This window comes from Equus caballus, chromosome 13 (genome assembly GCF_041296265.1).
Source record: "Equus caballus isolate H_3958 breed thoroughbred chromosome 13, TB-T2T, whole genome shotgun sequence".
NCBI classification, from domain to species: Eukaryota; Metazoa; Chordata; class Mammalia; order Perissodactyla; family Equidae; genus Equus; species Equus caballus.
The window spans coordinates 33725001-33951482 of record NC_091696.1 but is presented as its reverse complement, the minus strand read 5'-3'; the positions used below and the strand labels follow the sequence as shown (position 1 = coordinate 33951482).

The window sequence follows — 226482 nt, the reverse complement described above, 5'->3', positions numbered from 1 at the left end:
GGCACTTCCTCTGAGCAGGCATTTGCAAGGTCATAGGGAAGAGGGAGTAAGAGTATGTTAAGGCTTCTCTATGTGCCAAGTGCTTTGTACGTGCTTTCTCACTTAACTTTCACAGCACCCCAGCCTGGCCCTAGAACAGGAAACTGCAGTGTTTCTCAAATTCTCTGCCAACACGCCCCCAAAGTTAAGCAGGGGATGGAGGCTGCGGATCCCCCTGGGATCTGGAGGCAGAGTTTTAACCTCTGCATTTTAGGTTAAAATTGCATATGAATGTTGCATTCTGCCCCCATCATACCTGTTTTCATCTAAAAATAGTGTTTTAAGTAGCCAGTGAGGTTGTTTTTCAAAAGTCTGATGCTTCAGAAAGATGAGCCGTGATAAGGCCCGCGTCCCCCACTTGAAGAAGCAGGGCTGGAGAGCCACCGCTCTGGGTGACTTGAGTGGCAGAGACAGCTCCAGTGAAGGGACAAGAAGAGTGACCCATTCGCCGACCCAGCCCTGAGTCTGTGGGCCCTGTCTAAGCCCTCAGGGACCAAGATGCCCCTGTCCTGGCTGGCTGTTGACCCACTGGGTAGGGAAGCCCCGCAGTCTACCGGTAGAGGAGGACTCAGCTTCAGGCAGTGAGCTAACTTGTGTCCACAGTCCAGCAAACTTCCAGAAGGGGACAAACTGAAAAATATCAGCAGGCCTAAGCAGCCTGCAGGCCTGAATCCAATTCATGGACTTCCATTACAATATTACCATATCCTGGAACCGCCTAGTTTTCATTGATTCCGTGGTTTTTAAAATCAACTTATTAAATGAATTTCTGGACAAAGGTTAGTGATGTCATCACCATGGACAGAAAATCAGTGCTGTTTGCTGTAAATAAAAGGGAGCTGTATGGGGCCAGCCCAGTGGCTCAGTGGTTAAGTTCGCACGTTCTGCTTTGGCGGCCTGGGGTTCACAGGTTTGGATCCCAAGTGCGGACATGGCACCCCTTGGCAAGCCACGCTGTGGTAGGCGTCCCACATATAAAGTAGAAGAAGATGGGCACGGATGTGAGCTCAGGGCCAGTCTTCCTCAGCAAGAAGAGAAGGATTGGCAGCACTTGGCTCAGGGCTGATCTTCCTCAAAAGTAAAAGAAATTCTTTAAAAAAAAAAAAGGGGGGGAGCTGTAAAAGAAACACAAAACAAACCAAAGGGTGTTTTCAACTCTGGGTGGAGACTTCTCTGTCCAAGTTCCAGGGAGGGGTCCGAGAGTGCTGGAGAGGGCTTAAAGGCACTCCACTGTGGGGACATCCCGCCGACATGGCCAGGCAGACGGCAAGGGGAAAGCTTTATCCATTTGTAATTCACTGTTACCTCCTCTACCTGAAGAAGCCCTGTCAGGTCACCCCCACCCCCGGGGGTACAGGACCTGCACTTTAGAAATCTGCCCTCTGGGAGACCCGCGGTGTGCGCAGGGGTCGAGGTCACCTCCCAAATGTGTCCCGCTCGCTCCTGCCCTAAGGCCTTGGCTGGCATTCATGGGAAGCTGCCCTCTGACAGCTGCTGCTGTCTCCACAGAGAAGTGTGATGACAACTGACTACCCCCCCAGACGACCCTGAGCAATTGGAACAAGACCCATACTCCTTTCTGAGGAGGGAGCGTTTGAGCAGACCCCTAAGTGGGGTGAAGCCGCAGCCAAGCTTGGAGAAAAGCATTCCCACAGGCTGAGAGGGCCTCGGGGTGTCTGGGACAGGGCGAGCCAGAGGGACAGTACAGGAGACCAGCCAGAGAGGGAGGCAGGGAGCGTGCTCCAAGGCCCTGCTTCTCGGTCCCGGCTGCCCGCTAGCATCACCTGGGAGCTTTAAGAAAGTCCCCGCGCTCAAAAGGTACAAAGTTCCAGTTAGAAAATGTGTAAGTCCTGGGGACATCACATACAGCATGGGACTCGTTAATAAAGTTTGCAAGTTGCTGAGAGTGGATCTTAAAAGGTCTCATCACCAGAAAAAAAATTTTTGGAACTATATATGCTGACGATGTTAACTAGAATTATTGTGGTGACCATTTCACAATATGTACAAACACTGAATCAGTACGTTTGATATGAGAAATTATTTTCTGTATTGAGGCGTATGGGGAAGCCATTTTGATTGAAACCTGATTTGGCCTGAAGTTTTTTTTTTTTTTAAAGATTTTATTTTTTCCTTTTTCTCCCCAAAGCTCCCCTGGTACATAGTTGTATATTCTTCGTTGTGGGTCCTTCTAGTTGTGGCATGTGGGACCCTGCCTCAGCGTGGTTTGATGAGCAGTGCCATGTCCGCGCCCAGGATTCGAACCAACGAAACACTGGGCCGCCTGCAGCGGAGCGTGCGAACTTAACCACTCGGCCACGGGGCCAGCCCCTGGCCTGAACTTTATGTGAACCAGAGAAGCCTGACCTGTGGCCTGTCAGACACACATGTACCCCGGCTTCAACCCTCACCCTCAATGCACCTAATCATCACCCGACAGTCAAGAAAGGCCTCTGACGTGAGGGAGGAATGCCTCCCTCTCTCTCTGACGCCAATTCCCATACTCCTTTGACAGGTAAATTTCCCTTCCCATGACTCCAGGGTCATGCTGACCCTCTGTGCATGTGCTAGTCTGTAACAAAATACCTCCTGGAAACCTTGAAAGAATGTACCCGTGTCATGCATGATGTATGTTCTTTGTTCTGAAATGGTATATAACTGCTGAAAGCCACATTTCTCTGGAGCACTTTCTTCCTTTGTGAAGGCTGCCCTCCCGGGCTAGTCCTCAGCTTGGCTCGAATAAAATTCCCTTCTCTTCTTTACTGTAGATTGGTTATTGGTTATTTGTGTCAACATGTTGTACACCTGAAATGAATATAATGTTATATATCAATTATATCTCAATTTTTAAAAAAAGTTCCCAGGGGCCGGCCCGGTGGCACAGTGATTAAGTGTCCATGTTCCGCTTCTCGGTGGCCCTGGGTTTGCTGGTTTGGATCCCAGGTGCGGACATGGCACCGCTTGGCAAAAGCCATGCTGTGGTAGGCATCCCACATATAAAGTGGAGGAAGATGGGTATGGATGTTAGCTCAGGGCCTGTCTTCCTCAGCAAAAAAAAAAAAAGGAGGATTGGCAATAGTTAACTCAGGGCTAATCTTCCAAAAAAAAAATTCCCGTACTCAGGCCCTACCACAGAAAGTCTAATTTAATAGGCACCAGCATGTTTTAAAACCTTTATTTTTTTTAAGATTTTTGTTTTTCCTTTTCCTCCCAAAGCCCCCCAGTACATAGTTGTGTATTTTTAGTTGTGGGTCCTTCTGGTTGTGGCATGTGGGACACTACCTCAGCATGGCTTGACGAGCAGTGCTGTGTCCACACCCAGGATTTGATCTGGTGAAACCCTTGGCTGCCCGAAGCAGAGTGCGCGAACTTAACCACTCGGCCACGGGCCTGGCCCCAAAAACCTTTATTTTTTTATAGCATGTGTTACAATCTGACATCCCTTTGTCTTCCTGCTTTTCATCCGTCATTAGAGCATAAACGCCAAGAGAGCCAAACCCAGGTGAGTCTTATTCACGGTGATCTCCCCAGCACCTCAGAGTACCTAGCACACAGTGGGCCCTCCATCCTGGTAGGTTCCACGAAGGACAATGTCGGTGAAGTAACTGTTCGGTGTCTCCACTGCGGTAGTGGACATGCAAACCCACACATGTGATAAAGTCACGTAGAACTAAGTGCACACACACAAGTCAGATCACTGGGTTGAACGAATGTAATATCCTGGCTGGGATGTTGTGCTATGATGTCGTGAGACATTACTACTGGGAAACGGGTCAAGAGTACATGCGATCTCTCTGTATTATTTCCTTTTTTTTTCTTCTTCTTCTTCTCCCCAGAGCCCCCCAGTCCCTAGCTGTGTGTTCTAGTTGAAAGTCCTCTAGTTCTGCTGTGTGGGACACCACCCTGGCGTGGCTTGGTGAGCGGTGCTAGGTCCACGCCCAGGTTCCTAACTGGCGAAACCCTGGGCTGCCAAAGCAGAGTACACGAACTTAACCATTGGGCCATGGGGCCATGCCCTGTATTGTTTCTTATAACTGCATGTGAACCTACAATTAGCCCAAGCAAAATTTCTGTTAAAAAATGTAAACTAAGCTCTTACTAAGTAGTGATCGTTGGACACTATTTTTGATACAGCGGATATTTTAAAAACTGCTATTGGATAACAGCAAGGTCTCCTGATTTCTGGGCTTCTGGAAAGTAACTGAGGTAAAACAGATTCTTTGGCTGATTTAGAGAATTTTTTTACTATATACTGTTTTATGAATGCCTGCTTAGTTGAATATTGGCAAAGGGATAAATAATAAATTAACAAAAAGTAAAAAAATGTGTCAACTCAATAAGTGACCCCTAAGGCCCTCCTAGGAGCCCCTGGCTGTGGTGAGTGTGCTGGGCCAAGCCTCAGACCCCAGCACTCAGCAGGGACCCCAGGCTGCCCATGGGGCTTCTTCTCCCCCTTGCTGAGAAGCCACCCCTGGTGTGGTACCAGACCCCATGCCCTCTGCCATTCGTTTACATTTCCTAGAGTCACTGTTTTATTTCGCTTTCTATTTCAATATTTTTTCCTATCAAAACCCAGATCAGAGAACCCGGGTTGCCAAAGAGGAACGTGCGGACTTAACCGCTGGACCACCAGGTCACCCCACCAAGAGAAGCACCCTTAAGAAAGGGAGCTGGATGTCTTGGTCTGCAGTGACCTGTCCCTCTGCACCCTGAGCAAGCGGGGAAAGAGAATTGCAAGGGAGACGGGAGGCCGGGCCAGGAGATGCAAGGGACGGCCCGTGCTTCTGTCCTTGAGCTTCAGCAGATGGAGTTTCAGGAGCGTCAGGGAACCTGAAGATGGAGCTGAGTCTGCTCCATCTTGCTCACTTAGGATGGCAGCTGGCTAGGCTGTTGGGGGGAGGGGGTGGCAGGGAAAGAGATTGAGCCAGAGGGGGCTGTGCAGCAGATGCCCTGCGGGCCCCAGGAGAGAACCAGCCAGACCAGGGAGCACGCACAGGGAAGAGGGTTGTGACCTCGCTGGAGGAGCCAGGTGGGAAGAGGCATGGAACAGGGTTTCTGAAAACCAGATTGGGGGGGCGGGGTAGGCAAAAAGTTTTCGATCCAGATTGAAAGTGGAGTTTCAAAATAAACAAGATGGAATCTGGGATGCTTGATTTTATACGTTAGCTCAGCTGGGCTATGGTCAAATATTGTTCTAGATGTTTCTGTGAGGGTCTTTTGGCATGAGATTAACATTTAAATCAGTAGACTTTGAGTAAAGCAGGTTGTCCTCCATAATGTGGGTGGGCTTCATCCAATCAGTTGAAGGCTTGACTAGAACAAAAAGGCTGACCTCTCCAGAACAAGTGGAATTCTGCAGCAGATGGCCTCCAAACTTGAACGTACCATCAGCTCTCCTTGGGTCTTCAGCCTGCTGGACTACCCTGCAGGGTTTGGACTTACCAGCCTCTATAATTGCACGACCCAACTCCTTGAAATAAATCTCTTTATATATATACACATCCCATTGTTTCCGTTTTTCTAGAGAACCCTGACTAATACAGAATCCTGGATCCCAGAGTGAGATCGTTCTCTTAACAGAAAGTGGCTGAGCGTGTGGCAGCTGGGCAGGAACCACTGCTGGGTTCCTGGACGTAGAGTAGTTAGGAACAGTGATAGGAAAGCTAGAGCTGTTTCAAGGGTACACCTCCAGCAGGTTGGGACTTCTGGAAAAAATCAGTTGCATTTTTGTCTTTATAGGTCTGCCCCCAAGAGCATTTGTTTCTTTTTTTTTCATAACAGCTTTCTTGAGATATAATTCACATGTCATACAGTTCATCCATTTAAAGTGTATAAGCCAGTGGCTTTTAGCATACTCAGAGTTGTGCATTCATCACCAGAGTCAAGTTTAGAATATTTTCATCATTCTGTACCCATTAGCAGTCGCTATCCATTTCCTCTCCAATCTCCCAGCCCCGGGAAACCACTAATCTACTTTCTGTCTCGATAGATTTGCCTATTCTGGACATTTCATATAAACCATCTATATCTTACAATATGTGGCCGTCTGTGTCTGGCTTAGCATAAGTTTCACTTAGCATAATGTTTTCAACGGTCATCCATGTTGTAGCGTGTGTTGATACTTCATTCCTTTTTATTGCTAAATAATATTCCATCGGATGGATAGACCACATTTTGTTTATCCATTCGTCAGCTGATGGACATTTGGGTTCTTTCCACTCTTTGGCTATTATAAATAACGCTACTATGAACATTCATTCGCGTACAATTTTTGGGTGAGGACATTAGCTTCCTGAGAGAAGGTGGTGACTGTTTCTCTCACTCTCAGCTCCCCAGTACCTGGAAGAGTGTGTGGCTCGTGCCAGGCTGACAGGAACAAAGTACTGAAGGAACGCGTGGCTGGGGGGGTGTCATAAAGGATATTCAGTGGTTCCGAGTCCGCTTCCTCAGCTGTGAGACAGGGACACAATCCGAGTCCACCTGAGTTCTTTGCAATTCGAAAGCCCACAAAGCTCTGAAAACCAAAGGGTTTTTGATAAGGTTGTGGCAAACTCATTTGGTGCAAAACTGACTTGAAGTTTATCTCCAGGTCTTATTTATAGCTTGAAAAGTTCTATGTCTCATGGCAGAAATACCAATGGGTTTGATTACGGAGAATTACTCCAGACCCCACTGGAGTTTAAGTGCCTGGTCCAAAGTCACACGGCTGGTGAGCAGTGGAGTCAGGGGGTCCAAACCCACATCTGCCTGACTTCAGAGTAGTGGCCTTGGGAAGAAGGTCAGAGAACCCCGTTGAGCAAGGGGAGCTCTCGTATCCTGCTGGCGGGAATGTAAAATGGTGCAACCACTTGGGAAAACAGTTGGGCAGTTTCTTAAATAGTTAACTATACACTGACCACGTGACTGAACCATTTCCCACCTAGGTGTTTACCCGAGAGAAAGGAAGGGCTATGTCTACTCAAAGACTTGTGCTGTTCGGTGAACACTAGAAAGCACTTTATTCTCTATTGACAGTCGCCCCAAACTGAAAACAACTCAAATACCTGTCAACAGATGAACAGATCAACAAATTGTGGTATCCCCACAACGAAACTACTGATAAACACCATGACATGGGTGAATCTCAAAATAACTATGCCAAGCAAAAAAAGCCAGACAAAAAAAGAGTGCATACTATATAATGCCATTTCTAAAAAATTCTAGAAGATGCAAACTAGTCTATAGGGTCAGAAAAGAGATCAGTGGTTGTCTGTGGATGGGGGCGGGGTGTTAGGAAACCAGGGATGATGAATATTTTCTTGTGGTGATGGTTTCATAGGTGCCTGCATATATCAAGACTCATCCATTGGACATTTTTGTTTTGTTTTGTTTTATTTATTTATTTTTGAGGAGGATTAGCCCTGAGCTAACATCTGCTGCCAATCCTCCTCTTTTTGCCAAGGAAGACTGGCCCTGAGCTAACATCCATGCCCATCTTCCTCCAGTTTATATGTAGGACACCTACCACAGCATGGCTTTTGCCAAGCAGTGCCATGTCCGCACCCGGGATCCAAACTGGTGAACCCCGGGCCACCGAGAAGCGGAAAGTGCGCGCTTAACCGCTGGGCCACCGGGCCGGCCCCTATCACCATTTTTTAAAAGTCTCCCTTTGGTCAATCTTGCATTATAGTGTTAAAGTACTCTTGCAAACAACCCTGTTGCAGTGGTTCCGGGGGAGAGTGGCCTTGAAGCCACCCAGCCAGCCCTGGTGAGAGCATAACTGCGTAGCCCTAGTTTACTAGCCCTTGGAGGGCTTAGGGCTGCAAAGGTCTTTTAACCCTGGACCCACTTGCCTGTAAGTGGAGAAAGCAGCCACCAGAGGGCGCACGGTGATTCCCTTTTCCTGGAAGAGGCTTTGAGAAGCAAGGTTACCTAGGAGAGACATTAGCAGGCTTTCCTGGAGGATCCTACTTAAATCTTAAAATAACAAAATCGAAACAGCCAAACAAACCACCATCAAAAACTTTAGTAACTGTCCATCTTCCATGGACAGCAATCCCATGTCTAGGATCCGAGATTCTGGTCCACGAGAGTGCATTGACCACAATATTCACTACCACCTCACTCTAATAGAAAACAGCAAACAACTGAGACATCCTTCATTAAATGTATCAGAGCAGTTCTTCTCAAACTTTAATGTGCGTAGATTCGCCTGGGGATTTTATGAAAATGCAGAGTCGGATTCCCGAGGTCTGGGGTGTGCCCCAGGTGATGCAGATGCTTCAGCTGGAGGACCGCATGTTGAAGGTGTTGTTCACCAGCTGGGCTAGAGACCCCCGAAGAGCAGTGGCTTCAACAACAGAGAACTGCGTTGCTGTGGCTGCTCTGTCACTGAGCTGTCCTGCTGAAAGGAGTCCGGGGCTGGTACCCCAGGCTCCTTCCATCCTTGCAGCATCTCCTTCATCTGCATGGGCCAGGATATCCCTGTCCCACAGCCACATGCTAGCCAGTGAGAAGAGAGACAATGGCATGGGGAGGGCATGACCCCAATGTCGCATCAATTTTGCTCACCTTCCATTAGGCAGAACTTAATCATGTCTAGCTGGGAGGCTGCAACTTATAGTCTTTATTCTGAATGTCGTGTCCCCATCAGAAATGTGAGGGTTCTGTTATTAGAGAAGAAGGGGAAACTGGATATTGGGTGACAAACGGCAGTATTTGCTCTAAGAAGAGACCAGTTAAATAAACTATAGTTCATCCAGAAAAGTGCAGTTGCAGAAAAACCTATTAATATGATCTCCTTTTTATTTTGGGGAAAATAAAATCAATGGGTCACACATGCATTCTATGATTACATTGCATAGTTTTAGAAAGAGTCTGGAATGGCTCACAGGAGGGGTATGGATGCTCAGGAGATTTTATGATAGAAAAGGGGTTATGGTAAGAAGATAAAGGGCCGTCTCCATTCTCAGGTGCATATGCCCTCTCACAGGAGGGGTTTGGGGGCATCCCATCTCTGGAAGGGGAAGGATGAGGCCACACACTTGTGGGACAACCCACCACAAATCATGCCAAGCACTTTTCATTTAATCCTCATAATGAGCCATTGAGCAACGGCAGTGGCTGTCCACTGATTTTGTCTGTCCAGCATCCCCTCCCCCTTCTCCTAGAAACACCAACCGGATTTTCTTGGGGAGCAACCTAAGGATGGCAGGGGGGGATGAAGAGCTTGCACTCCTTGGCTCAGGAGACTGGTTCAGGAATAGGCAGGTGACCCAATGCGGACCAAGAAGGGCCAGGGCCTGTTAGGACTGTTGTCAAATTTATTGCAGAATCTCCATTTTCTACTGGACTTGAACCTGAGTAGATGTTAGCTGGAGCTTCTCAAGACCACGATGAAGAAAAAGGCTCCTTGAGAGCAAAAACAAGACAAGAAAGCACAGCTGGAGAATGAGGTCCTGATGACATGATCTCAGACGCTGGATCCTGCCGGACCTGAAGCTTTGGACATTCCAGTTGTGTGACCCAATGTCAATGTTTGAGATGGACGACTGTAGCTTGCACTCAAAAGAGTGTTTAATGATACAACTCCCCATTGCCTGCAGGAAAAATAAATTGAAACCATTGTTTGGAAGAGCAGACAGGTAGACCCAGGGAAGCCTTTCTCCTGGAAAATCTACTAAACTTATGCTAAAAAGCAAAAAAAAGTAGAATTACACACCCAAGGTCCCAGTAACAGAGGAGGGGAGGTAAACATGTGAATGAATAATCCCAATAGAGTGTGTCACATGGAAGCTGTGTTAAATCAGGGCTCCTATATAAAAGAGATGACACATTTGAAAGAATTCAAGTAAAGATAATTTCTTTTCTTTTCTTTTCTTTTTTCTGCTGAAGAAGATTGGCCCTGAACTAACATCCTCTATTTTGTTTGTGAGTCACTGCTGCAGCATGGCTGCCAATGAGTGGTGTAGGTCTACACCCAGGAACTGAACCTGGGCTGCAGAAGTGGAGCACACTGAACTTAACCACTAGGCCATGGGGCTGGCCCCCTAAAGATAATTTCATAAAAGGACTGTTGATGGAGATTTAGGTAGGGTTAGGAGCACCAACAAGGAGTGGTGAAGCCCCTGTAGTCTAGCCATTGTGGGGAGGAGCTATTCCTAGGCTGAAAGGGAAAGGGAATAATGCTATGGAGCTCTGCAGAGCTGTGGTCATGGAGGAATGAAGCCACTGCCAGAAACCCAGGGAGGCTGCAGGGCGCAGGGGTGGTGTGGGGGAGGGGGCGGGACAAGTACCCTGACCGTTCTCCTCCACCCTCTGACCTCCTGCTGCTGCCTCCCATTGGCCAAATCTAACTGGATGCCAGAAAGCAAAGAAGGCCAGGTGATACAGCCCCCCAAAATCAGCCTCCTGGGCCACAGGGCACAGCACGAAGAGTAGAAATGGAATCCAGGCTGGGCGATATGCTTGAACAGCAGAGACTGACCCTCTCCTTCTGCAAAGTTGAGGAGAAAGAACTGGAAGGGGATGGGCCTTGAGGCCAGCTGGGAGACTCGTGTGGAAATTGAGGCAAGAAATTATAAAAGCCTGTACCAGGACTGTAGTGTACAGATGGGGGAAGGCAATGAATCAAGAGGAAGAAGCGCTGAGATTGACTCTGGGGCCTGTGAACAGTGAAGGAGGGATGTCTAGGACCATCCCCACATTTCTGACTTTATCTTTGTATCCAAGGGAGGGGATCCTAGAGGACAATTGGGTTTCAGGGCAGAGAGGGTAGCAGAGAGTTTGGTTTGGGTCTTGGTGAGTCAAGGAGCCTGGGGAACAGCCAAGTGGAACTGTCTAATTGGTATAAGTAGTGTGGACATTGTATTTGTTCATCACTGTATCCTTAGCTCCTAGGCCAGGACCTAGCACATAGTAGGTACATAGAAAATATTTTTTGGAAAGATGGATGGATGGATGGGTGAGTGGATGGGTGGATAGAGACGTGCGTATATGTGCTTAAGGAAGAAGTCACAAGTAGAGCGATCAGTTTGGGCTTTGTCAATCGGAGGTGATGCCTGGTGCTGTGGAAATGGAAACGGATACAGAATGAGGCTTTAGTTAACACCATCATCTGAGAAGCAGAAAGGAGCCTGGGTGTCCCAGAAGGAAGAGTCACAAATTCAAAGAGGCGTGAGACTGGGGGTGGCAGAAGAAAATGGAATCTCAAACCTGGGGAGGGAAAACTTCAGGGAGGGAGAAAGTCACATTCTCAAAAGCTGCCCGTCAAAAGAGAAAACCTGGGGCGAAAGCCACGTGTGGATTTGTGACAGAGGAGACCATCAGTGGGGTAGGGGCAAAAGCTGCATCCTCACGGGGTAAGGAGGTGGCATTGTAGTTCGGGTCCCCCGAGAGCCAGACTCTGAGAGGAAGATGTGAGTGGAAGCGTTTTGTTAGCAAGTGCCCCTGGAGCACACTGTGAGGGAGGGAGGAAGGGGGGCAGGATTGGGCAGAGGGAGAAGTTGAGCCGTGAGGGGGTCTCGACAGAGACCTCAACCTACCTCCAGGGACCGTGCAGCCGAGATAACCCTCAAAGATGCCCTGGACTGAGGGAAGGGTGTGACCCCCCAGCTGACCTCACTGGATGCAGAGGAGGCTGCTTCCTTTGGTCCCAGACAATTCTTAGGGAGGGACTCAGCTGAGAGCTGTCAGAGACACTCTTGCAGCAGCTGGTGGGTGAGCGCCTTGGTCCTATTGGGGGATCCAGGGTCCACCCACAGTGATGCGGGGTCGGCGAGCTGAGGAGTCGAAAGAAAAATTTCTTGGACTCTCAAGTTCTGGCAGTAGTGCTCTTTTATTCAGAGAATAATATGGAATAACATGGGGTCAGGACCCATGGGCAGTAAAGAAAAGAGCTGCTGCAAACATGGGCTGAGGGTAGGGCTAAATTTAAGGCATAGATAAGTGAATTATCTCTTTACAAGACAAAGGAAAGAATATGTAAAAAAAAAGTTGTTAAAATGGTATCAGTGCAGGTGGGGTCTGGTTATTAGGTGATCCTACAATTTTTACATAAGAATCAAACCAGATTAAGTAAATGGCTGACGCCCCCACCTTAAATATTATTTTTAGCTAAAGACAAAGGAGGATGTTGGGGGTGGAGGGGGGGGTCGATCATGGGAGATTACCACACAAGTACAGTAAACAAGATGCAGATTGAAGTCCTTGCCTTTGGCATTGATTAAGAGTTTCTAGAGATAAGGTCATCCCCCCTTCTTCCTGGTACAGAGAAGGAGACACTTTTACAGATGGAGATTTCCTTTACAATGTAAATGTCTCTTAACAAAGGGTAAATAAATTCTACTCCTCAGAGCCTCCTTCCCATCTGCAGTTTTTAAAAGTAACCAGTCTAAAATAATCCTCATCAACAGCACCCATTACAAGCGGCCAGTGTAGACTGATCTCCCAAGGAACTGGTCTACAGAGGGAAAGAGGGAGACTGAGAGGCAGCTAGAGGGAGACAAAGGCCAGAAAAGCTTTCATACGTTTATAGATTTGATAATTTGGGAAACACCTGAGTGTGGTTTTAGGCTGGGAGAAGGAGTCCACAGAGAAGATGAGAATGAAGATACCAAGAAGGAGAATAATGATGGAACGGGGGCCCGGTGAGAACAGATCTGCCACGCTTTCTGTTTAAGCCCCAGAGCTGAGAACACAGCCTGGCACATCATTGTGCTGAAATGACTGAGTCCATGAAGGAGTAAATTCTAGACATTTTAACACTGAGTAGAAGAAACAGAACAGTGATATATTTCTCCACCAAGAGACACAAACCCGTTTAAATGTAGAAAGACACTCAAAAGAGGAACCAGGACACCCAAATACGTCCATGCTTTTATAACCATGCTCTGTGGAGCCCTCACAATTTCATGGAAGCCCCTCAGAAGCCAAGTAGGTACCCCAGTCCCTGATTCTCCTATCTTGGCGTCAATTATTGCTGCTTCTCTTTCATGTTGTGATGGTCTCAGTTTCTCCATAAGAACCCATTTATAGAAAGTTTTATACGTTTTTTTCTATTTTTGAGGAAGATTAGCCCTGAGCTAACGTCCGCTGCCAATCCTCCTCTTTTTGCTGAGGAAGATTGGCCCTGAGCTAACTTCTGTGTCCATCATTCTCTACTTTTATATGTGGGACGCCTGCCACAGCATGGCTTAATAAGCAGTGTATAGGTCCACACCCGCATCCGAACCAGCAATCCCTGGGCTGCCGAAGTGGAATGTGCAAACTTAACGGCTGCACCACCCAGCCAGCACTGAAACTTTTATACTTTTTAAAAACAACTTTGTGGAGCTGGCCACGTGGCCGAGTGGTTAAGTTCTCACACTCTGCTTCAGCGGCCCAGGGTTTCGCCAGTTCGAATCCTGGGCGGGGACATGGCACTGCTCATCAAGTCATGCTGAGGCAGCGTCTCACATGCCACAACTAGAAGGATCCACAACTAAAAATACACAACTATGTACCAGGGGGGCTTTGGGGAGAAAAAGGAAAAATAAAAAAAAAAAAAAAAAAAAAAAAAACTTTGCCAAAGTATAAATGACATGTGATAAACTGCACATATTTAAATGCACAATTGGAAGAGTTTTGACATATGTGTAACTGATGAAACCATTGCAACAATCAAGCTAATAAAAATACCCCTTACCCCCTAAAATTTGCTGGTTCCCCCTTGTAATATCCCTCGGTCCGGGCAAACGTTGACATACTATCACAAAAGATTCAATCACATTTTCTAGAATTTTGAGGAAATGGAATTGTATAGTATGCATGTCTGACTTCTTCCCCTTGGCATAATTATTTTGAGACTTTAAAAGTTTGAAAACCTCGGGGCTGGCCCCATGGCTGAGTGGTTAAGTTCACGCGTTCCGCTGCAGGCGGCCCAGTGTTTCGTTGGTTCGAATCCTGGGTGCGGACATGGCACTGCTCATCAAACCACGCTGAGGCAGCGTCCCACATGCCGCAACTAGAAGGACCCAAAACAAAGATTATACAACTATGTACCAGGGGGCTTTGGGGAGAAAAAGGAAAACATAAAATCTTTGAAAAAAAAAAAGTTAAAAAAAAAAAGTTTGAAAACCTCTAACACAGAAGTCTCTTGAGAATGCTTTGTTCACCATCCTGTCCTGTTTGGTACTTTTCTCAACGGCTCAGACAAAGATATAACTACACTGATGGTACCGCTGGAGGGCTTCTGAGAACGGCTGGTCTTTGTTACCAGACGTTGCTTTGGGACTACGTTCCCTTCACTCACATTTCCCCCACCCCGAGGCTTTTGCTACCTTCTGAGAAGGAAAGGTGCGGACGAAAGACTTTCTCGTCAGTGCCCTGAACTCTGGAGACACTAGCACACTCGGTGATGCTGTAAGTCAGGGGGCAACAAAAGCTTTCTGCAAAGGGCCAGATAGTAAGTATTTTAGGCCCTGCAGCCCATATGGTCTCTGTCACAAGTACTCAACTGTATCATTGTAGCACAAAAGCAGCCAGAAACAGCGTGTAAACAAATGAGCATGGCTGTGTCCCAATAAAACTTTATTTAGGAAAACAAGCAGGGGGCCATATCTGGCGGGGAGCAGAGGAGGAGGCAGGTGGAATAGTTTGCTGGCCTCTGCTGTAAGCAGTGGAATATCACTGAAAGCCTCCTCTTCCGCTGCTCATTATAGGATGTCATTGTCATGACCATGGGGGTTGCAGACATTATCTAGAGGACATTAGAGATAATGATATAATATGTGACCTATGAAACATTTGGAAGAGTTTGCTTCTTTGAGTCAGGCTTGGATTAAGGCATAGACTAGAGCTGTGCTGTCACCAGGCACCAGGGGAGCGGTGACATTTCTTAAGGCGTGGCCAATGGGTCCCATTGTCTGCCTTCTCTATTTTATTCCCGCTCCCCATGGGCTGTGGCTATGAGGGGACAGGGAGGGACCTGGGACTGGAAACCAGATGCTCCTGATTCTCAGGAGTTCACCGAGCTGGGCAAAACGCTTGCTAGATACAGGGATTGAATCAAGATTCAGAAGAACTGCAACAAGCGGGAATTTATGAGACAGTCTCTACTAGGAAAACTGAAAATAGTCACCAGGGCCAGCCCAGTGGTGCAGCGTTTCAGTTCGCATATTCCACTTGGGTGGCTTGGGGTTCGCCAGTTCGGATCCTGGGTGCGGACCTACGCACTGCTTGTCAAGCCATGCTGTGGCAGGCGTCCCACATATGGAAAAAAGTAGAGGAAGATGGGCACGGATGTTAGCTCAGGGCTAGTCTCCCTCAGAAAAAAAAAAAAAAAAAGAGGAGGATTGGCAGCAGATGTTAGCTCAGGGCTAATCTTCCTCAAAAGAGAAAAGGAAAATAGTCACTAAAATAAAAGCACACATTTATTTAACACTTACAGAATACTCAACAGTCTACATGGACTATCTCAGCGATGCCTCACCACTACCCTGTAGGGGAGGTGCTATTATTTCCCCCTTGTTTAACGGAAGATGAGGCAGTGTCAGAGAGGAGAAGCAACTTGCTCAGGTCACACACTTACTGCAGCGATTAAGGCTAAGAATGTGTTATGTGTATGTTTCCTGAGATGAGAGACAAGACTAGGCGTGTCCTTGCAGAGCAAGACAGCAGGGTCGTAATTGCAAAGCTTACCCAGTGCTCATCATGGGCAGACACTCTTCCTAATGCTTTGCACAAACGTTTTAAGGGAAAAGGATGTGCTGTTGTGCCAAGAGACTCGGCAATGACATGGCTTAAGAAAAGAAGTCCTGGAACAACAAAAGACCCCAATTAGCCAAGGCAACCCCAAGAAAAAAAGAACAAAGCTGGAGGTATCACATGCCCTGATTTCAAAATATACCACAAAGCTATAGTAACAAAACAGCGTGGTAACGGCAGAAAAAACAGATAAACAGATCAATGGAACAGAACTGAGAGGCCAGAAATAAACCCACACATTTATGGATGGCTAACCTTCGACAAAGGAGTCAAGAACATACAATGGAGAAAGGAGAGTCTCTTCAGTAAATGGTGTTGGGAAAACTTGACAGCACATGGAAAAGAATGAAAGATCATCATCTTACACCGTACACAAAAATTAACTCAAAATGGATTAAAGACTTGAATGTAAGACCTGAAACCATAAAAGCTCTAGAAGAAAGCACGGGCAGTACGCTCTTTGATATCCATCTTAGCCATGTCTACTCAGGCAAGGGAGACAAAAGAAAAAATAAACAAATGGGACTGCATCAGACTGAAAAGCTTCTGTATGGCAAAGGAAGCTATCAACAAAATGAAAAGACAACCTACCAGATGGGAGAAGATATTTGCAAATCATATACCCAATAAGAGATTAATTCAAATTATATAAAGAACTCATGCAACTCAACAACAAAAAAACAAACAACTCAGTTAAAAAGTGGGTAGAGGATCCCAGCAGACATTTTCCCAAAGAAGATATACAGATGGCCAACAGGCACATGAGAAGATGTTCAACATCACTAATCATCAGGGGAAAGGCAAATCAAAACTACAATGAGGGGGCCGGCTCCGTGGCCGAGTGGTTAAGTACACGCTCCACTGTGGCGGCCCAGGGTTTGGATCGTGGGCACAGACATGGCACCGCTCATCAGGCCTTGTTGAGTCAGCGTCCCACATCCCACAACTAGAAGGACCTGCAACTAAGATATACAACTATACACTGGGGGGTTTGGGGAGATAAAGCAGAAAAAAAACTACAATGAGGGGCCGGCCCAGTAGCATAGTAGTTAAGTTTGCGAGCTCTGCTTTGGCTGCTCAGGGTTCACGGGTTGGGGTCCCAGGTGCAGACCTACAAACCACTCATCAAGCCATGCTGTGGCGGCATCCGACATACAAAATAGGGGAAGACTGGTATAGATATTAGCTCAGCAACTATCTTCCTCAAGCAAAAAGAGGAAGATTGGCAACAGATGTTAGCTCAGGGCCAATCTTCCTCACACACACAAAGAAAACAAAAAACAACTACAATAAGATATCACCTCGCACCTGTCACAAGGGCTGTTATTAAAAAGACAAGAAATAGTAAGTGTTGGAGATGTTGTGGAGAAAAGGGAACCCTCGTACACTGCTGGTGGGAATGTAAACTGGTACAGCCACTATGGAAAACAGTACGGAGATTCCTCAAAAACTTAAGAATAGATCTACCATACAATCCAGCTATTCCACTGCTGAGTATTTATCCAAAGAACATGAAAACACGAACGTGTAAGGATATATGCACCCCTAGGTTCACTGCAGCATTATTCACAATACCCACACTTGGAAACAACCTAGGTGCCCATCAAGGGAGGAATGGATAAAGAAGATGTGGTATATATACAGTGGAATACTACTCAGCCATAAAAAGATGAAATCTTGCCATTTTCCACAACATGGACAGATCTTGAGGGTATTATGCTAAGTGAAATGTCAGACGGAGAAAGATAATTACTATATGATTTCACTCGTATGTGGAAGATAAACAAACTCACACTAGCTACAGAGAACAGATTGGTGGTTGCCAGAGGGGAAAGTGGGCAGAGGGCGCCAGGAGTAAAGGGGCACCTGTGTACGGTGACAGACGGCACCTAGAGTGGTGTTGAACCCGATGTAGTCCATACAGAACTCAAACTATAATGATGAACACATGAAATTTATACAATGTTATAAACCGATGTTACCTCAAAACAAGGAGAAAGGAAGCCCTTTCTGTCTCACTTCTCAGTCCTCAGGAGGCTCAAGTCAGTAGCTTCCTGCCCCGCCAGGAAGCCAGGCTGTTGGCAGCCCCATGTGCGGCTGGGTGCAGCCAGCTCCTAACCTACCGAGAGGGGATGCTATCTATGGTGACTTCGGCTTCTCCTGCTTAAGAGGAAGCTCCCAGCCCTGAGCTCCCACGCTTTTCTGCCTTCCTGCTGGTCAGGAGGTGACCACTGGCATGGCCTCAGAGGCCGGCCACTGTAGTCTAGGAGGGGAGAAGGAGGGTTTTCCTGGCCAGTCCCCACCTCGGATAATTCTTTTATTTAATCTTTACAAGAACCCTAACTGTCTGACAAATGGGGAGACTGAGGCACAGAGAGGTGAAGTAACTCGCTGTAAACCACATTAGTAGAGCCAGGATTTAACCAAACACAGAAGGCAGAGCCCGGGCCCCTGAGTACCATGCAGCTGGCCCACGCTGGAACTCACAGGATGCCAACGCTGATTGACAGCTGACCGCCTCGTAACCTCTTGTAACCCAGACACGTGCTGCCGCAGTGCTGGGCAAGCCGGCTTCCACATGGCCCTGTTCCACTCTGATAATCTCCAAGTGTGGAGAAGTCACACTCCAAACTTCAACCATGGTGGACCTGCTGTTAAAGTGTTTAGTGATTAGTTTAAACAGAATCAGTGTTGATTCATTAACAATCCACTGTGCACTGACCAGCAAGGTCTGCTGAGTTACAAACAACATTCTCACACAGGCCCTATGGCCACCAATGGCCTTTCCAGGGATGGTTTACTTTCATCGGAAACATGCCTTTTGGGGCTGGCCCGGCAGTGCAGTGGCCAAGTTCGCACGTTCCACTTCGGTGGCCCAGGGTTCACTGGTTCGGATCCCGGGTGCGGACATGGCACCACTTGGCAAGCCTTGCTGTGGTAGGCGTCCCACATACAAAGTAGAGGAAGATGGGCACAGATGTTAGCTTAGGGCCAGTCTTCCTGGGCAAAGAGAGGAGGATTGGTGATAGATGTTAGCTCAGAGCTAACCTTCCTCAAGAAAAAAAAAAAGAAACATACCTTTTAACACATTGTATGGCTTTGGGTTTAGGCAGACCATTTACAAGAGTTTCCCCAAATGCTCATGCTCACATCAAGTTTGTCACAGAGCAGTGGTTCTTAAACTTTTTGGTTTGGGAACCCCTTTACAATGAAGTACCCAAAGAGCTTTGGTTCACGTGGGTTATATCTGTAGCTATTTACTGAATTAGACATTGAAATGAAGAAACAATATAAAATTTATTATTATTATTTTTTTTTTTTTTAAAGATTTTATTTTTTCCTTTTTCTCCCCAAAGCCCCCCGGTACATAGTTGTGTATTCTTCGTTGTGGGTTCTTCTAGTTGTGGCATGTGGGACGCTGCCTCAGCGTGGTCTGATGAGCAGTGCCGTGTCCGCGCCCAGGATTCGAACTAACGAAACACTGGGTCGCCTGCAGCGGAGCGCGTGAACTTAACCACTCGGCCACGGGGCCAGCCCCTAAAATTTATTATTTTTAAAAGAACAATAACAAACCCATTGCATGTTAAATAAATAACATTTTTATGAAAAATAACCATATTTTCCCAAAAGATTTAGTGAGAAGAGTAGCATTGCTTTACATATTTGCAAATCTCTTTAATGTTTGGTTTAATAGAAGACACAGCTGGCTTCTCACATCTGCTTCCGCATGCAGTCTGTTGTGATGTGTCATGAAGCTTCTGGAAAAGCTTGGTACCGTTATCATGACATCCTCTTTTTCAGATGAGAAAATCTGTGCTCAGAGTGCTTAAGACATTTACACAAGAGCTCACAGCTAGGAGCAGAGAAGCCAGAATGAGGACCCAGGTCTGCCTGCCCCATCTCCGGGTTCTTAACCCCCACCCTGTCTTGCAGCCACTGCAGGTGAAAGGCCATCAGGTTTGTGAAAACCGTGACTCTGGGAGCAAGAAACAAAAACAAAAAGAGAAAGAGAACAAATATACAGTTTTCCCTCATTGAAGCCATCATGAAGAGAAAGAAGGCAGCTTAGCAACTACATGCAAGGTGGGCAGCTCATGGTTCAGTCGGGGGTTAGGTCTGGGGAGAAGGAAGGAGCCCGCCGTGCCCGAGCCCTTGCCATTGGCATCTCCTTTAATCCCCTACAAAGTGGGCGTGTGAACATCCGTTTGCACCCTGGGAAACAATGTTCAGAGAGGCTGCTTGACTATTCCCAGGTCTCACAGTTACTAAGTCAAAAACGGATCTTGTTTTTCTCCCAAGCTGGGGTCTCCCTTCCCCGCTTGCCTGCTGCCTAGGACAGCTTACCTATTTCAGGGTTTAGGGTTTGCTCTTTTCAATTGTTACAATAAACAGCAACATTGGGGGGCATGTGTGTGGGTGCGTGAAGGTGTATTTCTCTAAAATGCTGTTGAAAATTCAGGAGGGAATCACAACTTTATGTACAGCTCAGCTGGGATTCCCGACGAGGACAGGGTGTGACTTGGAAATAGAGGGTAAGATTCTGGGACCAATTCCCGTGTGTGGGTTTCCCCCATCACCAATCAATGCTCTGACACCAGTTGGGTGTCCTACAATTCAACTCAATTCTGATGCCATCTACCCAGAGATAGCACCCAATTCCACAGTTTGAGGGTTCAGTCCTACAAGACTGCCCCCACTTGAGACGCCACTCGCAGGTCCAGGTTGTCACCTGTGCTATAGATCACAGGTTCCAACGACCCCCTCCTCGGGTTCGTTTAATTTCCTAGAGCACTCACAGAACTCAGAGAAACATTTTACTTACTAGATTTACCGATTATAAAAGGATATAACTCCAGAACAGCCAGATGCAAGAGATGCATAGGGCAGGGTATGGGAAAAGGGCACTGAGCATCCATGGTTTCAAATCTCCAGGGGTTCACCAACCGGGTAGCTCTCAGAGCCCCATCCTTTTTGGGTTTTTATGGAGGCTTCATTATATTGGCATAATTGATTAAATCATCGACCATTGGTGATTGATTCAACCTCCAGCCCCTCTGCCCTCTGGAGATCAGGGCGTGAGACTAAAAGTCCCCATCCTCCAATCACATGGTTGGTTCTGGCAACCAGCCCCAGGCTTAGGTGGGGCCCAAAAGTCACCTCATTAAAGTAACAAAAGACAGCTTGCTTGCTCTCCTCACTTAGGAAATTCCAAGGGTTTTAGGAGCTCTGTACCAGAAGCAGGACGGAGACCAAACATGTATTTCTTATTATAAATCACGATATCACACAGGGTCACAACCGTGAGCTGCACTTGTCACTTGACACGCACAGTGTTTTAACTATTTTTGTTAATTTCAAATTACTCACCAAGACTTAGAAATCAGGAGCATTCACACAAAAACCCAGACTTTGAGATGTGTCTTGAAAATTCAGCTGCTTTGGCAACACTGAGACCCGCATCCTCCCGTGGAGACAATAGGCTGGAACTTACTCCTGGGAGGTCAGAGCTGGGCAGGGGCCCCAGCCTCCACCACCAGAGAAGCAAGAACTGCGTTTGCAGAACTCATTGCTAGTACATTTTCTCCTGTTTTTTTTTTGAGGTATAATTGCATACAATAAAATGCATAAAACTTAATTGTTCAGTCCAATGGGCTTGAACAACTGTATATATTCATATAATTACCACCCAAGTTAAGACCTAGGAATTTCCATTGCCCCAGAAAGTGCCCTTAGGTCCCCTTCGAGTCAATTTCTATCTCCCACTCTCTGACTTCTATCAACATAGATTTGTCTTTCCTGTTCTTGAGCTTCATCTAAACGGAATCCTAAAGAATGTACTCCTGGGGCTGGCCCTGTGGCACAGCGGTTAAGTTCCGCTTCGGCGGCCCAGGGTTCGCTGGTTCGGATCCCGGGTGCAGACATGGCACCACTTGGCAAGCCATGCTGTGGCAGGCGTCCCACATAGAAAGTAGAGGAAGATGGGCACGGATGTTAGCTCAGGGCCAGTCTTCCTCAGCAAAAAGAGGAGAGTTGGTGGCAGATGTTAGCTCAGGGCCAGTCTTCCTCAGCAAAAGGAGGAGGATTGGCAGCAGTTAGCTCAGGGCTAATCTTCCTCAAAAAAATAAAAAAAAAGAATGTACTCCTTTGTGTCGAGCTTCTTTTGCTCAGTATAATGTTTCTGAGATTCATCTATGGCACTGAAGCCAGGTGCCTGAGGGTTACTGTAAATATTCAATGAGACCATGATTACCCTTCAACCTTGTTCCCAACACAGACATACATGAAAAGAAGTTAGTCTTGTTAATTTGCTGTTTTCTTCTTTAACCTGAGGGGTGACTCAAGGGTCACAAGGATTTATGAGCTTGTTTTGCAGAAGAAAAAGAATGTCTTTAAGGAAGTTACTGACCACCAGAAGACCAGCCCCCAGCTGCTGCAGACACCCAGGAGTCTGGTTGCCCAAGGGCTTATAGGAGTGAAAGGATCAGGACTTGCCCTTTGTTTCTCTGCCACATCCCAAGCCCCTTTGCTCTATAAACCCCCTCTGCTTTCTTCTTTTGTTAAGGTGGATTTGAGAGAACCTATCCTCCCACCTTTTCGTTTTGGCCAATTCAAGTAAACTTTTCTCCTTCTCCAAACACCTGCTGTCTCAGTGATTGGCTTACTGTACATTGAGCACAGGAATTTGAGATTAAGAGGTTCCCGGGGCCGGCCCAGTGGTGCAGCAGTTAAGTTCGTACATTCCGCTTCGGCAGCCCAGGGTTCACCGGTTCGGATCCCAGGTGCGGACATGACACTGCTTGGCAAACCATTGTAGGGGAGGAGGACATTTCCTCTCCCCAAATGGGGGGTTCGTCTGGCCGGAGAACGAATTAAATTCACATGAGACAGAATAGCAAGAGAAAATTAAACAAAGCTTTATGAGGAACCATGGCCCGGGGCCTTTCTTCCTGAAGGAAGAAAGGGCACCGAAAAAGTGGGGTGCACATAGTGGTTATATACCCCCAAACGGGGTGTTTCACATGTGATTGAAATGTCCCTCCCACAATAGTCACAAGATTGCCCCGTCAGCACAGCGCTTGATGGACACAGCAGGTAGTGGGTCTGCTATCTCGGAGGGCGTAGCAGGAGGCAAGTCAATTGTCTGGAGCTGGGTGGTCACAGGTGAGCTCAGCAATCAGTTCCTAGCCTAAAGAAAGATGCTTAATCTTTAAGAAATGCCAACGTTGGGAGGGGGAGGGAAGTCAGTTACAGGAGGTTACCAGACTAGCACAATAAAATGCAGATTTAAGTCCTTGCCTTTGGTATTGATTAAGAGTTTCTAGAGAGAAGGTCATCGCCTTTCTTGTTCCTGGTACAGAGAGGGAGGCACCTTTACAGATAGAGATTTACCTTACAAATGTAAATGTGTCCTAACAAAGGGCAAGTTCCATTCCTCAGAGCCTCCTTCCCTGTCCCAGTTTATCAAAAGCAATCAGCGTCAAATAATCCTGATGCCAAAGAGACATATCTTGGGGTGGCCAATTCCAGGTCCCCACACCATGCTGTGGTAGGCATTCCACATATAAAGTGGAGAAACATGGGCACGGATGTCAGCTCAGGGCCAGTCTTCCTCAGCAAAAAGAGGAGGATTGGCAGCAGATGTTAGCTCAGGGCTAATCTTCTTAAAAAAAAAAAAAAAAAAAAAAAGAGGTTCCCCGTCAGTGTCACATGTACCAGTAGTTTATTCCATTTTCCTATTGAGGGACATCAGCCTGCTTCCACTTTGGGGCTATTATAAGCAAGGCTTTGATGAACATTTGTGCACAAGTCTTTGCCAGAACAAATGTTTTCGTTTCTCTTGATAAATACCTAAGAGTGGAATTGCTGAGCCATAGGGGAGGTATATGTTAACTTTAAAAGAAGCTTCCAGAGAGTTCTCCAAAGTTGTACTGTCAATGTAAAATAGTCAGTAACCATTCTATAGATGAGACAGATAAAGTGAGTCTTGTCTGAGCCAGGGTGAGGATTATAATCCAGGAAGGCAGTTTCTGCAAAAGAAGAAAGTGTTCTGGAGAAGCGTCGTTTTCAGTACAATCTTAGACCTTTTTAGAACAAAGAATATACATTAAACACACCCAGGAGACGTATTCATCAAAGTTTCAAAGAGAGATTCAGTTGCAAATTAGCAGGTCAATATGACCCTGATGTCAGGAAAGGGACCAATAGCCAGTAGCCCTGTAGGAGGGGAAGTATGCATCCTTATCCTAAGAGAGTGAACTTTTTAATGGTTAAAGCAGATGCACAATGTATGTTTGATAAACCGTAAGTCAAGCTTCTTTAGTTCAAACTGAATCGGTTTTGAACCCGAATAGTTACTCCATATCCCTCAATATGTGAAAATCTTTTGTCAGCACCATCATCCTTTCCTATTCTTTACGGCACCAACAGAGGATACAAAAGCCTGAGAATCGGGCAAACTGTTGGAGAAAACGCGCCAGTGGCCAGTGGGCCAATTCTGGTCCTCACAGATTAATAATCATGAGACTTTATACAAAATTCTGCACTTTGCATTTTTCTAGAACAATCAGAAGGTCTGGCTCCATGGGACCTGTGTTCCCCTAGTTGGAGCTGAGTCACAGCTGTCCCCTTCAGCTGGGACACACGCTGTCCAGTCGGCCACAGCCCGACCTGGCCTGCCTCACTCATCTATAAGCCTTGCCTGTAGGCACTGTGACCGGGAACATGCCCGTGGTCCCCCAGACCTGCCTGAAGAAGTCAGGACTTGGGGGCCAGCTGGGTGGCGCAGCGGCTAAGTGCACGCGTTCTGCTTCAGCAGCCCAGGGTTGGCCAGTTCGGATCCCGGGTGCGGACATGGCACTGCTTGGCAAGCCATGCTGTGGTAGGCATCCCACATATAAAGTAGAGGAAGATGGGCACGCATGTCAGCTCAGGGCCAGTCTTCCTCAGCAAAAAGAGGAGGATTGGCAGTGGATGTTAGCTCAGGACTAATCTTCCTAAAAAAAAGAAGTCAGGACTGGAACCCAGGTTGGTGGAGCACTGCATCTTCTATGGCACCCCACTGCCTTCCCTGTATTGTGGCCTGAGTCTCAGGCTGTGCGTTCCCTGGCCCTCTGTCTGTGTGCCCCCTTCTCCAATCCCAGCTCTTCCTTCTGTACATCTGTTCCCCTGGGCAGACCATATCCGGCGGGCCCCCGTTTGTGCTGGTATCGGTCCAATTGCCAGGTCTTTGTGCATCCAGGCCACCCTCCGTCCAGCTGATGCATCTCTAAGCCATCTGCCACTGCTGCCGTAGCAGTCTGGGACTAAACAGACTCGGTCCAAATCCTCGCTCTGCCACTTACTAGCTTGGTGACCTTGGGCAAGTCGCTCACGTTTCTCTATCTCTGTTTCCTCCTCGGTAAAGTGGAGATAATAACAGGACCTGTCCTGGAGGTTTGTGGGAAAGACCAAGCGAGCAGAGACACGGAAAGTACTTAGAACAGAACCTGTGCATACTCATTATCACTATTCTTCCTGAATTACTCTGTGCTAGGGGCTGCACCCCCAGGGCCCAGGCAGGCCAACTGAAGGAGAGAGATGGGCTGGAGGTTAGGTCTGTACTGAGAGGGGGTGGCCACAACTCTGCTCCAGCCAGTAGCTGTCCTGTGGCCATGCGGGCCTGGTGTGGCCAGATCTTCAGATTGCTCTATGAAAGTGGGAAATCCAGAGTCCTGTTTAAAGTCTTTTGCAAATGCTAATAACTATTTTAAAAAAATTTTTAATGCTCTGAGCATCCAGGAAAAGCCTTCTGCTGTCCCCCACTGCTGTCCCCGTCCTGGTGTCATGGGCCATGCCCTGGCCATGCCTTGGTCACTCCTCACAGCTCCTCTGGGCTCCAGACACCTCGTTTTGTCCTGTCTTGGTCTGGAGAGCTCACAGAGAAGGGCCTGAACAAAGGGTGGTCACTGTTCCTGCGGCTGCAGCGGTGGGGCCACACTGCGAGTGCTCTCCTGGGACTTTCCCTCTGTCCCCTGCCTCCCCCGCCAGCATCTCCCCTCCCCCCTTCCTCCAGCTTGTCCCAAGCCCGCCTGTCCCCATTGTGGAGGCAGGCCAGTGGAAGAGTGGGTGAGTGAAGCAGGACTGCGCCCTGGGCTCCAGCGGCTCCCCTCCCCTCCCGGCCCTGGGTCCCCCACCAGGTGAGGACCTGATGGAGGCCATGTGGGTGGAGCTCGAGGCATGCCCCACAGGGGCCTCCAGGTTGGAGTTCAAGGTCAAGGATTCGGGGATGGGCTTGGCCTCTCTCTGTCCCTGGGGCGATCGTTTGCGCTTCCTCTAATCCCTGTTGCAGGCAAGAATGGAATTTGGAGTTTGACCTACAAGGAGCTTCTCTCAGCAGCTGGAAGAGCCGGAGGGAGGGGCACCACTATCTTGTCAAGCTCTGGCTGCGAGGGGAGAGCAGCCCTGGTGTCTCCCTCTCACAGCCGTCTCTGCCTCCTTCTGCCTCAGAAGCCACAGGAGCCACCAACAGGCACCAGGGCAGGCAGCCCTCATCCAGAGGAAGGTAAGACTCCCGCCTCCCCAGACCCATTCTGCAAACTGGGGAAGCTGATCTGGGGACAGGAGCCGGTGCTGGCAGGTTCACAGCCTCCAGCTGGAAACCACGGAGTTGGGGAGCCACAGCTCCTTGGAAAAGGCTTGTCACACGCCAGGCAAATAGGGTGTATTTCGGGGGGTGGACAGAGCCAGCGGCGCCAGGCGTGGGTCCCAGCTCTTCCACTAACCAAGTTCAGGGATCATTTCGCTTCACTCAGCCTCAGCTTCCTTATCTGTCAAATGGGGGTGTGAACCTTGGCCCAGCCCAGCCCAGCCCACAGGTGTGGTGTACTCTTGGGGACTCAAAGACACAAGGCAGGTGAAGATATCTAGGTAAACGGCAAAAAGCTAGAGGATGTGTGACTGTAGCTGCGGCTGCTGTGAACTACAAGCAAATACGAGTCAGTGGTACAGGCTGGGCATGTGCAGGGGCTTCACATCCAGGGCCTGGTCGAACTGCCACGAGAGCCCTGTAAGGGCACAAGCACCCTAATTCCCGGACAGTGCCTGAGAGCCTCGAGGAAACTAGCTCAGTTTGCCCACTTAGTGAGTGGCAGCGCCAAGACTCGCCTCCCGCAGCCAGGAGCTCATCCACAGCATGCGGTCTTCAGATGGTGTTCTGAATGATTCTGGGGAAGCGAGTGGAAGAGGAACCCCCCAAAGGGCGACCTGGGGGTATGACATGGGGGGGTGACAATGTGCAGGAGGATACAGCAAAAGCTCTGAAAATCCCCTATTTATTTGTTGTGCAAATGTTTGTTGAGTGCCTGCTTGGGGGACACAGTGTGAGCGAGGCAGACATAGTCCCTGCCTTCATGGAGCCTGCAATGTGGTGGTGACAGGAAGTAAGGAGAGAATCGTCTAAATCAAGTGTCATGCTTGGTTCAACATTGATGAGATGTCGTGTTTGCTGTGACGGCAAATGAAGACCCAATTTAGACTGAGGACGAAAGAAGCATCCTTTGGGGATGTGACAGTTGGGCAATGTCTGAAGGACTAGTAGGAGTTTGTCAAGCCAAAAGCATAGGGAAAAGCATCCAGGCAGAAGGAACAGAACGGCAAAGCCAGAAATAGTGCTGGAGAAATAGAAAGCAAGCTGGCGTGAGATGCGCCTGAGGCTGTAGCAGAGCACCTCGGCGGCAGGCGCTGAGACGCTTTGAGAGGAAAAGGGTCTGCTCTGATTTATGTCCATAGATCTCTCTGGTTTCCATGTGAGGGTGGACCAGAAGGAAGCAAGAGTGGCGTCAGGGAGGCAAGACGGGAGGTTCCTGCTCCGGTGGCTTGGACGACAGCCAGGTAGAAGTAAAGGTGAGGGAAAATGGACGGATTCAAGGCGTATTTTGGAAGTAGAATGAAAGAGAATTAGGGGTCAATAGATTCTGGGAGTTGAGACCGAGACACTGTGAATTCTTTGATGGTGTGTTTGTAGCCGTGGCATCCTTGGTGCTTAGGCACAGTGGCTGGCACACAGTCCATGCCCACAGACCACTTGATGAGTGAGTGAATGGGTGAATGAATGAATGACTCCAGGGTGTCTCTCAGGGTTCTGGCGTGAGCAGCAGGGTGGATGAAGTTGCCATTTTGAGAGATGGGGAGGACTGGAAGCCGTGGCATGTCATGGTCTCCGACTTGGTTTGGGATGCTGATGGGGCATGCACAAGAATGCCAGGGTGGCATTTGGACGAGTGGGTGTGGGGCTCACAGGTGCCCTTGCGACATCTATTCCCTCTAGGAATCATGAGACGAAGTCATCACTGAAGGGAAGAGGCGGGTTGAGGAGAAAGCTAGCAGGTCCCCTGCACCCAAGGACTCTGAGGAAAGCTGCCCTGCCCTATCGTGCCTACAGTTTCTTTCCCAATTACCAGAGCTGGGGCTCTTCCTAACAGACTGCTGACAGTTCTGGCCTCTGCATCAGCCCAGAGTCCCTCAGAATCTGTCCTCTCAACCTATTTCTAGACACCTGGCCCTAATGAACCCTGTAGCATCACTGGTCGAGCCGGCCAGGGTGGTCCTTCAGCTCCTCCCCTCCGCAACTCTAGGCCCTGACGCCCAGCTCTGCCTTACAGAATTGACCCCTCCCTCTGCTTGGGCTGCCTCCACCACCAGCCTCTCTGGGTGTCCTGGACTCAAGCCAAGCCAAAGGCCGGGCTTGTGGCTGTGGAGTGGGCCGTTACCTCCACTGCAGGTGACCACAGAGAAGGGGTAGGAAACGGTGTGAGTAGCTGCCGGCCTGAAAGGTGCAGCCTGTGCCAGCCCTTGTTGTAACCCCTGGAATTTTCCCTGCCGGTGTCCCCGTGCCAAGCAGCGCTTAGGAGCTCGCGTGTTAAACCTGAGCTGGAGCCGAGTTCAGTCATTTACCAGAGGTGTGCCCTTGGGCCGCAGCCACGCCTTTGAGACCTGACCTCTTAGAAGCATTATGTGTTTAAAATGAAATTCACACACATACGGGGCCAGGGTCTGCCTGACCTCAAAGTCCACGCTATTGTTTTTTTAAAGATTGGTCCTGAGCTAACATCTGTTGCCAATCTTCTTTTTTTTCTTCTTCTTTTCCTCAAAGCCCCCCCGTACATAGTTGTATATTGCAATTGTAGATCCTTCTGGCTCTGCTATGTGGGACGCTGCCTCGCTTGGCTTGATGAGTGGTGCCATGTCCGCACCCAGGATCTGAACCAGCGAAACACTGGGCTGCCGAAGCAGAATGCATGAACTTAACCACTCGGCCACGGGGCCAGCCCCTCTTTTGTTTTTTTAATGAATGTATAAGAAGGATGGGGACAGACCAAGTATTCTGGACCTAATCACATTGTATAATGTACTCGCTTAATGCTTTTAACAAACCTGTGACATATGTCTGATTGTTATCCCCATTTTATAAATGGGGAAACTGAGTCTCAGAGAGGTGATTTGCCCAAGATGACGGAGCTAATAAGAGGTGGAGCTGGAATTTGAACTGGGCAGTGCATTTCTAACGTCTCTCACTTTATTATGACACATCTATTTCCCAGCGAGTATTTTGCCAATGATTAAAATTTGTAATTAGATGGTCACTGTCATCTTTGGTCAGTGCACGGCCCTCCCTTAGTTTCTCTTTGTCTCATTCTCTGTCCCTGCTAGTGTGTTTGATCTTCTTTGGCAAATATGCCTTCATCCTGGCAAAATATTTGGCACTATCTTGTGTCTTGGAATATATTTAATATCCACAGATGGTTTTATGCTGTAAATCTTGTTCCATTTGTTTCTTTTTTTATGAAATGTTTCAGACGCACAAAAGTTAGGAAGGATAATGTGCCCCACACCCGTGGATGCCTAAGAAACCAGATCAAAGCCCTGCCCAGCCTGTGCACTCAGTGCCCCGTCTTTTCCTCACACTGGGGTGTGGAAAATTTCCACATCTGCTCTGGCAGATTATGTAACCGGTCAAAAGGAAAAGGGTGAGCAGCCGTCGCTGCTTGCTGAGCTTCCTCTGTTCTTTGGCTGCCCGGCGGGCCACTGTAAGGGCAGTGTATCCTTGCAAACAAAGCCCACTCTGTTACAACACCCGCTTTGCACAGACTCCCATTAACCCTGCTCTCCCACACAGGGAGGGTCCTTCACAGGTGGTGAAGCCAGAGCCCACCCCTAGCTTGGCCCTCCTGGGGCAGTGCAAGGGGCAAAGGGCACTTGGGGTCACGTCACTGAGTGGCTCTGGGCACACATAGCACTACAATGGGCTGTGGTGAGAACCCACAAGGATGGGGTCAGGTCCGCCTTGCTCACTACTTTGTCCTCTGTGCCTAGCAAAGAGCCTAGCACACAGCTGGTGCCTAATAAGTGTTTGTGGGAAAGAAAAAGAGAAAGAGGGAGGAAAGGAGTGCAGGAGGGCAGGAGAGAAAGAGAAGGGCAGGAGGAAGGGAGGAAAGGAAGATAGATGAACCGGTACTGGATAATTCAATGAGCTTCTGTTCAGGACCGGGGTTCAAATCCCGCCACTGGCACTTACTGTGACCTAGAAGCAAGTGGCACAGCCCGGACCTGAACCTAGCTCACTTTCACCTCTTCATGCCGCCGTTTCCCACCTCTAGAATGGACAGGTAATAGTGTTTACGTCACAGGGCTGAAGAGGATGAAGTAAGGTGACAAGTGTAAAGTGCGCTCCATGCCTGGCGCTTCAGTAAATAATGCTCACTAAAGTTAAGATGCTAGTTGCTACACCGACAGCATGGATTTGCTGAAGAAGGGGCATGTTGAGGGCTCCGCCTCTGAGCATGTGGCCTAGGCAGCCGCCTCTGGGTTCCACAGCTTTTCTGGTCCTATTCCCACCGTGAAGACGCACCAGTCCCTCCAGGCCCCTGGCTGGGCGCCCACCTCCCTAGGACTCTGGAAGGGCCTGGAGTCGGTGCCAGCCTGCCCAGAGCGGTGATGAATAACTTGTTTATCTCTCCCACCGCTCTCCGTGCCTGGCAGGCAGAGGTCTGAAAGGGGAGGCTGGGGGAGGGGCTGGACATAGAGGAAGGCTGGCTCCCCAGTCAGCCCACTGCCTCTCCTCCCTCCTTCCTCCCCTTCCTCCCTTTCAGTCCTGCTGGGTTCTAGAACAATCTGCCCCACTCCCCAATTCAGCATCAGTCTCCACCTTAAGCTGCTTCCTATGCTCCTAGTCCTCATTTCCCCCAAAGTCCCCTGTTTAGGAAGCAGCAGGTGGAAGCATTTGAAAATCCAGGCCCTGAAATCAGACAGAGCCGGATTCGTGTCCCAGCTTTCCCACTCATCAGCTGTGTGACACAGCTTCCTTGCCTGTGAAGTGACAAGAACACTACCTACCTAACAGGGGCTTCACCCTTGAGATTGCCCTCAAGGACCATGCAGTCCCCTCCTCCCCAAGCCTCCAGAACCTGCCTTTTCTAGTTAGACCCCCTTTCATGGGTCTAACTTTCATGAGCCTCCACTCCCAACCTGGAAAGCGGCTCCAGCTCCAGCCCTCCCTTCCTGCTTTCCCCCTGCGAGGTCTCTGGTTCAGCGGGGTCAGTCTTGAGCAGCTTGTTGTCACCCCATTTTACAGAGGACAGTGATCACAAACCCTAGAGCTGACTGAGGCTCTGAGGGCTGAGAGGTGACCTGGGTTGGAATTTGCGCTTCTGCTCCGTACTACATTAGAGCAGGGTGAGTGTCGGAGCTGGGTTTGCCCCCTATTAGCAAGTCTGTCTTTCCTCCTTCCCTCCTTTACCTTCTTCCTTCTATCTTTGGATTAATGCTATGGATCAATGGCTGCTTAGGTATTCTCTTCCGTGGAGAGGGCCACCACGTCCCAGGTCTGGGAAGCTGTGAGCATCCTCTCAACAGAACAAGAGCAAGGCCCAACCCCAGGGAGAGAAACTCAAAGCTATGCTTGGTGTGGGAAGGGCACTTACAGGTCATTGAGCGCCCCCATGAGGCATCTTCTCTAAGTGCACGTCCAGCCTTTTCTTTTCCGGCTCAAAGGCAGAGGTTCTCAATCCAGGGGACATCTGTGGCTGTCACAACTTGGGGGATGGTGCTACTGACATATCGTGGGTAGCTACCAGGGACCCTGCTAAACATCCCACATTGCACAGGACAGTCCCCTACAATGAAGAATTGCCGTTCCAAAACGTCAATAGTGTTGAAGATGAGAAATTCTACTCCAAGAACGAGGGACATCCTGCCCAGGTGACCAGGCCAATCTGTCTTTGGGCAGCTCTGACCAGAAGCAGGAAATTGTTCCCTAATTCTCGCTCTCCCTCACTTACCCTGTCAGGTAATCACCAAGTCCTATCAACTCTAACCCCACATTATTTCTCTAATCCGCTTTTTCTCAGCCCTCCCTATCCTTCGTCTCAAGTTTGGGTCATGACAGAACAACTTTCTGTTCACCCTCTTGTTGCTGCTAGTCAGCCTTCCCACCCACATCTGACCATGCCACTTCCTTCTTCAAAATTCTTCAATGGCATTCCTTAACTCTGAGCAGAGGTGTGTAAATGGAGGCATTGCTGCCCTCCGCGAGATGTTTTGAAAATATATGGGAGCATTTTTAGTTGTCACAATGATGGGGGCACTACTGGCATTCAGGGGGTGGAGGCCAGAGAGGCTAGACACCTTGAAATGCACAGGACTGCCCCATGCAACACAGACTTTCAGATGTCCCACCACAAACGTAGGCGGGGGAAAACATGCTTATAACTATCTGAGACTAGACCCTACCTCCAGTCTATAGAAAACACAAAGTGTTGGGGGAGGAGGTTATGTAAAAAAAGGTACCCACTTTTTATTTTCACACATTGTCTCAAATATTTTTAAGAAGGCTCTGTCCTATATTAAAAGTATGGTATACCATAGCAATTGCTTGGGCTTTTTAAGTAATATTGAAAATCACTAAAGCATTTTTATAAATTTAAACATTTCGATGTATATACTAGTTTCTATTCTGGTGTTTCTCCATAGATTCACTCTTTATTCCGTGCTTCTAGAAGAAAACGGCTTTTGATTTTCTTATTTCTCTTAAATTCAAAGTTTATTTGCTATAATGGATGAAAGTATCTGACTGCCCCTTTGGGTCTTGCAGTGGAGTCAGATGGAGCAGTTACGTGTTGAAACACCCATGCTTTCCTTTTATTTCTCTTTTATGTTAGAGTTAGAGCATTGTATTGATTTTTTTTAAAAAATGATGTGTGTAGGTAAGGTAATATTAATTACGAAATTCAGTATTCAGTGACAGGGGTATTGCAAAATATTTGTTCTAAAAACGGGATAATGTCTGATAGGTTGAGACCACTGACCTTGTAAAACTCTTTGAATAACATCAAAGGGTTGGTACAACGCCTTCATATCTGATTAGCCTCACTGCCCATCTCCGTCCTCCTGATCTTACTTAATCCCCAGGCAAGAATGTGGTGCTGCCTTGAACATGATGTGCTCGTTCACACCTCAGTGTCTGCAGACGCTGTTGGCTTGGCTTGGAATGCTCCCCAACCCCTGCTTGTCCACATGGGACCACCTACTTATTCTTCAAAACCCAGCTTGTATGCTACAGTCTGGATTCCCTCACATAAAATTAGTTAATCCTTCCTCACTGCACCTTATAGAAAATAATAGTAATAGTAACAATAATAATAGCAACTACAGTTTATCGAGCACAGCTGTGCAAGGCTCTGTGCGCAACACTTCACACGTACTAGCGCGCAGTAATCTATGAAGTATAAACACTTAGTGCCCCATCTTGCAGATAGGAAAGCTAAGGGTTAGGGGAATTAGGGAATTTGCCCAAGTTCTGAGGATTGGCAAGTGGTGGAGCCAGCTGTATGGCTCCTAAGCTTCAAGCCTTAACGCATCACTCTCTGCACCTCCACTCTATGAAATATCACACGGTGTTGTTTTCATCCATGAGCGGTTTTATCCCAGTTTGGGGCTGCATATCACCGAGGGCAGGGACTGAGTTTTTTTATTCCTGAACCCCTTGAAGCTGACACCCCCCAGAGGCTGACATCCTCAGGGTGGAGTCACATTTTTTTTTTTTTATTTTAAAGATTTTATTTTTTCCTTTTTCTCCCCAAAGCCCCCCGGTACATAGTTGTATATTCTTCGTTGTGGGTCCTTCTAGTTGTGGCATGTGGGACGCCGCCTCAGCATGGTCTGATGAGCAGTGCCATGTCCGCGCCCAGGATTCGAACCAACGAAACACTGGGCCGCCTGCAGCGGAGCGCGCGAACTTAACCACTTGGCCATGGGGCCAGCCCCACATGTTTGTTTTTTTTAAAGATTGGCACCTGGGCTAACAACTGTTGCCAATCTTCCTTTTTTTTTTTTTTTTTTCCGCTTTTCCTCTCCAAATCCCCCCAGTACATAGTTGTATATTTTAGTTGTGGGTCCTTTTAGTTGTGGCATATGGGACGCGGCCTCAGCGTGGCCTGACGAGCAGTGCCATGTCCGCGCCCAAGATCTGAACTGGTGAAACCTGGGCCGCCACAGTGGAGCGCGCAAACTTGGTCACGGGGCCAGCCCCGGAGTCGCATCTTAACACAAGAATAAGTCAATGCCTAAATCATTTATAGTAAAATCACCCTTGGGAATTTTATTAGTTTCCAATTGCTGCTGTAACAAATTGCCACAAATGTAGCGGCTTAAAACAATACAAATTTATTATCTTACAATTCTGCAAGTAGAAGTTCTAAGTGAGTCTTACCAGGCTCAAATCAAGGTGACAGCAGGGCTTAATTCCTTCTGCATGCTCTCGGGGAGAATTCATTAATTTGCTTTTTCTAGCTTCTAGAAGCCGCCTGCATTCCTTGGCTCATGGCCCTGTTACTGCATCTTCAAAGCCAGGAACATTGGGCCAAATCCTTCTCACACTGTTATCTTTCTGGTTCTCTTGTCTGATTCCCTCTTCCACTTTCAAGGACCCTTGTGATTACATTAGTCTCACTAGATAATTCAGGATAATCTCCTTATTTTAAGGAGAGCTGACTAGTAATCTTAATTCCATCTGCAACTTTAATTGTCTTTTGCTATATAAGAACATATTCACAGGTTCTGGAGATAAGGAGGTAAACATATTTGAGGTGAGCATGATTCTGCCTACCACAGGAGTCTCTTAAATTGCCCACAGAAGTGCAGTATCCTGAGAAACAGCTTAGGATGTGTTTCAAAGCATGGATTCTGGAGCAAGATTATTTGCCTTCAAATTCCAGCTCTACCACTTGAGCTGTATTACTTTGGGCAAGTTACTTAACTTCTTTGTGGCTCAATTTTGCCATCTGTAAAATGGTATGATAGCAATAGTGCCCATTTGGCAGGTTTGTAAACACTTAGAATGATGCTTGGCATGTAGCAGCTGTTATATAGGTGTTTATTAAATGTATGAAATTTCATAGGCATATTGAGCATTGGAACAAGATTGTACTATCTGGTTGAGTCTCAGACAAAATCATTGGCTTGATCTTTACCAAGCTGTGAGGTACCTGGGAAACAGACTGACTCGAGTGTCTCTTTTTTCTCTCACTCTCAGACATGTGCTTATTAAGTGGAAGAGCATGGTGAAACCATCTGCACTACTTAAATTGTATGTTTTCCCTTATGTTTTGCCAAGTGAACGGTTGAATTGGTAAAAATCAACTGTGGATTTGGTCTGACTTCATTGTAAATATTTGCTGGATGAATGAGTGAATGGATGGATGGGCAGATGGTTGGATGGATCTGCCTTCCTGAGCTCTGTCTTCAACACACATCCCTCCACTTGTGTCATCCTGCTTGGATGCTCCAAGGGGACAGCCAAGGAGAGTGTGAGAGGAGTTCGTGGGGTTGTGGCATCTGACACGCACTTACACTTCCACAGGATTGAGAGAGAGTTCAGGACCATGGAGAGCGGCCCCAGCAGCCCTCAGCCGGCGCCGTCGGATCCTCTGGAGGCGTTTCCCCAGAGGAGCCTGGAGCCAGGTGACATCGCAGTGCTGGTTCTGTACTTCCTCTTTGTCCTGGCCGTTGGAGTATGGGTAAGCCAGGCCAGTGGGAGGGAGAGAGGGGAAGAAACCAGCTCAAGGTCATACAGTAATCAGAACTTCAAATTTTTAAAAATGTGTTGAGTATTGACTATGTGTCCGGTACTGTGTTAGGCATTTTCACTTGTGTTATCTCGTGTAGTTTGCACAAGTCCCCGAGGAAGATACTGTTGTTAAACCCACTTCATAGATAAGGAAACTAAGGTGCAAAGAATTTAAGTTCCTTTTTCTGTCAGTAAGTTAGAAGAGCTGGGGTTAGAATCCCTATCTCCTTCACTTTGAAGCCCATGCTCTTTTTGAAAAATTATTATTTAAAGGAAGTTTTTTTTTTTAAGGCTATACAGTCACATGGTTCAAAAATAAAAACACCTTAAACTGACATACAGCGAAAAGTCTCGCTACTGCTCTTCCCTCCATAGGTAACCACTGTTATTAACTTTTTAGTACATTAGTGTGTTCTTTCAGAGTTTCTTTATGCAAATCCAATCAAATGTTAACGTGTGTATTTCCCTCTTTCTTAAATAGAAGGTAGCTTATTATACAAACTGTTTCTTACCTTGCTATTTTTCACTTAGTGTCTCTTGGATATCTCTTCATATCAGTACATAGCAGCTTCCTCATCTTCTTAAAAGTTGCACAATATTCCATTAGATCATTGTATTGTAATTTATTTAACCTGTTTCTTACTGAGAGTTATTTAGATCGTTTCCTATCTCTTACTATTACAAATTAGGCTGAAATAAGCACATCCTGTACATTATTCTGGATTATTTATTTTGGATGTGTGCAATTATAATGCAGGATAAATTCTTACAACCTATGGAACTGTCAGGTTAAAGGATATATGTATCTGTAATTATGATTGTTTGTGTCAAATTGCCCTCTGTAGCTAGAGTACCAATCTGCACACACATCATTAATGTATGAGAGAAAGTCTTTTTGTGTCGCACCCTCACCCACATGGTAGTGTCAAACTTTCTCATTGTTGCCAAACTGATGGGGAAACATAAGATCTCAATGCATTGTTAATGTGCACTTATCTTATAATAAATGAGGCTGGGCACCCTTACATATGTTTAAGGACCACTTATTTTCTTTCTGTGAAGTATAGTTTCATATTTTTTGCCCGTTTTCATTGGGGTCTTGCTCTTTTTCTTCTCAATTTCTAGGAACTGTTCACGTATTAAGGAGATTAATAAGTTTGGGATAAGGATGGCGCAGAGGAGGTGCTGCTGTCTGACTTCAGGTCACTTGGTACAAAGGACTTGAAAACTGTAGCCCTCTGAGGTCTTCCCACTTTGGTCCAACTATTTGTGGATCATTTCTCTACTTTTACCCCTTAGCTTTACCTCCTCCCGGTCAAGAAGGCGAAAAAGTGCTAGACATCCCAAAGACCATGGATCTGACCTCTCTCTGTTTCCCCCACTTTCACAGGACACACTGAGATGGATGGGGGCTTTGGAGTCAGACAGCCTTGGGATCAGGGTTAGAGGTAGGGATAGAGTTCCTGAGGATCTGTATTTTCACAGGAAATCCAGAAGGCTGTGATATATTATCGGCAGGGGAAGCCCTGGATTTAGATGAACCTTTTGGCACGAGTTCTTTATCTGAGAAAATACTTCCTGTGTCAGAGTTGAGCAGGAATGAGCCACAGTGCATTTTCTATAGCAATTGCAAGAATGCAAAGGTATCATTTCATGCTATCTCTTATCCAGTAAGAATTCCGTCACCAACATCTGCACTCAGAGGCTCAGAGAAGTTAAACAACTTACCCAAGAACCCACAAGCTACTTAGTGGCCAAAATGTCTCTATTAAAACACCTTCAATGCCAGGAAGCTCACTCCTTCTAAAGATATTTTTGTAGACCAGCTAACAACATGGTCTCCGAAATCAGGCTGACCTGGGTTTGAATTCCTAGCCCTTTCACTATCTAGAAATATGGCACTAGATAAGTGACATTACTTCTGAGTCTCAGTTTCTCCATCTGTCAGATTGGCCTAATGACAACAACCTCACAGGAGTTGGTAAGGATTAAAATGAGATAATGCTTTAAAAAGCTTAGCATAGTGTCTGGCACATAGCACTAACACTCAATAGATGGGATCCAATATGAGCTATCATAGACAAGCCATAGGTCTAAAACTCAAATGCCTAGGGAGGCCAAGTGGGTTACCATAAATGTGTGAAGCAAGGAGTGGTGGGGGCTGTGTTGTCTCCTCTAAAGGCATTCAAATTAAAATCTTCTTAAAAACCATGGGTCAAACAAAATATTTGACATCTAAATCTGGCCTGCTAGACTCCCAGTTTATAATCCCCGGCCTGGGCCATTTTGGGAAGCCTCTGATTGCTAGCATTTTTGCTCACCCACCCCTCTTCTTCGTTTCAGTCCACAGTGAAGACCAAAAGAGACACAGTAAAAGGCTACTTCCTAGCTGGAGGGGACGTGGTGTGGTGGCCAGTAAGTGGTCGTTGTTTCAATTAAAGTCACTTCCCAAAGAATCTTCAAGTGCTGATGTTCTGTCTAGCCTTTGCTATCTCAGGACTCTGGTTCCATGTTGTCTGGAAGTCACAATCTAATCTAGAGAAGGCTTAGCTCCGATTCAAATTTTTTTAAAACAAAAAGAGAATTTATTAGCTCACCTAAAGGAAAAATCAAGGATTGGGCTGATTTCAAGTACAGATGAGTGCAGGAGTTCCAGTGACATTACTAGGAGAAGTAAAATTTAATTAATTTTTATTTTTTGGAGGAAGATTATCCCTGAGCTAACATCTGCTGCCAATCCTCCTCTTTTTGCTGAGGAAGACTGGCCCTGAGCTAATATCCATGCCCATCTTCCTCTACTTTATATGTGGGACGCCTACCACAGCATGGCTTGCCAAGTGTTGCCATGTCCGCACCCGGGATCTGAACCAGCAAACCTTGGGCCACCAAAGTGGCATGTGCACACTTAACTGCTGCGCCACTGGGCTGACCCTGGAGAAGTAAAATTCAAAATGATTAAAATCATAAAAGTGTTTTGCCAATAGAATAAAATTAGAAATCAATAACAAAAGGAAGTTTGGGAAATTCAGAAATATGTAGAAATCAAACAACACACTCCTGAATAACTAATGAGTCAAAGGAGAAATCACAAGGGAAATAGAAATACGGAATAGAAAAACATTAGATAAAATCAACAAAATCAAAAGTTAGTTCTTTGAAACAATCAAAATTGACCAAGAAAAAAGAGAGGGGCTCAAATTTTAAAAATCAGGGATGAAAGAAAGTACATTATTACCAATCTTGCAGAAATAAAAATAATTACTAGGGAATACTATGGATAATTGTATGCCAAAAAATTAGATAACCTAGATGAAATGGACAAATTCTTAGAAAGACACAAATTACTGAAACAGACTCAAATAGAAATAGAAAACCTGAATTGTACCTATAAAAAGTAAGACCTTAAATTAGTAACCACAAAACTTCCTACAAAGAAAAGACAAAGAGGCCAGCCCAGTGGTTTAGTGGTTAAGTTCACATGCTCTGCTTTGGTGGCACAAGGTCCGTGGGTTCAGATCCTAGGTGCAGATGTATGTATGGCTCATCAAGCCATGCTGTGGCAGTGTCTCACATACAAAATAGAGGAAGATTGCCACAGATGTTAGCTCAGCAACAATCTTCCTCAAGCAAAATGAGGAACTGTACGTAAATACAATTCTGCATACATTCAGAAAAAGTGTTTGATAAAATCTAACCACCCCTTCATGATAAAAACACTCAACCAACTAGGAATAGAAGGAAAACTTCTTAACCTGACAAATGGCATCTACAAAAACCCCAGAGGTGACATCATACTTAGTGGTGAAAGCCTGAAAGCTGTCCCCCAATATCAGAAACAAGACAAGGATGTCCCCTCTCAGCATGTCTATTCACCATTTTACTCGAGGTTCTAGCCAGGGAAACTGTGAAGAAAATGAAGTAAAAGTCATCCAAATTGAAGAGGAAAAAATAACTCTATCTCTATTTGCAGACAGCATGATCTTTTATCTAGAGAATTCTAAGTAACCTGGAAAAAAATACCAGAGCTAATAAATTAGTTCAGTAAGTTTGCAGAATATAAGAGAAACATAAAAAAGCAATATAAAAGATTAACATCTTAATATATTAGCAAAGAAAAATTTGAAAATAAAATTAAGAAACAATTCCATTTACAATAGCATCAAAATAATAAAATACTTAGTAAATTTAACAAAAGAATTGCAACATATACACTGAAAACACCATTTGAAGAAAAAGAAGGACTAAATAATTGGGACGACATCCTGTGTTCATGGATTCAAAGACTTAATCTTGTTAAGATGGCAATACTCCCCAAATTGATCTATAGATTCAACACAATTCCTATCCAAATTTCTGCTGCCTTTTTTTTTTTTTGCACAAATTGACACGCTGATCCTAAAATTCATGTAGAAATGCAAAGGACCCAGAATAGCCAAACAATCTTGAAAAAGTAGAACAAAGTTGGAGGACTCACACTTCTTGATTTCAAAACTTACTACGAAACTATAGTAATCAAGAGAGTGTGATGCTGGCATAAGGATAGATCAATGGAATAGAACTGGATGAAAACCAGAGACTAGAAAGTCATAGGAGGCACGGCAGCCCTCTCACGACAGTTCTTTCTCTGTCTGTCTGTCTGTCTTTAGCTCTGTCTCCCTTGCTCTGTGCTCACTTGATCCGCATCTTTCTGCATGTCCCCTTCCTCTCAGCACAGTGCCAGTGACGAGCACATAGCTGAACATGCTACTCAACCCCCGCATCCCCTCACACACACCTTCCTGGGTTACACACCCCAGTCTAAGGGACCAGCAGAGATGGTCTCCCAGTTCTAGACTGCCAGGAGAGGGAATGTAATTGACCCAGCTTGGGCCAGATGCCCAGGCCTGTCTGGTCCAATCAACTGAGACCAGAGATTGGGGTCACCAAGCACAGTCTTGGCCACTTAGAGCTCTACTGGAAGGAGGGCTCTCTACTTTGCTAAGTTAGAAGCAGAGCTGGGGATTAACACAGGCTTCCTGATTCTCATCATGAGCACTTTCTACATTACCTGTCATCCTTTCCCCCAGGGATGCTGCAGACACTTCAAGTTGCACACTGTACCACCCTAGGGGGCACAATTCACAGTTAGGCATCATAGATGTGCATATATTATGTCAATTTCTGATAGGCGGAAGCAAAAGATTCTCAGGGAAGGGGAGTCTTTGTCTAATTTGAAAAAAGGTGCTAGATAGGCTAGGGATGGCCTTGCCGTCTCCACTTCTCCCTTTATCTTGCTCCCTTTGGAGTGTGGGAAGAACTGGGGGTGGGGGAGAAGGTACCCCAGACCTTAGCTCCAAGATCTGACTTGTCCATCTCCCCACAGGTGGGTGCATCCTTATTTGCCAGCAACGTTGGAAGCGGACACTTCGTCGGCCTGGCAGGGTCAGGTGCTGCTACGGGTGTTTCTGTAACTGCTTATGAGTTTAACGTAGGTACTTCATGAGGTGCGGACAACTCACTCTACTTAATAGGTAGATCCTGGGGACAGTTGTGGGAATGCCCTGCACTTTTAACAATGAGTGGTGCTTTATGAAAAAACAAACAGGAAGCGTCAAGGGCACCCCTGGTTAGCAAAAATCAGTTTGATCCACAAGTCTCAGGCCTTTCTGTGTTTCTTGATGGGGGCCCGCCCATATGGCCGTGACCCCACAAATAAATGCATGAAGAAGGCTCCGAATCTCTCCCTCGTGGATGCAGAAGATGGACGGTATCAAGGGACTGGAGGGTATTTCTGTGTATTAGATGTCAATTGACCTTCACAAAAATTATGTGGTTCAGTGGTTCTTGACATTTTGCCACCCTCACAGATACCCAAGAGATTGGACACACTTTCCTGTGTAGCAGGGCTCATTCGGGATACGATTTTCACTGTGGGGGAGGGGATATACTTATTAATGACTAACATTTTTGTTAGTCATAAAATGACAGACATTTTTTAAGTGCTTACTCTATGCCACAGACTTAAGTACACTACATACCTTATCACATTATGGGATTTGATTAGTTTAGAGCCAGACTTCCTGGGTTCACTTCCTGGCTCTACCACTTACAAGCTGTGTGACCTTTGGCAAGTTACTTAACCTTTCTGAGCCTCATGTATAAAATAGAGATACTAGTGGTGCTTGCCACACTGAGTCATTGTGAGGAGTAAATGAATTGATGTTTGTAAAGTGTGCAGAGGAGTGCCTGGCATATTGTAAGTACTCAGTAAGCATCATCTCATCGATTTCCTTGCAACAACCCCATGAGGCCATTTCGCAGGTGAGAAAAATGAGTCTCAGAGACCTGTGTAAACTCTTCCAGCATCACCAGCTGGTCATCAGCGTGGCCTGTCTGACCTCACAGCCTTGTTTTAAGCACTGCCCAAGGAGGGGAGGGAACACCATGGGATGAAGGGAGATGATGTGAGGGTTAGGAGACACTCAGCTAGGAGTCACAAAAAGCTATTTCTGCTCTTCCCTACTTCATTCCCTTCTCCCATTTACACGTGGAAATATGGCTGCCCGGGAGGGTGAGCTACTCAGCAAGGAAGAGACTGACCCAGAGGCCGAGCCAGGTCAGGTTACCTTGGGGTCCAGAGGGGAATCCAAATCGGCACCTTGACGTGGTGGGAGGTGGTCCTGATTCTGTTTTCTCGGGCAGGGCATATTTTCCGTGTTGATGCTGGCCTGGATCTTCCTTCCTATCTACGTTGCTGGTCAGGTGAGTCTGAAGGCGCTTGGGGTGCTATGGAATGGGGAGACCCTTTGGGAAAGTCAAACCTGCATTCCCTCCCTCCCTCCTGTGGACATGCATTGGACAGTCCCTAAGAGGTCCCAGCACTGGTGATGGATGACGCTCGGATGAGGCAATGAGGACCCTGCCCTTAGCAATTCCCACCTGGTAACCAACGTTCAAGATACACACGGGGCTCTCAGAGGCTGGGAGAAACGCGGGCTCGAGAAAATGTTTTTAAATGCCAAAGCACAAATATAAAGCTCACAGTCTCTTTTAAATGTTTAGGCCTTAACATGTTACTGCTTTTAACTAAAAAAATATGATTCATTTATTTTTTTCTTCCTTTGTACACAAAACCGTAATGATTGAGTTATTTCTGGTTGATGCGAAACGCTGAAATTTTTGTTACCGAGTAATACTGCTCTGGACTTTTTGAAAAAGGAGTTTTGAAAATTATTTCTGATCTTACTGACAGCTTTCTGCCCCCATATTGTCTAGACTTAATTCTGTTTTAAAAGTTCTGCTACACAGGGCAAGATCATGCAATATCACAGGGTTATTCATAAAGCAACATTGGACTTTTATAATGGAAATTTTAAAAATACGCAAAGTGGAAAGAACTGCTTCATGATCAGAGGAATCATTTAAAAAGTCGCTTTGTACCAGAAGTAGTGCAATCGGTATAAAGGAGCAGTGCTGTCGGGGTGAATAACCTCGCTTGGAGATAATACTGAGTCTTAAAAGCAAGGCTTTTGGTGAGTGAGGCGCCTGGGTCTGCCCCCCTGTGACTAGTTCCCACATAGACAAAATATCTGGGTGAGAACAATACTTCACTGGGGGTGAGGCTCTCGGGGCCAAAGTGTCAGTAAGTAAATTGAGACTTTATTATGGGTGGAGATGCAGCCTAGTTCATAGGTAGGGGGCCAGATGTTCTCAGCTCATGGTTTCCATTTTCTCGGGCAAGTAGAAGACAATGTCATCTGCTGGGGGAGAGGACGGAGCTCCTGTGGCTGAAGGTTGAGAAGAGGCACAAAGACTTGAAATGACTGCGGGAGTTATTTGTCATAGAAATACCTGAGGGCAACCACAGTGTGTATCCATAGGGGGCTGGGCATCCATCCTATGGAACATCAGGCTGTGAAAAGGGATGATGTTGATAGAGTTATGCTGTTGTGAAAGGATTTCCAAGCTATATTGTTCGGTAAAAATTCCCTGGATCTAGACATTCTTGGGACAACATCTTGCAAGAAGTCAAAAGAGAGATTAAGCCCATACTAGATAATAAATCCCAGAGTGTTGAGAAAGAAAAACTACCCAATCCATTTTTATTGGGAAATAATAAACACACAGAAAAGTGATAAAGCACAAATGTGCAGCTTAAGAAACTACTGTAAAATGAACACCCAGATCAAGACAGAAAAATAACAACCCCCACCATGTGCCTTCAGCAGATCCAGCACCTTCCTCTCTCCTTGACTTTCACCGAACTCACTTCCCTGCTTGTCTTTATAGTTTTAATTAAGCATACCTAAACAGTATGATTTAATTTTATAGTTTTGGGGGGCCGGCCCCATGGTGTAGTGGTTAAGTTCAGTGCACTCCACAGGTTTGGATCCTGGGCACACACCTACACCACTTGTCAGCCATGCTGTGGCAGTGACCCACATATAAAGTGGAGGAAGATTGGCAACAGATGTTAGCTCAGGGCTAATCTTCCTCAGCAAAATAATAATAATAATAACTTCACTGTTTTGGAACTATATGCACATGGAATCAGGGGTAACATATTCTTTTTTTGCATGGAGCTGATGTGTTACTTTTCACAGGTATGTAGTTATGTGTAGAATGACTATCCCCCAATGTATCTGTCCATTATTTTTTTCCTGGGCATTTAGGTTGTTCCCAATGTTAGGCTATGATGGACAATGCTGCTATGGACATTTTTATACAAGTGTCCTGATGCACACAAACATGCATTTATGGAGAAAATCTACCTATAAGTGGAATTGCTGGGTTTTTGGCTATGTTTAGCTGGCTTTACTAGGTACTGCCAAGCTTTTTCCCAGAGTAGTTCTATCAATTTATACTCCCACCAGATGTGTATGCAAATTCTCTTTGCTCTATTGCTCCACATCCTTGTCAACACTTGGTATTTTCCAACTTTAAAGTTCTTGCTAATCTAGTGGGTGTGTAGTGGTATCTCACTGTGCTTTCAATTGGCAATTCTGTTTATATGTTTTTTGACCACTTGGATTTCCTCTTTTGAGAAGTAACTTGCCTAGGACTCTTGCCAACTTTTCTATTAGGTTATATAGCTTCTTCTTGTTGATTTGTAGAAGTTCTTTTTTTTTTCCTTTTCCTTTGTTGCTGAGGAAGATTCGCCCTGAGCTAACATCTGCTGCCAACCTTCTTCTTTTTGTATATGAGCCACTGCCACAGCATAGCAGCTGACAGATGAGCAGTGTAGGTCTGTGCCCAGGAACCAAACCTGGGCAGCTGAAGCAGAGTGTGCCAAATCTAACCACTAGGCCACTGGGGCTGGCTGATTTGTAGAAATTCTCTATATATTCTGGAAACAGGTGCTTAGGGTTGTTCTATGTATTGCAAATATCTTTTTTTTTCTATTCTGTGTCTTTTCTTTTCACTTTCTTAATGTTGTTTTTTGATAAACAGATCTCAATTTTAATTTAGTTTAATTCAATTAAATTTAGTTTAATTCAATTAATAGTCACCTTTATCACTTTTCCTTAATGGTTACTGCTTTTTATATCTTGATTATAAATTTTTTTCCTATTCCAAGGTCATAAAGATATTCTCCATATCTTCAAGAATGTTTCACATTTAAGTCAATTGTCTACCTAGAATTGATTTTTGTCCATCATATTTTGAGAACAGGATAATGTTAATATTACCTAACAAGAAAATTACAGACCAATTTCTCTTATGAATATGGAAAATAAATGATACTTCTTAGGGACCCACCCTACTCTCCATCCACAGTGTTCTTCCCTCAGTTCATTCACTTATGCATTCATAGAAGAAACATTTTTTAGCTGATTGCCAACCGTATGCGATGCACTGTTCTAGCAGTTTCTCCTGCTCACCAGGCTCTCCACCTCCCTGGACCATTACAATGCTTTCCCCTCTTGCTGGAAGGTTTTCCTTTTCCTTCACGGTTCCATCAACTCCTGTTCGTCTTCCAAATCCTACTTCAAGCAACAATTCCTTCTGGCCCTTTCTGACCTCTCTGATTAGGCTAAATTTCCTCCTTCATTGTGTTTGCCATAGTTGCTGTTTTGCATTTGCTCGTGTAATTATTAAATTAATGTGTCTCTCCTGTTAGACTGTGTGCCTCTCCCACCATACCAGCTTTCTCAGCCTCAGGGGTAGTGGCCTTTTGGGTGGGATAATTCTTTGTTGTATGTGTCTGTGTGTGGGGGGTGTTCTGTGCATTGTAGGATGTTTGCAGTATCTCTGGTCTCTACCCACTAGACGCCAGTAGCACCTCCCAAATTGTGGCCACCAAAATGTCTCCAGACTTTGTCAAATGTTCCCTTGGGAGCTGCAAACTCTTCCTCAGTTGAGAGCCACTGCACTAGACTGTGTGTCTCTCCCACTAGACTGTGGGCTCCAGGAGGGCAGGAACCATATCTGTTTTCTCCCAGTGTCTACAATAGTGCCTGGCACATAGTAGGTGCTCAATGAATATTTGTGGGGGGGGGTTTCTTAAAGATTGGCACCTGAGCTAACAGCTGTTGCTAATCTTCTTCTTCCCTTTTTTTTTTCCTGCTTTTTTCTCCCCAAATCCCCCCAGTACATAGTTGTATATTTTAGTTGTGGGTCCTTCTAGTTGTGGCATGTGGGACACCTCTTCAACACGGCCTAACGAGCGGTGCCATGTCCCCGCCCAGGATCTGAACCCTGGGTCGCCAGAGCTGAGCACACAAACTTAACCACTCGGCCATGGGACCAGCCTCTAAATATTTGTTGAAATGACTCAATAGCAGAGTCTTACATGAATTCAGAAGGAAATGACATGAGGAATGAGTTGACACCTGAAAGAAGAGGTACCAGTTAGGGACTGGAAAGTTTTGGTCAAGTTCCAAAGCAGGAGTCATCAGAGTTAGCAAATGAGAGAGTTGCACTGATGAAAATTTTGAGTATCAGAGGTAAATGGGGTCCTGGACATGACAAGGTTCAGGTGTTGGTCAGAGAAATGGGTTGCTGAAGTGGAAATGCCCAACTGTTGTTGGGGCTGAGCAAACTAAGATAGTGTGCAAGGTGTCACATGTGTCTCTTCACTGTCCTTGAAGCTGCTTCCAGATTGGGGGAAAGTATAGAAAGAGAGGAAGACAGCAAAGGAGCTGAAACCCTCATTGGCAAGGATCTGTGGAGGGTTGTGGGGGTGCAGGAGTAGGTATAGCTGGATGGCATGGGTTTCTGAGGAAGAGGGAGAGATTTTACATGACAATGGAGTGAGACAGTCTGGATGTGATTCTGGGGAGAGTACACAGACGCTAAAGTCCCGTTGCCACCCTCCACGCCCAGGAGATGAGTATGTGAGGGAATGAGGAGCCCCAAATAGCAAGGAACCAGGGTGGTTCTCTCCCAGGGCAGCTGTAATTTGCTGCATTTATTTCCTGTTAACATTCATCCAGCCTCACCAGAGACTGGTTCTTGTGTTAACAGCCAGTCATTCCTCACGTCTCAGCCTCTGTGTTTCTCACCCTTGCTTTCTGGCAAATTGCCTTCTTAGCTACTTTACAATGAGCAGCCTAGCCTCTGCCTCCCATCTGTCAGCTAGCTTCACATTTCTCCGCAGAGTTTGATTTCTAGATACCGATGCTGCTTGCCTTCCAATGACTTTCATCCTTCCTTCCTTTCTTAGCTGATTAGAAACTTCCTGAGTGTGGAGACTGTATTGCTCTCTCTAGATTGAAACGAAAGTTGATTGATAATAAAGGCTGTCAGCCAATGATGGGAGTCTAGCTCCCAAACGAGACCAGCTGGTGGTTGTCATTCACAGATAAGATAGTGGAGCAGCTTCCTCAGTCCACTTATCTGAATGGGCTGAAGCTCTCATGCGCTCTCTCTAATCAGCTCTCATAATCACCAAGAGTGTGTCCATTCAATATGGTTTGGTTTAATTTCTCCATGCATTGTTCCCTGATAGAATGTCAGAGTTCAGGACAATGTACTTCTGAACAATCCTGCTGTGTTTGCCTTGCAGCAAATCAGAAGGTTGAGGCAAGACTTTCATGAGGGTCAGAATCCCAAACTGCACTTTTGGAGAGTGGGGGAGGAAAGAGAAGCTTTATTCTATATGTGTGTTTTATTTATTTATTTTTAAAGATTTTATTATTTTCCTTTTTCTCCCCAAAGCCCCCCGGTACATAGTTGTATATTCTTTGTTGTGGGTCCTTCTAGTTGTGGCATGTGGGACGCTGCCTCAGCGTGGTTTGATGAGCAGTGCCACGTCCGCGCCCAGGATTCGAACCAATGAAACACTGGGCCGCCTGCAGCGGAGTGCGTGAACTTAACCACTTGGCCACGGGGCCAGCCCTATATGCGTGTTTTAAAATGTCCATTTATTCCTGGAGCTCACTATTTTGGCCAATTTTTTTATTATGAAAAAAATTTCAAGCATATGTCAAAGCTGAAATAATTTTACACTGGACACCCTTATGTTCTTAAATATCCAGATTCTACCATTAACAATTTACTATTCCTGAATTAAGTCTGGCCATCTAGTCTCTCTCAGTCTCCCCTCCCAGCTTCTTCTGCCTTCACAATCTGACCTTGGAATGGATGGTTTGCCATTCATCAGCTCATGGTTGGGTACCTCCCTGGGTTAGACTTGGGGACACCCAAGCAGCCACAGCTTGGAGGAGAGGCTGCAAACATTTCTCAGATATCACCCTTACTCTTTCCTTCCCCACCCAAGACCTAGTACCTCATGGGAGAACAGTTGTTGGTTGGAGGTTCCCAGAGTCTAGACATGGCATTATCTCAACCGCAAGTCTGGGGGTATGGTGAGGGTGAGGAGATTGGGAAAGAACACACCAAACCACGAGAAGAGTGCCACCCAAGTAATGGTTTTCAGCAGCATGGCCCAGTCCCTGGGATGATGTCCCGTATCGTAATGACAGCCAGCTTTGGACCGTTCACCGCAGAGCATGAGGGAACTGCCATAATTCAGGGTCTCCCTGGTGAAGGAGGTCTCTGGTCTCTCTGCGTCTCTGGAGCCTGCACATTTTGCTACTAGAATTCCCCGCTTTTCCAGGTAACCTGGCTAAAGGTTTACAGTAGAACAATTTCCCCCAGGTTTGGGATATGGACAAATACGGAGATCCTTGAGATGATTTTAGGTGGTAGACATGAGGCCAATGACACCGAATCACGTTGTAAAGTTATTTCCTTTTCCATTATCTTTCAGTGGTTCCATGAACTCAGGGGGAAAGTCTCGTGTTGGTGCTAGTGTGCCTTTAACACCTGTCCGACACTTCTCCAATAACTCTTTTTTGTAAGAAAAAAAAAAAAAAGAATGAGCAGGCTCTGGGCCCAGAGTCTTTGGTATGCAACAGTAAGTTGCCAGAAAAGATTAGGGAACAAATGAATTGTTTTATTATCTGTGTGTTTATTTTTGCTGCCTCCCTTAAATTTAGGATTGATTTTCCATTTACAGTGGTGATTTGAAGTTTTCTTTTTAGATAAATTTATTTAAATATAAACATGAGTTGGTTTAAAGAAAAACATTAAGTAATTAATCATATAGGAGAAAGCAAAGATTGAGATGGGGGTGCACAAATGCCTTGTGTTTGGGATATGTGCTAGTTGGGTACATACCCTTGCATAGAACCCCAATTCCTCCACACCCCTTTGTCTCCATTTTCTCCTCCCTTCTTAAGTCTCCCATTGAGAATCCCAAGAAGACCATCTGTGCTTCTGAGTTTGGGGAGCAGAGGGGCGGAGGTGGATGGGCTGGTGCCCTGAGGCCATGTGCCTGACATCAGCTGGGTGGTGAAAGCTCAGCTCTGGCCCCCAGGTCACCACGATGCCAGAATACCTAAGGAAACGCTTTGGCGGCAACAGGATCGCCATCATCCTGGCTGTGCTTTACCTGTTTATCTACATCTTCACGAAGATCTCGGTAAGGCAGGGACAGGGCCCGGCCACATTCCCGCAGCATGGGGAGCAGATCAGTTACAGCCCATTGCTGGGGGTGTCTCTTCCCCAACCACTTTCTCCTCCTCTTGGGGCTTCAGGGAGATTAGAGGAAGCTGGAAAGGGCGGGGGGAGAGGGTAAGCATGGACAGAGAAAGTCGGGAGGAAAGGAGGAAGGCAGGACTCCCTGCCCCAACTCCTGCTGAAGCTTCTCTGACAACAACTCAGGATGATGCAGGTTACTGAATGGACTCCGAGAGCCCTGCCAACCTTTGGGTGGGGCTGTTGCCTTCATCCTGGGGTCAGGCAGTAATCAGCTGTTAATCAGATGTGCTGATGGCCCATTGGGCTGCCCTACCCTGACCTTTAGATGGGCAGATCTCCTGGAAAATGGCCAAGAGCAGACGCATTGCAACCTCCAGGCACGTTGTTGCTCCGCCGGCCTGCCTCGTGAAGATGTTGTCTTCTCTTCCGGCTGGAGCTGGGGGAGAGCTTGTCCTGTGTGAGAGGGAGGAGAGGCGGGCAGAGGAACTCTATTCAATCCGAACAACAATAACTGACTCTATGCCAGGGGCAGACACGAGAGACAGACGTTGAAGGAAAACATCCTTTCAGAACTCTCTAGCTATAGATGTGGGGAAGCCTTCACAAAGGCAGTTGCATCTGAGGAGGAGTTTTCCAGTTAGACAAAGGGGGATGGCCTTCCAGACAGATGGACTAGAACAAGTAACCCTTGGCGGCACGGATGATCATGACTGGTTGGGGAAACAGGAAGTATTTCAGGGTGCCTGGAGGCCTGGGAATGTGAAGTGTGTAAAGGGAATGAGGCCAAGTGGCAGGCAGATCATGGAGGGCCTGGCATGCAACTCTAACTTATTTATTTAGACATTATCTTGGGGGCAATAGGGAGCCATTGAAGAGTTTTAATGGGGAGGAGAAGGATGATATGATCATGATGTATGTAGTAGAGGTTGTAGTGTAGAGGAAGGAGTGTAAGAAGACAAAGTGTAGCAGAAGGAAGACCATTGATGAGGTCTATGTATCAGCCAGGGGAGGGGTCTCAGACACAATTGCCTACAAGGCTCCAGTCTGAGACCCCTGATATGGGAAGAGATAGATTAGATGAATAAAGGACAGTATATGACTCTTCTGTGTCTGCCAGCTCTAGGCCAGGGCCTGATCTCAGGGAACCTGTGCTACAAATGTCTGTTCATTCGTTCATTTGTTTACCCATCAACCTTGTGTCTCTATAGGTGGACATGTATGCAGGCGCTATCTTTATTCAGCAGTCTTTGCACCTGGATCTGTATCTGGCCATAGTTGGGCTGTTGGCTGTCACAGCTCTATACACTATTGCAGGTATGGCTGAACAAGGGGTGATACTGGGAGAGGTGGTGGGCAGGGGCTGTGGACCACCCCATCTTTTCCTGGCCCAGCTTCTGATGTTCCAGAGTGTTAAGACCACTTATTCATTAAACCTCAATCCGTGACCCCAGATAATATGATTTCTCTTGGCCATTGTCCAAAGAAAGATGGTTGGTTGATAAGAAGGAGAATTTTAAAAAGTACCTGCACCAACTATTTTCCATTTATCTACTCAAGACCTATTCATTGAGACCCTCCTAAGTGCTGAGTGTGTGTATTCACATGCACTCTGTCAAGCTAGATCGTAAATCACCGTAATCCTGGAGGCTGAGGTCAGGCGGCCTCATCTTTCCCCCTCAGACTTGCATCCTAGAAGAGTGACTGGCACATAGAAGGGCCTTGACAAGTATCTGGTTTTGAATATTCAACTTCTTCTCTCCTGCTCCACTTCCACCCTTCTCTGCCTCCTCTTGGTCTAATATAATGCACTCCACAAATATGTATAGATATATATCACCTACGGTAAGCCAGGCATCAGGCTAGGCATTGGGGTACAGCAGTACACAAGACAGAAAATCTTTACCCCAGAGGAACTTACATTCTACTGGGGATGGGGAGACAGACGATGAACAAGGAAACAAATAAATAATGTCAAGGTATTTTATTATAACCTGATAAGTGCTGTGAAGGAAAATCAAGCAAGGCAAGACGGGCAGTAAGGGAGGAAGGATTTCTTTTCCATAGAGTGTTCAGGTAAGGCCTCTCTAAGGTGATATTTGAACCAGATTTAAATGATATGAAGAAAATACTAGTGAGAAGTTCCACGGAAGAGAATTCCAGGCACAGGGACGGACAAGTGTAAAGACTCCAAGATGAGAAGCTGGTTGGCTTGTTTGAGGAACAGCAAGGCGATCAGTGTGGCTGAAGCTGAGTGAGCAAGTGGTTGTTCAGGTTGAGTCCTGCCCAACTCCAGGGGAGCCATTCACACAAACCAGAGTAAGAGTGGAGCCCCCGACATCGTGCTGTGCAGCAGCCCTCGGGTAGGAGAAAGGAGTGGAGAAAGGAGCGGGGCCCAGAGCCTCGAAGGAGATAAAATGAGCCTGGATTTAGTCCTAAGTGCTGTGAAATACCACTGGGGAATCTAAACAGAAAAGGGACCAAATCTGACAAATGCAAAGGCCCAAGATCTTTGGCATAAATATCTTGGCTGAGTTTTCAGTACTAATAGACGCCACGTGCCTGGAGCACGAGAGAAAGGGAAGGGCTGGTCGCAATGCCAGTTTATCTTTGTGTCTCCTTGTGTGGGGGTCTGTCTCCACCATGACTGTGGGCTCTGTGAGGACAGGAAGCGTGCCGTTTTGTTTGCCTCTGCATCCAGGCCATGTGGAACTGGGCAGGGTGCTCCCCAGATATTTGGTGAATGATTGAAGAAAACACTAAGCACAGTGCCTGGCACATGGTAAATAATAAACGTTAGTGTAGAAATGATGGTGGGTTTCAGGGGTACCAAACTCCAGGATCTCACCACACTCAGGCTAATTGCAGGGGAGGACAGCAAAGAACTGGGGCCAGATTCTAGGCTGCGTTTCTCCTGATTTGTGACAGGGCCCTATTCCTCCTGGCAAGGAAGGAGGAATCATAGAACACCACACCCATGGGCATGGTTTTTTATCAAACAGTGACTTTGCCCACTAGTAAGTATGTTTATATCAGATAATTGCCCCCTTCCCCTCTTGGGAAGGAGGAAGGAATAGGTTTTTTTTTTTTTTTTTTTTTTTTTTTTGAGGAAGATTTGCCCTGAGCTAACATTAGCCCTGAGCTAATATCTACTGCCAACCCTCCTCTTTTTTGCTGAGGAAGACTGGCCTTGAGCTGACATTCATGCCCATCTTCCTCTATTTTATATGTGGGATACCTGCCACAGCATGGCTTGCCAAGCGGTGCATAGGTCCTTACCCGGGATCTGAACCAGCGAACCCTGGGCCACTGAGGCAGAACGTGCAAACTTAACCACTGTGCCACCGGGCCAGCCCAACAGGGAGGTATAGGGAAGAGACTAGAAAGATTGCTCTATCTAGATGCCAATAGATTTGCTACCATTATTGTCATTACCAAGATTTTTCCAGGCAGCAAAACCAACAAGACTCCACTGAGACCAACCACCATGCTCCTGTTTGGGAAGCCTATTAGGGCTCTGAATACTTGGTACTCACATCCTTTTTCCAATGTTAAAAATAAAGGTGTTCAGAGCTTCGGGACTATGGCCCAAGCATCACTTCCTGTATCAGTTAGAAATTACTGTGTAACAGACCACTCACAAATTTAGGGAATTAAAACAACGATGGTTTATTGCTCCCCACAATTCATGCCGTGTGTTTCCTGGATGGTTGTTCTGTTGGCCTCACCTGGCTGTTGAAGTTGTCAGATGGCACATGGAACAGCTGGCTGGAACAAGATGGCCTCAGTCAGGTGGCTGGACGTTAGCTTGGGTCAGCTGGGCTTTCCCTCCATGTGGGCCATTGTCCTATCAGGAACGGTGATCTCGAGGCTTAGGCTTGGAGTTTCATGATATCATTTCCACCGTGTTCTGTGGGTCAAAGCAAGTCATAGGGGCAAGCCCATATTTAAGAGGTAGAGAAATCGACTTCACAACCTGAAAGGCAGAGCAAAGCCACAGTGCGCAATGGGCACACACACAGGCAGGAGATATTGTGGCCATGTTTGCAAACAATCCATACTAAGAAATCTCCACAGTCAGGTCTTGAACTTCCAGGTTCTCTCTGCAACTACAAGGAGCTCTTATCCATCAGAGTACCTGACCCTCACCTCAATGCTCATCTCCCCCACCAGGTGGCCTGGCTGCTGTAATCTACACGGATGCTCTGCAGACCTTGATCATGCTTACAGGAGCGCTCACCCTGATGGGCTACAGTAAGTGGGGTCCCCGGTCACTTGGGTGGATGACAGCACAGACATCCGCTCTCCTCACTGGGATCAGCAAACCCAGCTGTCAAAAGCATATTACTTGGGCATTTCTGCTTGAGGCATGGTTATTTTAGCTGGAAGAGAACTGTGCTTAGCATGGAAACTTACTGTCTTTTAAGTAAAAATTAATAGCTCTTTCTATATTGATCTGGATAAATGATTGAGTAAATAAATAGAAGGAGGCAAAGGGAAAATTCTTCCTTACAGAAGAATTCCAATTAATAAATTCAGATGGAGTCAGAGAAATAGAGTACCACCTTTATAATGTCACAGTAATAATTGCTGCAGGCAAGATCCGATGATAAATGCCAAAGTTAGCAGGTGAAAAGTTTATGAAGAAATAGGATATTTTATGGTCACAAAGTATCATGTCCAAAATATTTATTAATTACAAAGGGAAATATGGTCACTTTACAGTGAAGAAACCTGGCCCACACCACTGTAATTAAGCATCAAAGTTAATATCACCAGTTATAAGACATATTGATATCATGTAGCTCCTGATACGATGCACTGAGAGGGACACAACATCACCTCTGTGCCATCCTTGGCAAAAATAAATAACCTCAATTTAATTGTGAGTAAATATCAGACAAACCCAAATTGAGGGACATTTTGCAAAACATCTAACCAGTATTCTTTCAAAGGTGTCAGGGCATGAAAAATAAAGAAGACCAAGGAACTATTGCAGAGTGGAAGGAACTAGAGGAGACACAGATAAATGCAAAGTGGGATCTTGGGTTGGATCCCAGAAGAGAAAAAGAGCATTAATGGTGAAATCTGAACAGTCCATAATATGGTTAATAGTAATACACCAAGGTGCATTTCTTAGTTTTGATGACTGTGCTGTGGTCACGTAACATAACAACGTTAGGTGAAGGGTGTGTGGGAAGTCCCTGTCCTATTTTTACAACTCTTCTGTCTAAAATGACCTCAAAAGAAAAAGTTAAAAAAATTAATAAGTATTAAAACATGTGTGATCCAGATGTACTTTCTCATTTAATGCTCATAACAAGCCAACGATATTGGTATTATTGTCACCTTCTTTTTTGGGTAAGAAAACTTGGGCACCAACTGTTAAACAATTTGCCCAAGGTCACAAAGCTAGGGCTCAAGCCCAGGCAGACTGACTTCAGACCTCATACCTTTAACCATACTGCCTGGTAATAATAGTGGGGAGAACACCCGGTAATAACCTTTGTAGGAAGAGTCTACGAGCAGGTGTCAAAGTGAGTATAGGCAAGAATTTTACCTTAATATTGTGTCTTTCTGCACAGTCTGAATTTTTTTTATGTGTTACTTTTATCTTTGAAACAAAAATTCAAAGAAATAATCATGGAATAATGAATTAGTTTCACAATACAAACAGCAACCAAAATTGCTTATAATTAACAAGACATGTTTTGGACGCTTATGAAGAAGAAAAACTTCACTGGTATATATAAAGAGGAAATACAAATGAGTAATAAATATATGGAGGACAAATATCCAGTCTGACTAGATAAATGTTTGGTGTGGTCGCTATCATAAATAGCAAAACTTTGAACCTCCCAGTGAGCACGAATGACTCATAACACTTTCAGAGGCAAGATTTCAGAGGCAAGAGATATCAAAAGGTAGATCTTCACATGGTCTGTTATACTTAGCCAAAAGTCTAGATCTTTCTCCATAAAAGCATGGGGTCTAGGGCCTGGCCCCGTGGCCGAGTTGTTGGGTTTGCGCGCTCTGCTGCAGGTGGCCCAGTGTTTCGTTGGTTTGGATCCTGGGCGCGGACATGGCACTGCTCATCGAGCCACGCTGGGGCAGCGTCCCACATGCCACAGCTAGAAGGACCCACAGCTAAGAGTGTACAGCTATGTACCGGGGGGCTTTGGGGAGAAAAAGGAAAAAAATAAAAAATCTTAAAAAAAAAAAAAAAAAAGTATGGGGTCTCAATGTGGAAGTTCCATTATTTAACTCATTGCAATCAGTCAGGAGAGAGATTACAGGTTGACCCTCAATAATCTTCATCAATCTGCTATATCTAGTAGACTTTCTCCCAAGGTATCTGTAGGTTTTCACATGTGGAAAATTAATTCACCATATATGTGTGGGTTTCTTCCTGTGCTCTCAATTCTGTTCCACTGATCTCGGTGTCTGTTTTTATGCCAATACCATACCGTTTTGATTACTCTAGCTTTGTAATATTGTGTGAAATCAGGAAGTGTGATGCCTCTAGCTTTATTCTTCTTTCTCAATACTGCTTTGGCTCTTTGGGATCTTTCATGGTTCCATATGAATTTTAGGATTGTTTTTTCTTTTTCTGTAAAAAACGTCATTGGAAATTTGATAAGGATTGCATTCAATCTGTAGGTTGCATTGGGCAGTACGGACGTTTTAACAGTAATCATTCTTCCAGTGCATGAGCGCAGAATATCTGTACATTTATTTGTGTCTTCTTCAATTTATTTCATCAATGTTTTATAGCTTACAGTGTACAGATCTTTCACTTCCTTGGTTAAATTTATTCTTAAATATTTTATTCTTTTTGATGCAACTGTAAATGGGATTGTTTTCTTAATTTCTCTTTCCAGTTGTTTGTTGTTAGTATATAGAAATGCAACTGATTTTTGTTTATTGATTTTGTATCCTGCAACCTTACTAAATTTGTTTATTAGTCCTAAAAGTTTTTGGCGGAGTCTTCAGGGTTTTCTATATGGAATCTCATGTCATCAGCAAACAGAAACAATTAATTTTCGAATATTTGGAGATTTTTCAGATGTATTTCTGTTATTGATTTTTAGTTTAATTCCATTACAGTCATAGAATATATTTTGTATGATTTTGTTTCTTAGGAACTCATTGAGGTTTGTTTTATGGTCCCAAATAGTGCCTATCTTGATGAACATTCCATGTATACTTGAGAAGAATATGTATTCTGCCACTGTTGGCTGTAGTGTTTTATAAATGTCAATTAGGTCAAATTGGTTGATAGTATTGTCCAATTCTTCTTTATCTTTAATAATAAAATTTCTTCATCTATTTTTTCAATCAATTACTAAAAAAGGGGTGTTGAAGTCTCTAATTATAATTATTGATTTGTCTATTTCTCTTTTTAGTTCTATTAGTTTTTGCATCACGTGTTTGTAAGCTCTGTTGTTAAGTGAATACACATTTAGGATTGTTGTATTTTCTTGGTGAATTGACTCCTTTATCACTATGTGATGGCCCTCTTTATCCCTGGTAGTATTTGTTCTATAGTACGCTTGGTCTGATATTAAGCATTCTCTTGATTAGTGTTTGAATGGTATATATTTTTCTGTCCTTTTACTTTTAACCTATCTATGTCTTTATATTTGAAGTAGGTCTCTTGAAGACATCATGTAGTTGGGTCTTGCTTTTTGAATCTAATCTGACAATCTCTATCTTTTAATTTGTGTCCTTAGATCAGTTACATTTATGTAATTATTGATAGGGTTGGATTAAAATCTGTTGTCTTGTCAGTTGTTGTCTATTTGTTCCATTTATCCTCTGGTTCCATTTTTCTCTTAAAAATTATTTTAGTGCTGGCCCTAGGGTTTGCAACATTCATCTCAGTCTACCTTCAAATCATATATACCGCTTCACTGACAGTCTAAGAACCTTACAATATGACACTTCCAAATACTCCCTCCTCTCTTTTGTACTCTGGCTGCCATACATTTACATATGCTATAAAGCTCAATACACTGCTACAAGTTTTGCTTTAGACATTCTATTATCTTTTAGAGTGATTAAAATGAAGAAAAGGTCTTTTATATTAACTTTCATTTAATCATCTGCACATATCTTCATTTCTTTATTTCTTGTCATTTAGGTCTTCCGGTAATGAACTCTCGATTTTTGTTTTTCTGAAAACATCTCTGTTTCTTGCTCATTTTTGAAAAATCTTTTCACTGGGTATAATATTCTAGGTTGTTATGTTTATTTTCCAGCACTTTAAAGATGTCACTCTATTGTCTGCTGGCTTGCATCATTTTTGAGAAGTCTGCTGCACTTCTTATGTTTGCTCCTTTCTGTATAATATGGGTTCCTCTCTGCTTTCTTTGTCTGCTCTCAAGATATTTTCTTTTTTTTTTTAAAGATTTTATTTTTTTCCTTTTTCTCCCCAAAGCCCCCCAGTACATAGTTGTATATTCTTTGTTGTGGGTCCTTCTAGTTGTGGCATGTGGGACGTCGCCCCAGCGTGGCTCGATGAGCAGTGCCATGTCTGCACCCAGGATTCGAACTGATGAAACACTGGGCCACCTGCCGTGGAGTGCGTGAACTTAACTACTTGGCCACGGGGCCAGCCCCAAGATATTTTCTTTATTTTTGATTTTCAGCAGTTTTAATATGATATAGCTAGACGAGAATGTATTTATCTTGCTTGGGATTCTCTAAGATTTTTTGGAATTATAGTTTAATTCTGTTAATTTTGGATAGTTTGGGGCCATCAAACAAGTAAGACAAACATCATGAAGAGGAAATATAAAAATTGAAACAGATATTCGTATGTCTTACCGCCTATAAAATGTGGATATATGTGTGTGTATGTTCTTTCTTAAAAGGGAATAACAATTATAACCAAAAGGACAGAATAAAATAGAATGCAATGTAAGAGTTGCAATTGGTGCACATAAAGCAAAGTATAAAATAAGGCAAAAACCAATAAACAGAGGGAAAAGTCATTTTATATTGACAAATAGCAAATTAAAAATGAAGATATAACCTTTGTGTATTAAATAACGTTGAGGCAAGATACACAAAGGAGAAATTGACAGAAGCTAAAAATAGGACCAAAAGACTTTTTGACAGAACAAGAAGCCAAAACATAAATAAGGATTTAGAAGTTATAAATTACATAAATGAATAAGCATTCTGGTAATTGTGAACATACCTTTTTTTCAGCATCATAGAACCATCTACAAAAATTAATCATTGAAAAAATAAACAAATTTTCCAAAATACCCATGCAAACATTGTTCAGATTACATTATCTTACCAACATAAAACAAAAAATTAAACTCGCTAGGAATAGCGTAAATATTAAAAAATCTAATTACTTAGCAATTTGAAAGCAGTCTCCTAAATAGTGTTTAAGTCAAAGAGGACATAAAAACTGCAATTATGGACTACTTAGAAATAATGATGAGAACATTACGTTTGACAGTTAATGATAAAGTCAAAAGCTGTACTCCTAGAAAAGCATTGCTATTCATGAATATGGAAGCCCAGTTTAGTGAATTAGAAAAGAGAAAACTAAAGAGTTTCTCTTTGAAAAGAATTTCAAAGTATTTTTTTGTATTTTGTATTTTTTGTATTTCTTTGTAAAGAATCATATAATACAGTGGCAAGTCAAATCAAGGAGAAGGAGGAAAACAAGGCCATATAATTAGGAATGAGAAAAGAAACTAAAAGCACAGAGTAACAATTTTAGATTATAAGAATATAATATACAAAGCTTTAGGCTAATAGATATGAAAACTCTCCTGAAATCCATATTTTTCTAGGAAAATCCATTACTAAATTTGACTCAAGAGGAAGTAGGAAACCTTAATAATCCAATATTAAAGAAGAGGTTAGAACATTTGTTAAAAAACCCCCTCAAAAAGGGCCACCAGGAAACATTAGAAGCAATCCCATTAGAATCAGAGAAAGGGTGCAATCTAATTATTTAGGCAGTAAAAGATAAAACCCATAACATATATATTGAAAAGAAAGAGACAATAGTATTATTATTTGCAGATGATATGACTGGCTTCCTAGAAAAAACAAGAGAAACTGAAAAACTGACCTAAAAAGGAGTTTAGTAAAGTGGGTGAAATCAAGATTAATATTCAAAATCACTAGCTTTCCTTTATACCAAGAGGACTCCGAACTTCATTTGGTACCCTGATGTCTCCTCCATCGGTGCTGCTCAGAGTGTGGTCCCTGGACCAGCATCATGGGCACCACCTGGGAGCTCACGGGAAGAGCAGACTCTCAGGCCGCCTGCAGACCTGCTGAATCGGAATCTGCTTTTTAATGATTCCCAGGTGCTTCGTGTGCACATTCGAGTTTGCGTGCTCTGCTTAATTCCTTTTCACCCACGCTGGGGCAGTTCTATTCTCAGCTTTTCTCCCTGCTATGATCTATATGCCGAGTGAAGAGCACCTGCTTTATACACTCAAATCGGCCAGTCCGATTATTGATAAAAACATTACCCCCTCCACCACCATTACCACAAAATAATTTGTCAGGGAAATAAAGCATGACAAAAATTGATCATCACGATAATTTTTTTCCCCTCAGTAGCCATTTTTCACCACAATCATCAGCACAGATGAGCCAGGCTGCGGGTCACATGGCATTCCTCCTCAAGTGGTAACACCAACTTCCGTACTAAAGAAGCCTTCCAGAATGCAATCCAGTGAGAGCAATGTTATTTTAGGGATAACCTTGCATCCTTCCAATTACTGAAAAGAAGCAAATTATCTGCAAAGTACAGCACTTTATTAGTGTTTAGAATAGTTCACGCTTTGTGCCAGATGCTGAGCATTTTACGTGTATTGTCTCATCCAGTCCTTGCGCCAATCCTACAAGGCTGATGCTACACCATCCCCGCTTGCAGACCAGGAAACCGAATCTGAGAGGAGAAGTGATTTGCTCAAGGCTGTAAAGTACTTGGACTACTCTCATGCTACTGTGAATTGAGAGCGAAAGTTCAGAGTTCAGAGGCGAAAGAATGCTCCTTAAGGCAGGGTTTCTGAACCTGGGGTCCGTGGACAAAATTCAGGGGCTTTGTGAACCTGGATGGGAAAAAAAAAAATCCGTCTCTATTTTCACAAATCTATAACTGAAATTTAGCATTTTTCAATTATAAATGTAGGCAAGAAACCACAGGAATATTAGCAATAACTGTGACTTTGATACCAAAAGATATCTCAGATGTTTTTATCCAGGTGTTTTTACAGTTGTTGCTGATGTGGTGAACTGTGTTTGTGCTCATGACTACTTTAAAACTAAATTGTTATTAGACCCACTGCTAGGTCTTACTGTTTAATGGAGCAAATAAAGAAATAGCTATGTCACAGTTTTTATGTTTTGATGATTGCCTTCAGTATATTTGGTTTCCTCTACAGTTCTCTGTACTTGTGCGTTAGAAATATTATTCTGAGAAGCAATCTATAGTCACTACCAAAGGCATAAAAAAAAAAAAAGACGTTAAGATCTTTTAAGGCAGCTAACCTTCCTTGGTAGCTGTGCTCTAAGTAGGAGTTCGCCAAGCTCCAATCATCCCCTCATCACTTGCTGTGGACTGGTCTGGGTTCCTGGCGAATTTGGGCTTCCTCTGAATTCTAGGTTTTGCTGCAGTCGGTGGGATGGAAGGCCTGAAGGAGAAGTACTTCTTGGCCCTGGCTAGCAACCGGAGTGGGAACGGCAGCTGCGGGCTGCCCCGAGAAGATGCCTTCCATATTTTCCGAGACCCGGTGACATCTGATCTCCCGTGGCCTGGGATCCTATTTGGAATGTCCATCCCGTCCCTCTGGTACTGGTGCACGGATCAGGTACAGGGCAGCTGACTGAGTGAGCGCCCTCCAGGACACTTCTTTTCTTGGGGTGGCTGGAGCCTGGGGTTTTTCCCCTCCGTCTTGTCCTCTCATTTGCGTTTCCCATCCTATTTGACTCCTCCTGCCTTTTCTACTGCTCTACGTGTTATCTTATCTCTTGCTCTCGCTCATGTAATGGCAAATCCAAAGCTGCTGATACTTACAAAGGGAAAAGCTTAATATAGCCTGCTGAATATATGGAAAGATCCAGTAAGCAAAAGAGATGATACGCTTTAAATGGAGGTTAAAACTGATATCAGATATCGTTTGCTCAACAAGTATTCGCAGGGTGTCCTTTCTGTACCAGCCACGTGGAAATCATGAGTAAACTAATTGGACAAAGCTCTTAGAGCCTCATGGAGCTCATTTTCTAATGGGGGTAGATGGACACGATAAATACGTAAATAATGTAGAATGTTAAAAGGTGATAAATGTCATTTAAAAAAAAGAGTTGGGGAAGGGGGATTGAGAGTGTGGGAGTGCAATTGAAAACAGGGTGGTGAGGAAGGTGTGGTTAGGCAGTCACCTTTGAGCACAGGCCTTAAGGCACATACGTAACTGGTGTGAAAAAAGAAACGAGAAAAGCAAAAGACATAGCAGTGTCTGTAATAAATCCTTTTGTGTTAAAACGGGGGAGAAACCCAAGCTCTCCTGTGACCCCATGACTTTGGTCCTGACCATACCATGTTGCCTCTGAGCTCGATTCTGTGGAGTCCAAAGTCTGTGTTGGCTCACTGTGCCAGTGCTGCCCCCGGAAATGCACATCTTTGCTGGCACTATATCTAGGTTCGTTGTTGAACGGACGAGAGACAGAGCAACATTCATTGTTCCCTGATTGAGAGCATGTTCCGGATCTTCCCGGGCAGAGACGGAAGAGGTAAATAACAATTGATAATAGTAATGACAGTTAAACATTAGTCATGCTGTACCACCTGCTAGTCACTGATCTAACCGGTTTGTGAGCATTAACTCAATTCATTTTCAGAAGACTCCTGTGAACCATGTCCCACTCCTTGGGCCTGGGGCCTTTCACACAGGGTGACGCCCTCCTCCCAAGACTCGTGAGTTTTTGAGCAGCACAACTCTCCTAAAACTTACTCAGCTGCCTCTCAAATTTATATCCTGGGAATAAAAACCGGGATTCTTTTCAGTCACAGCTTTGGATCTCCAGGAGAAAGGGCTTTGTTTTCCAAAGCTATAAACTCTTTCCTCTCTGCTTCCAGATGCGTCAGCTAGGACAGAAGCTTGCATGCCTTTTTTGGCACCTTAATGAAGTAATGAGAAGTATTCTATGGCGTCTGTTATCCTTACATTTTATTACCATATTCTTGAGCATTCTCAGAAGCCTCTATAGCTATATGTTTGGAGTTCTGAGAAGTGACAGATAAGTTAAACCAACTTCTAAACAAGAAGAGCTCACTTCCCAGCTCCGGATTGAGGATCTTCCTCACCTTTCCTCAAATGAGCCAATTCCACATTTTAGAAACTTGCACTTGCAACATCCTAGCAAATATAATTTGTGCACGTAAGGGCACACTTGGTTGCAGTGACAGAAAAAAAATCAAACTTAAACTAGGATAGGAAAAGGGTGGGGGATTTATTAGTTCATGGAATACACACTGCAGCAAGTGGAACTAGCTTCCAGAAACTGCTGGAACTTATCCTGGTTTCCCTCTCCATCATCTTTCTCACCTATTGACTTCATTGTCTCCTACTGCAGACCAACAGGAGAAAGGCTGACAACCCCCTAAGTCTCACATGCAAAAATCCTCTGGGAGGGCTCTGATAGGCTTAGCTTGGGTCAGGCTACTGTGCCCAAGATGACAGGGTAGCTATGTGGAGAGGGGATGGGTTTCAAAAGAAGGGGCAGGCCGCTGTAGGAAGACCACCCCATGGATGTCCTCTCTAAAAACAGTGGGAAGAATTCCAACTTGGTCCTGCTCACCACAGCATCACAATGGTAAGGATGTAACACTTTAGTTCTTGTTCATAGGTCCCTGAACCAGCCCAAAAAGGCTCTGGTAACTCACCAAGGCCTCTGTAGTTTTTCCAGATGCTTCAAGACCCAAAGTCTAAGAAAACAGTAGAGAGAGTTCTGAGCTCAGATAGTGCGGTCTGAAGGCTGGAAGAGGATTTGTGGGAACCAGTCTCGCAATCAGAAAACACTCTGGAACAAGTCATTCCCTTTGAACAGATAAATCTTGACAAGAGCTAGACTCACCCCTCTTAACAGAGAGTTTTTGAGGGGCAGGTCAGGATAGGACCTCGGCATACCATGTGTGACAACAACAAGCCCAGGCGCTCCAACTCTGCTGGTAGTCACAACTCAGCCCTCGCTCTGTCTCTCTCTCTTCACTCATCACTCCTAGCCAAGACTTGAATATTTGCATTTCTCTCCTATTCTCCTTCCTGCTCTCGCTTTCTCTCCTTGGTCCTTCTAAGACAATTGACCCCCTCCGCCACCAAGACAAAAACATTCGTAAAAGCCAGCCACGGACAATTACACCTAATCAGGTGTTTCCCTGAAGACCACCTTCCCGCTTCCATTATTGTCTCAATATTAGCTGTTTTCACGTTTCTGAACTGTGGACCTGTGCCTCTATGATCTGGTTTCCAAGAGCTAATTCTAACTGTCTTCTATTTTGGTGACCTATTTGAACTTCTTCCTCTGGTTTCATCCAACAACAGCAGTGACAATAACAATGACAATAATCATCACTGCTCTTGGCATAAGAACTGCTGGGCACCTCAAGACAAGCACTGTCATTATCCCCATTTGGCAGATGAGAAGACTGAGGCCTGGAGAGGCTAAGGACCTTGTCCAAGCCCACAAAGAGCTGGTGGAGCAGGGACTCACACCTTAGTCTCTCTGCACTTTTAGCCGCTCTATTTATTTGCTCCAACTCACCAACTGGATGCTCTCTGGACTCTGGAGTTTATCCAGAGCTGTGCATAACAGAGAACCCACCCCCTAGCTGCATGTTTGTGCAGAAGCCCACTGCCTAGCCATCAGGCCCCACCACCATGAGCTCTCCCTGCCAGCTATCCCACTTCCTCCCCGACCCCAGTCAAAGGAAAATTTGTACATGATTGTCTTAGGAGGAGCAAATGAAGATAAAGTGGGTGATGGTAGATGCCATGATGGGTGAACATACAGCTTGTTAACTCCCCCCCTCCCCACATATATTTTTTCTTCTTTTCTTTTTTGCAGGGAAAGATTCGCCCTGAGCTAACATTGTTGCCTATCTTCCTTTTCTTTCTTTCTTTCTTTTTTCCTCCCCAAAGCCCCAGTGCATGGTTGTATGCTCTAGCTGTAAGTCCTTCTAGTTCTGTGTGAGCCACTGCCACAGCACGGCCACTGACAGACAGGTGGTGTGGTTCTGCACCCAGGAGATGAACCCGGGCCACTGAAGCAGTGGGAACACCGAACTTTAGACACTAGGCCCTGAGGGCTGGCTCCCTCCTCCCCACATATTTATACTACATTTTCATTCTCCCTAGTTCACCTTTTTTTTTTCCAACTGAGATGTAACTTATAAAGTGGCGTTTGACTACTATCCCTTTTAGGGTCTGACAGTTACAGAAAACAGACCTCTCAGTCTGGGTGACCAGCTTGTGACCAGGGCTCTTTTGAGTTCTGACTGGCTGAATGGGTCGGTCGTGTCCAGTGGGCACAGGTGCCTGTCTTTGAACCGTGTCCCCAAGGCTCAGTTTGTGCCACTGTTACTGTAGTGGACCATTAGCAAAAGTTGCATATTTTACTTTGGTCATTTGGATGCCTTCTGACAATTGTCTGACAAGTCCAGGCCCATGGGTTCTGCAGATGGGACACCCCTCAAAGGTCACCTCCAAAAAACGTGTGTACATTTATACTGTGAGGCCCCCAAAATTGTCAGGGGTGTAGAGGGGGTTTGGAACAAATTCTCTCTCTCAACACTTCCCATTAATCTTTCTTTGCTGACTTAGTGACGACTCTTAGTTGTTTGTTGGGAAAAAAGGAGTTTAAGCATAAAAGGTCATTTTTTAAAAACTTACATGACTGGGAGGCCAGAGGTGGATAAGGACAATCATAACAACTAATATTTATTGGGCAATTACTTTGTGTCTGACACTATTCTATTATTCTAAATGAGTTACTTCATTTAATTGTCAAAACTGCCCTGATCTTATCCCCATTTTATTGATCGGGAAACTGAGGCAAAGAGAGGTAAGATTGTTTGCTCAAGGTCACACAGCAAAGAAATACGGAGGTAGGATTTGAACCCAGGCTTTCTGTATCCTGTGTTGGCACTATAAACCAGACCTGGCACAGCTGGATTGAGGGCTCATCCTATGTCATCAGAAATTGTTTCTATCTCTTTACAATTTTTATTTTTCTTTCCTCTGAGATGACTTCAGTCTCAAGGAAGCTTCCCCAATATGACAGCAGAGATGCAGCCAGCAGTCCCAGCTGCCTCCACGGTTAGCAGTTCCAATGGAGGCTGTGGGTGGTAGAGTGCCTCCTTTAAGAAGGAGTTCCGTGGAGGGGCGGGCCCAGTGGTGCAGCGGTTAAGGTCGCATGTTCCCCTTCAGCAGCGTGGCACCGGTTCGGATCCAGGGTGTAGACATGGCACCACTTGACAACCCATGCTGTGGTAGGCATCCCGCATATAAATTAGAGGAAGATGGGCATGGATGTTAGCTCAGGGCCAGTCTTCCTCAGCAAAAAGAGGAGGATTGGCAGCAGCTGGCTCAGGGCTAATCTTCCTCAAAAAAAAAGGAGTTCCATGGAGAGATGTACTTGGACTGTCTTGGGTTCATATTTTTCCTTAACTGATCATGGTAACCAGAGAAGTGAAGCAATTCTATGGAGAGCTCTAATTGGCCAGCGTCAACCCCAGGATAGAGGAGTGGAGAGAGTACAGTGTTGGGGTCATAGCTACTCCAACTGGACCACAGGGACTGAGAATAGGAGAGAGAGGCTTCCTCAAAGAGAAGCCAGGCAAGCCAATATCCTAAGTCCATTACACCCACCAAGAAGCTACGCACAGTTCATTTGTCTTAAGAGAAAACCATCTCAGCTTCCAACCACCCCACTGTTTTCCAGGTGATTGTTCAGAGGTCTCTGGCTGCCAAGAACATGTCCCATGCCAAAGGAGGCTCTCTGATGGCTGCATACCTGAAAGTGCTGCCCCTTTTCATAATGGTGTTCCCCGGAATGGTCAGCCGTGTCCTCTTTCCAGGTAAGATGACAGTAGAGAAGAGACGTTATCTGTCTGTGAGTCTCAGGTCCTGCAAAGTGTTCCAAACATATTACTGACTGTCCCGAGAGAATGCAACTGGAGTCCCTTCCTAGGGATTCCACTGAGGCGTCTCCATCTAGGCATCTACTGACTCTGGACTGTTTCCTGACACTGGTTCAGTGGGAACATCCCACAGGTGTCCCAGGCCAAACCAAGTGGAGACCTATCTGGGGCTTCACCTCAACTATATATATTTTTTTACTATATACACTGCTCTGCATCTTTATTATTATTTTTAATAAACTTTTCATGTGAAGCACTTTTAGATTTACACAGTACAGAGAATTTTCACAATCCCTCACCCAGCTTCCCTCATTGTTCATTCTTACCTCATGTTTGCACATTTGTCACAACTAAGGAAGAGACATTGGTACATTTCTGTGAATTAAATTCAACTTTTTCTCAAACTTAGTCTATCTTGGAGATCCTTCTGGATCAGTACATAGGAAACCTTCTTCATTCTTATTGATGACTCCACGGTTTTCCACTTGGAAGTATATTACACTGTAAATCAACTATATTTTTCTGAAATCACAAACTAGGCTAAAATCTTGTGGTTCCAGATGTCAGGTCTCTGAAGTCTCATGTGAGAGTTCTTTTCATGCTTTAGAGTTTGAGCTTGGTGGTTTGGTAACTTTGGCCCAATGGAACCCTTGGAGGGGGGTAATTTTCTCAACAAAATCAGGGCTATCAAAGTTTCTAGAGTATTTGCCTTAGCTTTTTTTTTTTTTTAAATGTGGTAAAGGGATGTGGTTTGCACTGTGGGGATAAAAAGAACTGGGAGGGCGGGAGGGGAGTGATGTTATTGGGGTCACTCTTAGGTCAGGAACTGGTGACCTGTACAGAAGAAAGTTCCTTTCTTTCTACCTCAGTGAGCTTAACCCAGTACCCACCAAGGCTGTTATTAACTCAAAGGGGAGTGTAAAGCAGAAAGCTTGCTCCCCTATGTCTTATCCTACATGATGTTACACAGAGGTAACGGTAGGATGAAATGGTTAGTTGGTCCAGAAGTTTTGTCAAAATAATTTAGGACACTAAGAATGAGGAGGAGAGCCAACCCTGATGGCCTAGTGGTTAAAGTTTGGTGCTCACTGCTTTGGTGGCCTGGGTTCGCTTCCCAGTCGCAGAACCACACCACCCATCTGTCAGTTACCATGCTGTGGTGGCGGCTCACATCGAAGAAATAGAAAGACCTACAACTAGGATATACAACCATGTACTGGGGCTTTGGGAGGAAAAAAAAAGAGCAAGATTGGCAACAGATGTTAGCTCAGGGTGAAATGTTCCCTGCAAAAACAAAACAAAACAAAACAAAACCAGAATTAGGAGGAAAGTGCTCGGGAAGGACAGTGGTGGGGGTTGTCCGTGGCGCTAAACTCTGGGGTTGTGCTCCTCCAGCCCAGATGGGATGAAGAACCCAGAACCAGTCCTGTTTCTGGAGAAGGGGAACAAGTTTTGGAAAAGCCCAGATGGGAATAAGAACTGGGATCTTGAGTTTGTGGTGACTTGATGGAAAATATACAGCTATTGGGCAAGGCTTGACATATGAACAAAGAATGTGGCTTAAAACAATCAATATTTATTGTACAAAGCGTCAGGCCCTACGTGAAGTGTTTTACAGTAGGGTGTGGTGGTTGTGAATATGGCCTCTGATCTGAACTGCCTGGGCCTCAATCTTGGCTTTGCCACTTAATAGCTGTGTGACCTTGGATAAGTCACTTAATCTCTTTGTGCCTCTATTCCGTTACTCATAAAATGGGATAATACCTTGTAAAGCTTAAAGCAGTGCCTGGCAGGTGGTAAGCACTATGTAAGTGTTCATTCTTATTATTTTATACATGTATTATCTCATCTATTCCTCAAAACGGCCTTGTGGTAGGTACTATTATTGGTATTTTTATTTACAGATGAAGAAATTGGAGCTCAGAGAAATTAATTAATTCATTTATTTATTCTTCCATGTGGTCAACAATATTTTGAGAACCAATTATCTGCCAGGCCTTATTCTAGAAGACCCTGGAAATCCTTAAGTGAATGAGACTTACAGTATCTCTGCTGTTGTGGGGCTTACATTCTAGTGGTGGAGGAGACAGACAAAAATAAGTAAATAAATAAGTGATATATCCACTGATGGTACTAAGTGCTGTGAAGAAAATGTGCAGGGGGACACCAGAGGGAATGCTGGGGGGCCTGACAGGGTTTCTAGGGAAGACCTCTGTGAAGGGGCAACAGTTGATCCATGCGGATGGTTTGAAAATATATTTGAGTGGAGCCAACCAGATTAATGATGTGGGGGTCAAGGAAAAAAGAGGAATCGAGATCACTCCCAGGTTAAGTGACTTGCTGGAAGTTAGTTGGCTAGTGGTGGGTGAGCCAGGATTCCAACCCAGGTACATCTGCCTTCAAAACCTGAGTCTTAATCATGCTACTGTCTTTCTCAGAAAATCACATGTTAAGCTTTGGATCAATATCTGGAATATCAATAACAAGACCCTGACCATCACTCTCAGCGGTCAGTAAGCCAATCAACGATCATTATTAAATGAGACATAAGGCCGTATTCCTCTCCCCTACAGTCTTTGTAAAGTAATGAATGAATGAATCTGGTACTCCTGAAAAGGGATGATAAAATTTATATGAAAACACCCTAGCATGTGGTACCAGCAATAACTGCAAAAAGAATTTAAGAGAGGGAGGTGGGCATCGTGTATTTGAAGGTCCAGACCAGCACTTCTGTGGTCCCCCATCCAGCAGCATCAGTGTCATCTTGGAACTTGTTAGAAACGCAAACTTTCAGGCCCTGTCCAAGACCTACTGAACCCGAATCTCCGGGGGTGGCCAGCGACCCGTTTGAACACATCCACGTGAAGATTGAGAAGCCTTGGCCTAGAGCGTCAGGCTCGGGGTCAAGCCGCTCTACCTTCCCCTTTCCACCTCTGTCTCCATTTTGGCTCCACCAGCTCCCACCTGAATCTCAACTGGGTCTGGAACCGCCTAAAAGGATGCTCTGATCCTGAGCTCTCATGAGCCTGGACAACACCCTCTTCCACCTAGCCCACCTGAGAAATGGCACACATTTTGAAGGAACCCTAACGGAAATTAAGAGAGTAGCAAAACAACCCTTAAAGCAACAAAATACAGAGTCTAGAAATTTACCTATTTACAAAGCCAATCATCTCCCCCTGAGCTTTGGCATAAACTACGGATTTGAGACCTGTCTGTGACACTTACTGGTGTGTGATTTGGGAATCTCTTTGGGCCCTCAGTTTACTTGTCTTTAAAATAGTTATAATAACAATATCTCCCCCCATGGAATTATGAAGATTACATGAGAAGGTGTATGTACAGTTTACTTGCAGCGTCTGAGTCATAGTGCACCGTCCGTGAATGTTGGCATTTGGAAGAAGGAGGTTTTGTGCTATGTTTGAACTTGACTCTGCTAAAGGCATCCTTTATTTCAAGCATCAGAGGGTCTGACACGAGAACTGACTCCATATATGAAATGGTTGATTAATTAACCCGAGACAGGTGAGCAGATGTTACCGAATGGTGGGTTAATGATCACAGGCTGTTGGTTTCATTTTTAACTTAGCTGCACCAACTAATTTCCCTACGACGGACATATTCTTTAGACTGCACAAACGAACACAATTTTCTTCCACAAACATGCTTTATAAACTGTGCGTGTCATGTGTTCCGTGGTTGAAGGTTGCATTCCTATAAGGTTAAACAAAAACTCTGTAGTTAATTAAACATCCCAGGGAGGGTCTTGCTCCTTCTCGGTGTACCTTGAAGAGAAGAGCTTTGAAATAAAAAGGGCAGAGCCCATAAGATTTTGAACTTAAACAAGACCTTTGCCCCTCCTGGGAGGCTCCTTACTATTCTGGGAATGTAACTATTTTCTAATCTTCTCCTAAGCTTCCTCAGTAGTGTCATAAAAAGCCAAGAACTCTGACCTCTTAAAAACATTTTTTCTCAACAAGATTGTTTCTTCTCAATGCTTCTTGTCAGATACCGCTTTTGGTCTATAGGCTTAATTTTGTCTAAGGCTGAACCGGAGTTTTGGGGGCATCTACTTTCATTCTACAGCAATTGCTATTAATATTATCCATTGTGGCCACAGCACCCATTTCCTTTCCCATTGGTGGATGCGAGTGGAGTGAAGGCTCTCAGCTTTGAGAAAATATGACAGTGAGGGGAGAAATCTTACCATGACCAGTTAGCCCTTGGGTTTCCCAGTGGACGAAAGGGCCTGGGGCTACTTCCATTTCTTAGGTGCTCTGCTACATTAAAGAAGAAAATGAAGATAAAACAGTATTGGATTATAAAAATTGCAGTGTACTTTAAATGTTTACATTTATTAAATTACAGTTTTAATGCAGATAAAAATTTAAAGACTAAATATACAACCTCATCTGGAGATACCATGGAACATCTGCATTCGAGGCCACTTGTGAATTTGAGGCCTCAACCAGACGGTCATCAAGGCGTTGAGACTGCATCAGAGCCAGGGGAGATAGTGGCATGCAGTGAAGCCTCCATGCCCACCCCTAAACAGAGTTCAGGGTGGTTCCCACGTGCCGTGAAAGATGAGCAGAAAGGCAGTGTCACTGACCAGAACGAGGAAGAAGGACCCAAGCCTTTGGACTGAGCAGAGCGAGGGTCTGGGAGTTATTTATGGGAGTTATTCCTAGATGCACCTGGCAAAAGAGACGTGAGAAGTAATATGGGTCCAGCTGGGTGAGTGGTGTCGGGTAGGCATTGAGATGATGGTGACTGAAAATGGATGAAGCATACACTATTTTGGTCTTCCTTCTCTGAAAAATTGGATTGGGGGTCAGGAGACCCAGGTTTAAGTTCTGCCTCTGACATGACCTTGCTGGGTGATTATAATCAGGTCCCTTCTCCTCTTTGAGACTTTCTCTTCATTTGTGAAATGGTAAAAGCAATCTCTACTTCCTTCATATGGTTATGAAGAGTGACCAATAATAATGTAATAGCTGGCCTCTCCTCCACAAAAATTTATCGAGCACCTCCTCTGTGCCACACACTAGTGTAATTTTTTATCTCTGTCTGCCAAGCTGGAGGCCTATGCTTGCCTGCTTGGGATGTGTTCATTATGATGATAGGCAGGGATGACGAACTCGAGATGCCAGGAAGACTAGATGGGTTTACGTTAGAAAATCAGAATGCTGCTCAGGAGAGAAAAGAATTGATACAGAAATGCAGAAAAAGAGGAGAGAGAAATTCAGAGGCAGGATGGTTGAGTTTTCCTAAGTCTAAAAATGAGGAAGTGCCGTTGAACTACATGAGCTATTGAGAAGGAGATGGGGAAAAGAAGAATTTTAAAAATATTTGCCATGTGTCAAGCAATCCATTCTGCTTTGTACGTCTGAGAAACTGCAGTAAAGATGTGAATTGCTGTGTCTCCTTTTTTTTGCAGGGGCAGGCGGGGTATGGATCCTGAGGCAGGAAACTGTGCTGAGTGGTCTCAGCTTTATTTGAGTTACAATGATAATAGCTGAAGTGTGTTCAGCCCTTCCTATGTCTCAGAGTCTGTATCATCTCAGTCAATCCTCTCTACGATCATATGAAGCAAAACTACATTGTTGTCCCAGTTTTACAGATTTGGCAACTCAAGTTCAGAAAGGTTAAGTCAGAAGGTCATCGTTTATAGTCTAAGCTGGTTTTTTTTCATTGAGTTCATAATAGTTTACACCATTGTGAAGTTTCAGTTGTGCATTATTTCTTGTCTGTCACCACGTAAGTGCTCCTTCTCACCCACTGTGTCCACCTCCCACCCCCTTCCCCTGGTATCCACTGAACTGTTTTCTTTGTCCCTGTGTTTATATCCCACATATGAGTGAAAGCATCTGGTGTTTGTCTTTCTCAGTCTGGCTTATTTCGCTTAGCATAATTCCCTCCAGGTCCATCCATGTTGTTGCAAATGGGACGACTTTGTCTTTTATGGCTGAGTAGTATTCCATTGTATATATACCACAGCTTCTTTATCCAATCATAGGTCGATGGGCACTTGGGTTGTTTCCATGTCTTGGCTATTGTGGATAGTGCTGCAATGAACATAGGGGTGCATATGTTACTTTGGATTGTTGATTTCAAGTTGTTCGGGTAGATACCCAGTAGTGGGACAGGTTGTTCATATGGTATTTCTATTTTTAGTTTTTTGAGAAATCTCCATACTGTTTTGCATAGTGGATGCACCAGTTTGCATTCCCACCAGAAGTGTATGAGGGTTCCCTTTTCTCCACACCCTCTCCAACATTTGTCATTTTTAATCTTAGTGATTATAGTCATTTTAACAGGTGTAAGGTGGTATCTTAGTGTAGTTTTGATTTGCGTTTCCCTGATGATTAGTGATATTGAACATCTTTTCATGTGTTTATTGGCCATCTGTATACCTTCTTTGGAAAAATGTCTGTTCATATCCTCTGCCCATTTTTTGATTGGGATGTTTGTTTTTTTGTTGTTCAGTTGTGTGAGTTCTTTATATATTATGGAAATTGACCCCTTGTTGGATATATGATTCGCAAATATTTTCTCCCAATTGGTGGGTTGTCTTTTAATTTTGCTCCTAGTTTCTTTTGCCTTGCAGAAGCTCTTTAGTCTGATCAAGTCCCACTTGTTTATTTTTTCTTTTGTTTCCCTTGTCTGAGAATACAAGGATTCGAAAAGATCCTTTTTAAGTTCTATGTCAAAGAGTGTACTACCTATATTATCTTCCAGAAGTTTCATGGTTTCAGGACTTATCTTCAAGACTTTGATCCACTTTGAGTTAATTTTTGTGTATGGCGTGAGATAATGGTCTACTTACATTCTTTTGCACGTGGCTGTCCAGATTTCCCAACACCATTTATTGAAGAGACCATCATTTCTCCCTTGTAGCTTCTTGGCACCTTTGTCAAAGATTAGCTGTCCGTATATGTGTGGTTTTATTTCTGGGAAGTCTAGGCTCTTTTTTATTTCATTGAGCTATAAACCTACATGCAATAATCCTGTCTACTGGCGCTGGTCTGGGTCAGGCCATTTTTTGGATAGGCCTGAGGCTCTGAGGGTCTGTGTGCTCAGCGTTGGGCCTTGTTTTCTCCATAGATCAAGTGGCTTGTGCAGATCCAGAAATCTGCCAGAAGGTGTGTGGCAACCCCTCCGGCTGCTCTGACATCGCATATCCCAAACTTGTGCTGGAACTCCTGCCTACAGGTAGTGTCTCCTCACCCCTGAATTGAGTCCCCTGGAGACCCTGAAAGGAGGACATTAGTTGGGTTCCGATCTGAGGGAGGGACAAGATGGGAGGGCCGTGGGAGGGAATGGGCTCTGGGCCGAAGGACTGAGCCCCAGAGCCAGGGGCCCCACATGAAGCTCAGGCAGCTCTGCCTGACCTGCTCCTCTGAGTCTCTCCTCACGGCCCCACCCCTGAGGTTCTGCCTCCTCAGAGTTGAAATTATAGGGATCAGCTGGCTACGGGCCTGGGGAAATGGGGTCATGAGTGAAGGCAGCAGCTGTTGGCAGAAAAAGCCTGAGGCCCATAGACCTCCCTTCTGCCCCCAGGGCTCCGTGGGCTCATGATGGCTGTGATGGTGGCGGCGCTCATGTCCTCCCTCACCTCCATCTTTAACAGTGCCAGCACCATCTTCACTATGGACCTCTGGAATCATATCCGGCCTCGGGCATCTGAGAAGGAGCTCATGATTGTGGGCAGGTAAGGTCTTCCTGGGTGGGGCCGGGCAGGGGAGTGAAAAGTCCAGATGCCCAGGGAGGGGTAAGCTGAGCCCCCCCAGAGGCAAAGCCCACCCATCCAGGTGGCTCGTCCTCCTCCGACAGCGAAAGTGAGGTACCTTAGGACTTCGTGTATGAGTAAGTCGTTCATTCATTTAAGGGATGTTCAGTGAGCACCTACCCTCTGCCAGGTGCCGGGCACATAGCAGTGAAAAGAAAAGACTCCCCAGTTTTTGCCTTTGTGGGGCTAGAGGAAGAGAAGGATGAGTAAGCAGGAAAACATAAGCCCACTGAGTGCTCTAACTGGGGAGCCAGGAAACCTAGGCATCCAGAGGAGGAGTCCCCAACCTGGACCAGGACCTGAGGGGTGAATATGAGTTAGCCAGGTGAAAGAGAAGAGGAGACTGGGGGGAAGGTTTCTCTATCAAGGTCAAGTCCTGAAGTCTACTGTTGTCAGTGCCATCAAGTGGATTCTGACTCCCAGCGCCCCTATGGACAGCAGAGCAGAACCCTGCCCGGTGTTTCTGCACCATCCTCTCACCTTCCAGCTCTAGATCAGACAATGCTCTGCTGCCATTCATAAGGTTTTCATGGCCAATTTTTTCAGAAGGGTGTGGCCAGGTCCTTCCTCCTAGTCTGTTTAGTCTGGAAGCTCTGCTGAAACCTGTCCGCCATGGGTGCCCCTGCTGGTGTTTGAAATACAAGTGGGCTAGCTTTCAGCATCACAGCAACACGCAACTGCCACAGTGTGATAACCGACAGACTGGTGGTGTGGTTCCAACTGGGAAATGAACCCAGGCCATGGCAGTGAGAGCAAGAATCTTAACCACTAGACCACCAGGGCTGAAGTCTAATGGGAGGGAATGAAAATGACCAAGAGGAAAGGCACATAAATTTTAATAAGCGTCTGGGGGCTCTGCGCCTCAAGAAGGTGCATCCTGAGGGCTTTCTCAGCCTTGAGTTAGGGAAAGAGTTCTTAGGTATGACACCAAAAACATAATTCATAAAAGAGAAAAATGATAAATTGGACTTCATCAAAATTCACTTCAAAAGACAGCATTAAGAAAATGAGAAGAAAAACCACAGATTGGGAGAAAATATTTGCCGGCCGTATATCTGATAAAGGATTTGTAATCTAGAATAATCTACAAATCAGACTGTAATTTAGAAAACTACAGTGGGATACCACTATCCACCCACCAGAATGGCTATAATCGAAAAGACAGATAAGGAAATGGAAAAACTGCAACTCTCAGGCATTACAGGTGGGAACGTAAAATGATTCAACTGTTCAAAACAGTTTGGCAGTTTCTTAAAAAGTTAAACATAAACTTGCCATACAATCCAGCAGTTGCATTCCTAGAAATGAAAACGTATGTCTGCACAAAGACTTGTACACAAATGTTCTTTGCAGCGTTTTTTATAATAGCCAAAAAGTAGAAACAATCTAAATGTCCATTGACTGGTGAAGGGTACACAAGAATATGTAATGGCATTTGGATCCAATGGGATATTTTTCAACATTAAAAAAAGAATGAAATACTGATATACGTGCTGGCCCGGTGGCATAGCAGTTAAATCCGCACGTTCCACTTCTGCGGATGGGGATTGGCTGGTTCGGATCCTGGGTGTGGACCTATGCACCGCTTATCAAGCCGTGCTGTGGCAGGCGTCCCATGTATAAATTAGAGGAAGATGCACACGGATGTTATCTCAGGGCCAATCTTCCTCAGCAAAAAGAGGAGGGTTGGTGGCAGATGTTAGCTCAGGGCAAGTCTTCCTCAGCAAAAAGAGGAGGATTGGTGGCAGATGTTAGCTCAGGGCTAATCTTCCTCAGAAAAAAAAAAAAAAAACGAAATACTGATACATGGATGAGCCTTAGAAACATGCTGAATGAAAAAAGCCAGCCATAAAAGACCATATTGTATGATACCATTTATATGAAATGTCCAGAAAAGGTGAACCTAGAGAGACAGGAGCAGATGAGTGGTTTCTTAGGGTGGGAACAGGAATAAACTGTAAATAGGCATGAGGGGACTTTTCGGAGTGATGAATGTTCTAAAAAACTTGATTGTGGTGATCGTTACACAACTCTATAAATTTACCAAAAAGTTACTGACCCGTATGTTTACAGTGGGTGAATGGCGTATAAATTCTACCTCAATACAGCTATATGAAAGAAGAGAAGTAAGTGTTCAGGGAAGCCAGCACTAATGGAGGTCTCTCCTGCCCGGCCCCAGGGTGTTTGTGCTGCTTCTCGTGTTGGTCTCCATCCTCTGGATCCCTGTGGTCCAGGCCAGCCAGGGTGGCCAACTCTTCATTTACATCCAGTCCATCAGCTCCTATCTGCAGCCGCCCGTGGCTGTGGTCTTCATCATGGGATGTTTCTGGAAGCGGACCAATGAAAAGGTAGATCTGGATCAGCCCCCACCATGTGACAACCAGGTGCTGCCCCTGAGGATGGGAGAGGATGGGCGTGGAGGGGACCGAAGGCGGAACATGAGGATGTCTTGACTTGGGTGTCATTAGGGAGGGTGAGGTCTGTGGAGGAAGATACAGGGAGGGTGTTACCTGGACTTTGAATAAAAAGCAATGGGGGTTCTATTTTGATGCATTTTGTCATTAAACAGGGAAGTTGAATTAACAGCAAATGAGTGAATTATACATAATTGATTATCTGTAAAAGATAAACAGATAAGTTGCTTCAACTCTTCTCAAATTACTGCTCCCTGCAGTGAAAGAGAAGCTCTTGAGACAGCTTGTTAAGGTTTCTGGAGGCCTGAGCCGGCCACCCCACAGCCCTGGATGTCTCTAAGATGGCCTTCCTCTGATTTGCAGGGTGCCTTCTCAGGTCTGATCCTGGGCCTTCTCGTCGGCTTGATTCGGCTGGTGCTAGACTTTATTTACGCGCAGCCTCGGTGTGACCAGCTGGATAAGCGCCCAGCCGTAGTGAAGGATGTCCACTACCTCTACTTCTCCATGGTCCTGTCTGTGATCACTCTGACCACTGCGGCCACTGTGAGCTGGTTCACAGAGCCGCCCTCCAAGGAAATGGTACATTTGAGTTTCATGCTCTATCCATTGAGACCCTTCGCTGCAAGTGACAGAAAATGGACCCACACTGGCTTAAGAAAAGAGGATTGATTGTTCAAAAAGCGGAACAGTCTAGATTTGGGCTTTAGGGACAGATTGGTTTGGGACTCGGAAAAGACCATCAGAATCCATCTCTCACTTCTGCTTCTATTCTCAGGCCCCAGGTGGGGCCAGCAGCTTCTAGGGGTATATCCTTCTTAGTCTCATTAAGCAGAAGCATAAGTATTTTTGTCTCAGCGTTTCCATGATTACCCATGAACAAATTCAATCCCTATAGCCAGATAAGTGGATGAGCTGAATGGCTGATTGCTGGTCCCACAATACCCCAGGGCTAGGGTTAAGCTCTGGGGACTAGAATGAGGGAGGGTGAGTTCCCAACAGGAGAATTAGGATTGTCAAAGAAAGATGGGAGAATGAGTGGGGGAAACGTCCACTGATCTGAGAAGTGCAGGGAGCTGAAGCTTGTTGGAGGGTGGAGGGAGAGGGCGAGACTGGGAGCGGACTCGGATGGGAAGGCTGAACTCGGGGTTGGGCAGGGGATGGGAGAAAGGCATGACAGCGCCCTACCCCAATCTCACAATTCCTCCTTGCTCCTTAGGTCAGTCGCCTGACCTGGTTTACTCGTCATGACCCCATGGTCCAGAAGGAACAGGTGCCACCAGCAACTCCCCTGCCACTCCCTCAGAATGGGACACCAGAAGCCAGTAGCACCAGCATCCCTTTGGAGATTGTTCAAGAAAACACGTCCAAAACCCACAGTTGTGAGTTGCCTTTCTCCTCAGTGACAGTAGGAGCCTCAAGAACCATTATGTGTATATGGGGAGATTTTTCTATCAAATCACAAGCCAGAAAAGGGAAAGGGGGCAGACTTGGAATTTAGCATCCCCTGACTCCCAGAGTCTGGTCCTTCCCCACTCTCTGGCCACCAAAAGTGGATTCTTCAGTAACTTTCAACAAGTGTCTCAAATGAGTAATAATAGCAAACACCTGTTGAATGCTTACTAAAATACGTTTCATTTAATCTTCACAAAACCCCACACAGTAGGCTGGAGTACTCCTGGCATTCTCTAAATTACCGGTTTCAAACTGGCAGCTTGCAGACATACTATGGTTTAGCCCACCTACTGTTTTAATAAAATGTGAGTTATTTACAAACTGGGAGATTTTGGGGCCGGCCCCATGGCCGAGTGGTTAAGTTCATGCTCTCCACTTCGGCAGCCCAGGGCTTTGCTGGTTCAGATCCTGGGTGTAGACATGGCACCATTCATCAGGCCATGCTGAGGTGGCATCCCACATGCCACAACTAGAAGGACCCACAATTAAAAATATATACAACTATGTACCAGGGGGCTATGGGGAGAAAAAGGAAAAAAAATAAAATAAAATCTTAAGAGAAAAAAAACAATAAAAATTGGGAGATTTCACATAAAATTCCAGATTTCCATCTTCTCTTGAAACATGGGAAGATGTGGCAAAACTGGGCCCACATGTCTACATGGCAAAAATTGTCTGGAGCTATAAAGCAGCTGCCCCTTAGACCTGAGATGTGCCCTTCATTTAGTCAAGGTCCCCACCAGCCCCTGTTGTCTCCCGGACCCTGAGCCTGTGGTGGTCATTTATTATGACACCTGGCCTTTTTTTTTTTTAAATAAATAATTGTGGATGTGAACCCATGTCAACTGAGAGTGGGAAACTCAAGCATAGGTCCCGAAGGCCACGTGTTTCAAGAAAAATGAGAGAGAGAGAATATTTCTTGGTAGAGGTGAAGAATACCTTGACATGTTTAATAAGCAAATTGGCTGCCCCTGACTTGGATACACCACCTGCCTGGCTCTATAGGCAGCTGAGTCCACACCCCCAGCTCGGAATGGAGAAGTCATTTCCCACAGGAGTGCCCATTCTCTTCAGCCTCCTGGCAGGCAGTGTGAAAGAGGACTCAGATAGAGGTGGGTCCTAAACCCACCCCTGCCACTGTTTACCAGCTACGTGGCTTTGCTCAAGGTAGTCTGAGCCTCTCTCTCTTCATCTGAAATTCTTCACCTGAAAATGATGAAAAGTCTGAAAATACCAATCTCCCAGAATTAAGGTTTTCATTAATACCTTCCAGAAAAGGTAGGTAAAGTATTTATCACGGTGCGTGGGGCACACCAAGTTGGTCCCTTCTTCTCCCTTCTCTGTGAGACACAGCCCATCCTTAGGATCTTTATTTGGGTTCTTTTTAGGTGACGTGGCCCAAAAGCCATCCATGGTGGTGAAAGCCATCTTGTGGCTCTGTGGAATGGAGAGCAAGGGCAAGAAGGAGCCTCCAGGCAAAGCAGAGCCTGTTATAGTTTCCTTGGAAGAAAACCCCCTTGTGAAAACCCTTCTGGACATCAACCTCATTGTCTGCGTTAGCTGTGCCCTCTTTCTCTGGGGCTACTTTGCTTAATGTGTGGTGAACCCAGGGGCCGAAGCTCTCAGTTGGTTATCAATGTCCCAATTTTTTAATGAAAGAAAAAGAATAAAGCTGTGTTTGTTTACCATGAGGCTTCCAAGGTGTTTATGGGACATTTTCAACGTGACCTTTAGCTCTTTTCTTCTTAAGAGGGAATGAAGGTTAGGAGCTGGAAAATGGAGAGACGTGTAAAAGCTTCCTTGTCTCAAAAGGCTCGTTATTCACTCTTTCTGTCCATCAGGCAACATCACAGCTAAATTCAAACAGATAAACAAAAAGATTCCCCAAGACCTCCCAGCCCAGCAGTACCCACATCTCCTGGGCTGAAACGTTAGCACTTGAACTTTCCCCAGCTCATCTTTGAAGGGCAAGGAATGGGACCTGCCTTCTATCTCACCTTCCACTGTGGCTGGCTTCGGGTGAAGGAATAGCTGGTCCCCAAATGTTTTCTCACTGCCATCCTTGCTCCTCGATATGATCTCTGGGAAGTAGACCCGAGTGGGGGTCCTGGAATCTTGTGCTATAAGAAAACCAGGGAATTGTGGGCACTTCCCAAGTTCTGGCTTAGCCTGTGTTTCTCTGCTTAACTCCCCACTATGATACTTCCTGAAAACAAGCAGCCTGGATGAGCAACTCCACAATGAATCTCTACTGGCCAAGGGGCAACGGGGCTTTTGACCTGAAGAGCAGCCACTCCTGTGTGGAGCCAGCCACTCTAATTTCCCTATTCGGGCCCTGATGGGGTCTGATGGGATGAACTGTAGGGGCTGTTTGCACAGCTAAGAGCAAGGGCCGGGCAATAGAAGGAGCCTTGAGACCATCTCTGGGGAAGCCCAGGGCCAGGAGCTATTATTCTAGTCCTGGGATAAAGGAGGAGGGTAGGGTAGATTAGAACCACTTACCAGCCTGACAACTGGAGAATGGAATAGTCTCTCAAGGGATCCCAATTTCTGGACTTCAAAAGAGCATGGACAGAACACCCTGGGGCTGAGGAGCCATTGGCTCCCTAGTAACTCAGTGGTATCATTTGAGTTCCTACCTGATGCCTTCAGCACCTGGACCACTTGGTCTAAAGGTCAGTGTGTTAGCTCGGCCGCTACCCTTGTCGGAGGCCTGGCTCTTCCACACCAATCCAAGTGAGAGCTGGGGGTGGACAAAGGCACATGTCAGCCTTCCTTAGGAAAGGGTCTATGTAGGGAGCTGTTCACGAATGTGGCTGCTATTCACATAGCTGTAACTGACTCCTGACAAGCCTGATCTGGTGTCTGGGCAAGTGGGCTCCAGGGGAGGTTGAGCGTCCCCTCCAAGGGCCAAAGGAGGGGAGTGGGAGGCCCAGGAGGCTTCCCCAAATTGCCCCTCCACCAAGCCTCGGTGGCTGCTCTGGACCATCACACCATGACTTCTGCTGCCGTTGGTTGGGGTCAAAAGTGTGTTTTACTGAGAGCTTTTGCTATAGACACTGAGGCCACTGCCATCTCTCCCCTGGATGGCTGGCACCAGCCTCCTAACTGGCCACCAAATCATGCTGACTCTGCCTCCCTAACAATATGTTAATCCGTCCACTGCCTCTACCTTAGTTTAGGCTGCTGGCATCAGCGATTCTAGTCTGGCCCTCGCTGTAATCCATTTCCTGCACCGCAGCCACGAGGATCTAAAATACTAATGGGACTATCACTCTCCTCTTCTCTCAGTAGCTCCCTACTGGCCTTGGGCAACTTCCAAACCTGGGGTAGAAGGCCCTTCATGCTCCAGCACCCTATTACCTCACTAGCCTTATTCCTTGCCCGCTGCCCACCTCCCACTTTACTAGTACACTCTCTCTCACCCCCCGGCCACTGCACAAGCTGTTCCTTCCTCCCATGTGCTCCACAGCTCCTCCCCTTCCACACTCTCTCTCTCTGTTTCCCGGGTTTGTTTGCAAGCGTCCTGAGGGCCGAGGCCATGTTTGTACGGTTCAGGTTGGTTCCCCAGGGTCTAGGCCAGTGTATGGAAGAGTAAGCCGTCAATATTTACCTGGAGGTCACACAGAAATTATTTAAAAGACATGGCTTCAATTCTAAGCGTCTTTGAATGAAAACAAAAATGCTGAGTTTCTACTATGAAATGACAAGCAAATATTTTTTTGGTCATTCAAATATAATTTATTGATGCGCATAAAAACTGAATTCAAATACAAGTATAGAGGGTGAAAACAGAACTCCAGTTTTTTTTTGTTCTTCCAAAAAAGTATTTGGTTCAAATATACCTCCATAGGTGTCATTTGTGATGACGTTTTGATGTGTGTGGCGGATAGACCCTAAGATGACCCTCCATGATCCCCGTCTCCTGCTCCTCACACCCTTTTGTAATCCCTTCTCCTTGCGTGTATATGGAACCTGCGACTGGATCGAAGCAATAGAATATGGTGATGGTGATAAGATGTCAGTCCATGATTATGTTATATCATCTAAGACTCTGACTTGCTAACAGACTCCTTCTAGAGGCTGTCCTTGCTGGCTTGATGAAGTAGCAGCCATACCGGGGAAGCCCACACGTCCAGGAACTGCAGGCTGCCTCTGGGGGTTGAGTGCAGCCTCCAGATGATGGTCAGCAAGAAGCCTGGGCCCTCAGACCTTGTGGTCCTACAACCACAAGGACATGAATTCTGACAACAACCTGAAAGAGCTTAGGAGCGTATCCATCCCTAGTCATACCTTCAGATGAGACCCCAGCCCTGGCTGACACCTTGACTGCAGTCTTGTGAGACCCACACAGAGGACCCAGCTAAGCTGTGCAAGGACTCCTAACCCACGGAAGCTGTAAAATAATAAATGTGTGTCATTTTAAGCTGCTAAATTTGTGATCATTTGTCACACAGCAATAGATAAGAGTGGGGTTGGGTGGGGAGAGTGTGGGAAGGGGAAAGTTTGCCTGTGGAGTTGTAAGGGGTCTGTATAGCCATAGCCATGTGTCTGGGAGTGAGCAGAAGAGGAGAGCCTCTTTTAGGGAGTGTATCAAGTAAGAGTCAGTTGATTGCAGGCAACAGAGACAAACCTAAGAAAATTTATGCAAAAAACAAAAAAAGGAATTTATTGTGAGGGTACCAGGGCAGGAAATAGAGAATGGCCACAAGGACACAGATGGGCTGTGGGTGGGAGGGTGGATTACAGAGACATCTCTAAAAGTGGCTTCCAGAGAGAGGTGCCCCCACTCTGCACCACCTTTTGCCTTGCTCCCCTTAGGTGGCAGCTTAGGCAGTTTGGACCACTTTCTGCCTTTTGGTTTCCTCAGAACCAGTGGCTTCCCCATGCCCGTGGATCTTTCCTCCTTCCTAGCTCCACCACTACAATATTAGAGAAGTGGAAGCCACTGGTGTAGAAACATTTGTCACTGAGGTGTTGCCCAGTCTGATGCAAGACTCCTAGACTGGGAGTCACACTTGGGACCACACAGCAAAGAGATGGTAGAGTACGACCTGTGAGAAGAGGCAAAGGCCCTGCGATATGGTGCGGGTAGGGAAATGGTGGGAAGAGACCACAGATAGAGGAGTCAGAGGAGGGTTTGTCTTAAGACCTCCAAATATGAGCACTTGTGGGGCTCACCGGGCTTGGGGGAGCATTGGGTGCTAGAGCCCCAAGAGGGGGACAAGGGTCCATCTGTGGAGCCCCCAGGCACCAGGGCCATCAAGAAGCCCCAAGAATTTAGTCTGTCCAACTGCATCTGAACTTAGGAATTCACAGGGGAGAACCCAGCACAATCAGGGCAGCCAGGGGCCTGCCCTGATCCCCTGCGATCTCCAAAATGCTGGATGGAGAACAGGCTAGATGAGTGTTGAATGCAAGGTGTGGTGTGAGGAACAGGTCCTTCACCCTGGTGTAGCTGTGGGCAGAGGAGCAGGAACAGAAAGCCTGAGCACACAGGGCTAGAACTTTCTATGAGAAATTGTTCTATAGAGAAGAGAAAGAAATAGTCTGAAGGGGCAGATGTCTAGAGACCAGTACCTCCTAGATGGTCGGGGAAAGCCATTACGAGTTTAGACTACAGACTTTCCTATCTTTCTGACGGTGGTAGGATGACAAGAGGCTCTACTATGTGTGGTGTCAAGGGAAAGTGATGGCAATGTAGCGACTCCCCCAGCAGAGGTAACCTTGGAGATGCTTCCACCATGATGCAGTTACAGCTCCGAATGTCCGAAGCTGAGACACCAAGTCCACATCACAACTGACCATCCAAGAGGACGGCCAGTAGCCCCAGTTGGGTATCTACTTTTGACACACACACAGAGTCAAATTAAGTTTCATTTTTCTGGGGCTGGCTCCGTGGCCGAGTGGTTAAGTTGGCGCACTCCGCTGTGGCGGCCCAGGGTTCGGATCCTGGGTGCAGACATGGCACCGCTCGTCAGGCCACGTTGAGGCGGCATCCCACATCCCACAACTAGAAGGACCTGCAACTAAGATATATAACTATGTATGGGGCGGTTTGGGGAGATAAAGCAGAAAAAAAACCAGAAGACTGGCAACAGTTGTTAGCTTAGGTGCCAATCTTTAAAAAAAAAAAGTTTCATTTTTCCTTAGCTGGAGCTCTTAGGGTAGGAAGATTATAAAAACAATGGGAGAGTGAAATTGAATGCTGTTCTTAAAATAATGAGGGTATGGTTTGTTGTATTTCAGAATCAGCAACAACAAAACACATGCGACATTCTGGCGAGAACATTCACCATGGACCTTCCAGGTCCCCAGGCACCAAGCCCCGTGTCCCAGCTTCCTCCTGAGTGCGTGCTCAGGCATTACGGAGAAAGTACCTCCAAGGTGCTGCAGAGATGCTGACTGTGGACAGCCAGGCTCCTTGAAGGGGCCAACACTGATGAGCACCTGACACCGAGACCTTAGCTTTGGCTAGCAGGTTTGTTCTATAGCGAAAGGGGGTAGAGAAAAAGAACATAGATGGTGTATAGGGGGAAAGAGTGAGCCTTAACATATATAAATTTAAGATATGGGGGAAACAGGGTCTATAGGCACATATTTTCAATGTAATTAGTAAGTGTAGGGAGCACTTTGGGGGCACAAGGAGCTTTGAGTTAAGAGGAGAAAGTGATTGCCCTTTTCAAGTTAAACTTGTTAATTCATAGTGGAAGGAGGTCCAATGTCTTCTAAGCAGGGGACAGGTCATTGATGCAACTAGCAAACAACTCTATCAATGGAATGGCTCTGGGCAGCCAATGTTGGCAGCATGTCTCTCTGTACTCGCAAGAGAAGACCACCAAGTCTGAGCCACACAGAGGCGCTGGCGTCAGAACAGCCATCCAGACTGTTGGTCTCACTTGGTTTCAATCTCAATCCCGGGAAAGAAGTGGCTTCCAGTCACTGGAAAAGGGAATTCCCATGGATAGTAATGGCTTCTGACTTCTGCCCTAGGCCCATGGGCCTGAATGACTGGGAGTCGGCCTCCAAGAGTCCAAGTGTCCCTGGAGGGACAAGAAAGGGTGTCAAAACTGGTAAGAGCAAAGGAAGAGCCTTCTCCACGGAACATTCAGGAAGGACAGCCAGTCTCGGAGGTCTCTGGGGCACCTGGTGGCTGCTTTCACTGCTGTTACCTTGCTCTCCACTCTTTCAAACTGCTACAGTCACAATTAGAGCCCTAGATGTCCCATCACAATTCTGTTTGGTTACATGAACATGCACACACACACACATACACACAAAATCCACAGTTTTGCCTCCAAGAATTATAAAGTTTTCATATAAACCACAGAATACATTTAATTCAAATTAAACATGAAACTAGAATAATGTTCGGTCCTTATCAAGTAGCAATTACGTTGTTTAAAAAAAAAAAGAAAAGAACAGTACATTCCTTTCTACATTCTGGCAATCCAACAAGGCACAAGTCACATCCAGTTTGCTGAGGTGACAGATCCAGCAGTCACCATCAATGCTCGTGGCTTAGAGGGGATCAGGGAGACACAGACTATACTTCATACAAAATGGTTCTGCAGCATGTCTGAAGGAGAGGCACCTCCCTCCAGGTACGTGAGAATGACAGTCCAAGTAGCAGGAAGCAGGCAACTTGCATAATGAACGTGTTTTATTAAATAAAGAGTTAACGCATTGCTTCTCATTCATTCCAAATTGCCACTGGTGCCGCCTGCATTACTGCATTGACGAAAGCTTCCCAGACTCGTCTCAGCAAGGATACTCTTTCCACTCCAGGTATTTCTTTTTTTCTTTCTCTTTGATTTTTTGGCATGATTTCTTTTCCATGTAAAGAAAGCCAACTTCTTCACGACACAGGTCATTCAGCTTTAAGTGTCAGCCTTGCTTGCTCCTCAGGCTCTGAGAAGGCAGTTCTCAATGGTAAGGCCGCCTTTTTCCCTCCACTGAAAGCTTTTCACTGTTTGGTCTGCAAAGATAAAAGTCTGCCTGCCCCTGTTCCACTCCCTGGCTGGAAGGGGTCAACGGCTGGGAGGTGGCTTTCTTCACAGGGCGGTACTTTCTGTTTCATTGTCCATATCCAACAGAATGCGGCCGGGTAGGTCTTTGCTTGCGGAGTCTGAATGCATTTCAGGAAAGATGCTGCGAAGCGGTTCTGAAACCCTAGAGTTGGTGTCTGGACAAAAACAGGAGGAGACATGGTGTCAATGCCTGGTAATACCCAAGAGGCCACCTGAGGGCACTCTGAGAAGAAGAGAAGCTAGAAAGTTTAAGGGTCAGCCCATGCGCACACACATTCCCTTACTAGAGGCACCGTCAGCCCTTAGAAGTTGAGTCAAGCCTTTGAGACCCGAGGGCAGCCACGTGGCACAGCCCTACCTCCTGGCTCTGGTGCTCCTTTCTGCGAACCCATGGCAGTCCTCGGAGATACAAGCTTCAAAGGATTTCCTTGCTCTGATTGAGGAAAGGAGATCTCTTTCTTACCAATCCCTCTCATGCACTAATTGAAACCTCCTGACAACATCTGGGCTGCAGGACTAGATGAGCTTCACTGGAAAGAGCTCCCTCCTCTGAGGCTGATGAGTTTTCCTGCCATTATTAATGCTATGCCCTCAACCTCGGCTAAGGACACTGGAGGCCAGGTCACTCTGGGTTGTGGGGGCTGTCCTGTGCACTGTAGGATGTTTAGCAGCATCCCTGCCCTCTATCTACTAGGTGTCCTGGCACATGCCCTCTCTCCCCAAGTGTGACAACCAAAGATGCCTCCAGACATTGCCAAATGTCCCCTGGGGGGGCGCTGTCACCCCTGGTTGACAATCACTGAGGTAGACCACCAAATCTCCTGCAAATATTAATTTTCTCTTCTCTTTCTAATATTCATGCCTCCAATTTCCTTTTTCATGTCTTACTCTGTTGGCTGGAATTCCTTTAGCAAGATGGCAAATACATGTTCCTCAAGTCATTGTCCCTCATTCCTAAGTTCACAAAAAGACACCTTCACCAATCTCAGCCCTCTTCCTAGGATGGTGAGTTTCAGATTCACTCATTCATGAACAAATACTTGCTGAGCACCTGCCCCATGCCAGGCACTGTTCCACCTGTGAGGACACGATAGTGAACAAGACAGACCCAGCTTTAATGAAGCCTACAGTCAAGAGGAGGAGACAGCCCCTAATTAAGATGGAAGAATTTGTTCCTCTAAGTAGATGTGGGTTCTAACAAATGATGAGAGCCTTGTTAGATATTCTAGGGCTGGTGCAAGAGAGAAGGGAGACGTTCAGATCTGTAGCAGTTTCACTTTGCCAGGTTAGAGCTGGGCCTGGTAGGGAGCAGGGAGGAGCCAGAGCGGGAGGTGGAGGTGTACTTGTTGTGGTACAGAGTTACACCACGTCTGCCTTTGCTGGGAGCTGCTTTTGACAGTACTTCTGTTTTGCCTGCTCCTCATCCACACAGGCAGAGGTGGCAAATGCAGGTGCACTTCTGGGAGGCTCACTGCTTTGAGACCACTTCCTGGCCCCACACGTCCCTACAGTTCTGAGCTGTACTTCCTGGGGCATCGCTTTTCTCTCAATGACTGCTGGGTTGGCAGACCGGTCCCTCAAGGTTTCCTATGCACCACAAGTCAGAGAAATTTCTAGATTTATGGAGGTGCCAAGGTGTCCAAGAGTTCAGATGCTGAATTCCATTTCAGGCAATTCAAGTCTTATGACTGAATTATGCTGAATTGCACCATCCAATGGCGCAGTTGAGGGTGATCTGTGTGCACAGAATAGAAGACATCTCAGATTTGTCCTCATCAGAATGGAAGTCAATGAGGACAGGGGCCATATCTGTCTTGTTCACAGTGTGTCCTCAATGCCTACAACAGTGATTGGCTAATAGCAGTTGCTCAATAAATTTTATAGCTGGTTGGTTGGCTGGCTGGCTGGCTGGCTGGATGGACAGATAGACTGACAGAAGAGTCAATCATCTTTTCAATCCTCCCCTCCTACAGCCTCAGGTAAAGAAGTAGCCGCATCTCAAAGGCAACACTGGTACAAGAAATCCATTGCAAATTCAATCCCTTTACCATTATCCTAACCCAATAAGACAGATGGTGTGACCAGCCAGTGTCTCTTCTTGGCCCAAAGAGTTTACAAGGAACTACGGAACAGACATGCCTGCTGGGGGATGCACGATGCAAAGGTGTTGTACATACTAATTAGATTCTACCTGTTAATACCTGGATTTACATGCAAGCTAACACCTATCAGCACAGACTCTTTTCAGAGGACAAATTTGCAATCTTCTTTTTATATCGCATACAAATAATTTCTGGATTTGTATTTTTCTGAATTTCCGTAACTATTTATGATGAACATACTTATATACTCAGGGGAAAAATGTGTGGTGGCAGCACAAGGGAAGTTCCTTTACTCTGCCGCCACTGTCTGGTTTGCCTGAGGTTGGCAGGTACATTTCTTTCCCCAGCTTCTCTCTCATTCTCACATGAACCATTTCTTGAAAGAAAACAGCAAATCTGTTTCCACACAAAAAACCTTACTGGATCACAGCATGGGTGGAGAACCAGCTTCCAGAAATAGACTAATCTTCATCAGAACAGCTGACATTATTGAGCAGCTACTATCTACCAGATATGGTGCTAAGTGCACCACACAGGTCATTGCATCAGATCGCTGAACCCCGTGAAACAACCTTAAGGCAGCATGAGTGCTGCTGTTGAGAGAAGAAAGGGAGACTGAGAGGCACAACTCCTCACAGAGGATCAAAGCCAGGCGGGCGAGACTCTGGCATCTGGTTCTTACTCAGCAGAATGCTTTTCCTCCTTCCCAAAGGAGTCTATATGCCCTTGGGTGAGGGTCCTGAGAGAGAAGACAGTATCTGAGGAGCTGATGGGGTGAGTCTTAGACACTCAGGTTCATTTTAGTAAAAAGGAAAAAAGGGTTATTTTCGAAAGAAACCTGTAGGAACCTTCTTTATTTTTTTTAAACACTTCTAAAACTTTCTGGCTATGAATTTACATGAGGCATTCCTTTTCATTATATGCATTCCAAGAAGGGTTGGTCTTTGAGCATACCGCTTGGAGTAAAGTTTGTAGGACAGATATTTTATTTAAAAAAAAACAAAAAAACAAAAACCCCGAGGGCTGGCCCAGTGGTGTAGTGGTTGGGTTTGCTCCACTTCAGTGGCCCAGGGTTCGCAGGTTCAGATCCTGGGTGCGGACCTATGCACTGCTCAGCCATGCTGTGGTAGCATCCTATATACAAAGTGGAGGAAGACTGCTACAGATGTTAGCTCAGGGACCATCTTCCTCAAGAAAAAAGAGGAAGACTGGCAACAGAGGTCAGCTTAGGGCTGGTCTTCCTTACCCAAAACAAACAAACAAAAACAAAAACCAGAGAGAGAGGCGCTGCACGCAGCCTCAGCTCACAGGCAGAACGTGATGCACTTCACCACTGATCTGGGGCTCAGACAAATGTAACCAGGTTCCTTCCTTTTTTGAGTTTTGTGATCCAGGAAGTGGGCCCTCCAAGGGCCAGAACTGCATTCTATAATTTAGGGTATGGTGCTAGAAGGTTTATTTGTCACGTCAACAATTTTGAATATGCGCTTTGGGTTATAAACCTGCCCCTCAAAAAGTCCCAAGTTGTTCTGACAGTCACTTTGGTGAGTAACGGATCCAAATACATCCTTGAAATTAAACACTTCAGGCACAACTGCAGGGTGAACCAACAACCCTCTGCTCACCATTCATCCCTCTTTAAACTAGAATGACTTCCTGTTACGCCTCATCAGTTTTCTAGGGCTGTGAGAGTCTTTCTAGTCTATAAAAGACTTTGAGCCAACTTTTTATTATTTTAGTCAAAGGAGAGATTCTGTTCAAGTCTCAGTGGATGTGTATAATGACATGATTCTGATATCTACTAAAAATAAACTGCAAGTAGAAGCAAAAGGCACTTAAATGTCTAACTATGAGCAATAATGAAATATTATGCAGTCATTGAAAAAGATGGTTATAAAAACTACATTATAACATGGGAAAGAGCATATGATGTAAAGTAAAATAAAAATGCAAGGTCAAAATCTGCATATGCAAAATAATTATGATCATGTACCCCTTTGTCTTTCAGAATAAAAAGAGGAAAAAAATAGAATATGAATGGTAGACTTCTTCAACTGTAGAAGGGGACTTCTTACTTTTAGTTCCAAAATTTTCATTAATATCCATGATTATTTTTTTAAATGCATTCCTTTCATGATATAAAAACAGTCTAATTTTTAAAAAGAACACCATGAGAACCAGCAAAGTGTTGAGTTTTTGTTGACTGCTAAGAGACTGACTTGGTACACCAGCACACAGTGCACGAATGACTCATGGGTATTCTCAGGCTCACTAAATTAAGAAATTATCTTCCACTCCTGAGCACTGTCTTTTTAAACCGTGAAAGAACCCATATTAGGAAAACCAAGTGGTGCATCAGAATCAAAATATGGTTGCCTGGGCCCCAGACCTCCTGCATCTGGGTCCTAGAAGGCTGGGTCTGGGCATATGAGTTTTAAAAATGTTAACCTATGAATCTAATCCATAACTCTGATTACCTATTTTTTTCTAGATAAAAATGATAATAAATAGCTACTATTTATTTAGGTCCACTGTATATTAAGAACTGTTAGATGCTGTTATTTATCTGATGTAATCTCTTCGACAATAATTCTCACAGACATCAGATTTACAGATCAACCAGGTTGTACCTTGCCTGATGTTACACAGAGAGCTGAAATTTGAATTCAGGCATGTCCAACTCTATAACGTATATTCTTTCTACTATACCTCAAGCCTGCCTGGTATAGAAAAAAATGGAAATTAAAGAAGCAACAAGACCAGCCCCATGACCACCTGTCGCACATCTGTGAACACACTTAGTACTCAGAGTAATTGACAGCAAGCATGAAGGAAGCCAGCCTCCTTTAGTGCATGCACTATTAGTAGGGATGCAAGCAGGCGTGGTTAGAGTGACTGGTTAGTAACAGGCATTAGTGCACAAATATGATCATAAAGTAGCAAAAATGCTTTGGCCAATCAGGTGCCTTTTTCCTTACCATTAAATATTCCAATTTCAGTTCTTACTGAATATGGCAGGTCATACATCTAAATTATTTAATAAAATGTTTAAATTAGAACACTCTTTGCTAAAATCTATTACTTTAAAAACAGCAAGATGTAAAAACTCTTTTACTTGCAAAGCTAAAATCCTACTGCTTTCTATAGTAACAACAAGAAGAGACTCCATAACGACTCCAGCATCCCTCCACTCTCCAGGGCTGGTGCTGAGCTGCCAAAGGTTCCTGCCAAACCTGCTTGGCAGCAATAATCTCCCCCAAGAGCTTATTTAAACCCCAGGCTTTAATTCAACTTTTTAAGATTAAATGCTCTAAATGAATAACCTGTTATCAGGAAGTTGTCTGTCTAAAGTTTTCCAAGTGAAAACATGATGCCATAATAAAGAATTGCCTGTCCAAGGCAGTTTCACTTTTTCTTCTGGAAATACCCAATGGCTATATCCAAGAATGGCTAATAGCAGCATGATCAACCCTAGCGGATTCATAAATTCTAAATGTTGGCCTTTTGTGTGCTTTTAATGGCAGTCCAGGGGATTTTAAGAAATTATAATACAAAGATAATCGTGGTGACCTGGAATTTCTTGAGTTAGGAGAATTTATAGCATAGATAGGTTTTTAAACATTTAGCTAATATCTTCAGGAAAAGTATCTTTAATATAAAATTTCACTTATCTGATAATTATAAAGTACAGAGTATTACAGTGTGAATTACAGTGTTGTAGGAGGGCGTAAAATAACCTTCTGGAATAAAAACACCCCAGGTAACAATGGTATTAAAGAACACACCAAATTCTGGTTTGTAGAAGAAAAGATCTAAATGGAAGAAAAGATCTGGGGAAAAAACTGTGGTGTGTCACAAGAATTGAAGTGTTAAAAGGCTCAGCCTTACTTAGGGTTTAGCCGCTTCACTCTGTAAATGACTTCCGCACTCAACTGGGGAGCCCCAGACTTCTGGGTCAATCACCAAGGAGATGGGAAGGTGGAATGACTCCTGCGTCCTCCTCTACATTTTAAAGGTTGCACTCTTGTTCCCCTTTCTGGTTCCTACAGAAAGTCTTACTCACACCAGAGCTGTGGGGCCCACTAAAGGCTTAAGGCTCAAATCTGCCGATGAAAGCAATCGTACACATAATGAGAGCTTTATGCCATCCAAATGTGGACCTGAAGGCATGGTCCAGATGAGCCTCACGGTGCCTTTTAAAAAACTCCTGTGGTTTAAGAAAGCAAAATGTAAGCATGCTAGAATGCAAAGGAATTTAGTGTGGGAATCTTTGGAGGAAGATTTTTCTTTTGGTCCTGAGAATTTCAAACATTGAATTAAGAAGCTCCATGCAGTTAACTTGCACTTAAGATATAAAATTAAAAATTAAAGCTCAAGACACAAGGGAAACAATTTTCTGTGCTAACTGCACCCGAGTCCTCCTTGGTTGGATGCTGATGAGCCAATCAATGACAGGTAAATCACACTGAGAAGAGCAGAACACTTGTGAAAGACTTACCAATAAGAGAGAAAACATTCTTACTATCTTATCTGAGCGGCTTGAAATCGGGCTCTCAATCTCCTGACACCTACGTCTTGAATTTGGAGCATTGCAGCTCAAAATGCTTCTGATAAACACAAAAGTAAAGTCTACATGCTACGGAACGGCTGGCATGGGGTCAAATGGCTGCTCCGGAGCACAAAGTCAAAAGCACATATGCACAACACGGCTAAGCAGGAGCATTTGGAGCTGTGGGGCAAGCTGCTTGGGGGTTACAGACCTTAGTCCTGGAAACCTTCCCCACCTGTGAGGGCACTAGGGAGGGCATCTATTGGGAAACAAACAAACACACCAATGTCGTTTTGTTTTTTAAAAATAAAAGCTGAGGTGTCATCAGAAAAAGTTATTAACCATTTATAACATGTGCAAATTACACATTTTATTCCTGAAAAAAAAGTTATTGGAAGTTAGACTAGTTGGTTAACCCTCCTCCTTTGGGATGCCAGTTTAGGGTATACCTTGGCTCATTTTCAGCTGTGAAGTCATTCAGCACGGTTGGAGAGCCCAGAGGTATATTTCAGCTTCCTCTCTAAAAATAGCTCCACTTAGAAAAATTCAAAATTGGGCTGTTGTGAGAAATGATGCAAGGCTCCTAATTACCGTGTTTAAAAACGCACTAAAAAAAAAAAATCCATCCATCCCTTTCTTAAATCAAATAGTAAATTAGAGCACTTGGGATGGAAATTTTTTTAAAAGTCATAGTTAAATAAAAAGATCATGCTCTAGACTGCCTATATTAGAATATCCCATTTGGTATAGCCCACTAAAATCTGTACAATCACTGCCACCCAAAACAGGTCTCCATGGGAATTATGGGGAAATCTTCAGTCTTCCCTCTTTCACTACTGGAGGCTGGCACTCTGATGTGATCATGCCCCCAGATCTCCCGGGAGCATCCAATTTGGCACAAATCATATTTTTTAAAGTTATATCTAATGCTTCATTTACTATGAACATTTTTACTCTTAAGTATTTTAATGAAGAATTTACTAAGAAATCTCACTAAGAAAATTCACTAAGAAATTTCATATTCATGTTGTACCTCCCACCCGATTAGCTCATTATACTCAGAAAAATGTAAACGTAGATGTGCAGGTCTTCAACACATAATGAAACTATAAATCAGGGGTTGGCAAACTTCAAGGGCCAGGTAGTAAATATCTTAGGCTCTGTGAGTCATATGACCTCTGAATCAACTACACAATTCTGCTGTTTTAGCACAAAAGCAGCCAAAGACCATATGTAAACAAATGGGCATGGCTGTGTTCCAATAAAACTTTATTTATAAAAACAAGCTGGGGGCCAGATTTGGCTTGCGGTTGTAGTTTGCTGACCCCTGTTATAAATCAAAGCCTAAATGAAGGGGAGTAGTACAAAAGTAATGCAGAATGGAAAGGGGAAATATCTGAACTGGTTCCCTACTTACCCGTCACTATTTTGGAAGCAGTGGGAGCTGCATTGGTGAGGCTGCCATCCCCAGCTGACTGGGTGCCAGGAGGATGAGGAGTGCCAGGAGGATGAGGGGGTGGGGGCACGCTGGGTCGGTTCCTCGGCTTTGGTACTGGTCTCGGTCTTGGTAAGGTTCCAGCGTGTAGCTGCACAGTCTCAGGGTTACTCACCGCCTGCGTCTGAGAAGCTGGCAGGCCGGGGTTCTGTTTTCCTAAGGGTGGAGTACTGGGGGGTGTTGGAGTCTGGGGAGGGGTGTGAGATGGCTGCTCAAGTCCATGTTCGCTGGGCAGTGCCATGGGGGTGGCTGGGCCCTGGCCACTTGGTTTGGAGTGCACCAGCAGTGCGGCCTGCGTCGGGGGCTGTGGTGGCGGGTGACTGGGAGCTTGTATTGGAGACAGGCTGCTGGAGTACCTCCGGGGTGCAGAGAGCTGCGAGGTGGCGCAGGGCTGGCCTGGAGCCTGGCCTGGGTGCTGAGGGGGCGGAGAAGGACTTCGGGTGGATTGCTTTGCTGACGGACTAGGGGGATGCTGAGATGTTCCTGGAGAACTCTGGCCCCCAGGATGGCCAGGAGGTGGGTTTCCTGGCTTCGGGGGTGCTGGAGCAGGTTTTTTAACAGCTGCACAAAAGGGAAAAAACATCTTTCAGCAAGAGCAGCACAGTGATAGCTACCACCTGAACCAGGGACCAAGGCTAATCTTGCCCGTAATAAGCTGCGCTGATAGTATGTACCCCTGAGAGGAGGCAACGAAGAGGGCACTTCACCTCTGTGGTCTTCCTCCCCAAAACCCACAGACCCAGTCTAACCATGAGAAAAACATCCAACAAGCGTAAATTGAGGGACTTTCTTTACAATGCCTGACTAGTACTCCCCAAAACTGTCAAAGCCATAATAAAACACGGGAAGACTGAGAAACTGTCAGCCCAGCGGAGACTAAGGGGACGCAAGGACTAAATGCAGTGTGGTCTCCTGGATGGGAGTGAGCCTGGAACAGGAAATGGTCACTGGTGGAAAAACTGGTGAAATTTGAACAAAAGATGGGGTTTAGTTAATAGTAATGTACGAGTGTTGGTTTCTTAGCTGTGATAAATGTCCCAGGGTGATGTAGGATGTTCACGATAGAGGAAAGTGAGTGAAGGGCCTAGGGGAACTCTCGGCCCGATCTTCGCAACTTTTCTGTAAATCTAAAATTATTCACAATAAAAAGTTTATTTTAAAAAACTACATTATACACATATAGGTCCTTAAAGACCTGTCATTTTAAAAGCTCAATAAGAAGAAAGCTGAGCTCATGGAGGCCACCCCACCAACACGGAGTTGCTCGTGTAAGTCCACACAGCAGCGCTCATCCCTCAGAGAGTGTGGGAAGAAACAGAGAGAAGCAAGGGCAGCTAAGAGGCGACCCCTAAGCACAACCCGCCTGCTTGTACGTAACATGGCTCCCTGGCCCTAAGCCAGCTTCTCCTAGAAGGCTTGACTTTTTTTTTTAACAGAAGTTCTACCAGTTTCAGAATCATTTGAGCTAATAGATACATCCTAGGTAAAAGTACACATAAATCTGGAAGAGTGCCTTAGAATGATCTCCCTAAGGAGAGGTGAGCCACAGCTCTCTCCTCCCTCCACCAGCTGAAATTAGATCACTAGGGGGTGGGAATTTGGTAACTGAGGAGGGTAAGGTAGGAGGGAAAAATGACAGGTCTGGAGACTGGTTTGGGGCTGGGAGGAGGGGTGGAAAGAAGAGACTTTGGCATTTTTCAAATTCTGCTGAGATCCTACTAATCCCCAGAGCAAGGGAGAGGGAAATGAAGGACAGAAACAAACAGGTATCGTTTGCCTAACACACCACCAGCACCAAGTTAGGCCTTTTAGATAAACTGTCTCATGTAAGTCTCATGAGCTCACTGCAAGACAGGCATTGTTATATCCATTTCAAGGTGGAGAGAACTGAGGCTTAGAAAGGTCAAGCGTCTGCAAAAGGTCACAAAACTGGTAAGTGGCAAAACAGAGGTTCACACCATGTCCTGTGGATTCCCTGGACTCTTTTTTCCCTCTTCCTCCTTCCTACACTGCCTGGCTCCCTGCTCATAGTGCTCAGAATTCAGGAATGAAAAGGGTATAAAGTCTGCTCTGCTCTGCTGGCCTAGAACTTTTGGCCCTGGAACTCAGAAGAACTTTTTCGACAGAAACAACCAACTAGCTGACAAAGGAAGGAATCTGGAATATTAGCCATACTCTGGTTACCATAAGCAACTTAAAAAAGAAAATTTTCTAGCTTTCCATTCTAGCAATATTAATTGTAAATTCATATTGAATAAAAGATCATTCCTGACATTTACGGGTGTGGAGGGAATCAGGAGAGGAAGCATGAGCAGTGTGACAGGCGATGGGAGTCCCACATGGAAGCCAGGCTGGGCGAAAGGCAGCCCTTGTCTAAGACCACCTATGAAGGTGCTGGGAGGCTGAGGCAGGGGCAGAAAGGATCAAACTCCTCCTGTGAGGAAGCCGGAGATCTGTGACTGCAGGAAGCAGGAAAGACTCCTATGTGGCTAGGAAGGAGTCTCAATCTGAAAGCAGCGTTACAGGGGCCGGCCCGGTGGCCGAGTGGGTAAGTTTGCGCCCTCTGCTTCAGCGGGCCAGGGTTTTGCTGGTTCAGATCCCGGGCGCGGACATGGCACTGCTCATCAGGCCATGCTGAGGTGGCGTCCCACATGCCACAACTAGAAGGACCCACAACTAAAAATATACAACTATGTACTGGGGTGCTTTGGGAAGAAAAAGGAAAAATAAAATCTTAAAAAAAAAAAAAAAAAAGCAGCGTTATACCTGGAATCCAGGTAGAGAAGACCTTATTTCCCCCAAGGATCAGTTGGGATCCACATGTAGATGATGGTGGCTCAAAGGAGAGGACAGCCTTTGGGAGGATAAAGCGGGGTCTTATCTTACACCACACACGAAAGTCAATTCAAAATGGATTAAAGACTTAAATGTAAGACCTGAAACTGTAAAACTCTGAAGAAAACACAAGGAGAAAGCTTCATGATGTTGGCGTTGGCAATGATTTCATGGCTGTGACACCAAAAGCACAGGCAACCAAAGGAAAAATAGTGAGATTACACCAAACCATAAAGCATCTGCACAGCAAAGCAAACAGTCAACAAAAGGAAAAGGCACCCTACAGAATGGGAGAAAATATTTGTAATAGTGGCCATCTGACTGCTATTTCTCTCCAGTGCAGCTGCAGCTACAGAGTCCTTGGGTTTTGGAGGACTAAGGGGAGCAGAAGTCAAGTTAGATGTCAGGCATTCCCAGCTAGAAAAGCTGAGCGTGCTATAAAATATAAGATTTCAATCAGTATGTTCACCATAAGGGGTTAATTTTCAAAATATACAAGGAACACCTACAACTCAATAGCAAAAAAATTAACGCAATTTTAAAATAGGCTAAAGTCTTGAACAGACATTTATCCAAAGAAGATGTACAAGTGACCAACAGGCACGTGAAAAGATGCTCAACATCATTAACCATCAGGAAAATGCAAATCAAAATCATAATGAGATAGCATCTCACACCTGTTAGAACGGTTATCATCAAAAAAAACAAAAGATGGGGCTGGCTTGGTGGTGTAGCGGTTAAGTTCGCATGCTCCGCTTCGGCGGCCTGGGGTTTGCCGGCCCAGATCCCGAGTGTGGACCTATGCACCGCTTATCAAGCTACACTGTGGCAGGCATCCCAAATATAAAGTAGAGGAAGATGGGCACGGATGTTAGCTCTGGGCCAATCTTCCTCAGCAAAATGAGGATTGGAGGCAGATGTTAGCACAGGGCTAATCTTCTTCAAAACAAAAACAAAAAACAAAAGATAAGTGTTGGCAAGGATGTGGAGAAATTGGAACCCTTGTGTGCTTTTGGCGGGAATGTAATTGGTACAGCCACTGTGGAAAATAATATGGAGGTTCATCAGAAAATTAAAAATAGAACTATCATATAATCCAGTGATCCCACTTCTGGGTATTTACTCAAAAGAATTGAAATTAGGATCTTGAAGAGATATTTGCACTTCCATGTTCATTGAGGCATTATTTACAATAAGCAAAATGTACAAACAACCTAAATGTCCACTGACGATGAATGGATAAAGAAAAAAATGGTATATTCATACAATGGAATACTATTCAGCTTTAAAAAAAGAAGGAAATTCTGCCATATATGACAACATGGATAAAACATAAGGACATTATGCTAAGGGAAATAAGTCAGCCACAGAAGGACAAATACTGCACGATTCCACTTCCATGAGGTATCTAAACTAGTCAAAGTCGCAGAATCAGAGTGGAATGGTAGTTGCACTCCCTGGAAGGAGTAATGAGGGGAATGGAGTATTAGGAAGAAGGGTAATGGAGAGCTGCTAATCAATAGGCATAAAGTCTCAATTATGCACGAAAAATAAGTTCTACAGATCTGCTGTAGAACATTGTGCCTAGAGTACAATATTGTATTGTATACTTAATAGCACACTTAAAAATTTGAGAGTGTAGACCTCATGTTAAGCACACTGACCACAATAAAATAAAATTTAAAAAAAGAAGAAAGAACAACATGAAGATATGGGTCAGAATGTTCTAGAAGAGAAAACAAGTGTGGAAGCTCTAAAGAGGTAATGAGTTTAGTGCATCAGGGAACAGAGAGCACAGCAGCACGGCTGACATGCGGTGAGAGTGGGAGAGTGTAAGGGGTGGGCTCAGAGGTAGGCCCAGGCAGGGCCCACGGTAGGAGGTTTGCACGGAAGCCACTGGAGAGTTTCAACCAAGAAATGGCATGATCTGCTTTGTGTTTTAAAGCAATTCCTCTGGCTGCTGTGTGGCGGACCACAGGGGGCATGGATGGTAACAGTTCGGATTATACGTTAATTAGGATCCAGAAGACCCTGACCCCAAGCCAGAGGGTACAATGGCTCGCAGACCTGCAAAGCCTAGCTAGTACAGAGGCTGTGACAGTTCCAAAAGAGAGTGGGGGCTTGGAACACCAGATTCCTGGAAAACTGGGAGTGTTTCTGGAGAAATGACTTTTTGTTTGTTAAGCTTTATAGCTTACACGTTTTCTTAAATGTCTGCTTTCCTGCTCTCCATTTTTTCATTTCTCGTCGATGATTTTTCTCTTCAATGACTGATTTTTCTACTTGATATTTTATAACAGCCATGGAAACAATCTGCTGGAAAGGCTCGCCACCTGAACCCCTGCACTAACCCGAGGAGGTGTGCACATCCTTCCCAAGGGGACGCAGTGAAGGGGGCTACTCACCTCGACGCACAGTGTGGGGACTGGGGCCAGCAGAATTGTGTGCTGGGCCCACAGAGAGCTGATGGGAGCCAGTCGCTGTCTGGGCCTGATTCTGGCCAGTGGCCGTTTGACTGCTGTTTTTTCCCGGTGCAGGTGCAGCTGCAACTGCAGAGTCCTTGGGTTTTGGAGGACTAAGGGGAGAAGAAGCCAAGTTAGACGTTAGGCATTCCCAGCTAGAAAAGCTGAGCATGCTGTAAAATATAAGATGCCAACCAGAATTTTCACCTCAGCAGGCAAGAAGTTGATCTGAAATTTCAAATTGTTCACACATTTATTGGGTGACACACGAGACTACATATTTTGAGGTTCGTTGCATCAGACTGTCTTCCACCTACTCTGCCACTCAAATATCATGAGCGAGACCATTTTGCAGCAACCAACAAGAAATTTCAAGTTCTAATTTGCTTGTACTTAAATTGGGAAATATTAAAAAACGCGAAAGGGTTTTTGGGCTTCAAAATAATGTGATTTGGACACAGACATTGTAAAAAACTAAGCAAAAGCTAGGGCCAAATACTAATACTGTAAATTATAAAGTAGTCGACTATTATCAATAATGTGGACCTGAGGAAAGAGAAACTCTGAGAAGCTAAGTGATTGCTCAAAGTCCCGAGTGGTTAGCAGGAGAGTAGAGATCAAACTCAGGCTTTCTACTTCCTAGCTCTGAACTTTTTCTAACAAACTTTACAGTGACATTTTGTCAAGGTAATTAAAGAGTGAACATCATTAGTGAAATGTTCACAAAAATATCTACAGAATGAAACAAAGACCAAATCGATGACTGACATTCCATCTGTCCTTCTGCAGTGATGACTAATTATTGTCTTAAATAATATATTTAGGCTTAATTAAACAAGTTGAATGCTACAGGTAAATGAAAATGTGAGTTTGCTAATACTTTTTTTCCGCAATCAAAAAAATTTAAACCCAAACAAATACGTGCATGGAGCAGTAGTTACTGACAAGCCAACATTGGAGCTTATGATCAGCATATGAAGCTCTAGGAAGTTTGAAGCCTCAGTTCTTTTTAACTAAAAATTGAACTTCCCCAAATTATGTGAGTAAAAAGGAATTCAGGAATGACAAAACATTCAGAATTCAGCTATGAGGATTTAACAAGATTCTTATCACATAAGTAGCTAGCTTCATACACCACAAGGTATTCCCTCCCCATCCCAAAGGAGATGAAGTGAGGGAGTTCTCCCAAGGCAAATTCATCTCTCTGCGCGGAAAAAGATGCATGGATACACTGGCTGTCTTTGTTTTACGCATTTATTTTACTCTATATATGACCATTTAGTGCTTCATAGGTGGTCAAAGTAGAATAAATGATAATAAAAATTTTAGCATATACTCTGTAGAGGGGCTCACCTTTTACATCAGCTGTCAGTTCTGAACCAGCTGCCTGGGTCAGTGCAAATTAAATAAAAATTCACGCCAATTAAATGAAAATCTCAAGTTTAAAGGTGCTTTTTCTTAAAGTTTCTATATATTTGCAGCCCATTACAGGTGGCTAATCAAAAGGTTAAGCAACAAAAGAGGCTTTTAAGAAAAGCTATCATCATATTTTCTACCTTGTACTCGTGTATCAACTCCCCTACAAGACTGAAAGCTGGGGGTGAGGGGACCTCAGTCACCTAGTGTGCTTAGTGCAGCGTCTGGCACTTAACAGTTACTCAGAAAATCTTATTTGACGGATGGATGGATAGACGGATGGGCTGGCTGGCTGGCTGGGTGAATGGGTGAGTGAGTGAGTGAGTGAGTGAGTGAGTGAGTGAGTAAGTGAGTGAATGAGTGAATGCCAGGAATACTATAATCTAACTAACTTGCTACATTCAAATGTTTACGAGTTAGCATACTAGATGACAACGAGCAAACGGTACATGAACACTGAGTACACATCACACAGGTAAAGAGGTTTGTAATACTGCTAGACACCTACTGGCTTCCAGTTTCCAGCACCAAAGCAGTACAGTACAGAATGCAAGCAAATGTTGCTTTCTCTTGAAAACAGGAAAAGAAGCGAGCAATATGCAGTCTTTTTTCCCATCCTTTGCCAACGAGAGGAGTGAAGGCAAATCTGGTTCAAAATATGCCAAGTGATTCTGTGGGCATGGATGCCCACAGGCCAGCACCTGAAGAAGGCTGGGGTGCCCAGCATTCCTGCCAGCACAAGCTGGCCTCCTTACCTGCTGTCGCCCGGGCTTGGCCCCTGCTCCAGTATGCCCGCAGAGGAGGGGACAGTCCCACCCCCTGAGCTGCTTTCAGCCCTAGAGCTCTGGGGAAGGGGCTCTGGGCCTGCTGGAGCCAAAGTGCTGCCATCTGTGGGCGGAAGTGGTGGCTGGAAAGCGGGAGATATGTGCTTTCTATTTAGAGTGCCACCCCGCCGGTGGGCCTGGAAGTCCATAAGCTTCACACCAAAGCTACACAGAGAGAAGAAACAGTCAACACACCATGCAAGCTGACCACCGACACAGAAGCCCACTGCTCCACGTGTGTTAAAACCCACACATGGGGATAGCCACCCAAGTTGCCCAGTATGCAACGCAGCAGCAATTAATGATTAATGACCAATGATTAATGGTCATTCCTATTACCAAGGCAAGCAACTCAATTTGGCTTTAAACCTGAGAGAGCCAACAGACCTGGTACTGATCAATGTCCTTTCTCAATGTGGGTGTGAGCAGTTGAAAGCAAATAGGCAGGCCTCTCATCTTGAGTGAATGACATCGTTTTAGTGTGTTTATTTCCATACTACTACATACAAGCCCATCATCCCAAATCTGTGTGTTTGGGGAACAATGTGGAAGCTGTGTGCAGAAGTCCTCCCAGCGCAAGGTAAGGCTGTCACAGCACACTGCCTCGTAAGCTGAGATGTAGAAATATCTGTACGTGTGTCTGCAAAGAACATATCTGAAAGGATACGTAAGACTGGAAAATTATTGCTTTTGAGAAGGGGATGGTGGTTGGGCGATAGGTAGAAGGAAGACCTACTTTTCATTTAAACTCACTGGTATATAAACCTTAAAACTTTTTTTCAGTTTAAAAAAATAGAGAGATACATGGCTCCCCGAGCTTGGGTTTACTGGGTCAGCTGGCGGGGAGAATCCACCCAGACAGATAACTGAGAATTGTTTATTGTGTGCTAACTTGACCCACAACATTGCATTTTCTGACTTAAAATATACGAAGGCTAATTTTGCGGAGGACAGAGTTTGCCATCAGGAAGCACTACCGAATGTATGAACGGGGCTTCAGAGAAGTAAAACTTCTGTACATAAACGTGGATTCCAGAATAAAAGAACAGGAAAGTAAAGCTTTTTACAAAAAAAAGCAAAACAAAAAAACAAAGCTCATTATAAGATTGGGCAATTAAAATAACAGCTGTTGTTTAGTTTGAATGTAAAACTATTTCCAGTAATATTATAACATGTATGCAAGAAAAGCACATTACTTCAAACAGGCCTCTCTAACTCTCAGCATTACTGATGAACACAGTGGCATTTCATCACACATGTTGGACAGATTGGCATCTGAAGGCAAAAATCACAAACAGCCTTAATAACCTTTGAAAATCCCACAAATCGCCCATGGAGCCTAGTTTAGAGACATACTGTCTCTCACTAAGTCCAGCACAGCCATTTCTTTCCTTCTGGAATTGGCACATTCTGAGGTTTCTCTAGCTGAACATCAGATTCAGCAGTTGGCTTCCATTGAGAGGCCAAGTTATACCAGAAATATTTCTCTTTAAACACCAAATCACACAACTAACTGTGAGAGAGAGATTGTTCTCACATTCACTCCTAGACGTATGTCCACAATTTTTAACTTTTTCTTCCTTCTTCTCTTTTTCCCCCAATCAAGTACATTTAGGTGAATTTGTAACATGTGTGATGCCACTGTGTAGGGCTTATCTCAGACCACCAAGTAAAGCTTGGACGCATACGGTACAAATGTTAACTGACAAGCTACGTATCTACTTTATGGTCAGATTAATGCTTGGAATGAACTAGAGCAGTATTCCTGAAACTCTCTGGACTCTAATAGTCATGGTACATGGTGGATCACTCTGATATTATAAGTCCATTGAGGCAGTACCAGATACCAAGGGTTTAACAATTCTTCTACGTGACATCTACGGCCAGTTTGAAAGTGAACAATTCTAAACATACCTCTCCTTCTTCACCAAGTCCCCTTCCATCACCGCCATGCTGGCAGGTCGCTTCCTCTCTAGGGTCCCCGAGTCAGAGTCATTTCCAGTGTGGGACGAGTGATTGGAATTTGGGGTGGCAAGAGGTACAAATGCTTCTGATACGTTAAACTCCACCTCTACGAGAAGAAAAACAAAGAAGTGTAAATGAGACATAGAGCACAGGAGTTGAGAGGGGCTTTAAAACACCCCAATGGAATAGGAACCTCACTCTTCAGTCCACAAGTCCTTGCTATTCACAAGTGGAAGCTCCATGCACTCACACCTTAAGAAGGGTTTATCAAACCAGGGGGGTGAAATAAGAGAGCTAGAAATAGGGGAGGGGATATGATTCACAATACAAGTTACACAACTCCTCTGTTTTATTTTTTGTAAGAAAAAAAATCATGGGATACAGAAGATGACACGAAGCAAGGATTACTTATTTGAATCATAAAAGAAGAGAAATATTTACAGTTTAATATAAATTAGAAATAAAAGGCCATATCAACTCCACACTGCCTACGGCAGTTTTTGCAAGACTCATTTTCTCAAAAGAAATCTGGGGCGGAATGCCAATATTCATTCACCTGTCACACATTCATTGTGCAACCTACCTGAGGGAGGAGTGATTCTTGAAGGCAGGAAGACCAGGGCAAAGTAAACAGGAGCACGCCCTGGCATCATGGAGCTTACACTCCAGAAGATGTGACAGCAGGGCTGCTCTGGGTGAAGGAAGGCTAGGAGGTCCAGACGCCCCACATTTGCCTGATCACTTCTCCCAAAGGAGAGCGTGGGAACCTCTGAGGATCCAGGACGCAACATAGTGAAAATCTCATCCCCTGTAGGATGAAATCCTAATTCTCAGACCTTCACAAACTGGCCCCCATCAACCTTTTCTACTTTCTCTTCCATCTTTGCACAAATCCAACTATCTGCCTAGGGAAACAAAAAGCTTTCTTCCAAGCAGAAAACTCCAGCCTATTCAATGTCATCTCTTCTATAAAGCAATCCCTAGGTCTTTGTGCCCAATATGTGAGTTTGTCAAATCGCTCTCCATCCACCTATCTTTCTAATGTGCTGTGAATTACAATTTCTCCTTTTATGTGGCTTCCTTCTCCAGTGGCCGGAATTCCTCCAGGGAAGACTGCATGTCTTGCCAGCAAACATACGGCACCTACTGGGTATTCAGTATACACTGGCTGAATGAATGACTCTTGTTTTAATTGAAACAAAGTGAAATACAAAATAATGTGGTTACCGTTATGTCAAAATATGAATGCAAATAAACAGTCTGGAAAGAACCATGAAAAAGCGAAAGGGATTACTCATGTATTTTCTTCTTTAAAAAGAGTTTTTATACTATTATCATGTTGCGTTGGCAGTCAATGAAACTGAAAAGATAACCACCTTCAGGGAAGAACCAGTCGGCATGCTGAATGATGGGTTCAATTACTGCAACCACGTGGACGGATGTGGCGGCTGCCATGTCAGCTAGCGTTCTGGAAAGGAAATTCACAGAGTTAAAATACTTCCCTTAGGCAGACTCCAATTTCAGAGGTTGTGCCAGGGCAATTCAGTTATTTTTAAAGGATAAACTATTTAAGTATAAATGCAAAAATTAGATCCACAAGGCCCTGACCTATGAGTATGGTAGTGATCACTCAGGGAAAGAATTCACCCTGACTTGCTGTCACTCCTTAGTGTGCACTGTGATAACCACTACAGTGTGAGGGCTAAGCCAGTGAACAGTGGTGGGTCAAAATGCTGCTTTTCAGTTGGTTTGGAACAGGGTTGCATTTCGCACTGGGACAGTATCGCCTATGGTAGTTATCTTCTAAGATCCAAGATCAGCACAAACCAACTTTGCCTATCACGTAAGTAACAGTATGCCTTGTTTCAGTGTGCTGCTTCTTACCTCACAAAACCTGAGCCTCCACATTTACACGTATTATTAAGACTATCATCTATATGCACTGGTCCCAAGATGCATGTTCAGAAGTTGAAAGTGTCTGAATGCCAGGGCTCAAGAGGAAGAAAATAAGGAAGAATCTCTCTCCCTGCCCTCAAGGAGCTCATATTCCAGTTCAGAGTCAGAACCCCACCAAAGCTAATAAGCTCCAAAGTCCTGACATTCATTGAGCACCTACCATGCTTCAGTGTTTCACATTCTTCACTGCATTTACTTTTTGCAAAATGGGGACTGTTACGAGCCCTATTTTTATAAATGAGGACACTGAATTCCCAAGAAGCTGGATCCCAGGTCTGACTGCCCCAAACCTATTACATCTCTCTTATTAATCACTCTGACTTCTCTTCCCACCAGGAGGAACATTCTCACCACAATTTCCAACCAAGTAAAAGTTCTAGCTCCTTTTAAACTCCAGCTTAAAAGGTAAGCACTGCCTGCAAATCACCCTCCCCACTCTTTCTTATTTCCCTTCTGCCCTCTGGGTTCTGCTCATTCTCTTGCCTTAGAACCCTGTTGGACTGGAGAGGACTGTCTGCCCACGTTCTTTGCCAATCTTTCTTTTTGAGGAGATACTGTTTGTCTATTGATTCCCAAGACCTTTTTATATATTCTGGATATTTTTGGAAGAATTCCTTTAGTTTGTGAATTGTCATTTGTAAAAGGTGCTTTCTGACATATAGAAGTTTCTAGCGGTTATAGAGCCAAATCTATCAATTTTTGTTTGTTTCTTGCACTGCTTTTATGTTTAGCAAATTCTTCTTTACCCCAAAAGCTAATAAATATTTACTTGCCATGACTATGGCGTTACTTTTTATACTCAACTCTTTAGTCTACTTGGAATTTATTTGCTATAAGATATGAGATATGTGGTTAACCTTGTATATTTACTTATCTTTAATTTTGCTTTATGATATTGGATCTTTGTAAATAATCTTATAAATACTTTCTGAAACAAGACTGGGCATGCGTGAGTGAATGAATGAATGAAAGGTAGAAAGAAAGACCTTGATTCAGAAGGTCACTGCACTTTTTAACGGAAACTTGAACTGCTCAGGATTTTATGAAGCTGACCAGCAGTCATAGGAGGCAGGGAAGGGTGGTGAAGGTTAAGAACACAGACTCTGTAGCCAGTACCTGGGCTCCACCACTTCCCTGCTGTGCAACCTTAAGCAAATTACTTGTCCCCTCCAAGCCTCAGTGACCTCATCTGTAAAAATGAGGACAATTGTACCTACTTCAAAAGGTTATTTGTGAGGCTTACATGAGATAATCATAATGCCACCAACAGAGTAAAGATTTATGTTAGCGATTTCCCAGAGCTTTCTAGCTGACCTCCCTGATCCTTCTCCTCTACTCAAGCTACATTTCTCAATGCCAATCAATTATCTTTCTAAATGCAATTTGATCAAGTCATTCTTTGGCTTAGAGATCTTGATGCCCCGACCCCCTCATGACCAATAAAATAAATTCAAAATAGCTCAACAAGATACACGAGGACTTTCACAAGCTGGCTCTGCCACCCAGTCGCAGCCTCATGGCCCCTGTGCTCAAGTTACATAAGATCATGCGACACACCTTGTTCATGCCTGCAATGCCTTTGCTCGTTCAGGTCCCATCTGTAAGAAACTGTTCATTCATCCAGGTACAGCTCGAGTGCCATTTTCTGTGCAGAGCTTTCCCTGAACTTCGCAGCTTGAATCATGTTCCTTCAGCAAGTTTTGCTGCCATCATACTTTATAATGTCTGTGACATCATACACACATACAGATGTGTGCAGAGCTTATCATTGTACCAGAGCTGTTCATCTGCCCAACTGCCCAAGAGCGGGGCCCTTCGAGGACTGGAACAATGTCTCATACACCTTTGTGTGACCAGCCTCTTTGACAGGACCCAGCTCACAGCAATGTTCTGAGAATGTTGGCTAAATGGGAAGATCAACTTCAGAACACTCTGAAGTTCATCCTACGCTAGAATGTGTATCTTGAGTTATATTTTTATTCTTTCCATCAAGTGGAAAGAAAAATTTAAAATAATATGATATAGGGAAAGATTACTTACCCTTCATTCTTGGCCCATAACAGGTTGGGGCCTAACACAATTGCAATGTTGCTCGGAGTCATTTTATTAATGTCGCTGGTCTGAGCAAGCTTTGCAAGGAACTTGATTAAATACCTATGAAACAAAAGAGAAAGTGGAAAAGCATCTACTGTGAAAGATGTGCAGGAATAGCATCTTCCTGCCCAGGTGCTCAGTCCCAGATTGCTCAGGCGCTAACTGCAGAGTGTGACGAAATCAGAATCTCGCTCAGGCTAAGCATTTTACAAATTTCTTGTGTTCTTCGATTCAGAGAACAGACTAGTTTAGAGCTTGGAAGAGGAAAATAGCTCAAATGTTAACCTCAATGATTCAGCCTCTATTTGCTGCATATTTCTAATGCATCTCTCCTTTAAGCCCTATCTATCTACCCCAAAATAAATGACAATGTGATTAACAGTGAACTCAATATATTTTTAATACAAACATAACAAAAACAAATAGAAGCATAGGTATAATTGGTTAAAGGAAACTATATTTGAAAATGCTTTTTAATTATAAAAATATCCAATTTATTATATAGACATATCCTCTTATATATAATAAAAGCAAAAAATTATTAAGAATCCAACTATCTATCAATAGGAGGCTGATTAAATAAATTATACACAACATATCCATACAGTGGAGTACTATGCAGCCATAAAAAATTATTATGTACTGAAATGGAAAAATCTCCAAGAGATATATTAAGCAAAGAAGGTAAGGAAGAGAATGATGTGTACAATATATACTACCATTTGGTTTAAAATAAATAAAAAGGAAGGTGTGAGAGGAAAAAAATGTACATACATATGTATTTACGTACACATGTTATGTATTTGCTTATACATACATTAACTCTTACTGAGACAATATATAAGCAACTAAAAACATTGGTTGTGTCTCAGGAGAGGACCTAGGTGGCCTGGGGGACGGGAACAGGAGACAGGTTTTTTTTTTGCTGAGGAAGATTCACCCTGAGCTAACATCTGTTACCAATCTTCCTCTATTTTGTATGTGGGTTGCTGCCACAGCATGGCCGCTGACAAGTGGTGTAGGTCTGTGCCTGGGAACCAAACCCAGAGCATGCTGAATTTAACCACTAGGCCATTGGGCCAGCCCCCAGGAGACAAACTTTTTAACTGTACACCTTTTGGATTTTGAACCATGAGACTATACATTCTATTCAAAAAACAATTAGTAAAAATTATAAAGAGTAAAATAAACAAAATAAAGGCCAAATCCCAAAGTACTAAGAACCATAATTCAGTTTCCACCATAAGACATTGACCAGTTTGAGTACTGCAATTCTAAGATGGGTGTGTTAAATAAATCAATGAGGGATATTATAAATATTAATGCACTCATAAGGCAAGGTTGAAACAACATATTAAAAGGGAATATTCAGCTTAGCTTAGTGATCAAGCCTAAGACTGAATTTAAAGGTCAGGTAACATACTACACCTTCACCAGTAAAGTATTTATCATTTTGGACCACGTCCTCTTACAAAATTTTCTTTGGTTTTAAATGATTTTATTACCTTTTACCCTTCTCTCTATGCTTCTTCAAAGTTATGTTTTAAGTTAAAGATAAAACAGAAGTTAAATTCCAGAAATAAGTGCATGGTAAATTTTCTTAGAGACATGGTTATTTCATAAAGGAATATATAATGCCCATTTCTTGGAATTTTATAGTAGGATGATCCACATTCTATTTCAGATAAATTATGTAGCATATATGAAAGATATCACAAAAACGACAACTATTAATTAATTTTTGCCTTCTACATACTGGAGTTTAGACTCCAAATCCAACACACAGTCAACTAAACTTTCCACAACAATTTTTTTTCTAATAGCTGCAGTGGTAAAATGATCAGGCAATTCACCTAATAGGGCCAGACATGATGCTGGTGCCTCAGATGCATCCTAATAATATACATCAAATTGCATTCCCAGAAACCCCAAGTTCCTCCTCTTCAAATCATATTTTAATGTGCCAAGTATGGCTAAATTAAACGGCCTCTCTACTGGGGATTAACCCTTTCCTCACTCCAGAGACACTGTCATTTGGTGGCTTAATTTGCAGATTACCAATCATACATACCTAAAGTTAACAAAATTTTGTGGTGGCAACTTCTGACATATTCTCCATAAATCTTGAAGTTTTTTATCTTGATCCTGCACACTGAGAAAAAAATTTTATTCATATTACATAAACACATATGAGGAATACCTGTGTTAAGGCGCCACATTAACAGTGATGCCTCCACTGATGAAGAAAGCACAGTTGGAAAACAGTACCAATCTTGAAAATAAACAGATCTGGAGTCAAATACCAACTAAATACATAACTCTGAGCAGTTAGCTAACCTCACCGAGACTCAATCTCCTGATGCAAAATTGTGGATAAGAATGTTGATTCTGCCACGTGACTGTGAGGTTTCCAGTGGTATCACCATGCAAAACCACCTAGACCAATGCTTGGCACGTAGAGGACAAGACAGCACTGAAACTTCTATCTAGAAAATGTGTGTATTCACATACAGCTTCTTGGGGCCCAGATCTCTTGTCCTAACTGAGGCCCAGCCACAGATGAGCTGGCATTGCTCCAGTCACCCAGACCCCCAGGTCTTTTCCAGCTCTCAATACTGCTCAAAGGATCCAGACAAGAAGCCCATTTCTGCTGTGAAGCAATTACAGGAGTTCTCTGCTATACAGTTTCAATGTGCAAACTTTCATTGACATATAAAATGGCCAGACCAGAGCCTGCAGAGCAGAATCAACTCTGCATACCAGTAGGAGAGAGCATTAGAAATTGCTTATACAATATCCTTTCAGACTTAAAACATCCTCCATGACTGAACCAATCTGGAGAGTTAAGAATAGAGGTTAAACACAATTATACTTTAGAAGCCAGTTGATGTGCCACCAGGATAGGATGGTGGTCTGTGCTGACATTTCTCAAGTATCGAATTAATATACCAAAAGACAGATATCTTTCTTTCTTTCTTTTTAAAAAATTTCTTCCCCTGCCCGAAGCCCCAGTATAGTTGTATATTCTAGTTGTAAGTCCTTCTAGTTCTTCTGTGTGAGCCACCACCACAGCATGGCTGCTGACAGAGGAGTGGTGTGGTTCTGTGGCCAGGAACTGAACCCAGGCCGCTGAAGCAGTGCATGCTGAACTATCACCACTAGGCCATCAGGGCTGGCTTGACAGATGTCTTCTTTTAAAAGTTTACTTACTCGTAGGGACGGGTTTGGGAGTCTCAGAACAGAGAGAGGAGTCAAGGTTTAGTAAGAATGAACATTACTCAGTAAAAGAAATCTCAGAAATCTCCCCAACCTGACAGTGATTGCTGAGTCCCAGTTATTCAGTCCCACAGACACAGAGACGTACAGCAAGCTGGGTCCCATGTTGGTCCCAAGAATACAACCTCATCTAAGGATTTACTCTGACTTTAAAATTCTCACCATCTACCACGGACAAAGTCTCTCATTCCACAGCTACAGAGAAAAGTTCGAATGCAAATGCCTGGTTAAAGTGACAAGGGATGGACTAACATCCCACTGAAGTATAACTGATCAGAGCAAACGGCTTATTTCTTTCTTTCTTTTTTTTTTTAAAGATTTTTTTCTTTTTCCTTTTTCCCCAAAGCCCCCCCAGTATATAGTTGTGTATTGTTAGCTGTGGGTCCTTCTAGTTGTGGCATGTGGGACGCTGCCTCAGCATGGCCTAATGAGTGGTGCCATGTCCGTGCCCAGAATTCAAACCGGTGAAACCCTGGGCCGCTGAAGCGGAGTGCGCAAACTTAACCACTCGGCCACAGGGCTGGGCCCACAAACTGCTTATTTCTAATCATGGTCCATTTGATGGGAATGGGTAACAGTGTCTGACGATGGTGAAAGGAGATGGGAGGGGAGGGAAGATTTGTTCCTCTTCCCTTCAGGGTGAGGAATTAGGCACCTCTGGGAGGAAGCAAGTCAGAACCTGAGGGAGGTTAACAAGGAAGCAGGGTGGCCGGCCAGGGAGAAGCCTCCAGGACTTTGTAAATATGGCTGCTCTGCCTAAACCAACTCTTCCTAGACAGACAGAAGCTGAGGATGGAGGGGGAGGCCCGAACAGCAGGAACACAGGCTGTGGGTGAGATGGGTCTGGGGCTGAATTCCAGCTCTGCCAATCACTTGCTACTGCCTTGGCCCTGGTCCTTCCCAAGCCTCAGTTTCCTCATCTGTAAAAGGAGGATGAGAACCACACCTGCCTTTGTGTCATTAACTATGGGTTAGCAGAGGTGATGGGTATAAGGATTAGTACAGGACACCGTGCACAGTAAATGCTCAATAAGTGTTGACTATTGTTACTAACAACGTCAACATTGTACTATTGCACAGCCGAGTTTCCATGCAGCTCAACAGGCACACTGTCACTGGCCGCTGTGACACCTGTCCCCAGTGACAGGGCTTTATTTAATAGAAAAGGGATTTTGGTTTTTTTTTAAAGATTTTATTTTATTTTTTTTCCTTTTTCTTCCCAAAGCCCCCCAGTACATAGTTGTATATTCTTCATTGTGGGTCCTTCTGGCTGTGGCACGTGGGATGCCGCCTCAGTGTGGTTTGACGAGCAGTGCCATGTCCACGCCCAGGATTCGAACCAAGGAAACACTGGGCCGCCTGCAGCAGAGCGCGCGAACTTAACACTCGGCCACAGGGCCAGCCCCAGAAAAGGGATTTTTGATCAGCCAATCCATTAAAGTCCACAGCATTCCGTAAAAATTCACAATAATATATATGAAGACGTACAATGCACCACTATTTGTCTTCATCCACATAAATCACACAAATTTAAGCCAATGTATAAGTGGTGACCTTCTTACACTAGTAATTATGATACTCAATATTTTCATCCTAAACTTAAGAACAGGGGCACATATTATTTTAAAAATAGGCTATTTGAAAGTTATTTTATGGTCCCTGAGAGTACAATGATTTACAAATGGGACACAATATTACATCATTCCCTTTAACTTCTAAAACTCAGTGTTCTTTAAACTTACCTTGCAACTTGTGTCCATTCTTCATATAAATGAAAAGTCATCAAAGGTTCAGGCAGTTCCCGTAAATAGGACTTTAAAGCACCTGAAATTATTAACATTCTCTTTGAGTCTGAAAAGCGGTGAGGCTGGGAATCTCGGGGACATATTATTTTGCAAAGAGAAATGACCTCAGTTATAATGTTCCAAGATATACAGAACAAATCATCATTTGGTACTAGAGGTTAGAGAATGAAATGCTCAAAAAACAATTTCGGTCCCTTGCAAAATATATTGAGAGCAACAGAAAATAAAATGAGCTTCAAAGCCATCTCCTTAATAGTCATCATTTCTCCAGGCAGATCTAGATTTTGGGGGTGAAAGAAGGGAAGAAAACAGAAGCATGTCTCCAAATATTTGGATTATATGCTACCTTCACCTTTACTTAATCATCAGGAAAACAAAAAACAAAAAGCAGAACTAGAACATATGTGTGTGTGTGTGTGTATAAACTGTTTATATGCATAGTTTTTCAGCTTTCTTTGACATTTCAGTTCTGTCACTTAAACCTAGAAGGAGACCATTTCACTTAAACCTACAGTTAAAAGTGGATTTTGAACTGATGGTCTGTCTGAGATAGGACTTGCCCGCCACCTTGAGGGTGACTCCTCAGAGCTCACCTGCAACAGCATGGGGGTCTGAGTAGAACTCATCCAGGTGAGAAGTAGAACAGTCTAAAGCAGCTTTCAGTTTCTTTAACTTGGACGCCCCAGCCCCAATTCGGAAAAGGCCCTAAAGACAATGAAAAGCCATCAGGATCAAGTTCAAGGTGTGAGCCTTACACTGAGCAGGAGTAAAACTCTGATGGAAGAGCCCTCCTCCCCACCCCCCAACTCCAGCGCCCCCCAGCTGAGAGAGGGGTAACACCGCCTGCCTTGCAGGGCTGTCAGGGGGAGGGAAGAGGACCCAGCATGTTCCCAGGGGCACAGCAGCAGGCAGAGAGGAGTCCATTTGTAATCAATGCCAGCTCTGGCCCTGCTCCACTGCTAAACTACCTGTGCCTATTAGAAATCTATTTAAATGCAATAGTTTCTACTTCTCCAAGGTTGATTGCTATAGATTTTCTAAATTTAGGAATATTTTTAAAAAGCTGACATTTCAAGAAAACTTATTAGACTAGGCTGCTAGTCACATTACTGCCCTAAATGTCACTTAGAGAAGGGGAGAGAAACACATGAAGGGTCCACCAAGACAGGCAGGAAGATGAAGACATTGGCCCAGGAGTTCGAAGACTTGAATTTTAAGACATTAATCTAGGCAGGTTTCGCCACCTCTGCAGTAGTGACATTTGGGCCAGATAAGTCTTGGTGGTGGTGGCTGGCCTGGGCATTGTGAGATGTTCAGCAGCATCCCTGCTTTCTATCAGCTAGATGACAGTAGCAACTCCTCCCCCACCCCAAGTCATGTCAAGCAGCAGTGTCACCAGACCTTGCCAAATGTCTCGTGAGGGGGACAACATGGGCCCGGGATGACAAGTACTGATTGAGGCTATTAGAAGTTGGGGTCACATCAGTGGGGACAGAGGGCTAGTGACTGGAAGCAAACACAAGGTGGGCTTTTGGGGTGTTTCTTGACGTGGGTACTGATTCCATGGTGGGTTCAGTTTGGGAAAACTTCTCAGGCGGTTCCCTTGTGATAGGTAAAATTTTCTGCATGTACGTTTCACTTCAATAAAAAGTTTTAAAAAGGAAAACACAGACTTGCCTTTTGATTCTGGCTCTGCCCCAGGGTGAACTCCTTGCCTGCTGGTTTCCTCATCTCTACAAGAGGAGTAATGAGACCTGCCCTGCTTGGTTCACGGGGTATGTAAATGTCCGCCCTAAACTGCACAGCGCTACACAAAACTAAGATCCTGGCAAAAAAAACCCTAAAGCTCACGGAAGCTCTGGTCCATTAGTCTGTCATGAAATTAATTTTCACAAATCACAACCAGAGTCTAAAATGAAACAATCAAATGGGACAAAAAGAAGTCAGAATGTCCTGCAGGCAGAAAGGCAAATATGGCTCTGCGAAAGCTCTGTTTCATTTCCAACACCCCCACCAGGTATAATGAACAGGGTCTCGATTTTACATGCGGGCCACAGCAAATAAAGCTTGAAAGCCACTGGTCTACAAAGTCTCAACAGTGGCTGTGTGACAGAGGTGGGGTGCTCTGGGCACGGAGACGTGGCCTGCAGGCCCACACGGCCCCTCACCTCCTCCTTCATGCCCGTCTCCAGGAGCAGCAGGACACAGGCTTCAATGGGCAGTGCGATCTCACGCCCGCTCCGCTTCAGGTGTTCTTCCAAAGGGGTTCCGAAGGCTGGCTTTTCCGCCCACTTCTCTAGAGAGCAGCACACCATTCAGTAAGACACTTGACGACCTCACAGTGTCAGCAAGTTATTCACTGCCCAAACTAACAAAGGGGATATTTTGTAGGAGGCCGGTAGTTGAGGCTTTGGGAAAAGGGGAAACACCTGTTCTTTTTGCAGTTGGTATTGACCATTTCCTAGAGCACAGAAGGTATGACAGGCTAGGAGGCTACTCATGGAACAGAAGCCCTGAACGTGCCTACATAAGACCTAACACGAGTTGCTGAGGAGGAGTCATGATGGCGCTCCTGCACCTGCACCCTGCCCACATTAACACAGGCAGGTGGGCCGCCTTGTGCAAAAACCAAGGATTCATCTGAGCACATGGTTTTCACTGACAAGATATTTATTCTAGCCTTGCAGAGCATCAACAGTCTTCTATCTAGAGGACTCCTTCAATGTGAAAAAGGAAATAATTCCTTAAAATTTTAAACATGAGACAAGAGTTGTCATACAAGACAGGAATGGCCCACGTGAACTCATATTAGACACAACACCTCCAGGACGTGCAGTGCTCCCGAATGCCATATCCCCAAATAGGTTCATAAAGTTCTGAGTAGGAAAGAACGCAGTATCTGCAGCCCCAAAGCAGCTTAGCTGAAGGCTGAGCTGACGGCAGGAAAGGAATCTTTTCTATTATTTGCAAGTCATATGCTCTGTTTCATTCCACAAAAGATGTGAGACAGCTTAGCAGGAATACCTACAATAAAGCAGTAAGATGGAAACGACAGTTTAGCAAGTGGAGGTGATGAACCCGGATATGCAGTATCTGGTTGGGCGCAGCATGCCCGGGGAGCTGCAGAGGTCCAGCGCTGTCAGAGAAGCACAGGAACAAAGGGGGAAAGCCCGCTGGGGAAAAGCGCGCCGCTGAGGAACACTTAGTTCTTTCCAGGACAGCAAGGGCTAGCATCCTTCCCAGCACTGCTGATGGACATCTGTCCTTCAGCCACGTGGCTACTGGAATCTGGGATTCGAAGCAGGCGATGCTCCTCTAGTGACTCCTCTCACACTCTCCCTACGTAAGCACAGGGGCAGGGCCCACCACGTGGTCTGCACAGGGGGAAGGAACAAAGGGGAAGCCCACACACCCAGAGACCAGAGCGCCTGTGAAAAGGGAAAAATTGACAGAAAGGGCAAGCTGGGGAGAGGCCGAGGAAGCGGGCAAGGTTAAGGGAGGCGGTGAACAAAATCAAAGAGCAGACTACTCTCAGAATGGTCAGGAGTGCCCCTTGTCTCTGGCCCCACCCTGGCCAGGGTAACTCCTGAGAGAAAACGCATCCCACGGGGGCCTGGCCCTTCTCAGAAGACAGAGCTCTGGTATAGTCCCCTCAGAGGCCAGATCTTACCTTGAACACTTTGTCCCTTTTATCTAAAGCAACGATTCTTGACATGGGCAGAAAATGGCCCCCTGACCCTTTCCCTGGGGAAACACATCAGAATCACCCAGAGTTGTGCAAATCACACCCACCATCACCTCCACCATATGCTTGACCCTGAGATACTGAGAGGCATGCATCCTCCAAACTCCTGCTGGAACTTCCTAGTAAACACTGAACAGCGTGCCCACCCCTCACCTTGGTGCAATGTTGGCAGAGGGTGGATGTGAGCACCACTGACCTAGAGACAACTCCTAGGAGAGACAAACTCCACCGAAGGTGCTGGCCTCTCACACAACAGGCCTTTTAGGGGCCAGGCCCTGCAGCAGACACACAAATTTCATAGAGACTCCCCACCCTCCGAATGAGAGCAGTCGAATTGGGAACAAAATACAGGACAGACATGTGAACATACAACAGTCATGAACAAGACAAGGCATGTTTGCTAAGTCATGGCAGAAAATGGTATAGACGAGGGTCACAAACACAATTGACTACAGGGGCAGGACAGGCACCACAGGCGCTGAATCAGGCTGGGGAGTGCGCTGTCTGCTGAAAGGCAGCAGTTGCTCCTGGGTGCCAGACCAATGTTGCCATGTGGGAAAGCATATCCACTGTCACCAGGCTTTCTGAATTTATAAGAGAAGCCAGAAATCAGGATTGTTACGTGAAAGCATCTGGGTTTTAAATGATGGCAACTTGTTTAAAAATAATTTTTTTTAGTAAGAGATATGGCTGTTTGCGACTTCTAGTGTAGACCATAAATGCTAGAGCAATTCAGCAGACAAGTGTTCACTGTTGGCTTCAGTTCTCAGAGAAGGCTTCTCAAAGGAGGGGAGCTTAGAAGACAGACAGGAACTAAATAGATGGAGAAGACTTGGGCTGAGAAAAGACCAGGGCATTCACATTTTATCCCACAGCTCAGGCACAAGGCAATGAGGACATGAGCAGAGTGGGACAGTGGGCACGGAGAGGAAGGCACAGCACAGGGAAAATGGACAGAACCCAGTGAAAGGTAGGCCAAGAGGCCTCAAAGAGTTCAAACCTGGATTGTTTGCAGATGGTGGAATGAAGGAGGCCACGTGGGAGGAAAGACTGGCTAGTGTGGGGGTAGAATCTGCTGAGATATGCTGAGTTGAAGGTGACGGCCAGTCATCAAAGGGAACTGATGCTTAGGAGGCCGTGAGGATGAAGATGAAGGTAAGAGCTGAGGCTGTCAAAATGAGGGGATTTCTAGGAAAAAAGAGATGTGAGAGGGAGGAAGAGAGAGAAGAAGAGAGCAGCAAAGACAGGACCTCAGAAAAGAATGACTCCTGTGGAGGGGACAGAAATGGAGAAAATACAGCCCTAACAATGAAAGAAAACAATCAGGTGAAATGAAGGAAAAATTTTATCAAAGAAATACGGCTCAGGCTGTGTCGAATGCCAGGCCCCACAATGGAATGGTCATTGGTCCTCTGGGAACTACAATGTTTGTAGAGTTTGTAGAGTTTTTTTAATAGCAGAGTGACTGGGAGAAGAAACCAGACTGTAAAGTGTTAACGGTTGGGAAAGTGGGAAGAAAAGGGAAGTGGCAGGTGGAAATAAGTCCTTCAAACAGCCTCCCAGAAAAATGAAGGAGACTGAGATGACATGGGACAGCAGGTGGAGGACAGGTAGGTAGGTAGCTAGGAAAGTGAGGTCAGGTGACTGTGAGTGTGACATCAGGGTGTGCAGGGGCATGGTGGTCAGTGGATTTCAGTTTTTTCTTTTCTATCATAAGGACACTCTAAGTCTTTCTGAAAACAGAGAAGAAGAAAAAGGAAGAGGAAGACAGGACTCAGACGAGACGTCGACAGGAGGACAGGCAGAGGGGGAACCGGTGGAAGTCCAAGGCTGAGGTGAACGCGGCAAGCGGAGAGGAAGGAAAGGTGGATCACCTTTCCTGCACTGCCTGCTCCCCCGACCCGTGCCCATGCCAGCTCTCCTTCTTCCATCCTCAACCTCTTCCCCGCCCGCTTCCTGGGCCCCCTGACTTTCCAACATACTTCTCTAGGGAAAACAGCTTGGGAAAAAAAATTGAATGGGAGGTTTTTGTTTTTTTTTTTTAAAAAGACTGCTAAAGAAATCTTCTCTTTTGTGTCCCTATTAGTCAACGCTTCCAGACGTTAGCCCTGCACAGGCTAAGATGATGATGTTGACTGTTTTGTCCTGTGCGGGGACTTGCACACAGCAGGTATCCTATAAACCATGTTCTTGGCGCTCTGAACTTCTCCAGCAAGACAGGTTGCCCCGTGCCAAGCAGAATGTTCGCCAGTGGCTTCATTCCTTTTTACCATGACGCAAGCTCATCATCCACGAACTAGGAAATTGGATCACTTAGGAAAAGCAAGGGCAGCTCGTCCTATGAAGAATTTCAGAGCAGATCAGACACATTGACTCAAGATTGCTGATGATGTGGCTATGCAGTGGGTCAAGATATAGAATTTTCTAATTCCATGATCTAAAATCTTTCAGGCACAGAGCCAGAACCTATTGGGACCTCTTGAAATTTAGGGGTGAAGAAGAGGCATTCTTGAGATGGTTAGTGTGTGTGCATATCCACAACACACACATTCCACCCACACACTTGCTCGCTCTCTTTCACAATCACAGAGTCATCACACTTGGCACCTGGCTTGATGCTCTTTCAGCTCAAGGCCAATGGTTTCAGAAGGGGAACCTAAGCTCCAAATGTGGCACCTATACCACTAGGTCCAAAGAAGACAGGGCAAGTTCTGTCCCAACAATGTGTGCTGATCTCTGCTGGTAAACACTCTGACGGCAAATCAGAGAGAATTAGAATCAAAAGCTTTAATGTTCAATTAAAATGAAACATCAGGGGAAGTTCAGTGCACTCATAACTTGTGGGTAAAATCTGCACTATGCTTGAGTAAGTGGGCCAAATATGAGTGCTGATGAGGACTAGAGTCTGTGTAAAGACAAGGAAGAGGTCTGAAAGAAGTGGTCGTGCTCTTATGATTCAATCACATGGATTAAGTGCCTGATGATGGGGTACCAAGTCTGGCTTCTAAAATTTCATTTGGGGCTGGCCTGGTGGCACAGCGGTTAAGTTCGCACGTTCCGCTTCTCAGCGGTCCGGATCCTGGGTGCGGACATGGCATCGCTTGGCACGCCATGCTGTGGTAGGCGTCCCACATAGAAAGTAGAGGAAGATGGGCACGGATGTTAGCTCAGGGCCAGGCTTCCTCAGCAAAAAGGAGGAGGACTGGCAATAGTTAGCTCAGGGCTAATCTTCCTCAAAAAATAAGTAAATAAATAAATTAAATAAAATAAAATTTGGAAGGTCCAAATACTTTCTCTAGAATGCATGCCCTTGGAGTCACAGGGCCAGAATTAAGCTCTATGGAACAGATACCTGATGTGGAAAAGGATAATTAGAGGCTAGAATTTTGCCAGCCTATTTAGAAGACAGAAAAACATATGGGCACTCCCCCAAAGAGTACAGCTTTCTCTTCAACTGAAGATTTCAAAAGAACTGCAAATGTTCCATTAGTACGTTAATTTGAGTTTGGAAGAAATTAGAGAATGCAGCAAGGAAAGATGAAATTATGCTGGGAAATATGCCCTCCTCGGCAGAGCGGCTTCATCCAAAGGAAATGCATGCAAAGGAGCCAGGGTGAAGAAGAACAGAGGCAGAGGTGGCAGAGGCGAGAAGGAGGCATCAGCCAGCACGCAGGTTACATTACCTTGATGGGCTCGCATTTCGGGAAGGGCCTTTTCTAAGACTGCTAATGCTTTTCTATGGTAATCTGCTTGGGCTTCTAATAACTGAGAACAGACCCACATTCAAAAACAAAAGTAACGTTAGCATTGGATGGATACACACACAATGGCTGAGCAAAACCAAAAATGAAATCTTTTGCAAAAAAGCTAAAATGACTCAGTTTTTACAATGCTTCCACATTTTGTCAGGGCACGGTGCTTACCGTAACAAAGAATTTGCCATACTCTCCTTCTTTGGCCATAAAGTTGTACATATCTGCTGCAAGCTGATCCTGGGCAAGTACAAGAGAAGCTATGTCATTGAAGAAAAAAGAGGTGAAAGAAAATGGCACCTGAGAACTAATCTCCATAAGCTCTGAGAGCAAAATGTGATGGAAACAGCCACAGACAAAATATCCACCAATTGGCTGGTACAATCATACAGTGGGATGACAAAAAAGATAAGGAAGCTTATTACAGATTGACATGGAAAGATCTCCAAGGTACATTGTTAACATACTGTGTTAAGAAGTGAAGTATAGAGCACTATTTACTGTATGTCACTATCTGGGTACAAAAAAGGAGAGGAAATCTTTTTATCACCGTATTTGTATAAAAATATCTCTGAAGAAACGGCGAGAAATTAATAACAGTGGTTACCTGTTATTACCCTGTCGGGAGCAGTGGAAATTAGGCATAAGGAAGACAAGGGTGGAAGAAAGACTTTACTGTACATTGTTTTGATATTTGAACTAACGTAAGAGAATAACTTACATAAAAATTAAATAATTTTTAAAAAGTGATAGATTAGGCAATTGGGTATATATAGTTCCAATTTTCATATATATATGAATATATACACATACACTTAGAATTTCATAGATCTATTTTTATTTATTTATTTGTTTTTTTGTGAGGAAGATTCACTCTTGAGCTAACATCTGTTGCCAATCTTCCTCTTTTTGCTTGAGGAAGATTAGCTCTGAGCTCACATCTGTGCCAAACTTCCTCTATTTTGTATTTGGGCCGTCACCACAGCATGGCTGATGAGAGGTGTAGGTCTGCGCCCAGGATCCAAACCCACAAACCCAGGCCACCAAAGAAGAGTGCACAAACTTAACCACTAGGCCACGGGGCCAGCCCCCAAAAGACCTGTTTCTTTTCTAGCTCAAATAACACTGGCAATAAACATCTATCTTCTTAGATAGATGCATAGAAACTGAGATCACTTAACCATCTAATTTGGAATTATTTTATTAGACAAAAAGTTTTATTTCTCTCAAATTACAAATCAACTGTTCTTGCAACATTTAAAAAGTAATCCTGGGGCGGATCTGGTGGTGCAGTGGTTAAGCTCATGTGTTCCGCCTCAGCGGCCCAGGGTTCGCCAGTTTTCATCCTGGGCATGAACCTATGCACTGCTTATCAAGCCATGCTGTGGCAGGCATCCCACATATAAAATAGCAGACAATAGGCACGATGTTAGCTCAGGGTCAATCTTCCTCAGCAGAAAGAGGAGGACTGGCAGCAGATGTTAGCTCAGGACTAATCTTCCTCAAAAGAAAATTAAATAAATAAATAAATAATAATCCTTTCCTTCTCTATGGAAATATGATGACCATTTATTATATATATTCAATCTTGAAATATAAGAGCATTCATTCTAGAAAGCCTATACTACTTCACAGACCTATTTTTGTGCCTATTGTGCAGTTTTAATTGCTGCAACTTTATGATATGTCTTGCTATATTTTTTCTCCCTTTTTTTACCTATTCTTTATTTTAAGTAAGTTTGGACGTTTTTGTCAAGTTTCAACAAATATCCTACTTCAATTTTTTATAAGACTGTTTTATTCTGATTATAAGGTAATGTAGAGTCTCGGAAAATAAAGAAACAAGGGAGCAGAAAACAAAAACCACCTCTAATAGCATTCAGGGTATTCTGATAGAAATTACAGGAAACATTAAATAATTTGCAATATTTGACCTTTCATCCATCATGTGCAAAAACCAAAAGATTGATGGAAGTACATATTTATTAGGAAATTCTCATACCTTGCACTGTTCTACTTTATTTCCAGCTTCATCCATCTCTTCCTTTAGGGTATCTATTTTTGATGGAAGTCCCTGAAAGTTGGTTCCTGAAGATTTGTGAGCCTGGTTCCACCTGCAAAACACAGGGGTAGCCAGTATCTGAGAACTAGCTGTACAGACTCAACCTCAGGCTGAAGGACCTAATGGACACAGACTCTTTTCCCAAAACTGACTCTACCTGGGATGGGTATCAGTCCCTAGGATGCCAGCTTCTCTGGAGTTTATCCTTTAGGAATGGAAGCAGGCAAAAAGAAACATTAGCTTTCCACCATGACAGGACTCTCACAGTACTGGGAGTGGCTGTCTGCCCTGAGCAGAACCTACCACATCTTGTCTCACACAAGCCCCACTGCTGGAAATCAATCTGTGAAATCCCTTTCCTGTAGTGTCCAGTCATGGCCTCCTTGCCACGAAAACCCCTTTGCTCTCCTGCTTTGACCTGGAATGTTCCCTGTGCCACTGAGAGTCAGTTCCCGCTCTTGAGGATCCCTTGTGGCTCCTCCTTCTACCATCCTGATGCGTGATTACTTTCAGCAGGTAAAATCCAGAACTTCAATCTTGTAGCCAGTAACTGACAGCTATGACAGCACTTTAAAAATTAAAAACACTTGTAAGAATATTCTAAAGACAGTATCTGTAACAAACCTGAAACATAATGTGGAATATTTACGTTCCTCTTACAGTAAGTCAAAAGGACTGAAAGAAAAAAGAATCATACTGTAGCGAGAGCAGGGAGGTGCATGGGGGGTAATATCTAAAACAATTTCCATTTGGTTTTCAATTGTGTTTTGACCTTCTCTTTGAATATGGACATGCCCGCTATTGTGGAAAGTTCTAACATTTGAAACACAGATATTATACAGATGCAACATGAAAACCCATGTTGCTAACTTGTCAACTTCCCAGATGCTGCCCCGCCCCTAGAGCACTATGCTCCGCCCTCTTCCACATTCCTGATGTGACGCACTCCTCCAGAGCCAGGCTTCAGCAACCTGCTGAAGCAAAACTCGCGATGCTATGCAGTGGACGGAGCATGGACTTTGGAGTCTGACATGCTCAATTTGAAGCTTAGTTCTACCTTCACTAGCTGTGTGAACCTTGGGCCATGAGTTAAACTCTGCACCTCAGAGGCCTCATTTGTAAAACTAAGATAACAAACACCATCTGACTTGCAGAATGGTTGTAAGGAGCAAAGGAGAGAAAAATATACATGTACATGTGTGTGTGTGCACATACAGTCTGACATATAACCAATCCCCAGTTAACGTTAGCTAGTATCATTTCCCTCTGGGGAAAAGCCATAGGAATAAGTAAAAGTAAAGAAGAAATATTCAATTGTTTCAGATTCTCCAATACCTACTTTGATAGTTAAGTGAACGAGACTATGCATGCAGGATCAAGAATCTGTTGAAATCTCCGACAGGATACGTGTGTTGCAGATGCAAAACTCCTGGCAGGTAAGCATCTATAATACTGCTCAACCAACTCCAGTGAGGGAGTATTCACAGGCTTGTTTAATTAACCATTAGAACATTCTTCCTTATCTTGAACAAAACTCTACCTCAGGACCACTGCCTGGTCCTGGCCCACAGGATTCTAATCTCACGTGTACACATGACAAGGAGATGGTGGACTTTGCAGTCAGCATCCTAACTCTGCCATTTATTATCTCTAAGGCATGAAGCAAGTCATAAGAGACACTATATGTAGGTTCCTCCCTTTTCTGTAAAACAAGTGTCTCTCAAAAGTAGGGGATGTTATATAACCTGCTAACCCATTCCCTCTCAAACTCTCATTGAGGGTCCTCTGCATTTAGTATCCAGCATAGAGTCTGATGCACAGTTAGCACTCAATCCATATTTGTCGAAAGCATGAATGAGCAAATGAATAAGGATTGGTGGGAGAATCAAATGAGCTGACTTATTACGTACATAGCTCAACACCTGGCGTGTGGCAAATGTCCAGTACATGGTAGTAATTATCATTTTACCACATGTTAATTGCAGGACATACCTTTATCCCCTCAACACTTCTTAAATCAGGACATGTCTTTTGTGTGTGTGTGTGTGTGTGAGGAAGATTGGCCCTGAGCTAACATCTGTTGCCAATCTTCCTCTTTATGCCTGAGAAAGGCTGTCCCTGGTGCGAACATCTGTGCCAATCTTCCTCTATTTTGCATGTGGGACACCACCACAGCATGGCTAATGAATGGTGTATAGGTCTGTGCCCGGGATCCAAACCTGCGAACCCTGGGCTGCCGAAGCGGAGCATGTGAACTTAACCACAAAGCGACCAGGCTGGCCACAGGACATGTCTTAACAATTGATTTGTACATTTAATGAAGTGGTATTTCTTTTTTTCCCCCAAAAGAACAGGTATTAAATCAGAGGTGCATCTGATACTCAACCGCATCTTAGAAACAAGGAAGTGCAGCATTGTTACAGGTTTTCTAAATCTGTGATAAAAGCATTTGACATGTAGAAACTCAGAAAATGATAGCTGTATCTCCATATACTTGTCAAAGAGAAATAACCCTATCTACTTCACAAGACTGCAGCAAAGCCACCTGTTTTTGTAAATAAAGTTTTATTTGAACACAGCCGTGCTCATTCATTTATGGATGGTCCAGGGCTATTTTTATGCTACAACAGCACAGTTGAGTAATTGCAACAGGGACCATTTGGTTTGCAAAGCTGAAAATATTTACTCTCTGGCCCTTTACAGAAAAAGTTTGTCAACCCCGTGATAAAGTATGAGAAAGGACTAGGCCAAGGGTGGCTGTCTCCCTATTCCCAGCTCTCATTGATCTGAGGAGAAAGCCACACACATCACAGACACAAACGCCCTCAAGGTGAGAGCTGAGGCTGGGGCCCTGCCAAGAGGCACTATGGGCTGGTTATCTGACATCAACCCGCTGGTCAACAGCCCTCTGGCATGGTTACTTGGTCTTACTTAGTTCCTCCCTTTGGAGCAAAGCATTTCTTGACTGTGAAGGGTAATCATAAATTCACAGGGTTTTGACATAGTGGGACCCTCAGGAGCTGCTGAGATCACTGATCTATTTATTCCTGCACTTCACTATGCCAACAACAACTCTTAGAACTGTCTGCCACCATCTTTTCTCCCCTTAAAACACTTATTTAGGTTTCTTTTTCTTTTTTTTTCCTTTCACTGTTGGTTCCCTAAGAACAGGATGTTCTAAGATCATTCCCACTGCTGTGCTTGGGCGAATGAGGACTAAAAATATGTGTAGCGGGCTGTGACTTGGTCTATGGGTCAAGTGTATGAATCTGTGACGACTCCCATTTTGTCCCCTCAATGGTCTTTCTCTCATCCATGTTGGGGATGGGGACGGTTGCTAGGAATGTGACATAACACTGCAATATTGATTATTTTTATAGTTTTACCTTACCTGGCTCTGACCGAATCCCAGTCTAACACCAATTTAGCAAGCTGTTTTCTCTGTTTTTGGATGTTGGGAATCTCCACCTAGAAAGAAGAACACATCACATAATAAATGGGATGAGCTTTGGGATTTTGAGCTTAACATTCGAAAGTACAATATTTGTTTGCAATTTTTTTCTCTTTGGCAGAGGATTGTGTATCCTCAATTTACTCCCCTTATTTCCAAAAAGAAGTGTATGTCAAAGCCACTGATTATCGTTAAAATTAGACACAAGCAAACCCTTCACCACCCAGCCTGAACCAGTCTTGGCTCTTCCACCCTGGAGTGACAGCACCCACCTCTGCTATGCCGTACAGAGGGTCCACAATCTCTTTCTCAATGAAAACTTCATGCTGAGAGAGCTCTAGAGCCAGCTGGTTCTCAGTATCTCCACACGTCTCCAGCATCTTCCTTTAAAAACAAGACGCCCCAACAACAAGCAGGTGTTCATTAAATCAGGCACTTGATTGCCATGTTCCACCTTGTGTGTGTGTGGGTGATGTGTGTAAACAGTGAGGGCACAACTCCCTCAAGGATTAGGTTTTCAGGGCAAGTGAAAATCAAGTGTTCTCAAAAGCACCCTGAAAGTCTCTACAATCACACGTAAAGTTCATTACGTATGGTTTCATGTCTGCTAGCGGGTCCAACCCAGGCAGGGTTTCCTCCAGAGTTAACACAAGTGCTGCTTTCCTACTGGGCAGAGGAGACAGTGGGCTAACACTTAAGGGCTGTATTACATGAAACTTGTGTTTCCTTTTGATTTTCTGTGAGCATAGAGTTGATGTCCCACAGAATACATCCGCAAAGGACGCAGTTGTTCTGTCTGTGTGCCTCCCTCTCTTCTTTCTTTCTCGCCCCTCCCCCTCTAGCTCTCTGTGGGGCTCTTTTGAAATTAGACGTGTGTGGCACTGGCATGAGGTGGCCATGGGGCTGTAGTTAAGACATGATCTCTAGTGTCCAGCTGCCTGAGTGTGAATACAGGCTTTGCTATTTACAGCTCTCTGGTCTTGGGCAATTTACTACCCTCTATGATTGTGAACTTCCTCATCTATAAGTGGGATACCAGTATCACCTACCTCCCAGGTTGTTTTGAATATCGAATGAGTAATTACACGGAAAGCATGTAGGACAGTGCTAGCACAGAGCAGCACTCTGCCAATAAGGGTGTTGAAGATGACGGTATGACAAAATATAAACATGGAAACACATCCCGGCTGGAGGAACAAGAATGCCAGCATGGAGGTATGTGCCACCCTCCTCTCAGGGCCAGTGCCCCCAAGTATGGGAGCATAGACAGGACAAAGGAAGGGGAAAGAGTGGGAGGAAGCCACTATTCTTCAAAGAACAAAGGGAGAATCGTAGGACATACATCATGGCAGACCCCAGGAAATGGGCTGAAAAGCCCAAAGATCATGCCCAGCTGGGAAGCAGGGCCTACATTACCACAGGAGAAAGTAGACAGGATTAAAGGACACTGGCCTCCTGGAGAAGCAGATAGAAAGAAGGGTAAACCTCCCCACTTATAATGAAAACAGCTTTATTATTAGATTTTCAAACTGTTTATATAATACATGTCCATTGTAAAAAAAAAATCCAAATAATTCAGAAAACACACTATTTTGAGACAATACCACTGACGTTATGATGACTACCCTTCAAGGAAGGGACTCTTAAGGACTCGGAGTGACTAGTTAGAGTTTATAAATCTGCGTCAATACCTGGAACAGGGCAGGAACTGAGTTCTTTATACCCAAGCTGAGGGGATAGATATTGACCCTATCAACTGCTTTCGTTAGCAGCCCCTCGTATCATCCATCCTTGCTCCTCCTAAAAGGAAGATTCTCCAGCACCCCAGTGGCCTCAGCCCCACTTCCTCCATGGAGCCCGGGCCATTCTCCTTGTAGATGAGCCAGTGCCATCATCTCAGGGCCCCTCTGGTCACACATGGGCCATGGACACCGCCCAGCCATCTACCTCCACTGAGCCCCAGGACACCTGCTCTCTTTCTGAAAGCGGCCAACTCTTACCCTAGGAGGGAGTCTTCCAGCTGAGTTGATGCTTCTTGCATGTTCTGAGCCAGAGCTGTCAGAGGGAGTTTTTTCTGGAAGGCAGAAGACAGCGTGTTTTTTTATGATTATTGATACCCACTCTCAAATTACCAGCTTTGGATCATCACTCATTGATTTCTCCTCCAGGCAGACTGCACAGGTAAGCGACAGCCTGTGTGGAGTCAGGTGCTGGTCTCAAAGGTATGAGTTGTGGGACTTAATCTCTGTGTCAGTTTCCTCATGCCTGGAATATAGGGATGCTAACAGTGTAGGTGTCCTAGAGCTGTCTGTTGCCTGATGGAGATACCCAATGTCAAGTACCAAGCATGTGGTAAGTACTCAGTAAATGTTAGCTGTTATTGTTATTGTTGTTGTTGCTGTTACTATTGTTATTAATTAGTCAAATGCATACTATGCCCCAGGCACTGGGGACATGACACAGACATCACTCTCTGATTATCACAACAAATAAAAGCACTAAGGTGCCCAGTTTCAAAAACTTTTACTGGAATACTATTCCTAAACTGGCTCTTAATTTGGTGTAATCATAAAGATTTAGTTTTAGTTACATATCTAAAAATATCTGGGTAAACATTCAAAAAAGTGTTTTTAAGGTTTTTAAGCACAAAGCCATTCATTTTCCTATCAGAGATTAGTTTTTCAGTTGGAAATGACCATAAAGAACATCTCAGGGGCTGGCCCCGTGGCCGAGTGGTTAAGTTCACGCGCTCCGCTGCAGGCGGCCCAGTGTTTCATTGGTTCGAATCCTGGGCGTGGACATGGCACTGCTCATCAAACCACGCTGAGGCAGCGCCCCACATGCCACTAGAAGGACTCACAATGAAAAATATGCAACTATGTACTGGGGGGCTTTGGGGAGAAAAAGGAAAAAAATTTAAAAATCTTTAAAAAAAAAAAGAACATCTCAGTAATGTTCTGATTGTGCAGTCAAGGAACCTGAAGCCTGGCCAGGGACCCCGGGGAGGCAGCAGAGACAGACTCAGACCCGGTGGCCGGAGCCCAGGTCCGTGTCTTTCCACCACCAGCTGACGGCTTATCTCAGAATCTGGGTAGGAGAGGCCTGGTTAATAACAAGTGGGCTGGTTACAACCCCATCATCTGCTAACAATGCTCTCAATGCTGCAGCACCCCAGGTGATTCTGTCTTCCCAGTAGAAAGGGAACTCACGTTGCAGACACAGGGTCCCTTTGGCTGCAGCCTTGTGCTTTGACCTCAGGCATGTCACCTCCCTCTCCTGCTTCCAAAGGGCTCCATCTGACACACTTACACGCCTGTTTGCTTGTACTATATAGACAATCTCTGGAAGGCTATCACGGAACTGCTAACATGGCAGTCCTGGAGAGGAGAACGGGGAGCCTGGGGCACAGGGCTGGGAGAGACCTCACTTTATGTTCTTTGTATATTCTGGATTTTGACTACGGAAATGTATGGCCTATTCAAAACAGTACACTGAAATTGAAAAATAAATAACAAATATATTCACCTATCCCTCCTACCCACAAGTTATTCTCAAATAAATAAACAACAGGCTTTACCTGCCCCGTAGGAGACATTCCCACTTCCACATTCTAGATTCTGAAGATCTGAGAAAACAAGCTTTGACTGTTACAGAGGATAATTCACAGTTTGGTTATGCTGCCTTTCTGAGGGAATTTAAATCTAGAATAAATGCAATAATCAAAGGATATACGTTATGTGCAACCCTGGAACTCTGTGGGTCTATGGGAAAAAAATCATGGAGAGAGGTCTATTTTAACAAGTATCACCCAAGCTCCCAGCTGTAAAGGGCTTGTGGTTTCCATGCCCTGACCCCAAAGCCACAACAATCCTGTTTTCTGAGGCATGTAACTGAAGACATTCTGCTTATTTAACATGGGAGCTTATTACTGAAGACACTGTCTACTGATATCAAACACTTACACGGAGACAGCTGAGCACTTCCTAGGCATGAACAGCTTTTTAATCACCAGGGATTCATTTAAAAGGCTCTAAAGTCTTAATTTATAAAACGCATATTGAGGCAGCCCTGATGGCCTAGTAGTTTAAGGTCTGTGCGCTCTGCTTCGGTAGCCCAGGTTTGGTTCCTGGGCGTGTAACCACACCACTCATCTGTCAGTAGCCATGCTGTGGTGGCAGCTCACATAGAAGAACTAGAAGGACTTACAACTAGAATATACAACTATGTACTGGGGCTTTGGGGAGGGGGAAAAAAATGCATGCCAATTGCACAAAAAGGAAGTCATTTCAGATCTAATATGTCACACAGCATGAGCTCTGCCATGTCAATAGCTTGTGTTGAGAAGCCCACCTGCTCCATCTCTCTTCCCTCCAATTCCTCCCTCTTCACATGCATAGGAGCCTCTCGTGGGGCCACTGGAGTCTCCACAGAGCCCTCTAGACTGCCATGATTTTCTCCATATTATATGACCTCTCGTGGTCACCTATCTTCCATCATTTCCATGGTGACTCCTCTTCCCACATACAGAGTGTAGACATCCTCAGAGCCCTGTCTTTGGCACTTTTGTTGGAGTTTGGAAAAGGAAGGCTAAGGTATTAGGTTTTAGAAATGAGGGCCAGGCACCTTTGCCCCTGCGGTCTGGAATACATCCATCACCTGCCACTCTTTTCCCTCCTTCACAGCTGGGCCACCAGCTTCCTCCAGGAAGCCTTACCTGACTACCCCTCTCCTCCTCTGGTGCCCATTCATGGTCCTCCCATAATACCCTGTGCATATTTTATTTAGCATGTTGTTTTATAATTATCCATTTGCTTGTATCTCTCCCACCAGGCCATGAGCACCTTTAAGGTAAAGACTACATCTTATTCATTTTATATCTCCAACACTTGCACACAGTAGGAGTTTGGGAAATATTAGCTTAAGGTATTTGTTTTTAATGAATATATGTGACACCTTGGCTATGCCTCATAGCAGTCAAAAGGAACAGCAAGGCATAACTGTACGATGGAACATGGCCTAGAGCATGAATGGGAGGAAGGAGGAGACAGTGAGATTGATAACAGAAATGTCATCAGATTATGGAGGGCTTAAGTCACACTAAAGAGCTTGGACTTTCACCCAGCCAATGGGAACCAGCCAGTGTCGTCCCTCCACAGAGGCACTGTTGGCATTATGGGACCCTTCTTTGTGTAGAACTACTCCTCCAGGTACCGGAGAGGTGGATAGCATCTTGGTCCCCACTCTCCAAATGCCGGTAGTGTCCTCCAGTCCCATGGCAACCAAAAACGTCTCTACACATTTCCAAATATCCACAGGTGCGTCACTCTGGTCTCAGTGGAGACCCACTAAGCTAAGATTTTCATTTTAGGCAGGAGGATGACACGATAAATTTGTATTTCAGGAAGCCCACTCTGCTAATCAGATTGGAGACAGGCTGGAAAAGAAGGCAATTAGAGGCAGGAAACATAGCTCAGGAGGTGACTGCAACAGTCCAGGTGAGAAGTAATTAGGTCTTGCATTAAGATGAAGGTGGTAGAGACGGAGGGAGGTGAGGAATTCAGAAAATAATCACAGAGAGAATCATAGGACTTGCTAATCAAGCAGCTATGGGAGGGTAAAGATTAAAAAAAGGAAATATAAGATAACTTCCCAGTATCTAGCTTGCACAATAGGGTGGTTAGAATTCAAGAGTCAACACGGAAGGAAGAACTGGTTATGCACACTAAAATAGACATCTAGGGCCGGCCCAGTGGCGCAGCGGTTAAGTGTGCACATTCCGTTTCTCAGCGGCCCGGGGTTCACCTGTTCGGATCCTGGGTGCCCACATGGCACCACTTGGCACGCCATGCTGTGGCAGGCGTCCCACATATAAAGTAGAGGAAGATGGGCATGGATGTTAGCTCAGGGCCAGGCTTCCTCAGCAAAAAGAGGAGGACTGGCAGTACTTATCTCGGGGCTAATCGTCCTCAAAAAAAATAAAAATAAAAAAATAAATAAATAAAATAGACATCTAGAGGAGGAAGTTTTTTGCTTGGTTGAAGATGGTTTAGAAGTCCCTGGCATAAACACATGGGTTAGAAGCCATGAAAATAGAAGAGGTGGCCCAAGGAATGTGACTGTGTGAATAAGGAGGAAAAGGACAGAATCTTAGGAAACGATATGAAAAGGGTAGGCAGAAGAGAAGCCATGGCCAGAGAATGAGAAGGAGCAGGGGGGCAGAACCAGTGGATTGCATCTGGTTCTGACAGACGAGACCTACAGCAAGCATTCCTGGAATTCTAGGTGTATGTAAACTTCCACTCCTTTGATATATACTACTGCAGAAAACTACGTATTGTGAGAGAGAGGCATACCTTGTTGTCAAGAAGTGCCATAACTGTCTGTAGGAAATATAAAAGAAAGGTGACACATCATCTGCATACCAGTTCTTACTTTTGAAACATCTGGTGACAAACAAAACAGTATAGCAAACTGTAGTTTGCCTGTTTGCCACTGAAACTATCACCTTAATTCTATATGGGCTTCTAAAGGTTAGCATATGCTCATAAGGAACCAACTTGCAAAACCAAGGACAAAACTGCCTAAATAACAAAAGTTTCTGTGTTCTACTGGTGGTACATGGGAAGCTGGATACTCTGAAAAAATGTATCCTGGAGTAGACATTTGATTGTTCTCCTAGAGTCCATTCTTCTTCCTTTCTATACAGTGTCCTGTTTTCTCTTAGGGATCTACCTTCTTCTTGATGAAGCCTGTGAGCTGGAGGTAGGTCCACAGCCCATGCTCTGGCATGAGCCATGATTATCTTAAGCCAACCAGTATACTGCATCTCCTCACCCAATCTTAACCCCTACCCATAGGAATTAGAGCGGAATGGGAATATTCAGGAATGTGGAATGTGACTCAACACAGAACAATGCAATGGAAAGAGACTTCTACTCGCCAAGGCCTTGGAAAAAGAAGTTTTCTCATTCCATTAAGAAAAATACTGGAAGACTAAACAGTTGTTGGGTCAAGAAAGAAATCAAAGAGGAAATTAAAAAATACCTTGAGATAAATGAAAATAGAAAGACAATGGTCCAAAATGTAAGGGATGCAGCAAATGCAGTTCTAGGTGGGAAGTTTATAGCCATATAGGCTTATCCCAAGCAACAGGAAAAATCTCAAATAAACAATCTGACTTTATATTCAAAAGAACTAGAAAAAAAAGAAACAAACATGGTAGAGGGAGGAAATAATAAAGATTAGAGCAGAAATAAATGAAATAGAGATTAAAAAAATAACAGAAAGATCAATGAAACTGAGAGCTGATTCTTTGAAAAGATAAACAAAATTGATAAACCATTAGCTAGACTTTTCAAGAAAAAAAGAGAGAGGGCTCAAATAAATGAAATCAGAAATGAAAGAGAAGTTATAACAGACACCACAGAAACAAAAAGGATCATAAGAGATAATGACAAATAATTACACCGACAAATTGGACAACCAAGGAAAAAATGGATAAATTCCTAGAAACAAATAATTTTCTAAGACTAGAATCAGGAAGAAATACAAAATCTGAACAGACCGATTACTAATCATAAAATTGAATCAGTAATCAAAAAACTCCCAACAAACACAAGTCCAGGACCAGAAAGCTTCACAGGTGAATTCTACCAAACATTTAAAGAAGAATTAAGACCTATCCCTCTCTTACTATACCAAAAAACTGAAGAAGGATTGCTCCCAAACTCATTCGACAAGGCCAGCATTACCCTGATACCCCAACCAGATAAAGACATGACAAGAAAAGAAAATTATAGGTCAATATCCCTGCTGAACTTATATGCAAAAATCCTCTACAAAATATTAGCAAAACAAATTCAACAGCATATCAAAAGGATCATACGTCATGATAAACTAGGATTAATTTCAGGGATGTAAGGGTGGTTCAGTATCCACAAACCAGTCAACATGATGCATCACATGAACAAAACAAAAGGTAAAAGTCATATGATCATCTCAATAGATGTAGAAAAAGCATTTGACAAAATTCAACATCCGTTTATGATAAAAATCCTCAACAAAATGGGTATAGAGGGAAAATACTTCAACATAATAAAGGCCATATATGAAAAACCCATAGTTAACATCATACCTAATGGTGAAAAGTTAAAAGCTTTTCCTCTAAGATCAGGAACAACACAAGAATACCCATTCCCATCACTCTTATTCAACATAGGGTTGGAAGTCCTAGCTACAGCAATCAGACAAGAAAAAGAAATAAAGGCATCCAAACTGGAAAGGAAATAATAAAATAGTCACTATTTGCAGATAATGTAATATTGTACATAGAAAACCCTAAAGATGCCACCAAAACACTATTGCAACTAATAAATGAATTCAGTAAAGTTGCAGGATGCAAAATAAATATACATAGAAATCAGCTGTGTTTCTATACACTAACAAAGAACTAAGAGAAAGAGAAATTAAGAAAATAATCTAATTTAGGGCCAGCCTCAGTGGCCTAGAGGTTAAGTTTGGCACACTCCACTGTGGCAGCCCAGGTTTGGTTCCCAGGTGCGGACCTACGCCACTCATCTGTCAGTGGCCATGCTGTGGTGCTGGCTCGCATACGGAAAGAGGAAGATTGGCAGCAGATGTTAGCTTAGGGCAAATCCAATTTATACTTGTATCAAAAAAATAAAATACCTAGGAATAAATTTAACCAAGTTAACCAATAAATTTGGGGTTTTTTTTTCTGCTTTACCTCCCCGAATCCCACCAGTACATAGTTGTATATCTTAGTTGCAGGTCCTTCTAGTTGTAGCAATGTGGGACGCTGCCTCAATGTGACCTGACAAGCAGTGCCATGTCCGCGCTCAGTATCCAAACCGGTGACACCCTGGGTCGCCGCAGCAGAGCACTTGAACTTAACCATTCAGCCACGGGGCCGGCCCCAAACCAATACATTTAACCAAGTTAAATTTAACCAAGGAAGTGAAAGACCGATACACTGAAAACTATAAGACATTGATGAAAGAAACTGAAGATGACAGAAATAAGTGGAGAGATATACCGTGCTCATAAACTGGAAGAATTAATACTGTTAAAATGTCCATACTACCCAAAGTAATCTACAGATTCAATGCAGTTCCTATGAAAATACCAGTGGCATTCTTCACAGAACCAGAACAAATAAACCTAAACTTCACATGAAACACAAGAGACATTGAATAGCCAAAGCAATCTTGAGAAAGAAGAACAAAGCTGGAGCTATCACGCTTCCTGGTTTCAAACTATACTACAAAACCATAGTAATCAAAACTGTATGGTACTGACACAAAAACAGACACATACATCAATGGGACAGAGATAAGAGAGCCCAGAAATTACCTCATGCCTAGCTGGTCAATTAATATATGACAAAGGGGGCAAGAATATACAGTGGGGAAAAGACAGTCCCTTCAATAAATGGTGTTGGGAAAACTAGACAGATACATGCAAAAGAATGAAATTGGTCCATTTTCTTATACTATATACAAAAATAAACTCAAAATGGATTAAAGACTTAAATGTAAGACCTGAAACCATAAAAATCCTAGAAGAAAACAAAGGGAGTAAACTCTTTGACAACAGTCTTAGCAATATTTTTTTGGCTATGTCTCCTCAGGCAAGGGCAACAAATGCAAAATAAACAAATAAGAATTCATCAAACTAACAGCTTTGGCACAGCAAAGGAAACCATCAAGAAAACAAAAAGGTGGCCTATGGAATGGAAGAATATATTTGCAAATGATATATCTGATAAGGGGGTTAATATCCAAAATATATAAAGAACTCACACAACTCAATATCAAAAAAGACAAACAATCCGATTAAAACATTGGCTGAGGACCTCAACAGACATTTTTTCAAAAAAGACACACAGATGGCGAACAGATACAAGAAAAGGTACTCAACATCACTAATCTTCAGGGAAATGCAAACCAAAACCACAATGAGATATCACCTCACACCTGTCAGAATAACTACTATAAAGAGACAACAAGTAAGTGTTGGCGAGGATGTGGAGAAAAGGGAACCCTTGTGTACTGTTGGTGGCAATGTAAATTGGTGCAATCACTACGGAAAACAGTATGGAGGTTCCTCAAAAAATTAAAAATAGAACTACCATATAATCCACAATACCGCTTCTGGGTATTTATCTGAAGAAAACGAAAACACTAATATAAAAAGATATAGGCACCCATGTGTTCACTGCAGTGTTATTTACAACAGCCAAGATATGGAAGCAAACTAAGTGTTCTTCAGTAGATGAACAGATAAAGATGTGATAGATATGTAAAATGGAATATTAGCCATAAAAAAGAATAAAATCCTGCATTTGCAACAACATGGATGGATCTAGAGGGTATTATGCTAATTGAAATAAGCTAGACAGAGAAAGAAGAATACCGTATAATTTCACTTATATGTAGACTCAAAAATAACAAAACAAATGAACAAACAAAACAAAACAGAATCATAGATACAAAGAACAAATTGGTGGTGGCCAGAGGGAAGGGAGTCAGGGGGATCGGCAAAATAGGTAAAAAGGATTAAGAGGTACAAACTTCCAATCACAAAATAAATAAATCATGGGGATATAATGTATAGTACAATGTAGGGAATAGTCAACAATATTGTAATAACTTTATGTGATGACAGATGGAAACTAGTCTTATCAGGATGATTGCTTTGTAATGTATATAAATGTCGAATCAATATGCTGTACACCTGAAATTAATGCAATAGGGTATGTCAACTACACTTCAACAAAAAAAGAAAGAAAGAAAACTGTGGGAAGACATGCTCTGTACTCCTGCTGGACATGCACAAGGAAGCAGCCCATGGAAGGTGCTGGTAGCCAACTTACAACCATGAGAGGTAGCCATTTAGGGATAAAGCAGATAATGAAGAAGGCAGAAGGGAAAGAAGGAAAGAAACTAGATTTTTGGTTATATCATTGAAATGCTAGATGAATCCATACCTCAAGTCCATCTCAACTTCTGGATTTTTCAGTTAGTAAGCCAATAAATTCTACTTTCTAAGTCAATTTAAGAAAGGGTTTTCAGGGGGGCAGGCCCTGCGGCATAGGGGTTAAGTTTGCACACTCCGTTTTGGTGGCCCAGGGTTCACCGGTTCAGATCTCGGGCATGGACCTACGCACCACTTATCAAGCTATGCTGTGGCAGGCGTCCCACATGTAAAATAGAGGAAGATGCGCACAGATGTTAGTTCAGGGCCAGTCTTCCTCAACAAAAAGAGGAGGACTGGTGGCAGATGTTAGCTCAGAGCTAATCTTCCTCAAAAAAAAAAAAAAGATTATCAGTTTTTCACCATCAAAGCATTCATAATCGACACGTCCATTCTCTTATCAAGGACAAATGGCTCAGTGAGTCTTTAAAAGCAGTGTGAGCCTTCAGCTCAGCAATGTCTTAAGCACAAAAGAATGTTCTGGTCAGGCAGGTGTCATGAGCATGAAGGGTGACATAAGGTACAAATCTGAAGGCAAATCTGCTGATGCTGCTTGGGAGAAGCCAATTGATCAAAGGGCGAAGAGCCTCCCAGAGACACATGAACTATGGTTCTGAGTCGCATTGGATACTCACGTGTCTCCTCTCGGCATCAGTGCCATGCTGGCCCTGGAAGCATGCCATCAGGCGCTTGTGGGAATGGTGGCACACTGACCGCACCGTGTCCAGGCGCCGCTCGATCTGACAAAACAGAGACAAATGAGCCATTTGCAGGGCTTAAGAACAAACTCAGCATCTTTCTGATGTAGTGTTTGCTTGTAGGCAGGAAAAGCATCCTATAGTTTAATTTCTTACCGCTTGGGTGTAAATGGAAATGGCCCCCATTCACCTACACCAGGTTTCTTACTATGGACATTCTGAGCCAGATTATTCTGGGTTGTGGGGAGCTGTCCTGCACATTGTGGTATGTTTAGCATCATCTTTGGCCTCTATCTGCTAGGAGCCATTAGCACCCCACTCCCTCCATTGTGACTATCAAAAACATTCTCCAGTATCAATTGATATTGTCAGATATCCCCCCAGAGACCAAAAGCGTCCCTGGTTGGAAACCACCGACCTCCCTGACACCCAGGGTTTTAGATCCCTTAAAGGCTGACTGTATGTGCAGGGAGAGGGGACAGTTCCGACTAAAACTTGCTATCAGAAAGAGGGGTGGCTGTCGAGCTGCACACTCCAGCACCAGCAAAGGCCTGCGTCCAATCTGCAGAACTGCAAATGAACATCCTCAGCCCAGACCCACACCCACAGCCAAGTGGGAAAACCCACAGGGGCTTTCAGACGCTCTCTCCTGCACATAGCCATGAAGCCTTCCCCGCAAAGTACATCAGACAGAGTCAGAGTAAATGATCCACAACCTACATGGAACACTACTGCTTTTAAAATTATTCCTTACTAGGCTTGGGGTGGTTTTTGTTTTTCCTTTTTCTTTTCTTTTTTTTTTAAATAAACCTTTAAAGCAGAATGGACAGCCAGCAGTAGGAAACACTGACTTAGGGGACCCATGCATCATGATTAGCTTCCCAAAATATTATTGCTGGGATATGGCTGTTTATGGCAAAGAGAGCTGCTTTTTACAGTAAGGAATGCCAAAAATGTGTGTCCTGATGACTCACTGAGAATGAGAGCAGTGCCTTAAGGAAGCTTTCTATTTTAAAGGGAAATCAACAAATTCAAGGCAGAATACATTTTTACCCCAAAACATTTTACGGAATAGAATGGTGTGTGGCTCTTTCTCAAAGGCCCTCAGTGCACCAGCAGCTCTCCTTTATATCCAAGCCCCGGCCACTAGGGCCCTGATCTGACAGGCAAGTTTATATTTAGGAGGAGAGGCCACATCACCTTCTCTAAATCGCGTAACGACCACATTTGAAAACACTGGAGGGGCAGCCCTGTGGCCAAGTGGTTAAGTTGGCACGCTCTGCTTCAGCCGCCCAGGGTTTCGCTGGTTCGCATCCTGGGCGCGGACCTAGCACCATTCATCAGGCCACGCTGAGGCGGCCTCCCACATGCCACAACTAGAAGGACCCACAACTAAAATGTACAACTATGTACTGGGGGTCTTTGGGGAGAAGAAGGAAAAATAAAAAATAAATAAAAATCTTTAAAAAAAAAAAAAGAAAAAGAAACACTAGAAAACTGATATACATTCTTCCTTTGCCACAAAAGCAGGGGGGAACAACCCCAAAAAACTCCATTTCATACTGATTCCAATTTCCACTAGAATGTAAAGTTGCAGGAACAGGTGCCTTGGTCTGTTCTGTCCACTGATTTATCCCAAGTGCCTGGAACGCTGTCTGGCAGCTGAATGGAAGATGCTCACTTAATATTTGTTGAAAGGACAAGTATATATGAGTCCCTGTGCACGTATTAGACAAACAACAGTAAGTAAATTGTGGTTCCCCCCTCCAGGGATTCACAGCCTCCTGGAGAAAGTGCATACAAGCAAAATCAACAGGCACCCTCCTGAACTGCTCTCTTAGAGATCTAAGAAAAGAGGTGGGAGGACACAGCACAAGTTAAGGGAAGTTTCACACCAGAACATACCAGAAACAAAATCATGTCTTGTAATCCATTCCCAGTGCTTTCCATGTTGAACTCCTTCAACCCTCCCAACAACCCTGGGGGCGGACACTGCTACTACCTTCATTCTAGAGAAGTGGAAACTGAGGCACAGGGAGGTTAAGAGTAAGTTCCTGAGGCCACACAGCCAGTCAGGGGCAGACCTGGGATTCCAATCCATGTAGTTGGGCACCCAACTCCACACTTTTAACCATGACTCTCTTTCTTTATAGTTCAAACAACAAAATCAGAAGGGAAAACAGCAGTCCCAGCGACGGCAGACACGGGGTAAGTATCTGTGTTAGAAAACAGGAGTTCCTAGAAACTGGCAAACTCTTCAGGCCCCACTGGATGTTTGGGCAAAGTGAGAAGAACGGACAGTTGCCAGTTGAGTTGACACACTCCAATGGCCTGTAAGGTCCCCTGGCCTTATCTTAGAGCATCAAGGATTAAATCAGATAATGTCCATTACTGATATGGGATGTAGGAGGGAGGTAATGACATGAAAACCTAGTTTAGTAAAAGCTTAACTGGACCAAAAAGTATTTCTGAAAGTCTGAAAATGAATTTGAAATATATGATAAAAAACGAGGAAGTACTGTTAAGAATGTGATTCTTAAATAAATCTTTAAAAATACTTCAACTCCTTAATAAAACCTTTTAGTCCTAAAAAAAAGAAAAAAGTGCTCTTAAAATATTCTACCCACAGAAGGCTGTCATAATTGAGAAGGATGTTTCGGCATGGTGTGGTGGAGGCAGCGTTTTTCTCAATTATGCCAACGCCTTCTCTCCATGAGAAGAGACAGAAAGTCACTTGGGAGCATATCTTTCTTTGGTCTTCAGGAACTCAGGAACTCAATGGAGTGGACCTGCCGTAGGTTATGGAAATGAGAGGCAAGACAGGCGAGGAGACTTGATAGAAACCTCTGTGGAAAAAAAAAAAAAGAAAAGAAAAAGAAACCTCTGTGCAGAAGAGGTTCCATCCTTCCCTAAGTATTCTGGTGCGGGTGGGGATTGAGTGGGGCTGGGGAAAGTCATGTGTATAAAGGGTCCACTGCCTCCTGGAAGAAACTCCCAGCCCCAAAGTTAGGGAAATCTGTTGAGAGATGGAGTGGAGAGGCCCTGGGTAAGGTCTCTGGTGGGAAACGCCCCTCCCTACAGAGAAGAAAGAAAGTCAGCCTGATGATGTGAGGCCACCCTAAAGCCTCTGGGTGGTTCTGAGAGATCTGGCCATTGTCTCTGAGACTCTGATTCCCTCAGGACCCAACTCAGGCCAGTGTTGGGGAATAACAGTGAGAGAGGGAGCAAGAAGTCAAAACTCTAGGTTCCAGCCAGCGGGGTCCTCTGCTGCAGCTGGCAGGGCCTGTCTCATCAAGGGCACCGCCAGAACGGTGAACTAGAGTCCCCCAGCCTGCCCAGCACCTATGACCAGGCCACACCGCCAGCCCCGCCTCCATCCCCACCCTCACCCCTGGCCCTTGAAAACAAGACTACCCCATTTGAGCTTCACAATATGACACCAAAGTTTCAGATCCCTTTCTATCACGGTGCAACTCCACTGCTTTTCCTTCTGCTCAAAACCGTGCTAAATAATTTTATTCTCTTTCAGGTAAAAAAAACATAAGCTTCAGTTCTCATCTACAGGTTTTGGGTTTTTTTCCTTTAAACAGAGCACTTCAAAAAGATTCTATTTTGTTACCTGTAACAGATCTTCACTGAGCACTTCTGTTTTCTCAGCTCTGTGGGAAAAATTAAAAATTCAGAGTTAAAAATCCAGAAATGAAAAGCCACTCATGAAATTTAATAACTATTATCCTGGAGTTTAAAACAAAACAGGCAGAAATGGGGCTGGCCCCGTGGCCGAGTGGTTAAGTTCACGCACTCTGTTGAAGGCGGCCCAGTGTTTCGTTGGTTCGAATCCTGGGCGCAGACATGGCACTGCTCATCAAGCCACGCTGAGGCAGTGTCCCACATGCCACAACTAGAAGGACCCACAACGAAGAATATACAACTATGTACCGGGGGGCTTTGGGAAGAAAAAGGAAAAAATAAAATCTTTAAAACAAAACAGGCAGAAATGAATGATAACAAGGGGAGAAATTGTACCAATTTTTACATTAGAGGGCAACTTAAGCAAAACCAAAGAAAAACAAACAAAAGTTTGCAGAGAATAGCAATCCAACATCAGAACAAATGGTCTAGATCAAACTTGGGTATGCACACAATCCCCCACAGGGGTTAGCGGGTTCACTGATTTAAGCTGCCATTTTTCAGGTCTCATCTCAAGAGTTTCTAATTCGGTAGGTCAGCAACAAGATCCTGCATTTTTAACAAGCCCCTCCCAGCCCAGAAATCCACAGCAAGAGGCCTACAGACCACACTTGGAGAAAAGTCTGCTCTGGAGAAAATTAAACTTCAGGTCTTAAAATCATCATTTCTGAGTTTCATAGTCTTATTGAAAGAAGTTTGTCAGAAATCCAGAAATACTATGCAATGATTCACACACAATAAAAATAATTGAGTATTCCCTTCTTCAGATAGCTCATCTTTATAAAGAAACAAAGTATTTTCACAACTTTCCCTTATCTATGCTTTAGAACTGCTGTTAACTTCACTGACCTTTCCAGAAAACCGACATGATGGCCAGCAATCAGCTGAGGAGCATTCAGAGCTGCTGGAGTCTCAGTTGCCAGATCACAATAATTTTTTAAGAAGACTTTTCTCTGCAGTTCAAAAGGGCAGCATCATTGATATACATCACACCCAGAATTACTACAAAGTGCCATTTTGGACTTCTGGTTCAAATAGTGATTTAAGCCAAGTCATTTAACAGGCCTACCAAATTCCCATGGAAATGAACAAGGACATTTTTACAGGAAAAAGAAAGTCTGTTTCAGCTCTTAACATTGCAGGGGGCAGGAGGTGCGGGAAGGCCATCAATGAACCAGATATTATGAAGCCTTTTCATTAGATACACTGCAGAATGGAAGGTTGAATGATCTTGCCCATGAACCAATGCAAAAGAAAGAAAAGCTGTTTGGCAAGAAAGTGGATGGGAACCCCTAGAATGACCTCAAAACCCTGATAAAGCTCAGAGCAACAGTAGCTGCAACAAGGATGATGGTGCACACCTCCAGCCTGTGCTTGGGCATTGGCATGTCAAGGAAAACCTAGGCATTACCACACAGAACTCCAGTACCAGTTGTCACAGCAGTGCCCCAGTCAACCTGGAGATGCCTATAGTCGTGGCTCACTCATTGTTTTCTGCAGGAAGCTGAAATTCTGACCTGACTCAAGTACCTCCCAGGTCCACAAGAGCAGAGCCTAAAGATGAAGTCAAGGTCCAAGCTTCCAGAAGAGGCCCACTCTCAACTGTATGAACAAGTTCTGTAAGCAGCAGGCCGAAATATGCCATCCCAGCCCTGACTGGCATGCATGGTGCCAGGCATTGCTGAAGTGCCAAACACAGGTAGTCATTCCAGTTAGGGAAGTGGAGCAGGGCCCCAGCTCATCATGAGCTCAAGCAACTGCCTCAAAAAGAGCCCTGACAGTTGGCCTAGCAGGGACATACACGGCATGAGACTGCCATAGCTTCACCATTGCTCCCTCTCACCAATAGCCTCACCCCTCCTCCAGCGAGATAACACACTGGGTTGTGTAGTTTTCACCTCGTCTTCTCTGGCCAGGACCTAAAGATCTGGACAGGACCCTGAACACCTCTGAGAGATCTCCAGAATCTCCCTCTGTACTTGTAAGTATACACAGAGGAAAGTCCCAAGGCCTTAAAATATTCACAAGTTCAAAAAAAAAAAAAAAGATTCAGAGCAAATACGTCCTCTAATGAAACAAAATTATTTTAAAATAGAAGAAAAAGAAAATTTAGTTTAAAATCCCAATGTGGGCTAATAGCAGGTGTGAAAGAGTTAGTCACAGCTCAGTGGCACAGGGGAACAAACTATGTGCATCTTTTCTCAGCATCTTGTTCAGCAACCTCACACTGGTAACTTGAAATGAGAAATCAAATACAATACAAACAATTGCAAACAATACAAATCAGGGCTTATTCTTTTCCTTCTTTTTTTTTTTTTTTTTTCAGAGAGTCAGTTATATGAGCACAGCACTGCCACAGCCACAAAGAAAATAAAGCAAATCTAAATTTTTTTTTAAAAAGCAAGAATTAACTAGAGAAAAAACAAAAAGTCCATTGGAAGGACAGTCATAGTGCACTCCCCTGTTCAGCTGCAAATAACTGATTGGATATAATAATATAAATATCAAAAGCAATATAGCCAAAACCTGTAATATAACTGTGTTAAAAGGATGAGGGCGCAGAACCGGAGAGGAAGGTCACACAAGAGCCCTAAACCCACAATGATCGTAAGAGGAAATCAATAAATACCACCTACACTTGATCACCTGAAGGATAGCAGTTTACACACGTTATTTATAAATCTGGATATGAGTAACTGCCAAAATAAACAGCTAAAATGTGAAAGTGGTTGCCTCTTCAGTTGGGAAATCTCACCTGGGAAGGTGGGGTGAGTAGACAAAGAACCCACTGTACCTCCTGTTAAGCCTTTTACTATTATTTGACTTCTGGATCTACATGTATTCACAGTTGTACATTTTAAAAAATAGTATGTTGGTTACATTTTTAAGTAACATACTTGAGATGGTTTCGAGTGATACATAACTCTAAGGCAATGGGCCCAACTGTCAGTCTGGACAAAAGTACCCAGAATACACAGAGCAACCAAAACAGAAGGCAAATCAGTACATTTATTGTCCTCTTTTCAAATGAACAACTGGACCCTTTGCTTTAAATTTAGAGACACTTTACCTAAAAAGGTATCTGTAGGCTGAAAAACACACAGAACATATTATATGAAGATGTTAACAGACAGTTTAAAATAAGTTTACCCCACGCTTCCTGCCTTTGTGGACACTCTGTATATTATGCTGATAAATTTCATTTGAGAAAGATATCCAATGCATTTTCTTAACCATATTTTAGGGTTCACTGAAATTATTAAAAATTACCTAAAATCAGGAGAGATTACTTTCCCCCCAGCTTTACTGAGGTATAATTGACAAATAAAATGCTATATATTGAAATTATACAATGTGATGACTTGATTTACATATACATTGTGAAATTATTACCATAGTCAGGTTAATGAACACGTCCACCACCTCGTACAGTTACCTTTTTTTGTTATAGTTGTTGTGTGAATGCTTAAGATCACAGTAACTCCTCCTAGTGAGTTTCAACTATGTAGCACAGTTGGTAACCGTAGTCACCATATTGCTCACTATATCCCTAGAGTTTCCCCATCGTAACTGAAGGCTTCCACTCTTTGACTAGCATCCCCCCATGCCCCCATCCCCTAGTTCCTGATAATCATCAGTCTACTCTCTGTTTCTAGGAATTCACTTTTTTTTTTAACAGATTCCACATATAAGTGAGATCACACAGTATCTGTCTTTCTGTCTGGCTTATTTCACTTACTATAACGTCCTCCAGGTTCACCCATGTTGGTGCAAATGGCAGGATTCCCTTCTTTCTCACTGCTGAATAATATTCCTGTGTGTGTGTGTGTGTGTGTACACCTTCTTTATCCATTCATCTGTTACAAGACACTTAGGTTGCTTTCATATCCTGGCTATTGTGAATAATGCTGCAATTAACAGGGGAGCGCACATATCTCTTTGAGACACTGACTTCATTTCCTTTGGATATATACCCAGAAGTGACACTGCTGGATCATAAGGTTAGTTCTATTTTTAACTTTTTGAGGAACTTCCATACTATTTTCCATAATGGCTGTACCAATTTATACCACCAACAGTGTAAAAGGGTTCCAATCTCTCCATATTCTCGCTGACATTGGTTATTGCTTGTCTTTTTGATAATAGACATCCTAACAGGTGTGAGGTGATATCTCATTTGGTTTTCATTTGCACTTCCCTGATGAGTAGTGATGTTCAGCACCTTTTCATATACCTGTTGGCCATTTGTAGGTTTTCTTTGGAAAAACATCTATTTAGGTCCTTTGCCCTTTTTTTTTGAGGAAGATTAGCCCTGAGCTAACATCTGCTGCCAATTCTCTTCTTTTTGCTGAGGAAGACTGGCCCTGAGCTAACATCCGTGCCCATCTTCCTCTACTCTGTATGTGGGACACCTACCACACCATGGCTTGCCAGGCGGTGCCATGTCCGCACCCGGGATCCGAACTGGTGAACCCCGGGCTGCCGAAGTGGAACCTGCACACTTAACCACTGAGACACCGGGCCAGCCCCCCTTTACCCATTTTTAAATTGGATTATTTGGGGTTTTGCTATTGCATTATATGAGTTCCAAATATATTTTGGATATTAACCCCTTATCAGATATATGGTTTGTAAATAATTTCTCCTATTCCGTAAGCTGCCTTTTAATTTTGTTGATTGATTCCTTAGCTGTGCGGAAGCTTTCTTGTTTGACGTAGTCCCACTCGTTCATTTTTGCATTTGTTCCCAGTGCTTTTGGTGTCATATTCATGAAATCATTGCTAAGACCAACGTTAAAGAGCTTTTCCCTTTTCCTACCAGGACTTTTACAGTTTCAGGTCTTACATTGAGTAGTATGGACATTTTAACAATATTAATTCTTCCAATCCATGAATATGAGATATCTAGGAAAAATTACTTTTAAGCAATCATGATCGCAGAATGTAATCTACAAATTGGGGTGACTACCTCACAGAAAGATTCCCGCTTGGCCTGTGCTACGCCCAGCTTCACGTTAGGGAACCACCTCCTCCAGGGTGTGGTCCAAATGACCTGATCTCCCTCTTCACCGCACTGGTCCAAGGATCAGCTGAACTGCAGCTACGCTGAACTGTCTGGGAGTGTTCGTCTTTACCAGAGACGTGGAATTTTTACCAAAGGAAAGTGCAGCACTTATTCAGAATACTGGCCAAGGTGCCCACTGAAGGGCATTTACATTAGCCAAAGAAACTTGGTTTTTACTGAGATGCATGAACTTTGATCAGTTTCTGTTAATTCATCAATAAAGCAAAGGGAGAGGGAGCAACATATTGAATTTATTAAGACATGTAAAGACAAAGTGATCCAATAATAAAAATAATACTTGTTAAATCAGATTGTTTTAAATCAAACATTTTGCTGCACAGACCTAAACTTTTTGTATATGGGAGTTTTTTTTGCTTTGTCAGAGCCTTCCTTGTATCCAACATTCGGTGCTTGAAAACACACTTGAAAGTTTCCTGTCTGTAACTGGAAAAACAATATGAAGCGGGAAGGCACTTCCTGCTCACCATTTTACTCTGGGTTTGTTTTTTCCTATGCAAGCCACTGCGCCACTTCACTAGGCAATCAAGCAAGGCTTATGTAGGTAGGATTCTTAATTTATTTCTCACTTTTTGGTCCAGGATAAGATTTCTTCCTCCTAATTCCCAAATCCTAAAAGCAGCAGTGTTGCGCAGGCCTTGATGAGTTCACCTTTCCCTTGACTGGTTGTGGGAATGTCCAACCTTTTACTCATGGTGAACAGGAAGTCTCACTCAGCCTATGACCAGGCCAGGAGAAAACAGAAACGTTCCCAATCTGAAGGAGTTCATCTCACCAAAAAGACAGAAATGCTCCTACTAGTAGACAGAGTCAAGGAAAATTTCCAGTTGTCCTGACAATTTCCATCTCTAATCATGGACTGATTTCTGTAGGAGTTCCTGCCATCACTACACCGAAATGCAAAACGCCCCTATTGTGAACTGTCATTCTGTTTTCTAGGTACTGACTACTGCATTCAGGGACACACATCTTCAGAAAGCATGTGGTATGGGAGCCATGGAAATCAATGCTCAAGTCCACACCTTCAGTGCTTGCTGGGATCCTCCAAGCACGGAGCATTACTGACCTCATCCCTGCTAGAGAGAGAACTCCACGGGGACACAGACCAAGTCCACCTTACCCATCACTCCTCATCCAGCACTAGCTTAGCACCTGCCTGCCACACAGGAGGTGCTGAATAAATAGACATTGAATGAATGAATGAAAAAGGAAATGACTGTCACAATGATAGAGACAGCTTTGACAAAAAAAAAAAAAAACTTTCCACATTTCAAAAGAGGTAGCAAGAAAAAAATTCACTAACAGTAGCAGCCATAAATGTGTAGAATTGCCTACCACAGCAAAATCCACATGACTGAAATTAAAACGTGGTATTGCCTTCGAAAGTTAATCTTATGGCCAGGGGTCAGCAAACTAGGGCCTGCTGGCAAATCCAGCTCACCACCTATTTTTGTATGGCCAGCAAGCTAAGAACAGTTATTTCAAAATGGTCGGAAAAAATCAAAAGAGGAATAAATAATATTTTAGAACACATGAATGTATACGAAATTCAAATTTCAGTGTGCACAAATAAAGCTTTCTTGCAGCACAGCCAGGCTGATTTGTCCCTGTATTACCTATGGCTGCTTTCACACTACGACAGCAGAGTTGAGTTGTTGCGACAGAGACTGTATGGTTTGCAGAGCTCAAAATATTTCCTATCTGGTCGTTTACAGAAAAAGTTTGCCAACCCTGGGTCTACCCAAGGGCTTCTCACAAGGTGTGGTGCCAACTTCACCAGCAGGCTTTTCAGAATCACTTTGAGGACTGGGATGTAAGACTGGTCTGGAGGTGTATTTTCTCTTCCTAGACATTCTGCCTCATGTTCGAGAAGCAGCTGCCAAAATGAATGGGGGTGGCTGACTCTGACATTATAGTCCAAATGTGCAGGCACAGCCCTGTGCGAGTGACAGAGAAAAATCAGAACTCATGTCTCTCCTCCACCTGCGCATTTCTCCCACCCACATCCTCAAAATCCACTGAAATATTCTAACTATTGTTCTCTTTCTGATCCCTACTAGTAAACATATTTCAGCACAAGATCTAGATGAATACAATTCTCTATGTCAGGCATCAACACACTTTTTCTGGAAGGGCCAAATAATAAATATTTTAGGCTTGCAGGCCACACCATCTCTGCTGCAATGACTCAGCTTTGCCGCTGCAGCCCCAAAGCAGCCAAAGACAACACGTAAAGGAATGAACCTGGCTACATTCCAATAAAACTTTATTTATGGACACTGAAATCTGAACTCACAGAATTTTCCTATGTCACGAAATACCATCCTTGATTTTTTTTCAACCATTTAAAAATGCAAAAACCATTCTGAGCATACTGTGACTGGCCTTGGCCCTCAGGCCATAGTTTGCGGACCTTTGATCTATGTACATGTTAAATACAGTTTCCCATGAAGCTCCAATCTGTTTTAATCACTTCCAAATTCTTACTTTGGAGGGGGGTTTCTGTGCTTTCCCAACTTGCATTTCCAAAGTCGAGAGACACTGGCTTTTCCAGACTCCACTAGATTGTTTCTCTTCAATCCTTTCAGCCATTCTGTGGCCTTGAGAACAGGAGCTCATCTTTCTACCACCAAGTACACTCTCTACCCAGGGATGGCAAATATGTACGTGGCCAGGGAGCCAATACTATCATGAAACATGAATGGCTCCCTGTCGCCCCCAGGATCACAGTGCTGTTCTTTTTTCATTTACAAATTCACGCACAAGACCATACTTTTGTTGGTTTTTTACTTATACATTCACTTTGATATACCAATTAAAATGAAAAAAAGAAATGGGACATGGAGAGAATTTTTAAAAAACTGATTTTAAATTCTAGTTACCTCCAAATATTTAAATGCTTCTTTGATGAGTAAGATAAACCACAATAAACTATGACCAATCTCAATACTGTACACAGGGCAACAAACCACATGGTCACTCCAGGCATGGGAATTAATATTCGCAGTAAATTACAGTAGCCAGAGCAGAGCTAAGTGGTGTATTTCATTCCGCTGGGAACTAGATTTTGTGCAACACTGGGATCTCCTGTTACGAGTGTTTACAAAATCCACTTGAGCCTTTGTGCTGAGTTTGGACACATTCACTTCACTTCACAGTGAGCCAGGGAACTAGTGAGTGAGTTTTTCCTGTTTTATCTCATTAGATTAGCTGTCTTCTGAAATTTCTCCGAGGGAATCTGAAATCTGCTTAATTGGACTTTAAAAATAAAGGAACTCTCTGACACTTTACAAGTGAAACAATGGTTACACATTCTACAAAGTACTTTAAAAAGTTTTAAAAAGAGTTTACAGACCCTAAAGGGATAGTATGGGAAAAGAAAAAAAAAAGTATCCCCCTTCATAACACTGAAAAGAAAAAGGATATTTATCAGGGGCAAAACAATCAAATAGAAAATATTTTGGTAATGGTATGGGTGAAATACACCTAAAAGTTCTATACTCTGAATTATTTCCCCAAATGACAGAATTTCACCCACATGTTTACAGCTTACCTAAGATAAGTAACAGTTATTTTTCACTTTAAACAATAATAACAAAACCCTCATCAATCTTAACTCAGCCTCCGTAACATTCTTTGAATGCCAATCAATGACTAAGATGAATTGTTATAGTTTAACATAAATTGAACTGTTTTATCATTTTCCTACACATGTAAGCTTATCCCCTACATTGTTGTTGGGTCAGTTGGCGGTGTTCCCCTCTGGCACACGAAATGGAACCTATTTGCTATCCCTGCTGTAACCCCATGCTAAGTCTAAAAGCTCCACCAAGGATTGCTGCTTATGGCAAAGTCGGCGAAGTCAGAAGAACACTTCACTGCCACCAGCACACCTTGCAACTGCCCTCAGTGGACTCTCAGGGGACCTCCCAGGCCCTCCCTCTCCAGCCAGCTCTAGCCATTTATGGTACCTGCTTGGACCTGGAGGCAGCTGTCTGAGATTTCAAAACTGATTCAAGCAGGCAAAAGTACGCGAGAAATATTTTCCAAAGTATCACAATGTGGACAGTTAATGTGGAGCTAAGAACTATGGGAGAAGACACAGGAGGAGGGGTTCAGTTTATTGCCATGGCAACGTAAGACTCCAAAAGAAGATAAAAAGCCACACAAAAAGTTTAAAGCAAAAGTGCCCAAGGCAAGGCCACACAAAGTCAAGGGCTGGGCTCTGACTCAGTGCTGTGGCCGCTGGCGGGAGCATTCCGCGTCTGAAGACAGGTTGTTCAGGCTCTCTTCCAATGCTTCTTCCTCAGTCAGCACATTTGGACTTTGAAAAGCACGTTCCCATAGAATGCAGGTTATAAATGATCATAAGGTCTCGGTCAAGCTTACAAGGACTCATTTTGCTTACAACTTATCTAAAAGACAGCCCTAGTAGGCACCTAGGAATTTTTCTGAGCCACTCTGAACCCAGGGAACAGGAGTAAAAAACAATCTAGGAGATAACAGTGGTTCTCAACTGTGGCTACACATTACAATCCAGCAGGCTTTAAAAATGATACAGATGATGCCGTTTATGTGAAATAGCCAGAAAAAGCAAAGCTATAGAAGCAGAAAGTAGATTAGTGGTTAGCCCAGGGTAAGAGTGGGCATGGGGATTAACCATAAAGGGGTACAAGGGATCTTATTGGGGTGATGAAACCGTTCTAAAAATTGGATTGTGGTGATGGTTACATGACTCTGTAAATTTACTAAAACTCTTTGAACTGTACACTTAAAATAGGTGAATTTTATGATATGGAAAGTGTATCTCAATAAAGTTGTTAAAAAAAGAATAACACCTGCACCCTAACCCAGAATGACTGAATCAGAACCTCTAGAGTGGGGCTGGGCATTTTTATTTAAAGCTCCCCACGCCACTCCAAAGTGCCGCCAGGGCTGAGAACCCTGCTTTAGAAGGGCGAGAGTCCCAGTGGCTGGCGGGTGGTAGAGTAACTACCAGCACATGGTAGAAAGAGGCTCCCGCGGTGAACGGTTGACATTCGTGAGACAGTCTGAGTGTTACTGTGCACCAGGCCATAGGTGCTCCTTCTAGGACAGGGCGGCCTACAATGTGGTCTGACGCGCATAACTCACAGTCAGCAAGCTGTGCGATAAGAAACAGATGGCTAACAGATTCTAAGCTGCATTTTAGGCAAAGGATAAGAAGACAGAACATGTTAGGAGGTAAGAGTCAGGGCTCTGGACTCAGGCAGACCTGACTTTGAATCCCGGTGTCGCCTTGGTAAACTGCAACCGTGAGTCTCCATTTCCTCCACTGTACAATGGGAATAATCCTAACTGTAAAATAGGAGTAACGATAATAATAACACCACAACCCCAGCAGTTGTTCAGAAACACCACTTATCTCATTTATCCTATTTATCTCATTAGACATAGTCCCTGGCACCTAGTGAGGGTTCATGGAGTGTTGGCTGTTCTGAGAATTACGATAAATAAGAACCACCGTCAGATAAATCCCAAGTAATAACTCTTATCTAAAGAATGACCTTTCTGCCATTATCAAGCTGCTCAACCTTCTCCTGGGAGAAGTTATGGTTGAGTCCAGACCACACAAAGACAAAAAGCTATGTCAAACTTACAGCAGGAGCAGGACAGGCTGCTCAATTAAACAAAGAGTTGGTTGTGATAAGGCCCCGTGGGCTGGAGGCCACCAAGGTGAATCTCAGGCACACAATACACAGAAACTTAGAGGACGAATATGCAGTGAGTTAGCAAAACCCTTCACCAAAGATCAACATCTTAAGCTACTGCACCTCACACGCTGGTAATGAGGTTGGAAAAGTGCCAGCGCCACAGTTCTCAGGTGCACATTCATAGAGGGGTTAGAGAACTCTCTAGATAGAAATCCGTGGGTGGACCTGCTACAAGGCATTTAGATCTTCATTCATCCAGCCAGTATTCATGAAGCTGTCTCTAAATGTCAACTGGGGAAGAAAAAAAAAGAGAAACATGAGCCACAGTCCCCACCCTTGGGAGCTGATGGGACAGACAGAAATGCAAACCATCAACTTCAGTCAGAGCTCTGGCAGCACAGACAGAAGAGTGATGAGTTGTGTGGCCAGGAAAGGCTTCTCAGGGAAGCTGTCCAAGGAGATCTCAGATAAGACAGAGCACTCGAAGAGCGTAGGAGGGGGTTTGGAGTGGGTCCTGCACCAGGGCACAGAACTGGGGGTGGGAGGACCTGACTGAAAAGAAGTAGGAACTAGAGGGCAATGGGGAGCCATTGATGTTTTCTCAACAATGGAGTGGCATCAGATTTGAGTTTTAGAATGACAGTTCTGATAGCAGAGTACAGGTGGAGGTCGGGAGAAGACCTGCAGGGCCTCTGTCCTTATCCCAGGGACAAACAAGAACACAGATTCACAGCCCTAACGGTCCCATCCTGGCCAACGACATGCTGCTATTTAACAGAAACAGTATGGCAGAATCACAGACTATAAACTATCACCTAGAAAAACCCTTTAAAAAATTTAAGAAAAATTTATAAAATACGGAGCTCTCCCTGGTCAAGAGATAAATCAGTCATAGAAACTAAAATTCATGGACCATAACCTACTTATTCATCAGATTTCCAATACTAAATCAAAAACAATTTTTAAGTAATACTTTGCATTTGTACATTCTTTTCTTTTATGAAAGTACTTTCACATATATTATTTCACCTTATTATATTGCATGGAAACGTATGCAGCAAGTTTTATTATTCCTATTTCATGGGTATGGAAACTGAGGCAGACACCCATTAAATAAATTACATAATGTGAACCAAAGTCTTTGGGTCCTCAGAAAGAGCGCAGTTTAAAGGTCACTAACCAAATTTGAGTCTCTCTTCATTAATTTTCATGCTAGATTCTGGTCCTAGCTCCACCACAAACTAACCATATGATCTAAAAATACATCCCTTGACTTTCCTGTACATCATGTTATTTATATTTGTATCAACAATCTCACGGGACTTTTAAGAGACTACAATAAACAGCAAATGAGAGAACATCTTGAAACCTACAAAAGTGTGCTTTGTAATTGTAGGATTGCATCTCTATAAACAATAAATATTACATACTTTTTAATGGCATATAATGCTGAGAATTGGGCTAATTGTGGACCCTCTAAGTTTCTAGAAGGAATATACATCACAGATGTAGCCCAGAGAGTTCCATGAAAAGCGTGGTACATAATATGAAGGGAAAAAATATTCTTCTGGAAAATTGGGGTGAGGCTGCCTATGAGGGATGATGGATAGATTCTGGGTAGAGAATACCAAAAAGCTTCACTTACCCTATTCTAAAGGTCAAAGAAAAGAGTGTTCCAACAGAACAGTTTGATGGATAAAAGGACGCTGTAGCTAACTCAAATAGAAAACTGATTTTTTTTAAAAGAGGCGTTCTCTCCAAAGGGTATTCAGAATAATGAAACATTAACTGAGTGGAGCTGTGCAGCTCATCACTGAGTTCAAGCATAGGTGGTGTCACGCATACTAACATTTTCATTTGGTTAGTCACTGAACAAATATTTGTTGGGTTCCCTTCCACGAGCTTTCATGACTAAGAGATATGGTCACTGCTCTGACAGAGCTTGAGGACCATTGAGGAAAATAAGTAACTATACTCCACTGCAACGAGTGCTCTGACAGGGGAAGCACAGGACCCTCTGAGAGTAGTGGGTCATTGTCATCGTCACAGCTAACATTTCTTGCGCTCATACCATGTGCTTGGCACTGTTCCAGATGCTTTGCAAGAATTAATTCTCTAAAGTTCACAATAACTCCCTGGAGTAACTATTATTATCTCCATGTCACAGATGAGGAAACTGAGGCACAGAGAAGTAAAGTGACTTGCCCAAGGTTTCACAGCAAGGCAATTTTGCTCCAGAGATCCTGTTCTTAATGTTCCAGGTGCTTTACATGTATGAACTCATTTAGTCTCAAGATAACTATGAGATTGCTATTATTATATGCATTTTACAGATGAGAAACCTAGGCACAGAGAAATTAATTAACTTGTCAAAAGTTACACAGATGACAGGAGGGCATCTAATGTAGACCTAGGATACCAGAAACTGGTGATGTCTTTTGAGACAGAACTGACGATTTGGAGTTAGAAGTTTGGATACTGGACAGAAGAAGGGTACGTTAAGGCAGTGAGCACAGAGGTAAGAGAGAGGGCATGAGAAGAATGAACACAAGGTGACATGACTTGGGGAGAACCCTCACCTCTCACAAGCTCAAGTACACGGGCCTGCTGAAGTCTGAGGGCCAAGCAGGAGAACTGAGAGAAACCTTCTGGTACTCTGGGCCTTACACTGACCAGGAGGTAAAGAGGAAAGACGGGCACCGATGCTAGCTCAGGGCTAATCTTCCTCAGAAAAAAAATAAATAAATAAAAAATAATAATAATTTTGACAAATACATTAAAGGATCTAGTGAAAAAGGTGGACACAATGTATGAGCAGGTGAGGGACTTCAGCTGAGAGCTGGAAATTTAAACATTATCCATCTAAAATATAAAGAGGAAAAATTGAAACAAAGTATCCAGGATCTGTGGGACAATATCAGACAGGCTATCAGACATGTAATTAGAGTCAAGCAGGAAAATCAAGACAGCAGAAGAAATATTGAAGAAACAATGGCTGAGAAGTTTCCAAATGTAATGAACAATATGAATGCACTGATCCAAGCTCAGAGAACTCCAAGCAGGATAAACACAAAGAAAAACACACCTAAAAAGATCAAGGGCAAACTGCTGAAAATCAAAGATACAGAGAAAACCTTGAAAGCAGACAGAAAAAAAAGCAGCACACTTTACACACAGGGGAGCAACAATAAGAATGATGGCTGACTTCTTATCAGAAACAGTAAGGCCAGGTGACAATGGAATGACATCTTTAAAGTGCTGAAAGAAAAAACAGTCAACCTACAATCCTACATCAAATTTAAATATTCCTCAAAGATGAAGGCAAAATAAAGACAGTTTTAGAGAGACAAAGGTTAAAAAGATTTCATCTCCTGAAGACCAAACTACAATATTGGGGGGGAGGGTGTGGGGACAGAGAGAACTCAGGTGTATGTCATCTATACTGGACCAGTCGGGAGTGGGGAAACCACTTAGTGAAGAGTGGCAGATAGCTTTTACTTTCCATGCCAACTCTGATTTGTCATGTTTGTCTGCAGCCCTGGGCAAAGAACGACTGTGAGGCTGCACCCAAGCTCCCTGGGAAAGAGAACCAGACAGACTGACAATGACAGAGTGGAAGAAAGACATACCAATCATTCTAACTGAGGATATTTTTACCCCAGGCTAAATGTCATTCTTGATGAGACACCTTCAGTTTCACTGTGCAGGTAGATTAGGCACAATGAAATGTTAGAGATTTTATCTACTTTCTAGTAAAGAATTAGCATACTTTAACATAAAGAAGACTGCCAATTTTCAGCTTTCAGATTTAACTTTTTATGGTCTCTGAGGTCTTGGGAGATAACGAACAAGTTTTGACTGCAAGTCAGCTAGACAACTTAGAGTTAACTATTTCTCAACCTTGGCACTATTTACATTTTGGTCTAGATAATTCCTTATTGTACGGGGCTGTCCTGAGCACTGTAGAATGTTACCAGCATCTCTGGCTCCTTCCCACGTAGAAGCCAGTGCCAATGCGCCCCCCTCACCCCAGTGGTGACAACCAAAAAGGTCTGGAGATGTTCTCAAATTGGGGATGAGGGGAGCAAAACTGCCCCCAGTTGGGAATCACTTGGTTAATGGAAAGAATCTTTATGGTTGCCAGAAAGGCAAAAAAGTGGCAGTCTTTCTTTCTCCCATTATTCATATTAATGAGACGCCAGGTTTGGAGGAAGGGAAAAGACGCTCCTCTGATTTTGTAATGACCTATCTCTTCTTTGTTTTATTAGTGCTATTCCTGATGATGTAAATTTGGAAGAGCCCCATATCCTGGAAAATGAAAGAACACAGAAACTTGCTTTAAGTTCTTTCTATAGATCTTCTTTTCTGGTCCTCTGAGGGAGACTTTTCATGAATTGTTGACGGTATTATATTTTTTAATTTCCTTGAATTCTGTATCTTTTTCTTAATAGTTTGCTTTTTGTTTTTCTTTTTTAATGGAAGTAATCGCCTTCCTGAGAATTTTCCTTACACCCTATTGTTCTGCCTTGGAGAATCAATAAACAAATAAAACGGTACTTGCTTTAGTTATCCATAAAGCTGCTTCTAAGTCAGTCACCTGGGACTTTTTCTGTATGGTTTTCAATACCATATTTTTTAATTTCCAAGAATTTTGAAAAATATCTTTACTAACATTTCAATGGATTTCAGTGGAGGAGAAGAAATAAACATGTGTTCAGTCAATTACCTTAAGCGAAAAGGTCTCCCATAATGTCTTCAGTTCCTCTCCTCATCAGAGAATTTTCCTACCATGGATAATTTCAGGAATCTACTGGTGGAGACAATAGTTCAATCTGTTGTGTTGTAACATGTTATTGTGATAGTTGTGTCCCTGAGAATTGATCAAAAATTCCAAATCATAAAATCATTTGATACAATGGCAGGATGGGGAGTAGTGGCAATGGAGCATTTTAAATGGGAACAGGCATTTCTATAGTATTTCTGGGCAAAGCTAGCATTTCCTCACATCTGGATGTTGTTCAAACAGGATGCTGGTCTTTTCTTATCATCACAAATGCTCTTATTAGTGAGAACATCTTATATATGCATATCTCCTTTACTACTCACAATTCTGATAGCAGAAAAGAAAAATACCCATAAAAGTGTGAGTTCAGAAGGTACCTACCCCACCCCCAGCAAGGTACTAGCTACTGTGGGTGGGTGAGGTGGTGAAGAGTGAGGGCCTGGAACAAGTTTGCTGGGGCTCATAGCCCAATCCGCGATCTAAAAGCTGTGTTAACTATGAGCAGGTTACTTAATATCTCTGTGCCTCTATCTCATCAGTAAAAACGGAGACATTAACAGTTTCTAACTTAAAGAATTGAAAGGATTAAAAGAGATTATATATGCAAAGTGATTAGTCCTAGAAAGCCGAAAAAATGTTGTTTCTGTTGTTATGACATAAGTAGTTAAGTGTATAGATTCTGGAGACAGACTTACTAGCTCTATGACCTCAGAGAAGATACTGAATCTCTCTATGCCTCTGTTTTCTCATCTGTAAAAGGGGATAACACAGTACTGATTTTGCTGGGTATTAAATGAGTCAGTACAGGACTAGCACTTGGACTAGTGCCTGGCACATAGTCAGAATCCAAATAAATGTAAGCTATCATCATGGAAATTATTTTTTTTTTGGGAAGGATCTTTCTGGCAACAGTGTGGAAGATGTGTGAAAGGGAAGACATACTGGAGAGCAGGGAAACCAAGGAGGAGAACATTCAGAGACTCAAGAAGATGAGATCCAAGTAAGAAAGGAGGAGAGCCCCCCCTAAGTGAGAAAGCTGTGTGAGCAGAAGAGAAGACAGAGAGCTATTACAATTGTGCAATGATGGGACCTATGATGTGGTGTGGATGGGACGCGAGAAGAGCCTAGAATGATCCCCAAGTTCTGTCCTGAGTGACTGCCTGGATAATAAGGCTCTTCACCTAGAGAAGAAATTGGGGAGCATCAGAGGGTAAGGTCAGTGAGGTCAGCTCTGGATCCTGAGTTTAGGGGATCTGTTGAACGTTCAGGTGGGTGTGCCCAGTGTGGTTTTGGCTACATGGCCCTGCAGCACAGAAGAGGTGTCCGCACAGGAAATTCAGAGCACGCTGTAAGTAGGAGCAGCCAACAGGGGTTTGGGGGAGTTCACTCAGAATGCAGAGAAGATGAAGGTTAAGGACAGAAGCCTTGTGAACACAATGGAAGAAAAGCCAAAGCGGGGAACAGAAAAGGAGTCCACAGGAAAAGCAGGGAAGAAGCCAAGAGTGTCAGTGAAGTAACGATGAGTGACTGTTTACAAGTGCCAACTGTGGCAGACAGAACAGGAAAGAGTGAGAATGGCTCCTGGAAGCCAAGCTGCAGGCTGTTGGGAGAGGGAGAAGCAAAGCCACGGGAAGAAAGGAGAAAGCTGAGAAAAGCCTGAAGACAATTAGCAGGTGAAAAGAAAGCCAGCAGAAAGAGGGAGGCTGAGCAAGCAGAGCCGACAGGCAAGGCCACTGAAGGAAAGGTCCCTGGAAAGTGGACTCAAGGAGGGACTGAGGTTGAAGGGGAAGTGAGGATGACCATGGAGACAGAAACTCGAGCTTCAGGGACGGAGGCATGGAGGCAGTGTCCAGTTTTCTCTGGAAATTAGGAGGCAGGTCATCTGAGGAGAATGGGTGTGTCTGGGGCAGGGTGGAGTGGCTTTGGGAAAAGCAAGAGTCTGGCAGAAGCGCTTAGGAAAACGGGAAGGAAACTTAGTCAACGATTGGAAGGCAGTATTCAAGGCCCAGCAGAGCTCGGAGGCCATGATTTGGGCAGCCCTGACCTGCAAAACTGGCTGATGTTTCTGGGCCACACTCTACCTCCCAGGTAGATAAATGAGCCAGGCTGTTATTCTGCAGAACAGGTGAAAGAAAAAGGCTGGCTGGACAGAGTTCCGAAAGTGATGTCAAAGAGAGACGGACACGACTGACTTAGTTCCAAGAAGCAAGGGGAGTTAATGAAGGGCAGGAAGAAGTGTCTAGGAAAGAGGAATATGGAAGAAAAAGAGATGCAGTCAGATGGTGGACAAAGAAATAGGGCTAAGATTTACAAGTGATTCTTAAAACACAATGTCAAATTTCGTTTTGGAAAAGAATGCCGGTTTACATTCCCACCAGTAGTGAATGACACAGCCTTTCTCTCCTCTCCCAAGAGAGCAAGATATCATTATTGTGAACTTTGCCAATTTGATAAGTGAAAAATAGAGTCTCAAAGCTTTTTCGATTACTTATAAGTCTGAAAAAAGTCTCCTGTATTTACTGGTTGTCTGTGTTTCACCTGTGAACTTTCTGCTCATGGCATTTGCAGTTCTCTAAATTAACTGAGAAGAGAGCTTTACACATTAAGGATATTAACCCTCTTCTGTGGCTGCTCTCAATTGTTCCAACTAGTCACTCATCATCATTTTAGCTATGATAGATGACAGAGGGAAGTTTAATTTTTAGGTGGTTAAATCTACAGGTTCTCTTTTATTGTTCATTCTCTGCACTTCTATGCCAGAGCATGAAGTTGTTTCCATATTTTCTTCTATTTATTTTATGGTTTCTCTTTTCCATGGAACTCTGAATCCGTTTGGAATTTATTTTGGCATACAGTGGGGAGGTGAATGTAACCTGACCATTTCTCCCAATTCTACCCTGTTTTCTCATACTTTTTCCTCACTGTCTTGTGATGCCTCCTCATCTCATGCCAACTTCTTAGAAATACTAGGGCTTGTTCGTGGGCAGTATCAGGAGCCCTGTGTTACAAGTGTGGGAACACAGCAGGGAGGCTGATTCAGCCAAGGTCAGAGAGAGCTGGTGAACAGCACCGACGGGATCTCAGCCCCTCAGACTCAAGTCCAGCATACTCTTTTCTATACCCCAAACGCCCTAAAGCAGTTTTAGTTTTTTAAGTCCTCATCTAACAGTTTTGAAAAAATACTTGAATTAACTGCCAAAAAAGTCAATTATTACGGGAAAGTAGTTTGACATGATTACCAAATCTTATCATCAAGAGAATCACTTTTCTGCCTTTGGGAGGAGCGCTCTCACATAGACCTCAAGTGTGTGTTTTGGAGACTAGCAGAACAACACACACACAGAGACGTGGGAGGTGCACGTCTGTAAACAGCGTTATCTCTAGAGACCAGTTCCCAGCATAGGGACTATAGCTAAGCATCTCTCTCATAATGAGTAGGCTTCTTAAGCTGTTGACCATATATAGCTGGATTTTCTTTGACCCTGGGGTTCTTGTCCATGGGCTTGAGGATGTCTAGGAAGTCCATGAAATGATATGCCAATTTCTGAGTGTAGATGATTGTTTCTGGGGAGAGGGTTGTCAGAGCTCCATCTAAATCAGCGGGAAACAAGGTTTCTATTCCTAAAGACGGCTCTAAGATTCAAAGACTCCAAAGAAGCCCACTGCCGTGTGACCTGCTAAGCACCTCTTTAGAAGTTATCTGAACATATTGCCACGTATGCTCCATTTAAACTCCTCTCACCATTTCTCAACTTTCTCTTCCAACTCCTTCCTCAGTCTGAGTGCATTGCAATTGTTATCTCCAGACAGTATTGTGCCTTTAAGAGCACCTGCCAATCTTACGACTAAGACACAGGATAAAAGCTCAAATATCAGACATACTGAAAGGTGTGTCACTCAAAAAAAAGAGGAAAAATGCCTGTAGGTTTGCACAGGGAACCATTCAGATTAGACATTTGCTTTTCAGCAGGACTCACACATTCCTTATCATGTTTCTGGAATGCCCAATAGGGGGGCAATCACATGCCTTTTATATAATATTGCTATAAACAAATATACACTACACATTATTTTAGAGTCTAACCAATTAATGAAGGAATAAAAAAGAAATCACTGAAATAAATAACAGGAAAAGAAGAAATAAAAACATAACACAGATAATATTATATACATAGAAATTCAAAGAAATAAAATTATCAGTTATAGCTAAATAAGTTGTAAAGTAAATAGTTAAACATTAATATCACCCATGTTCACCAACTAGACTAATTAGGCACTATTCTCAACAACAACAACAAAACTTAGGAAGCACATAAAACTTTATGTCTAAAGAGATGTACCATGCTCATGTTGTAAAGATACTCATTCTCCCCAAAGGTTAGTTTATACATTTACTAGAACATAAATGCCTGGGTTTTAGTTATTTTTGTATCCTCAGGACCTAGCCCAGGGCATGAACCCAATAAATACTATTTGGATGAATGAGCTCCAAACCAACCAAAATTATGAATGAATTTTTCTAGGAACTAGAAATGATATCAAAATTCATTTTTATACAAAAATAGGAGAGAATAACTGAAAAAGAAAAGCTGAAGGAGACTGGCTCTCCCAGATTTAAACTATGTTATGAATCCACAGATATTCACACAGCACGGTCTTGATGCACACATCCACGCACACAGAGCCATAAATCAATGGAAGAGAAAGCCAAAAAAAAAGTAGATATAAGAATTATAAGTTTAAAAGCAGAGAAGCATTTTAAAACAATGGAAGAATGAAGAACCACTGTGTTGCTTTTTCAGTAAATAACATCCAACCATAACCCGAATCTCCTCGACTCGTTTCTTTCTTTCTTCTTCGTCCCCAGCACTACGTATGTATGTAAATACTTTTTCCAGTGAGTCTCCAATGCCATTGTCTTCACTCTGGTTGTCGTCCTCTCTCTTACCCTGTTGCACTAGCTTCCTCACTGGTCTCCTTTCACCTTTTCCTCTTTCCCTTCCTCCACAATCCTCACTCCACCTTCCCCCAGACTTGTCTTCCTAAAGCACCAGTTTTCTCAGCTTTCTGCATAGAAGGGCTCCCCAAATTCTACTGCAGAGGTCCTCCAGCTGTGATCCCCCCAAACTGCCACAGAAGCTTTCTAATGATGGTCTTCCCCATATGAGAACAAAGCCAATCAATGCTGCCTGTCTCCAACAGTTGGTGTTCACAGTCATGGGCGGGTCATGTATTTGCGTCCTGCCATCTTGGGGTTGTTTGGGGAATATTATTAATCCTAGCGTGTCCAAAAATGCAAAAGCAGTCAGAATATTGAAAAGGTTGTAAGAGGAGATGAACAAGTCTAATGAAAACAAAAGATTTTAAGAGTTATTCTGTGAGAAATGATGCCTCAATAGATTTTATTTTTGGCACCTGAGCTAAATCTGTTGCCAATCTTTTTTTTTTCCTTCTTCTTCTCCCTAAAGCCCCCCAGTACATAGTTGCATATTCTAGTTGTAGTTCCTTTGAGTTGTGCTATGTGGGACGCTGCCTCAGCATGGCTTGGTGAACAGTGCTGGGTCCGCACCCAGGATCCGAACCAGCGAAACTCCGGGCTGCTGAAGCGGAGTGCGTGAACTTAACCACTTGGCCATGGGGCTGGCCCCTAGATTTTCAATGTACTACAACAAAATTCTTATTTTCAGGAAAGATGGCCATCAGTTTATGCTAGGCAAAGAAAGTCAAGTGTGCTGCCTTTAAAGCTTTTTAAAGCTTTGAAGAACCAACCTGCTCCTTCTATTGGATGGAAATGCACCCAGGGGCTTCTGAATTAAATGCCACAGTCACTCTGGACTTGCGAACATGTGGATCTATACACAGCCATTCAATACCTAACTAATTTAAAAATAAGAGCTAGATAGAATTTTTCTGCTGCTAAGAATCAGATATTATCATCTTTAGCAATTCATAGACAAAAAATGTTAAGTTAAAGGATAAAACTGCCAGTGTGTTAGGTCTCCCCTAAGAATTTTTCTTCCCTCTTGGAATTCTCTATCGCCCCACATCTCTACCTGCCTGTTAGCAAGATTGCTCAAGTGTCACATGTCACAGAAGCCTTCCCTGAACCCCAAGCACATCTCAGAGACCCCGTGCCTGTGCCCGGCTCCCTCTATGCTAGCCCTCACCAGATCTAGCAGAGTAGAACACTTTGATGAATTTCCTCAAGGAACAGCTGGGCAGGGGTTCAAGTGGCCACTCCAGCCTGTGCATCTGCGAGTATCCAATGACCACGTGAAATCCAAGCTGGCTGATTTACAAATGTTCACACTGACAGTAGACAGGTAGCTGGTAGGTGCTTACAAGAATTTCTGTGCAGTTCTGAACATTTATTTATTTAAATACTTGTATTCGTTTGAGCACCTCTTTACTAGTCTATGATTTGTGACAAACTCTTCAGGAGGCACAAATTTGGCTAAGCCACGTGGGAGAACCCTGAGAAACTATAGAAGAAATGCTAATGAAACATTAAAGGAGAGATCAAGTTGACCGCTGGACCAAAAGTCTCTCTAAGAAAGACGCCTAAAAAGAAGAACTGTGGGAAAAGAGAGGAAGAGAGAAACATCTTAGGACTAACCAAAAGGAAGGAACCTATGTGCATAATTAATAAGCTGTAATTACCATGAAAGATCAAGATTGGGAAACAAGTCTGACAACCTGGAGGTCTGAGATGAACTGAATATTCTTTTCCTATCTTTTGCTACGAATAGGCTCTACCTATTCAAAAGCAGATTCTTGTATAAATCACAGGGTCACATTTTCAACAGAATCTCCTTTATCTTCTGAAACTTGTATCAAACCCGCACCAAGTCATGAATAGGTGCTCTCTCAACATTCCAGCAGAGTGCTCATTAAGCAATGTATCTGAGAACAAGAATGTTACCTTGTTTATATGGAAAGACAGGAATAAATCAAGATATGGCATTAACATTTCCTTACTAACATTTAAGATCTGCCACAATAGGTACAACTAGCTATCTTCAAATTATCTGTTTGTTCATGAGTTCAGTCTTAGCAGGACATTTAAGGGAGACGTCCAAGGCAGAGATCAATGTAAGGATGAAGAGGTGCCAGGGCTGGAGGCATGAAACTGGGAGCCATCAGCCACGAGGTGGTGTTATGGGGCTGACATCATCTAGGGGTGTGGTCTGAGAAGAGAGGAGACCAAGGACACTTCCCTGTCCCAAAAGAAGGGTGGATATGCAATATCACTTCCCATCACAAGGGCCCTGGAAAGGCAGAGACGTTATAGTCTAAACTCCCTCAACTCAAACTTTGTACAAAGTGGCTCCTTTTTAACTTGGGGCTTTCATTCCCTTTTCCAAGATAAGTAACTTGAAAGTTTCAGATTCACAGGTGAAAAAGAAAACTTCCCACTGGCTAGAAAATAAGGCAATTCTAAAGGAAAGCGTCTCCTAACCTTTTTATGTTTTCTTTCTATGAAACATTTTACAGTCAAAAACATCTATAACATATTTGTAAAGTACGATGAACCATGATAAAACAAATGTCCCATCTCCATCTCAAGAAGTAGTTCATTACAAAAACACTACAGTCCAGCCTTTCACACCATAAGAATTAGTCTCTAAAGCAGAGGTCAAAGCAGGCAGCTCAAGGCCGGATAAAGCTTGCAGATATGTTTTCTTTGGCCTACACAAGGGATTTTTTTTTCCTTTTAGTTGACAACAATTAAATATCAAAAAACTTTACATAGAAATCAGCATTCTGGAGTATCATTAAAAATGGGAAGATGTGGGGCCAGCCCAGTGGCATAGTGGTTAAGTTTGTGCACTCTGCTTTGGCAGCCTGGGGTTCACAGGTTCAGATCCCTGGTGGAGACCTACACACTGCTCATCAAGCCATGCTGTGGCAGCATCCCACATACAAAATAGAGGAAAATTGGTACAGATGTTAGCTCAGGGTGAATCTTCCTTAGCAAAAAGAATAAAAAATTTTAAAAAATGGGAAAATGTGGCTACATTGTACCCACATTCATCATGGCAGCAGGTGGCTAGAGTGGAGAGTAACTTTCCCCTTTAAATGGACATGGATCTCCAGTTCATCACAGTCCTCACCACTCACTATTGTCTTATAACCAATCTCCCACTTCACATATTAATTTTACCTCCCCTGGCGCTGAAATTTGTGACCCCTGCTTACAGAATATAATTGTACTTTCCAACTTTTTTTGAGTATGGGAAATAATACTGAAAGTATAAAAATTTCACAGGTTCTCTCTATAGGAACGTTACTAAAAGTAAGACAGGTCCATAATCCCTTATCTAGCATTTTGAAATCTAAAAAACAAGGTTTTTTTTATAACTCATTAAGCAAAAAAACTGGACCTGAACTAACATGAAGCTATTTATAATTTTATATATTCCATTTACTGTACAATACATTAATCTATTTTGCTATAGAAATGCTAACATGTTTGATTAAGGGCTGCTGCCCCAGACCCTGCTGGAGATATTATATAATAACAGCATATGCACATTATTACTTTTCCAAAATTTGAAAATTTCTGAAACTCATCTGACTCCAAGAGTTTTAGATAAGGGACCATGGGCATGTTGCACTTTTCATATCTACATTGAAGAAAATACACACACACAAATACACAAACACACAAGGCAGATAGGCGTGCAATAATATTTTTAAATGAATTTGTAGTTGATTAATTGCTATGGCATCTACCGACATAGGAGAAACAGGAATAGAATATTTGTATATCATCTAGAGTCTGACAGGAATGTGAGGTGCACATACTGATTCTAGGACGCTGTGCCCGAATGTCCAGTCCCGGAAGCGTCCGTCATGTCCACACTAGGAACTGCAGCCACAAAGGTAATTCCACGTAAGAATCACATGCCACCTTCACATATAAAAAGGATGCTATAGGACTGCCCCATGGCTGAGTGGTTAAGTTCGCACACTTCTCTTCGGCAGCCCAGGGTTTCACCGGTTGGGTTCCTGGGCGCGGACATGGCACCGCTCACCAAGCCATGCTGAGGCGGCATCCCACATAGCACAGCCAGGGGCACCCACAACTAGAATATACAACTACGTACTGAGGGGCTTTGGGGAGAAGAGGAAAAAATTAAAAAAACATTTAAAAATAAATAAATAAATAAAAAGGATGCTATATGACCACATCCTTTTAGGGTTCATTTTTACTCACTTATAAATACCCTGTTTGACAGTCTAGGATGTCACAATATGTCAGGTACATAACAAGGCCCAGGAAGATCAGATCAGAAGAAGCTGCAAAGATACCGGATGTCTTTCCACTTCTGCTCTATGCAGAGGCAGGACAGAGTCCACTCAGATTGAAGCAAAGCATAGCTACCTTCTCAGAAATCCTGGCTCAGAGCTCCCCTAGAAAAGGCAGAGGAGGGGCCGACCCAGTGGCCCAGCAGTTAAGTGCGCATGTTCCGCTTCGGCAGCCCGGGGTTGGCCAGTTCGGATCCCTGGTGTGGACATGGCACCACTTGGCAAGCCATGCTGTGGTGGGCGTCCCAAATATAAGGTAGAGGAAGATGGGCATGGATGTTAGCTCAGCATTCCTCAGCAAAAAGAGGAAGATTGGCAGCAGATGTTAGCTCAGGGCCAATCTTCCTCAAAAAAAAATAAAATAAAATAAATTTAAAATAATAATAAAAATAAAGTCTTCAAAAAAAAAAAAAGAAAAGGCAGAGGAAATCAGTCTGAGGAAATGGAAACAGTGGATTAGGTGAGGGATGGAGAACATCACCTACCAAGAAAGTAGGGAGATGGTCTGTGATGTCAAATAGAGGAAGGGCTGTCTCGTGGGAGAGAGACGAGACTGACCCATCGGGGCACCAGAGGACTGCTCCGGGCTGCACAAGTGGACATGAATTTTCGCTCACCATGAGAATCACACTGCCCCTAATGGAATGGGCTATCTTGTCAGGTAATGAGGCTTCCACTCCTGGAGAAGGTCCCTAGGCTTCTGTGATGAGGGAGCGGTCAGCAAGGAATGCAACACAATAAAACAAGCCAGGTGGGGACTGGATGGTTGATGCCCCACCCAGATGGAACAGCTACTGCTCAGCTACTGCAATGTACATCAGGAAGGAATGCCAGTTATTGCCAGGTTACAAAATTTTAGAAGCTGGAAATCCAGGTTTTCATGTGAAAACGCCTAATTTTTAAATATGGGCTAATGAGTGTAAAAAAATTTAAAATAAAATACATACATACATACATGCATACATACATACATACATACTGAAAGGCCAAACAGAACACATGCATGCCCTGCAGGCAAACAATGTGGATCTCTGGTTTTGATAATTCACCTATCTAGAACCTGGAAGGACTACACCAGCGTTTCTCAACCTCAGCACTCTTGACATGTGGGACCAGATACTTCCATGCTGTGAGGCTGTCTTGTGCATTGTAGGATGTTCAGCAGCATCCCTGGCATCTGTTCGCTAGATGCCAGTAGCACCCACTACTGCAACTACATCATGACAATCAAAAGTGTCTTGAGACATGGCCAAATGTGCCCTGGGGGACAAAGTCATCCACTGGTCAGAGCCATTGGACTAGAGGAACATTCAACTCTTAGCCTCTAGGATTTGATGAAAACATCACTCATAACAGGGTTTCTTGTATAGGAGTTGCCCACATGAAGTATGGATTTACAGCAACTTTGCAATCAGAAAGCAGGGTTTGAATCCACAGCTCCACCATTTACTAGCTTGACCACTTTGAGTTCTGGCTTCCTCATCATTAAATCAGGAATAAATAACATCACCTCTTAGAGTTGCTGTGAGAATGCAATGAGATAATTTACACAAAGCAACTGGCCCAGCAGCTTAATAAGCACCAAAGACATTTAATAAACATTAATCCTTCCCTGGTGAAAAGGCAGCCCCAATTCTATAGTCAGAAGCACATGGACCCAAGTCCTGCCTTGGCCACTTATTAGCTATGTAAACTTGGCAAGCCATTTTTCCTTCTTTATAAAACAGAAATGATAATCACCAGGAGGCAAGAAACAAGCCAGGTGGTTTGGTAGAGCAGTTAGTAAACTAAACCACTATGGAAATGCTGATGATCATTACTATCAGATCTTCAAAGATTTCTGTAAAGGAAAAGATGAGTTCTTCAACAAATCCAAAGAACTGAGAATGTACTAATATGAGGGGAGAGTACAGGAAAAAAACGAAAAAGAATAACAGTGATCCTTAACATTTAGGCTTCTAGACAAGCAATTGCCAACTGGAGACCCAAAGGCCAAATCTGGTCATAGATATATTTTGTTTACTCCCATGTTGTGTCTCAGTGGTTGTTTAATTGGAATGAAATGCCACTAAATTTTCATTAAAATCTAGATTTCAGGCTTTTCTCCAAAACTCCAAAGGTTAGGCCACACTGTGTCCACATTCTCACAGGCCCCTTTGGTGAGATAAGTGCTCTCCGGGTTCCCCCCACCCCCTGCCACCCCGTGCCCTCATCTGATCTAAGTCCCTCATTTATTTTACAGCCTGGCCACTCTAGGCATTTGAGTGTGTAACCTGGGCTTATCTAAAGACAACCATCCCTTCCAGGGAGTACTTCACTCAGGGCAGAAACCAACCCTCAATGAGACACTCCCTTCCAGAGCCTCACCTGGGTAATAAGCTCTCCAGTTCGTCCCTCAGATTCCTTTCCTTCTGACACTTCTACCTCATAAATTAACGTTCGTCACAGTGCTCCCCCTGGTATACACCTTCCTCCATTGAGGACATAACCTCCCCCAAATCACCACCACCTGTGTTCACTGGATTATCTGTATCAAGGATTTTCAAGCAAAAGGAAAACATCTTCCTTTTTGGCAAGACTAGTAAAGACATGACAAGACATTTATTGTTTCCTAACCAGCACTCCTTCTCGCCTTCTGCTAATAACAGAACCCCAGCTTCCCTTGGGGAGGCAGCGCTCCCCACTCTCAGTTCCTCTGGTTTGGGTGGCACTGACTCCATTCCCATTTCCAAAGAGAGCCATGTGACTCCGTCTGAAGCATTCAGAGTCAATCCTGGGACTTTCGCCACAGTGACTGGGGAAAAGGTATTCTCTGACCCTCCTGGACTCGAACTGAGGACAATGGAAGACCGGGGTCTCCTTGTGGACACACTCTGTCTAAAGAGCGGAACCCCTGGATCCAGCCCAGTCTGTAGCCATACTACTTTTTGACTCTTTTGGTTACACAGGAGCCAATCAATTCTCATCTCTGCTGAAGGCAGTTCAAACTGAGTTTTCTGACAACCGAAAGAGACATAATCAACATAAGAGAAATTTGAAAGAAGTGCTTAATGATGGGGAAAAAACAAAAGGCTCTCCTCAGATTCTCTCCTGTGTTTTTGGTACCTCCCTCCATCCAAAAAGAGCTGGGTTTTCTCTGTGCATTAGCCATCCCTCTAGAAGCACTTATCTCATGGTATATAATTATCCTTTGGATTGCCTATCTCTTCCACAGATCTCTTGAGCTCCTTGACGACAGAAACTGTGTCCTATTCACGTTTCAGTCTTTTTTTTTTTTCTTTTTTTTGGTGAAGAAGATTGGTCCTGAGCTATCTGTATCAATCTTCCTCTATTTTTGTATGTGGGATGCCACCACAGCATGGCTTGATGAGCAGTGAGTAGGTCCACACCAGAGATCTGAACCCACAAACCCTGGGCCGCCAGAATTGGAACCAGCAAACTTAACCACTATGCCACTGGGTCAAACTCACTTTTCAGTCTTTAATACCTTGCACAATGACACACAGTTGGGGCTCAACAAGGGTCTCTTGAATGGATGAATCAACAACGGCAGGTGAACAAAAGGAATCATTCTAATTCTTAATGTTGGGACACTCATAGCTTGAGACCACCTCATCAGCCTTGCCCCTGTGATAGATACACCATCTTCTGAAACAGACTCATACACCTATTTTCAACAAATGGCATCATGAGAACTCACTCCTTCCAGTCATTACTAAATCTCCCACATGTCTGTCCCTGGAATCTCACTTTGAGGTTACTCACAAGGTCCTCATTCTGGGAAGAGAATATTTCATTGCAAAACACCACCTAGAACTCTATGAATTGACAGCACACAAATGGCCATGCCATTCACACATGTAAATTCAGTCACTAGTGGGGGGAATAAGAGCAGTCTTTCTTTGCTTTCTAGTCTTCAATTTGACTCCAATACACCCAGAATCCTGATTGGGATGCCACAAACCAACTGATTCTGCACAGTAACAATTCTAGGTTCTCTCCTGCCTTCATTTTCCCTCCCTCATCCTTTACAATTACTCAAGTGGAAAAAATACAAATATATCTAGGAAATGAACAGCAATAAAGCAACAAGTTCTCCAGTGAAAACAGTTTTGACTTTGGGTGCATAATTGCCACACCCTTAATAGCTCTGTAATAGCACGAGCTTCCACTGGCATCTAGCAATAAAGATTTTCAAACAGTCAAAGGTCAGGGCCAGAATTACAGTCCTCACATGAATCACCATTTGCTCTAGCCAGTTTTCGTTTTCCCATACTTGGGCCAACACCACCAGGGTGCTCTAGTAAGAAGGAGATTTCCAACAGATTAAAATATGTGTTGAGCGTCTCCCATGTGATAGGAGCCACAGAGGACCCTGGCGATCGAAGGAGCAGGACAGGGCAAGTTTTCTCAAGGTGTTGAGTCTAATGCAGAACCCTGACGGGTCGAGAGGCATGACATTCGAGAGACCCAGGCGCTCCGTGGAATCATGAAAGCGCCCAGGAGGGACATCCCGTCTCTGTGGGAGCATCAGGGGAGGCCTTCGGGAGGCAGAGACCTTTACCGGAGACCTGAAGAATGAGCAGGAGGCAGCTCTGGGGCAGGTGTGGTGCCCGAGGCTTCCTGAGAGTTCCAGGTAGAGGTTGAGAGCGGTCAGAAGGCACGGCCTCCTCTGGAAACTCAGAGTAGGCACAAAGGCACGAAGGCTGGAATGGAAAGGTGTGAAGAGAGGAGCTGCTACAGAGAAAGCAGGGGCCCGGGAGACCCGCAATGGCTTGGTAGCTTTCAAAGCCCCAGAACTTATTAAAAAAGAAAAGAGAAGGAGCAAATTTCCCTTGCCTGACGCAAGGTACAAAGTGGCCAAAATGAGGAAGTGGACAAATCTCTCCGGCCGCTCAATAAATCTTGATCCCACGAGGCGCCTGACTGAGAACGCCGCCGAGAGGGTAGGAGACTCGCGAGGAACCACCTTAGAACTGGCTCCCAGAGCCCTGGGGGAAAGCTGAGTCTCCCGACGACCGTGTCGACCTTCCTCTCGGCGCGGTGGCCGTCCTTTTCCTACCAGTGCCAGAAAAGTGGGCGCCTCCAGACTTGAGGGGACAGGCAGGAACTCTGGAAATAGGATAGATGCACACCAAGATAACAGGGTGGGGGATGAAAAAATTAAACAACAAAACTAAGCAAAAAGTTGAGGGAAATGAAACACTAAATACCAAATTTAGAAAGCTCAAGAGGAAGTAAAAGTATTTTCATATACAGAAAAAAAGAAGTGTTCCCACGTGCTTTGGCCACACCAAACTCCCCCTTTTACTGAAGTGTTGAAAAAAGGAGCCAAAGCTGGGAGAAATTAACCCTTTCATCCCTCTCCACAGAAGAAAGAGGCGATCGCTACAGCACCGCCAAGTGCCCTGGGAGACCTGGAAACATTGCCCCCCCCGCCCCCCGCCCCCCCGGAATCCCTCACACCACCAGCGCCTCACACATCTCTGAAGACCACACATCACTCCTGGGCCCGCAGCCCCGCCCTCTACAAACTCCCGTCCCTTGGGGCATTTCACACTCAGCGCCGGAAGAGCACTGCAGCAGGACCAAAGCAACACGGAGAAGCAGCTGCTGCCAAAGCCAAAGGGAGGAAGAGGATTGGGAGAACCCTTTTTCCTTTCACTGGCGCCCGGCGCCTGAATCCTGCTCCCGATTCCAAATTTCGCGGGGTCAACAGCTGGCACCGCTACTTCCTCCTCGCCCTGGGCTGGAGGCAGCACCGCCTCCCGCTTCCCTGAAGGCCCAAGGGAAACGCACGCACCGAGGGGATCCCACCGGCTGGAAGCCCCTTTACTCATTTCCTCTGTCTGCACTTGGACCTCAAGGGTCTGCACGGCGCGCCCTGCCCCCACGACCACTACAGCCTCCCCACCACCACCTTGCCCCCACCCACCGCCCCGCTCGACCGAAATGCTGAGAATCCGGCCCCAGGCCCACTTTCCCCCCCAACCCTCCACACCCCCAGCGCCGCCGCCACCAGTGCAGCCGCAGGGCCCCAGGGATGGGAGTCGTGGCCCCAGGCAGCGAGCATGGGCGCCGGGGTCGCCTGGAGGACAGGAGAAGGCGCAGGTCCCTGCTCCCGGGGGCGGGTCCTAGGCGGTGGGGACCCCGAGAGGGATCGGGGAGGGAGACGGCCGGCCCAGTCGCTCTCTGGAGGCCGGGCCGCGGCGTGGCGCAGCCCCCGGGCTCCGGCGGGCTGGCCTCGAAGGGGCCGCAGCCGGGCCCCGAGCAGCCGACACTGGGGAAGCCACCCGTCACCCGCCCCGGCGCCGGCCCGGGCACTCGCCTGCCGACAGTCTGGTTGGCCAGCTGCTTCATGCGGTTGAACTGCTTCTTCATGGCGGCGGCGGCCCGCGGGGCTCGGGGCGGGCGGACGGGGACGGCCTGGCGGCTGCACCACCGCTTCCCAACCGAGAAGGCGGCGGCGGCTCCCCAGGCCCGCGGCCCCGCCCTCGCCGCGTCACTTCCACCGGCGACGCCCGGCGAGCCCCGGGGCAGGAGCGCACAGCAGGCCCAGGGCGCGGCGCGCAGCCAGGCTTCGGCCGCTGGCCCCGAGTCGGGCCCGAGGACGACGTTCCGCCGGGCTCAGCGGGGCTCGGGGCCGCGAGCTCCACGAGGACCTCTGGGTCCTTTCCCCGCTCCACCGCCCGCTCGACGCATGGGGAAGACTCCCTTCCCTGACCAGAGCCCGCCCCGCGCTGACAGAAGCGGGCGCACAGCGTGCACGCGGTGTGCCACACCCCGCCTGTGGCGCCAGAGAGCCCCCAGACTCCTCCCTGGGACCTGTTCTCCAGGCAGGGCCACAGGAAGAGGGGGGCGAGGCGGCGGGGCAAGGACCCTGGCGACTGTGTGGGGGATGGCAATGGTCAGGGTGCTCAGGAGGGTCGTGCTTTCGCTCAGGGGGCCGACGTGTGTCCAAACACACTCGTCGAAACTCTGCAGGTGGAGGCGGGTCCCCACCACGTACCTTGGCCCTCCGAGTGTTCTCCAAGCCGGCTGGGAAAATCCCGGGCCGCAGGACAGGAGGGAGCGTGGGAGGCGCTTGGCGGCAGTCAGAGCCCTCGGTCCTTTGTGCCCACACGCGCTGCCACGCGCACAGGTGGCGGTGGTGCGGAGGTCCTGGCATCATCGCTTACTTCCGAGGCAGCCGGCTCTCAGAAGGCAATTAAGTCCCATGCGGTGGGCGAGTCTTCGAAAGGGCCGCCAGCAGAGATGGAAGCCTTAACGAAAGCCATGGAGGAAAAGGACGCAGCCATCAGAAGCCTCCAGGAGGAGACTCAGAGACTGTCCGAGGCGATGGCCGCCACCTCGGAACTGGAGAGAGAACGACACGCACAGACAGATTCCGAAATTCAGCGGCTCAAGGAGAAACAAGAGGCTTTACAGAACACGCTGGAGGACAAAGAGCTCTTAATCGAGGTGCAGAGGGAGGAATTCCTTTCTGTGAGGGAAAACCTCACGACCCAAGCGAGTGAAACGAAGAAACTTTTGAGGCAGGCGGTGACAAACCTGAAGGAGAGAATAGTCCATCTGGAAGTGGATGCGTGCCAAGTCAAACAGGAAAATGCAAAGCTGCTGGAAAGGTCCAGGGAGAAGGACACCGAAAACCAAGCCTTACAAGAGACGAACATGCGCCTCTCTATGATGCTGAGGGAGAAGGAATTCGAATGTGTCTCTGTGAAGAAGAAGGCTCTGGCCTTTGAGTGCCTCCTGAGAGAAAAAGAACAGGGCCGGGCTGGGGAATTAAGCCAGCTTTTCAATGCAGTGACCTCCATGCAGGAAAAGAGCATTCTCCTTCAACAGGAGAGAGATGAGGCGGCGCTGGCGCTGAGACAGGAACGAGTGGAAAACTGCGCCCTCCGGGAGGAGGTTCACCTTTTGCGGGACAAGGAAGCGCGCTTAAGCCAGGAGCTGGGGAGGTCTCGGACGCAGGCTTCAGAATGCCAAGACTCGCATCTCCGGGCAGCGCGGCTGGCAGAAGACAGAGCGGCTCAACTCAGGAGGAAAGTCACGGCGCTAGAGGAGAGGCTCCTGTCATCTTCCCACGCCACGCAGAAGTCGAGCCAGCGGGCCGCTGCCCGGGTCGGGTCCCTGCAGGAACAACTGACTGCGGTCACCGAGCAGAAAGAGGAGACTGCCCTCCAGCTGTCCGCCTCCCGGGAAGCAGAGAAGCAGCACGCCGGAGCCCTGGCCAACCTGAAGGTGGTCCTGGCCGAATGGATGCAAAAGGCAGACGGTCTGGAAGGGAAGCTGAGGTCGCTGCAGGGACGGCTGGAGAGAGCGCAAGCCGCCTCGCGCCTGCAGGAGGAGCAGATCGGAGAACTGCAGCGACAAAACGAGGCCCGACAGGAAGTGCTGGAGGACGTCCAAAAGAAGTGGACCGACTTAGTGAGCACCCTGGAAGGAAAAGCAGACAAGGCCCTCCTGAGAAAGCGCTTCACGGACGCCTTGCAAAGCGCCAGACACGAACTCCGGGAAGCGTTCCGACGGATGGGAAGCACCCTGGGTGTGGAAAGGGAGGAAATGGAGCAGTTGCTGCAGGAAGAGCAGGGCGGCCTTACCAGATGCATGACCGGGCGGCTTGGATCCCACAGTGCCCCTGACACGCCTCGGAGACCCAACCAGCAATCTGAGCTCAAGAGTTCCTTCTCGGAACTTTTTGTGAATTGTCTAGAAACTGAGTCTCAGGGAGCTTCTCCACCACGACAGTTCCCCGCTCAGCACAGGAAGCATCCAGATGCACCCGCAAGGAAGAAACTGGCTAAGAATGTTCCACCTCTTCTTAGAACCACCCTCGCAGCCACCCCCAGAAGATCGGATGGGAATCCCTGCTCCCCAGCCGTGTCTCTCATCAACCCACCCGGCCCCGGAACCGGAGGGTCTGGGCATCTTCTTTTAGACGCCGTGACTGATGTCGTGCCCACGGCACACCTTTGCTGCTGCCACCTGCCAAGAGTGCTGCCGTGTGGCTCAAAGGCCTGTCAAAGCCATAGAGGCTCCCCAAACTGCAGAGGAGACGATGCTTTCAGGAAAGCCAGTCACTCGCTGCGGGTTCCTTAGCACAAAGTGGCCGTGTGGTAAAGGTCACAGGTTTCTTTGCAGCCTTACTTAATTAAGTTTCATAGAAATAATGTTCATACTTTTTAAAAAACCATCTTTTAAGATATTCGCCCAACTGAAACCAGAAGTTACTTCTAGGGAGAGTGGGCATTGGTGTGATTGGAGGCTGTGGTCAAGGACACTTTCAATATTATTTATAATGCTTTCTTTGTCTACAAGGAGCAGCAATTTATTTAGGTTTACGTTGGGTGATTAGAGCTGTATCTTGTGTTAACACTCAAAAATTATAAAAGACATCAGTGCACACTCCTTGTATAAGACAAAAGGTAAACAGCGTGAAAGTGCAAGATGCAAAAAAATTTCAAAATGGAAGTTCAGTTTTCCGGGCTCAGTCCTACTCCTCTTTCTATTACCTGGAAACCACTCTTGGTAACCTGGGTTCTCCTGGGCCTTTTAGACATGGATGTATGTTTGTATGTATGGGGGGCTACTACTCTCTGCCTAACTTTTGTAAGAAAGTCACTAGACCTCAGAGATCTTTCCTAATATGAATGAATTCCATCTTGTTCTTTTTAAAAGGAGCAGCTATTTTATGGATATATCTTAATTTATTGAACTAGCGCCTCGTGATGGGCATTGAAGCCGTTTCTGCCCCAAATCCTATCAAAGGTCTGTGGTCAACTCCCCTGCCCGTTTCCTCAACAGCCCCTCCAAATCCCCATCGCCTTCCTCAAGCGAGATCATCCCTATACCGTCATCAAGACATCAGAGGCCAGGTAGTCAGGAATCCTCCGCTTCCTGCACCCCCTTCCTAGAGTCAGCCATCTTTCTGTTTCTTCCCATCCAGGTCTACTCTTTCCCTTTTGTTTTACAGGAAAAGGGATCCAGCTTTGCAGTTCCAGGGTCATGGCTCCATTGTACTCTAGGAACCATCTATTCAGACTTTTTCAAAGACCTCATTCCATTAATCTTCCATATGCTTTATGTTTAGCCTGTCTCTTTCCCTAAGCACAAGAGCATACCGTGTCTCTCCCAGTATCTACTCCTCTCCTTTCTGCTCCTCCAGCTACCACCTTATCTCTCTACCTTTCATGGCTAAGAACCTGCAGACATACTTTATTCCTTGTCATCATCTCACCTGTCATGAATTCTTGAAAGATTCACAAAATCTTGTCTCATTAATGTCCTAGGAATTTTCAAATGCACACTCTTTAGTCCTTTATTTACCTCAACTCTGTGTAGTGTCTGATGGATGCTGCCCACATCTTCAGTCTTTAAAAATTCTCTCCACCCTCTTTATTTGAGGGATGCCCCTCTCCCGAGGTGCCCTTCCTAACCTCAGACCCTTCTTTCTCAGTCTCCTTTGTGGCTGCTCCTTCTGACCACTTCTTAAAGGGCTACATTCTCTAAGGTGTTGTCTTCAGAGAGCAGGATCTTCTCACTCTCCCTGTGGTCGGGGGCAAGCTTATCCACTCCTACAATTCGACTCTCACCTGGATGCCCAGGGCTTCTGAATCCCTCCGACTAACCTCACCCTTCTCCTGACTCCACACTGCTTTATCTAACTGTCTGCTGGACACACCTCTCAGGATGTCCAAAGGCTTCTCAAAACCGACACATCCAAAAGGGAGCCCGGTATCCTCCAACAAAACCCTCCTCCTCCTCTTACCTTCCTTTCATTACCTCAGAAAACCTCTGCCCATCTCATCACCCGAGAGCGAGAGGCCTCAGAGCCACGCCTGAGCTCTCTGTCTCACCCACTTCGCAGCCTACCGACTCCCAAAGGGAGCCGAGCGCCTTCCCTTCTTTGCCGTCCCCGCTGCTCTGCCGCATGCCTTCCTGTCTCTTGCATGGACTGGCACAGTAGACTCCTTACTGATCTTGCCGGCTGCCCTCTTGGCCCCCGCCCCCTTGAATCCATCCTCCACTCTGCTGGGAGGGTGAGCCAAGACGGAAAACCTGCTGTTACTGACACGGTGCCCGGCCCCCACAAGGTGGATGTGGGAAAGAAAGTAACCAAAGTTTCTGAGGTTGTTTTGCAGAACAACAGAAAGACCGCAGGTCAGAAAGCAGCTTTATGGCAGCCCCCCGGCCCCCGCCTGACTAGACTTCGTGCAGATGCATCGAGAAGCTGAAATACCCAATCTCGAACTTTCCACGCCACAGACAAAGATCCACTTCATGCAATACCTCCACCCCAGTGGATTTGCATGTGTGAGCCATGATGAACATGAATGACAGTTGCACCTGAGCAGAGGAGTCTTAAAACTTCAGCCCCTAACGCCCTCCTACTCCCTCCCATACCCAAAACCCTAGATAAAAACCCCAACATTTTTCCTTTGAGAAGATGGATTTATGTTTTATTCCCACCTCCCTGTCCAGCTGCCTTTTGATCATAAACCTCTTTCCTTGCTACAATCCTGATGTTATGGCGATTGGCTCTGCTGTGTCTCTGGGAAACGATCCTGAGTTTGTGTGTGGTTTCATCACTTGCGTGTTTTAAATTAATTCAGGGTTCTCCATTGCCTGCAGGGCAAACTTTAGCAGAATCTCCAAGGCCTTGCCTCTGCAGCCTTCCTCCCTGCTCGTCACCCACACACAGGCCACCCTCCTGCCACATGGGACTTTCTGCAGACCCCAAACAGGTTCTTACTCAAATGACTTCAAGCCCATGAGACTAATCATGGCAGGGTAATTCCTTCAAGGATGTGCCCACCAGAAGTGTTTAATTTGCCTCTTCTTGAGCTGGAATGTGAGGGAAGGATTCCCACCTACCCTAAGGTGATGGGGATGGTTGAATGCTGAGCAGATGACCTCAAAAGCAGTTTACTAGTCAGGTAAACAGACAGCCCAGGGGAGGACACTGCACAACATGTGGAGCCACATGGGGAGTGTGCTGGGGAAGAGAGTAAAGAAGCAGGGCTGTAGGGGGCAGATTTTGTAGTAACAAGAGGGCGGAGGGGACCCCTGGTTCCTGCAGGAGGGTTTGATTGGCTTATTTGAGTAATTTCATAGGTGGGCAGGGTACTGGAGCCTACTACTTGGGGAGCAACTGTGCCTGGTCCCTGTGATAAAGGGGTCATTTGGCGAGGGGACCTTAAGTGTGGGAGCAGAGAGGGAGGGGAACTTGCAGGTAAGCCATTTGAGGTCCCTGGATTTTACCAGATGTCAAGACCACACTTAATATTGAATCTTCATTTCAGGCTTTTTACCACAATTGACTCTGATGTCATGACATCAATTTGCAACTTGGTGATGACTGAGACTTTTAGGGAGGATGAGAAGTGTTTCCCTTGGAAGTGAAGTTGGCACTTGACCAGGAGATAGTGGTGGTCATCAACAACCTCAAGTGTATGAACTCTCATTGATGTTCACTCTGTTGATTCCAAGGGAAGCCCAAGGTACCAAGGCAACTGGGGGAGGGGTGACATCCTCCAGCACCATGGCATCTGGCAGTGGGGTGATGACAGGGGAGGCCACCCCTTCCAGCAGATAGGATGTGCCACAGGGCCCAGGTTTGGATCCATCCTATTGCAAGGAGGCCTTGGTAACCTTCCTGAACTTGTGGGGTGCTACTTCCATGACCCAAGGAATAATGGGCAGCTTGGTATGGAGGCTCCAGGACTGAGAGAGACTCTGTTTCCAAAAGAGCTCAGTGTATGGCCAGTAACTCATGATCTAATACTGTGCAGTGCAGAGCCAAGGAGAGGGGCTTCTTGCATCAGGAACCCACAGACAACTTAGGCACGTCCTAGATTTTCCAGAGACTCCAGGGAGCATGAGAGGAGGTTGCCGAACCCTCATCACCACAAGAGTCTCTGAGGGCTTTAGTGGGAGTGCCTGTTGATTTTAATTTGCACAGTTTCTAGAGTCTTTTGTTGGAGGGGGTCCCCACTGAAGCTGGGCTAATTTACAAGAAACAGCACAAATGAGCTTAAGTAAAACTTTTAGACAAGGACTATGTTGCCTTCGGAACTAAAAAAGGACTAAAGGATGTTGGAGTTATATGTCCTTAACAAGTGTGTCAAACAAATGTCCTCAAAGGAGGAGGTCATAAACATCGTGTCATACGTGTACTCCTGGAGAAAGGGGGATCCGGTGAGGGTCCTGTCTGCAAAGACTGCCTGTGAGAGCAGAACGGCTTAGGTCCCTGTGGGTAATAAGGTAAAAACGTGTCCCCTCAGAGGTGATGACAAACTGTGGTGAGAGGATGTTGAAACAGGCAGTGAATAGAAGATATTAGCCAAATCTATAATAGCAAAACATTCAGCCATGTGTAAATGTAGTGGGATCCCAGGTTTTTTAAGGATACCAGGATTTGTGTCTATCAAGTACAATCAGACACAAAGATACAGAAATAACTGTCATGAAGGAAGAAGTTTTCTGTCTTCACAGATTCCAAGCAACAGGAGGCAGGGCACACTGTGGAGGGCCACACAGGGCCCCACTAGGGTCAATCAGGAGGCAGAAGGAGCGAGAGGAAAACATGGGCAAGAGCCTTTCTTGTGGATTCCACAGGAAGTTAGGAGTGAGGCAGCGAAAACAGGTGTAGGACTGGCTAGTTTGAATCATTTCAGTGGACTTGGGGCAGAGTGGTGTCCCTGGTTGTCTAGTCCCTGTCCCTAGGGTGATGAGGGCAAGGGAATAGTGGCCCAGAGTGGAAGAGCCTCATAGAAGAGGGGTTTGACGGTGTTGACTGTAGATGATTACCTATGAAAGGAGTACATTGTGGAGTCATTTGCTATTTCCAGGAACTGGTTAACCCTGGCAGGGACAGTCCCTACAAGGTCAGCAAGGCCTCAGATGTGAAAGCATTAAAAAGAGAAACCAGAAAACATACTTATCACACTAAGTATAACTGTAATTTGAGCCCTGGTGTAAGGTCTGTGAAGGTTTGCCAAGTGGTGCATTTTAGCAGATGTTTAAGTTAGTTCAGATCTGACGTTGTGGAGACACAAAGGCTAGTCAGAACCCTTTATCTTTTTGCCACGTAAATCAATTTATTAAATTTTTGATTTCCATTGGGACAAATTGTGAGCCTTTCTGGAATTAGTTCTTTTGTGTGATTGCTTCCTCCGCATGTATCTAGGTTTCTCTCCTTCATTTATCTTTTGATTGGTCTGATGGTCACAGGATGTACTTGGGGCTGGGGCAGTGTCTTTCTGCCCCGCTCTTGTTTATCAGTTTTCCCTCCAGAGAGGCTCAGGTCGGGAGCATCAGGGTTGGGCCTCTCTCACAGCAATGGTTGTATCTAAGTCAGATTTGAATTAACACCTTCACTGTGCCACAGGGGTGCTGTGCATTGTTTTCCCCATAACCCTGAGGATCAGAGTTTTGTGCCACCCAGGCTTAGGCAACAGGGTGCATTGGAGGAGCCCAGGGTCCCCACCATGCAGACGTTGAGGGGTGGAAGCCATCTTCTGCTGCAGCTCTACCTTCTCCCCGCTGGGCACTGCTTCCCTCCCCCCACCTTCTCTCTGTACTTATTCCCTCGGGATATTTTTGCCTGGAGAGTCACAGTGTTTGTGTTTCTCCATCCAGTGACATGTGGGCAGACCTTCTGGGTGGTTATGTGGAAAGGAACCAGGTGTCGGGCCTCAAAGACAAGTGTTCTTTTCCTCCAGGGAATGCCAGTCAATCTCCCCAGTGTTGAAGTCCACATCCAGGAGGTCATTTTGTCTATGGCCAAGGTGGGGGCCTCAAGCCCCTTGATGACCAGATTAGTCCTTTGGCATACTGGTCAGGAACAATGCTAAGCAAAGCCCAAGTGTGCTGGTTAGGGGTTTCCCATTGGGAGAAAAGTAGAATACCAAACGCTCCCCCATAGACACTTGTTTTTTTTGATCTGTGCCTGGGCCATGGGCTCCCATGCTCGTGGCCCTTGAAACCCTTATGGGTCTGGAGAGCCCCTGACAGCAGCATAATGAGCAGCAGCACAGGAGATGGCTGAGCTCACTGCCTTTGCCTGAACAGCACTGACTCAGGAAGGAACCAGGGAGTCATTCTGAAATCTTCCTGGAGTCATGGCCTTCTCCTTTCCTCAAGCCAAACAAGGGGTCATCCCCAGGACTGTGCTGGAGGACACTTTCCCAAACAGTGTCTCTGTGACCGCCCCAAGCAGGCACTGATGGTCATCAGACTAGACACAGTGACTAAGGAGCATCAGCCTGAGATTCAGGAAATGGAACTCAAGCATCCACCAGTTAGGAGGTTGTGTTGTCGCTGCCCTCTGGTAGGAGGCCGGGAGACCACCTGCCAGACACAGGCCACACCTGATGGCACCTCACTCTGGGATAGAGTCAACTAAGAATAGGTCTCGCTTTCTGGGGAAGAATGAGACACTGGGGTGAGAAGAGATGGCAGCATCCACTTGAGAGAACAGAACATGAGCTAAAGCCCAAGCTGGCTGGCAATGGGCCCTCACTCCCCAGATAGTAACTGCTGCCAATGACCCCGATAGTGAGCAAAGGAGTAGTTAGTGAGCACTGCCCAGGTGTCCTCAGCTGAGGTTGGGCCATCCTCCTTGTGATGCCAACTGTTTTATTTATTTTTATTGTTTTTTTAATATTTGAAAAATTATACTTCTTTTATTCATTTAAATGTACTAAGCTTGGCATTTTCAAAGAACAGAGAAAACAAATAATGGGAAGTTTTTTCTCTTTCTCATTATTTATTTATTTCCCATTCTTACATTAGTTATATGTAAAGATCACAAGAAAAATGCAAAATCTTAATTAAAATATTATCTGTCTACAAAGTACCCACTCTTTATGTGGAATACACTGAGACATAGTCATTTTTTGACTATTGGATATATTCCATTATGTAGTGATTAAGACATTTTACCTAAAACAAAGTATACTGTACAATAACTATATCTGATGAAATCAGGTCATACTTATGTTTTCAAGAAACAGTTTGTTTAAATTTGACATATGATGATTGATTTTATATTTATTCATTTTTAATTATTTTTTACAATTTTATAAAGAATGTTCAATGTTGTGTGGATATGGTTATTACTTACTCTGAACATTCTGCTCTCTGTTAAAGCACTTAGTTCCCACCAAGTCAACTGATACTTACAGTAGCCCCCCCTTATCTGCGAGTTTTTTTTAATTTCAGGTGTACATCATTATATTTCAATTTCTGTGTAGATTACATCATGTTCACCACCCACCACATGCCTAATCACCCCTTTCACCTTCCACCCTTCTGATAACCACCAATCCAATCTCTGTCTGTATGTGTTTGTTTGTTGTTGTTGTTATCTTCTATTTATGAGTGAGATAATACCGGTATTTGACCTTCTCCCTCTGACTTATTTCACTTAGCATAATACCCTCAAGGTCCATCCATGTTCTCACAAATGGCCAGATTTCATCCTTTTTTATGTCTGAGTAGCATTCAGTTGTGTATATATACCACATCTCCTTTATCCATTCATCCTTTGATGGGCACCTACCTTGCATCCAAGTCTTGGCTATTATGAATAATGAACGTAGGAGTGCATCTATCTTTACGCATTCATGTATCATGTTCTTTGGATAAATACCCAGCAGTGGAATAGCTGGATCGTATGGTAGTTCTATTCTTAATTTTTTGAGGAATCTCCATACTGTTTTCCATAGCGGCTGCACCATTTTGCACTCCCACTAGTAGTGTATGAGAGTTCCCTTTTCTCCACACCCTCTCCAACACTTATTGTTTCCTATCTTGTTAATTATAGCCATTCTGACAGGCATGAGTGATATCTCATTGTAGTTTTGATTTGCATTTCCCTGGTAGTTAGTGATGTTGAATGTCTTTTCACATGCCTGTTGGCCATCTGCATATATTATTTGGAGAAATGTCTGTTCACATCTTTTGCTCATTTTTTAATTGGGTTGTTAGTTTTTTTGTTGTTGAAATGTATGAATTCTTTATATATTTTGGATATTATCAGATCCATGGTTTGCAAATATCTCCCAATTGTTAGACTGACTTTTCATTTTGATGATGGTTTCCTTTGCCTTGCAGAAGGTTTTTAGTTTGATGTAGTCTCATTTGTTTAGTTTTTCTATTATTTCTCTTGCCCAGTCAGACATGGTTCTTGAAAATATGCTGCTGGTTGATGTCGAAGACTGTACTATCTGTTTCCTTCTAGAAGTTTCATGTCTTACATTCAAGTCTTTAATCTATTTTGAGTTAATTTTTGTGTATGGTGTAAGATAATGGTCTACTCTCATTATTTTGCATGTGGCTGTCCAATTTTCCCAATAGTATTTATTGAAGAGACTTTCTTTTCTCCATTGTATGCTTTTGTCTCCCTTGTCAAAAATTAGCTGTCCATATCTGTGTGGGTTTATTTCTGGGCTCTCAATTCTGTTCCATTAATCTATGTGTCTGTTTTTGCACCAGTACCATGCTGTTTTGGTTACGATAGCTTTGTAGGATGTTTTGAAGTCAAGGATTGTGCTGCCTCTAGCTTTGTTCTTTTTTCTCAGGATTACTTTGGCTATTTGGGGTCTTTTGTGATTCCGTATAAATTTTAGGATTCTTTGTTCTTTTTTTTTTTTTTTTTTGAGGAATATTAGCCCTGAGCTAACTACTACCAATCCTCCTCTTTTTGCTGAGGAATACTGGCCCTGAGCAAAAATCTATGCCCATCTTCCTCTACTTTATACATGGGACGCCTACCACAGCATGGCTTTGCCAAGCGGTGCCATGTCCGCACCTGGGATCCGAACCTGCGAACCCCAGTCCGCCAAGAAACGGAACACGCGGACTCAACCACTGCGCCACCGGGCTGGCCCTCCTTTTTCTAGTTTTGTGAAAAATGTCATTGGAATTTTGATAGAAATTGCATTGAATCTGTAGATTGCTTTAGAGAGTATGGACATTTAACTAAGTTAATTCTTCTAATCCAAGAGCATGGAATATCTTTCCATTTCTTTGTATCTTCTATTTCTTTCAACAATATTTTACAGTTTTCAGTGTACAGGTCTTTCACCTCTTTGGTTAAGTTTATTCCTAGGTATTTTATTCAAATACCTAGGTATTTTGTTACAACTGTAAATGGGATTGTTGTCTTAATTTCTCTCTCTGCTACTTCATTGTTAGTGAATAGAAATGCAACTGACTTTTGTATGTTGATTTCGTGTCCCACAACTTTACTGTATTCATTTATTATTTCTAAAAGTTTTTTGGTGGATTCCATAGGGTTTTCAATATATAAAATCATGTCATCTGCAAACAGTGACAGTTTCACTTCTTTTCCAATGTGGATCCCTTTTATTTCTTTTTCTTGCCTGATTGCTCTGGCTAGGACTTCCAACACTATGTTAAATAAGAGTGGTGAAAGTGGGCATCCTTGTCTGGTTCCTGTTCTTACAGGGATAGCCGTCAGTTTTTCTCCATTGAGAATAATATTAGCTGTGCATTTGTCATATATGGTTGCCAACTGTTTTACTTACCTCCTCTTTATTCCATTGGTAACAGAGAGATTCCTACCCTAGACTCACAGGGATGGACAGCAGTTTATTAGTTTATCACATATTCTCACAGCCCCGGGAGGAGGACAGCACACACCATGCAGGGCCACACGGGAACTGCACTTGTGAACAGATGGAACAAGCAGGAGTTTGGGTAGTAAGAGGACTCTGTGGTAACAAGAGGGTGAGGTGAGCCTTGGTTCCCACAGGAGGGTGTGATGGGCTTGTTGGAATGATTCTGTGATAGGGAACTGAAGCCTGAGGTCAGGAACAAGCAGGCACTGTGTCTGCTCCCTGTGATGAGAAGGGTTGTTTGGCCAGGGGACCTTATGTGTGGGAGAAGAGGGGGCAGAGGAGTGGGGAATTGCAGTTAGGCCATTTGAAGTCCCCTTGATTTATCAGGTGTCAAGACAGCTCGTAATATTGAATCTTAATTTCGGGCCTTATACCACAAGAAGTTATTAAAAAGTAATTCTTCCTAGAAGTGATTATTGAGTTCAGCAATGTCATAGGGTAGATAAGAAACATATAAAAGTCAGTATATTTCTATGTACTAGTAATGAACTCATGGACCCCAATATTAAAAATACAGTTACAATCACTAATAAAAATGAAAGACTTAGGTGTAAATCTAACAAAACATATCCAAGACTTGTATGCCAAAAACTACACAAGACTGATAAAAGAAATCAAAGAGCTAAATAAGTGGAGAGATATATGATGTTCTTGAATTGGAACACAGTAAAGATGTCAATTCTCTCCAAACTGACATAGACAGGTAACAAAATCAAAATACAGGAAGATTCTTTTGTAGCTATAGACAAAATAATTCTAAGATTTATACGGGAAGACAAAGGAACTAAAATAGCTAAAAGAATTTTGAAAAAGATGACTGATGGGAGCCATCAGTCTACCTGGTTTCACAACTTATCATACAGCTACAGTAACCAAGACTGTAGTATTTGCAGAGGGATAGACACAGATCAATGGAACTGAAAAAGAACCCAGAAATAGTCCCAACAAATATGCCCAACTGATTTTTGACAAAGGTGTAACAGCTATTCAATGGAAGAAAGATGGTCTTTCTAACAGACTACGGCTAGTTAAAGATTGAGGAAATCTCAGACGCAAAACTAGGAAAATGCAACCAGCAAAGAAGAAAGAAAATGGTTGACTGAGGTACTACCAGGTGGTGATGGGAAGGGAGGGATAGTTGGTGCTCAGCTCAGGAGTAAAGTTGCAACTACCCAATGACAGCTTATTTCATTTTTCTGAATTTAGCTGCTTCTGATTGACCATTTCCACAGGCATTGGTGATTTTCCTGTCAGCTACCACACTCCAAACTCAGGTCACCACTAATTGCCTGTACAGTGCCCCAGCCTCCATTAGTCTTCTTATTAGCATTATTTTCAGCCTTTATGAAATGTCAAGATGGCTCTCAGTAGCTTCAATGGTACATCTTCCCAGGTTCAAGTTTAGCCAAAAAGAGAGCTCTTCTAGACTTAGCAACTCCCGGGTCAACTCCTTGGATTCATTCTGATTGGACCAACCTGGTCACCGCCCTCCCCTGCCCCAACACATACATATACACACTCCCAAAGTATTGCTGGGGTGTTCTGGGTATCATTGCCAGGCCACAGTAAGGTTCTGCCCCCAGTGCCAGGCATGGAGCCTCACATGATATACATGGACTGAAAGGAGAGTTTAGTTCTCCAGAATAAACTCTAGCTGTTGTTCGAGAAGAAAGCAATCCTGGACAGCCAAGGCAGCAAATGCCACTTGAGCCTCTTGGGGAGAAGTTCTATGGTTCAAGCCCAGTTTCTGGCTCCCAATATTAATGTTCACAGGGATTGTAAACCCCGGTTTCTCTTCGTTTGACCTTGTCAAAGGATGAAAATTAGCTGGCAGTGACCTTTCTCTGGCTAGGACATTGTTCAGGGCTACCCCATTGCAGTCCCATATTTGGAGGCATCATGCAGCCTGAGAAGGCTAAACTTGCCATTTCCAGATGCCACTGCTATTTCATAAAGTTCCAGCCCCTTGATCAGGAGCTTAAATGGAATGAGCTGGCCCTACCTGCAGGAAGCCTTTGGGGTGGCCCCTCAGTGAAAAACTCACCAGAGTCCTCTGAATCACCAGTTTTCCTGAATCAAAGGCTCAGCAAAGAGCACAAGTATTCTCTGCTCATCGATCAACAGAGGTGTATTGGTGCGTCTGCCTCCACCTTCTTCCAGTCACCCTCAGCCTCCCCCTCTAGACCGATGGGATCCACACCTTCTACTGTGTGTTGTTGACACTTCTTACCCACTAACATGCGTGGACTGTGTACGCTGCCGAGCCGGATGACAGTGCTTGTTCAGCGGTTTGCAATACCCTCTAGGCTGAGGCTGAGTCAAAGAAAGTGGTGTATTTCATCTCATCATCATTCCCCTGGCTAAATTCCCCAACCTCTGCCTTCCCCACTGTGATTTCTACTTCGGGTATCCATGAGATCTTGTTCGTCCATTGAATAGCTTTTAATGTCTGATCTCGCCCCAAGATATGTGTATTGAGTTTTTGTTGTTATTTGTTTATTTTGCTTGCGTGTGTGTGTGTGATTCAAGGTTCTTAAAGTTTGAGTACATCCATTCCCTGGTTCCCAACAGATAATGAAAAGGAATATACAAGCACACTTCTTTTCTTGTTTATTCAAAAAATGTTTTACAGTGAATCTAGTACAGGATATCTGTTATGAACATCGTGAATATGCAAGAAAAGAAACATATATATGTGAACCTACCCCCACTTGAGAAATCATTGAGGTGTCTCTGTACTCCTCCCTCATTCCCTTTCTTTGTCCTCCAGTGTCCTACCCTCCCCACTCCCTAAAGGTCACAATCTGATTCTTGATTTTTTTCTCTCATTCTTCTACTTTTTTGTATAGCATTTTATCACATATATATGTTTATCTAAATATTACTTCTGCTTGGTTTGGACTTTACAAATGTTATATTTCCTTCTTTCGCCGAACATTATGTTGCTGAAATTCAGCCATTGATGCTTGCAACTGGTAGCTCTAGTTTAGTTTTCCACACAATCCTTCCTTCACATAAAGGGGGGAATGTCTGCACAGCCCATAGGACGGTTCCTGGCTCAGAGTGGAGCTCAATAAATATTTGTTAACTTGTGGAATGAGCCTGACCCCCGACCGACTGTAATGCTAACACTTGTTTCCCCAGGCTGGATTCTCTGCCCTTCGCCTCACTGCTGAGGATTCTACCAGCTCTTCTGCCCTCAGTTAATTATACTTAAGAAATTTCAGGGGGAACAAAAGAAACCCGGGAGACACCCTACGCACCTAAAGACTACAATGCCCCGAAAGGATTGCGATGATCTTGGCGACAGTTTGTTTACTTTCCTCCTGGGCGAACTTCCGGAATGTGTGGGCGGGGCCAAAGGACTCCTCCAATGAGCGTGTCCGCGGCCGGAGGGGGCGGGGAAGTTGCCGGGTGGGCGTCTCAGCGCCGGCGCCGAGGAGCGGACAGTTGCTGGGCCGCCGAAGTGGGAGGCGTTCCTGAGCCGCGCCAGCCGAGCCTAGCGGAGCCGGGTGTCGTCGGGCCGCGCTCTGCCGCCTTCTCCCGGGCTTGTTCGTTTCCCCGGCGTGTGTCACAGCAGCCGGGGCCCACCACGCCCTGGCCTGAGGAGGCCCTCCTTCGGCTCCGGGTCTTCTTCCTCGCCCGACGCAGACGACGAGGGCCTGCGCGGCACCCGCGAAGATGCTTCTGTTTGCAAGAGGTGCCTGGGGACGTGGGGCTGGGGGCCGGGGCCTGGGGGCTGGTGGGAGGCGAGGCGAGCCCAGCGTGTACCCGAGGAGCAGGCTTGTGCGCCAAGAGGTGCCCGTCAGGTCGCGCGACAGCTGTGCGGCGCGCGGAGCGAGGGGTCTCTTCGTGCGCTCACGTTCATGGAACGGGCGGTGTGTGCCGGGCACGGTGCCCGCCTGGGGACGCGGTGCCCGGGAGTCGGGCGCTGAATTGGCACACGTGGTCTTGGCTCCTTGGAACCAAGTCTTGCTGGAAGGACAGACGTGAAGCAGATAGTAACGTTGGTCTCGATGGGTTCTGAGGAGTGCAGCTCTCCCTCTTGTATGGGATTGTTAAGGCACCTTCTAGTTTTAGTTTATTTGTTGTTATCTTTTAAAAGAAACTGATCGGATCTCACGGTATTTCTGTGCTGTGTCCGTTTCTGCCTTAATATGTGGCTTTCTAATTCTAGATGTTTGTTTTTCTTTTTTCAACATCTTCCAATGCTTGTTTGAAATAATTAAATGTGGAGTGTTGTGCTGTAGTTTTTCTCCTTCATGTTTTTGGAGGAGCAGAGGAGAAATTTTGAACGACTGAAATGTTATGATTTACTTTGTTTTCTTCTTACAGTAACTTTGTATGGAATTTTTTTTTTTTTTTCCTGTTCCTGGATGTTATATGGACAGGGTTCCTGGTGTGAGAGAGCCCACTTCTGTCAGGATGGTGAAGCGCAGTTTCTTTAAACATAACGCTATTGGGAATTAAGGGGTATATTTTGTTTCTCTTTCCTTTATGCAAAATCCTTCCTATTCCTTTTTTCTTTCCTTCCATCCTCTTTCCTTATGGCCCCGTCTCGGAGGAGCACCACCTCTTTTGCCAATTTCTGGTTCTCCCTTGGAAGCAGTGCTTCTCCAAGGCTGACACCTCCAGAGCCTTTCCCCTTGCAGCAGCGTGCTCGTGGCCAGTGCCCAGGACTACCGAGTCCTTCGCCTGTGTTGCGTATTTCAGCAGGTAGTGTTGGACTTCCTCTTTTGAGGGTGGTTTGATGTGTTTTATCTGATTCCTCCATGACCTTGTCCTTTCCATGGAGTCTTAAACCTTGCAATCCTCCACTCTGCCAAAGGCTTTCAGTAGTGGTCGGAGCTGGGCTGGAAGTTGGCATTTCTTTCTGAACTTCCAGGTCATTTGAAGGTTATGGTCGTCTTGGTCATCTTGTGACGCTACAGGCTTGCTTCTGTGTGGCTTCGTTGGTTCTCCTTGTTGACTGTATGATTTGGAGGAGGTCGATTGTATGACTGTGGAGAGTTTTGGATTCAGGGAGCTGTCTTGATCTCCCAGACACTAAAGGCTCTCCCAGAGTTCTTCCCGGTATCTATTTTCACAGGCCTTTCCCACACGTGATGTTCTTCCTGTTGTTTTCTTGATCCGATGGTATTTCGATGCCAGTTTCATTTTTAATTAATGGATTGTGTCCTTGCTGCCTATTGGTCATCTGTATTTATTTCTCGGTAAATTATTTATTCCTACCCCTTAGCAATTTCTTAGTTGGGTTTTGGGAGCTCCTTCTTCAGTGTGGATATTAACCATTTGTCTATTTTACGTGTTGCTAATATTTTTTTCTGAGTCTGACTCATCTTTTAACTGTGTTTCTAGTTTTGTTGCTAAACGGAATAGTGTATCTTGGGAGTCTTTGCACATTAGTGTAAATCTTTTTGTTTTTGTCTTCGCTCATGGGTGAGAGATTGGGTATCGAATGCTTATCTCACACAGTTTTGTCCCTCGTCTCTGTCCACACACATTGCTCCATGTATCCTAGAATTGCAGATGAGCAATCTAATTCCAATGTGACCTTTTTTTCTCTTTCTTCCTAAATCCCTAGAGAATTTTATTTATTCTTGAAGTTCCAAAACTTTCTCAATATGTGTTATGGTCATATTTTTTTCTCATCAATTTGGCCTCATATCTGATGTGTTCCTTTTGATGATCCGGGCCCTCCTTGAGTTGCAGAAAGTTTTTTCTGAGATGTGTTTAAAGATTATTTTTCTCATCTGCTCTGCTCTCTCCCTCAGACATGCCAATCATTCTTCTATTGAAAATCTTTTTCCATCTCTGGAATCTTCTTCTTATTTTCTCTCTTTTCCTTTATCTCCTTCTTTCTGAGAGAGTTTCTCAAGAATGGCTTCAACATCATTGATTCAATTCCCAGTGATGTAAAAACTGATCTTGATTGTTTCTAAGCTGCATGTAATCTCAAGGGAAATTTTATTCTTTCCCAAATACTTCCTCTTTATCTTTTTGTCTATTTCTCCCTTGCCACCCTCTCCCTTTACAGCTCAGTCCCTCAACTTATACAAGTTTTCATTTCTTGCTTCATAGAGCAAACAGTTTCCTGAATTTTCCGGAGAACACAAACACAGCAGAAGCTTTCTAAAATATAGTTCTGTTTCCTCAAATGGAAGTCTTTCAAGGACTCTTCTCCTGACTTTTCAGCTGAACGTTTCTATGTTCATGCTGTACAGTCTTGAAGAAAAATAAGACAAAGATATATGGCTGAGATATATGTTCTGATTTCCACATCGGCGCATTCATCAAGGAGCGAGAAATGGACAGCCTTTTCCTATTAGTTAGACGTAATTTCTACTTAGTTCCTATCAGGTTGCTATGTGATCTTTTCCTTGTTCCTGCTCTGAAGTTGGAGAACTCGGTGATGTGCACAGCCTTGAGCCACATTTCTAGTTTATTTTTTTTATTTTTATTTCTTTCTGCTGATGAAGATTCGTCCAGAGCTAACATCCGCCGCCAACCTTCCTCATTTTTTCTAATTGAGGTCAAAAGAGTTTATAACATTGTGAAATGTCAGTGGTCCGTTATAATTTGTTAGTCACCATATCAGTGTGCCCCTTTACCCCTATGCCCAGCTCCCTCCCCTCTTCCCCTCTGGTAACCAGTAAACCGTTCTCTTTGTTCGTGTGTTTACCTTCCACGGATGAGTGAAATCACATGGTGTTTGCCTTTCTCTGTCTGGCTTATTTCACTTAACATAACACCCTCAAGTTCCATCCACGTTGTTGTGAATGGGACAAGTTTGTCTTTTTTTATGGCTGAGTAGTATTGCATTGTGTGTGTGTGTGTCTGTGTGTGTGTATAAAAATATATATATGTGTGTGTGTATGTACGTATATGACATCTTTATCCAGTTGTCAGTTGATGGGCACTTGGTTTGCTTCCGTGTCTTGGCTATTGTGAATGATGCTGCAAGGAACATAGGGGCACATAAGTCTCTCTGAATCATTGATTTCCAGTTCTTTGCTTAAGTACCTAGTCATGAGATAGTAGTGAAGAGACTGTCTTTTCTCCATTGTCTGTTCTTGGCACCTTTGTTGAAGATTAGCGGACCGTAGATGTGTGGTTTTATTTCTGGGCTTTCTGTTCTGTTCCATCGATCTGTGTGCCAGTTTTTGTACCAGTACCATGCCGTTTTGGTCACTATGGCTTTGTAGTACATTTTGAAGTCAGGGATTGTGATACCTCCAGCTTTGTTCTTTTTTCTCAGGATTGCCTTAGCAATTCGAGATCTTTGCCCCGTATGAATTTTAGTATCCCTTGCTCTGTCTCCGTCAAGAATGTCAGTGGGATGCTGATAGGGATTGCATTGAATCTGTAGATTGCTTTGTGTTGTATGGACGTTTTACCTGTGTTTATTCTTCCAATCCATGAGCAAGGAGTCTCTTAACATCTCTTTAAGTCACTATCAATTTCTCTCACTCATGTCTTATAGTTTTCTTTGTATAAGTCCTTCACTTCCTTGGTTAAATTTATTCCTGGGTACTTGATTTTTTTAGGTACGATGGCAAATGGAATTATATTTTTGAGTTCCCTTTCTGTAAGTTTGTTGTTGGAGTATAGAAAAGCAACTAATTTTTGTAAGTTGACTCTGTACCCTGCAAATTTACTGTAGTTGTTAATTATTTGCATTAGTTTTCCAGTGGATTTTGGGGGGTTTTCTATATACAAGCTCATGTCGTGTGCAAACAGCGAGAGTTTCACTTCTTCACTCCCTATTTGGATTCCATTTATTCTTTTCTCTTGCCTAGTTGCTCTGGCCAAAATCTCCAGTACTATGTTGAATAAGAGTGATGATAGTGGGCATCCTTGTCTCATTCCTGTTCTCAGGGGGATGGTGCTCAGTTTTTGCCCATTGAGTATGATATTGGCTGTGGATTTGTCATATATGGCCTTTATTATGTTGAGGTAATTTCCTTCTATCCCTATTTTGTTCATAGTTTTTATCATAAATGGCTGTTGGATCTTGTCAAGTGCTTTCTCTGCATCTATTGAGATGATCATGTGGTTTTTATTCCTCAGTTTGTTGATGTGGTGTATCACACTGATTGATTTGCGGATGTTGAACCATCCCTGTGTCCGTGGTATGAATCCCACTTGATCATGATGTATGATCCTTTTGATGTATTCCTGAATTCAGGTTGCCAAGATTTTGTTGAGAATTTTTGCATCTATGTTCATCAGCGATACTGGCCTGTAGTTCTCCTTTTTTGTGCTGTCCCTTTCAGGCTTTGGTATCAGAGTGATGCTGGCCTCGTAGAATGTGTTAGGAGGTGTTCCATCCTCCCTAATTTTTTGGAATAGCTTGAAAAGGATGGGTATTAAATCTTCTGAAAGTTTGCTAGAATTCCCCAGGAAAGCTATCTGGTCCTGGGGTTTTATTCTTTGGGATGCTTTTGATTGCTGTTTCAATCTCTTTGCTTGTGACGGTCTGTTCAGGTTGTCTATTTCTTCTTGACTCAGCTTTGGGAGGTTGTAAGAGTCTGAGGATTTATCCATTTCCTCTAGGTTAGCCATTTTGTTGGCATACAGTTCTTCGTAGTATTCTCTTATAATCCATTGTATTTCTGTAGAGTATGTTGTTATTTCTCCTCTTTCATTTCTGATTTTGTTTATTTGAGCTTTCTTTTTTTCTTTGTAAATCTGGCTAGGAGTTTGTCAATTTTATCTATCTTCTCAAAGAACCAGCTCTTTGTTTTCATTGATCCTTCCTACTGCCTTTTTTGTTTGAATAGCATTTATTTCTGCTCTGATTTTTATTATTTCTCTCCTTCTGGTGACTTTGGGCTTTATTTGTTCTTGTTTGTCTAATTCAGTTAGGTGTAATTTGAGATTGCTTATTTGGGATTTTTCTTGTTTGTTAATGTGTGCCTGTATTGCGATGAATTTCCCTCATAATATGGCTTTTGCTGCATCCCGTATGAGCTGGTATGGCATGTTATCATTTTCATTTGTCTCCAGATATTTTTTGATTTCTTCTTTAATTTCTTCAATGCTCCATTGCTTGTTCAATAGCATATTCTTTAGTCTCCACATCTTTGTCTCTTTCTCAGCTTTTTCCTTGTAACTAATTTCTAGCTTTAGACCATTATGATCAGAGAAGATGCTTCTTATTAGTTCTTTTTTTTTTTTTTTAATTTATAGAGGCTTGCCTTGTTTCCCAACATATCCTTGAGAATGTTCCATGTTCACTTGAGAAGAATGTGTATTCTGCTGTTTTTGGATGGGGTGTTCTGTATATGTCTATTAAGTCCAACTGTTTTAGCTTTTCGTTTAATTCTACTGTTTCCTTGTTGATTTTCTGTCTGGATGATCTGTCCAATGATGTGAGTGGGGTGTTGAGGTCCCCTACCATTATTGTGTTATTTTTAATATCTTCTTCTAGGTTTGTTAACAGTTGCTTTACGAACTTTGCTGCTCCTGTGTTGGGTGCATAGATATTTATAAGTGTTATTATTCTTCTTGATGGAGTGTCCCTTTGATCATTGTATACTGCCCCTCTTTGTATCTCTTTACCTGCCTTGTCTTGAAGTCTACTTTGTCTGATGTAAGTATTGCGACATCTGCTTTCTTTTGTTTGCTGTTAGCTTGGAGTCTCGTCTTCCACCTCTTCACTCTGAGCCTGTACTTGTCATTAGAGCTGAGATGAGTTTCGTGGAGGCGACAAATTATTGGATCTTGTTCTTTAATCCATCTTGCCACTCTGTGTCTTTTTATTGGAGAGTTCAGTCCATTTACATTGAAGGTGATTATTGATGTATGATGGCTTAATGCTGTCATTATATCACTTGTTTTCCAGTTTTCCTGCATTTCCTTTGTTTCTCGTCCTGTGTGTTTTGGTCTACCCATTGAATTATGCCGTTTTTTATGCTGTGTGTCTTTGTTTTTTCCTTATTTCTTTTTTGTGTCTCTGTTCTGCTTTTTAGTTTAGTGGCTGCCCTGAAGTTTGTATTCAGAATCTCGTGCATAACATAGTCCCCTTTCTGATGACCTCTTACTTCCTTGGTCTAAACTGATTCAGTCCCTTTCCACCTCGCCTCCTAAGTTATTATTCTCATATCTTATTCCAACTTGTGTCATGAGTTTGTGGTGAAAGTGACAAGATTGTCTTTGTTTTTGGTGTTTTCCTTCCCTTTAGCCTAATGCTGTAGTTGAATATTTGCTATCCTGTTCTGATCCTGTCTATCTGTTGGTCTCCTTACTCTGTGTTTTGTGACCCCTCTCTCCCCTTTGTCATTTTTTCAGGTATGAGGGCCTTCTTGAGGATTTCTTGGTGTGGGAGGATGGGTCTCATGGCTACGAAGTCCCTTAGCATTGTTTGTCTGGGAAAGTTTTAATTTCTCCCTCATATCTGAAGGATGTTTTTGCTGGGTAGAGTATACTTGGCTGAAGATTTTTATCTTTTAAAATTTTGGATATGTCATTCCATTCTCTTCTAGCTTGTGAGGTTTCTGCAGAGAAGTCTGCTTATCTGATAGGGGTTCCTTTGTAGGGTATTTTCTTCTGCCTTGCTGCCCTGAGTATTCTTTCTTTGTCATTCATTTTTGCCAGTTTTACTACTATATGCCTTGCAGTAGGTCTTTTTACTTGGACACATCTAGGAGATCTGAAGGCTTCCTCCAGACACGTTTCCCTCTCATTGTCTAGATTTGGGAAGTTGTCTGCTGTTATTTCTGTGAGCACGCTTTCTGCTCTATTCTCCTTATCTTCACCTTCTTCAATACCTATGATTCTTATGTTGTATTTTCTCATTGAGTTGGATATTTCTCGGAGACTTTCTTCATTTCTTTTTAGTCTCACTTCTCTCTCCTCCTCTGTCTGGAGCATTTCAACATGTCGCTCCTCTGTGGTGTCCACACGAGCATTCAGGGAATCTGTATTTTGTTTTATCGCTTCCATTGTGTCTTTCATCTCTAATATTTCTGATTGATTCTTCTTTATAGTTTCAATCTGTTTTGTGGACTAGCTCCTGAACTCGTTGAATTGTTTCTGTATATTCTCTTTTACCTCATTGAGTTTTTTGACAATAGCTCTTTTGAATTCATTGTTGCTTAGTTTACTTATTTCTGCATCCTCAGGACTGAATTCTGGGTGCTTATTTTCTCTCTGGTCTGGAGATTTGATGAGTTGCCTGATGCTGGAAGGATGAGTCTTTTTCCCATTGTGATAGTATTCTGTTGCAGTTACAGCCTGTTGCCAGTGGATGGGGGTCGAGAGCCGTGTGTTCTGAGCCCTCCACCTTCAGCGGAGCTGGCCCGGCGCAGTGCGGGTCAGGGGAGGGGCACTTTCTCCTGCACGCAGTCCCGGGTTCCCAATCAGCTCTCGCTGTCTGGTCTCCTGTGGTCTTGGCTCGATGAGGTCACCCCTGAGTGAAAGCTTTTGCCCTGTTAAAGGGCTTCCCTTTAGGCCGCAAGGGCCCTAGGGAGTCCTGGGTGATTCCACAGACGTGCAGCCCCTCCCCCACTCCTTCTGTCACAGAGCCTCCCTGGCAGTGACCACAGACTTTAGGGGAGGGAGCAGAGTTCTCTCTTACCCTGTGCCAGCTCCTCTGAAGCAGGGCTCCAGCCTCTCCACCCTCTGTCGTGTGGCTGCCGTGACTCTCCAAGGATTTTTGTGCTTTTAGGGTATTTTCTTTTGAAATAGGGTTGCTCCTTTTTGTTGTATCTTGGAGGGGAGAGAGTCCCGGGCAAGCTCACTCCACCATGATGCTGATGTCACTCCATTGCCTGTTTAATCTTGAAGTCGGTTTTGTCTAAGGACGGCAACACCTGCTTCTTTTGTTTGCCATTAGCTTGGAGTCTCATCTTCCATCAGTTCACTCTGAGCCTTTGTCTGTCTTTAGAGCTGAGATCTGTTTCCTGGAGTCAGCATAATGTTGGGTCTTATTTTTTAATCCATCCCACCACTCTCTCTCTCTCTTTGTTTTTTTTTTTGAGGAAGATTAGCCCTGAGCTAACATCTGCTGCCAAACCTCCTCTTTTTGCTGAGGAAGACTGGCCCTGAGCTAACATCCGTGCCCATCTTCCTCTACTTTATATGTGGGACGTCTACTACAGCATGGCTTGCCAAGCTGTGCCATGTCCACACCTGGGATCCTAACTGGCAAACCCTGGACCCCAGAGCAGAACATGTGCACTTAACTGCTGAGCCACTGGCCCGGGCCTACACTCTCTCTCTTTTGATTGGAGAATTCAATCCATTTACATTTAGAGTGATGATTGATCTATGAGGGCTTACTGCTGCCATTTTATCACTTGTTTTCTGGTCGTTCTGTATTTCCCTTGTTTCTTGTCCTTTGTATTTCGGACTGTCAGTTTAGTTTGGTAGTTCTCTATAATGATTTTCTCCATATGTATCCTTTGTGTCTCTGTTCTGATTGTTTAGTGGTTGCCATGAGGTTTATATAAAAAATGTCATAGATGAGATAGTCCATTTCCCAATGGCCTCTTATTTCCTTAGTCTAAAGCAGGTTCCATTCCTTTCTTCATCCCCTTCTAAGTTACTTTTGTTGTAACTTCCGTTTTCTGATGTGAGTTTGTGGTTAAAATGATGAGATTACTGTTATTTTTGATGTGTTCCTTCCCTTTATCTTCAATATTATAATTGGTTGCTATCCTGTCCTGATAGAGAACTGCAATTTTCTGATTTTGTCTGCCTATTTATCTCTTTGCTCAAGGCTTTTTAAACCCTTTCTTTTTCTTTCTGATATGAGGGCCTTCTTGATCATTTCTTGTATGAGGGAGTCTTGTGGCAATGAACTCCCTCTGCTTTTGTTTATCTGGGAAAGATTTTATTTCTCCATCATATCTGAAGGATAATTTCAATGGATAGAGTCTTTTTGGCTGAAAGTTTCTGTTTTTCAGAATTTTGAGGATATTGTTCTGTTCTCTCCTAGCCTGTAAGGTTTCTGCTGGGAAATTCGGTGAAAGCCTGCTAGGGGTTCCTTTGTAGGTTATTTTCTCCTGCCTTGCTACCCTTAATATTTTTTCTTTGTCATTTACTTTTGCCAGTTTCACTAACATATGCCTTGGAGAAGGTGTTTTTACATTGATACAATTAGGAGTTCGGTTAGCTGCTTTTTTTTTTTTTTTTAAGATTTTATTTTTTTCCTTTTTCTCCCCAAAGCCCCCTGGTACATAGTTGTATATTCTTAGTTGTGGGTCCTTCTAGTTGTGGCATGTGGGACGCTGCCTCATCGTGGTTTTGATGAGCAGTGCCATGTCCACTCCCAGGATTCGAACCAACGAAACACTGGGCCGCCTGCAGCGGAGCGCGTGAACTTAACCACTCGGCCATGGGGCCAGCCCCTCGGTTAGCTTCTTTTACTTGTAAATCCAGTTTCTTCCCCAGGTTTGAGAAGTTCTCAGCTATTATTTCTTTGAACAAGCTTTCTGTTCCTTTCTCCCTCCCTTCTTCGTCTGGCATACCTATAATCTTTCTGTTGCATTTCCTAATTAAGTTGGATAATTCTGGGAGAATTTTTTCATTTCTTTTTTATCATAGTTCTGCCTCCTTCTTCTGAAGCATTTCTATATTTCTGTCCTCCAAGCTGCTGCTTCTGTGTTCCATAAATCAGCCCTGTTATTCAAGGACTCCAGATTTTTCTTTATCTCGTTCATTGTGTCTTTCATCTCCAACATTTCTGATGGGTTTTTATTTATAGTTTCAGTCTCTTTTGTGAAGAATTCTGTCTGTTCATTAAATTTTGTTCCTGATTTCATTGAACTGCTTTCCCAAGTTTTCTTGTAACTCATTGAGTTTTTTAATGACAACTATTTTGAATTGTCTTTCATTTAGATTGTAAATTTTTGTGCCTTCAGGACAAGATTGATTTCTGGGTGCTTGTCATTTTCGTTCTGGTCTGGAGTATTAAAGTGTCTTTTTGTACTATTTCAGGGGGTGGATTTGTGCTTCCCCTTAGTGGAAGTATCTGATCGCAGATTCTACCTGCTACCAGTGGGAGGGGCAGGAGCTGTGTATTCTGAGCCCACCGCGATCCCTGGCATCTGTGCCTGTCCTTTGGAATCTATGCTGACTGGGCACGTCTGCCATTGCCCGCTCACTGCTGCTGCTTTAGAAATGTATGTGCATTCGCTCTGGTAGGAGTCCCTTCCTCTGGCTGAGCTGGTGTGTCAGGTGGAGGGAGAGGCACTTTGTTTTGCATGCAGAATCCTGGGGCATTCCGCTCTGCCCTTGCTGTCTCCCCCACTGGGGTGCTTGCTTGATAAAGATGCCCCTGCAATTCCTTGGCCTCCTCTGTGTAGGGCTTTCCCACAGCTGTAGGCAGCTCCAAGAGCAAAGGCGTTCCTGTGGAGAGCTGCCCCTCCCTGCTCTCCTCACAGAGCCACGTGCAGTCCTGTGCCCTAGATCACCATCAAGGAGGAAGAGGAGATCCCCTTACCTCCTTCCACTTCCTCCCGGGGGTACAGCACCTCCACCTTCAAATGTATGGCTGCCTGGGTCTCTCAGACGTCTGTTGTGTTGTGTGAATGTTCTCTGTTGGTTTATGAATGTCCTTTGCATTGTGTCTTGGGGAGAGAGTCTAAGGGAAGAGCTCACTCCACCATGATGGCGAATGTCACTGGTTTTTTGTGGGTGTGTATGTGAGCTGCCATTAGCGTGGCAGATGGGTGGTGTAGGTCCATACCTGGGAACTGAACCTGGGCCACTGAAGCAAAGTGTGCCAAACTTTAAGCACTAGGCCACTGGGGCTGGCCGCCAGATATCTAGTTTAAAATAGCCAAGTGTCATGAAACTTTCTAGTTTAAAAAGTCACTCCTTCTTTAAAATAATAACCTGATGTCTAAGAAGAGATATTGAGATACCACTACCTTATTGTCTTTGTACAGTATTTAAAACTCATTCCTGGATGGGCTGTTTCTGCATTCGTGGCTAAAAGCTACAACTTCACCATGGCCACCCCACAGCTCCTTTCCTTCCACATGCACGTTTCAGCTCACGACTGTTGCTGGATGAGGGTGTTAAAGACTCTGAATCCTCTACTAAATAGTTTCCATACTGAGGGAGATTTGAATTCCTTCACTCTGATGAAAGAAAGTCTATGCTTGTGAGATTTCTTGAAATATTTTACCATGAATGGTTCCACCAGTCTACCTGTAAGCTTTAAAGGTTTAACTCATGGAAGTTCTTCCAGTTTTCTAGCAGGTAATGGTGAAATATTTCTGGTTCCTAGTGCTATTGAAATTCTCTGTCTACTCTTGAGTTTTTACATCTAGGTGAGTCTGGGGAATGGCTCATCAGAAAGTACCCACTTTCTATTCATGATTCTGAGCTAAGTAGATTGTGAATATGTCGCTCTGCTGCATAAAATTCTCCAAGGGTTCCCAACTATGTATAGTGTCAGGTAGAAAAGCGTCTCAGAATAGCATGTGAGCTCTTTACAATCTGGCACAATCCTATCTTTTCAGATTCATGTGTATTCACTTCCTGCCATAGATCTCAGACTCTCGCCACACTAAACTATTGATCTCTTTCTCCAAACCTGTCAGGAAATTTCAGACCTTTCTACTTCTGCTCATATACTCTTCCTTCTGCCTGAAATGCCTTGCCTCTCAGTGGGAATTGATATTTATCCTTCACAGTGGAACAGAAATAACACCTCCTTTTTCTAGTATTTCCGATGCCCAAAGCAAAATTCATGACACCATTTTCTTTGGCCCCGTTGCTGTCTAAATGTTGTGTCTCCCCAAAATTCCTTTGTTAAATGCTAAGTCCCAATGAGATGGTATTAGGAGGTGGGGCCTTTGGGAGGTGATTAGGTCATGAGGGCAGAGCCCTGAGGAATAGGATTAGTGCCCGTATAAAAGGGGCTTCTCGGCCGACCTGGTGGCACAGTAGTTAAGGGCACATGTTCCACTTTGCTGGCCTGGGGTGCACCCATTTGGATCCCGCGTGCGGACATGGCACCAATGGCAAGCCATGCTGTGGTAGGCGTCACACACATAAAGTAGAGGAAGATGGGCATGGATGTTAGCTGAAGGCCAGCCTTCCTCAGCAAAAAGAGGAGGATTGGCAGCAGATGTTAGCTCAGGGCTAATCTTCCTTAAACAAAAGGAGGGGGCCTTCAGAAACCCCTGTAGCCTTTGTCTCACGGATATTATCTTCTACTGAATTGTTCCTCCCTTTTATTACCTCTGTTCTCTGCCTCCAGAACCCCGATAAAAGAAAGGGCAGACATGTATGCTGCTTCACATTTCTCTCCTACGTGCCATCATTCTGCCTTTGGCTCTGGTCTGCAAGATTCCACTGACTTTATCACCAGATCACTGACATGTTGTTAACCATCCCCATTCTCTTAGTCAGTCTGTCCACTGAATTGTTTTAGTGTCAAACATATTTTTAATTCCCAGGCACTCATTTTCGTCCTCTGATTACTCCTTTTTTGCAGCAGCAGTCTGTTCTTACTTTTGTATGTGCCATCTTTCCTATCTCACTAGAGTCATTTCTTACTCTTTTAACATTGTTTTGTTTCCTGAATGATCTTTATTTCCTAAAAACACAATTATTTTACTTGTTAATCTTAATGTGAGTCACATATGTGATTTCTTTTCTTCGCATTTGTTGACCCTTGGCTGTTAGTTCTTGTTTGTGAATAAAGATCTAGGCTGTTAAGCAGTGGGAGTTCCATTTGGATTTGTGTAGACCTCTCTGCCAAGAAACTGCTCCCTGGATGAGCCTGTACTGGTGGGTCTGGTGCCATAACTGGAAAATGACAGTTCAGAGTTGTGGGGGTCAGCCGGCCGTGGAGAGCAAGTCAAAAAAGGGAGGACTTGACTTGAGCAGTGAATTATTTTGATGTGTTCCTTCTTGAGAAAAGCTGTGTTGCCTCTCCTTTTTCATTAAGGTGCCTGCTGGATGTTCCACAGTTTCCTCAAACTCTGCTTTGCTGCCCATTCATGGTCCTACACTCAAATGAGGAGGCATCTTCAGGTAAGCAGGTCACTTTCTTTAGCGTGCACAGCTTGGATTTTTATGTGGGGGCCAAAAGCCTCTGCTGTCTGCTGTATATATTTGGGAGGAGGGCAGGGAAGAGAGATGTGGTCCAACTAGCCCAGCCTTCCCAGATGCAGTCTTTTAAATCAAAAATACTCATCATATATGTATATATATATATATATATACATATATTGAGCAGTATGATAAGAGTGCCAAAATGGCTGAAAATTCTGTCTATCCTGTGTCCATGCCCCTCTGCAATGTTACTTTGGAGCCCCTCCTAGCAAGATGTGGCATTTGTTTCTCCATCTCCTTGAATCTGGCTTGGCCCTGTGGCTTAGTTTGTTCATTGGGATTCTAGAACAGTGACCTGAAGGAGAGACTTGAAAACCGCTTGCACACTGGACTTGCTGTCTCTTGCTGCCCTTATAAAGAAGATAGGTAAGGGGCCAGCTTGGCGGCATAGCTGTTAAGTTCGTGCACTCCACATCAGTGGCCTGGGTTTGCCAGTTTGGATCCTGGGGGTGGACCTACGCACTGCTTATCAAGCCATGCTGTGGCAGGCATCCCATATATAAAGTAGAGGAAGATGGGCATGTATGTTAGCTCAGGGCCAGTCTTCCTCAGCAAAAAAAGGAGGATTGGTGGCTGATGTTAGCATAGGGCTAATCTTGCTCAAAATAAACCCAAAATAAGTAAAAGACAGGAAAGTTAAAAATACATTTTTTTCCATATGAATTCTGAGCTATCAGAAGTAACAGTCCTGGGGGCCAGCCCGGTGGCTCAGCAGTTAAGTGTGTACGTTCCGCTTTGGTGGCCCAGGGTTTGCTGATTCAGATCCCGGGTGCAGACATGGCACTGCTTGGCAAGCCATGCTGTGGTAGTCGTCCCACATATGAAGTAGAGGAAGCTGGGCACGGATGTTAGCTCAGGGCCAGTCTTCCTCAGCAAAAAGAGGAGGATTGGCAGCAGTTAGGGCTAATCTTCCTCAAAAAAAAAAAGTAACACTCCTGTGAAGAAGCCCAAGAGGATGACAACAGGCATGTGGCCCATTTGCTTCTGTTGCTCTGACCAACAGCCTACCAGACACATAGCATGTGACAAAGACTTCCCTAGATTATCCAACCAGCAGCCAATCTACAGCTGACCATGGATGCCTGGGATACAGAGCCTGGGAGAGATGTGCTGAGTTCACGCAGATAAGAAGAACTGCCTAATTGATCCAAATCATGAACTAAATAAGCAGTTGTTGTTTGAGACCACTAAGTTTTGGGGTAGTTTATCACCCAGCAAGAGCTAACTGATACAAACACCGCACTGTATTGATGTTCCAGCTACTGTCGATACTCTGATAAACAAAGTAGATAAGGCCTCTGTCCTCAGGTGAGGAGAAACAAAGAAATAAATGAGTCAGACAACTTCAGAGATTCACACATGCTCTGAAGGAAAGGAAGCAGGGTGATGTGACTGGCTGGGGTTGGGATCTAATTTAGATACTGTGACCAGAGAAGAATGCTTTGAGCAGCTGAAGTTTGAGCCAAGACCTGAATGACAAGGAAGAGCCAACCATGTGAAGGTCTAGAGGTAGATTGTTCCAGACAGGAAACAGCAAGTGCACAGACAGTGAGCTGGGGAGATACTTCACGTGTTAAAAGGACATAAAGAAGGTCAATGAAGCTGGAGTTGGTGAGCAAAGGAGAGAGAGAGGGGAAAGATGTAAAGTCAGGAAACAGACCTTGGGGGAGGACTTGGCCTGTGATTAATTTACCAGTTACCTTCATGCCTGTACCCTGTCTCATCTCTGTCCTGTATGTTTGTGGACTAGGAGCTTGGAGCTCTCAAAGGACCCCTGTGGGAAGGGTCCCTCTTTTCTCCAGCATTTTGGTCTACATCTTTCTGTGATCTGTTTTCATCAGTCAGATCTATCTGCTTTCTGTCTTCTCGGATTTCTTCAAGATGTCCTCCAGCTGACTGCCATTCTAGTTTACTAGCATTACCACGGATTCATTCTTTTTAAAATACAAGATGGTTTTTGGGGGCATTTTTAAGGACCTTCGTATATATTAGTCCCCAAATCACCATCTTTAGTTGAAATTCTCATACCTCATGTTTAAATTTGGGGCTCTGAGCCCATAAATCTCCTATCCCCCTTTGTTATCCTATCTTTTTCTCTGTTTCTTCTCTTTTCAGCTTGTCTTTACAGTGGCTGGTGAGAGGCCAGCCCTCAATGGGCTCTTTATTCACTATCCAAGAAATATGTCCTGAGAAACTTTTATCTGCAAACAAAATGGAGGCCCTTCTCACCTACCAGTTGCCCCTTTGCAGCCACTTGCCTTGCTCGGTTCCTGCTGAGTTGAATACGCTCATCCAAACACCCCCTGCTGGGACACTGAGGGGACACAGGGTCAGTTCTTCCCAGTGCCTTCCACTTCACTAGACACTTCAGGTGTTTCATTTCCTAGGGAGGTTTTGATGTCTCAGAATTCATATACCAGAAAACTGTATTTGAACACCCTGGTCTTCCATCTATCTGTCTGTCTATGTTCTATCTTCATTGAGCTTTGGGTGCCACAAATCATTAGACGGCACATAGGATGTCATACCTGGGAGGGATGGTCCATGTTACCCTTTTGAGAACAGGAGACGCTACACCCTTGCAGACCAAGAGCTTGGCCTTCCTGGACGTTTGTAAAGTTTCCCGGCAAGGAATCTTCACTTATCTCCCTAAAACAGATAAATATACTTTTGTACAGAGATGAGAGCACGTGAAAGGTGAGACTAGCAATCTTCAGGGCCCAGTGCTTACTCAAAATGTTTTCTTCCACAAATCTGTTGGGTCCTTTGCAGAAGCCCAAAGTACAAAACTCTTTGCCTGCCCTGAATTTGCCTTACAGGAATACCACTACACACTTCCCTCCAACTCAGAATCAGAGGCCAGAGCACCTTGAATGAAGAGGAAAGGAGGTCCATATTGTCTTCTCTACCCCAGGGCCATTGCATGTGCTGTTCCCTTGACCATACTCCCTGCTTTTTCTCCAAGTCTCTTACTTATCCTGGCTCTTACTTATCCTTCTGGACTCAGCTTATAAGCTGCTTGCTCAGAGAGGCCTTCTCTGCTTTTCTGATCTTCCCTTCCTTCCCCAAGTGTAGTGGATGCTGCTGTGCCCTGCCCGGGTCCCCTTCACTGGTGGCACACTCTTCCCTCAGTTGCTGTGAGTATTCAAATGGAGCTGCCTTGCCTGGGAGGTTACTCCTGGCCGCAGGGGACAGTCAGTGGCCAATGATTGACTGGGGCACAAAAAGCCGGAAGCCTGGCCTCAAGGTGGACCAGAGCCTTCTGGGATACGAGGGAGAAGTTAGTCTCCAGCTGAGACCGCCCCTTTGCTTAGTTTTCTTGTCCTGTCTGCTGCTTCCCTCACACTGCACCCCCTCCAGAGAGCCCTCCTCCAATGAATCCTTTTCACCAGAATCACCGTCTCAGGCCCTGCTTCTTGGAAGCCTGACCTAAGACACTGAGAAAGCCTTCTTTAAGAGGTTTGTCTGTGTATTTACACAGCGAGGACAAGTTTTCTCTCTGACCCCTGCGCCTCTAACAGTGATGGAGAGTCACATGAATGGACTCGGATGTGAATAGTCCCCCTGGAACTGGCCACACAGCAGCCCCCCGTCTGAGGCTCCTGAAGAGCTTCTCTAGGAGGTGGAAGTGGAAGAAGAAAAAGAGACACTGCACGCAAGCAGTTCACCGGGAGGCTGTGCTGTCATTTCTGAAGCAGAGCTCTTTGTCTGACCTGCTAAAAAGGGCTACTTTTTTAGAAGCTTTAGTAAAATCATTTAATCTAAAATTCAATATAAATGCCACTCAGTGTTAATTTTTAAGAACCAACTAGTCAGTCCCGTATCTGTTCTTTCCCTGAAGTGAAGCAAATTTGGTTAAGGATGGGTGTTTTTGAGTTTATTTCCCACACAGTTGAAAGCTCAATGCCATGATTAAGTCTCTTCTCCCAAATGTAACCCCTTGGGAGCCACATCAATAGCACAAACTAATGAAACAGGAGGAATTCATGTTTCAAGAGCCAGAGCCTCTGGAGACATGGACTAATGGCCTGAGCCCCACAGGGTGGTTTGGAATTGAGTTCCTATGCAAATGTTTTTAAACACCACTTACACTTCAATACTTAAAATTTAGATTATATGAAGGTGACTCTTGAGATTTAACAATTGTGACATTTTCTTGAGGCATGAACTCAACTCACACATCCTACAAAGTTGGCAGATGGTGAGTGAACGAGGTGACCACTGAGCATCTAGTTGGCACATGTGCAGTAACTCACATGAAGGGATTTACATCTTTCCAACTGTGAATGTTGCTAACAGAAGGGCAGAGGTGGGCAAAGAAATGGCAGGTGTTTGAGGGTCTGCAGGACCAAAGCTCTCACAGCTGTCGCGTGATCACTATAGTCCCTCCATGTCAGCCACCACGATGGCTGCTTTAGAATCTGATTTTCCAGATGCACAATTAAAGATACAGAGGCACTGGTGTGCTGTCTTAGGAAGAAGATGGAGCTTGGGTGTCTGTTAAATTGGAATTTGAAGGTGATCAGGGTTGTGATCTCCTCTCTTGATTTTCCCAGCTTCTCGCACCTGCAGTTGAAGAAGCCGTGTCCTGATAGTCTCAGGCAGACTAGTTCCGCCGATTCCTTATTCCCAGTGCAGGTTTGCTTTTCTCTCTGCGTCTTTCTTTTCTGTTTATGACACCACCATCTTAGTTGCTGAAGTTTCCAACCTTGACTGTTGGCCCCTGTACCTTTGTCCTTCTTATGTCTTCGCCTGTCATTAACCTCAGGGCCACCTCCACCCCTTATCTTCTGGCTGTCATTCCTTGGCCTCCTCACGGGATGTGACCATCACTTCCATCCATTTGAGTCCTTCATGGGCCTGGCCTCACCTTGGACCTTTGGGTGACTCTGAGTCTCTCCTCCTCCAAGAGCATCATTATGGGGACCCATTCGGAAAATCCTCTACTTTGGCTCTGCTCCCAAGGTCTCCTCCTACAGCAGTGTGTGCTGCCTTTTCCCTATCACAGGAAGCGTGTGAGATTAACTGTTTTGACTCCTTTCTCTTGTTTTAAAGAAAGCAACACCAAGATGTGTGTTTCCTCCCAGAAAGGCTAGAGATAGGCAACAAGGAAGGGGAAAATGTGTCTGCAGATCTGTAGCTTAAAGCTTCGTGTGTTTAAAAATCATTCTTGTTTGTCTTTTATATTCCTATAAAATGCATAGAGAGTTTTATCCATCAGTATTCCAGACAAGATCAAAGAAGCCACTGTTCAGATAGGACCATTAAAGAGGAGGTGCCCCTCTCTCCCTGCTGCCCCTGAATGAAGGCTCCCGTGAAAGCTAGGACAGTCGCTCTGACACCTGCCCCATCACCAGATCAACCTCAGGAGCTCTGGGCCCAGGGGTGTCCTGACTGGAGCCAGAACACAGGAATAGGGGAGGTTCTAAGACCTGAATAGTACTTGGCATTGGATTTGATAGACACTGCAGGGACTGAAAAACCCATTAGCCAGTTTTCTTCTTTTACTATCTCATAGTTTGTATTTCATTTCCATCAAATGGCATGAAAGCATGTTATTGGCCAGCGAGAGGATGAAACCCTGATGTGGACCTACCCTAAACCTAGTGTGAATTCTGAAATCCCAGCGACTGATCACAGTGACTTCTCCTTCCACGTCTTCAGCTCTGTTTTCCCCTGGAACCTGTTGTCTGTCTAGCTCAGGATCTCCGTGCTCACACCTCTCTGGTCTTGCTTGTTTCAGCCCAAGGTTAGCCACTTTGCTGGTTCTCGTGAGCATCCCTGATGCCCTTGCCTCCGTGAACTTCCATGACCCCTGGCTTCCCATCCTCAGCCATGCCGCTCATTACCCCCTTCAATATCTAGAATGCCTGGCCGCACCGAATAAAATCACAAGAGTTATTTGCTCTTTATCTAGTTGGCCCTTTGATGGTTGTAACGTCCTCAGTCCTTCACTGGTTGACCACAACATATTCTTAAAGTACTCCAAACCTGTTCCACTCTGATCAAGGTCCATATTCCATCCCGACTGCCAAACTCGGCAAAATCATGTTTTGTGGGGACCAAGTCCATCAGTGTGAGCTTTCTCAAAATCTCTCTTATCTACATCAAATTCATTTTTGTATTTGCCCCTCTCTTGTTTTTCTTCTTTCCTCCAATAAAGAAATTTCCCTTGGTATTATCTAATCAAGTTGAAAATGTACATGGTCCCTGACTCAGTATTTTTTTCTGTCTCTTCATCTCCTTGCTTATTTTCCTGTTGACTTAGTCTATGTATTTTTTTTAGAAGGTCTGTTTAGTTCTTAGGAGGATGAAGCTGTAGAGAGAGCCATGCTAATTATGTGTGTCCCTTTCCTCCAGAATCTCAGCCTCCTCCAAAATAGACACAGAGGTCAGCCACTGTCATCATGGAGCTCAGAGGTCAGTGGGGAAGATGGAGTATGAATAAAGTGTTACAATGCAACATAAGTACTATAACAGATGTCCACTCCAGGTACGGGTGTGGCACAGAGCAGCGGATGAACTCAGTGGGGGTGGAGGCAGGAAAGTGTTAACAGTCAAGGAACAGCTGAGCTGGATCTTAAAGAATTATTAGTTCAGTAGACAAGGTGGGGAGGTAGCCATTAAATATTTGTTAGATTAGTAAACGAAGGGCATATCCCACAGAGAAAACAACGGGTGCCAAAAGAGTGACGAAGTGACACAGCTCTGTCTCTTCAGGAAAAGTGCAGGCTCAGTCTAGCTAAATCAGGTGGGAGGAAGAGAGAGCTGGCAAATGGGCCTGAGAGCTCAAAAACTAAAATAAAGAATATACCTAAGAAAATTAGATGAAGGAAATAATACTGATAAAAGCAGAAAATATTGGTTCAAGAAATCGTAAAAACAGTAGCATTAACACTTAATTCCAAGAGTTGTTTCTTGAAAAGAAAGACAGACCAAGAAAGGAGAGACAGCAAGAGACCAGAAAGGCAAGAAGAAGGGATGGAGGGAGGATAGAAAGAGGTCTTGTAAGTTTAATCAGGGGAAAAGGAAAACACGTACAAAGTAAACGTATTGAAGGTGTATTTATAGAGGGCTCGATACTTCCCAGGTCCTGGGCAAGGTGTTGGGGACAAACAGCTGTATAGACAGACACGTTGTCTGCCTTTGAGGAGCTGAATTTTAACGAAGAAAGTGCTTCTTTAAACACGTAACTACACAGACAAAATATAACCCACTAATTGAGAGGGGTGTGAAGGCAAAGTAAAGAATACAGCGAGAGGTTGTAGCAAGGTCAGAAATTAACTTGGGGCTGGGTGCTGGATCGTGAAAGGCTATCTGAAGATGTGGCGTTTCAGCCAGCATCTGGGAGAGGAGGATGAGTTAACCAAAGTGAGTGCAGAAGCAATCCAGGGAGAAAACCAGCCCCTGTGAAGGTCTTGAGGTAGGAAAGTCCAAGTCACTGGAAGAAGGTGAGTGGGGCTGCAGTGAACAGAGGAAGCAGAGAGTTTCCAAGACTTACAGGGAGGGTGACCGACAGTGTCAGTTTGGCCAGGACTAGGGGGAGGGTCCTGGCATGTGAGACTTTCAGATTTAACACGGGGACAGTCCCAGGCAAACCTGGATGAATTGGTCACCCTATTTACAGGTCTCATTCAAGATTTTGGACCTTAGCAGCAGAACAGTGTGGCAGCCATAATCGAGGCAGCCATAGTGAGGATGGAGAGAAATGGACGGATTCAAGAAATATTTAGATGTAAACTGACAGAACTTGAGGACAAAATGATAGCCAGGGAAGGGGTTAGGGCAGGGGGAATAATCTAGAATGAACCGCAGATTTTTCTGGCTTTGGAAACCAGAGGGATGTGCATTAAAAAGGAATGAATACAGAAAGAGACGACACTAAAGTTGTTCTTTGACATTAACTGTCAAGTGAGAGCTCGAGGTTTGATCACATTTGAGCACACAGGAATAAATTTTGGTACCCTCCATCTCTCCCACCCCTCGGAGTGAAATAGAAAGTGGGCCTGGTAGAAACCCAAATGTGCTCCAGACAGAATTTGGAATTCAGTTTGAACCTGTAAAGAAGTGGAGTGTTCCTCACCCTGATAAGGGGACAAGACAACATAATAAGTAAAAGGAAAACCGGAAGGCTTTGTTACAGACCGCATTCAGCCTGCATTCAGATGGCATGTCAAGAACTCTATTACTCTTGTCCCCTCGTCCAACTCTTAGACTCCCATAATTAACCCAGAGGAAGTTGTAAGTGAAATAATTATGAAGTCCTTTCAAAACTAGACACTTGACACATCTGTTATAGAAACCTTATAAAAAGGAAACTGGATTCTTGTAAATTTTAAGATTATATTAATTCAGACACAAAGACACTCCTATGACTTTTCACAAAAACACTCAAATCACAGAGTTTGTTCTGCCTGCCATTGAGATGTGGGGGATTTTGCTGTGTGCACTAAATTCTCTTCTTCTTCTTTTACTTATTTACTTATTTATTTCCTTCTTCTCCCCAAAGCCCCCCAGTACGTAGTTGTATGTTTTAGTTGTGAGTCCTTGTTGTGGCATGTGGGACGCCACCTCAGCATGGCTTGATGAGCAGGGCTATGTTCGCACCCAGGATCTGAACCGGTGAAGCCCTGGGCTGCCAAAGCAGAGCACATGAACTTAACCACTCGGCCACAGGGCAACCCCTAAATTCTCTTCTTTAACTGCCCATGTCACGAGAGCACAAGACTAGAATGAAGACAAGCACGGGAGACCAAGGTTGAGAGTTTATTGAACATGAAGGTCTCATCCACATTCGAAAGCACAATCCCGGTGAGACCTCAGTCATGTATCTAGACGGGTGAGAACTTGCTTCCAGTGTCCCTGAATCCCAAATGGAAGGATGCTTTTCCTGTATGTGGGAGCCGAACGCCAGGGCTGGGAAGGGCTGCCAGAATCATTCAGCCCAGTCTTACATCCGCAGTCTGTTTTTCAACACTCCTTCACTCGTTTATTAATTTAACAAATATTATTGGCACCTGCTGTATACACGGCACTCTTTTAGGGACTTGGGATCTGGTGGTGAACAAAACAGACACCAGTTCCTCCTGTCGTTGACGTTATGTTCTAAAGAAAGGATTCGAGTAGTAAACAATAAGAATAAGCAGTAAACGTAGTGAATAAGTAAGTTACATAGTACCATAGGTTGGAAGGTGAAAACAGTGCAACAAAGAAATAGGAGGGTGGGGAAAGAGATCAGAGCGATGGTGAGGGGGCAGGGTGCAGCCTAAATAAGGCGGTTGAGTAGCTCCTTGTGAAGATGATGTTTGAAAGCAGATTTGAAAGAGGTGAGGCAGTTAGCCACGGGGATCTCTGGGAGGAAAGCCTGGCTGGTGGTTTTATTTCCCTCCAAGACAGTCCCGAGTGCTCTAAAGTGGGATGTTTAGCAAAGTGCTCCACTGGGTTCAGAAGCTGGGCTTTGCTCAGGTCCCACTCATGAGTCGTGTGTCCTAATCAGTTTGTTCTAGAGTATTCTAAATAGCCCACCACCCTCACAAGTCTCCTGCTCCCAGAGCCCCTGCTTCGGCTCTCCCTGTTGTAGGATAATGGATGTCGTGGAATTGTTTGTTTAGGTGTCCAGCTTCTGCAGGAGGAAGTACAGAAGCTCTGAGATTAGGCCACACAGGGTCGAAACCTGCTTCTGCCGCTGACTGGCTTTCTGTCCTTCATCAGGTCATTTAACCTCTGTGAGTCTCAGTTTCCTTATCTGTAAAGACAAGATGATCATGTCTGTTCAATGGGGGTGTCATTAGTATTCCCAGAAAAATTGTGTGTATAGCGCTTGGCATGGTGCTTGGCACACAGTAAGCATGTAACTAAAACTAAGACTCTGGTGGTGCCCACTCCAGTGCCATCTCCTTGAGGGCAAGGCCCCTCTTGTCTTCCATTCTAGTTGACCAGTGCCTGGCATAGAGCCTGGCCCGTGTAAGGATGGTCATGAGCAATGGAGTGCAGTTTGTCCAGGAACACCCAGGAGAACACACCCGAAGCCTCACTGGAGGACTCAGCCTCCTCGTCTGGTTGGTAAATAGCCACCCATCCATCCGTTCACCAGGATGACGAGTTTATACCCACACACCAGAATCAGATTTTTCCTTTTCTTTTCTTTCTTTCTTTTTTTTTTTGTGAGGACGACTAGCTCTGAGCTAACATCTGTTGCCAGTCTTCCTCTTTTTTGCTTGAGGAAGACTGTCGCTGAGCTAACGTCTATGGCAGTCTTCCTCCATTTTTTGTATGTGGGACACGGCCACAGTATGGCTTGGTGAGCAATGTGCAGGTCCACTCCTGGGATCTGAACCTGTGAACCTCAGGCTGCTGAAGGAGAGTGCACAAACTTAACCACTACACCACTAGGCTGGCCCCCAGAATCAGATTTTATTCCTCTTTTTTCCCTGAATTGACTGTCTTGGGAAGAGAAGAGTAGCCAGGTAAAGGAACATGTGTGGGGAAGTTTTCTTCCCTACAAGAAAGACTCTAATAAATGAGACTGTTTCTTATCCAAGTTATAGTATTTCTTGGCACTTTTTTCTTTCAAAATGTGTTTTTTTCCTAAAATTGAAGCATAATAATAGTAATAAAATTGTCTAGAGTGTCAGGCTCCAAGTTAAAGGTAGTCTGTGATTCTGTATATAGAAGAGCTTCATAAAGAGAATCAGAACTCTGATCCCAAATGCCTCACAGTGTGGGTAAAAAGGTACCAAATTAAAAAGACTGTTGCCAAGTTTCCTTTCTTACTGCGTTTTGAGATTCAGAACTATAACGGCATGGCACTCAGACTCTGTCAGTATGCATTGGACTCTGGTGGCTAATGTGCAAAGTCCATAATTACCTGGCCCTTCTGGATGTCCCAGCAGGAACCAAGTGGTGAGGACCTGCAGGCATCTCTGAGCCTCCTGAGGTTGAGGGCCGGTGGGTGGAAACCCCATTCTGGGCCAAGGGAAGTGGCAAGATGGTCATTGTTGCTGTGAGCTGGTTTGAATACAGATGTGAGGTGAAGAGGTGATAGTGCTGTGACGCTGTCTGCTGTCCAGGCTTGTGGCCCCAGTCCAGCCTGCAGCCTGTCGCTGTGAATACATCCGATGGGCGGCTGTGGCAGTGACTCCTCCTTCCACAGCGGTCTCCTGGCCTGTCGAGGGTGTGTCCACAGCTGAACAGAAATCCCACCAGTTTTCCACTTTGCCCTGGAACAAAGGTTGACCCAGAGCCTCTGAGCTAATTCTGGCCACTGCTTGTTCTGTCAGTAAAGTTTGACTGGAGCACACGCCCGCCCGTTTATGGACTGTCTGTGAGGGCTTTTGAGCTAGGATGGCGGAATTGAGTGGTTGTAGCAGGGGCCTGCAAAGCCTAAAATGTTTATCATCTGACCCTTTACAGAAATGTTGCCAACGCCATTCTACGTGAATGAAGGTGTCTGGAGTGCTTGCACCCAGAGAAGGTTGTGAGATCGTTGTCATCACCCAGACGTGGTAGCAGACACCTGCACTCGCACTCAGATGAATCTGGGGCTGGCCTGGGACGTTGACACAGACATCTGGTTGCAGCTGAAAGACATCGTCCCTCACCTTAAGTTAAGGACGTTAACGTGAAATTGACTGGTCTTGTAGTTTTGTTTGTACTTGATTTTTAAGTTTGTTTTGGTTTTAGAGTTGTGTAAGAGCTAAAAGAATAAGGAAGTTTTACCAGGATGTCTGTTTGTAAATATTTAATTTATGTTTGAATAAAAGTAATTCAAGTGACACTAGAGCTCCTGGAGCAGTTTCGGAGGGGGATTTGTATATGACTCAGGTTGGAGAAACATGGCTGAAGCTTCTCCCTCTGCCCTTCACGCTGGCTTCCCTGCCTTCTGTTCTCTCTCTGCTCTAAGCTATATCCTTTAACCCGAGGCTGGCAGACATCTTCTGTGCAGAGTAGATAGTAAATACTTTTAATGATCTCTGCTGTTTAGCACAAAAGTGGCCATAGACAAGGTGTAAACAAATGAGCATGGCCGTGTTCCACTAAAACTTTATGGATGACACTGAAATTTAAATTGCATTTAATTTTCCTGTGCCATAATACGTTCTTTTGATTGGTTTTCAACCGTGTGAAAATGTAAAAATCATCCTTAGCTCATGAGCCATAAAATAAAACGACAAAGGACTGGACTTGGCACATAGGCCATAGTTTGCCTACCCCCATCCTTTGATATCAATGAATGTGCCTTTCCAAACAGTAAATTTTATTGTGTTCTTGCTTGAAATCTGCACTTGGACCCATGTTTCTTACTGGGTTAAGTCCGTTCACCAGGCATAGCACTTCCTCCTTTAGGATATTTTTCCAATCCCATTTTCTTCTCTAGCCCTTGATGAAATCTGTGCTCTGAACACATTGAACTCATTATTGTTCCTCTGTTTTCCTGCCTTCTTTTTTTCATGTCATCTTGCCTTTTGCATGCAGTCTTAGCCCAGTACACCCTTCCCCTCATTCTCACCTGGCAGCGCCCTAAATGTTCCTCCTGACCCGTCTCTCCTGCACAGTGTCCCGTCTGCACAAGCCCACAGGCTGCTCCCTCCTGCACTCGCCCCTGGTACTCAGTGTCCTATTAGAGAGAGCACTTATGAGGGTGAATTCTAATTGTTTGTCTGAGGGGTTTCTTGCCCTGATCACAGGAGCCTTTTGAGACAGAGATTCTGGCAATTTATCAACATCTAGCATGGTATCCTGACACGAAGTAGATGGTCAAGAAACATTGGCTTAGCGAATGGTCCAGCAGTTATTAGTAATAGAAATAATAGCTACTATTTATGAGTCCTTTTTATCCTTCAGACACTGTACTGAGCACTTTGCATGTATGATCTAGTTAGTATATCGGGTTCAATGAATTTTCCCTCCCTCTCATTGTTTTTCTTAGGTCACAACTCCTTAATGTCATAAGGTACTTAATGTATATTCCACAGTGGAATTTCAGGCATGGAAGATAGGCTGATGGCGGGGGATATTTAGGTCCCTGAAATCCCATTGGCTCTGCTGCATGGTTAAGCCAGTTCCACCTTCTTGCCCTATAGCAGCCCCATGCCCTGGAACAAAGAAAAGCCTACCAAGTTCTTATTAAAGAAAAGATAAAAATAAACTGTTGGCACTTCAGCAGACTTCTGCTTCAGCTTTGTCACTGGGTGAGATTAGGGGTACGCCTGCTTTAGTGGAGTCTCTAGGACATCAGTGATGCTCGGGTTCGAGTCAGAGAGGGCCCCAGGGCCCTGACTGTGCCTCTCCTCCTGGCTGAGGCAAGAAGAGGCCCTTTGTTGGGCAGTGGCTGCTTTCCAAATGGAGAGTCCTTAATGACTCTTCGACTGCTTTACACCCTGAGGATAATGAGTAATGTTGCTGCTCGGTGGTTCAGCACCAATGTTTCAAAGACGATACACAGAAGATGCAACAAATCCAGAATCTGAACCCGTCCCAGGGAGGAAAAGGCGTCTCCTTCAAGGTTCAATAGAAGAAGCCCATCCTTCTGGGAAATGTATTTAGAGGGGAAAATTTAAATAAATATATAAGAGGCCCTTGTGAGTTTTTGTGCAATTACAATTCATTTTTGTCTTGTTCTTCCATGGTTGAGGATACACGGTAGGAAGGTCTTTACAAGGAAACATAAAGTGCAAGGCAGCGGAGATAACAGAATTTTTCTGAAAACTTGGGATAGTGCCACCTTTTCTAGCTACTTGTCCCAAAGCTGCTTTCCAGAAATGTTCACTGGTTCATTCCTAGCCTGTGGCATGAACTGTGGCAGACGCTGGGGCAGTGACAGAGCCGACTCAAGGGTAGAGTCTGCCTTTGCCCCGTCTAGGCAGGAAGACTCTTCCCTAAACTGAGTGAAGAGGGGAGACTCAACTGTTTGGGGCTGCTACTGAGCAAGGATGAGAGAGACGAGTACAGAGAAATGCTCAGTGAGTTTGACAATGCTGGAGCAAGAGTGAGGTTGCTTGAGGAGTGAATGGAAAGGGAGTGGAAAAGATGGGTGTAGACAAACTGTTTGGATAAAATTTGCTATGAAAGTCAGAGTCACAGTGGCAGTAGTGTGCAGGGGAGGGTAAGATCCAAAAGAGCCTTTTGTGAGCATTTTTTTTAATGGAAGAGGCCTATCTACCTAATTTCAAAAGAATTCCTGATGGCAATTGTTGATCTTTTTTCTGTCCTTATAATGTCACCTTTTCTAAAATGTCATGTAAATGGAATCATACAGTAAATCCCTTTCCTTGTCTGCCTTCTTTCCCTTGGCAAAATGCATTTCAGATTCCTCCACATTGTTGTGTGTCTCAACGATTCATTCCTTTTTATTGCTGAGCAGTATCCCCCCTGTATGGACGTACCAGTTTCTTTATGCATTCACCAAAGGGCATTTGTATCATTTCCAGTTTTTGATGATTGTGAAGAGAGAGCTGCAATAAACATTCCCACGCAGATTTTTGTGTGTGCATGTTCTCCTTTGTCTTGGGTAAAGACCCAGGAGTGGGATTGCTGAATTATATGATAATTGTATGTTTATTTTTACAACAACTCCCGAGTTATTTTCTAAAGTGGCTTTGCCCTTTTGCTGAGTGTAATTTGTTCAAAAATTAGTGACTAAAGTTAAAATTTATGAAACTCCAAAGGCAAGGACCTGGTAAACAGGGAGAGAGCAAAGATACAGAATCGAGTGGGGAAAGGTGAATCTTCAAATTCCCAGAAAGAAGCAAATGGGATGCAGTAAAGAGGAGCAGGTGATGGCCTCACACAGAGGAACACCACCTTTCTGAGAGAGGAGACAGGATGGGTGGGGGTGGGTGCAGTTATTGGCTTGTTAGCAGAAAGTTGAGAAGAAGTTTCTATCTTTGAGGCAGAAGTTAGCAAAAGAAAAAAGGGGAGGTGGAAGTTTGAGAAGAGCGGAGATTTAAAGCAGTCTGCAGAGTGTGGGGAAACGAGCTGCCTGGAGAAATGTGGTAAGATGTCGGGCAGTGTTGGGCTGGTGATCGGTGATACCAGTCTGCTCTCTGGAAGCTAATGAGTTTATGATACCAGCCAGAGAGTAACTGAAGTGCTGGACGGTTGGTCCCAGGCTGGACAGACAAGCAAGTGAAGGCAGACAGGGGTGATGGATAGAAAGTCAAAGAGTTAGTTCAATTATTAAGCTATTCTCCCAGCTTCAAACTCATGTGGAGTTGGGATTGATACTCTGTAAACGACATTTCTGCATGGCCAGCTGGCTTCCTATTAGATTCTCCCAATAGAGAGAGAGAGAGGGAGAAAGAGGGAGAGAGAGAGACAGAGAACACTATAGGATGATTGCAAGGCTGAAGGTGGGAGAAGGGACTTGCTCATTCCCGTGCGCCCGTTGCTGCTGCGACCATCCCCCTTGCAATGCTTCACCGTGTTGTCAGTGACGCTTCCTTCTGGAAGCTGCAGTTGAGTCCAGTTTGCAGCTCTTCCAGCCTCTCAGAACCAGCTTCATGGCACCCTCTCCAAGGCAGCCGCAGCAGCCAGCAGTGCCCCTCCTCTGAGATCTGGGCCCTGGGCCCATGGGCCCTCCTCCAAGCTTCCATGGTTCAACACGCCCAACTTCTTCCCTTTGTTTTCCCCTTTCTAGTGGTACTAGCTGCTTCCTGCAGTTGCTCCCTCCCTTAAGGTTAGAATTTTGCCTGTTCCTCTCTCAATACCAGTTAACACTTTTTAGTATTAAATTGTTTCTGTTCAAATAAGTTGTGTGATTTCTTTCTCTTGAATGGGCCCTGAGGGCTCCAGGAAACACTGAACTGGTGGTACCTAAGAAGTGAAAGAGCATAGTAATAAAAATGTTTGAGGCAGTGAATTGGAAGCTTAGGAGGTTTGTGTGCTTGAATTAGTAACTTAGAGTGGAAGAGTGTGAGCATGATGACCAGCTGGAGGCTGCTTTGGTCAGCGGATGGCTGAGATGGAGTGGGGGGTCAGGTTACCAGACATGAGGGAGTCCCAGGCCTGAGATGCATGGCATGGCCAGTGAAACCAGCCCAGATGTTGACGGGGCTGGGATGGAGAGGAGAAATGTGTGCCAAGAATTAAATAAACAGGCAAAGTCTAGAATGTCATCTGATGAAAGGGATATGCAAAGAATAGGTGGTCAGAGTTGAATGACCTGAACTTCAGAAGAATAGTTTTTTCTTTGTTTTTTAATGAGATGAGGTTATAAAATTTTCCTGACAGGTGTGCAAAAACTTGAATAAATAAAAAATAGATATCCAAATCCTGGATGGAAAGTCTTCATCCTCTCCAGTCTTAATCCCAATAGGACTCTCTGGACCTTGATGACAAGTTCCTAATTGTCATCTGTGCGAATGTTATGCCAGAAACAGAGAGGAGAATTTTGAGGGGAAAATGGGGGGGAAGGAGCTTTGAATAGATACTGCTGTGTATTCTACAACAGCAAACCGGTGACATAGGAATACACAGGTCAATGGAACAGACTGGAGAGTCTAGAATTAGATCAAAGATAATGATACAGAAGTTTAGAATCGGATAAAAGTGGCATTTCACGTTTGTGGGGAGAATAATTTGCAGATAATTGCTTAATCATTTGGTAAAAAAATATTAGACTTACGTAGTTGAATACATAAAGGAAGCAAACATTCTTATTAAGTTACAAAAGGAATGGGGCCGGCCCCGTGGCCGAGAGGTTAAGTTCGCACACACTGCTTCAGTGGCCCAGGGTTTCGCCAGTTTGAATCCTGGGCGCGGACATGGCACTGCTCATCAGGCCATGCTGAGCCGGCATCCCACATGCCACAGCTAGAAGGACCCACAACTAAAAATACACGACTGTGTACCGGGGGGCTTTGGGGAGAAAAAAGGAAAAATAAAATCTTTAAAAAGTAACAGACTATTATGCTGTTATTTAAAATGACGCTTCAAAGAAGTTTCCACGCATTGTTCCTATGGCTGTTCCAGGCACAGGCTATTATCTCTGTGGACTCCACATCTTGGATGTAACAAGCAAGTACATCCCCTCCTTCCCCAGCCTGTAACATTGTAACATTGAAAATGATAGCCTAGATTCTAGAAGGTACATGAAATGGAAATAACTGATGGGAAGGTTCAAGTCATTCTGAACATTTTCAAACGCAGCTTCTCCCCAGTTGAAGGGTGTCCTGAAGACCCCATGGCCATAAGACGGGCCTGTGGTCATCTGTGTTGATTCGCCTATTTGATCTCCATTTAAAAACCATCTCTTCCAAGTCATGTAGCTTGGAGTGGGATGGGGGGTCAGGAATTCCCTCAACATATATCTGGCTCCAAGAGTGGGCACATGACAGGGGCCTGACCTGGCCAATCAGGGCTTTCAACCATCAGAGCTGGGGCAGATCATAAAGAGTTGATGTGTTTGTCGTGATTGACATCTTCACGCTCCTGGATCCAGCTGCACCTGAAATCTACCCCACTACTGTCTAGATGTGCAAGCTACAAGCCCTTAGAAATTATTTTATTGAATTAAGCCAGTCTTAATTGAATTGGATTCTTTCCCTTGAAACTCCAAAGAGTTCTGACTCACATGGTAGAGAGGCACAGTCACAATGGCAAATATCAGTCTCCTTTGCCCTCTCGCTCTACGTCAAGCATCTACCTGAACTTTTTGTACTCAAAATTTCTCCTGATAGATAGCTATACTAACAGCTTTCAGCCTGCCTTAAAATTTCATACCTTTTGGAATACATTTTTATAAGTATTTTAATTAGAAGGTGAGAGAGAGAAAATTTATACAAATCCTTGAAAAGTCGTTTAGCAATATATATTAAGAACCTTAAAAAAATAACCCTTTATACTTTGTCTCAAGAATTTCCCTTTTTAGCATCCAACCTAAAGACATACTTAGTAATAGGGGTTTATGATAAGGATACCTGGGAAATTAGGAGAGACTAGAATGTTGTTTAAGCTCAGCTCATCCAGGATTCCATGCTCCTACAGACACGAGGCTATGCTGCCCTCCTCTGAAACACATTGCTCCCCACCTCGTCATAATGGTGACTGACTGACCTCTACATTTTATTGATCCTATTGTTACTAAATGCTCTCTCCTCAGCTTCCTGGTACCCTGTAGCTTTTGCTTATGGCATCAGCCACCTCAAAGTCTGGTGCTGCCCTCTTCCTGTGTGTCTATTATCCTCTACCCCACCACCAACTGCTGACTGTCTCTGGGTGATGTACGGTTCCTGCTGACAGTAGTTCCTACAGACCCATGGCTGCTGATGAACAAAAGCTCCTACTGAAATATGTCTCCTTTTGACCTGTGGCCTCTGCTGACTCATGGCTCGTGCTGACTCATGGTTTCTAGAGATCCACGGTTCTTTCTGAACCTTTGCTCCTGCTCATCCATGGGTCCTGCTGACTTACATCTTCTGCTGACACATGTCCTTTGCTGAAACATAGCTCCTGCTAAGCCATGCCTTCTGGTCTCCATGGCTTCTGGAGGGAAGAGGAAAAGGAGCCAGCCCTTCAGAAGATGCAGGGCTCCAGGAAACTAGACCTCAGTTCGGGGTAGGCCTGGAACGTCAACAAAGATCTGCGGCACTGATTATGGACGCTGTCTAGGAGGGCAGTATCCCCCCACACACACTTGCTGCGCCCTTCCCCCTAGTGAATGGGCTCCATTGCCCATTGTCAACCCCACGGTATCCGAGAGGGACCGTGAAAATCTTCCCATCCTCGGCTAGGGGAAATGTAGTCACTTTTTGCAGAAAATCCCTCACTCTACTTCTTCAAGCATGTTTTCTCTGTGGAGCTCCCAAAAAGCCAGTTTTTGCAGTGTGTGTGATGATTTTTGAGCACTCTAGAAAAGTTTATCTTCTGTTGTAAAAGAAATAAGTTCCTGTAGGGGAAATAATACCTGAATATGAAATATTAAAAAAGAAAGATGGCAGGAAACACAGATTTATAGATTCTCAGGGATAGAAAATGCCCTTGAACTTTGAACTCCCCATCTTTTGTGTGAGTGTCTTGCACAGCATGCTGCCTAAGAACAATCCAGCCTCTCCTTGACTGCCTCCAGTGAGCACGAGCTTATTCATCCTGGAGCGAGACCATTCCGTTGTTGCCTAGTTGTCATTATGGCAGAGACTCCTCACACGGGTCCCAGTATCTTTCTCCCTGTAATTAATTCAGCTGTAGGCCCCAACAAAGGGGACAAAAGGTGAATTCTCATATCACAATTCTTCAAATATTTAAGTACAAACTATTGGATCACTCACTTATTCATTCTTTCGTTTCCAGGAACAAATAATTATCTAACCCCAAATGTCATTAGTGCTAAGATTGGAAATGCCACCCTAGCCCAATCTAACATAAAGTGAAATATTATTGTTCCCAAAGAAGGGATTTACCGGACATGAAGGACTATTTTTCCTCAAAATAATCTTGAGGATTGAGGGGAGAAAACGGCAGGCCTGAAAGCATTTTTTTTCTCTACTTTTACCAAAGAGTATGAAAATGAGGTTCTTGCCAGCCTTCAATCTCATAGTCTTCTAAAAGAGGCTTTCATGACATTGTTCTTCTCCTCCTTGTCCTTATTTGAAAGAATGGTGAGGTGCTCAGTGCTTGCGGCTGTTCTTTGGACAAAGGCAGCTCCTTGCTCACTGCTTATAATGAGCCTCAAAGGTCCTCTCTGTGTCTCCGAGCTGCCTCCTGTCCTGGCTGATTCCTACCCTGGAGTCACACGTGTGGAAGCACAGCCTGGCAAGTCTGCGGTCTGTACCAGAGAGATGGGGGTTGCGGCTAAGCCTCTGCTTGTGATTCTCAGCCACCTGGCAAATTCTACTCATAGAAGAAACCTTTGTTGTTCCTACTCCTCTTGCTGCTGAATGTGTTGAATGCTAATGATCTGAGTATGCTTTGCAGTGAATAAGGTGACAAGTTAATAGAGATGAGTTTATTTTTATTTTAAAGGTGAATAAAAACTTGGGAGTAATATTTGCCAGAAAAACAAGTCCTTAATATATAAAGAACTCTGACAAATCAATAAGAAACCCCAAAGCCTCATTACTTAGTAAAAATCACACTAGAACTGTAATAGTTTAGCCCACAAAATTATCGAATTTAAAAAAATTGTTGATTTGGGGTTAGGTATATCTGACCTACTGATGGGACTCTAAATGAGTACAAATTTCTAAAAAATCCAATCTGCAATAATGTATAAAGAACTTTTGAAACATAATACCCTTTGGAACAATAATTCTCCTTTTATGAATTTAAATTGGGGAAATAATTGGAGATTCATAGTCTTTTGTACAAGAATGTTATCAAAGCATTTATGATAAGAAAAATAGAAAGTATCTAAATTGTTAAAAAATTCTTATATCCTGGGGCTGGCCCCGTGGCCGAGTGGTTAAGTTCGCGCGCTCCGCTGCAGGCGGCCCAGTGTTTCGTCAGTTCGAATCCTGGGCGCGGACATGGCACTGCTCATCAAACCACGCTGAGGCAGCGTCCCACATGCCACAACTAGAAGGACCCACAACTAAGAATATGCAACTATGTACCTGGGGGCTTTGGGGAGAAAAAGGAAAAAAATAAAATCTTAAAAAAAAAAAAATTCTTATATCCAATGATGAAAAAATATGTGATCATTAAAATGGTGATTTTCTTAAAATTTTGTAACATAAGAAAATGCCCCCAATCTTATGTGATAAGTAACAATTATATGAAATGTTTCATTTAGTATGTGATCGTGTGGGAGAATGAGCATGGATCAAGATAGAGAAAAAGCATCAGATTAGTAGCAAAGGTTATTTTTGGGGTGGTGGATCATGAGTGATTTTTTGTCATTAACTTTATGATCACTCCAATTCCTGTAAAAAAGGCATGTACAATTTGATAATTCAAAAACTGTGAAAGATTTTAAAAATCTGGAGGCAACAGGTCTGGAGGGAAGATCACTGAACTTAGGCTCAGACAGCCCCTAGTCTGACTCCAAGCTCAGCTGCTCTCTTAGGGTGGACCTTGACAATCCTGCCTTATCCTCTGGGGACCACAGGCTCGAAATGGGGAAACCGGAACTACCTCCTGCAGCCATCCTGACAGTTAAATGAAATGATAGACCATGAGAGTTGTGTCGAGGCTGCCAGATAATTGTGAAATAATTGAAGAACTGAACTTGGGACATGAAGAGCCAGAATGATGAAACTCCTCTGGGCATGAAAGTGTTCACCCAGCCATGATAGTGTAGGAAATCTTGAGTTGGAATACTGAGTTGGAAACCACTTTTTGCTCTGGGATCTCATGCGAGTTACCTCATCTCTCTGAGACTCAGTTCCTTTACCTGTAAAACGAGGAATAGTAAAAGTACCTACTTCACAGTATCATGGAGTCAATAGATAATGCAGGAGTTAGCAAATACAGCTCATGTGCCAAATCTGGTTTTTTTTTTTTGTTTTTTTTTTTTTTTAAGATTTTATTTTTTCCTTTTTCTCCCCAAAGCCCCCTGGTACATAGTTGTGTGTTAATTCGTTGTGGGTTCTTCTAGTTGTGGCATGTGGGACGCCGCCTCAGCGTGGCTTGATGAGCAGTGCCATGTCCGCGCCCAGGATTCGAACCAATGAAACACTGAGCCGCCTGCAGCGGAGCGCGCGAACTTAACCACTCGGCCACGGGGCCAGCCCCCCAAATCTGTTTTTATAAATAAAGTTTTATTGGAACACAGGCACGTACATCTGTTTACTTATTATCTGTGGCTGCTTTTGTGTCTCGAGGGCAGACTTGAGTCGTTACAACTGAGACCATGTAGCCCACAAAACCTAAAATATTTACTCTCTGGCCCTTTATGGCAGAAGTTTGCTGAGCCCTGAGAATGTATAGAAACAACCTAGAAGAGTGTCTGTCGCTCAAAAGATGATCCTGCTATTATTATTAATATCATTATTGCCTGACTCCTCTGCTTAGAAGTAATTCTGGAAAATTACATAGTCCAACCCTGTTTTCATCAGTATTAAACCTAATGAATCCCAGAAGTCATTCTTGCTGACTCACTCTAAAAACTGCCAGAGCAACAGTTCCTGAGGAATCCTTCTGCAATCCAGCCCAACACGGATCTATCCTCACCTTTAGGAAAACGTTTTCTCTCCCAGCCTCACTTTCACTGCTGTTTCTATGCATGTTCTGCTCCCGACCAAGAAAAAGAAGATCTTGGTGTGAACTTTCTGTGCAGCCACGTCTCTTACCATAAGAATAGTGTGCGGTCACATCACAGTTTCCCCCGCAAAGGCCATATGTCCCCAGTTCTCTGCTATTACTCGGGCAGGCTCTGGTCATAGGCATCTTGGGACACCAGGAATTCAGCCAGTGTAGACAGAGAGGCAGGGGTCAAGGAAACTGACCTCACTCTAGAGCTGGCCCAGTCCCAAATGTACAGTGTCTCAACGGGGGCGGCAGTTTCAGGCTCGGCTGAGGAAATAGCGTGACCTGAGGAGCCCAATCCAATGGAGAGGGTGAGATCAGGGGAGCCCAGGCAGCAGGCAGAACCCAAAGTCAGCACAGGCAGATGGCAATGGCATTGGCTGTGGATCTGTCCATTCAGATCTCAAATGCCTGCTAGGGAAACTGAGGCAGAAGATGCTTTATGTGGATTGGGCTGATGTGGTGAAAGTAGCAGCAGTCTGTCTTATGAGCCTGTGAACGCCCAGGCTCAGGGTGGGTTATCCAGACACCAAGTCTCAGCCCAGCTGGTTGGCTCAGGATGGGCGCACAGGTGAGCCCGCAGCTGGGAGGTGTCGGGCTGCCGGAGGAAGCAAGCTGTGGAGGCTCCATCCCACACACGCTAGCCTTTTCCCTTGGTCTCTCTCACCTGCAAAACATCAGTCACCCATGGATCTTGGTTGAACTTTCTCCACATAATTATGGAGCTCCTGATGGGATTTTGATCCTGGTGAAATCCACGCAGAATTCCACTCTTTCCTGAAATGCCTGGTAATTCATCAAGCGTTTGGGTCTAGAGTAGGGCCTGAAAGTTTGTATTTCTAACAGGTTTCCCACTGATGTTAGTGCTGCTGGTCCAGGGATGGTGCTTGGGGAAACTCTGGGTATAGGAACAACTCGTGTGTAAAACAGAGGTATGGACCTTAAAGCGTGACCTCCATCTCCATTTCATCCAGATCAGAACCTTGAATAGGTGCTATCGATCCATTTTACAGATGAATAGAGGGAAGTACAAAGAGATAAAGTAGGTGGGCTCAAGAAAAAATGCTTGGGAGCAGTCATCCGGCTGGGGAGGGACCGGGGAGGGGAGGGCATGAACCAGGAGCTGCAGAGTCAGGGCCAGCAGAGGCCCTGCAGACACCCTTAGTGAACGGAGTCATTCTGCAGCAGCTTGGAGCACGTCCATTCTGTCTCCTGTTGTCACCACGTGAGAACGGACGCCCAGTATTGCTAGATCTTCTAGATTTTCAAGAGAAGTCAGCAAACCCAATTTTAAAGTGTAAATTAATTCCAAATTTCAAAAAATACTGTGCAAGCCAGGTGGTATACATCTGCCAGCTAACTTTGGCCCAGGGGCTGCACGTCTGTGCCCTACGTGTTAATGCTTTTCGATCCTTGCTGTGCAACTAGATTTCCTAGAGCCCTTTTTAAAACACGGATGCTGATGTAACAGGTCTGGGACAGCTCAGGATTTTTAATTTTTAATGAGTTCCTGGGTGATGCCCGGGCTCCTGCTCCACGGACTGCCCACTGAGTAGCAAAGCTCTGGAACAGAGCTGCTCAGTGCGTGGTCCGTGGACAGGCAGCAGCAGCATCACCTGGGGCTCGTTAACAACGCCTCCTCTCAGGCCCAGCCCTAGAAACACTGACTCCACATTCTGGGGCTGGGGCTTCAGAAGCTGTGTTGTAATGCATCCCGTGGACGATTCTTATGCACAAGCGACTGGGAGAGGCGCTGCCTGGGTCAGCGGGGCTCCACTTTGGTGGGCACTGGAATCACTTGAGGAGCCGTCCAGACACTGAGGCCTGGAGACTCTTT

At 44.5% G+C, this 226482-nt stretch overlaps 2 protein-coding genes and 1 long non-coding RNA gene across 28 annotated transcripts; 2 read left to right on the top strand and 1 right to left on the bottom strand.

Annotated features, from left to right (window-relative positions):
- Nucleotides 1-25652: 25652 nt before the first annotated feature.
- SLC5A11 (solute carrier family 5 member 11) lies at nt 25653-80350 on the top strand. Of its 9 annotated transcripts, none has more exons than XM_001501307.5 (17): nt 25653-25937; nt 26090-26302; nt 35654-35810; nt 38204-38275; nt 41223-41327; nt 42542-42601; nt 49662-49766; nt 51034-51139; nt 53996-54076; nt 61472-61677; nt 66806-66941; nt 74112-74219; nt 74568-74718; nt 76976-77144; nt 77574-77789; nt 78427-78589; nt 80051-80350. In XM_001501307.5, the coding sequence occupies exons 3-17, from the start codon at nt 35676-35678 to the stop codon at nt 80254-80256; spliced, it is 2019 nt and encodes a 672-aa protein (XP_001501357.2). In that variant the 5' UTR covers nt 25653-25937; nt 26090-26302; nt 35654-35675; the 3' UTR covers nt 80257-80350. The 9 variants fall into 9 exon arrangements, with proteins under 9 accessions (XP_001501357.2, XP_014585535.2, XP_070088176.1 ...); XM_014730049.3 differs by having other exon boundaries at nt 25674-25866; XM_070232076.1 differs by having other exon boundaries at nt 25804-25937; nt 41223-41343.
- Nucleotides 80351-82379: 2029 nt separating this feature from the next.
- Nucleotides 82380-173246, bottom strand: ARHGAP17 (Rho GTPase activating protein 17). Of its 18 annotated transcripts, none has more exons than XM_070232063.1 (22): nt 173063-173230; nt 141794-141833; nt 140802-141020; nt 138112-138216; nt 128482-128555; nt 126754-126865; nt 126422-126498; nt 122971-123082; nt 121140-121208; nt 120900-120981; nt 115640-115767; nt 114065-114176; nt 113409-113490; nt 110462-110542; nt 108337-108450; nt 105717-105808; nt 104290-104446; nt 102307-102540; nt 100079-100248; nt 94761-95399; nt 93579-93602; nt 82380-86847 (listed from the first exon to the last, which is right to left on the bottom strand). In XM_070232063.1, exons 4-22 carry the CDS (start codon nt 138157-138159, stop codon nt 86717-86719), a joined length of 2538 nt encoding a protein of 845 aa, XP_070088164.1. In that variant the 5' UTR covers nt 138160-138216; nt 140802-141020; nt 141794-141833; nt 173063-173230; the 3' UTR covers nt 82380-86716. The 18 variants fall into 18 exon arrangements, 16 of the variants coding, with proteins under 16 accessions (XP_070088164.1, XP_070088168.1, XP_070088160.1 ...); XM_070232067.1 differs by lacking the exon at nt 93579-93602 and adding an exon at nt 91773-91821; XR_011424704.1 differs by lacking the exon at nt 140802-141020 and adding an exon at nt 91773-91821 and having other exon boundaries at nt 85975-86847; nt 93555-93602; nt 173063-173246.
- A 15517-nt stretch (nt 173247-188763) lies between these two features.
- LOC138917151 (uncharacterized) lies at nt 188764-216940 on the top strand. The gene is made up of 3 exons (XR_011424703.1): nt 188764-189084; nt 202297-202382; nt 213876-216940. It is a non-coding gene; the product is annotated as an uncharacterized lncRNA (long non-coding RNA).
- Nucleotides 216941-226482: the final 9542 nt, after the last annotated feature.

Excerpts from the sequence above, each read along its gene's own strand:
- SLC5A11 (XM_023616093.2), top strand. The coding sequence starts at position 25,949 with ATGGAGGCCATGTGGGTGGAGCTCGAGGCATGCCCCACAGGGGCCTCC. Across the intron at positions 25,999-26,089 it reads TGCCCCACAGGGGCCTCCAG|GCAAGAATGGAATTTGGAGT; the intron begins GTTGGAGTTCAA and ends TCCCTGTTGCAG. Across the intron at positions 54,077-61,471 it reads GCTCACCCTGATGGGCTACA|GTTTTGCTGCAGTCGGTGGG; the intron begins GTAAGTGGGGTC and ends TCTGAATTCTAG.
- ARHGAP17 (XM_070232059.1), bottom strand. The coding sequence starts at position 173,115 with ATGAAGAAGCAGTTCAACCGCATGAAGCAGCTGGCCAACCAGACTGTC. Across the intron at positions 104,447-105,716 it reads CGACTGGTTCTTCCCTGAAG|AGGTGGAGTTTAACGTATCA; the intron begins GTGGTTATCTTT and ends TTCTTCTCGTAG. Across the intron at positions 102,541-104,289 it reads GACTTGGTGAAGAAGGAGAG|CTTTGGTGTGAAGCTTATGG; the intron begins GTATGTTTAGAA and ends CTCTCTGTGTAG.